The following is a 288,358-nucleotide window of genomic DNA, read 5'->3' on the forward strand; positions in this document are numbered from 1 at the left end:
TGATAGGCAGTCAAATTGTTTCCATTTCTTGACTACTGTGAATAGTATTTCAATAAACAAGGAGTGCAGATGTAATAAACATACTGATGTAATTTTATTTGGACGTACTGGATCGTATGATAGTTCTCGTTCAAATTTTTAATGGCACTCCATATGATTTTCCATAGTGACAGTGCTAACATTGATCCCCTCCCCCAGCATATGTGAGAGTTCCCTTTTGTCCATATCCTCACCGCCATGTAGCTTTGTTGGTTTTAATAATAACCTTCCATCCCTGAGAGGGGTGATTTCTTTGATATCTCTGATAATCAGTTACTGTTAGTCATTTTCCCATATACCTGTGGGCCATTTGTATGTTTAAAGAAATCTTTGTCTATTGCTCATTGTCTAATTAGGTTATTTGATTTTGCAGTTGAGTGTTTGAGTTTATTTTGCACTCTATATCATGCTTATATATTATAAATATTCTATATTTGCTGGGGGCCTGACTAGCCTTAGGGGAACAGGCTAAGGCGGTAGACAGAGTTGGGATGAGGGCCAAAGGACTGATTCTCTCTCTTGTGACTTTCTCTGTTGTGGATGCTATTAACTGCTGGCTTCTGGAGACTTACGTCTCTTGCTTATTCTGTGGCTAAAAACCACTGGCTTCTTTTCTCTTTAACTCTCTGGGGCTTCTTTTTTCTTTATCTCTCTGTGCTTTATTTCTACCTTATAAGTCTCTGTGCTTTATTAAATGCTATATATTTTATAACTCTATTACTGTCCTATGCTTCATTAAGTACTAAAAACTTAACTATTATTGTTCTGTGCTTCATTAAGTGCTGGGAAAACTTAACTCTTTATTTACCCTTTATTACTGTTCTGTGCTAAAAACTTAATTCTTTCTGACTTGTGCTTAAATAAATGCTAATATCTGGTGAGTAACACATGCTGTTTAGCAGTGGGGAATTAAATAAAAGGATTTATTGCTAGATGCCTATCTTCTCTGGCCAGGCAGCCAGAGCTCTTCACTGGCCAGGCTGGTTGAACCAGAGAGAAAAAGGAAAGGAAAGATGTCACTCACAGAGACACATATGCACCTGATGAAACAGAAAATGGCTACATCCCTACATTTCAATGGGTAGGTGGGTGGGTGAGTGGGTGGCACAGAGGTGCCCCCCCCCCCATCATCTTTATTTCTTTTCTCTGGCCTTTTTATAGACAAAAGTCTTTAGAAGGAAAATAACCTCCTAGATAAAATGTTACACAGAATGGAAGTTACAGAAGGATGTTGATATTAAGTTCAGAGCAGGGCTTCATTCTGTAAGCTCATTGTAAGTTCAAAGCACACCTATGGCTTCATCCTTGGACCTGAATGTTTTTCCTCTAATGCAAATTTGTTCCAAGCCTATTTTGCTTTTTCGTGTAAATATGAGAGATCAATATATTTCTTATTATATGGCCTTTACTTACTATTATGAGGAGTGGACACGTTCTAGTCTTGATTTTAACTTCATTACATCTTTCTAGCAAACAAAGAATGCCATCTCTTAAAACTTTCTTCCTTAAATTATTTTAATCAAATCAAGAATTCAATTATATCATTAATTCATCTAAACAGCATTAATTCATGGAAGTTCATCTTTAGGTTGATCTGCAGGAAATCTGCTCAATAGGGTGGGCTGATGCCCGGGGATTATTATTTTAATTTAATAATGACAGAAAGGCATATCAGCTGCAAGGAGCAATCCTGAGATGAAGTCTCTTTGGGACCTTGCTTCATACAGCTTGCTCATTGCAGACCATGAAAAAGCAGTGTGTCACCCTCAGGAAGGTCACCTGCTAGCCTTAACCTTTGCCAGATGGCTCCGGACATAGACTGAGTTTATTTATAGATAGTAGTTGCTTTAATGTATAGTTTGAAAATATAATGTCCCTTTCTGTAGGTTGTCTCTCCTTGCTGCTGATTGGTCCTTGCCTCAGAATGTTATAGTTTGATGACATCCCAATTGTCTACTTTTTTTGTTTCTAATGCTTTGGGTTTGTACTCCCTTCCGGAATCCTTATCAGTGGCAATGTCTTAAAACATATTCTCTATGTTTTCTTCTAGGCATTTCAAGGTATCAGGCCTTGTGTTTAAGCATTTAATCCATTTGGACTTGAGTTTTGTACCTAGTGGGAGTCAGGTGTCTACTTTTATTCATCTGTGTATAGGTATGCAGTTTCCCCACCACTCTATTGAAAATACGGTACTTTCTTCAATTAATGCTGTTTGTGCCTCCAAAGAAAGTACATACATATACACAAATCCACAAACAAAAAAAAATATATCCCATGTTCAAAATTGTAAATATATGAATATAGAATATGTACATATTATACATTCATTCAAACACTACTTGAGAGAATGAGGAGATGACTCAGTATCGTGCTTGCCCCAGAAGCAGGAGAGCCTGAACCCGAGCCTGCACCTGAGTGTAGATTCCTAGCACCCACATAAAAACAACACATCTGTAGCCCCGGTGCTGTGAGTAAGAAATCAACACATCCCTGAGCTCACTTGCCAGCTAAAGTGACTAAACTGGTGAGCTCCAGGTCCAGTGAAAGACCTTGTCTCTCTGAGAGAGATTGAGGAAGACGCTGGACATCAACTTCTGACATCCATACACATATGAACACATTGACACACCAGTGAATGAAAACATGCATATACCACACACACATGCACACAGCTATATTATTAATAAGATATTTTTTTTATCAAGGCTTAAGAATAACCACATACTCATTTCAAAATTAACTGTATTCCTATATTTTAGCAACACACAAGTAGAAATTTAGAAACTTTACATATATCTCACAATGCATCAAATATATTCAGTGCATAGGATTAAGTCTATAAGGAGTTTCAAGATCTGTAACTCAACACTCCAAGATGTTATGAGAAATTGAAAACCAACAAGGTGACACAGTGATTACAGATCGGAAGACTTGGCGTTACCACAGTGTTGGCTGCTCCCAAACTCAAACTCAATGCAATCTTAAGGAAAATCAGAGAAAGCTTTCTTCTTGTAAAATTGGCTAGTTGCCTGAAATTTTCATATAAACATGCAAAAGTTAGCATGACTTTGAAAACAGAAGCAAGTTGGAAGACTTTAACTAACTTGGCGGCATGATGAAATCCTGACACTAGTAACTAGTGGTGTAAATAGAGATGAATTGAAAATAGCCAGTGCAGAAACACAGCACACAGAGGAGAAAAACGCACACATTTTAGCAATCCATGCTACAACATTTAGATATCCAAATTAAAAAATAACTTAGATACATACCTTATGCTCTCTCTAAAATGTAACCCAAATGTGGTCCTATATTTTAAATAAAACTTACTAAGAGTATTTCCAATTATACACTTTAATTTTATACATTACATTTATTTTTTATGATTTTCAATGTGTGTGTGTGTGTGTGTGTGTGTGTGTGCGTGTGTGCGTGAGTGTTGGTTTTCATGAAGGCCAGAGGTGTGACCTTTGCCCCTGCGGCTGAAGCTACAGGCAGTCATGAGTCATCTGATGTGAATGCTGGGAACCAAACTTGGGTTTTCAGTAGTGTGTGCTCCTAACCACTGAGCCACCTCCCTGCCTCCAGTTATATTTCACTACTTTGTTATTGTTACATTATCATCAGAATCTACCCTTCATATTATCTCTGCTTTGATTTTTCTCCAGTGTGCTTTGTGACGAATTTCAGTTTAATTTTCTATGTGTCACAAGTCTACATAAAAGGATGTGTTCTGCGGTATTTTATATTTCCTATGTGGTGTTAGGTCTGCTAACCATGTTGTTCAAGTAGTCTGTCTGCTCCTGTTTTGGCTATTTAATCTACTAAACACTGAAAGGAGCATGCTACAATTTCCCACCTGGATCATGATGTATTTTCTCTATAACCGCTCAGGCTTTTGTTCCCCGTGTGTCCTCCAGGAAGTGCTGTTTGAAGTGTCAAGTGATAGAGTCCACCTGTTTATCCATACACCAAACACTCTCGAGCTGGGTTTTCTGTCATTTCTTGTGCTTTTGTCTAAGGATAATGATACAAAGAATCCGTCTACAGGGGAAGACTGAGAGAGAAAGGCTTTGAAGGCAGGGGGCTTTCCCCACGCGGGGTGAGCTGGTGAGCAAGGGCTCTCGGAAACAGAAAAACGTAACTATTTTGGGAAAAGCATCCTCAAAGGAAGGAGCATCTGTTGTACTTCAACACTGAAGTGGACATGGCAGTTGGTCAGAGGATTCCACAACAGTGGTTGGAAAGAGTCCTTCAAAATCTATGTAGTGGAAACTTAGTTCCTGATTTCCTTTGTTGAGTAGTAGAAACTTAATTCCCGATTTCCTTAGCTGATGATGGCTGACAATTGGTGGGGGGGGGGGGGGGCGGGGGGGGGAGGGAATGTGGAAAGAAGTTGAGGTTAAGTGAGGTGAGGAGAATGAAGCTCCCATTATGACATTAGTGACTTTGGAAGTGGAAGAAGAGAGACTAGTCCTGTCCCCAGACCATCTCTGGGTGAAGCATCTGTCATATCCTGACAGCCAGAAGATCCCAACCAGACTCTGCCGTCTTCATCTCAGGCTTCCCACCCAGATCCTAGAACGGTGACGATGATTTTACTTTCCAAGTAACGGCCTCAAGTAAAAAAAAAAATGGTGAAAGATAGATGGTAACAGACAAGCAAAGCACAGCACAGATAGACAATGAGCACAGGCAGGCTCAGAATAGAGGCGTGTGAACGGGGAGTCTGCATGGGACAATGAGAAGCGAGGCAGCTGGGGAAGGTGGAGATAGACGTAAAGATCCTGGGAAACATGCTAGTGCATTTTCTTTCATGAGAATGATCGCATTCAAGTCACTGCATACAGTACAACATGAGAGAAGCCCCCTGCCTTCTCTTGGAAGAGAGTGGTGGAGGAAAGTTACAGCGATTGTTCAAGTCAGATTGTCAAAAACAACTCCAGTGTTGATAACGAATGAATGACAAAACCCCCAGACAGACTGCCAGCTCCCTTCCGACATCCCTCTTCTTCCTGATACATGCACAATATGATTAGATTTATTTATTTATTTACCAATCTATTCATTTTCAAATATTGCTTTTCAAGGCTCCATCACAACTAAGACTGGTAGACACAAGAACCAATTTTGGTAAGGAAGATGAACGTTAGGGGCCTCTGAAAAAGTTTCCCATCTTTCCACAGGCTCCTGTCCTCTTCTTACCCTAGCTTATGCTGTGAGACTGAGAACAAAACCAAGCCACTTTCTCCAGTGGGAGATGAGGACATAGAGAAGCTTGGTCTTTGAGAGCCTTACATCCCTGGAACACACAGCCTCCATTACCATCTACCGATTAGGTCTCATGTTACTTGCAGCTGATGAATACAGTCTAGGATAATGTGTAATGACTATTGAATTTTTCTCTATGCTTTAAATTCTACCTTGATTCCAGACCTGGAGTCCCACACTCTGTGTTATACAGCCTCACACAATGCCCCTTCCTTTGCTTTTTCCCATCACACAGTGTTTTTTTCTTTTTAAGATTTTAAAATGTTAACATGTTTTAACTCTAATTGCCTTATTGGCAGCATATGTTCTCTGTGGACAACAGAGATTTTACACTTTTTTTTCATTCCACAAAATATGTACTGTTCTGGCTAATTTTATGTCAACTTGAGTCAGGCTAGAGTCATCTGAGAAGCAAGAACCCCAATTGAGAAATGCCTCCATAAGATGGGGCTATAGGCAAGCCAGTAGAACACTTTAATTAGTGATCAGTGTGGGAGAGTCCAACCCATTGTGGGTGAGGCCATCTCTGAGCTGTTGACCCAGGGTTCTATAAGAAAGCAAGCTGAGCAAGCCATGGGAAACAAACCAGTAAGCAGCACTCCTCCGTGGCCTCTGCACCAGCCCCTGCCTTTAGGTTCTGGCCCTATGTGAGTTCCTATCCTGACTTCCTTCACTGATGGACTACAACGTGGAAGTGTAGTCAAATAACCCCTTTCCTCCTCAGCCTGCTTCTGGTCATGGTGTATCGTCACAGCAAAAGAAACCCTAACTAGGAGAGGTATCTTGAATCCAAACTGTATGGCTATACTTTTTCATCTGATTTCTCACTTTAAAAAAAAAAGGAAATATGTTTCATGGGGTGTGTGTGTATGTGTGTTATGTGTACAAGTATGCATGGCTGTGCGCACCTATTGAGTACATGGGGAAGCCAGGGGCGGATGTCTCATCTTATTCCCATGAGACAGGCTCTCTCACTGAGCCTGGAGCTAAGCTGACAACCAGTGGGCCCCATGGATTCTCCTGTCCTTTCCCCTCTCCAGAGTACCAGAGTTACAGGGTTATGTATAGCCACGCCCGCCTATTTTGTCTGAGTGCTGAGGATTCGGATTCGGGTTCTTTTGCTTGTGCGAGGTGCTGTTACCCACTAAGTCATCTCCCCAGGCCCCTGTTCTCAGCGTCTTTGATACAGTTGGAGAGCAACATGACCACCTGCATAAAGCAACTTTGATGTTATTTTTCTGAAAGTCATTTCAATTCAGAAACACAAACCAAATGAAGCAGGAAATGAAGGAACTGCCTATTGGTTCAAAACCGGCCCAAGATGTACAAAATGTAAATTCAGATTTACACGTGTGAATAAAATACCATCGATACAGGATCTCTGCAAACTTGGTCCACAGTTGTTGTGAAGAATGCTGTGTCTAAGACTTTTTAATGGTTTGGGGATACTGTATGGGAGTATTCATTTTAAGGATTTAGAGTATAGTTTATCAAATGAAGACTACATCTCTCAAAGCACATAGGAAACTTTGGCCAGCAAAAGTATTGACTTAGTATAACTTTAAAAAGGCAGGAAATGCCAAATAAGAAAAGAAATATTGAATATATACATATCCCATGTTTCTAGTTTCAAAGTGTGATGATAAATTAAAGGCTTAGTCACCGTCCAGATGAACTATGAGATGGGAAGCAGTGACTCAGACATTCAGGGATGCTGCAGACATCGATGCCCTGCCCTCTGAGGTGCATGCACTGCACTAGGCGAGGACATGAACCAAAGCTCTCACTTATGCCCACAGTCCCAACTGCACCATGCATGCTGGGCTGAGATGTCAGAATGTAACATGTACCAGAACCTGTGGTGTTGAGAGAGCCGAAGAATGAACACAGTCTTGGTGGGCTGGGATTTGAACAACTGCACTAAACAACAGTCATCTTTATGAAGTTAGTTGCTTTATGTATTTTTTGTAACAAAATTGATTAATATAGTTTATCTTGTTATTCTAAGTATAAACATTTTAAACATTCGTTTTTAGATAAAAACCTAGCCAAACAACTTGGGAAAACAATACAATAATTTTGTGTTTTGAATAATAAGATGAATAAATCCAAAACTCATAATGTTTCTCCAGTGTAATATATATTACATATTATGTATATTATAACACAATATATAATAACATAATACTATATATTATAACATATATTATACCATGTGTTATATATTATTATATATTATATATGTTATATATTATAACATAATATGATATGATATATATATATATTTTTTTTTTTTTTTTGGTTTTTTGAGACAGGGTTTCTCTATAAAGCCCTGGCTGTCCTGGAACTCACTCTGTAGACCAGGCTGGCCTTGAACTCAGAAATCCACCTGCCTCTGCCTCCCAAGTGCTGGGATTAAAGGCATGAGCCACCACCGCCTGGCATAATATATATATATATTATATGGGGGCTATCTTAATTACAAATAGAAGAAAACATAACATCTTTTAAAGGCCATATTTAGAAAGAGCACTATGTATAGATTTCTCATTTTAGAGTCATTGATAGAACAAAGCATTTTATGAAAAACAAAGAAGTAGACCTGGATTCCATCATTTTATTCCTTATAGAATCTGGTTTTGGTTTGCTACATTTGGAGGAGCAGACAGATGATCAGTGGTGGGACATCACGTGGGCCAAGATTAAAGGAAGGGCTCAGCAACTTTCTCCATTTACATTCTCATTTTGTCTTAGAAACTTTTATACAAATCCAGACCCCAGGTGGTATATGAACACACACACACACACACACCCCCCAAATATTCACTGATAGTAAGTTGTTAAAATTTTCTTTTAAAATAATGGTTTAGCAAACATGTACTTTGATCACTTATTAAAGAGGGAAGCAAGAGGGCATAGTAATGTGGTGGGTGGTGATTTCTGCATGAAGAATTAAATCCTGGCTTAGGAGCTGAACCTGCAGAAAATAAAACATCTTGGATATTTTCAGAGTTGATAAATATTTTACTTTTGGAGTCACTAGTGCTGAGAATGAAGTTTTCCATAAATACATTACTACATATTGGTAGTATGGCAGAAATATGTTTAGAGCAATTTCAAAAATATTTGGACATTCTGTCCTAAACCACAGGTCAAAATTCATGTAACTGTTTTTTAATGGAACTCAAGCCAGCAACTTAAACAGCAGTTTTAAAAATAAATCAATTTAACACATTATAATCCTAACATACACTAATTTGATATTTACTTGCTGAGGAATGAAATGCAGAAAATATCATCTTTGTTTTCTAAACCTTAGCCACCATGTTTCTGTGACAGCAGAGAAGTTTGTCATGTAGTAAACTCACAATAATTCATAACGTAGGATGGTCTTGAACCCACGCTATTTCGGGCAGGACCCGTTGGTGTTGTGTGGTGCTGAGGGCGTGTGCAAAGAGAAACTGTTGTGTGTTCAGAGCCAAGGCCATCATGAGGCTGTATCATGTCACACAGGTATGCACTACCAGAAACACCTTAGATTTATTATGGTTTTGGATTTATTTTTGTTGTTAACAATTTCCTAAACTTTTTTTTATTGCTGCCAAATTTCACCTTACCCCTCCATTCAGTCATGTGACTCTACAAGAGGTCACAACCACAGTGTCAGAAGTTGGGAAATAAAACTTAACAGTACCTAGAAGAGTAAGTATGTCATCAGGCAGACCATTCAAAGTACAAAGCTAAAGCTAGAGAGGCATCTCCGTGGGCAGATCCCTTGCCGCATTGCAGAGGATCTGGATTTTGTTCCCATCATTCACAGCGCGGCTCCCAGCTCTCCACAATCCCAGTCCTTGAGTCTGGACTCTCCTGGCATCTGTGGAGGCACACGATAAACGTGCCTGTGTGCACCAAAACTACACAAAGATAAAAATGAAAACAGAATAAGTATTTAAATAAAGCACAGATTCGAGAGTCAGTCTAGCTCTCTAGCTCCCTGAAGCAACAGAACCTCATAAACAGAGAAAGAGAAGAGACGTGTGGATGAGTAGAGCAGATGCAGGGCTGAAGTACTGCAGACAGACGGACCGACGGACGGGCTGCGCTCGGGCTTGGTCTAATTGCCACGGCAGTGCTTTATACTTCTAGCCATCGATGGTCTTACCTCACATCCTGCATTCCTAGAATAGGGTAAATTAGTGTGTTAGGTACTTCTGTTGCTACAACCAAAATACCTAACAAAGCAAGAGGAAGGAAGGAAGGAAGGAAGGAAGGAAGGAAGGAAGGAAGGAAGGAAGGAAGGGAGGGAAGGGTTTATTCTGGCTCTCGGTTTAAAAGGCACGGTACATCATGGCAGGGGAGGCATGGTGGCAGGAACTCTAGGCAGCTGATCAGTTGGCAACCACAGACAGGAGGCAGAGAGTGATGAGTGCCCAGCTTGCTTTCTCCCTTTGGGGGGGGGGGGGGCACAGGATCCTAATACAGGTTCGTATATTTGAAAGCTTAACCCCTAGTTGGTGAGACAGTTTTGGAAAAGATTAGCAGCACCGACTTGTTGGAGGAGGTGTGTCACTAGGCTTTGAGGTTTCAAAAGTCCATGCCAGGCCCAGCCTCTCTTTAAGCTCTAAGCTACCAGTTCTGTGCCTTGCCTACCTCTCTGTTGTCATGTTTCACACCATGATTGATAAAAAAAACTGTAAGCAAGCCCCCAAATTAAAAACTTTCTTTTATAAGTACTTTGATCACGATGTGTCTTTATAATAATAGAAATACCTAAGGCTGTTCACAGGTAAGTTGGACCTTTCCAATTCAGTTACCCTTATCTAGGTAAATTCTCACAGGAATGCCCTGAGCCCCATCTTCTAAGTGAGTCTAGAGACTAGTTAATTTGACAATATTAGCTAATACAATTAGTATTAACTAATTAACTAATTAGTATTAGCTAATACTAGTTAATTTGACAATATTAGCTAATACAATTAGTATTTAACTTAGGGAATGGCTACGAAGATAAAATGTATCAAATATACAAAGTACCACGTGGTGCGCATGCTGCAAAATAAATACTAAAGTACCACTGGCTTCTTGCCAGCAATGTTCTCATAGCTTCCTCTCAAACAGGCTTCAACTAGAGGCTAAGCATGCTGGCAGTATGTAAGGTAAGGGTTTTCATACAAGGACTACGCCTCCCCTAACTGGAAGTTGGCCAAGAATTTTGTGTCAAACTAAATAGCCTTGCATTTGGTATCCAAGCTGCCAGTGGTCGAATGCTGGCTGACAACTGGGGAGCAGATGAATTAGAACCTCTCAAGGCAGTTAGAACGTTCTGCTGAAGTGATCTGGATGAGCTGGGAAAGCTACCGTCCAAGTGATATGCCGCATCAACACATTTACCTGGAAGTCGGGGGCATAGGCTCCCTCAGAGATAAATGGTGAACAGGGCAGGACACAGGCTGTAATATTAGTGCCTCAGAAGAATCACATAAAGAATTTAATAATTAAAAACTCAGCGTCTCTATATTAAAGAGTCCCTGAAAGAGGAAGCAGGGGAACTGCAGAAGGAGCAGTGAGGAAAGCAATTGAAAAAGGACCAGAATTCAGTTTACTGAATTAGCAATTAGCAAATGATTTCCAACCGGTGGGACTTTTCACATTTTGTGCACATCTAATGTTACAGCTTTGTGGGCTAGGTAACACCCATGTTATGAGGGACAGCTCAGGTTCATGGTACTGTAATAGCTTATGGTTGAACATCAGTTTTTATGAAGGCCATCACTGTAGAATTCTATCTGAATCCTTTATAACATTTATGTCCCTAAACGTTTTCTTGGGATAGAATATTTGTTGACATTCTCCATACTCTAGCATGGCAATATCTTAGTCTGATCAGCATAATGCTATCAATATGATAAGGCAGAACCTCGAGGAAATGAAAAGCTATCTGGATTCCTGCAAAACATGTTACCCACTAGGCTAGTGAGTTAATATCTCCCGAGGTAGCTCAGTATACACTGCCCTCACTGTCTTCAAGCAAAGTGCTTCCAGTGAACATTATTATCAGCAATGGAGTAAAAGAAACGTTCTAGATCAGTAGTTGCTTATTGAACACAGGTAAGACCACCACTTCTTCTTCAAGGGACCTGCCCGGAGCCCTCAGGACACAGGAACCAAAGAGCAGCCTGGGACAGGATCCTTCCAGTTTCCATCTGTGTCCTGAGCTGACCCTGAGCCACAGCTCTCCATACCCAAATCCCTCCGGGAGAGAGCTGGTCTCCCAGGAGTGCTGACACACCTGACAGCACAGTAGAACATATTAGAACAGGCTCTAGAAAGTTTTCAAATTATACATACCATTGTAAGATTTGTTAAATCGAGTTATTTGAGACAGTGAGATGAAGTGGAAACTTCTAGTTTCTTTGGAAAGTTAATTATGTCAAATAATGTTTTGCTGAGGCACACAGGTGAAAGGATGATGTCTTCCTGAAGCAGACACATGAAAGAATGTCTTCCTGATGCAGACATAGCTGAAAAGGATGTTTTGTTATAGTGGACACATGAAAGGACCCATGATGAAGGGGTATAAATATGACACCACAGACAGTGGGAGACAAGCACAGAGCAGTGGTTTGGTTGGCTCCAAGTCCCTATTCTTCGCTAAGGATACACATGTATTGGTTCACCTTACATAGCATTGTTGGGCTCAACTTGTGGTAATGCCGCCATTGAGAGAAGCTCACCAAAGACTGTTCTTGAGGTTTCTGAAGCAGTTTGCTGCTTCTGTGGCCTCACCTTAGGCCATTTGGTGAGCCTGGTGGTTTCTTCAGGATTGAACTACAGCTGCCTGGTGTCTGCTTGCTAAAAGGCCTGGACTGTAGCTGCTGGTTTATGCCTGAGGTCTGCCTGCCTAGAGGACTGGTCTGCAGCTGCTGAATCATATTTGGTGTTCGCTGAAGGACTGAACTACTGCCAAAAAAAGATGAAGCTCACCCCCAAAGAGCTATTGCTTGAACAGGTCTACTTTCCTCATATCCTAATAACTTTTCTCTTTCACTACCTCTGCTGGGTGGTGGGCTAGAGGAGAGGTTGAACATTTATTAAAAGTAGGTTGCAAAAAGTTTATACATACAGTGAGAAGACAGCCTGAATAAAAATTTATTCACTAAATAAATAAATAAATAAATAAATAAATAAATAAATAAATAAAGTTGCTTATCAGGTAACATGAAGATGTGTTAACTTGGTCAAGCTATGCAACTACATCAGGTAGCAGTGAACCAGCTTATTGTTCAGCCTGTGAGGCTTAATCACCCTTCTCTAAAGTCTGTGTTTCCCGCAGAATCCAACAGACGGTGGAATCGCTGGTGTGGTAGATTTCCTTCATCCTTTTAGCTCTACTGCTGGAGTGAAGTGGAAACTTAAGGGTTATTTCAGGAGAGTCAGTCGTGTTGGATGGTGTTTTGCTGGGGTAAACACATGAAGGAACGTTTAGCTGAATGGACACAGGTGAGAGGCTAAGACAGACTCGTGAAAGAATGTTTAGACTCCTGAAGAAGACACTGCTGAAAGGATGTGCTAAGGTGAGAGCAAGCACATGAAAGTCCTTACACGTGATTCTTGGCTAAGGGCACGCATGTATTGTTCTGCCTTACATTGCATATTTGAGCTGCATTTGTCAGGACTCCATAGAGAAAAGTGCACCCAAAACTTCTGGTGGTGTGCTGCAGTTTCTTGCTGCTTCCTTGGACTCAGGCTGATTGGCAGTGATGTCACCTGAGGCAAGACCTGTGGAGGACAGCATGATGTTTGGAGGTGAAGGAGCCAAGCTAAAAGGCCAGTGCTGGCTTCAGCACTTCCCCAGAAGCCTAACAGGCTGGTGCTCACCACAGAACTTCCCCCTTTCCCCTCAGCCCCCCCACATAGAAGCCCCCCTTCCCTCCACCTGACCCTCCCAAAAAGATGCAGATGGAGCCAAAGGCCACACATCTTCGCTCTAATAGCACCCACATCCTGGGAACTACAATATCAGTTTGAGAACAGATAAAGAAATACAGTTTAGCAGTCTCCATGCCGCCTGAAGCTGGCATTCTCTCTGATAGATAGCCAAACACTCCCCAACACAAGTGGCTTATGGCCTTGGGAAAAGTAAAAACCATACATCCTTAGAAAGAAATCATGCCAATTAAGAGTTCCCAGGCAACTGAGACTGGTTTGTAAAAACACTAAAGCTTCCCTTATCTGCTGCTTCCCTCCCCCTATGTAACCTGCTTGTATATATTCCCTACACTCCTAGACACGGGGCCACAACTTTGCTTTGTGCAACTTGAGGTCCAAACCTGGGTTTGAAATAAAGGACTCTTATGTATCTCTATGGCAGATATGACAATTTTTTGAGATCTCTTAGAGGTCCTGAGACCTGGGCATAACAGAAGGAGTATAAATAGGACTCAATGAACAGTGATGGAGGCTGAGCTAGGCTTGCTTATAGAGCTGGCTTCACAATACTTTTGGTGTCCTGTCTTCACTAATCTTCTCTTTGCTGAGAAAGGCAGAGCCAAGAACTTTGCTTTGGTGTTGGCCCTGGTCCCTCCTGATGACTAGTGTTGAGGCTGAGTGTCTCTGCCAGGGAGATCCTGTCTGTTGATCCATGTTTGCTATCCTGCCTCTACCATGCTGGAGTACTCATATATCCCTAAAGTGTTTGCAAGTGAATCAAGCTGTCACTGCTGACTCCTGTGAACTAAACTGCCTATTTCCAGACAACACAGACAAGAGTGGCTCCAAAGAACCATTTCTAAACAGGTCCACTCCCCCCATATCCTTTATTCTCCACTTCCTCTGTAGGTGGTGGGTTAAAAAGAAAGTTAAATCATTTAAGAACCATCATTAAAAGCAGACTACAAAAAATTAAAATTACACTGGCATTAATCTTTCCTGTCTTTTCCAGGGATGTGAAACTGCTTGCTATTCAATAAGGTATTTCTGCATAAAATTCCAAGTGTCTTTTATGTTAAACTAAGACTCTGGGTATAATTGAGAGGACTTGGAGAATTAATGACGACTTTATGCATGGCAGAGACAGGATCACATGTGTGTTACTGAAAGAGGATGACTTGGACAATGATGTGGAGGACAGGTTTGAGGCAGATTAGGTGTTCACTAGAAATAAGAGTAACATTCTTCCTGTCTGGGCCCAGGCACAGAGCAGATCCCCGGTGGCAGCTCTGCCCCCAATCTCACAAAACCCAGAGGAAGCAGGCCTCCTAGGAGCTCTAACCCTGGCTCTTAGGTATCTTAGGTAAGGAGACAGCAACACCCACCCCCACACAGGGAGTAACTGGGACCCACTAAGACCCAGAAAGTCACTCCTGGCCCGGAGCACTGGTTCTGTCCTGTCTGTGCCTGAGCACTGAGCAGATCTTGGGCCCCACCTCTAATCCCAGTAGTAACACCCACCCCACACAGTTCTGATACAACCAACATAATAGGAAGGACAGGCTCCAGTCAGAGACAGGGCAGGTAGCACTAAGGAGATCCAGATGGCAAAAGGCAAGTGCAAGAACATAAGCATCAGCAACCCAGGGTACTTGGTATCATTAGAACATAGTTCTCCCACACTAGAAAGTCCTGAATTCCACATATCACTAGGAAAGCAAGATTCAGATTTAAAATCACTTCTAATGATGATGATAAGGACATAAATAACACTCTCAAAGAATTTGAGGAGAACACAAGTAAACAGGTAGAAGCCCTTAAAGAGGAAACAAAAAAAAATCCCTTAAAGAATTACAAGAGAACACAACCAAACAGGTGAAGGAATTGAACAAAGCCATCCAGGACATAAAAATGGAAGTAGAAACAACAAAGAAATCATGATGGGAGACTACCCTGGAGATAGAGATAGGGAAGACACCAGGAGTCATAGATGCAAACATACAAGGGATAGAAGAGAATACAAGATATAGAAGAGAGAATCTCGGGTGCAGAAGATACCATAGAAAATATTGACACAACTGTCAAAGAAAACGCAAAATGCAAAAGTTCTTAACACAAAACATCCAGGAAATCCAGGACACAATAAGAAGACCAAACCTAAGGATAATTGTCGTGCCCACTCGACCAGCAAGGAAAATGCTAACAACCGGATCCTTCTCAACAGCCTTTATTGTAGAAGTGCTCTTTTAGTTTTCAGGGAGAGACCTCGAATGCCCAGGTCGAGCTGCTTATATACCCTCAGCCCTGGGCGGGCGGGGGGGGAGGGGGGAAGCACATGGAGGTGCGCGATTGGTCAGAATTGCAGTGCCTCATTAGCATACCACATTAGCATACTCTGCCCGGGAGGGGGTGATTGGTCAGGATTGTAGCATACCCTGCTCGATTGTGGTACCTCATTAACATACCCCATTTGGGAGGGGTTGGCGCCAAAACTGAGTTGCGCATGCGCAGTGCACTAGTAGCTGGTACCAGAGGCCGAAGCTGGAGCCATCTTGGCCAGCTGAGTCGGGTCTGCGGCCTACAGATAATAGGTATAGATGAGAGTAAAGATTCCCAACTTAAAGGGCCAATAAGTATCTTCAACAAAATTATAGAAGAAAACTTCCCTAAAGAACGAGATGCCCATAAACATACAAAAAGCCTATAGAAAGCCAAATAGACTAGACCAGAAAAGAAATACCTCCTATCACATAATAATCAAAACACCAAGTGCACAAAACAAAGAAAGAATACTAAATGCAGTAAGGGAAAAAGGCCAAGTAACATATAAAGGCAGACCTATCAGAATTACACCAGACTTCTCACCAGATACTATAAAAAGCTAGAAGATGCTGGACAGATGTCATACAGACCCTAAGCGATCACAAATGCTACACCAGGCTACTATACCCAGCAAAACTCTCAATTACCATAAATGGAGAAACCAAGATATTCCACAACAAAACCAACTTTACACAATATTTTTCCACAAACCCAGCAAAGGATAATAGCAGGAAATCTCCGTACAATGAGGGAAATTATACCCTAGAAAGAGCAAGAAAGTAATCTTCTTCCAACAAATCCAAAAGAAGATAGCCACACAAAGATAATTCCACCTCTAATAACAAAAATAACAGGAAGCAACAATTACTGTTCCTTAATATCTCTTAACATCAATGGACTCAATTCCCCAATTAAAAGACATAGGCTAATGGACTGGATACATAAACAGGACCCAGCATTTTGCTGCATACAGGAAACCCACCTCAGTGACAAAGACAGACTCTAACTTAGAGTAAAAGGCTGGAAAACAATTTTTCAAGCAAATGGTCCTAAGAAACAAGCTGGAATAGCCACTTTAAATCTTTAGCCAAAGAACACAAAGGGAAGGACTCATGGCTCCACCTGTATAGGTAGCTGAGGGTGGCCTTGCCTGGCAATAGTGGAAGTGGACAGCCTTGGTGCTTGAAAGTTTGGATTCCCTAGTATTGGGGAATTCGAGAGCAGAAAGGCAGGAATGGGAGGATGGTGGGAGCACACCCTCATAGTAATAGGAGGAGGGGTAATGGGGTAAGGGGTTTTGTGGGGGATGGGAGAGGAGATAACATTGGAAGGTAAATAAAATATCCAATTAAAAAAAGCAGATAATGGGTCTGGCAATTGTAGTTGTGCAGTCGAGACTTTTTGTCAACAACTTATTACGGGGATTTCATATAATCCTCAAGAACAAGGTATTGTGGAAGAGGCCCATGGAACTTTAAAAATATTGGTGAGACATACTGTTGCTGAGACAGAGAATGATGCTGACCTGTGAGCTTGCTGAATGCCCTGACAAGGGTGACTGGAAAGCTGTATTGGACATATGTTCCTGACTCACCTTTGCTTGCCTATATCCCAGATGGGACAAGCTGCCTTGACTCAAGTTTTTAGACCTTGTGGGATAAAGAATCAAAAAGAGAAAGTATGTCTCTTGTATTCTTCTTAAAAGTGCCCAGCTATTAAGACTCAATCATGTACTGGTCTAGAAATCAATCCAATATGGGAAATAACAGTCTACTTTTGGAAGGCTGGATCTGGACTTTGTCAGAAACATATTTGGAAGCTAGCTGTAGCTCGCTATGATGTTCGGATAGCAAGAGATAATGTTGGGACAGGATCTGGATTTCAAACAAGGGTTAGTGCATGTTTTAAGGCTCTTTTAATTGTCAAGCTAAAATTGGTTTTGTTTCTTCTACAGCATTCATTGTAAGTTGCATTGACTGTATAATTTCCAATTATGTTAGTGTATTGAAACCTGGCATGTCTGTTATGGGGGTCTATCAACCAGCTTTTGTCTGAGTATTAGAAAACCTTGATTCTCTGAAAAAAGCTTGAAAGTTCTGGAAGAAGTGAATTAAGTTTTAAGCAGAAGCAAGAGAGTAGTGGGCTTGATTATTGCTGGTATAACAGCTTTAATTCCATCAATTGGTAGCACCACTGCTTCTGCAATAGCATTGACACAAGGAGTTAAGACAACTATTTTTGTTAACCATCTAGCAAAAAATGTTACTAATGTATTGAGTATACAAAAGGATTTATATAGGTTTCTGGAACAACAAATGATGCTCAATAACCCATTCAAATCATCTGAAGGAGGTTCAGGGTTCAAGAGTTAGGAGCCATCCCAAGTGTCATGACAAATATCATTGGAGTAGTATTACTTTGGAAATTCATAATGATTGTCATTATAATTAGAAAAAAGTTTAAAGACACCTGTAGGATATTTGGCATAATCCTAACACCTCTCTGGATGTGTTAACTTTGCATAGTGAGATTATGAATTTAAAGAATGCTGCTCTGTTTACCTTTGATGCAGCAGATAATCCCAATAAAATTATCCATGGCCTGAGCTCAGTATTTCTATTTTGGACAAACCTCAGGAATGTCATATATAGCTTGTTCAGGCTAGCCCTTCTTGTCCTGGGAATACTTTTATTCCTGCCTATCGTGTTAAAGCTTATCTTTAACAACATCGACATGTTGGCAGCCAAAGTACATGGCTTAAACCTTAAAATGGACCCACAGACAAAGTTATTAAATTAACAGGCTGGCAAGCCAAGGATGGGTAAGATTCTCTACAGAGCCTTACCAACCTAAGACAGAAGTGCATTGTCTTTGATAATGCATATTCCATGACAGGTAAGGAAGGCATTCTTGTCAGAATGACCTAAGACAGGCTCAGTCTTGTTAATGAAATAAAAAAGGGGAGAGGTGGAGAGCCTTTGGGGCTGCTTGGCAAGAAGCTGTCCTTGGCCAAGGACAAGGAAAGGGGCTGCTTGACAGGAATATGACATTGGCCAAGAACAAGGAAATAGGCTTCAATCAGGAATCTGACATTAGACTAAACAAAGAAGTAATTTCAGGTGGGAGTCTCAATAGTAGGCTACAACAAAGAAGTAATCTCAGGCAGGAATCTAAATATTAGGCCAGAACAAAGAAGTAATTTCAGACAGGAATCTAAATTTTAGGCTAGAGCAAGGAAGCAGGCTTCAGACATGAAAATGACCTTGTGCTAGGATAGGGAAGTAGGCTCAGGTACTTTGGTCATCCTGATAAGCCTTTAGAAACAGTGACCACGGGAGTGTTCACGTAACTGGGTTTAATGCCTTGCTTGTTCTTTGACTATTTGTGTTTATTTTATTGCTCGTTCCTCGACTATTTGCATCTATTGTATTACTAGTTCCTCAACCTAGAACTGACCTTAATATAGGCATGAAATCAAAATGATATAAAAGCAAAAAGGAAGAGGGGATGGGATGGAGGTTCTAGGGAGGGGAAATGGGGAAAGAGCATGACATTTGTACTGTAAATAAATAAAATATTCAATAAAAAAGGAAAAAAACCAAACCAATGTAAAACTTCAGCTTTTATGTAAAAATTGTGACCCCCCCTTTTTTTTTCTCTCTGGTACATTAATGAGTTTCCTAATAGTATGCTGGCTCTTTATTTTAGGATAGCCAAAAGTCCTGTAGTATTATTTTCTCAATGTTTGTTGAATTCTATGTTGATATTTATTTAGTACATTTGCAATGATATCCTTAAGTGACATTTGTCTGTAGTTTCTTTCTGTGCTTCTGCTATTTTTTTTTAATGTGGGGGGATTTATAAAACATTAAAATTAATATACACTAAAAATAAAATATCAATACTGTGAAAATAATTGCCTTCATTTGCCAAGCAGTTGTCTAGCATTTTAAAGCTTGGTTCAATCCTCAACATAGAAAAAAAAAGTGGGACTTAATCTGTTTGAAAGAAGTTAACATTTGACTCTTTGAGCCTGTTTGCTTGAAAATTTAGAAATCCCCAAGTGTAGTTTCAAATCTGTAGGATGAAATTTCTTCCATCTCAACTGCATTGTATGAATTCTATAGCTCTAATGTCATTTCTGGTAGTCTGTATTACCTTGAAAATTAGATATTTTGTTCATGTTTTCATATATGTTCACAGATATCTGAAAGTGTGGTAAAATTAAAAATATTTCTCTTAAAATGTTAAAAAAACAAAAAGAAATAAGAGTAACATTGTGACTGCAGAGCTGGCTCGGCAGGTAGAGAGTTTGCTGGGTAAGCATGAGGGCAGGAGGTCACAGCCCCAGAATCTACATAAAAGGCCGAGTGGGTATAGTGATCCCTCTATAACCCTACAGCTCATACGGAAGAGACAAGGCATCATTTGGGAAAGCTGTATAGCCAGAGTAGTTCACAATCTCCTGGCTCAGCAAAGACACTCTACCTTATTGTAGATAGTAGGGTATGATCAAGGAAGCCACTGGACGCCAACCTCTAAACTCCACATTTATACACACTCACAAATATATATCCAAGCCCCCAGGACTTGGATCAGATAGGAGAACCTTATTGAATGTTTTAGAAATGCACACTGAAGTTACATTCCTGGTTGCCACTCCTTATATCTGTGACCACTGACAACTTAATTTTCTTTGTTGAGCCTCAATTTCTCATCTGTAAAACAGCTGATCACGGCACATCAATCGCAGAACAGTGGGAAGAGGTATACACTGTCACCAGAGACAGGTTTTAGAGAGCACTGAAAGCACTTTAGGGAGTTAGGGAATACATTAAGGATGGTCCAATATGCCATTTTACTGATACCGTGTTCCTGGAATAGTAGGCCAGATGGGGGAAAGAGTGTAGGTGTCTCCAGTGTTTCTGCAAAAGGAATATTCAAGAAAATGTGTGTAAAAGAAAAATAAAACCCTTTTCTCCCACTGTGCTGACTAGTGTTCTGTCCACTTGACACAACCGTTTGCCACTTGAGAAGAGGGAACCGCAATTGAGAAAATGCCTCTATAAGATCCAGCTGTGAGGAATTTTCTTAATTAGTGATTGATGTGGGAAGGCCCAGCCCGAAGTGGGTGGGGCCACCCCTGGGCTTGTGGTCCTGGGTTCTGTAAGAAAGCAGGCTGAGTAAGCCATAGCTCTCCATGCCCTCCGAATCGACTCCTGTCTCCAGGTTCCTGTCCTGGTTGAGTTCCTGTCTTGACTTCCTTCAATGATAAACAATAATGTAGAATAAGCCTAATAAACTTTTTGCTTCCCAAGTTGTTTTAGTCATGGTGTTTCACCATGGCAATAGAAACCCAAGTTCTGTTTTGCTTCACACGTTTATCCTTCCTGACCCTTTCTCTCTCTTCAATTTCATTTTAAGTTAATCTCATTTCATGTTATTGTGTGTTTGTTCCATGGTAGTATATGTGTTTGTATACATTTGTGAGTATATAATTGCCGGGAGCCAAACTTGGGAAATTACCTACTGTTTTAGAAAGTCTAGTCAGTACAAGGTTAAGAAAGGACATTCACAGGTCTCAGGTCCCAGGAACTTAAAGAATGTCTGGCATTTCCTTGGAGCTGGTTATGACAGTGGGATGGTCTAGGGCAATAAGGATTCCATAGTAGGATAGCCCTAAGCAATGACCCTCGCCCAAACTTCCCGGTTTGCTGTGTCTTTATAACCTGCCCCCAAAATTAAAGTTTCAGAGCTTGATCAGAACCTCAGACTTGCTCTCATTCCTTGTGTCTCTCATCCTTTCATTCGTTCCCCCCTTCCCTAAGGTCTCGTCGAATCCCCGAGGGCCGGGGCATATAATATAGAGGCCAGACTCTGTAGCATCTTTCTCAACATTTTCTGTCCGAGCTTTTGAGATAGAGTCTCGTACTGAACCTGGAGCTTGCTGGACTGGCTAGGTTGACTGGCTAATGGACTCAGGGCATCTTCCTGTGTCTGCTGAGATTACAGATGTGCTGCAGTACCTGGATTTTCCGTGGATTCTAAGGATTCAACTCAGGTCATCATGCTTGTACAGAAATCTGCCTAGCACTTTAGTCTGGACAAGTAGGTTCCTGTGTGATACACATTTGATTTGAACTCTTCCTTCCTCACTGCCTTCCCACAGAGCCAACCTTCCCCCTGCTTTTCAGTCACGTGCTTTCCAGTCCCATGCAGTCCATCATGCTCTCTCCTTTCCTGTCCTTCTCTCCGTCAAGAATTGCCCTCTCTGGGTTTTCATTGTGCTTTATGCTTGGCCTTTGTACATATGTATTAAGATAAGTCTGTATTCCATGCACGTGGCTGCATTGTCTCAAAGAAAGGGTAGAGGGCATCTTGAGGGCAATTAGTCAATGGTGTTCTCTGGCCTACACACACACACACACACACACACACACACACACACACACACCAATGAAAAACAGACCAAAGCTACAACCAGATGCAAAGGAAAGGGGAGATGGGCATTGCTGGTTTTCTTAGTACAGTACTTGAGCCTGACTACATTCAAAGGCAAGAAAAGGAGTTGGTTTTGTTTGGGTTGTTGTTTAGCTCACACTTCTGAGGATGCAGGGCATGGTGGTGGAGTCACGGTAGATATATCACAGTAGCAGGAACATGTGTGAGACGTAAGCCCATGGCTAGACAGGAAACCAGAGAGTGACTCAGAGGTCAAGATGATTCTTATAATAACTTGATAAAGTTAGCATCTCATAGGAACTAACTCTTTCTGACCGCAGCACCTCCATTAATGTAATGACTTGCGATAGCATCTTATCTTTTATAAGAGGTCCCCAGCATCTCCCATCACTGCCACACCAAAAACCAAAAGTCTAGAATTTGAGCCCTAGAGTGACAGTTGCAACACCTTCCCTGTCAACAGCTTATCTTAATCTCCAGCTGCTTCCATGGCCTTAGGCAGGCTCACTCCAGTGTGCAAGGCATTGAGGTCTCTGCAGCTTTCCCCCCCTTCCTTCTGCAAGGCACACTTGTGTCTTTGTCAGCATATGCTTTCTTGCTTTCCTCCGGCCTCATTGACCTAAAACAATATATTTAAGCCTGTCACATATCAAAATACAACATGATATCACGCATGAACAATTGTGGGAAGAAATCTAATCCACTCATAATTAGTGCCACAGTGTCCCGTCTGGTATGATCAAATAGTCTCAACTACCACAGGATTTAAGATGATTAGAAATTGGTGACAATCATAGTTCTTTCTATATATCAATGTCTGCATCAGGAATAGAAGTGGAATGGAATCTTCAAAGCCTTTAAAATTTTGGCGATTTTGTTAATGATTTTGTTGTTCTGGGCACTTGGCTTTTTGAAAAACTTCTCACTATGTAGCTGTGGCTGCCCTTGAACTCTATGTGGAACAGGCTGATTTCAAACTCACAGAGACTCACCTGCCTCTGCCTCCCAAGAGCTGGAATCAAAGGTACGCACCACCACCTCTGGTGTGTTAACCTACTTATATCAACCTTTACCTCACTCTTCCAAAGGTTAAGTGTTTATGTGCTCTGTCTCAAAAGACCAAGGGTATTAACTGAAGCTGCAGGTAAGCTAAATAAATAGAAACAGGTTCAAATTTATATATAAAAAAATTCAAGGATCTGGATAGTGAGGGCTACTTACATGTTGTATCAACTTTTCCTGAAAGAAGTGGACTCCAGGGGAGAGATTTCTGACTGGCCGTCTTTCCCCCAGGCCTACCTGCCAGTTTTGGGAAGACGGGACACAGTAGAGCAAAGGTACTCAGGGTGTTGCATCTGTGGAGGGTGGAGTGGTGCACGAGGGCGTTGGCCATCAGAAAACAAATCCCCTGTTCTGTCTTCAGATGTGACTGACATTGACTTCAGTCTGTTGTAGCTTCTCGGTTTCACTCACTTAGAAATGTTTGTTTATTTGGTGTTTGTTATATGAGAAGTCTCATTAGTCTCAAATTCTAGGCAAATAGGGTCAATATAAAGACTGCCTATACGTCATTTGCTTTACGTTTCATTACTCAGTTTTATGCAGTTATATTTAGGTAATGGTAATATAGAATGCTAAATTACTTAGCTTTGGCAGTGAACCACAAAAGGAATGTAGAAGATAGCACTAGGGAACCCAGATGAACTCACTGAAATAGCAAAGTGTGTGTGTGTGCTCCTGATACTTTAAGAAAAGGAGGTTCTGTTGCCTTCAGAGGAGAACGACTATGGAGAGCTTCAAACAGTTTACCCTCTTGGTATAAATAGATGACTTGCAATAATCACTGTGTCCTCAGAATACTGTAGCATCTCTGGTCTTGGCCATAACTTAAGGCCAAAGGGTAAGGTCAAAGGCTGTGCAGAATTAAATCTCATCTGATTATTTATTGTGAGCCAGCTTTCTATCCCTGTGCTTCTACGAAAACCACCATTTTTGGAATCTTGAGAGTGAGCCCAGAGGTCACCAAGGTCAGGGTGCTGTTTACTTGGCAATGGGTTTGTTTCCTTAAGAATCTGGCCTTTTAGTGAAATGCTTTTGTCGGGGACACTTGGGTCCTTGAATGTGATGGACCACACTGGCTTCACTTCTGCAATCAGGCAAGAGACTCTGGGACTAAGGGGAGGAGAGATATGTAGACACCAGAAAGAATTGATCACAGAAAAACTCTAATAATACAATTGCTAGATTTGTATCTGGAGAACTTATTTTTTTTTTTTTACCCACTTTTGTTTATACCAAAAGAAGCCTCTTTTTTTTTTTTTTTTTTTTTTTTTTTTTTTTTTTTTTTTTTTTTCGTCTACAGGCGGTAGTTAATACAGAAACTCAAAATGGATCAAAGTGTTGAGAGCCATTGACTGTTGCGTGTTTAACCCTCCGTGGGGACCTCTGTACCATTTCCTCTGAGGATCAGGGAGCATCAGTAAGATGATCATCATGCAAGCGGAACGGATAGAAGCATGAACGGCTGAGAAGTGCAGGGCAAAGCATCTGCTGGACCAGGCATGACACTGAGCTCATGAATCCACAGCAGCTGGTGGTACCTGCACAGGATGGGGCCTTGAGCTTTTCAACATGAAAAAGCAAGGCAGGGTTTCCTGGGGGCCCACTCTTCCTGGGGGAACTATTGGCAGTTAATGGATACTGGATACCGAGAGAGTCTGTTCTTTCTTCAGGGTTCTAGTCATTGATAAATCCCATAAGCCCCTGTAGATAACTCCCCCCCCCCCATGCTCATGCAAGCAACCCTAATTAAACTCAGTAGAGAACAATAAAAAAGACCGGAAGGAAATTTGTTTGAAAAAGAAGAAAAAAAAAATCAGCAGGAGGAAAAGAGAGTTAGGCCAACAAAGGTAAAAATAACCAAAATTATTATACACACACACACGACATTGTTAAATAGTATTCTTAAAGTATCAGTTTTCCTATATATTAGATGAATATACATGGAAATACTTTATGTATGTAATGTGCGTGCTGAGCCTTTAACATTCAGTTTTGTAAAACTCACTAGCTTGTAAAACTGCTGCAATTATCTATCAAACTTGTAGCTTCTCTAAAGGATTTTTGGTTGAATTTCTTTAAATAAAAAACAGAGGTGGATCTGATGCACTGAGTTGTTGATATTAACACATTGCCTCACTATAATTATCATCTGGATATTTCAGTCTTGTTCACAATTAGACTTGCAAATTACAATTAGCAGAGGAAGGTGCCAGTCACCAGGAATGACAACCAGAAAGCCTTAAGCTGTGTTCCCCACAGCATGGAGAATGAGAGTATGATTGAATAACAATGGCCATGTCCCCTCTCCAAATCTTATCGCTCTTGTTTGGAGGCTATGCCAAATACCACACTTTGCATAAGAGGCTAATCCGTTTGCAGCCTGCAAATTCCATCATAAACCTAAGTTTGCAGTCAGTAGAGCTAATATTGAAAGTGTGTGTGTGTGTGTGTGTGTGTGTGTGTGTGTGTGTTTGTGTGTGTGTTGGTCGGAGTTTACTTTTTGGTATTGTTTGGTGATGTCTACCTTGGTTTTGAGACAGAGTCTCTCACTGACTGGGAACCTGTCAAACTGGAGAAGGTCCTAGCACCCATGTTTCAGAGGTCACCTTTTTTTTTTCTTCTCCAGCTTTGGGCTTATGAATGCATTCTACTGTGCCTGACTTTTTTACATGGGTTCCGGAGATGAAACTAAGTCCCTGTGTTTGTAAAACAAGCACGTCAGCAGCTGAATCATCTCTCCAGTCTCCGTTTCATTTTTTCAGTCTGCTTTGCTGTGGTTTAGTCTGAATGATTCCTACCCTCTGTGAAAAAAGAGATGACTTTGTGGATCCTGAGCTAGATAAACCAGTTAATTCTTGGATCAGTCATCATTTCTTATGGAGTCCTGGAGAATAGCCATGTGTGACATAATTAAAATAGTTTTCCCTCACATTTCAAAGGCTGCATGTAAAAATGGAGACACAGAGACCATAGGTGGTCATATTTCCTTCTTGAGTTCACTCAGCCTGTGATTGACTTGTTTGAGGGAGGGGCGGGTGTGTGTGTGTGGTTGGGTGGTGTGGGTGTGTGGGGGGGAAGAAGTCTCCATTGGCTCGGATGCTTGCTTCTTTTCTGCTCTAGAATCCAGAAAAAGTCTCCGTCCAACCAGGTTCTTGGTGCTGCTGGCACTGCTGATCCAGATGATAAAATCCCAGTCTTAACGTGGGTCCAGCTGAACCCAGAAGACCAAATAAGCAGAGGGAACTCCCAAGTTAAACAGTATGACTTGCTCATCTTTGTCACAGAAGTCCCAAATATCACTTTGTTTCTTACTCCGTTTCCTATACAAGAGCCCTTTAGCAATTGCCTGCTTCTCCACCTTCCTAAGATTTGAACCCAGGATCTGGACCAATAGTCAGTGTTAGCAGGAGATACCAAACTAGGGCTGGGGAATGGGTTACAAGTAGATTACTGAGCTTTAGCCTAAACATGAAAATAGTAAAATAAAATAATGATATACTCAATGTAAGCGTCTTTGGAGAATGGCATAGTTACTGCATCAAGCTGTGCCTGGGTTTTCACCCTTGCAATGGGTTATTATTGACCACGAGACCCTTCAGATCTTCACTGAGATATATTCTTGGCTGGTTTGGTCTTCTCTGTAAGCCCCAACTATTCATCAAAGCCTGGGCAGCCTGGACTGACAGGCACCCCAGCTTTCTTTCATGGAACTTTTTTATAACATGAAACTATGTGTTGGAACATGCAGTAACAGTTACCACAGACAACTTGGCTCCATGCAGGTTCCAAACTGGATGAATGACTCAGATCTGATGTCTACTTTTCTAACACCAACATTTTAGCATCAGGTAAAAACTCTAGAGCCATAACCCAGTTCTTAGGAAAATGTGGAGAGATGTTAATTGATTGAGATTGCCTGACAGAGGGAGAAATTCAAGTCAAAGTTAATTTGAATTATAGAAAACAATTTGGTCTAGGGCAGAGTGAATATATGTTGACACAAACACAGCTCCTGTTTCCTGCATCTTCAGCTGTTTGTGTTTACCTTGTAAGAATCTTGTGACAGTTGAGTAGCTGGGTGGGAATGAGTCTCCAGCTCTGTTGGGAGGGAAGAAGGGGGAAACTAACACAACCTCACTTCCAAGGCTCTGGCAAAGAGCATCGTTATCGAATTAGCTAGAACTGAAAGCAGCGGTCACTGGGACTGTTGAGTGGTTGGAAGTCTCTGGGTTTCAGGACAGAAGACAATGTTGGCTCTGATCTACGTGTCCTCACAAGGCCGTGAAAGAACTATGCAGGAAGTTAATCTTCCCGTTTCCAAGGATGCGAAAGTAAATGGAGATCTGTGAGCAGCGTAGTTTCCTTCAGGGTCTACAATGGGATGTGGCGGCAACTGCTTGGAACCAGCGGTCTCTGCTCTTAGAGAAAGCTTCCTCTTTCACTATCTGTGGGACTCCTGTGATTCTGGACTGGCACTGCTGCGCTTCCTAGTTTTGTTTGTTTGTTTATTGTTCTTTTGTTTTGCTTTGTCTACGTGATACAAACTAGAGTCATCTGAAGGGACAAAACATTAGCTGAGAAAATGCTTCCATAAGAACTTCCTGGAGGCAAGCCTGTGGGCTGTTCTTTGATAAATGATTGATGTGGGAAGGTACAGCCCATGGTGGGCGGTGCCATGCCCTGGGCAGGTGGGTCAGGATGGTATGAGAAAGCAAGCCAGTAATCCGGAATTCCTTTATGAGCTTTGCTTCAGTTCCTGCCTCCAGGTTTCTGCTTTGATTTCCTGCCTCAGATTCCTCCTGTGACACTGGAAGGTGAGAGAACCTGAAATAAATCTTTCCTCCTCGAGGAGAAACCCAAGACACTTCGTGAGCTGATATATGAAAATGCTTGCCTACCAGCTCAGAGAACAGCCATTAAAACCAGCCATCAGCACCGCTGTAGTGCTGCCGAGGGAGACAGAGAATATAAATAATTAAGAACACCATCAGTATGGCTTTCTGGAAATGGAACCGTGGCTTCCCATGTCCAATTTCAGGAAAATAATTACGGGAGAAAGTCTACACTAAAATGTGTACATGTGGTCCAAGATCCATGTCTATTAAATATGTCAAAGCATAAGGCCAAGCATCCAGCTAGTGAGATAAAATTCTACTAGCTGTCCTGGAACTCCCTCTGCAGATCAGGCAGTTCTGTGGGGACTCTGGCGCACTCTTCCCATTAATGAAAAATCTTCACAAAACCCTGCTTAGCTCTCAACACTGTAACCCCAAAACATTGGGAATTAGATTTTGATGTATGAATTTAGGGGTTGATATATGTTCACATTATAGAAAATTTTTGTAGGGAAACATTTCATTTCTTCAATGGGGCATGCAAATATATAGTTAAATAATTTCCCATCTCAATAAAATATTTATAAAAATTATGCACATAATCAAAAGAAACTCTTAATGAATAACAATATATACAGGCTACAGTCTCATCTCATTCCAATTAAAAATTAAAAAACAGACAATGAAGTAAATTATTATTATTACTTTTTTTGAGACAGGGTTTCTCTGAGTAGCCCTGGCTGTCCTGGAACTCACTCTGTAGACCAGGCTGGCCTTGAACTCAGAAATCCTCCTGCTTCTGCCTCCCAAGTGCTGGGATTAAAGGCATGCACCACCACTGCCTGACATGAAGTAAAATTTTTAAAATTTTGAAAAGACATAGTAATCCAAAGATCTTGGGAAATTGAACAATTCTAAAACAATGGAGTGCAAATAAAAATGATAGAGCAGAGATAATTTTTAATGAAAAATTTATAATACCACAACAGACACACAAGAATTAAAAACAAGAAACAAACAACAACAACAGTAACCCTGAAGTAGATCAATAGAAGAGACTGTCTGCCATTGAAAAGCCTGCAGTCAGATGAATTCAGTGTTGAATGTCCAACTTATTAAAAAAATAATTCCAATCTTATTTAAATTATTATAGGTGTGAAAAATAGGAGTGTTCCTTGGGTAAGTTTATGAAGTCAGCATAACAATACCACAGCCCGAAAAAGCAACAGCAGCCACTGGAAAGCTACATCTGCTTTCTTCCTAGTGTAGATGCCAAACACATGAAAAACACGTCAAAGGCTGTAACAGGGGAAGAGTGTCCACTCCAAAGTGGGCTTTAACAAAGGAAGAAAATGCGGTTCAGTTCAAGAAGTCTGGTTACATATTGATTACCAGCCATTATCAATAGGTTGTGAAGGGGAATTTGACAGAGGACAAGTCATCAAAGTGAAAGGAAACAGTAAGGGAGACAGGAAGGAAACGTACACAGTTAAGGAAGTCACGCTAGTAATGGTTTCTGTATAAAACATTAAACCTCTACACATCATCGGGAATCACACAAGTGTCTCCATAATTATTTACATTGACATCTCTGCGAGACAGAGGGATTCATAACAGAAAAGAGATGAAGTTACCTTTCTGGAATACATGCCTCCCCCTTCTTAGAAAGTTCTCTTGAGGCTTCCAAGATCAGACACGAGATTTGGTTGCATTAGACTAAACACAAGATAAACTGCAGAGAAGACTGGCCCCTGGCTTTCCAGGAAATAGCACTTAGTTATATGGGAAAAACATTTGATTTGGAAGATAGATGCTGTATGTAACATTGTTAGGTGAGTTTGGTAAGAAAGGTACAGGGCACAGTATGAAAACCACAAACACCTATCATCTAGGTTAGAAGTGATAGTTTTATAAATATGTCAATTCGCCAAAAATTATACACAAATATAATACAATTTTGAGCATTATTTTTCTTTTACGTAAAGCACCATAAGAGTGCTTTATGGGCAAAGGTGCTCAGTGGGTAAAGGCACTTGTTATGGCGCCTGATGATCTAAGTTCGATACCCAGGACCACATGCTGGAAGGAGAAAATCACTCCTTTAACTTATCCTCTGACCTCCACATGAGTGCTGAGTCATGCATATATAAATGCGTGCAATAAAACCATTGAGAGAACACTGAATGCTGTCCTACGCACAGTAGGTACATTACTATACAACGACTGGGGGATTTTATATATAGTAGGTTTATAATAACTATTTCTTGTTCCCTGTTCAGTTAATGGTTGGAGTAAAGAGTTAAAACCAGAAGACTGGAGAGAGGGGCTGAGGGGGAGGGAGACAGACAAAAGAGTTCCCAGAGAGGGGTGGCAGGAAGAGAGGAGAGAGGGGGGATGGAGGAAAGAGGGGGCTCTCCATTGCTCTCTTTTTGCACAGTTTGGTCAAGCTGTTTAGGCACTAGGATCAACTATGGGACATCATAAAATAGAGGTTCCAGATTTTGCCCTAGGTCCTGAGACAAGTTGCACGCTGCTGTCAGGAATCGCTGGCTAGAGACACTCAGCCTTCGCTCATTTCAGATTCTGAGAACGTAAACAGTGTTTCCCATGAGAGGGTTAGCATCTAATCCTCATATGTGAGAAATGACTCATCTCTCTCAGAAATTAGCAGTGCAAATCCACGTCAAACTGTGTATGGCTGGGCACACTGGTGTAAACCTCTATTCCCAACACTTGGTAGGCTGTCGGGATTCACAGCAAGGCTGTGTCAAGAAACCAAAAATAAACACAGAAGTATGAAATAGATTTCCTACTGCAGACAGGTATGAAACTCATGGCCTGCTTTCCGAGCAGCAGACTACCACAATGGCATGTGGAGGGTGATACCAGGCACTGGCTCAAGTTTGAAAGTAGCTTTTCGCCTAGCATTGCCATGTTTAACTAGTGGTTTCTTTGTCTCTATGGTGGAAGAGGTAGTAATATTTACCTCAGATACACTAATGGTTTACTAAGTACTAGCTCAAGGCAAACTAGGAGACTATACACAATTCCCATCTTCACCAGAGAATTTAGGATGATGCAAACGTTGGCCAAATCTGACATGTTAGAAACCAAGTACACATGCTCTGATAAACCTTTGGCATTGAGCAGCTTACCACAACTTTGGTCAAAAGCACCAAACACCATTTTTACCTTTCTTAGTATTGTTTCAAGGCAATACTTTTAAAGATTCCCGGATCATGCTTGTTTGTGAATACAAATGAATTTGCTTCACTAACCAGCATGCAAGTAAAGTTTAAAGCAACCTTGGATAATAACTATCTTTCCTGTAAAGTCAAGCTTCGTTCACCACCGAGAATCTTTTCTCTCCCCAGGTCTGACTTGTCTTCTGTCATTAGGATTAGAGAAGTAGTCCACAGATCCAAAGCCTCACATAATCAACTAAGAAATTGAGTTTTTCCTTTGTGGCCCTACTATATCTTTAGGTTTTCAAGACATTGAAAGAGAACAGGGTCACAGGCTCTGTGACGCCCTACCCCCTTCACTTTGACAGCTTCCCAAGTTGTCATAAAAATTTCCCTTTCTTCATTCAGAAACATGTGCTGAGAACATCAACTTACACATAGGTGACTACAGATTACACAAGACCATCAAGTCCCTAGGTGTTCAGAGGCCACATCCCTTCTCCCTATATCTATTTCTGTCTTTAGCTAACTCTTGAACTCTTTTGCTGCTACCTTTAAAAGGGGAACAGTTGAATGTGGAGAGAGCTGCACATATCTGAGCCTGAGGTTATGCCCTGTGTTGAAGCTTCTGGCTTCTCTAGGGAGCCAGCTACCTGGGCTCCCCAGCAACGAAGGGCTCTAGGGATATCTGCTCTGCTTGTGCTGACGTGTGAACGTCAACATCAGTTTACCTTATCCTAATAGCACGCCATACAGAAAAGCAACAATTTCTGTTTCTGAGTCTTGTAAACGCCGTCTTGGGCTTCTCCAAGTTGGTAGTGACTCTTCCTCTTGCTTGAGATTGGAAGAATGGTGGCCTGAAATTTAAATGTAGTGTGAAGTGAAGGCACAGAGTGATGATAGCATAAGGTTGGCATCATGATCCTCACCCTCACGGAATGCTTTATTGAGCTTCTGACCTTGATGCTCCAACTCCTCTGGAAAAAGTCCATTCACCCCTTTCTGATCCCCTTTGCTTCATCAGGGTGACATCTATCTTAGGTACTCAAATATCTCTTCTCCATCATAAAACCCAGTTTTCTCCAAGGTCAAACTCATACCCAGGTCCCAGTGATAGCTATGTTAAGGTTTATAGTGTATTCCCTACCTTCAACCCCTGCCCCCCCAATATTAAGTCCAGATGTCATCTTCTGTCTGTTCTGCACCATTTAAAACCCCATCTAAAAACCAGGAACATTTCCACTGATCTCCATAGGTGTAAAGTAGCAAGTGAAGGCTAGAATTAGAAATACTTCCACTGTCATGTTCATGTAAATAAGCTCAATTTATGTCGGCTTATTCAAAGGGCCACTTCCAGAAACAGTAACTTTAAGTTGTGAAATCTCATTTTATTGGGGGTACACTAAGCAGCCCTCCCTAGTCACATTTAATAGGTGTCTGCCAATTTCTTTCTAGATGGAGAGCTATACAGTTGGTTGTTAACCACTGTGTTCCCGAAACATGTGTGAGTCTGGCTGGGACAGGGGCAGGAACCATCCATACTTATGAATTTTCCCCAGTCCTGTGAGGTCCATTTCATGTAAGATCACAATTATTTCTGAGTTACCAAGAGAGTAATCTCTGAACACATGAACAAGAAACCACAACTATTTTTGAATTTCATCTGGACTTTTTTTAAAATAGATCTGTCCAAAGTGTCCACCCATTCAATTTACATTTTCCAACTTAGGTGTTGAGATTTAGTTAGCGGTCTCTAACCTCCTCAGACATCCAGATGGGAGGGCGCTCACTTGATCTTACTGTGTAACTTTCAGGTTGACTTTTGGTACCCTCTTATTATTAGCTAAATACAGATAAATAATAATAAAAGACCAGAAGAGCCCTTTTGCGAGATCTAAGGCACCCCTCTATGATAAACTGACATGTGGACTTGGGAACTGGTGGTCTAGGTAGGTCACAAGATGAAGAAGGAGGTGGCCCAGATAAGTGTCAGGCCAGCTCCCTTAGCATCCCCTTAGGAGGGGACGCCACCCTGGAGTTAGGGTTGCTAGGTCCTCTGTTAAAGGCGTTCTGAACGCTCCCTGAGCGGGACCACGAATAAGGCGGGATGAGGGGTGCCCCGGAAAGCCCAGCTCACTCTTCTGCACACCTAGATGAGAAGCCAGGGGTCCAGGAGGTCCCTAGCTCTCATGGCGAGCGACGGGCAGAGGTCCCTCCTTTTCTTTGGTTTCTCCTGCCTGTCGCCAGCCCTCCTGGGGTTCTGGTACTTTTGCCTCCATGCACGACACGCACCCCTGGGCGCAGTGGGCAAATGGTCTGGCCCATCGGTAGCTACCACCCCCTTGGGCACGGCAGCTGCTCCAGCTGCTCCTGGTCGGGTCGAGCTTCTGAGCTCTGAACCGTGGCTGCCCCGGGCGGTGGGCGAGCTGAGGTGATCCCAGGACGACCAGCGGGGTGGGCCGACCCGGGAGCCGCCAGCCGCTGGAGGGAAGTGCGTGCCACCGAGGGGCCGGCCACTGGATCCAGCCAGAGAGGTACCTCAGCCGTGAGTACCTGCCCTTGCCCCCGCCCCTCTCCTCTACACCCCAGGTCGCTGCGCCCATTCCCTCCAGTCCCTGCCCTGGAGACGTGCCAGGGTAGAAGCTGTAAGGAGGGCGGCTGCTGCCAGGCTCATGATTCAGCATCATTGGTGCCCAGTGGTTTGGGCAGAAGGAGGAGGGGACTGGACCGGATTATCTGTGGGGTCCCACTTTCTAGACCTACTGTGGTGGGGTGGAGGGGGCAGAGCTCCTAGTCCCCCTCTGGGTTGATCTGTCATGATATTCTGTCCCCAGCCCCAGTGTCAACCTTGAGCAGAGCATGTTGTGTATTCTTGAAAGTGTGTCAGTGAGAGATCTCTTTTCCCACACATTTCCCTCTCTCCACTTCTCATCCCACTAGACATCCACTTTATCTGATATCAAAACATCCCCCCAAATGTTTTTTTTTTTTTTTTTTTTTTTTTTTTGGTAGAATTTGTCTTATAATCAGTATTGGTTTGACGGATTCAAACAAGAAAAGAAACGATGTCTAGGAATTATGAATAACAACATCATATTTTAGGCATGGTGTGTGTGTGTGTGTGTGTGTGTGCAATCGAGTTAAATTACCACATCAACTCAGAGCCAGTTCTGGAAAGTGAGGAACAGAGATCTTAAATTACAATCTCAAGGTCACAGAACAAGAATTTGAATCCAGGTCTCCCGCATTCTAACATCCACCTACCATCTACTGTATCAGTATTGGGTCCACTTATGCAGTATTAGATATTAAGTATAATATTAATTTGCACAGGAGTAATCCCAGCCATTAGTGACAGCAACCTGTAAACTTTCTGCACATTGCCCCGCCCCCCCCCCCCCCCCACGGGAGCGATCCTATGGGAGAATGTCCATTTCCTTCGCATCTAACAAAATATGTATATTTGGACAACACTCTATTGGAGAGCTGGGCCAAACCAGAGATGCCCAACTGATTTTGGGTGGTGATACGTGCTAGGTGCTCGAGTCTTGGGAGAATCAGTTAACATCACAGTAAGCAATCCTGAGATTGCTATTTAATCTTTGGGTAACATTCAAAGGTAGAACAGCGATCTAGTTTATGGGCCGTGAGACTGAATCACGCACAGCAGGGTGATCAATAAGCTGAGACTGAGTGATGCTATTTGGCTTGTCACAGCCTTGTGACTTGCCATAGCAGGTGACAGTTTATAGGTTAAAGAGCTAAACTATGGAGGTGGTTTGGGGTCATCCAGTAAGTGCTAGCGTACGAACAAGCACTCACTCTTAAGTGCTTGCTTCACTTATTAGATAAAACATGCATGTGCAATAGTAAGCTGGAGCCGTGAACAGTGAGAAGGGGGTTTGTTCATTGATGCCCTGATCTTCAGAGTCAACAGTCACATTGACCTCGTATTCTCCCTCTGCAAAAATAATAGACACTAGGTCGTTCTTTCTCCTCTGGCAGGTCCTTGGACCTGCTTTCAGTTATGATTTATGGATTATCTCTTAAGATATGCAGCGGTCGTTGATGTCTCTGGTATCCGGTTGCTAATGTACAGATGGTGTTTATTTCCAAGTCCTGGCAGAGTATTTGATGGCACACAAGAACACAGCCATTTAGTTGGTCACTTCTGAAGCACTGGACAATTGATCTGGACAGTGCTTTGTTGGTTAAAGGGGATATTAATAGAGACTAAAGCACTCAGCCTAAGTAAGGACATAACGTGGAGACAGAGATTTATATTTGTTGTTCAGACAAAACCTGCAAGAGAAGTGGGACCCTGTGTGTGGTCTTGTGATTTTTTTTAAGAAGGTCATTCCACTTCTTATTAATATTCTGCACCTTGGTGAGGCATGTTGCAATCCAATCTGTTTGATCCCAAGAGGAACCTCAGAATTGATATGAATAAGCAGAAATAGAATGGAAAAGTGCATGTCCTACCAGTGATGTCATAGGCAGGGTTTTAAAAACAGCAGGCTTCATTTAGATAATACCAGCACAAATATAATGCCAGCCCGACTGTAGAATTCTACTTCCTCTCTGTCTCTGCATGTATTTGGCCAGTAACTACTGAAAAGCATCTAACTGTATGACTTCCACAAACTCCAGGTCTAGCTGAGAGGTATTTACTTACTTAGAAATAAGGAACTGAATGACAGAATGGACTCAATGGACTCTTCAATACCTGAAGAGAAGAGGGAACCTGTAGAAGCAGGGTGGTTGGTCAGACGGCTAGGGATGTCTTTATGCACAGAAGTGAATTAAGTTACTATCTGAAACCTGGACTGATTTCCATAGGTAGAGAAATGGTCAACTGAGATGCACTAGGCTCTGGGCTGTGGAGAACTTTGAATGCCAGGCATTTCTGATGTGGTAGCCACAGAACTAGTAGAGATATTTTTAATCAGAGTGAGTTTTTCTTGCTCATGTCCGTCATTTCCTTTGCCTGAATACCCTTGCAGAAAAAAAAAAATGGAATCTTTGAATTATCAACTACATGCAGAAAAAAAATTCTGTGAAAATAAAATATTTCCCTTCCAATGAGAGTCACCCTATAAAATTTTATCCATTATACAATTATGTACAAACTGGAATGTATGAAAATATAAGTAGATGGCATAACCAAGTAAAGACAACCATTGATAGCATTGTTTGTGTTTGGCTTTAACTGTGATAAGTTATTACTGTATTTTTTTAAAAACTTTTACTTTCAAACATTAGTTTTCACCAAATTATAAGTGAGCACTAAACATCTTAAATGCCTGTATAACTTTCCATGAGGTAGACATACTAAACTTTCCCAATCAGTCCTCCTTGTTAGTATGTCATTGATAATAATCGTGGCGTCCTGGTGCACATTTTGATGCATAAACTTTTTTTATCTTGAAGATTAATTCTGTAGGCGATCATCTCTGGAGAAAGGGTATGTTCTCTTCAAATTAGCAATTTCAACAAGCATTGAATCTCTACTAAAGCTTACATGTCCAATTTAGGTCCAGTTGGGCATTCAATGGATGTATATTGTTAAAAATGCAAGTCATGTCTGTGGCTTCTCAGACCGCCCTGTTTCAGGCAACTCAACTTTTCATTAGAACAAGTAACTAGATCCTAAGAACCTAGAGAAAGGTGGGCATTTAGAACTAAAGAAAGAAGATGTAATTAAGACCAGAGAACAGGTTTGATGAGAGAAAGGAGGAGTGTCTGTCCAGAGAAGAGGCACCTGTGATAGAGGATCTTCAACTCCTGGGATGTTTGTGGGCCCAACCTCACAACTTCCTGAAACAGTCTCCTTCAGAGACAGTCTCCTTCATACTTTTGCCTCTGTTCTCCTATGTCAGATTCTCAGGTATTTAGCTTTGGTACCCAGGTAATGCTGGGCACGGATTGAAGCTCTCTCAGTCTATGAGAATCTGCGACCCGTGCCACACCACAACTCTTAGCAGAAGCCCCCACTACAAAGTACATAGGAAGCACATTTGGTGGACCTTGAAGGTGCCTGTTTAACCCCTGATGTACGTTTGTTGGAGATGACCTTTGAGCAGAGTGGTGGGTGGGATAACATGTTTAGTGTCACCACCCAACACTTAGATTCTTACCTCATTTCTCACCAGAGTAAAGTTTCTCTGTGGAGACCATGCCTCAGTTTTCCTTATGTGTTGAAAAGCCACATAACATTTCCTCCTTGTTAAGAGTAAGACAGGAGCCCAGTGTTGAGAAGGTGCTTTATCTGGGCTCCTATTCTCCAAAGTTCTTGTTGGGCTTTCCTTGGGATCTACTTCCATCCTTCTTGCTTGGGTCATGAGTTGGGGCTCCACTGAGGTAGTTGGCTGTAAATTGTCTCTGGTCCTAGTGAAAGGGGAGTCAAGGGCTATGACTGCACTGGAGGACACACTTAGGACCCGGAGCTCGTTCTGGGACAAGTCAGTCATGAAGCAATGAAGACTAGAGCATTGCACTGCAAACTGCAGTGAAACCTGACCTTCCTCTTAGGCCCCAAGAGATGATTTTTGATGGAAGCTAGGCTTTCAAGGACCTGAGTATTTTAAGCTGAACTTGCCTTATGGTTAGTTGGAGCCTATTATCAAAAAGTTGGGTTAAGTTCTTAGGGGCTTGCAAGTCCCTTTCTATTTACCTCAGGCATTATTCTTCAAACATAGAGTGGGCTTAGCAGTCTCAAAAGTGTAGCTAGGTTTAACTAGTCATTCCCTGTTCACCTTTATTTCCCATTGGACATTTAGCTCTGACTACATGACCGCCAGTAGTGTATACCATTAGTGGCAAAGCCAAGACAGTGGGCTCATTTAGACTGTAGGGCATGAGTGGGTGATGTGTTAATTGCTCCCTTTCTTTCTCACATCTTTTATTTGAAATCACCTGGTTGCTTGGCTGATTTTTTTTCTTCTTCAGGTTTTAGAATATAGTGGTCAAGTGCTCACTGGGGTCTTCTCTCAGAGTGCCTTAAAGGTCTCTGGTATTGTTTCCACCCCGGTCCTGAAATTGATGATTTTGTCGATATGCAAAGCTACTCATGTTGGCTGCTAATTCTAAGTTGTTGGGACACCTAAGCTTCCAACCCTGTGTTATTTTTTGTCCCTCTGCCTAGCCATGTGAAATGAAACATTGCATTTGACAAAGGGCTATTTTTGAACAATTTTAGCTCCCTCACCCACTGCTTTGTGAAGTGTGAACTGGGACCATGGCCGATTCAACAGGATGAAAATAGCCTGGTTTCTTTTTTAAACTTTATTTTTATGTTGAAAATTCCTCCCTCCTCCATTAGCATTTGGGCAGAGAAGCTGTCTTTTAAAGCAAACAGGACATCTGTAGATGATGTGAGGGAACAGTGATCCAGGCAGCATCTTGAAGATCGTTCCTTGGCTGTAGGTCATTCCTTGGCTGGCTTGTGCACATTCTTAGGCACTCATGAACGGTAATTCCTTTATCAAGTATTCCTACCTGAATTGCATGCAGAATTTAATTGGCATAGCCATACTATAATTAAATGTGGACTATTGGTAAGGAAAGCAACTGTAGGTTTGACTCACTGCATTTTCTGGAAATATCTTAGTGCATAATTTTGTCATAACTGAAAGTCTACTTTTTAAAGGACCCATTAGATAAAGCATATGGTCACATGTAACATCTGGAGTGATAACTGGAGAAGCAGAATAATTAGTTTGGTTCTTAGTCTGTGTCTGGCACAGGCTGTCTGTAGCTAACGGCCCTGGGACAGTCCTGGGAAGGGATAAGATGTAAAGTGACCCCTTTTCTCTAGTCGGTTGGTTTAATATTCATGAGCCATCTGTGAGTATATTTACTTAGTTTTAGTTTTGATCATAGCCACGAAATAATCATGAGTGACATAATCTACAATCCTATGATTGGCAAGTATCCTTTTGTCCATTTTAACAATGTGAAAAATAGAACTAAAGAGACACAAAGTGACAAACATTAGCATACAGAGAACCAGCACCTGGCTTATAGCTGTCCCTTCAGATACTTGTCTGGGTACCTGCTGCTAGTGCTTTTTATGAAATGAATACAATGACCTTCCCTGGCTTTTATTGATAGTCTTTTGGTTTTCCGTCCTTTAGGGCACTTGGGTAAAACCTCAGTTATTGAATACCTTTGTGGTCAATAGTTCACATTTAAACCCATTAGTTTTGGAAGGTAAAAAATATCATTTCTAGAACTTCACAGAGATAAGTTGAAAGAAAACAGGCATCTTAAGCACTAAGGGAGACTGTAAGGGAGGGACCAGTGCCTCTCAGAATCAGTGAGCTCAGGCCAGAGAGATGACTCATCCGGTAAAGTGCTTGCTTCACAAGGAGAGACCCAAGTTGGAACTCTTGAACACATGTGAAGGTGGAAGGAAAGAAACTACTTCATAAGGGTCCCTCTGCCATTTGTGCTGTGTACATGTGTGACCTTCCTATAACAGTGTGCACATGCACATACAAACAATATATAAACTGTTTTAAAAATTAAAAAAAAACATTAGATTTTATATCTGAGCAAAAGCCTTTTCACTTGTCTAAAACTGATGCCAAACAAACATTTGGTGTAATGAAATGGTTGCTATTACATATGTTTTGGGTTGTCATTTTGGAAGAAGAGGTATTTTATTTTTAAAACGTTTATTTGAGGTGTGTGTCTCAAGAGCTATTTTGATCTTGACTCGGTATTAAGTATAACATGTATTACTCGTTGGTTAAGCAGAGCATATGTGTTTCCATTTGGTACTTAATCATTTGTGAATGTTGTTTCTAGAGCAAGCGTGGGGTAAGAACAATACAGATATAGGATGCACGAAGGATGAAAAGCAGCTTCTACTGGGACTAACTTTAAGAAAATGCACGTGGGGGAGGAGAGATGGCTCAGTGCTGAAGTCATCGTGCTGTTCTTCCGGAGGACCCACATGTGGTTCCCAGCCCCTTATGAGGCAGCTCATAATTGCTGTAACTCCAGCTCTAAGTAATCTAACACATTCTTCTGCCTTCTGTGCTTACCTTCTCTCACAGCCACAAACCTACACACACACACACACACACACACACACACACACACACACACACTTCTCAAAAACCCTCATAACCCCCCAAAAAGTGTACTCAGCATTATTGAATAGAGAGATTTGGATCGCCAAGTAAAATGAGCTGATGATACAGAAATGAATTGTTTGTCTTCTTAGCTAACTGTACGTCTTGTGTCAGTATGAAAGTGATGGTAGTATTTTCTAAAAAATAATAATCATACAGTAGTCACTGCTTGTCCATGATGTCATCTTTCATGCTTTCATTTACAAACGGCCAACCGTGGTCTTAAAAATATCAAATGGGAAGTTCTTGAAATAATAGTTCAAAGTTCTGAGTAGTGCAGCTCCAAAGAGTGCAGGCAGTGGTGCCGGTGACTCAGGTATGGCAAAAAGAAGTAGCAAAATACTCTTCCCAAGTGGCAAGGCAAGAACTCCCATTAAGAAAGAAAACAATTGTGGGCAGAGGTCACCATGGCCTGTGGTACAATGAGCTATGAACAAGCACATCTGTGTAACGTTTGCAGACTGAATTGTTGGGTTGTCGTATTTTACTGTTAGTTGTCATTGTTGATTTCTTACTGTGCCCAGCTTATAAACAGAACTATCCTACATAAAACACATACATGCAAAACCATAGTGTATAAGAGTTGGTTCCAGCCAAGACTTCAGGCCTGTGCTATGTGTCTGGGAAAGTATGTCTGTCATTCCTCTTTGATCTTAACCACACGTAGCCAACATTCTGCTTTCTGTGCCTACGAATTTAAACGTGTTAGATACTGATCTAATGAATTAGGCTCTCAGGAGGATGGAGTCAAATGCTGTTTGCCTTTTGTATCTGTTTATCTCAACACAGTGCCCTCAGGGTTCACCCTGCTGTAGTACGTGGCAAACGTCCTTCCATCTGAAGGCTGAGTAACGAGGCACTCTGCGGATGGATCACAATGTGTTTCTCTGTTGGCTCCTTCATGACATTTGTGTTGTTTTCACTTCATGGCTCAAGTGTGTAGTGCTCCTGTGCATGTGGGACTCATATGTCTCTCCAAGGCTCAGTTCCCACTTCTTGAATTGTATTCACGAGCAGGATGCCTGGATCATAGGGTGGTTCCACTCTGCAAGCTTTGACGTTTCATACAGAAGTTTCAGTATTTTGCCACCAGCAGTACACACATGTTCTAATTACCACACTCATGCCGACACCTCCTACTTAGGGCTGTTTTGTGAAGTGATGTCTCGCTATGGTTTTGGTTGTATTTCTGGAATGATTAGTAATTCTGAGCATCTACTTTTTCACATGCTTAGTATACATTATCTTTGGAGACATATCTATTAAAGTCATGCATTTTAAAATAGCGTTAGTTATCTGTTTCAAAGAGCGTTTTTTTGATTTTCGTTGTTAAATTATAGTTTTTATGTATTCTAGTTGTTAATCATGTATTCAGTAGATGCTTTCCAGATATGGTTTCATATTCTGTAGATCAAATTTTTCTCTGTTATGGCCCTTCTTGTTTTATATAGTTAAATTTTCTATTTTTACTTTTCTTGCTTACATATATAATTGTTTATTTTAGCAGTCTAAAAATTTATTGTTGGGTTGTTTCAAAACTTATGTTCTTTAATTCCTTTTTTCTTATTTCTAATAATCTACAAGACTATTTTTGTAAATTTTTAATCATGACATATACCATACCGGTTTATAAATTAAACTTAGTGTTAGTCTTGATTGTCAGTGGAAAATTTAAAGTTAGTTGATATCTTCACTATATCAGTTCTTCCAAATCATGAACATGACAGACTCTTCTATTCCATCTTACTTGATGTCCTCCATCAATATCAACAAGTTTGATGATACAGGTTTCACATACATTTTAAGTACTTTATCTTTACCTGGAACAAATATAAATGGTATTCAATTTCAAATTTCTGTTTCAATTTTCTTGTTGTAAGGGAGTAAACATGCAATTGGTTTTGTGTCTGAATTTTGTTAGCCTGTAAGCTTACTGAATTTGTTTCTTGGTGATAGAATTTACAGATATTTTCTTTTTATACTAAAAATGATTATATAATCTGCAAAACAATTTGCTTTCTTTTCAATCTACACACCTTTGTTGCTTTTGTCTTAATACAATGGCTGGAAATCCTATTATTATGTTAAATAAAAGTGATGAGTTTATCATTGTCTTGTTACCAGGATTAAGCAGATGTCATTCAGTTCCTGTTAAGTACAATGCTAGTTGTAGTTTGTGTGTGTCTGTGTGTGTGTCTCTCTCTGTGTGTATGTCTCTTTGTTTGTGTGTCTTTGTGTATGTCTGTATGTGTGTGTGTTTGTGTGTCTCTCTCTGTGTGTATGTCTGTATATGTGTGTGTCTGTGTCTGTGTATGTGTTTGTATGTCTGTGTATGTGTCTGCATGTGTGTGTCTGCGTGTGCCTGTGTCTGTGTTTGTTGTTGTTGTCGTCCCACTGTTTCCGTTTACCCTTCTGTAAACTGAAAATGTTTAAAAAATTGCTTCTGTGTTGAACATATATTTACATCTTCTTTTCATTATCACTCCTAGAAAAATGTAGAGAAACTATTTGCATAGCATTTGTGTTGTATTGTTAGTAATGCACAGAGGGCTTAAAGAATGCATAGGAAGACACATGTCCATTAAATGGGAATATATGCTGCTTTATGTAAGGAATTTGAATATGGATAGATTTTGTTATCTCTTGGGAGTTTTGGAACTCCTGTACCTGCTATTTATGGAGGTCCACGACATTCCTCTCTGTTCCTAATGCAATGAAACTTTTCTCATGAATGGAGGTTAAGCCATAGTGGTAGAACATCCTGTTTGCAGCACTTGGGAAGTAGAGGCAGGATTAGGAGTTCAAGGTTATCCTTGGCTGTATAATGACTTTGAAGCTTGTAAAGGTTACATGGAATTCTGGATCAAAATACAAAGAGAAAAGTAATTATTATTTAATATGAATTTATAACTTTTCTTCTCTATGCTTTTGAATAGTGGTTCAACTTTATAGACATGAAACAAATATTGATTAATCATGAGTGTACGTGAACACATTATTTGCATTCATATATCTGTACATACACAGATTTGCTAAATTTTGCTAAGGACTTTGCATCTAAATATATGAAGGACAATAGCCTCTGGCTTCTTTTATTCATGTGGATTTTCTTTTTGTCTGATTTTGGTTCTATGTACTAGACTATGATTTGGGAACCACTTCTTCTTCTATATTCTGACAGAACCAGCTGGGACATGGAAATTCCGTTTCAGAAATTTTTAAATTAAAAAAAAAAAAAAACTCTAACAGTTGAATAACTGTTCAGGTCATGTCCTTTCTCTTGGAATGAGATTTGGCAGTTTGTCATTTTTTAAGGGAAGTTCCGTAGGTTATTGGGTTTATGCATATATTTGTCCTCGGATTTCCCTCACTTCCTACTTTTCATTTCTTGGATTTTTTTTTTTTCTGCTTGCTCCAGCTTTATTTTCTCTACTTTTAAAAGTTCTTAACCAAGCTGAGGGTGTGGACTTAGGATGGCTTCTCCCGTCTCATGTCAGCATTTATGTGCAACACGATTCCTCTTGACCTGGCTTTGCCTCTATCTTACAGAGTGTGATGTTACGTTTTATTTACAGTCTGCTCTCGATCCGTGTTTAAGTAAGCATTTCTGCTTTGACCCAGGGGCTACTGAGCAACCTTTTGTCCACTTGTGTGTGCTTTGTAAGATTCTATTTTTAATTTATGTGTACAGGTGTGTGTGTGTGCGTGCGTGTGTGTGTGTCGGTAACTATGGAGCCAGAGGAGGGCATTTCTTAGAGCTGGAATTACAGCAGCTGTTAGCCTCCAGACATGGCATGGGGACTAAACTCAGACCCTTTGGAAGAGCTGAAAGTGCTTTTAACCTCTGATCCTGCTTTCCAGCTTCTTTTTGCATTTCTTAAATTAATTTAAGAAATAATTAATAAATTAATAATAATTAATAAATTAATTGGGTCTCGCGATTTGGCCCAGGTTGGTCTTGCATTCATGGCCTTAGGTTAACATCCCAGCTTAGCCTCTGAGTGGTTAGAGATACAGGCTGTGGTGTCTGGTTGAGAAGAGACTCTGACTTCTCAGAGTTTGGAGATTTTGTTGTTTTGGTTTCTAGCTTACTTCTACCTAGTTAAGGAATCTATTGCAGTTTAAATTATTTTAAATTTGCCTAGAAGTTCACCTTGGTTTGTAAGTCTTCCTACGTTTTGTGGATGAAAACATAGTATGTGCTAAAAGTGTGATGAGTTCTTGAAATAATGTGTGTTCTCCTGGTTCTGAGTAAAATATCTTAAAGCCGACCAGATCCTATCGGCTAATGCACTGCTTAGCTCTGCTCTCTGAATACGGCTCCATCAACTGTCATGTGTATGTAGGGTCCCTCAGTATTTGTTTTTTTGTGACTAGTATTTCAATAGTACAATATCCTTCAGATTCACCCACCTTGTTACAGGTAACATGACTTTCTCTTTAAGAATTGAGTAGTATTCTGCACTATAACTGCATGCTATATACATTAATATACATAACTATATGCTATATGTATTAAACTTGTCTGTCTGTTGACAAACACACTGGGGATGCAGTTACACCTCTGCTCCATTTGAGGACTCCCGAAATATATATTGGATCCTTCTTGTCCAAACTAACCCCATTGAAAGGTTATTGTTGTAAGATCTGCGTCCACTAGTGACTTTTGACATGCTGAACTTGTGAGTGAATCAGAGTCAAGTATATGTCTTACCTCTCATAACTTTTGAAATGAAAATCAACCAGTCTGATAACAGCCAAAAAGTATTACATATAAGAAACCTCCACCTTGACCATCTCTCGATTAGAGCTTTTGAATTTTAAGCAAATGCAGTGTATGCTCTTCTATGACCCCTGAGAGTCCTGTCCCCTTTTTGCTTTCTCCTGACACTTTGCAGTCTCAGGTGAGCAGTATTCCACTCACAGATCGTGTGGGATCAACTCTGTCCTATCTCATAGGTGGATCCAGCTCCCGAGTACCACCCGTCCTTTGTTCCTGACTTGTTGCACCTAACACAGTGCTCCCCTGCTCCCCCACGTCTTCACTGGTGTCTTATCACCAGTGTATGTGTACTGCATTTCCTTTGTCTGAGCATCCATTGATGGATACTGTTTTCATGAGTTAGCTCTTGGGAATAGTGCTGCAGTAGATGTGAGAACAGGGATGGCCTTTGTGCATCTGGATTGAGTTTCCTTTGCCAGGGACCGGGCAGTGGGATGGCTGATAGCTCTGTCTGAAGTCGCGGTAAACTTCTGGACTGTTTAGTGTAAGCAGCTTTACTACTACACACCCCACCAGCAGTGTCAAGCATGCCTGTGTCTTTCATGTGCTTGCCAGCCCTTGTTTTTCTTTGTCTTCTGTATTAGCCAATTTGTAACTCATATAATGGTGTAGCCATTGTTTTTGGCTAAGTACATTTTTTCTCTCTATGATAAACAGAATCTCCAGTGTGCCATTCTAGAGGATGGTTGGGAAGGCTAATCCCTCCTTTTTCTTATGAAATTATTTTAATCTACCCATCTGATTTGCATTTTGGATTGATACTGTCTCAGGAGGGACCCTCTCAAGAGACTTTTTCCTCTATATGTAGCTTCTCATCTGTGTGTGAGGAACTAGACAGATGTCTTGGGAAGATGAGAAAGAAGGGCTTCGTGAAGTCCTGAAATCTCCTGGGCCTATTAGTGACTGGACCTCCCTTTCTGATGTGGTGGTCTGTGGAGCAGCTGTCTCAGATTCCATGCAGATTAAACATTTTTATTCTACCTCTGTGGTGATTGGTTATATCCTTGATATGTGAGGTGGATGTCCAGGAGGACCAACTTCATAGATTAAAAGGAGGAGAATGGAAAACACTGTTTTGGGGGCTACTGTAGGGCATGGTACTCAAAGTATAACCTATATATGAGGTGAAATTGTCACATGACCCCTGGGAGAGCATGTGGAAAACATTGCAGTGCCCAGAAAAATAAACAAAAATGCAGATGATCTTCCCTGGAATCACAGTGTGTGTGTATGTGTGTGCCCATGTGCACTTGTGTGTGTGCTTGTGTGTGTATGTATACTTGTGTGTGTGTGCATATGTGCTTGTGTATGTGTATATGTGTGTGTGTTTGTAGCCACACTCTCTCACTTTTACCCCCCTTTCTGGCCCTCAAGAGCCAGATTTCAACTGAAATTCAAGTAGCAGCAAGCTGCACCTTCCACACTGTCCTAGGACTGCTGTCTGGGTGTCAGGAGGAAGTGGTTGGCTTGGGACCAGGTCTTTTCTTCTGTGGACATTGTCAGAACCGAGGATGCTGAAGACTGTTGCACCTGAGGTGAGTCAGCAGTGCTGTCTGACATTATCCAGTGTGTGTGTGTGTGTGTGTGTGTGTGTGTGTGTGTGTGTGTGGTGTGTGTGATGTGTGAGTGTGTGTATGTGATGTGTGTGTGATATGTGAGTGTGTGTGTGTGTGTGTGGTGTGTGTGTGTGTGTGTGTGTGGTGTGTGTGTGGTGTGTGATGTGTGAGTGTGTGTATGTGATGTGTGTGTGATATGTGAGTGTGTGTGTGATATGTGAGTGTGTGTGATGTGAGTGTGTGTGTGATGTATGAGTGTGTGTGATGTGTGAGTGTGTGTGTGTGATGTTTGTGATGTGTGTGTGATGTGTGAGTGTGTATGTGATGTGTGAGTGTGTCTATGTGATGTGTAAGTGTGTGTATGTGTTTTGTGAGTGTGTGTGGTGTGTGAGTGTGTGTGTGATGTTTGTGATGTGTGTGTGATGTGTGAGTGTGTATGTGATGTGTGAGTGTGTCTATGTGATGTGTAAGTGTGTGTATGTGTTTTGTGAGTGTGTGTGGTGTGTGAGTGTGTGTGTGATGTATGAGTGTGTATGTGATGTGTAAGTGTGTGTGATGTGTTTGTATGTGTGATGTGTGAGTGTATGTGTGTGTGTATCACACACTCAGTTATCAGGCTGGTGTCTGACCCTAATGTCCAAGTCTGAATTATTATACTATGGTATAAAGTGAAGCTATACAAAGTAGGTCAGAAAGTCTTCTGATTTGGGCCAAAAATTGAAACGGAATAGTGGTATATAATTTTACCCACCTCTGAAGATGTTGTGGTGAAGCTGTTACTAGAACTTCTGAAGTTTATCCTTTTAGAACCCCCTGCCCCCCCAAAAGTCTGTCAGAGTGTTTTGGATTCCTCAAATAGATTACTGCACAGTAATGGCTGTGTTCTCTGGGTTATTCTAAATTTAAGTCTCATTTCCATCCTCTTATAATTTTAAATTCCTTTGATGATAAATTTTAATTCTAGTTTTAAAAGTTTTTATATTCTGCAGTTGAGATTATGCATGCAGTCAATGACATTTATTAAATCTCTTAAAATTCAGATCATTATGCTATAAAGGAGTTTATATTGATTGGAAATATAAGGTATTATAGCCACAATAAATACATATACATATTACCTATATAATATATATTGTAGAAGCAACCTTCATTTTGAATTATCAAAAGTTGCAACATTTAAGTAACATTAGTAAATGGGAAAAACGTGATAAAATGGCTTTATAGAGGTGAACACACATTAGAAAAATTTTTAATGGAGTTTAAAAGTCAATATCAAGAGAGGATCAGTGGGTTACATTTGATTGTGTTTTTTAGAAATTTCCCCTCTTTATAGTTTATAAGATAGGAAGAAGCTGTAACGTATTTAATATATCTTGTTAATTGTTCAGCAAATGTCTGCTCAATTGAACACAAGTCGGAAACGATGAATTCGAAGTCTATTTGTATTGATATTAATAGAAATAGGCTAATGAGTGAGTTACTAGGACCTGTACCGAGTAGCTTACAACCTCCAATCCCACCCAGCTCTAGGGAACCAATCCAGCACCCTCTTCTGGACGCCACAGGTACTGCACTCACATGGAACCCTTTCACATGCACATACTTTTAAAGAAGTTTCTCTTCCTATGTTTGGCATGATCTTTGGCAGAGAAGCTTGTCATTGGGAAAGTATGTGGCTTATCCAGTTAGTAAAATGATGGTAGAAGAAATCTGTAATCATTTAGAAAGATAATTTATTTCATATCACCAAAGTGTTATGGGTAATGTAATGTAGAGGTGCTTGATCTGTTATTATTAATTTATTTATTTTTTGATTTTTCAAGCAGGGTCTCTCTGTGTAGCCCTTGTTGTTCTGGAACTCACTCTGTAGATCAGGCTGGTCTTGAACTCACAGAGATCTGTCTGCCTTTATCTTCCAAGTGCTGGGATTAAAGGTGTGCAACCTTTAATCGCTGCCCAGCCGATCTCTCTCTCTCTCTCTCTCTCTCTCTCTCTCTCTCTCTCTCTCTCTCATAAAGAAACTCTCTATATCTTAGAAAGTTCTTTATTTTCACACTCTACCCTTTTCCATAGCAATATTTAGCCAGGGCTGGGGATGCAGCTCAGTTGGTAGAGCATTTACCTACCACGAACATAACTCTGATCCCCACCACTGCATAACCCGTGTGGCAGCCCAGGCTGTAACCCTAGAGCTTGTAAGATAGAAGCAGGAGCAGAGTAGTTCAGAGACATTCTTGGGTACAGGATGAGTGTGAAGACAGCCAGGTCTACAAGTCCCAACACGAGGTAATGTGGGGTAGTGTGACAGTGTCATGGGCCAGCTGATTCTACTCTGGAGACAGGAAGGGGAGGTGACAACTGAAGTGTGCTGAATGCGCCCAGGAGAAGGAAGACATGCGAGATTAGAGAAAACCACAAGGGGAGTGTAAATTAAAGAGGGAAGGACATTTTCCAGACTGCCTTATGTCTAGCTTATTACACCTTTATGGATAGATAGCTTGCCACGCTGGTAATCACAGCGGTTCATATGAGTTGCAGCTGAGTAGGTCTGTGTAACTGCTGCCCTCCCTTGGTAGTTTATGTGGTATTCATGGAAGCTAGACCTTGGGAAAGCTTTAGGTCAGATCCAGCTCAAGTCATCTGAGTCCTGTGTCCTGAGTGTGCAGTGTGTGTAGCAACTGAGGTAGACCCTAAACTTCTGAGAGACGACCAAGGGCTACATCAATAGTATTTATTATTTTTGGAGTCACTTGGACTGCCCTGATCAACCATTCAAAAGGTAGGTTTCTTCTTCCTGGTACTGGGATAACTAAAATCCATTGTAGTGTTTCAATCACACACACATATTGAGTTTAAGTTGACTCCCTGCTCTTCCAAGGATCATGGTCTGCCATGATCACTACATATAGAGGGGCTCTGTCATCTAATGCAGACATGGGAAGGGACCATTTGGGTTTCTCAGTAGGACTACAGGATGGAAACAACTTAACAATGAAGCATCTGCCACTGAGAAGCAACAAGGCACAGTGCAAAGGTTTTAAGACGCTCATGGAGCTGTCCAGCACTCTGACAAGTTACTGAGTGTCTCTGAGTTTGTTTCCGTTTTTTTACCATTTAAAATGGAACAGTAAAGCAACTCATGAATTGGCTACCATAATATTTTGCTAATATTGTTTGAACAGTAGTTTTCTGTCTTTGCTGTGTGTTTGAATCACTGAAGGAGCTTGAGGAAACCTTGACCCAGGCTGAATTCTAGACCCTTTATATTAGAACATTTGAGTCTGGGACTGAGGCTGTGTCTTCAGGTTTGTTTTTGTTTTAGTTTGTTTGTTTGTTCGTTTTTTGTTTTGTTTTTTTGTTCCATTCACACAGTTCATAAAGGTTTATTGAAATCCCTAAAGTGCAATGCATACATAGTGTGAGGTAGGTATTTGACCCATGTCTAGTTATCTTAGATATACACCAGCAACACATGTAGCTCATTTTATAAGACAGCTTACTAGTGAAGAAGATATGTTTGCTTTGTGTTGGTCATTCTGTCATTTAATAAATTAGTGTATGGCTGCCATTAAAAAACCATTGCTTAATGCTGTGGAAAGTGCTGACTTGAACAGTTAGGAGCTAAGATATAAACAACATTGCTTAAAGATGGAGTTGGCTTAAGTTAATGTTTCTAGACTTTAATAAGACTTAAATATTTCACATTAGAATTTACACCTTCAATACTGTCTTATCGAGTAGGTGCACTGTCAGTTTGACTCAGGTAAATTCTTCAAATATATAATGATCTCGATATTAGCGTGGGTATATTGATATTATGTAGTGGAGCATGTGTGGTATCTGTATGTCTTGGGTTGACTTGTAGAAATTGTGAGAAGTATTGGAGCCATGAGTGAATATGACGGAGATTGCTGTATTATCAGTGTGAATATCTGCTCTGTGATCTCACATTGCCGACACCAACATTAGGTTATTTCTCATGATACCTTGGGACCATGACTGGGGATGACACTGTGGGACATGACTGGGGATGACACTGTAGGACCATGACTGGGGATGACACCTTGGGACCATGACCGGTGATGACACTGTGGGACCATGACTGGGGATGACACTGTGGGACCATGATGGGGATGACACTGTGGGACCATGACGGGGATGACACTGTGGGACCATGACCGGGGATGACACTGTGGGTCCATGACTGGGGATGACACTGTAGGACCATGACTGGGGATGATACTGTAGGACCATGACCGGGAAACTGTAAGTCTAGACAAATGCCTACTCCTTCACAGTTTTAGCTTTTGTCCAGATGCAGTTAAGTTCATTCCACAGCAGTAGAAACTCATTGTCTCTACAGAGAATAGGGACCAGATTCTGAATCTAATCTTGCAACAAAGCTCTCTGAGGTGATTAAACCAAAGCTAGAAATAATCCATGCAGATCGAATTCCAGAATTTGGAGAGAAGCATTCAGACCAGAGTTGCATCTTCCAGAGATGTGCGTGCATTGTCAGCGCGATTCCCTTAGTCGCGTGCACCCCTCCGTATTTCCCAAAGAGCTCCCTTGACACTGTGGGACAGATGGGTCTCTTGTGTTTAACAGTCGAAATCTAGCATGTATTACATGTAGGTTTTTGAGCAACATTGTCAGAGTGATTTAATTAGGAATAATAACAAAACACCTCATAAATGCTAATAAAACTATACATTCCCGTGTGACTGATTAAATAGGCCCGAATTTGCCCACAATCTCCTCTCAATTTTTCTGTGAAAAGCTGACCACATTCTTTTGAAGAGCTTTCACATATAAATGATATATGATATAGATCTTCTACTGTTTGTTATTTTCTAGTAAAGAGTTTGAGCATTTTAGATGGATGCCTGAGAAAGAAAGGAAAAAAAATCATGGGGTTCTTGGTCATGAGAATAAACTGTGTTGTTGTTGTCATCATTGTTATTGTTGTCCTTAAGCTGTCAAGTCTTCCAAACAACTTTCCTGGTATCTGGGGGGTGGGGCAGGGGCGGGGAGACTATGCATATTAGGAATTCAATGCAGAGGCCGTGGTAGGGACCATGAACTTGGAATGTAACAGGGATGCATCTGGCCTACAGTAGAAGGAATGGGTCCATTTTCCTTTTAAGCAGAGAACAGGTGTTGGGATTGGGTCTTACAAAACCCAGGGTGGCTTTACATAACATCCTTAGTTATCCTCGTCACATGTAAGCTGAAGGGGAAAGTCTACTGCATATGCTTTTCAGTGTTGTAGAGGACATAGGGCCTGAGACTGAATGTCAGAGTAAATTGCTTACTCGGAAGCAGCAAGACGCCAGTCTTACCACCTGTGGCAATGTGTTGTCATGTTCCTTTGCAGAATCGGGGTGTAACAGTGCCAGACTCAGAGGGCTGCAGAATTCATTATCCCACCTATATAAATACTCACATTTGTATCTCTATTTGTTTAACAAATACTTGTCTGGTACCCAACATGTTCCAGGTGCTTTCTGGGTAATTGGAATAAGTGAGTGAAGCAAACAGCATCCTCTTCTTTGTAAGTTTGTAGTCTCCAGAGATGACTAGAGTTAGGCTTGAAAGGGACCAGAGGCTACGAGAGTGATGTCAGAATGGGAACTCTACCCGAACATGAGCCAGGCACAGGAAGGCTTACTTTCTAGGTGGGAAGAATGGATGTGCACTGTCTGTGTAAGTGGGGAGAGACAAGCCGTTGGAGCACAGGGAAAGGGAATGTGTCTCAGTGTCTCAGTGGACAGTAGGCTGGAGGGAAGCAGCCAGGTGGATTTATCCGATGGGTGTTCCATGAGGGAGGGGAGCCTTTGAAAATGGCATGCTGGAAGAATTCATTGTGAAGTATTTGTTGTGGCAGTTACTAGGAAGATGTTGAGTTCTTGCATCTCTGTGTCATGTGGTGAATCAATACAATAGACTGTCAATCAAATTAAAATTCTGGACATGACTTGGAAAGCACAGGTCAAAACTAGTCTTTGGCAGACTCTTACTCTATGTAACCCTAACAGCGTGGTTGACCTCCATGCACACCCGATGCTCTTTGCCACGGAGCCACATATATTCCTGGATGTGACAGGTTTGGAGAGGCTGAAGGAGAAGACTCTGGAGAAGTCAGGGAAGCTCACGTTCATTGCCGCCCTGCATCGTTGAGGACAGAAGCAGAGCAGTGGCTTCGTGGTGCACTGTTTTTACTCAGGGCATAATGACAATCTTAAACATGTAGGCTGATTGATTCTGTCGCTGTCACTAACCTGAAGTCAGGCAGGGACGGAGCTTCTAAGAGATATTAGCTTAGTAGCTCACTTCACGAAAGATCATTTATTTAGTTAGATTTTGAGTGTTTTCATTTTAGTGTTGTAAAGCCATCAAACCTTTGCAAGCCAGCTGGAGTGGTGGTTATTTAAGGTGGGGTATCTAAGGTAGGGTTTGACTGCTGTGAACAGACACCACACAACCAAAGCAACTCTTATAAGGACAACATTTAATTGGGGCTGGCTTACAGGTTCAAAGGTTCAGTCCAGTATCATCAAGGTGGGAGCATGGCAGCATCCAGGCAGGCATGGTGCAGGAGGAGCTGAGAGTTCTACATCTTCATCTGAAGGCTGCCAGTGGAAGACAGACTTCCAGGCAGCTAGGATGCGGGTCTTAAAGCCACAGTGATACACCTACTCCAACTGGGCCACACCTTCTAATAGTGCCTTTCTCTTGGCCAAGCATATTCAAACCATCACATGAGTGAAGGATGGGAGAGTAAGAGTAGATTTGCATTCTGGAGCCTGGTGTTCTGGTGAAGAAAGCAGACCGGAAACATTGAGCAGATAGACATGCTTATGTTAGGAACCTAATGATCTGAGTGAGCAATGGTGAGGATGAGAGGCAGAAGCAAGTAAGGGTGAGTTCTGGTCGTAAAGTGCCAGAGTTGGGTGATGCGATTCTTAAGTGCTGGGGCAGAGGAAGGTGTCAAGGTCACGGACTGGTTCTGTGCACTGTGTTCGAAGTGGCATTGAGAATATCCAGATGGAAATATCTGGTAGGGACATCGTATGGATAGCAGTCATTGCTATAGGAACAGAAGCATCGCCGATACTCTGCTGCTTCCCCAGCACTGAAGAGAACTCTCTTTTCACATCCCTGCTCCACTCCTTAAATCTTCCAATACTCGGATGTTTGTCTTCCTCCTGCTGCTGTTAATTCCATGCCCTTCTAGCTCCCAGTGGTCCACGGCATCCCTGTTTCAGGATCAGCAAGCTTTGTTTGCACAGTCAGATAGCCTCAGCTATTCCTCTTTGCCTTTTAAGGGTCTGAGCATCTGGAGATAATACATAAACAAGGGAGGATGCTGTGTTCATCAAGTCTGGATTTTCAAAACACGTTTGAGGCAGCCTCAACCCACAACCTTGTTACTAGTTCATTGTGTGCTTTGTGTCTTTTTTATTTTTTATTGTCTTCAATCTCCTGCCCCAAAACAGAACCAGATTTTTGAAATTTTCTCCCTCTGCTCCTGCTTTGCCCAAATGTTTATTATATTTCCCCTCTTTCTCCTCACTTCTTGAAGGTCTTTTTTTTATATAGTTAAACCTTAGTAATCTGATTTTTCACATAGCTGTCTCAAAAATAATCAGGAGCTCTACTTTTCTAAGTAGAATGACTTCCTCCTTTTATTCTCTTCCCTCCTTCCTTCCTTCCTTCCTTCCTTCCTTCCTTCCTTCCTTCCTTTCTTCCTTCCTCCCTCCTTCCCTTCCTCCTTCCTCCCCTCCCTTCCTCCCTCCCTCCTTTTCTTCTTCCCTCCCTCCCTCCTTTTCTTCCTCCCTCCCTCCCTTCCTTCTTTGTTTCTTTTTTTAAATTTTTTTCTTTGCTCTCAAATGTCTGTTTACACTGCTCTTGGAAAGGCAAGGAACAAGTCCTCAATGTACAGTCTTAGCAACAGGGCCAGCACACTGCGTTCTTCTTATTCTCTTGATGTCTAGACCTTGGGGTCTCCACTTTCTTCTCCTACCTCTGATGACTGCCTGTCACAGCAGGTAAAAACTTTTCATCCAGAATACACAAAGAATTCATGAGACTCAAAAGAAACCTTCCAGTTAAAAATGGACCAAAAGCTCCAACAGACTCTTTACCAAGGATGGTCTGGCATGCAAAGGGAGATTCTTTAGCTGTGTTACTAAGGACTTAGCAGTCTCAGCATGAATAAGACCACACAGTTCTCTAATGTCCAGGATCTAAAACTCTGACTCCACAAGATCCTAATGTGTAGAGCAACAGGAATGCTCAGTGATTGCTGACATCAAGGAATGAAAAACCACGGTAAAAACATATTGGGAAAATCTTCATGTAGGTGTCAGTTTCTTTAAAGTAGACAAAGTGTCCTTTACACCCGACTCTCTAGATGTAAACCACTAATCTACCAATATATTAATTGCATGAATTATTCATTCATTTATGGATGCAGAGGTTGAATTTTTTCAAAGATCTTTCAAGTGATAAAGGAGGGTTATGGGTAAGGCACTGTTAGCGATAGATACCCTCAGTGCCCTGCTCCTTGTCCCTGGTGTCTTAGCACTTCAATAGGCACTTCCTAACTCAGTGCCCATTGTGCCTTTCTCTGCTTGAGGGTGTTTAAGGCACTCCTGAAAGCCTTGGGTCTGGTCCTTTGCCATCCCTGGTCTCCTTTATGTCTCTCCCTTCTCTGAGCAGTCCAAAGGCGGGAGATGATGTGAATGAATTCCTCCATCGCTCCCACAGTAACTTTCAACTGATGGCTGACATTGGGCGCACTCTGAAACTGTGGGCTGTATGCCTACCATCGTTTTCCTAAGGGCCTAAGCTCTAGCTGCTTTATGACACACCCTTGGTGGTTGCCCTCCCTTCCTCGTCTGCCTTCCCTGTACCACTTAGCAGCACTTCCTGTAACTTGCCCAGGCTGCTGGTGTGTGAACCCTTGCTTTTGAGGAGCATGAATTAAGACTAACAAGACAAGAAGGACCATCTCTCATTTCTTCCCAGTTTCTTTTCCTCCTCCTCCTCCTTCTCTGCTTCTTATCCTCCTCCTCCTTCTCTGCTTCTTTTCCTCCTCTTCCTCCTCCTCCTCCTCCTCCTCCTCCTCCTCCTCCTCCTCCTCCTCCTCCTCCTCCTCCTCCTTTACCTCTTCCTTTTCACATTCCCTTCTTACTCCTCATTCTTCCTCCCCCTCCCCCTCTCTTCCTCTGTGTACTAAGTATGTGTTCCAGGGCCTTGTGCCCATTAGGGGATCTCTCTACTGCCGAGTTGTATCCCCGGTCACATCTTGGTTTTTAAAATTTGTGAATGTCTTAATTTTCACCTACTTCCTGGTGACCTCTCAGACCTGACACGGGAAAGAAACCTCAAATCAGAACCTAAAAAACAAATGACTTCTACATTGATGAGGAAGCTTTGGTTTCTAGGATTTCAGCGGTGTGTTTTCTTTCTCTTTATCTCTACTGGGAAAAAAAGTCTTTTCAGTGGATTCAGTGTGCTTGCGTGTTCTGCCTTTGCTCTGAGGGACGTGTGGATAGCACTCGGCTGATATAACTTGCGTTGTAACTTCACTGTTAGTTATTTTTACATAATGACCTCAGTCTTGGCTTGAGAATCTGGAATCTGGGATCAGCTAGTTTACATTTTGATTTGCCCTGGAAGCGTTAGCCTCAGAGGTGGTTTAGCAAATATTTCAAGGACTAAAATAAGCACAGAATGCTGTGACTCGGAATCATAATCCTTGCACACTACTAAGGAATCAGTCTTCTGGAAGAAGCCACATTTGTTCACCATTAAAACAGGTCTTTATTGATACAGTAGACGAAAATTCATCCTGGCATATGATTCATGGTTATTTCATATTATTGTAACATAATTGGATAAAAATGGCGTATTTACTCAGAATTAGTAAATCAAAGCAAATATTAAGCTTTATAATTCATCCATTCATTCATGGAAAGATAAATATTTCATTTTATATGAATGATTCACAGCCTTGCTCAAAATGCTGTATCTTCTCAGACTAGTGAAGACTTTTCACAGTCCATTTTAATATCCATGTCATAACCCATTTTGACTATATTGTTTGAGTATATTTAGATTGTTTTCAGCTGCTACTTTCCTTTTTATTTTATTATTTCAATTTTATACATGCAAATGTGTGCAGTGTCTATGGAGGACAGAAGAGGGCGTCAAATTCCTGGAATTACCTTGTGAGCTGCCATGTGGGTACTGGGAACAGAACTTGGGTCCTCTGCAAGAGCTACTACCAGTGTTCTTAACTACGGAGGCAACTCGGGAGCCCCAAGTTTGGTATTTTAAAGAGTAGCTTGGCATCTTCCAACCTTGTAGATGATTTTCCCAGGTCTGCCTTCTGAATGTAGAATCCTTAAACCTAAAGCATACACATATGACATATTTGAGGTATTTTCAATGCTTTTTTGGTTGATTACCAGAATGATGGTTACTGGTGGTCTAGAGGACTTCCTTCAGGTGAAGTAACAACTTAAATTGCTTTGAGCTTATTTCAGTAATTTTCTATGCTCATTTTTTTTCTAATTTAACAGCAATAAACCCAGTTATTCATAAGTTGGTGATTTAAATATACAGAGACAATAATTTATTGATCTGTTATGAAGCATGCTATTTATAAATGACATTTCAAGTTTAGCATCATCATGCTGAGTCAGCGTAATTTAGGAAGTAAACTAAGAAAACTTACCACTACCCATCATGCCTACTTTGTTTGAGTGGGCTTGCTTCTTTTCTGGGAATGTAAGTATTTCATTTACCAAGTAACTATTACTTGTATGCATATATATATATATATATATATATATATATATATATATATATATATAAACAAGGAGCTGCTGACATTGGATACTGTCAAGTGGTGTTTATGTCCCATTGAGGGCTGTGTTCAGGTTGAGAAAATAGAAACAATAAAACTGAATAGAAGAATTTTGCAACTTTTATTTGAGATGATTAAAGTTAAGAAGTATTTGTGGAGGGTGGAGCGTTAGCTCATCAGCTAAGAACAAACACTTGATCATCATCTAGAGGACTCAGCTTTGATTCCCAGCAACCACCTGGCAGCTCAAAATCACATGTATCTACAGTTCTAGGGGATCCAACACTCCTTTCTGGCCTCCATGGGCACCAAGCATGCATGTGGTAGACAGATATACATTCAAGCAGCATGCCCATATATAAAAAAATTAAAACAGAAATATTTACAGAGTGTTGTATTGTGCAGATGTTTTTATAGTCAAGGAAAAATTTCTCTTTAATAATTTGTTATTCATATTTTATATTAGGATAAGCACAAATGGTCGACTTTGGAGAATAAAAGTTTGGTCCTCAAATAAGTGTGCTCAGTCCTTATTATTATCTTTCAGAAGAGTAAGATGTGTAGATTTTAAGTAAAATATAATAAATAAAATAATAAGAAAGGGTAGAGCTGGGTATGGTGGATTATGCCTGTACACCAAGACCTAGGAGGCTGATGCATGAGGATTGCTGTCAAGCTGGGGGTTAGCCTGGGCTACAAAGCAGAGCTGTTTGAGGAAACAAAAAACAAGCAGCATCAACAGTGACTAAACCCTAGAATTTCTTTTAAATGACCTTAATGTTTATAGCTAACATTCTTTCTGCAAGTTATCTCCTCCTCTGACCTAAGAGAATTTCGTTTGGCAATTTCAGGAACTAAGTTTATGAAGTCAGTAGTCCCATTTTCCCTTGGCAACCTAATATGGTGTCTGCATGGTGATGTAACAATGGGCAAACCCATGAGTAGGACAGATGAGTCAGGCCCCGACACCAGCATTGTAAGAATCAAGAGAAATGGTCATATTCCAGGCCAGTATGCTAGTTCTTTGTGATGGTTAATAGTGGCTGTCAACTTAACAGGTTCTAGAATCACCCAAGAGACAACCCTCCAGGCTTGCTGGGAACGGTCATCTAGATGAGTTCAGGCACAAAGGCTCACCTCAGCTGGGGGCAGCACCGTTCCATGGCTGGGGTCCTGGACCGAATGACATGGAGTTAGTGCAGTGCCAGCATTCATCATTAACGACTTCTTGGTTATGGATGCAATGTGACCAGCTCACTGCAGGCTCCCACTGCTGCGGCTCTTCTCAGCATGGACTGTGCCCTCAGACTAGGGACCAGACTCAACTCTGTCTTCCCTAAGTCACTTCTGTCAGGCATTTTGAAGTAGCAAGGAGACAAATGTCTAACACACTGTTTTCAAGTCTTCTGCCATATTTTGAAGTTAGTACAAATACATATATGTGATATACATCTGTGTTAATATTTGAAATAAAATCTGTTTTCCCTGGTATTCAGTGGTTTCATAGTATTATCTACTGAGTACCAAAAAGTAAACAAAACAGACGTCTGATCAGCCAGAACAACTTCCCCACTGAAAGCCTCCGTTTGAGTACAGGCTGCATGCACTGGGCTCACCATGCTTACTTGTCTTGTCTTCTTGGTGACTGTGTGAGAAGCAGAGGTTGTGTGAACGAAGAAGGGGAGGAAAAATGTCAGGGAGGCTCACTTGGGGATTAGAAGGAAAGAGGGGCACTGCTCACACCTCTGATGACCTGTGGTTTCTGATAAAGGCAGTCGTGGTATTCATCTTTACACCAGTTGCCCGCTGGGTTTGTTGTTGCTGATGAGCCAAGGGCACAGTGCTGCCTCCTCCAGCACCAGTGGTGCGGGTTGCCATGACTCCCATGCAGGGCCTGATGCTGATTTAGCTACTACTGTGGGAGAATGGTGGTGTAGGCACTGCCTTTAGGTTACAATGCCAGTTCTGCTCTTAGCCCGAGCCAGGCAACTGCCCCTAAGCTTCTCCCCTGACATGCTGCAGGCCACTCTTTGGGATTCTGTAACAGCTGTTTTGGTGGTTTTTTTTTGGCCTCTCTCTCTCTCTCTCTCTCTCTCTCTCTCTCTCTCTCTCTCTCTCTCTCTTTCTCTCAATCAATCAAGAAGAATTGTCAGCAACTCATTTGGATCCATTTTTTAACCAGAATTTTAAAGCTGTGTATTTTGAAGGAGACCTGAGTTAGAAGCTCTATCTTGATCATGAATGGCTACCTTCCATTTATTTACCTCCTCCCTCCACCACCGAATCAACATTCTTAGGATATCAAAGCTAGAAGAGATCTGAGTTGCGCATCCTCTTTCCGACTTGTGTACGGCTGCACACGGTACAGGTTGTCGGTGTGAGACTGGATGTGGCAGGAGCTCACGGTGTGTCGTTCTCCTGGCCTGAGCTGCTGCAGTGCTGACATGTTGGCTCTGCAGCCACTGATCTCTGCTCATGAGCTAATCATGTCTAGGTCAGGATGTACAAGGGCCTCAGCCCAGCCCAGCACTGAGATGTGACATGAGTTACACTGCTCTAACCTGGCTCATGCCACCTGGTCATCTTCTTCTCCAGGGGATTTTGATGCTGGATTCAGTATGAGAACCTCGGGGCTTTAAAAAGTGGTGCTGCTGTCATGAATTTTTTACACTAGAAATAGCGATAGCCACTAAGCTGCCGTCCTCCAGCCAGGATCCCATTTCATTTCGAGTCACACTGTGATCTCTCTCTCTTTTTTTTTCTTGAGAAAATGAAACGTGTGCAGTTTCAGCTATGCAAAAGTGCTTTTAAAAATCTTACCTTTTATTCTGTACACACTGGATGTGACTTCAAGGACAATTCTAATTTTGCATCACTTCTGTGCTTTAAAAGAAAAAAAAAAGGAGAATATAAGTATGACAGAGTGGCCAAGGCATTTCTTAAATGTCTTCCCATTGGAGGACAGATTCTTTTGAATCTTTCTGTGATTCTGTGCTCATATTGTGTGCCCTGGATATGTGCATTTGATGGCGGAACCAACGCGTGATGGATGGCACACACATAGAATCCCAGACTATGGACGGCTGAGGCAGGAGTGTTGCCGGTTTCAGAACAGCCTGGGGGCTGCATGGCTGTCTCCTAAAAGAATCAGAAAGAAGGAAAGATGGAGGAAGGAAAGGAGGCAGAGAGGTCGGGGAGGGGAGTCACTTTACTGTTTGGAGCATGTCTATGGCATTCTTGTTCTATACTGGTATGTATTTTTCTCTGTAGCAAATGCTGCCAGTGCTGCCAATTTAATGTGTATGAACTGATGATAACTGCATGAGGACTTCCCCCTCGCAGATTATGATGGTAAAATGCAGCACAGTTTTGGAGAGAAAAGATGTTGATTTAAGGAATTTCCTCCTGTGACCGGAGGCTTGCGAGACCAAAACTTGCTGACAGGCTTGGAGTGTAAAGAAGTGATGACCTCAAGCTTGATGCACACACTACTGGGACACAGCTGTCTTTCTGGAGGAGCCTCAATCTGCTTTCTCGTTCACCTTCAACCCATGGAGTGGGCTCGCTCACTAGAAGAGTAGAAGCCTGTAGATTCAGACGCTAAATGCACCCTCAGAGGAGCTTTGCAGTGACATGCAGACTGCCACGCGAACAAATGATGTGGATATTGTAGCCTCTCTATGTCGATACATAAGACCACAAATTATGAGGAGGTTGCCTTTATTTGTGGTCTTCCTCATGTGATTGCAAATTTTGATTTGCGGCTGGTGTGATATCATTCCTGAGAGAGTTTTAGCCTTTTCATTGTTGATTGCCTTCCTAACAGTAGGTGGAAACTCAAGTCAGACTTCATATGCATGAGGGCTGTGGTGAGGATGTGGAGTCAGACCCGCTGATGAGAAAGAATTAGAAGGGCTTGAAATGTTTTACTCCTGCAGAATGACTGGGGTCTTATGGATGCAGGGACAGAGGCAGGTTCACCGTGCCCACATATAGTTTTCTTTTGGAGAAGTAATTTAGCTTGAAGTACCTTAAAAATAAAACTTCATTCAAAGTCCATGACTTTGGCTATTCATATCAACCCTACCTATGCTCAAGAATGACGGCCAACACAAGATTGTATTCTCTTCTATGAAAATTATAGTCTTGTGGTTTGCAGAAGAGATTCAAATGAAATGTTTAAAGAATCAAAAACCAGCAGAGAACAACAATGTCAGTAGGGAGAGTATTTAAAATCACACACTAAATGTATATTGTTATGAGTAATTTTTTTTCTGTTTTTAACATTGTTGGTTTTGCCCAATGGATTTACTAAAAATAGTTGAATGAAAGTAATATATGAAGGACGGGTGAGGCAGCTAAGAAGTTAAGGGTGCATATTGATCTTGCAGAAGGACCAAAGTTCAACCCCTAGGGCCTAGGTTAATCAGCTCAAGACCCATCTGTAATTCCAGCTCCGTGGAATCATACGAACTCTTCTGGCCTCCATGGGTACTGTACTCATGTGTGAAAACCCATATGTGGGTGCACGTGCATGTGCACATGCGCACACAAACACACAAATACATACACACACACACATAAAATAAAGTAGACAAAATAACATTTGTGTATAAGTTCAAGCAATGTGGTATGGCCAGATAAAGACAGGAGCACATGCAGTTTGTATTGCATTATGAGGCTTGTGTAATGGATACTTTTGGATATTAGATTAACACTTGGAACATGGTAAATTCAAACCCCTCGCAGCACAGTTGAAAATCAGCCTTGTTGATTTAACGTCACCTTTAATTCGTATCTTTGAGATGCGTGCTATGGATATGGGACATTACCTTGGATTCTGTAGCTGTTGGTGTTGGCTGTCATTCTTGAGCATAGGTAGGGTTGATATGAATAGCCGATGTCATGGACTTTGAATGAAGTTTTATTTTTAAGGTATTTCAAGCTTAATTACTTCTCCAAAAGAAGTAATTAATGTGGGCACGGCGAACTAAAAGACACACGTTTACCTTTACCTGATAAGTTGGTGAGCATTTGTTTTAGTTGAGGTTACTATTGCTGTGATGAAACACTATAACCAAAAGCAAGTTGGGGATGTAAGGGGTTATTTGGCTTATGCTTCCCCATCATAATCTACCATTGAAGGAAGCCAGGCAGGAGCTCAAACAGGACAGGCATTTGGAAGCAGAAGCTGATGTAGAGGCCATGGAGGGAGGATGCTTACTAGCTTGCTCCCCAGGGCTTTCTCAGCCTGCTTTCTTGTAGAACCCTGGAGCAGCCTGATGGTGGCCTCATCCAGAATGGGCTGGGCCCTCCCCCACCAATCACTAATTGAGAAAATACTCTACAGGTTTGCCTAGAGCCTGATCTTATGGAAACATTTTCTCAATCAAGGTTACCTTTACTTTTATGATTATAGCTTGTGTCAACTTGACATAAACAAATAAAATGTTGAGTATGAAGTACAATGAACCCATAAGGGAGCAATTGAATTTTTGAACAGATTATTATTACAGATGTGATCTATTACTTTACAGCATCAGTTGACTGTGTATGATTTGGGAAGGAAAAGGTGAAGAGATAGAATCATTGAGAAAACAAGTGTTGGTGATTTGAAAGCCATGGAGATCGTATTATTGTGCCCTGGCTAGATTCAGGCTCCAGTCCTGTTCTGCATTTCATCCATGTTTATTTTGAAGAACAAAAATAGCCTTCTCTTTCCATGTGTCTATAAAAGGACTGTTCTATGGCAAAGACCGTAGTGCTAGAGACAGTGGTCATAATAAGATTTATTTATTTTTATTTTATGTTTATGAGCATTGGCCCGTGTGTGTGTGTGTGTGTGTGTGTGTGTGTGTGTGTGTGTGTGTGTGTGTGTGCTTAAGAGCACCTTGTGAGTGCAGTGCCCACAGAGGCCAGAAGGGGGCATTGGATCCCTGGAACTAGAGTTACAGTTTCTTGTGAGCTGCCATATGGGTGCTGGGAACCAAATGCTGGTTCTCTGGAAAAACAATTACTCTTAATTGCTAAGCTTTCTCTCTAGTCCTTAGAGAGTTTTTAAAGATTGGGAATTACTTATTTTTAAATGAGCTAATCTTATTAAAATATAGTTGAATTTAATTAGCCTTCTTAGCAGATGGCCTGGGAGGTAAAGATGATTATTTCTTTCCTCAAACATTGCTATGTAAATTCACTTTGCATCTAGTTTAGTGATCCAGCAACACACTAATCACTTTTCCTGCTTAAAATATCAGGTTTATGCACGTGCATTAACTTTACTCATGGAAGTCCACAGAGAGTCGCATGAAGGGTGGAGAATTTTCCATATGGACTTTCCAAACTTTCAATGATTCAGTCATCACGAGTTAATTTTATGTGACTTAATTTCACCTAGAAGCATTTGGAAATGATGGCAAAATTATCCGACTTTCAAGCTATTAGTACAATTGTAACTTTAAAAATTTAAATCTAAGAGCCTTCTAGAGAGCAGTATTCCTCTAGCATGGAAAACTCACGTTCAAGCTTTGCCTGGAAGCCCGCGTCTCTTGGAGAAAAAGGAAAGAAGGCAAACCTTGAAGCATTTTTATTTAATTTTGAAAATATTATTTATTTATTTTTTATTTATTTAAAAACAAAAGTAAGAAGTCAAACCTGCAGTTCTGCGGATGGCTAATGTGGGCTAGTAGCAATAGACATGTATCTTCTCAAACCCACATCACAAGAAGGGACCTGTTTCTTTCCGGGAGTCTGAGAGTGAGCCCCAGGCCCAATTCTCACTGGCCTCGCTTCACTGTGAACCAACTCCAGGGCTGAAGACGATGCGATTGTCTGCTTGTTGTAGCTCTGTGCCAGTTACCCGTCCTTGAAACTGGGATTGTCTTCTGTCTTTCCCAAAGTGCATTTGGCTCCAAGGCAAAACATGCCAACTGGCGTGTTGATTATTTATACAGAAGTCACCTGCGCAGTTGTCGCTTCAGAAAAGGCCATGTAGCATGCTTTTCCCTGAATGACTTAAACTGTAAAGATTCTTTTTAAAGGGCTCTGTTTCCTGTATTGTGTTACAGACCAGTCCTGATCACCAGTGCGTAGGAAACGGAGCTGAAGTGAACCTCAGTGACCAAAGTCTGAAATAAATGTTATCTTTCAGGAGCTGTTCTTCTTCATCTCAATGGCCCAGGACTTACTAGTTCATCTGTCTGTCTGTCTGTCTGTCTGTCCTGCCTCATTCCTTTCTAAGCATGGAAACATCTGCTTTACTAACTTCTTCAGGTTGCACTCTTTTGTGAGAATCCCTGTGTATGTGTAAAATTAATAAAACACACTTTTAATTAGTCAGCTCTGGTGTTAATAACTGGCATCCTGGACCCTGACCGCTATGCATAAGAACTATGGTGAAACACAGATCGCTTTCTTCAGAACATGGGTTGAGACAAAGTGGTGTTATATCACTAGGAGAAACTGGTTAACAGAAAACTCTAGACAGGTGCAGAGATGCTAGGTGATGAAACAAACCCCACACAGTTCCTCTGACTCTGTATGTTGGCTGGGATTCCTTGAAGAATTGTTCATTTTATGTGTATGGATGTTTTGCCTGCATGTTTGTCTGTGTGCCACATGCATGCCTGTTGCCTTTGAAGGGACTGGAATTGCAGATGCTTGTGAGCTGACATGTCAGTGCTGGCTATTGAACATGGGTTCTCTGGAAGAAGTTCCCAACTCCTGAGGGACATCTCTATGCCTAGTATGTCATCATAAAAACCCACAGTGATTCTTGCAGGAGTGACACATCCACCAAGGGGATCAATTAGGTGATGGGGAAAGAAGGTTAAAACAACAGGGGTCTGAGCAAGATGGATGTCTGCTTCCCAGTGGATGCAGACATTCTGAGATGAAATCCAATCAAGGAATTACACAGCAACTGCAATCACATGTGCACCCAAGGCTGGGGAGAAAAAAAAAAAGGCTGGAGCACTGCTCTTTCAGTCCTTACTGGGATGTCCCCCTGAGCCATGTCCTTTCCTCTACCCCATTAGCCTCCTCAACACCTACTCTTTTAGAGTCATAAGATCACTTACATCTAAGGACATCAGGTAAATTTAGTTACTTAGTCAGGCACATTGATACCCTCACTAAGAGCTTAATCTATGGTTGTTTGGTTAGGATGATTTAATTAATTATCTCAGGTAGAGGCCAAAGTCACTATCTAGTAACTTAGTGATTAATATGAATGGTAAAGGGGGCTTCTTTAGCAGTCTAACTTACAAAAAAAATAATCAACGTCTTACCATACAGCCTAGGCCGGCCTTGAACTCACCATCTTCCTGCTTCAGTCTCTCATGGGCCTGGATTATGGGCATGCGCTGTCATGATCAATAGTTTAATCGATTTAATGATTTAACATTTAATCATTCCTAAGCATGGGTAGAAAAGTAAGCATTAAACTAGCATGTACCCTAAAATTGGTAATGTGTGTGCACCAAATAAATATCACACAAGGAATTTGAAGGGAAAACCAAGAAGGATTTCGTTGTGCCTTTTTCAGGTTAGGCTATATCGTGGCACACTGTGTCAAACTAAGGAGTGTCAGAGGAGCCACCAGATTTGTAAGGAATGGTGAAAGTTAGGTTTTGGACAGGGAGAGCTATGCTGGTATCACATAACCCTGCACTGATGACATCTGTGCACCAGTGAGGCTGATGTGCAGTTTGATATCTGTTGTTCTGCTAAAGAGCATACAACTGGCGATTTAACACCGTCTCCATTTTCCTCAGCGTTCCTGAGCTGGGAGAACTGGGTGCAAAGCATGCGCAGTCCCACCTGAATGTCTCAGAAAAAGACACTTCAGATAGCAAAGTGTAGGCTGGTGCTTTGAGGATGCCTTAGATTCGTAACAGTGTGTGTGTGCGCGCTAGTGTTTATGTGTGTGCATATGTGTGTATGTGTGTGTCTGTGTGTGTGCCCCTGTGTATGTGTGTGTGCATGTGTGTATGTATGTGTGCACATCTGTGCATTTGTGTTTTGCTGTGTACATGTGTATGTGCATATATGTATGTGTGCATGTTCATGTGTGTACATTTATGTGTATGCATGTGCATGTGTGTCCATGAGCACATGTAAATGTCTGGACAGAAGTGAGTGAAGTATGCCCAAGTTAGCTACCGACATACATTATTTCTAGAAAGCCAGTGTGACTTCTCCTCCCCTTACCCCCTGCTTTGGGGAGATTTGAGAACTTTTTAGAATACAATATTATATTCTTAGAGAACATGTCAAAGGGGGTTTTGAGTCCATTTAAGCACTTAATTTGTTATGAAATAGCTTTGTATTCTGTTACTTTAGTAACTCTGTCACTTCATTTAAACTGTACTCAATCCTAGACTTACTGAGTGAGGTTTGTGCTTTTTTCTATTATGTCAGGTAGTGGAAATATAAATATTGAAAAGGGAGATGTCTTCAATGTCTGATACGCTGCGTTAGTGGTTGCTACGTGTTTTCATGTCACACTCAGCTAGATTCTAAGGACAAGATTCCCCACAGACTTTTGTCACTATTGCTTTTGAGTGATCCCAAGCAAACTGTAGGAATCTGAAAAGCAAATGACCATCCGTTATGGAGCCACTGCCCAAGGTCATTGTTCCAGAGTGGACACTGGGTTCTTCCATTCTTCTGTTTACTCACCGTTAGCTCCTGCCGGCTTTTTAGAGGTGTCTGAGCAAATGGCTCCTTCAGATCTATAACATTCTTCATAGTCAGCTCCAGGTTTGGAGAGCATAGTCAGACTGGGACTGGGACACAAACATTCCTGTGTTTAGGGATCAAGTATCTTCTCCAACCCTTTTCAATCTGAACACACAATGGAGAGGGTCAATACACTATTGTTAGGAGAACAGTTGGAGTGATGTCATCTGTTGCTCACCAGTTATGCAGCTGTGCACACTGAAATATATTGTCATTATTTTTGGCAGAAACAGAAACAAGATCAGTTAGGCTGCAGAAGGAGTCTTCTGTATGTTTTTTAAAAGACTTATTTTTATTTTATGATATGAATGTTTTGCCTTCATGCATGTGTGTGTGTGTGTGTGTGTGTGTGTGTGTATCATATCACATGTGTGCAGTGTCTGTGGGGACCAAAGGAGTGCATTGGATCCTCCTGGATCTGGAATTACAAATGGTTGGGGCAGCTGTGTGGGTTTCAGGAACACACTGGATCCTCTGCAAGAGCAGTAAGTGGCCTAACCACTGAGCCATCTCTCCAGCCCCATTCTGTCTTTAATTAAATTTTTAAATAAAATTAGAGATGTTTCTTGTCTTATCTTTAATTATGGATTTTATTTATTTTCTGGTCCATATTCATCCATATTTTCTGCAACTGTCAACTAAGGTACTTAACTCGTGGGGTTGGATTTTTTTTTCCGGCAGCTCCTACGCGCTTCTGTAGGCCAGGCATATCGGAGTCATTAGTGATTACCATTTCTTTCTTGATCATCAAGTCTGGCTGCTGTACTAAGGTAGCACTCTTCTCTCTATATGTGTGTGCTGTGACCTGTGGCCAAGCACTCATTTTTTCCTGTCATGGACCTTCAAAAATGTCTTCCTCACACTGTTCTTCCTGCTCTCAATACATAGTGGGGGCAATCTTTGGGAAGTCCTCCAATGGCTTTGCACTACCCATGAAGTCAGGTCTTGCTTGAGGTTCAAGGGCCATCTCCAATGGGGTACTTCCAGAGAAACCCACCATGGCTCAAGTGAATCTATCAGGGGACTTCTGTTTCTACTGATTACTTCAAAAGGTGGAGCCGTGATAGAGGTGTGCTAAGTCATGATGACATCAGTTGTCACACTCCGGTGATTCTTCCCTCTGAAGAGTGCTGGCTTCCATGTCCTCCTCCTCCTTAGGAGGCATCAGACCTGGTGGTTGTCTTTCTATGCTGCTCTTAGTAACTTTTATCATACGCATTAGTTTCTAGGCAACGTTTGTGTATGTGCAGTTTGTAGCATTTTAAACCTTATAAAAATAATAAACTACATCTATTCTTGGGCAGTTTACTAAAATCTGAGCTCTTGTGTGGTTCTTCATCTAGTTCCTGTTCATCTCATTGCTTTATATAGTATTTTATTCCATGAGTATAACATAGAGTATTTACCCTCTCTCACTGATGTCGGTCTGTTTCTTGTTTCTCTTTCCTCTGTTTATCCCCTCCCCCCCCAATCCCTCAAACGATTGACCCTCTGTGACCTTTCGGATGGAGGTCCCTTACTTCTGTCCCAACAGCGAGTACAATGCGCATTATCAAACTTTACGGTTGCTGTTAGTTTTCCTAGTCAATGATTATTGATGCATTTATTTTCCAGAAAAATGCATGTGTTAGTCAGCCACAGTGGCTAGCTTATAGTCGGAGATGCGACACCTTTCTCGCTGAGCTGACATGGGCTCACTCAGCTTTAGCAAATGAGGAACATTATAGGATTCTTTTTGCTTTTCTAGCTACTGAAATAAGGAGCTTTTCTTGCCCAATGCTGTCTCCTCCACTTATTACTTAGCCATGGGATTTCCAAGTCAGCAGTATGGCTGTGTTTCAGAAGATTAGCTTAAAGAAAACAGAATATGCCAAACCCACCATCGGCCTTACAGTCCAGGTTCAGTCTTCATCAGAGTCATGGGAGAGGGCTGGCAATCAGATGTCTTATGCCCAGACTGGAGACGGTGGAGGGCAGCGATTGGTCTGAAAACATACATTTCTCAGAGGTGTGCAGGCCATGTCGATCCTGGAGTTACCTGGTGTTCTGAGAAGCACTTTGAAGCCTGTATCAGCTGCTTTCCCATTGCTTTTATGGAGGATAAACTGGTAAAACCAACCTGAGGAAGAAGGGGGTTATTTTGGCTTATGGTTATCGAGGGGTAGAGTCTATCATGGTAGAGAAGTAAGGCAATAGTCATAGATAGCATGTAAACCTATATATATATATATATATATATATATATATAGCATTTAAACCTATATATATATATATATATATATATATATATATATATATCATGTAAACCTATATATATGTATACATATATATGTATATATATATGCTTTTAAAAACAGGTAAAATTGACACCACAATGTTTTTATAGAAGTTACTCTTCTACCCCCGCTGCTCCCAGCCACAGCAGACCAGCAGAGCTCTGTGCACTGACTATTGTTCTGTGGGTTTAACCCACTGGTGCTAGACATAGAAACCTTTATATATTTCACTGCTTCTAATTTAGGATATGAAAATTGTGTGTTGTAAATGATAGGCATTTGCTTCTCACAATTCCATGGTCCGCTTTCCTTACCTAAAACTACTGCAAAGTAAGTTTTAAAAAAAAAAACTCCTTGTATTAGTTAATATGTGTTTCTACAACACCAACTATTGGATAATGTGTGTGTCATAAAAGCCCATGTCTCACAGCATTGCCATTACAGCATCTGTACCCAGGGTCTGACGGACGCACTCTTTGTTTTTGAGACAGTGTCTTTGTTGCTGTGTTTGCACATGGCATGGGAGATGGTCCAAAGGGGCCACACACTTCATGAAGCTCTCTGCATGGGAGAAACCTTTATAACCTCCTCACCTTCCCTTCATAGTGTTACACCGGGGATTAAGTTTCTGCATGAATTCAGGTAGAAATAACTTCCAAACCACAGTACTCATTAACGGAGTAACAGGTGTCTACTGAACACTGCCAGGCTCCAGTTCTGGGAACTACGAGGTGAACAAGACCAAAGAAAACCACTGTCTTCCGGGAACTCACCCTCCAGATGTGTGGTTTTGATGCGATTCAAATAAAGGTCTCCAGAGTTGGTCAGAAGAGAGAGAAATGAATCCCTCACACATGAGGCTGAAGTAGCTGTTTGTCTAGATTTTCAGTGATTGATGGAGGTTCAAGAACAGCTTAGAGGAGGTCTCAGGCTCTGATGCTTTGATGGTTTGGGGTTTTGGTGAGAAACCATTGGCTTAAAGTATTTTCTAGGTCAATAAAACATGCCTCCAGTTTTTGAAGAGTAGACAACAGTGCCTCATCTGCATGATGTCGTAAGCAGGTTTCCTCAAGTTTTTTGCCCAAAATAATTAGTTAGAATTGGGAGGATACAATCAAGTCCTCCTCAGATTTGTTTGGCACTTCTACTAAATCATAACCGGGATTGGGTAGAGCCTATATAGGACTAGGATTGTTTTAATCACCTCAAAATCCTGTATGACTCTGAGAAATATTTTTATTCTTCACCATAAACAAAGTTGTTCATTTTATAACTTAAGCTCAGAAATTAACAAGGCTGTTTTAGGAGCCTGGCACACACCAGAAAGAATTGTTTTCAAACTCTTTCTGACATGTCACTGACTTCTAATGAGATAGTGGGGCATCACTGTGAAGAGACCTTTGTTTACTCCAGTAACAAGGTGTTGGTCACTAAATCCCAAACCCAGTGTCCTCCCTGAAATATCAGAGAGCTTCTAAAGAGAACAGAACTGAACTGAGCTTCAGGACACTCCGTTCTTCCCTCAGAGCGGTGACCCAGTCCGTGTCCAGCTTGGATCTGGGAGCTGGGCGATCAGTTTAGAGATGTTTACTGCAAGGTGTCTGTTTGGTTCGAAGTATTGTGAATTTCCAGAAGACAGCTTGTCTTCTAAGTAACAAATTAGCCTTGCAAACTCCTTATATGTCCATGTAATGTTGGTGTGATGTCTAAAAATAGTGGAGCTAGCTGGGTGGGATAGCTACTTAGGCGAAACTGAGTCAAAACTCTTGTTTTACTTACTTACTTATTTATTTATTTATTTTTAACTGTAAGATATAGTTTCTATATCTAGATGTTGTGGGAAAATGAACTGAAGTTCAAAGCTTGCTGGTGAGGTTACTTTCTTTAAGTCCTTAACACACTGCTACCCATTGTGAGTCTCAAATCAATAATACTTTGCTAGTTGTTATGGTGAGTCATACTGGAGACTAATTTGCATTGAAATGCTACCTGAGAATGAGTAAGGCTGTAAGCATCCTTTAATGAGATCTCACTGTTAATAATGAATATTGAGCATCCTGGCTGAGTGAGTCAACCTTAATGTCACAGGATTTATGATAAACCTGGTAACCGGGTGAAAGTTCCCCTCTCATCCCTTTGTTTAGCATAACAGTTTTAATTGTCTTTCTCGTTGTGATTAGAGACATTTTATAGGAGTTCCAAGAAGAGAGAAGTCTGAGACTGGGAACTAATTTGTCAGTATAGTCAAGACCCAGTGCCCTGGTTCTTCCGCTGACCCTGCAGATGTCCACAGAGCATAAGGGAATCCTGGTGGGTGAGATGTGACCAAATCAAGATAGTTTATCCCCTAGGGGAACATCCCGTCCCTCTGTGTGCTTAAGTAAGATTCCCCTTGAAGGAGCCTTCTTACTTTTGTGTCTTTTAAACTTGTTCCTGTATCTTAAGGCATGGCTCAGTCTGCTTTATGAAGCCATTCCTCCTGACCCCTGTAAACATGAATCCCTGCCCACATTCCTTCTGGGATGACCACTACCCTCACGGCTGTTTCACTGCTTCATGGGAAACGTGGCATCCTGGAAATAGGTGAAATATTGGAAGAAGATTGCGTGGGTTCCTGGATAGGGACTCTGGCTTCGGTGCATTTCATTTCCATCTCCACGTTACCTCTTTCTTTGCAAAGAGGGAAAACTATTTGTGCTTTCGGAGCTCAGTTAACTTTTTCTATAACACAAGGATAAAAAACTTCTCCCAATCAGGCTTGATAAAAGACAGTCTGTTATAAATCTCAAGATTCTCAATGTACAATGCATAGCAGCGAATTTTATTGTTTTTATTTCTGTGTGTAATGTATACATGTAAAAGATGTATGATTTAAAGAAACTATTTAGATTGTTTACTTTGGGGCTACAAAGCCACTATTTGGCATTTTCTACATGGGTTAATAATAGATTCACATGAACTGTTTTTATGGAATGACTTGCCCTTTGCTATGATGTGGTTTCTCACGCGAATGATGTTGGCAAGAGAAACATCATAAAATTCTGCCTTAAATAACTTTATTTTAAACCTCTCTAGGTAGCACCCCAGCCCAAAACTTGTGTCGTGAGATCCAAGACTTTGACCCAGATAATGTGATAGGATCTTCCTGTGACTTGGGGCCATATCCTACTTAGATGAACTCGGGACTTCCAGCTTTACCAAGCACTTGGTACTACACGCAGGCTTCTTGCTTGCTTGGTATAGGTTACCATGCCATCTCTGCCTCAAGATGGGGGTAAGTGGACTGGCTAAAACATGCTAGAGTGTGTTTAGAAAATATGATAGTCAAGCTTTGGAAGTGTCACTGTTTGTAGCTTTAACTCGCTGGAGGTGGCATGTATGTTTCAGGTCACAATGTTTGTATTTTAGTGACAACTGTTCATTTTGTATTTCTTTTTAAAGTTATTCAGGGATCATCTCCCCTGGATCTGAATACAGAATTACCTTATCAATGCACAATGAAAAGGAAAGTCAGAAAAAAGAAGAAGAAGGGAATTATTACAGCGAATGTTGCTGGGACAAAGTTTGAAATTGGTAAGTTTCTTCAGAATCCTGCACTTTTAAAAATTTCTGGTCAGACTGCCTCGGCATTAAAAACAGTGCAGAGTTCTGGAGAGACAACGATTTTTATGTAATGGATTTTAAAATTACTTCTATAAAATTTCTGACAGGTTAGAAGAATTCTTTTCCCATGCAGTAGAGGATGATCTGCTTTTAAAAGGTGCTAATAGATTTCTAAATTTTCAGTTCAAAGAAACAAATACATTCAATTAACTTGGCTTAATCAATTAATGTTGCAGGTCTGGTGCACAACACTGGATTTTTCTGTAATGTTTAAAAGTACCAGCTATCTGAGCTTTGAAGTACATAATAAAACAGATTTATATATGTCTGATGTTATAAAGATTTGTGAATATAGAGTATATTTTTTCAGCTATCCTTATGTAATCTGAAAGTGTCTGGCCTGACTAGTGTGTGGATACAAGAAGACCCTAGACTTAGGTAGCCAGCTGAGCTGCCCCCATTACTGCCAGGATCTCTCCTTATCTTATCACCGGGGTCACCAGTTAACGCTTAAAGCTCAGATGTGTTTGTGTGTCTCCTGTGTAGGTTTCTGTCCCTGTTGCTCTTGTGTTGCATGATTGTATATGCATATGTATATGTATATGTATATGTATATGTATATGTATATGTATATGTATATATACACACACACATATACATACACACAAACTCCACCAGAGTCTCCTGCCTAACTTGTTCTCTTATGGGGGATCCTGCTCATATTCCCAAACATCCCCCATTGTGGTTAGCGGTCACAAGTCCCCGTAACTCAGTAAAATCAAAACTCTAGAGGCTTGTAATTTATCGGTCAAATTTATATCAGTAAATTCTCAACCCACAAAATGCCTACACAAAGAACTCAAAACTCAATTGATAATAAACACAAGGTACACACCTAGATGGGGCAAACGCACCCTACTTATTATTTAATCATCTATCTAAGAAATCCCCAGTACATATGGCTCCTCTTCCCCTCCTACAGGTTCCACCTTGTCTTCTTGTCTCGATCTCCCCCTCTGCCCCTCTGTCTCTCTGTACTCCTCTCTAAAATTCTCAGTCCACCGTCTTTTCCCACTGCCCAGTCACAGGCGCTAGCCTTGTCTCTCACCTGCCCTCATCTGCTTACAGACAGCAATCTATACTCTTGTCTGCTGTGAGCCTAGTAGAGGAGGAATCCAGCAGGCCCCGCTTCTGTTGCTACTGCTTTCATGGCCTATATATGTTCAAATTGCACACAGGCAGCAGAACCCTGAGGAGGCCATCACAGCATGAGGTGTGTGGTACTTGTGTGTGTACTTGATGAAACAAGATATCAATATAACTCCAGGCTCCATTCTGCTGCTCTTAGAAAGCAGCTCTCTGACCTCATTTAAATGGTGTTTTAGGACCATTTTGTCCATGGCTGTGAAGAGACACCATCACCAAGGCCACTCTTATAAAGGGACTGAATTCTACATCATGATCCAGAGGTAGGCAGAAGGAGACTCCTTCTGCTAGCAGCCAGGAGGAGGGTCTCTTCTACACTGGGAGGAGCCTGAGCATAGAAGCCTCAAACCCCACCCCCACAGTGATACACTTCCTCTAAGAAGGCTACACTTCCTCCAATAAGACCACATTTCCTAATAATGCCACTTCCTTTGGGCCAAGAATGTTCAAACCGCCACAGATGGTCCCAGGGCCTCTTTCGGTATCTCTGTATTCCAGGCATCACTGCAAATAAAGGTGGTTCTTTCTCTAGCAAGTAGCCAAGAGCCCCTAGGATTTGAGATCAGGTATGCCTGATTATAAGTTTTACACCTGATCTAAGTAAGCCATACAATTCACACCACTTCTCAAATATTAGTGGATCATGGTATAAATAATGGAACTTGGAAGCGTTGGCATGTAGATACACTTTTCTTTTAGGACTCAGAATTCACTGGAACTCAGAGGTTACCTCAACTCTATGGCTCTACTTAATTTTAAACTCAAAATCTGTTGAAAGAAAAATGCCAATATAGTAACTATAACATCTAGGCTAAAGAGAAGCACATGTGTTTTGTGGTCAAAAGGACACCCCAAGACTAATTGTTTTTCAATGGGATCTCAGGGTTGGGAGCAGTAAAGAGGTAGTTTCCAAGTCCCTCAGTGAATTCAGTTTAAGTTCTTTATACTCTGAGGAGACAGAGCTGACTTGGTGACTGGAGGGTGAAAGGCACAGGGCAGTTCTGATGGTCAAGGGTATGTCCCAGGTCATGGGAGAGCCCTGAGGGTGAATGTCCCTGTGTAAAATTGTATCAGCTGTCTGTGTGTTTTTACCAAAGTCACTCTCTAAACTGTCTGCAAGTGCTGTGTTTTGGTAAATTGCAGAGGACTATGACTAAGGCTTTTTGGTGCAACCTAATTCAGTTCCCAGCTTCTGTGGAGAATAATTTGGTCCTAGAGAAAAGTGCCATCACTAGTAATGAGCTTATGCTGTAAGGAGTGAGGCAGTCTACACCTGGAATATATATATATATAGGTAGATAGATAGATAGATAGATAGATAGATAGATAGATAGATGCACACGCGTTTCCACTATGAATGTCTTTAAGGTGTTCTGGCTCAGGTTCGATTTAATCATTCCCTTTCAGTTCGTTTAGTAATAGATGAGATGGGATTTATGAAAACTCCTGATGAAGATGAGACAAGCAATCTTATCTGGTGTGATGCTGCCGTTCAGCAGGAGAAGATTACAGACCTGCAGAACTACCAGGTGGGGACTGACTACGAGCGGTCAGCGTCGGGGAAAGTCACACCACTTCCTTCTTGGTTTTCGTTATTCAGCTTCTTAATCTGTTCACAAATTAGCTTTTAGTTCTGAGTTCCCTGGACAGCCTGTCTCGTTGCTAGCTGTGCTGACTCTTGGTGTTTAACCCGAGTCATTTCCAAACTCAGCCTTTAGTTTGATTTCTTTAAAGATGGATGGATCACTAGGGAACAATTCTAAGATGATGCTCTGAGTTGTGTATACCTGAAGATGAGGGCACGGAGTGGATTGTGTCTTGGTGGACAAAGACCTTAGAGCATCAGCTCCATGTATTCTGACTCTTACATCTATAGTGCAATACAAACATGTTTCCAAAAAATGGAAAGCAAATGGAAAAACCCACAAGAAAGCGAAAGCAATTGATGTATGCTACCTTCCCTCCCTCCTTTCCCTTCCCCTTCTTCTCTTCCTCCCTCTCTCCCTTCCCTCCCTCCCTTTTCCCCCCTCTCCTCTTCTTCCCTGACCCTTCCTTCCCCTCATCCTCTTCATTGCTTAGATTCTAAGAATACATAGTAGAACAGATGGAGTAAATATTTTTAAGTCCCATGTTATCAATGACTGTATTTATATCTAGTATTCTAAAAGCAGTGTGGATACTCAATTGTCACGTACCCAACAGAACATTAGAGCTTTATTACCTTTGTAAGGTCTTTTCCAGATTGGTTCAAAATTTTACAGTTTTACCCACTGATTATCATATTTTTTAATTTCACAAGTCACTAGCCATTTAATTTTAAATGCTTTGTATTAATAATTTCCAATTTATTAGAACACAAGTCTTGGATATGTTTAACTGAGTTACAGTATACAAGTATATTCACCGATTCATTAAATGTTAATATTTACCTTTTTATTTTTCAGAGAATCAACCATTTTCCAGGAATGGGGGAGATCTGTAGGAAGGATTTCTTAGCAAGAAATATGACGAAGTAATCTTCATTTTCTTACAATAGAGAAGACCTGAGCAAGCTCTATGCTGTGGCTGTGGTGGTACTCTGTGTGTGAGGTTATATTCAGTGGAATGTTCATCAGATGGGAGAGAGACACTCAGAGCTAGAGCAGTCTTGATGGTTCCCTGATTCTAGACTTCAACTTTGCACAGGGGGTCACTAAGGCCCAGAGAGGTGACTTCCTGCAGAGTCATGCAACAGTTCCTATTGGGGCTGGACCCCAGCTGGTTTTCAGAATCTCAGGATCCCTCTTCATTAAAACTTGATGGCTCTTTAGAAACAAAACGACCGATACATGTTCAGTTTCTGGTTAAAGCTCACGGGAAGACATTTGTTACATTATATGATGTGTGTTTAGTGGCTCATAAACATCACACTTACTATCCTAGATGGACACACACATGCTCCTAGTCACATGTACGCATACTCAGTCAGGATTATGCATACATCTCCGAGGTCAGGAACTAGAACAACCATCCTTCGTGAGAAAAACTGGTGACAGGTGCTCAAATGTTTTGTTGGAAAAAAAAAACCTGTAGAATTTTTATGCAGTTTATATTTCTGTTGGTTAGATTTAGTTTGGTTTTTTGTTTTTGTTTTTTTTTTTTTTTGGCTTGAGAATGTTGAGTGACAAACAGTATTTTTGAACAAAAGTAGTATTCATTAAAGTGAATCATAGACCATGTCTATAATTAAAGATTAAATATTGATATTATTCATGTGTATGTTTATGATTGTATTCATATAATTTTATATCTAGCTTATATACTTCAAAAACTAACCATTTTTAAGTAGGTGAGCTGAGTAAGATATGTAGTCATATATGTAAAAGAAAGGTACCACATGGGTAGTTTTAAAGATTATTGCTCTAATAAAAGCCTTAACTCAGCCTAATTTCGGGTCATTGTTACATTATGATAAATGATTGTAAAGGCATTAAAGCAAAAACTACATTAACACAAATTATATATATATATATATTTTTAAAAAAATCAAAGTATCAAATTAGTCATTATTGTCCCTTTTTTGAATTGAGATTATCTTGTTGCAGGATTAATAAACATTGAGCAAATGCAGTTGGAAATGATATTATTTCCTGACTCATGGTGATAGTGCCATGTTTATGTACATGCACAGGAAAGAGAGAGGAAAGTGAAAAGGAAGGGGAAGGGTGGGGAGGGAGGGGAGGGAGGAGAGGGGAGGGGACAGTGTACTGTGATGTGTACATATTTGGGTTCGCAGGTTTATGCTCCTGCTGACCAGAGGAGGAAGTTGTGTATCCTCCTCTGTCACTCTCTGCCTTGCTTCCTGCAGACAATGTCTCACTGTACCTGGAGCTGGGCTGTGGGTAGCTCCAGTGATCCTCCTGCCTCCACTTCCCTGTAGTACTGGGGCTCTAAGTGCATATATGGCTGAACCTCAATATTTACTTAGGTTCTTGGGGATTTGAAGAGTCCCACTGACCCCAGCTCAACATGCATACACACACACACCAAACACACCCCATACATATACCACACATACATATACACATACATCACACACCACACACACTCCACAATACACCACACACACAAATACACATACATACCATATACATACACCACACATACATCACACACATTATACACATACCCCACAATACCACACACACACATCACACACTTTTGTACACCTCACACATACAGCATACACTTAAAATACACACCACACAATTCCACAGATACACATTATAGCCACACACATATCACACACCTCACACATACCACACACATACTACACACACACACCACACAAACATACACTATGCACACATAAACACCATACATACACATACACCACAAACACACATCCACACACGCATACATACACATGCACTATACACATACTACATATATATACATACACCACACACATTCATACTACATACATATGCACACACCACACACATACCACACACATACCACACACACAGTACACACACAAACACATCACATGCACCACAAAACATACACTATATATACACACACAAACATATACCACACATGTATATACTCATATCACACATCCACCATCCCAAACACACCACACCACACACACATGTTCACCCCATATATACATAACATATACCACACCACACACACACACACATACATCACACACCACATCACATACCACACATATACAAATAAACATACACAAACACACACACATACATCACACCACACACACATAAACATACACAAACACACATACATATATACATCAACACACACACACACACACACACACACACACACACACACACACATGAAACATCTTTGGGAATGTTCTTGGCATGTATTAACTATGTGACTGTCTAGCTGTCTGTCTCCTGTGGTTGTATTTTAATCTGAGTAACCTTATTTTCAGACTATAATCATGGTCACTACATATTTAGAAGAAAAAATGTCTCGTTTGAAAATATTTTCTTAAAGGCTAGAAAAATGCTGTTAGGATTGCTGGCTGCTCTCCCAGAGGGACCCACGCTTGAGTCCCAGCCCCCACATGGCAGCTCACAACTATCTGTAACTCCAGTTCCAGTCCGATGTCCCTTTCTGGCGATTCAGGCACCAGACACATGCATGGTGCACAGACAAAATGTGCACATATATTTAGTTAGTAAAGTTTAAAAAGAAAACATTATCTTGAATAATATTTAAAAATCAGTCTTCATTTTCATTTCTATTGGGAATCTATTGATAAGCATAAAATACTTAAGGTTTGGATAAATCAAAAAGAAAACATTTTTTTTTTTCGGGCCTTGTCATACAAATTTGTAATCCTAGCTGCTTTGGAAGATGAGACGGTAGAATTGAGAGTTCAAGGCCTGCCCGGGCAACTAGTGAGCCTCGTTTTAAAATAGGAACTACAAAGAAGGCAGTGAGTGTGCCCAGTGGTGGAACAGCTGCACATGGGGAGCCTTATGGTCAAGCTCCAGCACCTCCGCTTTCCCTGCAAACAAACGTCTTACACTTAGCAGTGCCATCAAGTTATGAATCAAAATAAGCAGCATGATCGTAGCGAGTGCGACAGAATCAGAGGACAGACTGTGGACTCGGAGATTTAGGTGTTTTTTTCAAAACAGTAGATACACTCCAAAGCAGTGGCATAGAAAGAAGTCAGGAATCGCTGTCTGTGATGATGTAGAGGACTGACACGCCAGGGATAAATAGATGGTAGTATACATGATGTTCTTCTTGGACCCTCCACGAGAGCTAGCTAGTGCTGATACTTGTTCAGCCTGCCCTTCATGTCTTCGGTCTTTGCCTTGTGAGCATAGCCTGTCTGTAACTCCACTGGAGGCAGAGCTGGTGCTACCTCACCTTAGTGCCTCAGGGCCCAGGGCAGCACGCACTCAAATAAGTATCCATTGAATTAAAACATAAGTCAGTGTGTAATGGGGCAGAAATTCTTGTCTCTTTATTCAGCTGATATCTTGTTTGGACTATTGTCTAATACGTTTTCTTCACGAGTAAAGGAACAAATGAAAGAAAAAAAGAAATCCAAGTCTTCATAGTATAACTGTTACAGAAATAAGATTTATTTAGTTTGAATAGAATTTATGTCTCCTCTTGCCTCCGACTTACAGAATGATCAAGTCTCGGCCTATGGATTATACATTTGTTCCTCGAACGTGGATCTTCCCTTCTGAATATACTCAATTCCAGAACTATGTGAAAGAATTGAAGAAGAAACGGAAGCAGAAAACTTTTATAATAAAACCAGCTAATGGTGCAATGGGTCATGGGTAGGTTAATTTGTTTTATCCCCTGGAAAATATAAACATTGTAAAATGAGAGAAGATGTGCACACAATTACTTATGCTTGAGTACCAAACTGGAAAAGCAATACATTTCTAACTGTCACGTGTTTACGTTTTTAACTTTTGTGGTTTTATGACTACATCTTCTCAAAGACGTTAGTAATCCAATTAAAAAGCAACCAAGACTTGTGAGACTTTAAAGAAATGATAACATCCAGGGGAAAGTTTATTTCCTTATTTATTACAAACACGAGGCATGCTTATAGTAATTTCAGTAATATTGGATAATAAGGTAAGTTGCTGCTGCACAGCTAAATTAGCTTGGAGGACAAAGTAGAAAGAATTGTCTTGTCCTAATGAGAACGCTTGAGGCGAAATGTAAAAGTGTTTTCCTTTGGTAGCCATGATAACTGATAGAGGCTGCACAGGACACATTTTAAGCTAACACACCAGACAGCTTATTCAGTAATAGAATGCACAACATAAAAGTTTTGGTTCACTTTGTGTATGTAGTGTGCTTTTAAAGAGAAAGTTGGCTTTTTTTTTTTTTTTTTTTAAATCAAAATCCATGTGAGTCTTTTGAACTTTTTTAAAATGTGAAATGCTAGAGTGCAAGAGATCCTTGGATATGCTAGCTGTTTTCGTTTTGTTTTTTGTTTTTTTTTTTTTAAAGAAAACATTTAACTTGTAAGCACAATGCACCGATTCAGTCGTACATTATGTTCCAGCTTGGTCATGCACACGCTAAGAAGTGTGTTAGCAAGAGGGGACTTCGTGCCAGTTGATGAGTAGTGTGTTAGCTTCCTGTTGTCCATTAGTGCAAAGGAAGTTGGAGGAGTGGTGAGGGTGGGGCCACCGTTCTCAGTTTCTGTGTTTAGTAAATGCTTATGAGTATTAGTGACATTTTTTAGCAATGCGAAAACAGCGGGGAAACATGGACAGGGCATTCTCTCTAGAGTGGGACTATTTGGTATATCATCACAGTGAATGGGCACAGGAGGCTTCCCTTACCTGCTGACTAGATCCACGTCCTTGCTGCTCTGTCTAGTGTCCTGTTACTGAAGGTGGGCTACCGAAGACTGCAGTTGCCATAGCTGAACCATGTAACTACCATAGCCGAGCCATGTAACTACCATAGCCGAGCCATGTAACTACCATAGCCGAGCCATGTAACTACCATAGCCTAGCCATGTAACTACCATAGCCTAGCCATGTAACTACCATAGCTGAGCCATGTAACTACCATAGCTGAGCTATTTCCCTCTTCATTTTGACCATTTTTTGCTTGCTAAATTTTGTAGCTCATCAAGAACATACTTTCTAAGGTTGATATTCTTGAAATATTTGCTTATCATACAGAATCACATCTTGTCTCTTGTCTGTCGTGGCCATTTTTGTTTTGCTGTCTGCAACTGAGAATACCATGGTATTCTCACTTGCAACATCATTTCCCACTATTTCCACTCTCCACCTTTTGCATTTCTAGCTCTAAAGGGGTTCTTTTCTCGATGACACTGGAGTTAGATCAATTTTTTAAAGCCCGTTTCTCAAACCACACTTCTCAAGCCAATCTGTTGACGTTTGACTTAGTTACTAAAAGAGAATAGTTTTCTTCTGTCATTTCGCTCTTTGTTTTATGTATCCATATCATGCTTGCTGTATTTCATGTTGTTAAATCTTTCCTCATAACTTTGCCCTCCTCTGTGTAAATAGTTATTTTATTGTATCTCCTTTAAATCATGTAGTAATTTCTTCTATTGCAGGTATTTTGTGTTAGGCAAATCAAAGCAAGCTGAGTGCGTCTGGAGAGCCCAAGGCAGGTCAATGTAAACGCACAGGACTCTGTCCACTTGGCCCACTCTAGACCCAGCCTCCAGGCTGGGAGCCGGTGCTGACAGGGCTATGGCTCACCTGGGATTTAATAATGGAACAGAATTAGTTAAAATGTCAAAAGTAGAACTTATAACTGTTTCCCTCCCTTCCTGTCCCCTCCACTCCTCCTCCTGCCATGGTAAAATATTCTCTGGATGTTGCAAGCTTTCATTTGGCTTCTGACACCACCCGACTCATTGCTCTTGTGAAGGGCAGAATTCTGGAATTTTCTATAATGCTGTTCTCTCCCTGAATACATAGATGACATTTTCTTTTCCTGGCCTCCCAACTTCCATATCAAATTATTTTTTTATTTGTTTTCTTTAAACTTAGGATTTCATTGATAAGAAATGGGGATAAAATTCCATCTCAGGATCATTTGATAGTTCAAGAATACATTGAGAAGCCTTTCCTAATGGAAGGCTACAAGTTTGATTTACGGATTTATATTTTGGTTACATCCTGTGATCCATTAAAGATATTTCTCTACCATGATGGGCTTGTGCGAATGGGGACTGAGAAGTACATCCCACCAAATGAGTCCAACTTGGTAAGTGACAACAGAGAACTTAGTTATTGTTCATTTGTTCAATGTTTAAATCGTCTATTATGTGTAAGGGCTGTACAACATGGCATTTCGTGTCCTGATGGTTGAATGAATCGTATGCTTCCCACTGACAGTGATGGGAAGACAGGACGGAACATCCGGTTAGCTCACTGGGAAGAGACAGTCTCCCTGGTTTGGTTTCTGAGCTTTCGTCCCTATGCCGTGCCCTCTTTAGAAACGACTGCACTACAAATAAAGTCAGTTCAGTGTGGGAAATATAGTGAGGTGCAGGAGTCACGAGGGCCAGCTCCCCCACGAGGAGCTGACATTTGACAAAGCTTCATGTAAGCGGTATAATATGAACATGGAAACATGGAAGAAGACATGTAGATAAAGGCAGGAATTAATCAGCACCGGGGTTATTTCACAGTGGCAGAGGGAGGCAGGGTTCTCAATCTGCATTGACCACTCGTGAAGTTAAGGGGAAAATACTCAAAGCTCCTGCGTGCATTTGGAGATCTAGTAACCGAACCATTTCATAAGTATTTTTTCCAGTAATATTTCCTTTGTACAGCGATTAGTACTCATGAAAATCGCAAATATAATGCACCATGAAGATAATAAACTGTAATTTATTGCTTACACATGCCGAATTGTAAGTTATCATTCATACTTAAGAATGTAGTTAACTTCTAATCTTATATTTCCAGTGTACTGAATATAAGAAAAATCACAATGCTATTGTTTCTTAGCTTTCCAAAGGTCCCGTATTATTCTCTTCTAACATATGCCTACACTTCTAGTAAGATTGATCATTTCAAAATTAAATAGTGGCTCACCCTCAAAGTTGTTACCATTAGTAAACTAAAAGTTTTGTATACCTGGAGAGGAAGAAATGAGGGAACTCTAAGAACATTAGGAAAGGTACGTTAGAATGAAGGAATGTCTTATTTATGGTTGTAAGGTTTGTTTCTGACTTTTAGAAAGTAACGTTTGAAGTGTATGAGACCCCCTAGCATTATGATGTTTTGGGAGAAACAAAAACACAGTGTGTGACTTCATAGCAGCCACAGTCTATGGGGGTGGGGGTGGGTAGAAAACAGGAACTTCTGATGGCGAGTGTCAGTGGATTCCTGAAATCGAGGGAGCTACGGCAATGCATAGTAGGCCATCTTCCCAGATGGAGTCTAATGCAAAAGAAGACTGAGGAATGAGCTAGCCAGGCTCCAGACTGTGGGGAGAACCACACAGAACAGAGGTTTAAGGAAAAGAAAAGTAGGGAGGAAAAGTCTGTAGGAAGCAGACAAGTTCAGTCTGGCCAAAGTATAGACAAGAAAAAGGATGTCTGCTCACAGATGAGCACCGAGTCCCAGAAACAAGATCTTTCCAGATGTTGTCAAGGACTTTCTCAGACTTGGGGATCCAGCTCTAGATGATACACTGAATGGATGAATCAAATCTGGAGTCTTAAGAAGCCCATCCCTTGCAGTGTAAGAAATGAGGGGAAAACAGAGTCTAGGGGGCAACAAAAGAGACCGGGAGTATGGGAGACCAGACACAGTTGTAGTCTGGCCATGTGAGATGAGAGATGATTCTGAAATCAGGGCATAGATTTGAGATAGACTGAAGGGAATGCAGAGAGCAATGTTACAGTAGAGTGATGGGTTGGGTCTGTGGAATGAGGGAAATGAAAAGAAAACTCCAGAGTGTTTGGCCTGCCCAGTTGGGGAATGAGCTGTACTCCCATGGAATGGGAGTTCCAGGAGTTCCTGAAGGCTTTGTGGAAAATTAACATATTTGGTCTTGACCTTCAACTGGATCTGTTCTGAGAGGATTTGGTTATTCACAGGTGAGCTATCTGATCTATGTGCTAAGTTTGGGGGCATGTCAGTTTGTAGATTATAGTCTAAATCATTGGAATGAGTAAGAGTGTGTCGTACACGTATAAGGTGATGATGTCTCATGATGTTAGACAGGATATGGCTTGAGGGGGTTCTATTCTGAAATATTAAGCTATATACTCATGGTAAGTTTACTGGGTTAGAGGACCATAATGAGAGCTGAGGAGAGGACAGGTAAACCTCCATGCCTTATTTTGATAGTTGCTTTTAAACATGTAAGTCCCTGTTGGTTCCTTACATATGTAGAAAAAGGTAAGTCTATTTAAATGCTGGTATCCATCACTCATCTCTATGATTCCATTACTAAATCTTTAGGGTGTTGTGTGAAGAAAAAAACTTAAAATATTGTGGGAATTGATTGTACAATTATATAAAATATTTTTAAATTGATGAAATGTAAGTCAGAGCAGTTTCTTTGGTGGTTTGGGATGGCATGCTATTGCATGGCTTATTTTAGTTCAATTTCTAATTTTTAAAATAGTGAATATACATCTTTTATTAGATCTTGTATTTCCCTAGGAAATTATATTGTACACTTAATTATGTTTATTAATGAATTTATGAGCATTATTGGGCATAATTTGGTTCATGACAAAGATTATGGTAGAAATTTGAAATGTTGAAATATAGCATTCATTTCTCTCTCTCTCTCTCTCCTTTTTTTTCTTTTTTGAGGTAGCATCTCATGTAGCTTTGGTTGCTGTAGACTCACTATTTAGCCAGAGACAAACTTGAGCTCCCGATTCTCTGGTCTCTGTCTTCTAAATGCTAGAATTACAGACACGTGTCAACATGCCCACCCTCTGTAGTGACTGGTCCATCCTTGAAAGTCTCCTATGTGCCAACCCACATGAGACTTTGTGATAGCATTCAGTGTTGGGAATGGCTACACAATTTAATACCTGATGTTTTTCTGGGTCCCTCCTGCACTTTCTTCTGTGGTTGTTCCTTAAATATCACATAATGATTTAAAAGAAATATTTTCAGTAGCAATAGGCACACAGGTTAATAAACAGTAGCTGGAATGACTGTCTTCATTTATTTGCCTTAAAGATTTTATTTAACATACATATATATTTATATTATATATATATAAGTATATATATAATATGCTTATATGTATATTTGTGTGTATACATATGTGCATATATTCAGTGTGATGAAAATTTTCTATTCAAAACAATCTTGAGGAGTAGGATTAGGGAAAGGATGGGAATTATAGATAGATTTTATTAATGTTTATGCAAACTTGGTGGGGAAGCATTAGATATTTACTGAGAGTAAAGAGAAGTTTTAGATTTTGGATTCTTTTCAAGTTTACTTAAAGAAAATAGTGCCAACAAACAGGAGGTGTGGTGCTACCCCCTGAGTCTGAGGCAAGATTATCATGAATTTCATCCAGTGAGACTGTATTCCAGAACAGAATATTCAAACAAACAAACAAACAAACAAACAAAACAGGCTCCATTTAAAACAGCTAAACAACATGAAAAGTCTGAAACACAAATGCCATAAAGAGGGCCAGCTCTGTCTCACACTTGTCCTTTAGACAGCTGTAGACAGCATGTAAACATGTAGACATCTGTAAGACAGCATGTAGACATCTGTAGACAGCATGTAAACAACATGTAGACATCTGTAGAAAACATGTAAACAACATATAGACATCTGTAGAAAACATGTAAACAACATATAGACATCTGTAGACAACATGTAGACATCTATAGACAGTATGTAGATATCTGTAGAGATGATGTAGACAGCATGTAGACATAAGTAGACATATGTAAACAGCATATAGGCAACCTTATCAAATATGCAGTGACTGCCTGCTGATGCCAGGTACTCTGCCCAGCAGGGGTCCAGGTGCCCTCTCAGGTGCACTGTAGGGACAGATGCATTCATAATCCTGTGTTTGGGTACCCTGCTTCCTTATGCTTTCATTTTTAAATTGTTTTTAAAACATGTAGAATGTTTCTTAGAAAATTTCTTCCTCAGATAAATTTGAATAAGCAAAGTATGGGGCCGAGCACTGAAAACAAGTGGGTAGTGAAGGTTAATGGAGTAGTTTTCCTCAGCGATGCCAAGTTTTACTCTTTAATTTCTGCCTGTGATGTCATTTGTTGGTATTTTGATTGTAGATATAATAAATAATTAGTAAGTCATCCTGCAGTACTAACATTCATGGCCCTCTTGAGGGAAAAGTGTCATTTTGTTTCACTGGAAAAATTATTTAAGCAGCCCAAATCATCGGTTGGTACAGTTCGGAGGTTTATGTTCTTAATTAGCATATATTAATTGTATATTATAATGAACGTCATTATGACATTTTCATGTATGCACATGACATATTTTGATCATATTTCCCCAGTGCCCTTTCTTGTCCTCACATTCTCTTTCCCACCCTCTCCTAACTGCCTTCTTTTATACTTGCATGTCTTTTTATTATTATTTTAGTTTCACTGGGTTCCCTTCAGGGCCATGGGGAAGGGCTTGTTTACAGGAGCGTAGGCACCTTACTAGTGTCTGTGCCACTGGAGAAAATGTTTCTCTCTCTCATCACCAGCAACTTACTTCCTATAAATCCCTCAATGAAGTGAGTGGGGCCTCTATGACATTGATTATTCGAATCTTCTGCATGTCTAGTGCAAGTAGTTACAGATTTTTTGAATTCATGGACACAGCGTCCATGTCTATTCACAATACAGCATTCTACAACATTCTACCCCTTTTCCGGCTCTTAAGTTCTTCTTTTCCCCCCTTTTCTATGATGTCCACTAAGCGTCAATGGGGAGGGATGAAGATATTCTATAGCTAGTTGAACACTCAGCTGTCATGTGAGCTTATCACCTAGACCAGTTATAAGTTTCTGTCATTAGCAAGCCCACTGCATAATGAAGCCTCTCTCATCAAAACTAACAGCACAACTCACCTATGGGCACAAACATTCTTATTTTGAAGGCAATTAGACAAGGTTTACAGTACCAGATATGGATTCCTTGCTGCGTAATGGACTGAGTCCAAACGGGATGTGGTTATCCCATTACTGACTTGTTGCTATAGCAGCAGTAGGCACATGTCTACCAGTCGTCAACGGGAGTGTTGATGACGTTTCTAATCCCTCAGCACTCACAGTACCTTCAACATCACTATGCAAACGATCCAGCAGGTCGGAAGCTGTCAGCTCAGTTGCAGTTTGATTACTTTTATTTCCTTTGAACAGAGCATGCAGTGTCTTCCACAGTCATGTCTAGTATTGACAGGTACTCAGTGGCAGTGACAATTGCCTGTATTGTTTTAGGGGGTCACTTGGCTCTCATTGATCAACGTCCCCTCAGCACCCTCAGCACCAGGGTTTTCTTTGATCAGCCCATGACTTCTAGGAAAAGCTTTATCCACCAATGCTGGTTGTCTCTGAGGTTAAGAACTTTTAACTTTTATCAAGCCTTTGAGGTTCTCTTTCCGGTGACACCGCATGGTTGTGGCTGTCTTAAGTAACACTTTGTTCTTCCTCCTTACAGACCCAGTTATACATGCATCTGACCAACTACTCAGTGAACAAACACAATGAACGTTTTGAACGCAATGAAACTGAAGACAAAGGCAGCAAACGTTCAATCAAGTGGTTTACAGAATTCCTACAGGCCAATCAACACGATGTCACTAAATTCTGGAGTGATATTTCTGTAAGATTATTGGATTCTGTAACTGTAAATGTATTACACTAGCATTGAATTTAAATACCAACAAACATTTTTTTTAAAAGAGTATAATACCTGAGGTTGAGCAGAAGAGATTTGGTTTTGTTTATTTAAAAAAAAAAAAAAAAAAAAAACTGACCTTGTGACAGGCCTTGGAAATTAAGAGCCTCATTTCTAGGGAAAGGTATTTTAATGAACAAAACCACATTCAAGGGCATGGAGTTATAAGACCAGGAGATGCATAGGGTGTCATATAGGGCTGTGGTTGGCCTATGGGAGATTCCTAATGCTATGGTGTGTGTCCAAAAAGTAAGGCATAAATCGACGAGGGTTGGAGATTATTCAGGCTTGTTTTAAAACTGCTCTCTATTTGTGTGTGTTAGGATATGTGTGTGTGTGTGTGTGTGTGTGTGTGTGTGTGTGTGTGTGTGCATGCATGTGTGAGATCAGAGGATACTTGTGAGGGAGTTGATTGTTCCCTTTGAAGACATTTGAGGATCAAACTAGGTGGCAAGGGCCTTTACCTATTGAGCTGTCTTGACCTCATTTAGTTTTTAACACAGGAGATTGATATGATTAATATGATCAAATGTAATCTGGAAGATGCCATTCCAAATTGGTGTAGAATGGATTAAAGCAAACCTTAACGCTCAAAAGGATAGGCAGTGAAGACACTTGGGAAGCTCCTATAAGTAGTTGAGGTGAAAGGCTAGCTTAAAGTGATGCATGGTGGAAGAGGAACAAGAATGTAAACACTGGGGTAAAGTGATTGTCAATAATACAGAGGAGGCTCTAGGGCCTCTCTGTTTGCAGGAATAATGGAATGGAGAAGGCATGTGATATCTGAGATAGAGCAGGAAAATTTTGATTTTAAATAAGTGTAGAATTAGTTTTGAGGATAAGATTTTGCTTGTTTATATATCATTTCATCTACCCACCCACCTATCCATCTATCCATCCATCCATCTATCCATCCATCCATCCATCCATCCATCCATCCATCCATCCATCCATCGGTCAACTCATTCAGTCCATCATCCATCCATCCATCCCTCCATCTATCCATCCATCCATCATCCATCCATCCATCATCCATCCATCCATTAATCCATCCATCCATCCATCCATCATCCATCCATCCATCATCCATCCATCCATTAATCCATCCATCCATCCATCCATCCATCCATCCACCTGTCAACTCATTCATTCAGTCCATCCATCATCCATCATCCATCCACCCACCCACCCACCCACCCACTTATCCATCCATCATCCATCCATCATCCATCCATCCCCCCACCCACCCACCCACTTATCCATCCATCATCCATCCATCATCCATCCATCCATCCCCCCACCCACCCACTTATCCATCCATCATTAATTCAGAGCGTACTCCAGGCTCTCATCTTCTGACATTCCTGGTTTTTCCTCCTTTACCATATGAGTTTGGGTCTTTGAGAGAATTCTCATGAAAACATATAATCTACTGGGCTGCCTTAGTGAGGGATGTAAGAGTGAAGGACCAGCCAGAGAACAGTGGTCATGATCTCTTTTTTAGATTCTGGTTTTAGTTGTACGTTTCTGGGCAAACTGAGTTAGATGAAATTGCTCCGGCAAGACTACTGGAGGGTATGGAAATTAATTCCTTTTAAGATCCCGAGGTATAATTTTTAGATGTGAGCCTGAAATACTAATGTAAGTCTCATAATCCCTGACGCACTTCATGATCTCTACAAATTGGGATACTTTGCTAGAATGCATACAATGGTTATGAATAATCCGTTAGATGAGAATATTTTAAAAATACTTCAAATACATTATTATAACTATTAAACTGCAGTGTATATGCAGTCATTGAACTCTGAACAACATTGATCTGGTCACTGTCTCAGGGTGATAACACTGAGGTTAATGCCCTTCTCCCCGTCTCCTGTGAAGCTGCTTCCACCCAAAGGTAGGATGTTTGACATGAGCCATGAGATGGATTCCTGAGAAACAAGAGGCCAGCAGTAGAACAGTGGTTACGTAGCTAAGACTTAGCAAAGGTTGGCTCTGAGCATTGTGGTGGACTTTGTGTCTGGGCTCCCACTCAGTCCTCTGGTGGTTTACATTTGGGAAAATGAGACACAGAGTTGAAGCAGCATTCTTCATGCTTGCACTGCCAGATAAGAAGCAGAAGAGCCAGGTACATACCGTGATGTCTGACCCAGAGAGTCAAGGTCTTTACCAGCTTTCTGTATTGGCTGTCCTTGGACAGCAGGAGTTAGGAAGCCAATGTAAACAGAAGCCAGAAAAATCACTGGCTTTTCTGTAGTCCACAGTGTGTTTCCTCATGGAAAAAAATTGATAGGCAGTTCCAAAATACTTGTTTTTATTTTATGTGTATGCGTATTTTGCCTGAATGTTTGTGTGTGTGAGTGAGTGTGTGTGTGTGTATGTGTGTGTGTGTGTGTGTGTGTGTGTGTGTGTGTGTACTGTATATGGCTGGTGCCTCTGGAGGTCAAAAGAGGGCATTGGATCCCCTGGAACTGGAGTTAGATGGTTGTCAGCTGCTGTGTGGGTTCTGGGAACTGATAGCTGAGATGTATTCCGTTCCCAGGGAAACCTTTACTGAGTACAAACCAGTGCCATAGATAAAGGCTATTTGGGGAATGCTGTACCCTTCCTCAAATTTTTCTTCCTTGTAACTCTTCTCCATTTGTATAGGGCTAGCATATGCTCCTTTTTTTCTTACGTAATTGTTTATAAATGCTTTTGAGCATCTCCAATGCCAGGCACTGTTACAGACACTGGGATTGTTAAAAAAGAAGAAGAAGAAGTACACGGGTCTTGTTCAAACAAATGAAAGCATCCATTGGTTGCATGCTCTAGGTAGTAGGATGCATTTTCAGGCATGACTGTTCTTTGAGTATGGTTCTGGAAAGCCTGTCTGGGATGGCATGCAAATCTAAAGGAAGATGCTCTAGGAAGATGGGACAGCACAGAGCCTCAGTGGGAAGAAGTGCCACCTCCTAGAGAAAATCAGAGAGTGTGGCAGAGAGATAGGTGGTCGAAGAGTTGGGAGTTGGGAGCGAGGGAAGAGCAGCTTGTGGGTTTGTGCCGGAATACCATGAAGTCACCAAGGATGCTAGTTTTCCCTAGGCCATTTTTGAAAATGAAACTACATCCAAATAAAGCATCTCCATGCCTTTCATCACAATCTCAATAGGAGTTGGTGGTAAAGACTCTGATTGTAGCAGAACCTCATGTCCTGCATGCATATCGGATGTGCAGACCTGGTCAGCCCCCGGGGAGCGAAAGTGTCTGCTTCGAAGTCCTGGGGTTCGACATCTTGTTGGATAGAAAGCTCAAGCCATGGCTTCTGGAGGTAAGGTGTTCTCTAAGAAGAGTAAAAACAAATCAAGCTATCGCAGTCTTTGTGTATTTAAAAACTGTGTTACAAATGTGTACTTGGCACAGGTGTCCCCAGCTCACTGGCTGGAATGAGGCCTGAAAGGAGTATGTGGGAGGGAGTGAATGAAAATTCTGGGGGCTGGAACACTCCCTGGGATGAGTCGATACGATTTTCTATCATGTCTTCACTTTGATGTAGAGTGAGCTGACATGTGAGCTTGCTGAGTCTGAGCTGTTGGCTGCTGTTGGCTTAGACAATGAACACTGGATTTCATATCTCCTCTGGTTGGGCACCGCCTCTGGACTCTGTCTTTATTGTGTCTTTAAGCACTCCATGGAGAGAGGGGCTCCAGTTGATTCACTTTTTAGTATTCAGTACTTAACACTGCAGGGAACATACAGTCTCCCTTACGGCCATCTGATATTTCCGAAAACTGATTGTCTTTGGGTTTGCTGCCTGTACCCTCTAGTTATTATGAATTTTATTATAAAATGTCACTTAACATATGGAACAATGTAAAGAATATAAAACCTACCTCTGCTTATGGCTTGCCCAGTCACGTTTATATTTGTGTTACTCAGGAGGCACCCTAGAATCTTTGTCTAGCACTTTCCTATCCAGATGTTCTCTCTAGGACCCCTGATACAGCATCACAGAAGGATCCGGCCTCCTTAGGGCTACTCCATACTGTTTGTAGACATCTGTTAGGGAAACAGCAGAGAAGGAGTTACATTTTAAGGAACCTGCTGCCACAGAAGCTAGAATCAGCCATGGCCTTTTGGTCCCTCTTTTAGGTCAGCTGTTTGACGTAAGAAATTGTATCACCAGTCTCCAGGTTTTTGTAAGCAACCTGAATGAGTGCAGTGTGAGATCATGATTCGAACTGTACTTTGAAGGCTTAAGTGCACATTTTGAATTGGAGTGAGGGGGAGAAACAGAAGAGTGTGTTCATATATTCTGGGCAAATAGCCTGTGTTGTATGTCCAAGGACGTTCATTTTTCTGCTAACTAGAATTTTAGTTCAGCTTCGTCCTGGAAATAAGAGCTGAGTCATGGCTCCTTTGCGTCTGCCGTTCCTGGATGGGAGAGTCCTTGACTCTCTGTGTCTTAGGAAGACCTGGAATCTTGTTACCGAGATTGAACACATTGACCCCAGGACTCGTTCCCTGCCAGCTGCTGTCTTTTCCTCTGTTCCTGTCCTGGTCATTTGTCCTTGATGGGTGGAAAAGCGAAGGCACTCTTATGTTTCTCAAGGATGGAATGAAAGCATTTCTGGGAATAAGAACTTTATAAAATGCGAAGTGACCTTTGTAAAAGGCATTTACTCATAGGAGGTTTTCATTAGCTTGCTACGTTACAGCTTACTGAACAGTTGGATTCTGTATTTTTTTTTTTAAAACCTCCCAATAAACATACCTTTTATTCTTTATTCTTCATTGTTTATACCTTACTTAGCTCAGAGTCATTAATAACAAAAACCCTGAAGCATTGCTGTGAGTGGTGAATATTTGGCATGTTCAGATTTTTAAATGTACAGTTTGAGAGCTAGCTCTTTTGCTGCCAACTGACAATGCTGTGGGGCTCAGCGGCGGTGTTAAAGACCTTCTGGCGCCACCATGTGGCGTAAAGTGGAGTGCGGGTCTGAGGAGGAGACCATCTAGCTACATAGAATCAGGGCAATCAATGACTGGTGAAATTTCCAAGCATTGCCAACATTTTTCAGGATGGAAAATTGTGTCCGGTCTGTTGTTAGGAATGGTTTCAGAGTGATTGAATCAATCCTTGCAGAAATGAAGGGTAGTGAATCACTACCGGGCTAGGTAGAGAGAAAGCAAATTTGTATTTTAGGAAGCAATAGAATTCACCAGGAAGATCTTGGGTGGTGCGCAGAGGGAGCTGGTGCTTCCTGGGTGCTAAGCAAACATACATGTAGCGGTTACTATGTTGGTAATATCTTCCCAACTTTGAAGCTAAGTTGCATTTAACTTGCCGAAGGCTTGATGGATGGATGGGTCAGTGGTTGAAGAGAGTGGTCAGGTAATGGTGGCAATTAAGACTGAGCTTGTGAGTGGGAAAGTAGGTTCTTGCAGATGGTTTTCTGTATCCTCTGCTCTAGGGTAATAGAAAACCAGGTGTGGCGGTGAGATCCAGAGCATCTTCCACGTAGAGCTCAGAGACTCATGACTGGATATCACACATGCAGTTAAGAAACATGACTAGATTACACATCGATCTCCAACATTCAACCAAACTCTTTGTTTTCTCTGTAAATTTCAGATTAATCGAGCCCCAAGCTTCGGAACTGATCAGAAAATAGATTATGATGTTAAGAGGGGGGTTCTGCTAAATGCACTGAAGCTGCTGAACATCAGGTGAGCCTTTCTTATACTCACTGAGGTCCCGCACACATCAGGTGAACCCTTCCCCCACTTGCTGGGGCTCCCCACTTTTGGCACTTACATGTGAAACTGGCTTTGCATTATAAATCTCTTATATTTTGTATTTTTCACTTCGGCTTTCTTCGTTCCATTGTGCAAACCCACGTCGTTTTAAGACACTTTTCATTTCCCTGTGCCCACTGTCTTTGCTGCCCCATACAGTCCTATGCGCCTGCCTTAACTCCATCAAATCACAATTTACCATAAAGTACAAAGTTGGCTTCATGTTGGTGTGGTAGGAGACCCTCTGACTTTTCCTTAAAGGAAAGTTAAGCACCAGAGCCACTCAGGAAATCTTAAACATGGATTCTTACCTTCATGGGTCTTTCGTCTCTGTCTGGTTTCCGTACACAAAGAAAAGACATCATTGTTCAGTGAAATGGCAGACAGAGTTGGAAGAAAGGCTTGAAGGGTGAGATGCTTGAACTGCACAGAGCCATGGAGTCAGGGATTCGAAATGCCATCATGCAGGAAAGGGCTTTGACTCATTATGAAAGGGATTGATTAGGGGATGCAGGGGGATTGTGGGTTTGAAACCAGCCTTGGATACATACAGCAAACCTGTGTCATGAAGGGAAAAAGAAGAGAGAGAGGGGGGGTGGGGGAAGCGATATTTAACTTAGCTGCTCTGTGCTATGTGCCTGACTTATGCCGTGAGAAACACAGCTCACAGCGCCAGGCTCCAGGGTCCTGGCAATTGACCAGGGATTTTATGCCCGGCTTATTTTTATCCTCAATCAAGACCTCTCAGAGGGTTATGGGATACATTAAGGAATTCTTTTATTTAAAATACTTGCAAGCATTTAGCAATTGCTGTTGAGATCTGGTTTTGTCTAGGAAAGCAAGATGAGAAAGGACACGAAGCCTGGCTGGACATGGCACATGGCTTCTGTTGCTGGGCAGAAGGTGCATGTGTCTGCATTTTACCCAGGCCAGCTATACTTTTTACATGAAGTTTTTTTTTTTTTTTTTTTTTTTTTTTTTTTTTTTTTTTTTTTTTTTTTAACACTATAACAGTGCCTCATGTTCAACTTATGGATATCCCTGGTGCACCTTTAGATTTACAAATGATGATACTGATTCAGAAATTATATCTGGATATTCCTGGTAATTTTAGAGGTCAGATAATGCAAAGGGCAAGGGATCTCTAAAGCTTGGAGTGTGGAACTCTTTCCATGTGTACCTTCCTGTTCTCCCCAGGACGCAACACAGGTTTCAATACTTAGAGCACGTGTGTGTTGCACACCTGCCTTCCCTCTCCCGTGGAGGGCACCACAGCACGCAGCACGTGTGTTTCTGAGCTGGTTTTGTGCTGAGCATGCCATAGTGACTTAAGTCAGGAACAGCAGGGACTTCTTGCCTTGCACTTAGTATTACAGACTTAATTTTTATATGGGCAGAACTGCTGTATGACTCCAGGCTGCTCTGTTTTCCTGCCCAATTACCAGAAGCTTTTCTCTTTCAGTATTTGTCTTTCTTCTTAGGAACTCAAACAGGGTTTTATTGCTAAGCACCATGGCTAGGCTTCTGTAACATGGCTATATATATGTAGCTCCTGTATCTTAATACTTCCGTATTTTCTCCAGGCTGTGCTAGATTGACAGTTATCTCATTATTTCCCGCATATCTCCTGCCCACTCTTGCTCACGGTTCGTCCGTTCCCTACAGGAAGCAGGTGCTTTTCCTTGCTGTCTGTAACTCACAGAGCATCCTCTACTGTAACAATCTTTATTTTGACCAGAGTTAATCTTCCATCCCTTTCAGAGTCTGCATTGTGCACGGTGTGTCATGTCATTTCTTCCTTTCTGCTCTGTTCTGTGCTGTCTCTCCTGGGCCTGGTTAACTTCTAATTTGACGCATGCTCCTCGCAGTTAGAGCTTCCGCACATTTTATTATGATCGTCTCTTTATGGCACGCCTCCATCTCTATCTCTAAGTCCACTCTTAAACCTGTGTGCTTTCATCTTAAGGACATTCAGAAGAGCCTGTAGCCCAGGAAGCTCTACCCCAAGGCCTGTGAATGTAGAAGCTCAGGCAGAGGGCATCAGGACTCATTTGTCTGAGTCCAGATTCACACACTATTTTGAAGCACGAGGCTTGTGATCTTCAGAGAAAACGGTGTTTATGAGCCCTGCTTAGGCCCCGTGTGTGGAGCAAATGAGAACAAATAAGGAACTCCTTCTCCTGCAATCAGAGAAGACCAAAGACCGAGCTGTGTTCTGCTCAAGTTCTCCCATAAAGGTTTTATCTTCTGGGAGTCTTCTACCACAGTCGGAAAGACTGAATCCAGAGAAGACAACTACAGTCCCCTGAGCCCCCAGGTCTGGAATATTTGTGAATTGGATTAGGTTAAATGAGATGCTTGTTTTTCACTTAGGACTAGTTTACGGGCTACAGGTCTGTGCATTTAATAGTCTGCTGCCGGCCCAGGCACTGGTCCTCTGTGCCTCTCTGACACTTGGCCACGATCCCTGAGTTTGGCTCTTCATGTTCTGCCCTTCCACTCCCTGTTCCTTGCTTCCCATCTCCGTGCTGTGTCCCATTTCTCTTTCCTCTGTGCCAGTTTCACTTATTCTTGTGTCTGTGACCCCAGAGTTCATGAACCGTGTACATAGGAAGTGACATACAGACTGAAATGCATTCTGTCGGCTGGGGCCTGTCTGGAGCCCAGAGCCTGCATTTTTTATTTTTTATCATCGTCTGCTGATGGTGAATGCTGTTGATAGTGAATGCTGCATTTTTAAAATTAATCAATCAATTAATTTTTTTGCCTAGCCTGCGATTACAAACATGCACTAAATCAACAGGGAAGTGAATGAATGGGTGGATGATGTATCCCATATTTAACTTAAGTATGAACAGAATTCAGTTTTTTTCCTTCAGCCATATTTATCTTGGGTCATTTCCTCCTCCCCTCTGCTGGTAATCATGGATACCTCCAGCCCACAAATGTTAAGTATAACCATTGTTATTTACCAGACATTGAAAAAGCCTATTTTACCTGGAGTTAATGAAGTGCTTTTTATATACCGTTCACTATTATAACAAACAGGTACGCTCTCCTTATGTAACCTGAAGGGCCACACGTTCAATGTGACTAAGACACCCGGTAACAGAGCAGTCTCAGTCCAGGACTTCAGGTACCCCAGTGCTGTCAGTGAATGGCACACACGAGACAAGGGAGCAGTCCCTGGCTGGACTCACAGGACACTGTGTGTGCACTGTGGTGAAGATAGAAAGTGTGCCATTGCTCCGTCCTCTGCTAAGGGCCACCATTCCTGTGACAGTCATAGTGGTGGGGTGCAGTCCTCTTCCCCTTCTTTCTTTGTGATGAATCAACTGAACATTGCCATCCATATCCAAGGCTGCAACTTAGGCCTTCATGCTCCTCTCCCATGGCAGGGTCAGCAGAAAGACTATCCTGACTGAAATCCCACTCTCACCTTAGCTCTGTCCACACAGGTGTGCATGCAGCGCTGGCTGGTGTGACCTGACTTGGAACCTTAGTGCTGTAGTAGAACCCAGGGTCCCTTGCTTGTCGAGTCTGCTGATTCAACCTGCAGTAAGAGTTAGGAAAAGAAAACGGATTTGTTTGCAATTCTGATGGGAGCGGAAGGGAGAGAGACATTCCAAGCTTTCCCTTAAGTCTCCTACAGCAGCGCTATTATTTATAAGACAAACAGAAGCCAGGAGACACCACCTGTGCCCACTTGGCTGAACTGTGCAGAGTCGTTTCCTTGCAGACTGTTCCTCTCCTCTCACTCCAGCAGGGTATTTAACACAGAAATTCTGATGCTTCGGGGCTTCTGTTGGCAGGACTTCACTGCTTGGTTCTGGGCTTTTTTTTTTTTTTTTTTTTTTTTTTTTTCCTAATAAAAGGCCACATTACTAAAAAGAAAACCAAAAAGGTCCCTTCTCCCTTTGCTCTTCCCCACCAACCTCCCCTCTTTATTCTTCTCTCTTATTTTTCCTTTTGTCTCTGCTATGTACAAGTGATCGTTTTAGGAAAAACTGGAATCTTAAACATAATGATGGTGATGACGACGATGAATACCTATCCCAGCCCCGGAATTTTCTTTCCACTGAGCCCACTCAGCCGGACTCACAATCATCACTGGAACAGAAATCTTCTTGGTCTCTAGTCACTAACATCAGAAATCTGTCTTGTCCCTCACTTTACATCTGTCCTTTTCCCAAATTGTTTGCTTTGGAAAGGCAATCTTTAATGAATTCAGAGGGACCCGCTGTATCTTACACAACTCTTCCTTCTTCGAGCTGAGCAGATAGCATCCAGTCTTTCCCCTTTGATTGGCATCCGTGTCAGAGAACCGTCAGCAGAAGCCGTGACCGTGTCTAGGATTAGGGGTGAGGGCTCTGGTTGGCTTTGTTCTGTTTTGTCTTTGTGGCTGAGGGCAGAATTTAGTTTGCTTTTCAATTTCTCCTTGATTCTGGTGGCCAAGAAAGATCTCAGATTTAGTCTGGCTCCACATGGGAGGGACGGGAGAGAAGGGAAAGGTGCAGAGGCAAATGTCCCAGAGCAGGGCTTCGGATCTTCACACTGAAGAGTTGTTGTTAAGTGCTCACCATTGAGCAAAACAAGGGGAAGGATGTGGAGTCAGTTTTCAAATGATGACACGTTCTAGGGTTTGAGACCTGTCTGGAAGTGCATTAAAGAGTTCTCAGTGTGGCCGAGAGTAAAGAAAACAGATTGGTCAAAGGAAGAGAGACCCATTTGTCAATTACCTAGATTAAGTCTCGAGGTGCAGGGGACAAAACACTTCAGCGTTGCTTTAGTTTAAGAGAGGGAGACAGATTCAGCATTTAAGTCACCAAAGACTATAGATGGTGCGTTTCTAGGATGAACTATGAAACCAGGGGCCTTGGACTCTATAAGACAGACAGGATTTCCATATGTCTTGTTATTTTCTAAAGCACTACCTTCCTGTATTAGGCAGGGTTCTCTGGAGTCACAGAACTTATGGGTAGTCACTATATAGTGAGGGGATTTGTTATGATGACTGTAGTCCAACCCCCCAACAATGGTCAGCTGAATGGAAGTCCAAGGATCTGGCAGTTACTCAGTCCCAAATGGCAAGCAGTAGAAGAAGAGTGAGTCTTTCTTCTTCCAGTGTCTTTACGTAAGTCTCCAGCAGAAGGCGTGGCCCAGATTAAAGGTGTGTGTCACCATGCCTGGATCTGGAACTTGCTTTGTCCCAGATGACTTTGAACTCAGAGATCCCCTTGTCTTACACTCCTGGGATTCCTAGCCATTATGCCTCAAGATCTCCATGCCAAGATCCAGGTCAGAAACTTGTGTCTTCCAGCCTCAAGTTCTGGATTGAAGGTGAGCTTTTCAATTGTGGATTGTGGTTCATTCCAGATGTAGTCAAGCTGACAACCAGGAATAGCCACTACGCTTCCATACAGAGTCCCCTTACTGTGGTTAGGTGGACACGATGTATGTGAAGGTATAAACTTAACCGTTCTATTCCTGGTTCAGCGAGCTTCCCCATCTGCAGGTCCTTCTCAGAAGGACCCACCAGAAGTTTTCTGATGTGAGAGTTATGGTCTTGTGTTTTGCATTTCAGAACCAGCGATAAAAGGAAAAACTTGGCCAAACAAAAAGCGGAGGCTCAGAGGAGGCTGTATGGTCAAAACCCAGTAAGAAGGCTTTCGCCAGGTTCCTCCGACTGGGAACAGCAGAGGCACCAGCTGGAGAGGCGGAAAGAAGAGTTGGTATGGGCCCTGGGCTTGGTGTTTTGGTTTATTTTTATTCTGACTTGTGCTGTGGTGCATAGTGAACACGTGCTCTGCCACTGAGCCACACCGAAGCCTGGTGTGAATATTTTAACAACTACTTTACAGTTTCAACTGCGTGACTTAGCGTAATGTTTATAAAAATCTGCTCACTTTTAGAAAGAGAGACTCGTTCAAGTACGAAAGCAGATTTCGCAGGAAGAACATGAAAACCGACATATGGGGAATTACAGGTAGACGCTGCTGCCGGGTTGTTGTTGTTATTGTTGTTGTTCTGTTTTCCTGAGACCAAAGAGGTGGTGCTTTGTTCTAGCCTTTTTGGCCTATTTTAAGTGCTGTGCCTTCTTCATTAGAAACACCTTCTCACTCACTATGTTTCAGGACATGAAAGCGTGTCTATAGGTTGATGGCTCTGGCTTGCGAGAGCTCCTGTTGGCTGGCCCAGCTTCTTCTCTGCTTAGGGAGATTTATAACCAACCTTTTCTGTGACTGTCCTTGGTCACTCTGTAGTATTTTAAGAAAAGAAAAAGTCACATACTTCTAGTACTCTTTCTGGCAGTTTCTTGTTACTGCTGTACTTAACAACTAGGCAAAATAACAAATTATTTGAAGGGTCTGGGTGGAGATGGGAGAGAGGGTGTGGGCCATCTTCACAAAATACTCCTTGAAAGGAAAGAAAGGGACCCCTTAATATCCTTGGAAAGGTGGTCCCTCTTCTTGGTCTGACATTGCCACATGAGGATTTAGCAAATGGTGGGGGAGGGACTCAGATTTTCTTACCCTTTCTGGTAGACATTCTTTCCTGGCATCAACATCTCCATAGCAGCGAGGAGAGGTGAAGATACTTTCCCATTCTACTTCCACTCTATTTTCATTTCCTCAGCCCAAAAGACCGTTCAGATGAGTGCCTGCAACCTGACATACCTTCTGCATTCCCCCGGCTCCCAGGACACTTTCTCTCAAAGCTCAGTAACTCACCAACTTGTCCAAACACCATTTTTTAAACACTTGAGTGGAACTTCCCTACATAAATGTTCACTGGTGAACCAGATGGACACTTGAGACTCCCCCTTACGCATCCATGTCTGTTTCTAGCACCTACTTGGCCCAGAGCAGGGAGGGGGCAACGGTTTTTTAAATTGGTGATCTTAACTACTGAATTGTGTTAGATTCTTGTAAGTAAATGGGTTTTTCTCTGATTTCCTTTTTTTTTTTCTTTTTTCTTTTCTTTCTTTCTTTTTTTTTTTTTTTTTTTTTTTTGTAGGAGAATTTATCCTCCTGAAGATAAAGCACTGCTTGAGAAGTATGAAGGTTTGCTGGCTGTCGCCTTCCAGACCTTCCTTTCAGGAAGAGCAGCTTCATTCCAGCGAGAACTGAACAATCCTCTGAAAAAGATGCGGGTGAGAGGATGAGTGGTGGTGGAGAGACAGGGGCGAGCCAACACTGTGTCCTTAGTAAAGGACCCATCTTAAGCCGAGGATATGGTTCAGTGGATATGGCTTAGCTTCCTGGCTAAGCATGAAGCCCTGATTCCAAATCCTGTACACCCAAGTACAAAGCTGGTTGTAAGCGTGCACACTTCTGTAACCCCAGTGCTTTATGGGGCACAGACAGGAAGATCCCTGGGCATTGCCAGATGCCAGCCTGGCTCAGGTTCAGGGAGAGACCCTGTCTCAACGGAATAAGGCAGAGTGGTAGATATAGAACCTTCACTGATTTCTGTACACACAAACACACAAATACAAACATGCACACAGATATGTGCATACAGACATACACACAAACATATATACATGCACATACACACATATGTACACTATGCATGTAAATAGACATATGCACATACACACATATGCACACACATGCATGTGAATAGACATACACACATGCACATACATACATGTACACGTAATCATGCATGCAGGCATATATACAGATATACACACAAATATACACATATGCATGTGCACAGACATACACACATAGACCTACACACATGCACATAGACACATGCATATATACACATGTGCATACATGTATGCATACAGAGATACACAAACATACCATACACACATGCATATACACATGTACACACACAAGCATGCATATATATATATATATATATATATATATATATATATATACCAGTGCATTCACAAAAATACACATATACACATACTTCTGTATGCACACACACACACACACACACACACACACACACACACACATATACACGCTCTCGGTGGATGCCAGCTGAGATTTACATATAGAAACATTTACCTTTATGATATTTTTGTTGCTTTTCTTCTTAAGAGGTGGTCACATTTCAGAGCTAACCAAGTGACTTCATCAATAAGGTGAATAACAGGACACACTTCAGGCAGATAATTCTGATACTGTGTTGTAATTTCATTATATTATAACAAAATGCCTTCTAACAGAAATTTGTGTATGAAACTTGATAGATAAAGCCATTGAGGCAGTCCAGGGCTTGTGACATTCTCCCTTTAATTATAGCTAACACTGCAATAGTTTTTCTTGATGCTACATAGACTTGGAAAATAAGAGCAATTAAGATTCCTTCCCTCATTTGAGTGTGGGAGCAGAGGCATGCCTTAGAAGCAGTTGAGAGAGTGAGACAGAAGGACTGCCTGGATGGCCTAATGAGTTGAAGAGCAGTCTGGGCTCCAGAGCAAGGCCCTGTCTTGGAAATCTTACACAAAAGTGCACACCTCAAGTTTTTCTTCCATCTTCCTGTTCCATCTATATTCCTCTGTGTCCTCCTCATCTCCCCTCTTCCCTCTTCTCTCATTTTTCTTTCTCCTCTTCTGTCCATTCTCCTCACCACCTTTCTGCCTTCCCTCCCCCTTTGTCCTTGCGCAGGGTCTATTTATTCTCTATTACAGTATAACAAATCTCTGTGTTTATTTGCTTATTGTGTGGCCCTGACAGGAAACAAGCTGAGTGGTTCTCTGGGCTGATCTGACTTTGCAGTAAATTGTGTTGGGTGGACATGTTTGCATTTAGCTGGGGATAGAATGTCAGGGTGGCCTCAGTCACATGTCTAGGTGATTAGCTAAGGTGTTGGCACACCTGGGAAACACCTGGGAGCTGGCTGAACGCCTCTATTTTTGTGCATGCTCTCGACACACAAGCTAGCTGGCTCTCTTAAAGTATCATCCTGATAATATCTCAAGGTGACAGTCTTAACTCAGCAGAACTCATCTATAATGGCTTTGTCTCCGCCCATCTTTGCCCAGGTTTGACAGAGTGGAAAGTGACCACTCTTCTCTGCTCTCTAGGGAAGAACCTATCTCTTTCTGGAGAACTGGACTCCTTTGCACTTTGTTCCTTGTAGCTTTCTCTTGTAAAATATATGGCTATTTACTTCTTCTGGAGCTTTTAGGATGAAAATATTGTTTGGTCTGATTCTTCTTCTGACTAAAATTAGACTCCTTGAGATTAGTTTTGAGTTTCTAACGATGCTGTTCGTATAATCCAGTGTAGGATCAAAGCCAGAGGCTTCTGGCATTTTTACACCTATGCTTTCCTAGATTAAAATGCATTTCTACTGTGAGCTGTGACTCCTGGTTTCTTCAATAAACTTTAAGATTTTGAAGTAGAAATCACACTATGTGAACATAGTTTTGTCAGTGATGAGGTCCGGGACACAAAACACGGTGGTTGGTTATGCTCCTCAGTACAGCTGTGCAGGTTTGCTCAACTTCCAATGTTGATGGATGGTTTTATAGTTTTTCCTTTGATTTCAAAATCAATTCAGAGGCCCATAAAAGAATGTTATTGGGATACTTAGAGATTTCCTCTACTGGTGATGGGCATTGAATTAAAATATTTCCTAAGGCTGTAAAAATATTCTTGCAATAATTAATATTGCTAAGCAGCTTCATTAAGTGGTACCCATTAAACAAATTTCTAACATTAAATTCTTTCTAAATAAAGTTTTTGGCCAGTTCTCATATTCTGTGTCATATTTTAATATTAACTTGTACTAATCACTATAGGAACGATTAATTGGGACAAAGTCTGAAAGACACGCATGAGCTTTACATGTCTTAGTGTCCAGCGAGCTGATTTATTAAGGTCGGGTATTCTGAGATTTTAGTAGTATGCTGGGAAGGACATGCTTGTTTATGATGAGTGCACACATACTTCAGCTGTGTATTATGTTTATCTCCAGATTCTGGTGAAGTTTCTTGAAGCCTTTGCCTATAATATTTCTCTCTTTGATCTGAGTAATCACCACTGCATAGGTTCTAGAATAACCACCGTACACCAACTTGTAGAGATTACTGACCTTGTAAAAAGTCTCTATACTTTTAGTGATCACCATTTAAATCATATTTTTGAAGGAAGAAGATCTTCTGGATCTTCTGGAACAGTGCGAAATCGACGATGAAAAGCTGATGGGGAAAACCGCCCGGGTCCGAGGACCGAAGGTGAGATGGCGCCCCAAGTCCATGTCATGAGAGCAAGTGATCTCTGTTCTGCATTTCCCTTAATGGTTAGGATGCGTTTTCATAGGAACTTCAGGAACTTTGTGTTCAGTGAAGACAAAACCGGGCAAATGGTGTTACCTCACACTCACAAGCTTTGTCTCATTAGCTTCCTTCAGCGTTTTGGTTCATTCCCAAGTGCTAACAAATGCCTAGAGAGTCAGTTAGGCTGGACTTAGGAGGACTACCTCTATTCTAAGGTCAATGTCAGATTTTTATTATAGTCCCAGATAACTAACAAAGAAGTGGAATTATAGATAAGGTGGATTGTGACATTAGAGGTACATCAATAGGGAGCCCTTCTTCCTGTTCATTTGGTGTCCATACAATGTGAATGTCCACATTCCATGCTAAGCCCAGGCTTAGAGTTTTCACAACCTACTTTAATAAGGGTGCTTTAAGCTCCCGTCTAGCTCATCACCCCCAAGAGGTAAGGGAAAAGACAGGTTAATAGGAAACGGGGGTTGTGGACATGCTTAGAAATAGTTCTTTGGGGGGGCTATTCCAATCTTCATTGTCAGCAGTCCAGCCCACTATCAAAACACCAAACACGAATCAGCAGCGACAGCCCAGTTCACTCAGAAAACACCAAACACGAACCAGCAGTGGCAGTTCGATCTGGAAGAAACAGAGAAGCTTCACTGAGTGGCAAGAAGCCCCTGGAATTTTACGAGAAGTTCTTTTCCGAGTTTTTCTCTACAAAGCCACGAAAAGCAAAGATCAGCAACACTGTACAAGGCAAACCAATTCAAGGCAGTCTTCAGCAGAGACTAGTGAAGCGGATCAAGGCAAACTAATGCAAGAGCTTCGTCACACTGTCCGTGGGGTTATATTTATACTCGCTCTAATCATCACCCGTCCTTTCACGTGTCTGCTTCAGCAAAACATCCTCTCTCCTGTGTCTGCTTCAGCATCATATGACATAACTGAGTCCCCTGGGAAACCAGAAATTTCCATTTCAGTTGAGTGTAATTCTGTTCTCGCTTTTCTTGCCTGTTTCTCCTATTAACTTCCCCTGTCTTCCTAAACATTTTTTTTTACTTTTATTTTCGTATTAAATTTATGTACATGATTTTATGTATCTGTATAAAATGAAGTAACCACAACCAAGAGAAAATGTACAATATTTATCTGAGATTGTCTTAATTCATTTAACATTTGGCTTCTTAATGGCTGGAAATTTTTATTGTGTACATGAAGCACATTTCCTTGTGCATGGCTCTGTTGTTGACACAGCACAGCCATTACTAACTGTGTGGTAATAAGTGTTGCCATCAGGAGTCTCTGCAGAGACTCCTTGAGAGCCTTTCCTTTGCTGACACAGTGACACCGACAGAGTGTTCTTACAAACAGACCCAGTTCTTAGGGAAGAGACGCTGTTATGTAATTAGAAGAGAGGCGCATGTTTACTTAACATCTGTGATGTTGCTTCCACAGTTTAATGTGTGAGATATTCCTCACTAGCAGGGAAGCACAAAGTTGAATTTGAGAAATCATAGACACACGTCTCAGTGTGTACTTCTTACGTTTCAGCATTTGCTGAGCTATCTCTCCATCCACACACACTCACTATTTGTTAGGCTCTGATGCTTTAACACCTGTTCACTAAAACATACAGGTATGCTTTATTAAACATTAAACATACAGGTATGCTTTAATAACCATTCACTAAAACAAAGAAGAAGAAAAAACACTGATGTATTGCAGGACTGATTAGAGACTCCCTAACTAGCCTGCATCATGGCTACTTCGTGTGAACTGGCTTGCACCTCCATGTAGACTTAAGTTTAAGTCTACTTAAACTTCCCCTCAGCCCCCTCTTCCCCACGAGTAATGCTGTTTCAGAGCAGTTGTGACAAGTCATTATTTGTGTGAAGTTGTGTGTACTTTTAAGGTGAGAAGTACATTTTTATCTTTCATCTGTAGCACCTAAGAGTGTCTAGTACATCGCACTTTCCCAAATCTATTTGTAGAAATTGTCTAGTGTGTTCAAAATGTTCTCATTGGCTAGTTGAAGAGGGGCCTAAGTAAAAAACAAGGTGTACGTGGTGAGTATGGAATGTAAATTAGGAAGGCTGCCTGAAGACAGCCTTCTGGACTTGAGGCATTTCCACTGGAAGCAGATTTGCAAAATGATCCTTGCTCACACGGGTGAGGAGGGACATGCAAGGCAGAGCCTTGGAGTTGTGATTCTGTGTTGACTGAGTGTGATGGAGGTGTGGAAGTCTGTGGCATGTTTCAGGAGCAAAAAATAAAAATGATGCAAGGTAATCCTAGTAAAGGGATACCTGTGTAGAGACCTCTGGTACCACAGATTATTCTGAAAGCTGAACATTCCTGTGAAACAGATACGTTTAGATTATCTGAGAAAGTAAATGCCCTTATGAATCATAGCTCCATTGGGGGGAAACATTAGAGGAGTTTTAAAGCTTTGCCTATCCTATAAGTATCTTGCACCAACCGGTTGTACCCCTAGAGTTCCCAAGCTTTACATAGTAGTCATCACTGTATGCCAAAACCAACTTGAGACAGCCCGGGGACATAAACATTGATGGTAAACATTTTACATAAGCAGAAGTTAATGGTGTATTTGTTGAAGTGAAATGAACCAGGCAATTCTTTACTTGTTAATTTCAGCAGAATTTCTAAGTAGCCGAGATCAGCATAATTAATGTAGAAGTGTATTTATAATTTATTTATTTAAGTTTTATCAGGGTGACTAAAGGGACCCAAACTTCTAAAGAGAACTCTCATTTCAGAGAGACAGTGCTTCATGTTGAAGCACTTTACCAAGGTCTTCATTAGTTGAAGAATAATTTGAAATGTTTTTGTGAAATCATCTTTGTATAGGATAATACTGTATTGTATATAGTATGTTACTATATATAGTAAACAATATTTGAGAATTTAAAGAATACTAATGGGCTACACAAAGCATTAGTAAGGTTCTTAAGTTGGTAAGTACACACTTGTTTTATCTATACCTGTATGTACTTTTGTATCTGCCCTGTTTCATAATAAAACTACAAATAACATTATGTAGCACACACAGTTCATGTCATAACTTCATGCCACTTTCAAAATTCTGTCATACATTTGGAGCGCGCCTGGGATTTTAAATTGCCATGACTCCAATTTACTCATTGTTTGAACAGCGTGTTGGTCAAAAAGTCCTGCATGTTTGCATGACCCAGCGCTGCAGTGGCCCCACTTCCTCTATGGTTTTTTAGTAGGGTTGAATAATTATATAGTCAAGGTCGTTGGGAAAGCTTGAAGCTTTGTGCTGCTGGAAGGAGGGCTGATCGTGCCCGTGTTCCTTCTGTGTATGCTAAACGTCTGAAGAGACATCTTTTCTCTAGAGTTCATGTTTGTCAAGGTTGTCAACGTGTTTGACGACTGTGTTGCTGGCAAATGTTTCTGTGCATTTCCACTTGAACATTTTTGGTACCCTGTGAATATTAGAGCATCAGAAGGAGAGCATATGCTTACAGGCAAGTTGGTACCCGGTTATTCACTTCCTTTTCCATTTTGGTTGTATTTCATCCTACACACAGCCGTAACTGTAACATCATCATTCTTTGGCTTGCCCTGTATTCTAGATGCTTCTCGAAATTCCTCTCCCCCTCCATTCTTATCCTACACTGTCACACTGGAGGGGCAGTTTTTTTCCCAACATCCAAGTTTTTTTTTTTCCTTATGACATCCAAGGAATTCATTATGGTGTGCCAAAGCCACTAGTATGCAACTGCAGAACTCTGTCTCAGCAGGAACAGGAGATGTATTATGTGTGTAACAAGCAGCCTTAAAACAACTGAGTTACAGAGCTGTCTGGTTCTCCATTATGTATACTTTCTCTTTCTGAAGTTAGGCCATCTCATCTCTCTCCTTGCCCCTCAGCCTGGTGTCTTTAGAAGCATCTATCATGAAGAGTGGAAGCAGGTTGGTTCTCTGAGTAATACTAAGGCGCGATAGATCATCAGATCTGTGCAGAGTCTCTCTTCTGCACTCTGTCCCTCTTTCAAAAACTTCACACCACAGTGATTTTCATATGTCACGTTGTAGGATGTCACCTTGATGATTAAAAAAAAAAACAAAAAACAAAAAACTGTGACAGCTCCACTGTGGTTAGACTGCATTGAAGTTAGAAATTTCCTACGAAGGGTCACAAGTCATCCGAAACAAATTTAGAAAGTGGATAATTCACACACACACACACACACACACACACACACGCACACACGCACACACACACACACACCCTGGGTCCAATTCCAAGGAAAATAAATAGATGAATAAATATCAATAGTGAACTTGCCATATGAGTAATGCTTCACTTCCTGGACGTTACCCGAGTGAATAGGTTCTTGGGCTGTGTGTTAGTGAGTGCATGGTGTTCTAACGATTCTCTTGTTTCTGCTTTCTTAGTCCTCTTGTCCTGCTTGCCTCTCTTTTCCCCTCTCCACCTCCCACTCACTTTTTATTGGGTAAGGCTTGATGCCTAGTCTCTCTTGGGCAGAGTAAAGAAAGCTGATTGTGTTTAGGATATTTATATATTTTTATATTAAACATCTCCTCCCACTTTGTTAATTTTAATCACAGAAACTTGCTATTGTTTATTGCAGTCATGTAGAAACAACCTTGCCCTCATCAGGACCGAGCCATAGTATGCTAAGCCAGGCTCACAGCTAGCGCGTGCTCTACTGGCTGAAAAGCACCAAGCAGTAGAGAGGGTTCTCCATCTTCACTAACAAGGAGGGAACACGGGCGGGTGGGGGTGAGGTTTAAAAACAGTGAGTGTGCGGTGGGATTCTAATCAGACCCGTCCCTCTGTTTCAGCCCCTGTGCTGCATGCCGGAGTGTGCAGAGGTCATGAAGAGGCAGAAGTATTATGGGAGCAGTGACAGCAGCTACGACAGCAGCGGCAGCAGCAGCAACTCAGAACTGGACGAGAGCGAAAAAGAGATGTGTCAGAAGAGACTAGATCAAGTCCCATATAGCCTTAAGCACACCGGTCACGGCAAGCTAATCCAACAATCCAGTAAGTCAATCTCTCCTCCTACGTTGCTAGAGGAAGAACTAGTAGAGGAAGAACTATAGAATTGAAACTCTTGAACTCAATAAAAAGTCCTTGGGCCAAAAGAAGCATTGTCCTGTGTGAGGAGACCTGTGTTCTCTCCCCGGTCTTTCCCTAGCCAGAGCTGGGTCCATCCCTCAACCCCTTTCAACTTCTGCAAGGAGGAAGTGGATTGAATTGAGGACCCTTCCTTCCATGCCCCATAGTGTGTTTGTTAAGTGGTGGCGTGGGCTTTGTGGATGTGCCATAAGGCTTTATGTGGAATGTGTTCTCTTTTAAGCCCACGTCGTGTTTGACTCAGTTTCTACCTCTCACCTACCTTGTTTGGTACCATGACTTAGTTTTAAACCTTTCTCCCGGCATTTGACTTGATATGTTTGTGAGCCCCAGAACTGGGAAGTAGTTGACATTTTGCTCCCTGTAGCTTTCATGCTGGGCCAGCATTTTAATCAGAACTTTGGCTGCATCACAGGTATTTAGGAAAGCAACCAAAACGCTTCTTCCATCTCGTCCCCTTCAGCCATCTTCATCCTCTCTCTTTTCCTTTCTTTCCTTCCTTCCTTCAATGCCAATGGCCATGATCCAACCTCTGATTTGCCACCCACCCTTAAGTATCCAAGCCAATATCCCCATTTTTTCCAAGACTTTTCTCGAAAACCCTCTTCTTGCTGCTACCTCTGAACTAGGACTGTCTTAAGACCCGTGTCACATGGCCTTTTGCACAGCACATAGTGTCTCAGGGGACCACCAGATTCTTCAGCTCAGCAGTGTAGTGAACAGGGCTGGAGCTTTTGCAGGGCTCATCTCCAGCAGTGGTTAGCATATGTGGATCCTGGTAATGTGTTTTAAAACTGGCCTGTGGGGCTTGTAGTAAAGTACCCAAGGAACGAAGAACTAATAAAAAGGACTCAGAGAAACAACCTTTTGTTTTTTTTCTAAACATTCCATCAAGATACATGCCCCCACTGCTCCTGTCATGGCAGGTTCCTGTATTTAGCAGGGAGTCCACCTTATTGATTGATCTTCCCAAGCACCAGCGATCGATAGCTCTAACACTCCTCTTCCTTTTCTGAAAGATTTTGTAAAGGTGCCTCTGGATAAATATGGCTTGATTTTTATTTTGGAAGCTGACATTTTTATGTCCAAATTTTGCTGGGTTTTAGATCCCTTGCCTGTCAGCTAATGTGGCTATTATTTAATAGCATGAACTGATACGGGTTATGGATCAGAAGGAAAAGGATCCTGAGAGTTTTCCAGCTCTGAGATTGTTCTATGCTCTGAGACCAAGACATTAAAGAATCAAGATCAGAGTGTAGCATAGTGAAGTGGAATGCAGAATTTAAACAGGAATTTATTTTAGGTCAACCTAGTTCAATTACATATTTATTTCACTGTTATATCTTTAGGTGGGGGTTTATAACAGGGTTTTACTTTGTTTTGTATTCTCTCTCCAGAAGCCCCATAGCCACAAATCCTCCATAAATTAATGACCAAGGGCAAAATCTAGATCATGAGTAACACTTTCTTGTGTAGATGGTGGACTTAGGATATTGTTAAAAATCTCACAAAACAACATAAAACACTTTTTTCTCTCACATCATTTATAGGTGGAAGTCACAACCGTTTCCTAATCTACTCAGAACCACCGGCGTATCTAACTACTTTAGTTTTCTTGTCTGAATTTCCAGGTATGTAGGTGATAAGGGAGAAACTAAGGTGACAGAGACAATAATATTTTCTTTCTACCCCACAATCAGGTTCTCATTAGTCAATCCTTACCTAAGGCCTGTAAAGACCTACAGTGTAGCTGGGAGAAAATGGTTTAGAATTCATCCTACTTTTCTTCTTCTTCTTCTTCTTCTTCTTCTTCTTCTTCTTCTTCTTCTTCTTCTTCTTCTTCGTCTTCTTCTTCTTCTTCTTCTCTTCTCCTTCTCCTTCTCCTTCTCCTTCTCCTTCTCCTTCTCCTTCTCCTTCTCCTTCTCCTTCTCCTTCTCCTTCTCCTTCTCCTTCTCCTTCTCCTTCTTCTTCTTCCCTTTGTATTACTGTTATATGTTAAATACATGACCTTCATAACTAATATCTTTTAAAGGTAGACTGACCAGTGACATGTTTCTATATAGTGTGCTGCTAAAAAGTGCTGTGCGTCACAGGTATGGAAGGAAACTAAGACTTGCAAGAGAAGTCTTTTGTTTTGTTTTTAAACAGCATCTTCTAAAACTTGAATGAGTGTATATTTTTATGCTCCTCAGAACATAAAGAAACAATACTACATTTACCACACTCTCATAGTATCTTGTAGTGTGCCTCTAAATCTACCATTTATTTCCATCAAACTTCCTTTATGAAGTTTTGAGTTCTTTCCAACAGCTGATGAAGAGAGACCTTTGGGTATGCAACCCAGCTTCTTGTGAGTTTTATTAATTTATTTAACTAATGAAGGTTGATATATTCTCTGAGCAGAGAACAAACCCAGGATAGAGGATCTACAGGAAAAATGAGCTGACGAAAAGATTAAAATGCTGGTGGAGTTGAGCATTTCTCTTTTTTCCAGGTTTGGAGTCACAGCTTACCAGGGATGCTGCTTCTCTTTCATTCAGTGTTCCCAGAATGCACAAGGGCAAATACATGATGGTTTCCTTAGATATTTATTTTGATAACAGCTCTGTTCTTTGACTTCATTTTTTTCTTCACTTAAATCGTCTGCTATTGAAATTTGTTTTTGTGTGTATGTGTGTCTGTGTGTGTCTATGTGTATATGTGTGTGTGTGTAAAACTTATCAGTTATGCTGCAGCTCTTTTATTAGTCAATTATGTTTACTTAGAGTAACCTTCATATTGTTCTGTTTTGTGACTCCCACCAGAATCCCTGAATTTGTCCATTATCTGTTTACCCTGGCCACTGTCTGTTCTTTCCTCTCTCCTGTGATACTTACTGTGAAATGATTAATTTCTGACTGACACAGAGACTCAAATAGCCAGTTTTAACCCAAGGTTAGTAGATCGCATTGTAGACTTATAGAGAAATGGAAACTTTTAGCAATCAAATGGTGAGGACTTGAGGTGTTGGCTGACCCTGGCCACCATCTTGCTGTGGGACTTTGGGAAGGCCCTTCTGATATTCTAGACAATAGGAATCCCTTTTCCTGGCTAGGTAGATGGGTCAGTGGGTGAAATGCTTGCTGTACAAGTATGAGGGGCCTAGGTTCAAATTCCTATAACTTAGATGATGCTGGCTGCAGAAGCATGTCTGTAATTCCTGTGTTCCTATGGCAAGGCTGTAGATGAAGACAGGGGAGTCCCTGTACTCTGGGGGGGGGGGGCAAGTAGTGTTGCATCTATAGCAGTAAATGATGAACAATGAGAAGACTTTGTCTCAAACAAGTCTGAAGATGAGGACTGAAAACTGAAGTTGTCATCTGAACTCAACACATGTGCCTTGGCATGTGTGTTCCTGCATTTACACACATGAACACACACATACACAGACACAGACACACACACAAACACACACTCTGACTGTCAGGTTTCTATAAGGGTGACATCAAGGAGCAGGACCTATGTGCTCATGGGTGTTCGCCTCTTTCTTTCTGGTTCTCTAACACCACACTTGGAGAACTTAGCACTGAAGTCTTGTTTACAGTGTTTTCCCCAGCAAAACTGTTCTTCACACACCAGAACTTCTCTTCTTTCGATGGTGTCTAGGCCTGACCTTTGTCACCCAGACATCACCCGGTCTAATCATTAGTCTGCAGAGACCTACTAGGGAGAAAAGTGTACTAACAGCACCACTTCTCCATCATCGATAGATTCCATGAGGCGTTCGGTCAGCTGCCCTCGGTCCATCTCTGCTCACTTACCTTCCAGAGGGGATGTGCGCCCCTTTTCTTCTCAACAAGTGATACCATTAGCACGACCAACGTCAGCGTCTCGGTCACATTCCTTAAACCGTGCTTCCTCTTACGTGAGACACCTGCCTCAGAGTAACGACGCCAGCTCTGCCAACACTCTGGTGGTAAGCTCTCGATTGGTTGTACCCTTCCAAGGTTACAGAACACTGTACTCAAAAAGCAGGTGGAGAGGGGACCAGCCGAGAGGATGAGGAGAGGGGCCCCCACACCTTCTGTAATTCAGTCATGACCTTGGGAAACTGCATTGTTCATGTACAGGAGAGGCAAGCTCCACCATATCACAGAGCTCAAGGTTGGAGAGAGAGAAGCATGGCCTTCTTTTCTATCTCCTGATGCAGGAGGGTAACGGTGTTGATAATCATTTCCTGATGCAGGAAGGTGATGTTGTTGTTCATAAGCATTTTTGTAAACACATGTTTCTTTTTCTTGTAATATCTTTTTTTTTGTTTGTTTGTTTTTTGTTTGTTTTGTTTTTTCGAGACAGGGTTTCTCTGTATAGCCCTGGCTGTCCTGGAACTCACTCTGTAGACCAGGCTGGCCTCGAACTTAGAAATCCGCCTGCCTCTGCCTCCCAAGTGCTGGGATTAAAGGTGTGGGCCACCACCTCCCGGCCTTCTTGTAATATCTTAATCTTCTATAGAAACAAGCACATTTAGTGTATGGAAAATACTTCTGAAGACTCTAGATTAATAGTTTAAAAACTGGTAAATTCTACTTTTCGAGCCGCCTATGTATGATGCTGTTTGGAATGCTTTCTGCATATTAAATTAACATGGCATATCCCCTTTTCAGCATAAACTAGAGATATTTACAACTGAGAAAGTCAGTGGTTCTACTATATTTTGCTGGAGCTAGAAAAGAGATTTACATAAAGTCCCTATTTCATTAACATTAACAAATTTTAAGAATGAGTCTCTCCAATATTTCTCAGGAAACATAAGTGAATTCATTCTTTTCATAATGATGACTGATCTTATTATCCAGTTTAAGAATTGGTGGCAAATGAAACAGATTAAGAAATCCCTTTAAATTACACATATGTGATGTTTATATCTTGAGCAACATAAAATACAACCAGGAGAAAATATAAAAAGACATTCTTACAAATAATAACCATTATCCACTTTAAAAATTAACAGTGCATCCCTTTTACCTAGAACTATCTTTCACATTATACTGGTACAGTGGAATAAGACCCCCTCCATGTATCTATATTCTTTCAAATTTAAGAATGAGTCTTTGCGGCAATTGAAAACAAAGGAGCAGGAAGACGACCTCACCAGTCAGACCCTGTTTGTCCTCAAGGACATGAGGATCCGCTTTCCGGGGAAGTCAGATGCAGAGTCGGAGCTGCTGATAGAAGATGTGAGTATGTGTGTGATATCCAGGAACATCTGTCTACTCCTCTGAGAGCATTAAAATGTATTACCTGGGACAGGGGCGATGGATCTGTTGGTAAAGCACTTGCTGGGCTAGCATGAGGTCTTGAGTTGAATCTTTAGAACTTACATAAAGATCTGGCATGGTGGCCGCAGCTGTCACCTTAGCACTGGAAAGGCAGAGAAAAGAAGACTCCTGGGGTTTCACAGCAGCTACTCCAGGGTACCTGGTGAGCCCCAGTGAAAAGACACCAAGCCTGACCTCTGACCTCCACAGGCATGCATGCAATGCATGTGCGCACACATAAACACCAGCATACATGTGCACTGTACACATATGTACATGCACACATGACTCCTATACCTCTACACACACAAAAATGTATTTTCCGGTCAAATTGTACTTAATTAAATAGGAAGTGTAATTGATGTTACTTTTTGCCCCCAGAAACTTTATAAAGTAGAAGAATTCATTTTAGTTATTAGGAACACTTTGTCATATAATAAGGCTTACAAGTGAGAATAATTAGCATCAAATAATAACTGCTCTTCATGATCAAAGAAATATGAGGATAAACTCTTCTATTTAAAAATTGACTAAGTCGAAGAGCTTAAGATGAAAAGAGACAGGATGGAAATAGCGCCCTGGTAGAAAATGTCAAGAAGAGTTACAGGTGATGCCTGGAAAATCACGTTTTTGAAACAGCCTGGATGAGTTATTTTCACGTCTGCCACCTAGTGGAGCATTTGGAAATGGCAGAAGTTCAGCCGCTCCAGTCAGGACTCGCTCCTAGCTTAGAAAGAAATCCAAGGTCACTAAAACTGTTTTAAGGAAGAACATTTCTTCACTCAAGGTTTCTCTTCTCCATCCAACATGCCTTATAAGTGCCCATTCCTAGATCATTCATTGGCGACAGAACATTTAGCGGTGGGATAGGTGGGTTGTGATTTTTTTTCCTCCAGAAGACAAGGCACCATCTAGTGGTCATATGTAGTATAAGAACCAAAGCTTGCCCTATGTAGAATAAGAACCAAAGCTTGCCCTAGGTCCTTTTACTGTTCACCTGGCTTTATAAAGCAAGTGCTTAGAAATAACAAAACAAGAAAAAGAGTTCTTGCTGCAAAAATCCATAACAGCATCGTATTTTTGTTATTAGAGAATTACCGTTATGCAATCAAGTCTTTTGAATTTTGTGCTGATAAGTTTTTTTTTTTTTTTTTTTTTTTTCAAAAGTTAAAGTCATATATTGTTTGTCAGGGAGCTTGCTATAGCAAAAGAAAATTTAGATTGAGTATAAGGCATTGTGATAGATATGTTTTAAAACTTTAAGTTACATTTTTTATTTAGTATGTTTATGTGTGTGGGTCCCAGGGATTGAACGAAGGTTGCACTTGGCAGCAAACACTTTGCCCAGTGAGCTTTGGAAGGCTGGAAGTTTTTACTTATTTTGATAATGTTTATTTCTAAGAAAAGCCAGTAACTTTGCAGCAGATGCATCATCTTTTTCTGTCCTTTATGATCTGATATTTTCATTTTGAATTTATTTTATTTGTATGATTATTTTGCCTTCATGTATGTTTGTACATCACGTATGTGCCCACTGTTCAGAGGTCAAAGAAGACATCACACTCCCTAGAACAGGAGTCACAGACAGTTATGTGTGGCCAAGTGGGTGCTTGGAATTGAACCCGGGTCCCTTACAAGAGGAATGAATGCTCTTACTATCACTGCGGTCCCATTAAGGTCTGCTATTTTTAATTAGAAAACTAGAGAGTGGAATTAGTATATGTAGCTAATGTGTTTCTTCGGTAAAGAATATTGTTAGGCTTATACAATTAATGAAACATAATTAATAGTTAATGGCAGCCATTAGATCCTTTGCTGTATGTCTGCTGTGTTCCAGACTTAAATGTTCGCTACAGTATACATTATACTAGAGTATATATTGAGGAATTCTGTGGATATACAGGTAATACAAAATAAGGGGCTAGTAGAACTCCAATTGAATATAGGCTGACTTTTAATGTATTGTTCAATATTTTATTACTCTGTGGGTAACACAGCCCTGTGAATAAAGATAGAAAATCTATGTGTTGGAGTTTTACCTAAAAATGTGTGTATCTAAGAATTTCTAACTGAGTGATATTACTCTAACTGAAGAGAACGAAAAGGGCTCAGATTTAGAGTACCCGGCTTGTCTAAATCCTTGCAGGTATCTTTTTATGAATGGTAGAATTTTTATTATAAGTAATCTCAGAGTGCCTTCGCTGCACAAATGGATATAATAAGTGCTAACACGTCCATTTACTACTTTCGGTGAGCAGTCTAGATTAAATTTATTAACTTCTCTCCCTCAACAGATCATGGATAACTGGAAGCATTATAAAACAAAAGTGGCTTCATATTGGCTCATAAAGCTGGACTCTGTAAAACAACGGAAAGTGAGTGGCACTGGGAATAACTTTTTAATGTATTTATTAAGCTAAAATGTTGATTCAAGTTCATAACAAGTTTATATGTGAACATTTATTTGCTTGTGTCTTCAACAAATACCGTGCACCTATTATGTGTTAGACAAGGTTTAAGATTCTGAGGATAAAAAGTGGATTGAAGACAAAATAGTTTAGTTGTGCAGATACCTGTGAATTGGTGTGTCAGCAGATATCTGTGAGTAGTGTGTCAGCAAATAGATACCTGTGAATGAGTGTGTCAGCAGGTATCTGTGAGTAGTGTGTCAGCAGATATCTATGAATCAGTGTGTCTGTCAGCAGATATCTGTGAATGAGTGTGTCAGCAGATATCTGTGAGTAGTGTGTCAGCAGATAGATACCTGTGAATGAGTGTGTCGGCAGCTATCTGAGAGTAGTGTGTCAGCAAATAGATACCTGTGAATGAGTGTGTGTCAACAGATATCTCTAAGTAGTGTGTTAGCAGATATCTATGAATGAGTGTGTCAGCAGACATCTGTGAATTAGTGTCAGCAGATATCTTTGAGTAGTGTGTCAGCAGATATCTTTGAGTAGTGTGTCAGCAGATATCTGTGAGTAGTGTGTCAGCAGATATCTGTGAATAACTGTGTCAGCAGAGTCGGGAGCAGAAACAAAGGTCATGAAGTGAACATTAGTTTGATGTGCATATGGACTTATTAATCTATATACATGATAATTTTTTGTTGGAAAAGTAAGTGATACAATAGTTATAAGAGATAAATTTGATGGTGGGTCAGGGCTCAGATGGTGACTTTACGGGGTATGAGAAGAAAGGGTTTTATTTTAGTGGATGAGATGCCACTGGGAAACTTTTATAGTCTGACTAGTAACTTTAAAGGACTCACAACTACTGGAGGGGACTAGAATTGAGGAGAGAGAACGTGGCACAGAGTAGAAAGTGGTGAGATGGTTTCTAGGGTAACTGAGGTGAGAAGCAGGGAGTGGTTAGCTAGGGTGCAGGGGAATGCTTGGATTCTGTAGGTTTGTTATCATTCTTTTGTTGTGTTGGTTTAAAAAAATATTTTTAGGGACTGGAGAAGTAGCTCAATAGTTAAATAGCATTGGTTGCTCTTCCACACGTCCCAGATTCTATTCCAAGCACCTACATGGAGGCTTCTAACCTCCAGTTCCAGGAGATACATGTTTTCTTATGGTCTCCAAGGGCACTGCCTGCACACAGTGTACAAACATGCATACAAGTAAAACACCCATACACATAAAAAATGCTTCTTTTACTTTACGTGCATATATGTATACATCTGCATGTATATTTTTTGTACCTCTGCATTTAGGACCCCAGAGAGGTCAGAAGAGGTGTCTTATCCCCTGAAATTGAAGTTACAGGCACATGGGAACCTCCATGTGGGTCCTCTGCGAGGCCAAGTGCTCTGAACCACTGAGCCATCTCTCCAGCCTCCTGTTTTGTTGTGCGTTGGTGTTGCATACGATATGTTGATGTACTGATTAGCTATCCAAGTGATGATAGTGAGTGTTTTTGATGTTCATAGGGGTTTGAGAGCAGAGCTGAGGTTGGGTGTGTAGTCTGTAAGGTATTTCAAGGAAGAGGTCTGGACAGGACTATGTAGAAAGTTTGTAAGAGAAGATTGGAGTTTCTGGGACTCTGTGAGCTCAGGGACTCTCCTCCGGGTAGGAATGGGAAGGTGGGAGGATTCTCTGAAGAGGACTGAGAAGAGACAAGTGGTACCCAGTGGCAACAGCAGGGCTTGGGTGTCCCTGAAGCCACATGAAGTTATCTCAGCAACAGACTGATATCCTGTGCTGGAAGTTGCTGCTAGGGGCTAAGCATCAATCAACCTGTCTGTTGTTTTGGGCAAACATAGAGGTTAGTGGTGACCACAGTCAAATTCTGAGGAGTCAGAGGGAACAAAATGTAACTGGAGGGAACTCAATTAGTGAGTCTCAAAGAGGAAAAAGCTGTAGCTGTTGCAGACACTTTTCAGAGAGCTGGGGGAAGAGTCTAAAGGAAACAGTGGTAGTGAGGAGAGAGGTGTGGGTTAGTAAGGATCCCCCCCCCCCTTTCTGCCTTAATGATGAAGACTCTTTTCATTTGTGTGTGGATGACAATAATCTGGAACAAGGACTGGCGAGTAGGGGCAGTACAAAGTTCTTCAGCAAATGGAGGTCCTGTCCATCCAAGAGCAGTTATTATAACCAGAGAGGTGAGGAAGGGCCCCAGAATGTGACAGAACTGAGATGTGAGGAAAGAACAAAGGGCACGTAACAGCTGCTAAGGTGCGTGGGAGGGCAGGAGGCTTGTCTTCTGTGCTGGTCTGCTTTTCAGGAGCTAGTACTATTTCAGTAGATCTAGGAAAGTTAAGACGAATTAACATTTGGCTATTCTATGACTTGTTGATAGATCAGATGAAATTTGACATTGATGAAGTTATGACCTTTTTGTTTGTTTGTTTGTTTGTTTGTTTTTGTTGTTGTTTTTCTTTGTTTTTGAGACAGGGTTTTTCTGTGTAGCCCTGACTGTCCTGGAACTCACTCTGTAGACCAGGCTGGCTTTGAACTCAGAAATCCACCTGCCTCTGCCTCCCAAGTGCTGGGATTAAAGGCGTGGGCCACCACTGCCCAGCAAAGTCATGACCTTTATCTGACTAAACTGATCTGAACGGTTGTCCATCAGCTCATGTGTTGTCCTGCCATGGACAGAGGCAGCATCTCCATTGAGGAGCATGTGTCAGAGATGTCAACAGAGGTAGACATTAACCACGTGACGAGCCGAGGGTGCGCAGTTGCCCAGCCACCGAGCAACTTCTCCACCATTATGGACCATAAGCGATAAACTTCCTTCTATGAGTGCCTTTGGGTCGTGGTATTTTATCACAGCAACAAAAAGTAACTAATGCAGTGATGCTCAAACAATTGGTTATTTTCGAAGAAAATACAGGGAGCTTACCTCTTCTCATACACAAAGTAAGTTCCACGTAGGTTACAGTTTGGTACATAATTTAGGGAAGAATTCAGGCAAAGGAAATGCAGAAAGGAAGATGAATGTAATTGTAGATTGGGGAAACACCATCTTTAAAAAGACCAAGAGAGCTTAAAGGGGAAGCTTGAAAGAAAGAATGCTAAGAGATCGTTCAAAGTCAGGTGTAGGTGCTGGTTCTTCCCTGTAATCCCGGACGCTGCAAGAAGCCGAGGCAGGAAGACTGATGGTAGTTCCAGCTTAGCCTGGGCTACACTATGAAAACACATCTAAACAAACAAACAAACAAACAAACAAAAACTCCAAACCCAAACAAATGTAAAGAAAAACTTAAGAATGGCAGAAGACACCTTAAAGCAAGTTAAAGGCAGAATGGATGTGGGGGTGTTGAGCAGGTAAGGAACTGAGCTGAGTAGGCAGGGGTGGGGGTTTGAGTCACTGGGCTTTTGAGCAGGCAAGGGGGCTGTTGAGCACATGGGGGCGTGTTGGGGAAGACTGATATTTAGTGCCCAGGACATGAAAAGTAACAGAGGTAAACCAATCACTCACAGCAGTCAGTCAACAAAAGACAAACCAGTCTGCAAACACCGACAAGTAGTGTGGCATAAAAAGGACGATTCACTAGATCTTCAAATAGCCAATTAGCATGCAAATAGATCCCTGGCCTCGCTACTGATGAGGCAACAGCAAGCAAAAACTATCGTATTGGCAAAAATCCATAAGATGGATAATTCTCACTGGTGGGCCTAGCATGGCTCAGAGGGTCTTTGCTCCGCCATCAGACAGGGAGAGCATTGGTCTAACTCTTCAGAAAGGTCATCCATGGTATTTATTAAGCTGTGGATGCTCATAGCCTTGTGAGTCAGAAGAAACATTCCTTGCACTGTGTCCTGCGGATTTTCATCCTGAAAAGTTGATTTCCATGGGTCAACATTTATGACAGGGCTGTTTATAAGAGTCAACTACTAAAAGCAGCTTGAGTGTCCCACAGTGGGTTTACGGTTAAAAAGACCTAGTACATTCTTGCAGTTTAGTTGCATTTGATTGAGGACTATTCTAGAATCTTATCAGAGTAGAAACAGAATTCAAGCCTGTGACTTAAGACCTGTGAAACAAACATGGTAGTAAAAATAACACCAACGTTCCTTGTCCTGGGCAAAGAACACAGCAAGAAACAAGACTCAATGCAGACTCAATGCAGACTCAATGCAGGTGCCCTCTGTTCCCTGGTCCTTTTTTTGAATTACCTGGAGACATTCTGGACTCAGTGCAACCAGTGGACATGCCCGTCAGAACCAAGGGAGTCCTTTAGATCTGGGTGGCCATCTTTTCCTGTCTAAGTTTCACCCATGCATTCTGGATGGTGAATCCCAATACCAATAGCCAAGCAAGATAAACATCCCAGGCTGTGTTTTGGGAGCTCGGCCCCCTTGGAGCTTTGCAAGGGGGGAAGGGTCTGTGTCTGTGATGTCCAGTGTCACTCACTAGTCCCATGAAGCTCTTGAATGCTTGAACTACTGTGACCATACAAATTGACTTCGTAACTTAGTTTCAAATCATCTAGAGTGAGAGGACTTTAATCTAGGCTGCATGGGCAGGAGAGTCACAAGTTCAAGTCCAACCCAAGCGTTGACCTGGGTAAATTAGTAAAGTATCTACCTCAAAACAACAAATGCAAAACAGGTTGAGGAACGTAGCTCAGGTGCTTGCCTGGCATTTGCATGAAGTCCTGGTTCAGTCTCTGGCACCACAAAACAAAAACAAACAACAACAACAAAACAAAAAAACAAAACCAAGCAAATGGAAGAAAGGAAAGAATACAGAGAATTAGAAGTTAAAACAAAGAGGTGGATAAAGACTTCCTGACTCCAGCCCCTTCCTCGTACACAATTCGCCATCCTTCAGAACGTCTCTTCTGACTTCTTCACGTCCCCGCTACGATTCTCTCACAGCCACAAATTATCTTTGCCCGCCTGACTGTCTGGGGTCCTCTTTGTACCCACCGTCTGTGGGAAGGAGAGGGAAACCTACGGCAGTGCTGGACAGTCCCGGCGAGTGCCACTGTCCTAGGAGCAGACCCCAAGGCTGACTGCTCCGAGTCCTTTAGAGGTCAGGGATGCAGGACCTGAGGAGGCTTTTGCCTCTAGGCTCAGCTAACCATCTGTGGATTGGCAATTGGAAGCTTTGAGTAGTGGTGCCTCTCTGGCCCTAACACTTCAGGTCTAGATGGGTCCCTCTAATTTGTCTACAAATGAGTCTCACTTGTCACCTGCTGTTGCCTGTGTTCTGGACCGCCCGCTGCCCAATCCTACCTGCCTTTGGGGTGGGAGGTAAGTTGCCCATTGACACAGACTCCTGGACCAGGTGAGAAAGCCACAGCAAGCTCGTCTGAACGCTGTTGTAAACTCCTGTAACACCCTTCACCCGCACCCCATTGGTCCTAAGAAGGCATCTCTTTTAAACAGCAGTTCCTGATTGGCTGGCATTGCCTGCATCAGCGTTCCTTGGTCTCTCAGGCAGTCCTCAATTAGGTCCTCCTGCAGGAGATGCCTTTGCGGCTGCGGGCCCCCTGGTGTTACTGAGAGGCAACCCTGCCGTTCCTCCTACAACCTGCCGGTTTGCAACACACGTTTGTTAAATCAGTAAGACCCTAGAACGCCTGGTGAACATGAGAGGGGCTTATGATGTGACTTGAACAGGACACAGTCTGTGAATAGAAAAGATTATTCCATATGTTTAAAGGTCATGCTTCCTGGGATTAGAAATTAAAAAATAAATATGAGCACTTAATTGTGAATTTACGAACACGGGCATATCCCACCATGTCAGCTCCCTCATGCCAATTTACTGTAAGGACACTTGTCCGCTCTTCAGTTAAGACTTGCTCAGAGGCTATTCTGACAGAGTACGGAGGCTGTGCCAATGTGAGGTCCAGGATCTTCATTTTCAGTTTATACATTTTTTACTTCATTTTTTTCTTTTTTTCTTTCCCTCCCTCCCTCCCTCCCTCCCTCCCTCCCTCCCTCCCTCCCTCCCTTCCTTCCTTCCTTCCTTCCTTTCTTCCTCTCTCTCTCTCTTTCTTCCTCCCTCCCTCCCTCCCTCCCTCCCTCCCTCCCTCCCTTCCTTTCTTTCTAGCTCCTGTTTTGCTTCTTCACTTTTGGTCAAATATCATCCAAAGGTATTATATTTCCTGTGTGCTTTAAGATATAATAAGATACCCATTCCTGACAAAAGCCTGCTAATAATGTCTCATCGTTCATGATAGTTCAACAGTTATGGTTATTCCACTACATGGCTAATTTAATAGACAGTTCTATTTTGGGCCAAAGAATTCATGTATTGGATTTTGGCATCCAAAAGATAAAAAGGCTGATCTGAATTAGAGGAAAGTCGATCTTGCCGAGAGGCCCCCGGACGTGGTTGAGAACTGCTAGGCAGAGGCTGAGTAGAAGAGAAGCCGTGGAATCCCACAATGTAACTGATTTGTAGCAATTTTTCTTGCTGTGATCATGGTTACAGCAAGTCTTTTTTTCTTCACCTATTCTGTTCTTCAAGAGGTTTCTTCTTGACAGACTCTAGTTTCCCAGAATACCGAGGGGCAAGACCCCGGCATAGGAACATGCAAGGGCTCTTGGGAGCTGCAGTTCTGTGATGACGTTCTCCCACTTCAGGACCGCACTCAGCACTCTCTCCCACGGGTCTCCATTTGATTCCAAGCTCTAAATGTGCAGACCTTTCCATCTTTGTAAAAACTACCTATGCCAAATTGGTAGCTCTTCCACCGATATCCGCGCAAAGAAAAGAAGCCTGGGCAATCCCATCCCAAGAACACACGTCATCACACCAGTTGACAAGGGAGGTGCTACATTTTGTTGTAAACAAAGATTTATTGTTTTAATTAAAATTTAAAACTTTCTTCTGCTCGATCCACAGTATACAAATTAATTACCTGAAATTCTTAAAATTTACCTCAGATGGGGATAAAAGTATGAAATTATCATTCACAAGGATCACTGGGGTACATTATAGTGTGCCTAACTGATTTGTCTATATTATAAATTCAAACACATACAAATACTTTTTCTCCATCTTGTCTCTATTTCAAATTTATTTCTGGGAAAATGAGTACCAAATGACTAACTCGTGACAAGGAGAGAGCTAATATCATAACTAGACGAAGTACACTGAAAAGAAAGCCATATATATATGTACAATGTATAATGTATATGTTCACACACATATATATTCATATGTATACATACACGTACATATTCATATGTGTACATACACACATATATAATCATATGTATCTATACATATATATTCATATGTATAAATACATATATAGTCATATATATACATACACATGCACACATATATAATCATATGTATACATACACATACACACATATATTCATATGTATATATATATGCATTCATATGTACACATACATATATATTCATATGTATACATACACGGACACACATATATATTCATATGTATACATATGTATTCATATATATACATACATATATATATTCACATGCATACATACACATACACATGTAGATATACAGGAATGAGAGTCAGTGTCAGGATGGACTGGCCTTGGGAAATACAGCTTTGGGATTGGTATATTGCTATTCTTACTGTAACTGAGAGACTCACCAAACTCTGAGATTTGTAGCTACAGGCACCAGACAGTTCTTTTGAGAAAGCGAAACCTTGTGTGCACTTGAACCCTGTGTGTGGAATTCTTCTGTGTAGAAGGGATAGAAATGAGATATACGTGTGACCTCTTGACTTACCATGTCGACCCGTTAGTTGCTGTTAGTTTCTTAGAAAGCTAGAAAGTATATCAGAGACAAGAAGAAATGAAGAAATGTACGTCAGCCATGGAATGCAGAGTTAGACCTTATAAAATGTCACCTGTTTAGAAAACCAAAGGTGTAACTAACTTATCCGATGTGGATTAATCTGATACATCCTTCTTTCAGCTGTGACAATAGTCATCACTGGAGAGCTCTGCTCCTCTGGGATGCAGTTGCTAAGTGAGGATAATTAGAAGTGAAGGAGGTTTCTATGGGGGAACACCCAAGGGGAGAGATCGGAAGGAGGCAGGGAGAATATTTCAGCTACAGCACAGGTCAGACTTGTGAGCTGACGAAAACTTGGTGTTGGAGGGTTGGCACCAGGTAGAAGCACTACCCCCCCCCACCCCCAGCCAGGCTTGCTTCTTGTGTGGGCGCAGCCTAGGTAAAACACAGGCAGTGGCTGGCTATTACAAGTGAACCTGCGTGGGAAGGCATCGGATGACCAAACTCTCTAAAACACGTTGATCTGAGTTGCCTGGATCCATGGCTGTCACTCAGGTTGTGTGTTACTTAGTTTGACAAGAATTTCTTGGTTGCCGGTTTTGTTCATGAACTCAGCTGGATGCTGTTGGGGATTTTGACAGCTCGTTTCACGTTTTTTTGCCAGTTAGCCATGAACTCTTCAGATATCTGTGGAGGGATCGGCACATCATAAGTGTATATACTTCCACCCTGAGGCCACTGTTGAAATACATATGCTATCTCACATTTTTGGTTGCAGGACAGTGACATTGCTGATGGTTCATCAGAGTTCTTGCCAAACACAGAGACATCCTTTGTGTGTGTGTGTGTGTGTGTGTGTGTGTGTGTGTGTGTATTTTCATGGAAATAAGATTATTTGCCTTTCGTCATATTTTCCTTAATGGGTATAAAATATGAAAGAGATGGAACCTGAGAGGTAAATACTGAGGAGAGTCCTCAGAGGGCAGAGGTGGAAACAGTTTTCTTGTTTAACATCAGACTGTGGTAAACCTGCAGTTGTGTAGTCTAGCTTTCTTCAGATGCTCTATAAGGAATATATACATGAAGTACGAGTGTGTGCCACGTTGACGGGCTGTGCAGAACTCCCAGTTTGCTGAAAAGCACATTCTCTGTTGCCATACATAGGCACGAACTAAGATGGGGGAGGGGTTGTCATATTCTATTAGCATTTGTTTTAGGGTTTTTAATGGATCGCTGTTGATTATTGCTGCTTGGTAGCAAATCCCTTTTCACACCTACCTCATCTGCTGCGGCTTGCATTTCGGAGCTGCTGTCTCCCGTCTCTGTTTCGTTTGGGCTGACGGGATACTGTTCCGAGTGGTTCATTTTGCGTCAGCAAATATGCCTTCACCCTATAGCCGCAGCGGCTGCGCACATCATCAGAGCCACGCACAGTGATTTTAATGTTGCTTCGAAACTGTCTTCACCCCTTGCCATTATTTTAATTTAGGACCAACTGCTCGGCCATATGGAGTAGTTTGTCATTCAGCATCTGTAGTGGCAAAATCTGTATTTATCTGTGTGCTTTATGCCTTCAGATGGGCTATGTTTCATAAAAACGACAAGTCTTTTCACTTTATTAATGTGGCCATTCAGTGAGTTTTCCGTTTGCTTACCCCACAGAGGGCTTAATGTTGGATTGGGATGCTTTGCGAAGTCATAAAGAAATGATACTTAGTTCTGTACGTTAGCTTCTCCCGGGCCCATGGTTAAGCGCAAGGTTGCTGGCCATTTATCATTATACTTCACAAATGATTCAGCATCTGGGCTGGGGTTGTAACATGGTGGATAGAGGCTTGCCTAGCAGGCACAAAACTCCGGTTCGGTCCCTGGCTGGACTGGCACGCCTGTAATCCCAGCATGTGGGCAATGGAAACGGGAGGGTCATAAATTCACTATTATGCTCAGCTCCATAACAAGTTCAAGGCTACTGTGGTAGGGGGGCTGGAGAGATGGCTCAGTGGTTAAGAGCACTGACTGCTCTTCCAGAAGTCCTGAGTTCAATTCCCAGCAGCCATGTGGTGGCTAGCTTTACTAAAAGTGCAATCACGTTAGCCTTTAAACAATCCAGTCTAAATCCAACGGGCACCAAGGAGGGGTATCTAGCACCCTTGTGTGCACAGGGATTCTACCTGTCTTCCCAGACATCACTTGTGAGAATAGATCTGAACCTAAAAAGACAGAGCTGGAGTTTGCCTCCCTGGCTTTTGCTGTTGGTCTTTGAGGAGATAAAACTGTGTGGTAAGAGAGGCTGAGACCTGAGCTGTCTGTAACTCAGTCAAGTTCTTGTCTGGTTTGCCAGTCATAAGTTCTAAAATGTTTTAGGCACTTTAGACTTCACTTAATACCTGGATGGCAATGCCTCACTTGCTTGAACTCACATGTTGTCTGTGATCTGACAGGGAATAATGTACCATCTCTCTCTATATTTTCATCTTTCCTTCCTTCCTTCCTCCTTCCCTCCCTTTCTCCCTCCCTCCCTTCTTTCTTCCAAGATTTATTTACTTTATGTATATAAGTACACTGTTGCTCTCTTCAGACACACCAGAAGAGGGCATCATATCCCATTTCAGATGGTTGTGACTCACCATGTGGTTGCTGGGAATTGAACTCAGGACCTCTGGAAGAGCAGTCAGTGCTCCAAACCACTGAGCCATCTCTCCAGCCCCCATTTCCATCTTTTTTTTTCTAAAGAAATATTAATGTGCATGATCATGGGCACCACCTCAGGTGTTTTAGAAAGGGGCCAGAGACCAACAGTACTTATCTTCTGGTTTGGTTTTGGGATTTAAGGACTTAAATATGCAGACATGCCTAGAATAAGTTCAAGCTCTGATGTTTATCTCATCTGCATAGGTTTTACTTGAGCAATCGGTAAGTGGCAGCCCTTGTCCTAAGCCTCTGGGGACAGGATAAACGTGTGACTGGATGGGGCATCAGTTCTCTGCTGTTAGTTAATAGGACATTAAGGTCTGGTGACAGACGATAAAGGATGGTCTGTCAGTGAGGGATCCTGTGGTAGGTTAGTGGGCTGTCCTCTCCCCCAAATGATGTTGTCTGAAGATACAGAATTCTCCAGGTCACTAAGCAGAGACCGCTTTTGTTAGCAAAGAGCTTGTGTGAGGTTTCAGAATTCTGAAGAGGAAGTGTTCGGATTCTTTTCCTTTAAACTATGGAAATGGATCTTTCTAACCCATCTCCTCTCCTAAGACCAGAGCTTGCCTTCAGAGGAAACTTCTTAAAAACTAAAAGCAAGGAGAATCAAAGGAGAGTCAGAGTTCTGTGATGTTCTGTGGAAAGGAGTGAGTATCTTCACTCATCAGGTGGTACCTAACTTCCCCAGTCTAGGAAGGCTCTCCCAGGCAGTAGAAAAATCTTAGCTGTGAAATAAAAGCTTTCTCAATCCTTAGGCCCTGGTTTACAGGCATATGTGGGTTAGGATACTAGACTATCATGCTCTTAAAATTCTCCTAGACTAAGCATAATTACATGTAGAGTGATGACCCAGAGACTGACTTAAAAAGTATGCCTTACACAATGCCTGTTGTGGAAATAGTACAATGTGAAAGCCACTTGCTTAGGGTAGCATTCAAATATTGATAGCATTTTTCTATTTTAGTTATTTTATGTAACTCATATTTATTCTTGAGATTAGCTTATGGTAACCTGTAATTGGTTACGTTTTTAATCTTTTCATTTTCGAATTATGATTTTGGCCCTCTTGTATTACTTACCAATGCAATGGCAGAAAATGGAAAGGAACATTAAGAAATGATTTCAATTTTTATCATGTGTCCGCCAGTGTTCACTCTTACATGGTAGTACTCACAAGTCCTGCATTCTGCATTAAATATCTCAAAGCATTAAATGAATAGCTTAAATGAAATTTAAAACAGCATAAATTAAACCGATGCCTGGTATGAATATTATATCAGTATTATTGTGAATAATTCATATGAAAGTTTTTTTTAATCCTCTTTGTAATTAAGGAGTCATTATCCAGGAGAGAGTCTGTCATGAACTGCTTTCTTGTGGGGTGCGTCGTCTCTCTCCTGTTCCCCGTGCCTACTGACACACCTCAACATACAAAAGGATGTGCGTTTCTGCTGCACTTCACAGTAATGGAAACAGGATGAAGGGAAGAGAGGCTACCGTGTGGCTCACACACTTCACTGTGAGGACCTGTAGCTGGTCTGGTGTTCTGCAAAAATAGGCGATGGCTTGAAATTCAACTTGGTCATCGGCAACTAATATCATTTAATATTTAGGGAGCACCAGTAGAAAGAAATGATTCTCATGCCTCCTTCCAATTTATATTTACTCCCAGAGAAAGCAACTGTCTTCACAATTATTTTTAATATGACCTAATTCTTTATGTTTATTGCACATTTGTATTAATGTTTTATGGGATTTTTTAAATATATTCATGATATTAATTTCTTGTTGGATATGTATGTTTGAATCTATCTTCTCTGTGATTTGATTATTTCCTTTTTTCTTTCATAGTATCTTTGTATGTGTTTATACTGTGTTTATGTATGTGTATGTATTTTAAATACTGTTTATGTGTGTGTATGTTATATACTGTGTTTATGCATGTGTGTATGTTATATACTATGTTTACGCATATGTGAGAGAGATATACTGTGTTCATGTATATGTGTGAGATATGCTGTGTTTATGTATGTGATATATACTATGCTAATGTATGTGTGTGCATGTTATATACTGTGTTTATGTGTGTGTATGTTATATACTATGTCTATGTATATGTGTGTGAAATATACTGTGTTCATATATATGTGTGAGATATACTGTGTTTATATGTCTATGCATACTTCTGGGAACCAGAAGCCAACATCAGCACTCCTCCTTGATTTCTCTCCAGCTTATTTTTTAATTAATTATTTTCATTTACTTTTATTATGTGCATGTTTGGGGGCTGCATCTCTGCTGGGCACATGGGGAGGTCTGAGAGAAGCCTGTGGAACAGGCTCCTTGCTTCCACTTTTACAGGAATTTCAGGACATGAACATAGGTCAGCACACATAGCTTTCATAGCTGACAAGCACCTTTCCCTACTGGGCCATCCAACCCACGCACCCTGTGCTCCTTGAGGTAGATCTAGTCATTGAACTCAGCAGCTAGGCTGTGTGGCCAGTGAGCTCCGGGGATCTGCCTGTCCCTGTGTCTTTACTACTGAGATCACAACTGTGCCTCAGCATCGGGCTTTATCCTTATGAGATCGCTAATGACTTCAGGTTCTTTATATTAACATAATCAACTTAAGGCCTAAAAGACCTGTGCCCATTGACCCTTTAATGTTTTATTCTTTTTAACACTTGACATATCAGTCCTTCTAGAATTGGGATTTGTGGTTTGAGTGAAGTTCAGCATCCTGTACTCCTTTTTCTGAAGCATTTATTTTATGGTCTCCACTTGTTTCAGCCCTCTCTGCTTGCCTCAGCAGTAGCACTGGCCAGCAGACTTTCACATATGGATTGGTCTGTATATCTGTTCAGTTCTTTGCTCCTCTCCATCCTCTCCTTCCTCCTCCTCCTCCTCTTCTTCTTCCTCCTCCTCTTCCTCCTCTTCTCCTCTCCCCTCCCAGTCCTTCTGTTCCTCTTTTCCCCCTTTCTTCCCTTCCTCCCCTCTCCATGCAGACATTCATCTCTTACATTTAAGCCAGCATGGTGGTCCATGTCCATAATCGAACATTTGGGAGGTTGAAGCAGGAGACTCAGGAACTGGAAGCCAGCTTCAGTGACAGCAAATTCTTGGTCAGCCTGGGCTGTAGGAGATGACTCATACCTTCCACTGAAAAGAGACATCTTTGAACCCTAGACTCACGTATGCATATGTAGATTTTAAGTACTTGTTTTCCCACTAGGTCTTGGACATAGTAAAATCAAGTATTCGTACAGTTCTTCCAAGAATCTGGAGGGTCCCTGATGCCGAAGAACTGAGTTTATACCGGATTTTCAACAGGGTATTCAATCGCCTGCTCTGGAGTCATGGCCAAGGACTGTGGAGCTGTTTCTGTGATTCAGGGTAAGTTGAAGTCATTTTATTTTCTGTTACTGCATTTTAACTATTTGTTATTTAGTCATAAAGGCAGACCATGGAAATGGTCAAATATCTTTAATAATAGTCCTTTAATACAAATTTTTTACTGCAGGTAAGTGGAGTACTTGAGTATAATTTATAGCAATTAAGCTGATTTGAATGAGTCAGTAGTGAGCTCTGGGTTCAATGTGAGAGCTTCCTTACAAAAAATAAGACAAGAGAGCAACTAAGAAGGACACCCAGCATTGAACTCTGCTCCTCATGCACAGATGCAGAAACACACAGAATACACACACCACACACATACAGCATGCATACACACCACACACATATAGATACACACTATACACAAGCACATACGTACACACTATACACAAACACTGCACACATATACATACTGCATGCACACACACAGACACAGACACATACACACACACTTATATACAACACACACACACACACACACACACACACACACACACACACACTTATATATGCATGCACAATAAAAGAGACTTCTGGGCAGTCTTGTCTCCAGTGTTTCATCTCCCTGTTTTATCTTCTTGCTCACACTATAGCAATTTTCCTCGCCTGCTGTCGGAGTCTGCACTTGTCCACAGACACAGCCATCTAAGGACTAAATTCCTTACACCTTTTTCTTATCATTTCCTGTTCTGAGTGTACTCGGTAAAAACTCTTCATTTTTTCAAATATCTTAAGAATCCATGCAGTCTGCGTTATTTGAGTCCAACCTAGAGGCCCAGAATACACTCATCTCTGTTATAAAATCTTAACACACTGTTCTTCTTTGACACGGTCTCTGAGCTGCATCTGCATGTCCTAGCCACGAGACTGACTCCTCTGTGCCTTTGGCGGATCCCTTCCCACCACTGTGCGCTTCTCCTCGTCGGTCATTCACCAGTGGGAGAAGCACTCTGGATTGCAGTGACACTTGAGGATAATCTTGGCTATAGTGCATTTCTACAGAGATTTGGATGAAACATTACAGTACACCTGTGTTCTGTAGCTCCTCAAATGCTTGTGCTCTAGAATGAGTTTCTTTCTATCTGAACCCATTTTATTTGGGTTGTTTGTGCATCCTTTGTTTGGGTGCTACACTGGAATTTCAGCTCCTGCCCACCATGGAAGGCTGTGAGACAGTGTGCTACTTATATTAATGCTGGGTGTTTGCCAGAGTCTGCATCTAGAGATATACATCTGCCGAGTCAGCATCTGGACATATACATCTGCCGAGTCAGCATCTAGAGATATACATCTGCTGAGTCAGCATCTAGAGATATACATCCTTTGACTTCATTGACCACAGGGCTTTATTTCCTCACTCGTTTTTGGTAACATTCTGGCTGGTTAAAGTTCCTTCTCACATGCCACTAGTATAATACTCTGTAAATTTCTGTGGTGGTATCTTTCCCTACAAATACTGAGAGCAGTTGTAAATTAAACTTATTGAAGGCTTACTAAGCAGAAGACAGCTGTTCCCATATTCACCGTAACAGTATTTAGTGTAAACTATTCCTGTTACCTTCACGTGACAGATAAGGTAACTAAAAGACACACAGAACCTGTCATTTATCCAAACTCCTGTAGAGATTGGGTGAGCCTTCTTTAAGACTCAGGAAGCCTGAGTTGAGATCTTAGAGCAGGGCTGTGTTCACTGTCCACAGACAAGTCTGTGTGAGTTACCAAGCACTGGTTACATCAAGTCCCAGCAAGTTACTCCTGAGCAGGAAGAAGAGGGATTCTCTGGAGTTCACTATGGCTTCACTCTGCACCCATTTCTTGCATGTTGGTGGTTTTAGATGTTCAGCTTTGGGTTTTATTTTACAGCCACACAATTGTGCTTTGTAGTATTCCTGGACTCTATGAAGCCACTTGCTGTTGCTTGTCTTTGATCCTCTGTTTGGATCTTCTGCAGTTCTCCTGTATCTTCTGAAACTTTTCACTGGCAGTGTGTGTGTGCCTTTAACAGGTGGTCTGACATCTACAGAGTCAAGGTGAAAAAAAATCTAGTCTTCTAATTTCTTAAGGAATGATTTTAATTTTAAAAAGTGCAGCTTTCTTGGGCAAGTATGTGGAAAATATTAGACAAACATAATTTAAGTAACTCTAGGACAGCTTCGTACCCGTCTCTGCCTGCTAACACACCTGAGAATAAGACAAAACACATAAGCCATCTCACCTACCTCCTGAGACATTGAACTATATTATAAATCATTCTTGCTGGTTTTAATAAATTCAGCCCAGGGATTTTGTACCAGATGGCAAACATAATGGTCCTTCTTCTCTTCTTGGATGCTCATGGCCAAGAACCCCTTGGCTCTATGTAGTCCCCTGGGAGATTTTTAAAAGATATATTTTAAAGATATATTTTATTTTAAAGGTTATGCATACATGTGTGTTTGAGGGCGTGCACATGTGAATGCAGGTGTGCACTGGATCCCCTGAAGCTAGAATTATTGGCATTTGTGAGCTGCACAGTGTGGGTGCTGGGATCCACATTGGGAGAGCAAGAAGCACTCGTATCAGAGCCATCACTTCGGCCCCATTCACACCCAGGAGGCTTTTAATGGTCCACATTCTGATTGTGGTAATTTCATGAGGAGTGTGGCTTTGGAATTTTATAAAATAAAATTATCTACCATGTTTTCCTGGACTGAGGGAATTCTAGATTTCTGTGGCCTCTAACTCAGGAAAGATAGATCTGGCAGGTAACATTTCAGTGAGACCTACAGGAAGAATAGGTGTTGACTACATAAAGCAGGGGAGAGGAAAGAGGGAGTGGTGGGGAGGGGAACTGGGGAGGAGGAAGGATAGGGCGGGAAGAGGAGATGAAGAGAAAAAGGAAGTGGGAACAGCTAAGAACAGTATGGGAGAGGGAACCCACCGGTTCTCTTTCTATCCAGAACAAGGGATTCCAGTTTAGACCTTTTAGCCCAAAACATTTTCTGTGGGAGTTTATCATATGAAAGCTTTATTTCCAAGATCGTAGTTAAAAAATAAACTGTAAGAAACATTCTTGGGTATGTAAATAGAGAGAGACAGGTACAGAGTTACTAAAATTATATTTGTCAAAGATTTTCCACATAACTGAGCAAGAAAACAACACTTATTATTTTTTTAAATTAAAAAATCATTCCTTGAGAAGTGAGAAGACTACATTTCTTCTATCTTGACTCCATAGCTGTCAGACCAGCTGTTAAAGACACACACACTGCCAGGTCAAAGCTTCAGAAGGTGCAGTAGAACTCCAGAAAATCCGGACTGAGATCCAAAGACAAGCAGCAACACATGGCTTCATAGAGTGGCTTGGTTTTAGGCTTTGAGCTACCCTAGTTTGAAAAACAATGTGCATAAAAGACAGATGTTAGGCAGATGTTAGGCGATGTACCATCATCCTTTATGGCTCTCCCACCTGGCTGTGTTCACAGTAGGTCTTCAGCTCTCAAATCCTTCTTCTGGTGATTATTCACACACCTGAAAGACTGTCCAGATTTTTAAATAGACAAAGCAAAACTGTTCCTTCTCTTCTGTCCACTCAACCATCAGTTGGGTTTTTTTTTCCAGGCCACAAAGGAACAAATCAGTTCCCCTCTTCAGGTAAATGTTTTATTAAAAGTTTCCGTGAGGAAAGGGTTGAGTGATGGATTATTTAACAACAAGGGGACTTTCTAAGTCTTGCATTTCTCTTTGTTGTAAGAAGTATTCAGGACGTTATCCCTTATCATTATGTCAACGAGAATGTCATCTAAAGCCACTCCTTTTAATATTTCTCAGAGGATTAGGAAAAAACCCAAAACACTAATTAATTATTTAATTTTTCTTTTGGAATTCATCGATGTTGGTGCTTTTATTTTTGTAAAATGTGGATTTAGAAAGCAGGCAATGAGATCCTGGTTTTTGTTTGTTTGTTTTTCTGTTTTTTGGTTTTTGTTTTGTTTTGTTTTTTAATTTGAAAGCACTGGTATTTCTAACTCTTCTCATCTACTTTATCCTCGTAGAACCAAACCCTAAACCAACCAACCAAGAACCCCACAAAACTTTGTGCTGTTACTTTGGGCAGTTGGGATTCAAGGGGCGGTATAGGAGTTTTCATAGACAACCTCATGACAAGCTCTCACTAAGGGGCAACGGTCTGAGTATCCGCCTCGGCTTTCCTGTGCAGGGAGGAAGCTCTAAGCTCTGCAGTCTCTGACAACAGGATGCAGGCTTTCCTCATTCTCTTTTCTCTGCTGAGGGGTTTTGGTACGCTCACACTTCAATATACCTTAATAGCCTAGAGTGAGGTGTTCTGCCAGTGATGTCGAGTGCATACACAAGAAGTGAGCATAGGACACTGACATATACCTTTATCTTGAAAAGGGAATGGCAGACCCGTCAAAGCTGTTGCACCACAGCCAGGCACTGGCAAGCCGTCTTGCTTGCCATGGGCAGTTGGTAACACTGAAGGACTTAGAGACAGACTCACGTCACCTGTTATATAGAAAGTTACATCAAGTTAAAACCACGAAGCCCCCTTTTTGTTCATCATCTCTCTTCATCCTCTCTCCCATCTGAATTCTAAGGTCATTAGAGAAAAATAACGCTGACATGAGAGGCCTGGTACAGATCCAACCAGAAGGCCTCAACGTATAAAACTTAAACAATCTTGTTCAAAATGGAGGGGGATGAGACAGGCAGACTTTCATAGACATACCAGGACCCCAGCAGAGAAGCCTAGATGGGCAGTCAAAGCATAGGATATTTTCTCCTATTTACAGGCATACGCAATTTTATATCTGAGGGGTTTTGACCTTAGCTCAGACATTTAAGGTCTGTTAGGTTATGCATATTTAAACCACTGTAAGTGCTAATTATCTTCAGTGTTTTCTTGGTTCAGTTAAATAATGTACCTGTATTATCTATTATATCTGTAGCCATAATACATATCTTGTTAACACACACACATATACTGTCATATGTTTAGCAGTAAATTTTGAGTTAATTGAGCTAGTATTTAATTTTATGTTTATGGATCAGAAATGTTTATGCCTTTGCTAAGATAAGAAGTATTCTATTTAGACATGAATATTTCCAAATTCAGATGAAAATCCATTTCTTTCAGTTAACTCACTTCAGCTCTGACCCTGTAAGAAAATCTGTCATTTGCTGATGACATGCTTGTCTTTAGGACCATGTTTGTTGTTGTTGTTTTTTTGTTTTGTTTTCCTTAGAAAATAAACAGTAGTCTTTCTAGAGAAAACCAAACCAAACCAAACAAACAAACAAAAAAAACTCAAAGATTTTTAAATGTGTAAATATTTTTTTTTAAAATATCAAATACATAAAATAACCACAGAAGGTTGAAAATTGAGTCTTTAAGTTTCCCGTTGGGATTTTGTTTTCTTTTGTTTTCAGGAAAAATGATTTTTCCTTAATTTTTTTTCTTTGTGAAAACCTATTCTTTCCCCCGAGGATTACACAAATTGGTTATTGTTAAGAAAGACTTGAACCATTATGAAATTTAAAGCTACTTTCTGCTCAAGGTTTGAAAAGAGTCCCCCTTCCCCAAGAATCCTCCTCCATTGTTGCTAAGGTATCTCTGAATTAAGTGACTAACTTGGGATTTGCTAACAATAGCACACGAGCAGTGAGGTTTTCCAGGAAATTATGAGTGGTTCCCACTGTAGAGCAGGTTCCCTGGAAGAGGAGGGATGGCAGCTCTTATGTTGGGGTGAGCACCTGCTGGGATACATCACTACCAGAGCACACACCTGTGCCCAAGGAAACTCAAGGGATGGACACAGAGAGAGTATTGTGCACGGGGTGCTCATAATCACGGGGTCAAACTGAGTTTCCTAGAGCAGGGTGGCCATAAAGTAAATCACAATGACTTTATAATAATTTCTTTGTTTCTAGTATCATGTTAAATATAGAACTTAAAAAAAAAAACAATCCTAGGGTACCTAAAATTAAATTTACAGATGCTTTAATATGGAATAGTTTCACTGTTTAAAAGCAGGAATGAGTCATTTTCTTAGCTATTTAGGTTGGTCGCACTCATAGCCTTAAAGAGAAATCCTGTAGTGATTTGGGTTTTAAAACATGAAGACTAATTTCCCCATCTGCATCGATTATAAAATTTCTCATATTCACTACATTTGTGAGGGGCCATTTCCACCTTCTTCCCCAGTTTGCCACTAGACCAGTGATGTGGCTGGTTGCCATTTTTAAACAGTGAATGTGAACTCATGTCTGTTGCTATGCCAACAGATCCTCTTGGGAGAGCATCTTCAGTAAGAGCTCGGAGGTGGTGACTCCTCTGCAGCTCCAGTGTTGCCAGCGCCTGGTGGAGCTTTGCAAGCAGTGCCTGCTGGTGGTTTACAAATACACAACGGAAACAAGAGGGCCCATCTCAGGCATTGGTCCTGACTGGGGGAACTCCAGGTATGCTTTACACTCTCAGTTCCGGTAAGTTTCGTGTAGACCCAGGGCCCAGCACAGTTTGAAATTGAGAGGCTTTTAAAATTACGAGTCCTTTTATGCTTACATAACCAGGGAACTGAAAATACATCCATGCTATAATCTAGAAAATAGCTTTCATTTGTACAGTCTTTTTTTTTTTTTTTTTTTTTTTAAGAGACTGAACAAGTACAGCAATCACCAACCCAAAGGCGGTAGATACAATATGATAGAAAACGAGCGTATTTGACTGATAAATTCTTGTTTCCAAAAGCTAGGCAAGAGCACTCCAAACTGTTGGGATACAGTTCATTATTATTCCCTAATAGGGACATTTCCACATTCATCTCTGAGAACAGCACAGTTTAGACGGTGCCTTTGGCTTGATTTTATTACCCAGCATGCCTCTACCAAGACATTGCCAAGCCGATCAGCAGGATACTGATTTTCGTAACATTCTTTTTCAAAATTGAGTTTCATTCTTGTTGAGTTAAAACACGTAGTTTTTTTTTTTTTAAAGTAGGAAACAACAAGAATAGGCAACTGTTAAGCTCCAAGAATATAGGTAAACAAATAGTCCATTTTAGATTTTTCCAACGCAATTATAGTCCCTAGTAGAACTAAAGATGAATAGTAACTTCCGGTATGTGTTGCTGTTTGGTTTAGCGATGGGGAATAGGACCCAGGGTCTTATACAGCCTAGGCAGGTTCTCTGTGCACTGAGCTACATTCCCCATGTCGTAGCACTGCTTAACGTCGAAGGATGTGAGTCATGAAGTTAAAGTCAGAGTGTGAAACGAGTCAGGGAGCAGGTTAATAACTGAAGAGCAAATGGAATCCCTGGACATAGATGCAGTAGACTGACCTCAGAGAGGCCACTGAAGCCCTCTCTCTACAACAGTGACCTGTGACAACAAACTGGATTGGAATATTTTTCTCAGAAGAGACCAACACACACACACTTGTCTTAGACTTTTTTTTTTTTTTTGTTCACTGTTTAACCTGTTTTATCCCTTCTGCATATAGTAGCCTCATGATCATAGCAATTCTAGAGACAGAGTTAACTGTGAGTATTTCAATGTTATATTGCACAATTTTAAAGGGAAATAAAACTTTCATTAATGATTTTGTCTGATTTAAATGAATGATAGCCATGGTGTTGATGTTCAGACTCAGAAACGAAGAGCCTTTTTTTTTTTTAGGGCGTAATATGCCATGCATGACCACAAAGGCTTGGAATTCCACATGGGAAGGAATTGACAGTGGTCTGTAGCATCCTTCCTGCAATTCTAGGTACTACAACTGAGTTTCCATGGATGGATCAGGAAGCTTTTGTGAGGAAGGCAAAGAGAATAGTTTCCTGGTCAGTCTGGAGGAAGAGGTCACACCCCATAGTTGCTTCAGGTCTTCTTGCCTAATCTTTGTGGCCAGGAGAGGTATCCTTGTCCTGAAGTCTCCAGTTCAGACTTCCAAGAGGCACTCAGATAAACCCAGGGTTATGGGTCTAAGCACAGGGAGGTGTCAATGAGAGCATCGTCATTCAAAGCAGACAGATTTCAAAGTTGAATTTTACTGACAAGCCTTACTGGGGAAATGATGGAGATGACTCCCGTGAGTGTTCTAATGTACGATTAAACTTATCTTCTCGAAGGCAGAGTTGGATCAACGTGAAGTTTCTACTACCATAGCCTAAGAAGTTTAATTCCTTCCATGTGGGCTGGAGGGCAAGTGAACATGCAATTTCTCTGCATAAGGGCTAAGCCAGGCATGCTCGTATCCTCCTCTTAAATCCACTGGTCAGATAATGCAGTTCTAGAAAGAGGCCAGGACATAGGGAGAGTTAGCTTTTCATGTAAATGGAAGGAGTGGAGGAAAATAAACATTTTAGTGCAACATCCAGCTATTAAAACTCAAATAGATGTCATAGCAACTGAAGAGCAATAGTTTTCTCTCATAGGGAAATGAATCTATACCATTCTACTTTATAAAGTTTAGCTTTTAATGGATTAATTACTTTTTTTATAAAGTATACCTGATAAATATACATGTTAATATATATATGAATAAATTAATTACAAATAATAGTGTACATAAGTATGAATGTAACATATGCATTCATGAATTAAGCTTGAACACTTTTATGAGGATATATATCTTTGGAAATTTTATCTAAAAAAACAAAAAATCAAACAAAAACCAATAGAGAGACAGTTGTCATCACCCAGTTTTACAGACCTATGTATGACATGACCTTGAATAATATTTTCTAAGATGTTTTAAATATTATATACAAGAAAGTGGTTTCTGACATTGAAACCATATAACACACCAATAAAGAAGACACAGCACTTTTATGTCTCATAATAACCAAACAACTTGAGTTGGTGTGGGAACTAGGGCTTACATTTAGAGATATGCATATGTCTATGCACTCTCCAGGATACTAACGTTTAGGACTAGCTTGACGCTCCACTCAACTGAAATTGCTAAACTATGAGTTCTCAGACTGCTTTTTGGTGTCTAGATTTATATAGGTTCACTGCCAACCTCACCTTGAGAATGGAAAAAGAGAGAACTTAGTTTCTCCTTGTTTTAAGACTATTTACCTATCTTTGATACCAAGAGCCAAATAATAACAAAGAAGACCAAATGTTCATTCTTACCTATCAACATAAATGTAAAATCTGAAGCTATGCAGTAGCAAGATGAAACAGCGTTAGCTAGGGCAATCCTCATCCAGCTTCTTCTTGAAGCACTGGTAATAGATTTCATAACCTGAAGAAATGTTTGAAGTCTTTTGCTACCCATTAGAATAGATGAGCAGCGAGATGGCTGGTTCAGAGAAATCACTTTATCAAATTTAGTGATACTTGTGATTAGAACAGTTTATCCAGCCAGAAAAGGAAGAGAAGGAATTTCTGAAGTCCACTGCAGTGTAACTGCAGAAGCCACATAACAAACATGCCTAAACACCCAGGCATCCCTTCCTCAATGAGGAAGAAGCCAAGGCTGCCTGGTACACCAACTCCTGTGCAGCCTCGCAGCTGAAGGGCCTAACAGTGCCAATGACAAAGACAGTTATAAGGCATTGGGCTTGAAGTGGAGAAGTGTGAAGAAATCTGGATTCTTAAGCATCTGTAGACAAACAAAGTAACTTTAACAATCTTGATGAAATCAGTCAATCTGAGATAGTAAATTATTAGTTTCTTAGCAACATAGAACTAGACTATGAAAATGTAAGTGCAGCATCCATACCTTGAAAGAATTCCTAATAATTAGCGACACATCTAATGAAGATGTATAAGGTCCGTATTCAGGAAAACGTAAAAATGGAAACATAAACTTTAATAATTAAAATCACCATTATAATGTAATTTTCTCCCAAATTGTCCCATACAGCCATGGATCCAATGTAATCTTACTATATTTTGCAGCATATTTCTGTGTTTACTTATTTTTGGTAGCAGAAATATTGGTCCCTAGCTTGTCTTAGCATTTAAAGTACAGAAGTAAAAAAGAAAAGTAGGAAAGTCAATCTTAAAACACAAAGTAGAATTTGTATACTATTTGTAGGAAAACCTTTAACTAAGATAAGATAAGTTAAAGTGATACAAAGCTGGCAAGCAGGCCGACCCATGGAACTCCTGTGGAGAGCCATAAGCCAGCCCAGCCCAGACATACCTCGAGACTTGATTTATCACAGAGGGGTCCATGTTCTTTATAACGGGTGAGGAAAGGAAGATTACTCATACATTGGGCCAGGAGAGTTGGATTTCTGAGTATTCAAGAAAAGAAACCCAACTTCATCCATTAAAATGAGTAGCTATGTAGGCAGACATCAAGGGTAAAATGAAAGATTTCCAAGAATAATTTAGGGTAATATCTTGATGAACTTGAGAAATTAGAAGAGTAGCATCAAAAGTGTTAATCTTAAATGAAAAGATGGATGTATTTTTATATTAAAATTAGGTACATATATGAATGATCATCAACACAGTCTATTAAAAATGAAAAAAACAACAACAATAAGCTACAGAATAGAGAAAGATGCCTGCAATCCATATATCATATGAGAATCTTGTAAGTGTTACAAGGCAGGGGGTGCAGGACTGTAATCCCAGCATGTAGGAAAAGAGGTATAGGAACAGCATGCAGAGAATCAGGAGTTCAAAGCCAGCCTTAGCTATATAGCAAGTTCAAGCCATCCAGGGTTCCATGAGACCTTATTTCAGAACAAAAAGCAAAATACAAACAAAAATAAAGTCTGGTAGAAATTTTATATGAATTCTTACAACTTTTAGGAAAATAAAAAAATACCCCAAAACCAACCAACCAAAGAAACAAAATTCAGACCACTCAATGAAAAATTGGTGAAGAAAACCTTGAAAAGGGGGCAGTAAACATTTAAAAAGGTATATAAACAAATTAGTATTCAAGACTACAGAATACTAGAAGAAAACATCCATAACGCTGCACACCAAGAACACCAAGAAGTGAGAATTACCTTCATGACAGGAAACAGCAAAAACGGTGACAGTTGAGCACTGCAAATGGGATTCTATCAGTTTCATAGCCTGTGTGCCAGCAATTTTCCAAATGAAATGCATAAGCATGAACACAAATCCCCTTACTACAATAGTTATGGTATGATTTACTCATGCTTTCAAAAAACTTAGAAACAACCTAAGTATACAACAGAAGAATAAATACATATTCTATAACGTCATGCAACGGAATAACATTCAGTACTGGTGAGGAAAATGATTTACCTGCAGATACAGGGACAGAGGCTCAAATATAAAATGGAGCAAACGTATTCAGGAACAAAGGAATACCTATTTTGTTTGATTGTTAATGAAAATAAAGAAGAAGCAAAAACAGTCTTTAAGGAAGACGGATTTGGATGGAAAATAAGGATGTAAGTGTCACAAAGACCAAGATGGGCTTAAGTTCATGGGAAAAGAGGGTACCGTAACTCTGAGCTCAGGGATTCTACAGATGTCCAGCTGCCCAACATGGTGGCATTCTAAAAGTAATTACTTCATAATGCCTATAAGCTGAACATCATTTTCATTGTTCTTTTCTGAGTGTGTGCTTTACAATTAAAAAGTTGCAAGCACATGGTATCATTAATGACCCAAGGGTACAACCAGGTATGTTGATCTCAGGCAAAGGGCAGTCTTACTCATGAGGCTGATGTTCAGGACATATCATCTAAAAGTAATATTCACCTGTGTATACTCTCAGTGGCTCTGAGAGATTGGTAGGCTAGAAATTATTGGATTTCTTGAGAGCTGATGAAACAGGTCTCATGTTAGTAGCACATGACACAGTGGTTGTTTGACAGTAGTCTTCGTCTTTCTTTCCAAACCAAAGTTGAAGTCACAAGGTACTTCATAATGGATGGCTGCTCTCAAGCAGGCATGTACTATGTAAATGTGTTGTCAGATATGGGAAGTTGAAAGGGCCAGGCTTTGCTGCTGAGGATGTGAAGTGGTGTGGCCACTGTGGAATGCAGTGTGGCATTTTCTCAGAAAACTAAATATAAATAGATGTACATATGACCCAGAGGTGACAACTGTAAGTACAGGCCCGAAGGCACCGGAGCCAGGCTCCTAGATACTTGCACATCAGTGTGGACAGCAGCTGTTTGACAGAAGCTAAACATAGAACCAACTCAGCTGCCCATCAATAAGTGAGAGTGTAAGTAGAAGGTGAGGTCACACAGTGGAATATTAGCCACAAAACAAAGAAATCTAGCACATGATACAAAAGAGAAGCAAGGCAAACACTCCAAGCTTGTAAGCAGACACAAGTAGCATTTGTGATGTCATGTGTAAGTGTAACAGTCAACTTCATAATCCGGGAGTAAAATTGAAGTTTCCTGGGTAGATGGGATGGGGGGGGGAAATAAAAAAAAAGCCTTTTTTATAAGTTGAAAAAGAACTTTTTCATATATTTGATTATGTTTTTATCTCCCCTAATCCTTCCCTCATTCCTACCCACCCAACTGTATGTTTTCTCTCTCTTTAAGAAGCAAATCAAAACAAAACCACAAACAACAAAAGGCCAAGAAGCACACACAGAAAAAAAAAACCCACATAAAAGAGAATCAATATGTCCAAGCAGACATTTTGACAATAGAAACACTGTTGAGTTTGTTTTGTGTTGTCCTCCTACAGCTGGGCACAAGGCAGACCCCAAGTGTGGTTAATACACCCAGTGAAACTCCACTGGAGAAAATGTATGTTTTCCTCTGCCAGTGGGTATCAATTGCAAATAGTGTCTTGGGTAAGAGTGGGAGTTCATGTTCACTTTTCTCCCTTAGTGCTGGCACCTCATCTGGCTTGAACCTGCCCAGGCTTTGTGCACGCTGCCACAGTCTCTGTGAGTTCATACGCGCATCAGTCCTTCTGTGTCTGGATGACACTCTTTCCTCAGGGTAACCCATCACCTCTGGCTCTTAACAACCTTTCTGCCTCCTCTTCTATATATTCCCTGAGTCTTGAGGGGAGGGGGTTGATGAAAGAATAGACAGCATCTTCAACAGACAGTGCTGACCAAATGGGATGGCTTTATGTAAAGAGTGCACATAGAATTATATTTATCACCTACCCTGTGAAAAACTCAACCCCAAATGGATCAAGAACCTCAACACGAGACAGATAAGTACCCTGAATCTGACAGGAGAAGGTGGAAAGCGGGCTCATCAGTACAGGAAAGGACTTTGAACAGGATCCTGATCGCTCAGGCACTAAGGATCAACAGTCAACAAATGGGACCTTGTCAAGCTGAAAGGCTTCTATATGGTAAAAGATTCCATCAGTCGGACAAAGTGGCTTCCTACCAAATGGGAAAAGATCTTTACCAATAGGATCGAAGGCTCTTATGTAAACATATAAAGAACTAAAAAGGCAGAACATCAAGAGAACGGATAGCTTAATGCAAAAAATGGGGAGAGAACTAAGTAGCCAGTTCCCCAAAAGTTAAACACAAATGGATACAGAACACATAAAGAAATGTTCAACATCCTTAGCCATCAGGCAATGAAAATTAAAACTACGTTGAGATTTCATTTTAGCACGGTCAGAATGGCTAAGATCAGTCAAGCAAATGACAACTCATGTTGGTGAGGTTAAGGAGCAAGCGGAACATTTATCCATTACTGGTGGGAATGCAAGCTTTTACAGACACAGTAGAAATCAGTGCTGTGGTTCTTCAAGAGTCTGTTCCTCAAGGTGTACCTCACGATCCATTTATACTACACGTGGAGTATAAATGCCAAAGGCGTCTGCATCTTACTACAGAGAAACTTATCCGTGCTCATTCATGCTTTATCCTAACAGGCAGGCATTGGAAACAGCCTGGATGCATGGCTTAGGAAATTGTGGCACAACATTCAGCTGCTTAAAAATGCCATCACTCTACTCAATGATAACTTGGTCAAGGAAGAAATAAAGACATTAAAGATGTTTTAGAATTTAACAAAAATAAAGGCACATCATAGCAAAATTTATGGGACGCAATGAAAGCAGTGCTAAGAGGAAAACCCATAGCTCTAAGTGCCTCCAAAAAGAAACTGGAGAGAGCATACACTAGCAGCTTGACAGCACACCTGAAAGCTCTAGAACAAAAAGAAGCAAATACACCCAAGAGGAGTAGATGGCAGGAAATAATCAAACTCAGGGCTGAAATCAACTAAGTAGAAACAAAAAGAACTATACAAAGAGTCATCAAAACCAGGAGCTGGTTCTTTGAGAAAATCAACAAGATAGATAAACCCTTAGTCAGACTAACCAGAGGGCACAGAGACAGTATCCAAATTAACAAAATCAGAAATGAAAAGGGAGACATAATAACAAACTGGGGAAATTAAAAAAATCATCAGATCCTACTAAAAAAAATCTCTCCTCAACAAAACTGGAAAATCTAGATGAAATGGACAATTTTCTAGACAGATACCAGGTACCAAAGTTAAATCAGGATCAGATAAATGATCTAAAAAGTCCCATAACCCCTAAAGAAATAGCAGCAGTCATTAAAAGTCTCCCAACCAAACAAAGCCCAGGTCCAGATGGGTTTAGTGCAGAATTCTATCAGACCTTCAAGGAAGACATAATACCAATACTCTTCAAAATATTCCACAAAATAGAAACAGAAGGGACACTACCCAGTTCTTTCTATGAAGCCACAATTAAGCTTATACCTAAACTACACAAAGACACAACAAAGAAAGAACTTCAGACTAATTTCACTTATGAATTTCGATGCAAAAATACTCAATAAAATTCTTGCAAACTGAATCCAAGAACACAACAAAATGATCATCCATCATGATCAAGTAGGCTCCATCTCAGGGATGCAGGAATGGTTCAATATTCAGAAATACATCAACGTAATCTACTATATAAACAAACTCAAAGGAAAACAACACACATGGTCATATCACTAGATGCTGAGAAAGCATTTGACAAAATTCAACATCCCTTCATGGAAAAAGTCTTGGAAAGATCAGGAATTCAAGGCTCATACCTAAACATAGTAAAAGCAATTTACAGCAAGCCAGTAGCCAACATCAAATGAAATGGAGAAAAACTTGAAGTAATCTCACTAAAATCAGGGACTAGACAAGGCTGCCCACTCTCTCCCTACCTCTTCAATATAGTACTCGAAGTCCTAGCAGAGCAATTAGACAACAAAAGGAGGTCAAAGGGATACAAATTGGAAAGAAAGAAGTCAAAATATCACTATTTGCAGATGATATGATACTATACTTAAGTAACCCCCAAAATTCCACCAGAGAACTTCTAAACCTGATAAACAACTTCAGCAAAGTGGTTGGATATAAAATTAACTCAAACCCATCAGTAGCCTTCCTCTACTCAAAGGATAAACAGGCTGAGAAAGAAATTAGGGAAATGACACACTTCACAATAGTCACAAATAATATAAAATACCTTGGTGTGACTCTAACCAAGTAAGTGAAAGATCTATATGACAAGAACTTCAAGTCTCTGAAGAAAGAAATTGAAGAAGATCTTAGAAAATGGAAAGATCTCCCATGCTCATTGATTGGCAGGATTAATATAGTAAAAATGGCCGTCTTGCCGAAAGCAATCTACAGATTCAATGCAATCCCCATCAAAATTTCAACTCAATTCTTCAGAGTTAGAAAGAGTAATTCTCAAATTTATTTGGAATAACAAAAAGCCCAGGATAGGGAAAATTATTCTCAGCAATAAAAGAACATGTGGGGCAATCACTGTCCCTGACCACAAGCTGTATTACAAGGCAATAGTGATAAAGACTGTATGGTATTGGTACAGAGACAGGCAGGAAGATCAGTGGAATAGAATTGAAGACCCAGAAATGAATGCACACACCTACGGTCACTTGATCTTTGACAAATGAGCTAAAACCATCCAGTGGAAAAAGGTCAGCATTTTCAACAGATGGTGCTGTTTTGAGTGAGTATTTTGTTCAACTGGCGGTCAACAAGTCAAAGAATGCAAATTGATCCATTCTTATCTCCTTGTACAAAGCTCAAGTCCAAGTGAATTAAGGACCTCCACATAAAACCAGATACACTGAAACTAATAGAAGAGAAAGTGGGGAAGAGCCTTAAGCACATGGGCACAGGGGAAAATTTTCTGAACACAACACCAATGGCGTATGGTCTAAGATCAACAATAGACAAATGGGATCTCATAAAATTGCAAAGCTTCTGTAAGGCAAAGGACACTGTCAATAGGACAAAACAGCAGCCAACAAATTGGGAAAAGATCTTTACCAATCCTACAACTGATAGAGGGCTAATATCTAGTATATATAAAGAACTCAAGAAGTTAGACTCCAGAGAATCAAATAACCCTATTAGAAATGGGGTACAGAGCTAAACAAAGAATTCTCAGAAAGGAGTATTGAATGGCCAAGAAGCACCTAAAGAAATGTTCAACATCCTTAGTCATCAGGGAAATGCAAATCAAAACAACCCTGAGATTCCACCTCACACCAGTCAGAATGGCTAAGATCCAAAACTCACATGACAGCAGATGCTGGTAAGGATGTGGAGAAAGAGGACCACTCCTCCATTGTTGGTGGGATTGCAAGCTGGTACAACCACTATGGAAATCATTCTGGCAGTTACTCAGAAAATTGGACATAGTATTACCTGAGTATTACAGCTCTGCCACTCCTGGGCATATACCCAAAAGATGCTCCAATGTATAACAAAGACATATGCTCCACTATGTTAATAGCAGCCTTATTTATAATAGCCACAAGCTGGAAAGAACCCAGATGTTCTTCAACAAAGGAACAGATACAGAAAATGTGCTTTATTTACACAATAGAGTACTACTCAGCTATAAAAAACAATGACTTCATGAAATTCTTAGGCAAATGGATGAAACTAGAAAATAGCATCCTGAGTGAGGTAACCCTCACAAAAGAACACAAATGACATGCACTCACTGATAAGTGAATATTAGCTCAAAAATCTCAGATTACCCAAGATAAAATTCACAGACCACATGAAGCTCAAGGAGAAGGAACATCAAAGTGTGGATGCTTTTGTCCTTCTTAGAAGGGAGAACAAAATACTTGAACAAATATGGAGACAAAGTGTGGAGCAGAGACTGAAGGAAAGGCCATCCAGAGACTGCCTCACCTGGGACTCCATCCCATATACAGTCACCAAACCCAGACACTATTGTAGATGCCAGGAAGTTTATGCTGACAGGAGCCTGATATAGCTGCCTCCTGAGAGGCTTTGCCAGAGTCTGACAAATACAGAGGCAGATACTCACAGCCAACCATTGGACTGAGCATGGAGTCTCCAATTAGGAGCTGAAGGGGTTTGCAACCCCATAGTAAGAACAACATCAACCAACCAGACTCCCCCCATAGCTCCCAGGGACTAAGCCACCAACCAAAGAGTACATATGTAGGGACTCCTGGCTCCAGCCTCAATATGTAGCAGAGGATGGCCTTGTTTGCATCAATGGGAGAAGAGTTCCTTGGTCCTTTGAAGGCTCGATGCCCAGTGTAGGGGAATTTGAGGGCAAGGAGGCAGGAATGGATGGGTGAGGAAACACCCTTATTGAAGTATGGGAGGGGAGATAGGATAGGTGTTTTGCAGGGGCCGGGGTGGGGGCACCAGTAAAGGGGATAACATTTAAAATGTAAATTAAAAAATCGAACAAAAAAAGAAAAAAAATGCCAACATAAAATTCATAGGTAAATGGATAGAACAAGAAAAAAAAAAATCCTGAGCAAAGCAACCTAGACCCTCAAAGACAGATACTGTATCTTTTCCTTTTATGTGGATGCTAGCTTCAAGCCTTTGGATACAAAGGCTTTTGTGGTACAATTCAAATAACCACAGTGCTTAGGTACCTAGTAAGGGAGTAAGGAAGAAAAGAGAATCTCCCCAAAATAGTCTTTTATAAGTGTTTGGCACTAAACTTAGGGCTTGGTGTGTGCCAATTAAGTTTTCTCACCAGTGAGTTCCTGAACCCAAGCTGAGGAGAAGAGAAACCAAGAAATTAGTAAGTGTAGAGTTTTGTTTTGGGATAGTGGCAGGATTCTAGACTTGCAGGTGGTTCTATAAGATTAATATACTTAACATACTGAATTTTATATCCAAAGCGATAAAAAAATTATTTCTATGTCACAAAATTTCAAGACAGTAAGAAAAGTCCTCTAAAGCACAGGGCACATAGTCTGTTGAATTTTATTTACCCTGCAGTCCTCAAACCAGGAATCTGGGTTCACCTGAAGGAGTTCAGGGGTCCTTATCCTACTACAGAGAGATGCTGGAAGGTGAGTGTCACATGTTCAAAGTGAATTCCCTATCAGTTTTGGATTGATTAGTATTCTGGGGATCACCAGAATTAGCAATAAGATAGCATATAAAGTTCTATACCAGTTTGGAGTTTTAAAAGCATGCATCCTCCGTCTACCTGGTGGGCATGCAAGGATGATCACACCTTGCTCTACAAATGAAGAGTATGGCTCTGGTGTGAACTGAATGAAGATGCTCTGATGTCCTGCTCTTGGGTACCGGTTAGCTATGAGTTATTTTGGTAAAGCGAGAAATAAGCTAAGATAAAAGCTGTAAACATCTTTGTATTTTTGGTGCTTATCTGAACTCTTCAGATATAGTCTATAAATTCACTTCCTAGAGACAGCCTTCCTGCCTTAAAAAAATCAAATTGTATTATTTAACTCTAATGCAAAGAACAATTTAAAAGTAATCTTTGCAGTTCAGCTACTGTGGAGTCTCCCAGGAGATATTAGAGGAGAATTTAAGGCAAATAACTCTTGCAGTTCTCCATAGTGCATTGCAATACCCAGGGCACTTGCTTTAGGTAAGCAGTGTTTTTGCAGTGTAATTTCATCTGCTTTTTCAAGTTCGTGATGCACTTCTATTTTTTTCAAGTCCAAAAGAACAGTTTCTTAGTAACTTTCGCTTCTATTAAAAAGTTGGGGTTTGTGGTATATACACCAACACTGTTCTTCCCTGGGCATTTCATTACTTCCCGTTTCTGGAAGCACATGATAATTGCATACAAGTTTTATAATGACAAGTGTCTGGAATTGTCATGACCAAGGTGTTCCGTCCCGGACAGCAGCAATCCCAATAGATGTGCAGGGAGGGCTCTGAAACTATCAAGTCCCTTCACTAGCTATGTGACCAGAGGAAAGACATTTGACCCTGTGTGCTTCATAAAGTTTATTCATCCTTAAAATGTTGTTACCCATGACATTTACTTAGATAATTGTTATTTGAATTAGATACATTAATATTTATAAAGAAATTAGAAGTGTTAGCCCACTACTTTAATAATTGTTTAGTATATAATAAATTACCTAGGATCCTGTACTTTGTGATTTTATATTTATTTTTTTCATGTGCTAAGTAGAGCTTTTGTAAGGCTAGCTGTGGTATCTCAGCTCCCAGGAAGCGGAGGGCAGGAACACCATGGGTTCCAGAGCTAGTGAGAGGCATTAGAAAAACATTTTTGTGAATGCTGTTGATGTGTCAGTAGCACTGATTTATTGGAAACTAAAGTTTTAATTGGAGTGTTGTCAAAATGGTTCAGTGGATAAAATGTTTGCCACACAACCATGAAGACCTGAATTTAGATCCCCAGAGCCCACACAGAAACAAAAACTCTGCAGGTGTAATGGCCACCTGTAATCCCAGAACCCAGGAGATAGAGGACATCTGTGACAAGCTGTCTAGCTTGTGAGCTGGAGAGGTTCAGCACGAGACCCCCATCTCAGTGAGTAAAGTGAAAAGTGATGGAGAGAAACAACTGACATCAACTCAGGACCGCCATGCTCATGCCCAGGCGACCATATATATGCGTGCACGTGTGCGCGCATGCACACAAACACACACAGAGGCATGCATGCATGCATGATGCACACACGCACTCACACACACACATGCATGTGCACACATGCATGTAAAGTAAAAGTTGGTATAAGTTGTAGTTTACTGCATCATTCCTGATGCATTTTTCAGAGGCTAGAGTAGCTCCAACCAGTGTTGACTAGTGAAGGTTGATCAAGCACCTTATTTTGCACCTTGCCCTACATAAGAAGGGAAGCTATTTTTTTTTTTTATGGCAAAACATATCAGATTAATCATTAAGACATCACCAGCTCTTGACATCATAATTAATCCATATAAATTATCCTAGTGATATTAAGAAAATAATTTATATAATCTGTGATGTGAGAAATCAGTTGTTTCATTATTCATCACCCATTCTGGAATTTTGATTGAATTTAGTTTGTTGTGTATTATTTCACTGCTCTATTAACTTAATGATTGGAGCAATTATTTATAGTTTGTGATATTAGGTAACAGATTTAGTAGGTATTATTATTCATGATGAAATAATGTTTATGGATATTATGGAAAATTCTATTTTAATCTGAATGCTGTTTGCAGTTTGATTATAATGAATTCTTTTCTTTCTCTAAGATTCATAAGAAACAACTGTAAATTTATTTTCCATTAATATAGATGTATCATATTTCTCACATTGTTGTACACAGAACAGCCAGCTGACAGCTCTTGCCCCTCATTATGTTTTTTATCTGTTCATTTATGATATTGTCTCTAGAGGATTCCAGTGTCCAGCGAAAGAAATGAAACAGTGGATACTCCCCTGCCATTTGTTTATTTTCCCAAGACCACAGCTAATTCCTGGTCTTCTGTTGTCACATCTGTGATTGAAAATTTATCATGCATATCTTTGTTTTGACTTTACATTGTTCAAGTCATTACAATAACTTTGTCTTTGGATGCTATGGTTAATTTCCATATACATACATATATGTGTTAAATTCCCTATCTATCTATCTATCTATCTATCTATCTATCTATCTATCTATCTATCTATTATCTATCTATCTATCTATTATCTATCTATCTATCTATCTATCTATCTATCTATCTATCTATCTATCTATCTATGGATTTCCTTGGCCATTCATCTCCTGCCCTAGAGATTAGACTGGCAAAACTCCTATCAAGGTTTCACAGGAGAAGATGATATGGATACACAACTTATATGTAATTCACAATCTTCAAGGCTTGGCATTAAACAAAAAAAAACATGGTTTAGTTTCTTGGCCAATGGGACCTGAATTGGCATAAATTTACTTACAGTCTTTATTATTAATATAGTGAATATTCATATTTTATTGTGTAAAAATTAATGTTAGCATCCTGATGGAGTTGTCACACAGTATATATACTATCCTGTCTTTCTAAAGTCACAAAGTGGGAAAAAAAATCACATAGTCAGAAATATATTTGGCTGCATGGTTACATATAACTTGAAACCATAAGCATTGACTTGTCTAAGAATACGAAGTTTTGACTTAAGAATGTTTTAGATGTACTTTAGTCGTGATGAATCAGTGATACATTGTACAGTTAGGCTCCATGGCTCTATACCTTTGAAACAAACGCTACTGTTAATGTGGCTTGCCAAGTTCTCCATGACAATCATTAGCAAAAGGCTCAAGATGCCAAAATGTCTGCTTCTGTATCACATGTTTTAAAGAGATATTTTCTTGGCTCCACATGATGCTTTCACATACTAACAGTGAATTGTTACCATGAAACAGTAAACCATGGCAAGATGCGTGAATTCACTGAGGAGAGCATGTCATATGATCCTAAGTTTATGTGTTTGTATCTGTGTGTTCAACTTGCTGAAGTTCAACCTTAGGATGAAATGTTTTGTATGAATTGTATCATTGTGATAGCGACAGTTTTCAGATGAGACGGGTAAATAATTAGTTGTACAATCCTTTCTTGAGGGATGTTGACATTAAAGTTTTTGCAATGACCTAATTTTTTTAACTGCCTTTTTTAGGTATTTGCTACCAGGAAGTACCCAATTCCTCATGAGGTCACCACTGTACAACATGAAATATAATTCACCCGGAATGACTCGCTCCAATGTTTTGTTTACGTCCCGATACGGCCGTTTGTGAAGGAAGATTACCCTGGGCTGTGCATAATAGCAATTCATTTATTTCCTCCAGTTGAACCTTAAGGAAGCGACCCTTATATGCTGTTTTATGTATATATATTTATGTCATATAAGTGTGTGAAGTACATACACACACATGCACTCAAGTAACATATAAATATATATATTTATTATATGTAAGAAGAATTAGCAGAAAACTGAATATAAGATTTAACCTTTCTGGAACTGTAATAAACCATGTTAAAGTTGTTTTACACAAATATGCAAATGTGTAGAATTTGCTAGGTTTATAATTAATTACTTCCTACTAGAAATGTTATTTTTGCTGCAGAATTCATCCTGAAGATCCCATCACGGTGTTATAAATTATTTTCTAGATAATAGGGCTTTTGACTTGAGGAAACACTGATAGTATCTTACTACTTCTCTAACTATTAGTAGTTATTTAACAGTGAAACATAAGACTTAGACACCTGGGGCTGGCTTGACTATAGGATTAGGATAAAACGGGTTTGTTGTTACTATAGCACACTGTAAAGTACTAGAAAATATCCCAGCCTGACTCTCCATTTTGCTCCTCTTTATGGGAATGTAGCTGCTTGTTCTAGTGTACATTTTCAATAAAGATCTGGTGAGATCATGGAATCATGCAAAAATGGGAGGCAATCCAGTGGGTTAAGAATAAAATGTAAACATGCTTTAATTTGACTTTTCATGGGGAGTCCCATAGAGAAACAAGACAATGGCAGTGACATAAACTTTGGTGTGTGACTCCTATGTCACTTTTCTTTGGAAAGTATATCACTGATGGGCTTAAGTCTCTCAGCGTTGAGACCAATTTACCTCGCAAAGTCCAATAACAGTAGTTTCCCATTTCACCTCAGAAAAGAATCCAAAGACTCTGAAGAGAAGACTCCAGTGAGCCCAGGTCACTGTTCATTGGTGTAATCTGGGGGGAGTCTTTATTCAGAGTTCAGTGTGAAGCTGTCTTCCTGTCCAGAGGCTTCATGCTTGTGTTTCAGAGCAGCACGCCCCATTCTCCATCGTCTTCCCTGCCATCTGGAAACCAGTGTATGCTCTCGGTTTTCCATACAAATAGAGACCATGCCCAATGGATTTTTGGACTCAGAAAATACAATATTTGCCGAAACTTTCCTCCAGTGGTTTTACCAACACATGTTAAGTTTTTGCAAAACTCAGAATATTTGTCACCTTCTCATATTTTTACGTCTGTTTCCCGTAAATGAAGAAGGGACTCCAACACAGCAAGAGGTCATTCGGCCTGGTCTCATTCAAAGCTGGATAGGTAGTGACCCAAAGATGTAAGATTTAAGTATTTTGCTTTAAAAACTACCTTTGGAGATAATACTTTTTACTATAATATTCATTTTTTACACACATTACTGGCAGCTACTTATGGCTTCTTTATGGCTGCCAACTCACACGCATTCCAGCAGAGACTTTTCTTACTGGAAACATCCCACAGAATTTTGTCTCATGTGTTTGAAAGAGATTAAAGTCTCCAGATAAAGAAGATACGTGTAGTATTTAGGAGTCCGTATTTTGGATTCTTCAACATGGCATATAGAGTATGCCATGAATAAATGATGCAAATACTGGAACACTTCAGAATCTTTATGTGAATAATAAACAAATCAGCCCCCTTCAGGCTTTATTTGTAGCCATATTTGTTTTTAATTCATGATTTAAAAATCATAGAGGAATAAAAGAAAAAGACATAAAAATCATGGATATGTCACTTAAAATGATTGGTAAGTGATACCAACCTAGTTTGTTGGCCATCCACTTTGTGTGTCTTAAATCACAAATGATCATTTAGTCAGATAGAATATATACTCTGAAACTTCTATCAGGTACTAGGAAGAAATTTTCATTAAAAAAGCGGATGGGGGAGGCCCACATTAGGAATTCTCACCCTAGAAACATATATTAAAAGCTAAGAGTAATTGTAAATACATAGAACTGCCAAGCATTTGTGAAAAAACATTATTTCCTTATCTACCCAAACAAGGCCTTATTTTGAGCACTAGAATTTCATAGCCTACATTTTCCTGTTGGTGCAAGTTGGCTAGGATAAAGTTGTGCAGAAAGCCATGTGCTCATTATTTACGTGCATTACCTGGTGTGCTGTGGACTGTGGTTGTCATAGCACCGTCCCCTAATGAGCAGCCACGAGAAGACGTGATAATGAGCCGTGGAAGTCTCAGGAGGCCGTAGACAGGTATTAGAGGCATAAAATATTCCTTAGTTTTTGTTATCCATTTCTTATGCATATGCTTAAAACATATCTGCAGTAGAGACAGTATACATCTCTCTTTAATAGAAGAGAAGAGAAAGAAAACTCCAGAAGCTAGTTAATCTCACCAGGGTTCTTTTTTCTTTCTTAGAATGGATTTTGGTTTACCTACAGGGAAGGGGTAAGTGCAGACCTGCAGTATAGACTGCTGTTTGGTTCATCGCCAGGTTGAAATGCATCCCCAAACTAATATAGGGATGATCCCCCTATTGTCTAAGTAGTAACTTGCTTGTTTTGTGTCTTCACCTATGAACAGAACCTAAAGGGACAGTTTAGTTTTCACTTTAGTAAGCCAGCCTTGAAGGTTTGAATTTGTTAAAAGACACTGTCGCAGTATGAACATAAAGTTGTAGATGGAGCACAAGGCGAAGCGGCTCTGCTGTCTGTAAGATGCAAAGCTTTGCCTAAACTAGATCCAAGTTTTTGTTACTCATCTCTAAAGTTCAAACCAAGCCAAAACCAAAGCCCTTTCTTTCTTTCACCTAATATTTATGCATACATAGAGAATAAGTGCCTCGTAGACATCAAGAAAATGATTTCTTTCAAATTATCTTGTTAGTTTGGAAAGTAGATCAGATCGCAGTCACGCTGATTTGAAATTTTAGATATTTCAATAGAAATTTAATGCTTTCTTCCTTACCATGTCAATGTTATCCTGTGTAAACATTATCTTCCAATTTAGACATATGCAATACACACTATTCAAAGATACCAAAAGATAGCTGCATACATGACATTACTTAATCTCCCATCAAGCATTTATTCATTCTTAAATATATATTCTTCTAAAAATAGCAAATACCTCAAAAGTGACAGAAAATTCCTTCCTTCTCTATTTAGAAATTGCTAGTTTACATTCCAAATCTCATGTACTTGGTTAGGCATTAATCCACAATAAAAATATAACTATAGAATTAATGTTCTTGTAACCTGGTGGTGTTTGGACATTTGCTTTTCTCTTTAAATTGAGAGCTTTAAGTGTAAAGGGCCATGTTATCTACATATTAATTATTAGGTATTTAATTGTTTTGAACTAATGTTGGCTTGTAAGTAAATGAAAACTGTAGAAATATATTCATAAAGCAAATGATTCCTCCTACTGCTTTCTCTCTCTCCTGTTCTCCTTCAAATTCACTTTGAAGCTTTAGCTGTGCGTGGACAAAGTAAAGAAAAGAGAGAAATATTGCCTTTTGAACACTGGTCTTCCTTGAATTTTTATAGTAATGTGTTTTTACTGGAACAACAATAAAACTTGGATGAAATATTGGCTCACTTCTGTTTGCCGAGAACTTTCAGAACAAGGTTGATGTCTATACGCCTAAAACACACAGTGTCTGTCCATGTGAAATGAGATGCACTTGAATGGTTGGTCCTGCCACAGAAATCGATGTTGAAACGGCACCTGTTGAGATTGCTTCTATATTTGAGGGTCTGCCATGAGGTAGTATATGGTGTATTGGAAGAAATTTACCCAGGTAATCCACTGTGATACTAAGAGAGGTGTGTCACCTAAGAATATCTGTAAAAGTCTTCTGCTTTATCACCACCAATGAACTTGAAAGCTCTTGCTTTGACAAACACATCACTCAACAGACTAATTGTTTCTAAATTAGTAAGAAGGCTTGCCTTTGAAAAGTGGTCAGATAATTATTCTATTTCCTTCAAAAGCTATCAGCCATTTTTGGTCCATGAGTTCATATAACAACTGCTCTATTCTACACACTATAGCATCTGAATTTTAGTGGAGTCTGAATGTAAAGGTGAGAGAATGTATTTGCTAACATGAATCATGGGTCAAATTTATCCCCGTGTGCTTTGCTTCCTGTATACGAATGCAAATGTTACAAAGATCCGCTTGAAATGTCAACAAAGTGTGCGGTTGGCATCGCCATGGCATGCTCTCCCTTGTAACACCTGTATGGTGAAACTACTTCAATTACTATAATAAAAACATCGACATGAGAAACCTATGGTATGTCATCATTTGGCTTGGTTTTACACATATCTGCACACACAATACTGATTTCAGTAATAGAAGAGATGGGCAACCAATTAAGCAAATTGAACTGAGCTTTCAATTTGACAAAGGCATTTTCACGGTAATTTTTTTTTTCTTCTGCTGCTGTGTATTCTAGGGGATAGGGCCACCTGCTGTTAAAAGTCAGGTCAAGGAAGTAAAATTGTCAGCTTCTCTCCATTGGATGGGAAGATGGGAAGACAGTGCTCTAAAAGTCAGCAGCAACAGTTTAATGTGATTACATAGTAATTATATTATTTCAGGCATGAATTTTATGTTTTAGGAATCTATGATTTTATCATTTGCTAGCAATATTCAAAGTGTCAGAATGGACATTTTGTCTTGTTGCTGCTCATTGCATTGCTCTTTGAGATGTTCATAACAAATTTGGGATGGTTTCCCTTCATTTGTTTGATTTGCTGGAGAAGAAACTCAAAGCCCCATGTACAGTTGGGAAAGAATCCACATTGACTTATACCCTTAGACCAGATGGATTTTCTTTAATGAAGGATTCAGGCAGGTAGTAATTTAACACAGACATGCTTTGACTTCTCTTATTGACAACCACATGGTATTATGTACATGTGTTTATGAATGTGTGCTTTTGTGTATGTGCATGTATATGTGTAAATATGTGTGTACATATGTGCATGTGTATGTATATGTGTATGTGTGCTTATGTATGTGTGTATAAGTGTATTGTATGTATATGTATGTATATGTGTGTATATGTGTATATATGTGTGTATATGTTTGTATGTGTGTATATGTGTGTGTATATGTGTATGTATATATGTATAGGTATATGTGTATGTGTGTATATGTGTATATGTGTATATATGTGTATATGTGTATGTGTATATATGTGTGTATATGTGTGTATAGTGTATATGTGTGTATATGTTTGTATGTGTGTATATGTGTGTGTATATATGTATATATGTGAATATGTGTATATGTGTATGTGTATATATGTGCATGTGTGTATATATGTGTATATGTGTACATGTGTATATGTGTATGTGTATATACGTGTGTGTATATGTGTGTATATGTGTGTATAGTGTATATGTGTATATGTGTATATGTGTATGAGTTTGCCCACACTCTTATGTTGCAGACACTGGAAGGGGTGTTCATCATTCTTTTTCATCTATTCCATGAGACAGGTTATCTCAAACATCATTTAGCAGATTTTTTTTTTTTTTTTTTTTTTTTTTTTTTTTTTTTTTTTTTTTTTTTTTTTTAGCTAGGCTCCCTGGCCAGCAAGTCTAAGGGATCATCCTGTCTCTTCTACTTCTGTTTCCTTCAAAAGAGTTGGGGTTAAGGTATACAGGCCGTGTTCAGCTTTTGTGGAGGTGTAACAAATCTGAACTTAGATCCCCATAGTTGTACAGGAAGTCATCCTATCCATTGGGCCCTTCTCTCCCCAGCCCCCAAAGTTGACTTTGAAAATACATTTAAAAATCAATACTAATTTTATAAAAAAATTTATAAAATATTTTTTTAGGGATGGAAAAAGATGATGCCAACGTGTGTTGCTTAGTATCTGCCTGTTTTTGTCAAAGAAAGCATCATGTATCAAACCACATAAAATTCACAAATATAATTCAGTTTTATTAAAGGTCAAAAATCTTTAATTGCAAAATAAAATATCCTGAAATAATTTATGATATTAGAAAACTAAATGTATCATATTCAAAATGAAATGAACCTTAAGATCTTTTATCAGTGATACAACAAGTTTAAACTAATCTGGAGAGAGCTTTTAGTCATTATTCCTATACACATACAGAGGGTGGTGGCAACAGTGTTTATCACCTTGGTGTGACAAAACTGGAGAAAATAGTGAGTGCAAAAGTCAGACGTATGTACAACAGTCTAGACCTAAGATGATGGAGAAGGGGCAGTGGGAGAGCAGGTCAGAGGCACAGTGCTCACCTCACACCAGTGAGTCCCTGCATGCAGTCTGCCACGGCAAAAACAAACCAGACAAAGTCCCAGGAATTGGGGTTGGGGGTGGGGAAGAGCCTAGAATATGCTCTGGTTCTACACCAAGCTCACCAGGGTATCTTGTGCTGCCCTGCATTTTCCAAAACTAGTCTTCTATTAAGACAACTTTGAAAAAGACCTAAACCAATCTATGCACTAGTAAATAATCAAGACAAGTGTATCCCAGTAAACAATGATGCTATGTTTACAGGCATGGAGAGTCAGAACTGGTGCAAGAAATTTATTAGACCTTTTCACTTGAGATTTGGCCATTTACAGAGCCCATTTAAACCTGATTTTCAAGAGTGGTGGCTTGAATCCAGCAAGCATGGCCAGAAATAAAATAAGCTTCATGGTACACAAGAATCTGGCAAGACAATTGAACATAACTGTGATGTGTTAAGTAAAATACTTTAAGAATCCTGTCAGGATGCCATCAGAATGGCTAATGAAGAGACATTCAACATCTATTGGGTCCTATGTGATAAAGGCTTTTGTCTTTAATAAGATTTCAACATTATTCATTGGCAGCCAAGAGCTTCGCATGCTATCTTGGTGTGTATCTAGGAGTACTTGACGGCCACGAGAAATGATGTTCTCAAACAAAAGGCCTGCTGCTCATGGAGGAAGATGGAATTTATCCAAAGCTTGTCACATTATTTGTGAGAGACAATATTTATCATGTCAGATGTTTTCCTGTGCCTGTTTTATTTAGAAAAACACGGTGGCACTTTCCTCAGTAAATTCTGTCGCACTTGTCTTATGCTGTGCAAAAATACTATGGAATTATCTCTTTTAAACAATATGACATAGCCACCCTTGGTTGTATCTAGGGAGTCTAACCTAAAATGTGATATCATGGCCTAAGCTGAAAGATTAAGCATTCTTTGTTAGGTTTTAATTTTTAATTATGTATATGTATGTGTGGGTGTATGTGGGTATGTACACATGAGTGCAGGTGAGCAGAACTCCAGAAGAGGGCATCAGATCCCCTGGAGCTGTGTAGATGTATGTGGGTATGTTCACATGAGTGCAGGTACCCAGAGAAGACAGAAGAGAGCATTGGATTCCCTGGAGCTGTGTGGCTGTATGTGGGTATGTTCACATGATTGCATGTACCCAGAGAAGACAGAAGAGGGCATCAGATCCCCTGGAGCTGGAATGACAGGTGATTTTGAGCTGACTTTCATGGGTTTGGGGAACTGAATTCAGGTCGTCTGCAACAGCAGGAGGGCTCTTCCCTGTTGAGCCATCTCTCCAGCCTCCTATACTGAAGTATTTCCTATACTGAAGTATTTCCTATACTGAAGTATTTCATGCAGTTACCAAAAAATACTGACATTAACATGAACTGGGTAGCAAATATCTTAGGGGACACTCACCTTCTTCGAACTATCATTTCATGACTATCTTCAATATTCAAGTCAATAATAGAAACCCAGAAGATGAGCAAGTGAAGCCGCCCTAAGAATGAGTGAAAGTGGAGACACAGCCTTTGCATATTCAATCAATTCTGCAATAACAAAACTTTCAAGGGTAACCACAATGCATATGCATTTAGTCAAGCTCTGTTGTAGCATGGCTGTTGCATTGCTTGCATTTGAACAAGATCCTCTCAAAGATCAAGAATGGAATTAATTTTGAAACCTGCAGCATGCTGTTAGCAGTAAAAATGTTAATCTGTGTGTTTATAATGCATCTGACTTAGAGGAAAAGTATATGACACAGTATATCTGAAAAATCGAGAATATATAAACCTTAATACATTCTAAGAAAATACCATTTCAGCATATTACCTCATTTTCATTAAAATGATAAAAATGTGAATACAGAGAATCACTTAGTCCTCGGGCTAAAAATAGGTAGATCATCAAAATCTAATATCATTTTAGCTCAAATTGGTATTTGTTCAGTAAATGTTCTACTTCATAATGTGAAAAGTACAAAGGGAAAATTCAAATTTGGGCAAGAAATAGGGCTTTAAAAACCAAACAGACAGCTAATTCTATTGTTTTGCCCCCCGAAGCTGAAGCTATCCGCTTGCCATGAAATGTTTATTGCAAAAAAGAACAAACAGATCCCTCCGAAGTGATCTTGAGTTCATCCAGTACTGCAATGTCTTAGCCTTGGGTTCTTCAGCCAAGCCTTGTTTATATTTGATCTTCGAATTATGTCATCTTTCAGTTCTTTCCACTCACTCCCACCATTCCTCAGTGAAGCACAGCTACATTATCTCAAAAGAAAAAGAAAAAAGGAAGAAAGAAGAAAGGAAGAAAAGGAAAGAAAGAAAAAAAATGAAGCCAATCGTGCTGACTTTTATTGTCTTAACTAGAACAGTGAGACCTGGCCTCACAGGCACCTGAGAGATCAGCAGTGGGACCATCCTGCTGGTGAGCATAACTGTCACCTTAAGACAACCTAACACTCGCTGGAAGCCCGTCTCATGAGGAACTGTCTACATTGAGTAGGCCTGGCTAGCCTGTGGGCCAGCCTGTGGGCCAGCCTGTGGGCCAGCCTGTGGGAAATTGTCTTGTTGTGGAAGCATCAAGTTCTAAGTGGGCAACACTGTTTTCTAGGGAGGGAGTCCCAAGCTGAGAGAGGAGAAACAGAGCCAAGCAAGTCTGCATATGCTTACCTTTCTGCTTTTGACTGTAGGTACAATGTGACCAGTTACTTCTACTGCCACCATTGAGCCTCTTGTAGTGACGGGCTGTCACCTGGCATTGTGAGCTAAAATAAGCCCCTTCTCTTCCACGTTGCATGTGATTAGGGTGACTTCTCATAGCAACAGAAACGGAGCTGGAATAAGATGATTGCACTTCTGCATCATTCTTTTCTTAGCTACTGAGCCTACGAGCAGTGTCTCATTGCCTCAAGAAGCTGGCAAAGGATTCAACCCATTTAGGTTGTGGTGGATCCTCGGACTCTCTTGCATCCTGGTAGACCAGAAGAAACCCATTTTAAGATCTGGCACATTCGGATGTAGCTTTTCCCTCTTCTAACTTGGAAGGTATTTCCACTGGAGTCTGCTGAAAACAAGAGGCACCTTGAGTGAGAATAGTTTATTTCGGCTCTTGTGTTGGTCAGCTATTCCTGAACATGAGGCTTTCCCTTATGCGTGGTTGGAATTCTCAGTGTCCCTTCATTGGAGAAGACTGATTTTCTACTTCTCAGTATAATTCATCATTTCTTGATCAGGGTGGGACTCTGTGCCTACTTCCTTTTGCTTATGCTGGGATTTTATCAGCTTGAACATTTGCAGGTCTCTGTGCTAGCAGAGTCTCTGAGTTTGTATATCATCAGTCTTTTTTTTTTAAAAAGAAAGACTGAAGATGTAGAACCTATATTTTACAAATCTTTCTGTATTTCATAATTTTCTAAAAAGTATTATATTTCAAAAATTATTCTAACTTAGCCCTGTGGGAGAGAGGAAAGTGGATATTGGGAATAACCATATGAAGTAGTGGTGATGCCATCGATGAAGCAGAGAAGAGTGAAAGCCTAAAATGTCTCCTCTTCTCTCCTCTCCCCTGCCCTTCTCTCCCCTCCTTTCCACTCCCTTCCGCCACCTTCCTCTTCTCTCCCCTCTTCCCCCCCCCTTCCTCCTTTGCCCTCTCCTTCCCTTCCCTTTTCTCCCACCGGTGTTGTATGTAGCTCCTGCTGGCCCTGAACTGACTGAACTGTCGTATGACCACGACCTTCTGCTTCTGCCTCTACTTTCCGGAGTGTGGGCAGTATAGGCACCGCTACACATAAGATACCCGTGCTGCTGGGGAGGAGACCCAGGGCTTCCTGTAAGCGAGGCAGGTGCTCTGCCAACTGAGCTATACCCCCAACTCCCCAGAGACATTTCTAAGGAAGATTCCATCAGAAGAAGAATGAAGGAGAGAAGCTGGAACCTTCCTAAAAATAATAGCATTTACCTATCGTTGACCTGCCTTGTAAGGAGCACTCCTCGTTCTGCTGCATGCCCGACGTACAGTGGGCAGTAGTGGACATTATCGTTTAAAAGGTCTTCTCTTAATATAAATTAATGCTATTTCCTTCAAGCCAGCTTTTATTGGCTATTACATCTAGTTTCATTTTAACAAACACATGTTTCGTATCAGCTAGGCTAGGATCACATTAGCTAGTAAGGAAAGAAAGGATTAATATCCAAGGAAAACGCCATCTAAACAAAGTATAATGAACTTAAATATAAATATCAAATGTTTATTTCTAGCTTGGAATACCTCTCCCCGGTGGGAAGGTCTGACTCTGATTCCCTGGTGACCGGGCTCTGTAAGCATTGTGGGTCCTAGGCAACTGGTTTAGCACATTGCAAAACTGCATGTCCACTACTGTAGACTAAGTAGGGGCATGCAGCAGAATGAGCCAAAATGTGACTGCTCCTTAGGAAGGATTCTGGGTTTTGTAGTTTTACCTTTAACATATATGAGAAGTGTGTAATGCAATTGCTATAAGGCTAGATTCAAATCCTACTGCATCACTTACCCAGAGCAGCCCCTAGGTACTTATTCGGTGCCTTGCCTCTATTTTCCTTATCTGTAAAATGGGGGTGATGGTAGAAGTGCTTGTAGGGGTGCTGGGAAGATCAGTTTGTACAATTGTGTAGTCAGGAAACTATAGTTTCGTTTTTTATTCTCTCTGATGAGGAGCTTCCAAAAAACCCTATACTCCAGAGTCAGGTTTTTTATTTTATTAAATCAACACCTTTATTGACTTGGTGCAGCTTTTAGAAAGTTATTTTTATTATGTGGCTTCACAGTAGATTCTGATTATATGTTGTATTTAAATCTGATTCTCCCACATCTTCAGCTTAATGACTTGTAAACGCTGAAAACTGCATTCTCATTGATTGTGCTCCGCCTGGCGTTGATTCTTTCTGTCTCTGTCACCGATATGATGATTTTTCTGTCCTTCCATCAATAACATCAGGAACGGCCTTCTATCACCAGATATCTTTTCATTTTGTGGTTTAAGTGGCAAGTGGGTGACTCTCCGAGTTCAATGTTCATCACTTCCAGCATCTTCTCATTTCAAACACGGTTTTGCTATTGGTTTTCTTTACAAGGAAACAGAAACTATTTTAAAAGGCCTCCTTTCTGCATTCAATGGCTGGTGCTGTTTGTCAGCCGCTCAGTTGTGTTGTCACTGGCAGTGACGTTGTTGGAATTGTTTAGCTGAACTCTCACTCAGGGAGTCCATTTACATTATTTTTAATATAAAACCATTAATTAATTAATAGTAGTTCTTTTTTCAACAGAACAGTAACCTTGATGTAGAACATCTATAAGTGAACAAAGAAAAAACTGAAATGGAAATAATAATTATTCCAAGTCTTCCTGGTAATCTTTCTCACACAGCGAGCTCTTCTGGACTCAGGAGGAAGTTCTTGGATGTGCACTGTGAATGCATTACGAAAGCCTCTGACATGTGAGGCACCAAAAAATTACATATATACATACATATGTATATGTATGTGTATGCATATGTATATGTATATATATATATATATATATAGTCTTCTTTTCTAGAAGTTAAGCTTGTGTGCCTTGGAGACAGGAGGCCCCATTTCTGTTGTTTCTTGAACTGGTCTGTGTGTAAACTTACAGGTGAGTCTTTCAGTTGAAAGGAGGATTCCACAAGGTTCTGGAATTTCCCCTTCTTGTGGCGTGTGAAATTCATACAGTAACGATGACTTATAAAACATCATTGTTGGATAAAAATAAACTTTTACTCTTACATTGTCATCATGAAACATTTACTAACTGTCTCCCATGTAACACAAAAAACACACCAAAGCTTTCTGCCATGGCCGTGGGCTTGAATATGCGATATTTGGGTATGGTGACATTCTACAATTTTCCCAGCCTCTGTTATTTTAAGAGCTGGTATAAGACATGGAGGCAGGGGAGATGGCTCAACGTGAGGACTGGAAACCCATAGAGACCAAGTGGGTGTGGTGGACTGCCTGGGAGTCTAGCCTTGGAGGAAGGCAAGACAGGATTCCAGAGCAAGATGGTCCGTAAGACTAGTCACACTGAGGATTTGATTGAGAGATCTTGTCTCAGTGTAGGAGATGGAAACACTGTGGAAGATGCTTTCCAAAGTCAGAGTTGGGCACACACACACACACACACACACACACACACACACGTTACCTATACATAAAAGCATGCACACACATTTAGGGAGAGAGAGAGAAAGAGAGAAAAAGAGAGAAAGAGAGAGAAAGAGAGAGAGAGAGAGAGAGAGAGAAAGAAATGAAAAAGCACAACATAATAGTTTTTGATTTAGGGAGAGAACATGTTCATTGTGAAAGTTTCTATCCTGACAATAAAGCACGTAGACCTATTTGATTTGTGCAAGTCTAAAAGCAAGGGGGGCAAGGGGCCTCTCTGTGTGCCAAAGCACTAAACCAGTGCACTTCACTTGTACAATGCTTCATCTGGAATGGTTTCCTCTAAGAAAGCTTTTCTTCAGAGTTTATATTCATTGTGATTAATGAAAATCTGTTAATTACAAGTTTTCTTTGGTAAAAAGAAAATGTCTTCTTTTCAGTCCATTTTGTGTGTGCATAGATGTGTTACTAAATGCTTAATAACCTTTTCTGCCGGTGATATACTTTCTCTCTCTCTCTCTCTCTCTCTCTCTCTCTCTCCTCTTTCTCTCTCTGACAAAATCCTTATTTAAGTGTTTGTTGCTTTATATAGTGTATATTAGACTCCTACCATGACAGATTTCATCTGTCAGAATTATGGCATTGAACATAGAGCTGGTCGATAACGTACTCAGGTAATTCTTGCAAGCTGGTCCCAGCTGGCTCCAGCAGGCACTGCTTCTGAAATTAAAACTGATTATCACAAAAGGTTTTGGGCTTCTATTTATGCTTATCCAGTAACAACTTCTTGCTCTGTAATGGATCATTTTTCCCCTACCAAATGAGAAAGTGGACAAAGCACTTAGGAGCCCCACTTAGGTCTCACCTTCTGGCAAGCATTTCTCCAGAGCCACGCGGTTAGGGCCTCCCTGCTCTTCACTTTATTTGGTACTCGGTTTATTACAAAATGGAATTTTTTGGAGTCTATAAATGAAAACATTGGAGTGTGTACTCCCATTGGCTTCAAGTCACATCAATTTAGAAACCCAGAATTATTTCAAGCACTCCTTGTTGTTCTAAGGTTAGCAATTAGCATTTTAATTCGTGCAAATGGCACCAAGAATGCTGTATCCAAACAGACTGTTTCTCTTAACAAGAAAGCCTTCTTGGAAAAGTTTAAAAAAAACAAAAAACAAAAAAAAACAAAACAAAAAAAAATCAAAAACAAAAAAAAATCAAAAACAAACAAACAAAAACCAAACCACCGGCAGTCAAGTTGAGCAGTTCTCCTCCTTCACCGAGAGAGGGCAGCATAAGCATACTTTACAGAAACGCCTGCCTATGGCCGGTCCCTTGGAAAGCGCTTGAAGCCCCATGGACACGCCTATTAAGAACCCATTTGGGGTAAAAAAAAAAAAAAGGAAGAGTTTTAAATGTGTGAATGATGGCTTTTAACTTCTTATCTTGTTTTAAAACAATGACTGCCTGTAATATCCCATTTTTGGAGAACAATGTAACTGAAAAATCTTAGGATGATTTCAGTACAGTGTTAATTTCTTCTTTATTATTGGGGTAAAATACCCTAATGGAAACCACTTATGGGAAGAAGGGTTTATTTGGGCTTACGGTTCCATAATCACATCCCTTGGAAGACACAACAACAGGCAGGAAAGACCAGGCTGTGGGAACAGGAACCCGGAACAGGACGCACCCAATCACATTGTGCAGTTGTGCAGGATTCAGGAAGTAGAGGGACCGTAGCAAATGAGAGGCCAGCACTGGAATCTTGACCCTGCTTCTGCAGGTGATGTCCTTCCTCCAGCAAGTTTGTATTACCTTTCCGAATAGAATGCTGGCAGGGGCCCAACTGTGCAAACATGGACCTGTGGGATATTTCCTCTTCAGGCCATAATGAATGTTGCTAAATGCCAGGCCGACTTTGAATATAAACAACGGACACTGGAATAAAATGGCAACATTGAGACTTTGCATGGATTCCGAACTTTTGAACAATTAATTGTAATTAACTTTAATTAGCAATTTTGTTGGATTTTGTACATTAATGTTAGGGAAAGCATTTCCACTTCAGGGTTTCATGTTCTAATAAAATGCAACGTCTTTATGTTGTAGGGATGAAATAGTAAACTCATATTGTTTCTATACAACAGCAGGAAGGAGTTGCCTGCAATGCGTATCAGTTAAGCTGGGTAAGGCCAGATCTTAAAAATGTCAGTAACGAATGAGTTAGCACTCTTATTAAACACATGTTTTTATGGATTTGTAAATTCATCAGTTTGGGATGGGAGGAGGTCTGGAGGGAAGGCAAAGAAAAATAACCCTCCTGATTAAAAATATATGTAATAATTCTGCATTTACAAAACACATTGTTGTCTGATTTTAAATGTAGCAAGGGTAGAATGTACTTGAAATACTTGTAACTAAATTATATCAATTAAGAGGTATTTTTTAGGAAGAACAATATCAACTAATTGGACCACTTAGAGCTCCCAGGGACTAAACCACCAACAAAAGAATATACATGGAAAGAGTCATGGCTCCAGATACATATGTAGCAGAGGATTGTCTTATCTGGCATCAATGGAAGGGGAGGCCCTTGGCCCTGTGGAGGCTCGATGCCCCAGCATAGGGGGATGCTAGAGCAGGGAGGAGGGAGTGGGTGAGTGGGTGGAGGAGCACCCTCATAGAGGCAAAGAGGAGGGGGAATAGAATGGGGAAATCTGTGGAGGGGTAACTGGGAAGGGGATATCGTTTGAAATGTAAATGAATAAAATGATTAATAAAAGTATGTATTTTTGAAGGCATTAGTAGGACTTTAAACTTTTTGTGTAAACTTTAGCCTTCTTTCTAGAATTTATATCGAAAGGCATGCATTAAGAATGTCAATCCAGATTGGCGAGGAGGCTCAGCGGGCAACGTTCTTGCCGCACAAGCGTGATGAACTTGGTTCACATCCCTGGATATATGATTTATAAAGCCGGGGCAGACATGTGTAATGGCAGTACTTCTAGGAGTACGTGAGAGGTGAAGAGTGTGGAAGCCCTAGAGGCCTAAGACAGCGGGCCTGGTGAATGTAGCAAACAATGGAGACCTTGTTTCAACAAAGCCAAGACAGAGGCCAAGGCTGTTCTTTCACCTCTACATGTATATGGTGGCATCTGTATGTCTACACTCACATACAGGAACATGTACATGCATGCACACACAGAGTAAGAGAAAAAAATGTCAGTGTAACAAAGAGGCCTTTACTCTGGGCCCTCTAACAGCCTGGGGCTGTACATCCTCTCATACTCACCTTTCCAAACATAAAAAATGATAACTAGGACTCTAAGCCTTATTCTATTTTTATTATGTTTGTCTCAGTGATCCTTCTACCCACTCTAATCCACCACCAATCAGTCCACAAGTATTTCTAGAGCACATACCAGATGTCAGGTGTTTCTGTGAAATCTAAAAGTCCAGGAGAAGAAATCCCAAAGAATCATAGAGGTGCTGGGGTGGTTCAAGATGGCCTGTCAAGGAGGCTAGGCAGGCCTGTGAGGCTGGCATGAGGAGTCTTGAAAAATGACTCATATGAGGATGAAGGGGAAAGGAGATACTTCTCTGGAACTTTCAAAGCCATGGTATGGGCTCTAGATGTTGAGGAAATACAAGATGATGGTATTTATCACTTGGTTCTTCGAGGCAAGACTAAGGCTCAGTGATTAGAATGGATAAAGTGAACTGTCTGATTTAGACTGCTTACAGCTTCATTAAACATGGTATGACACACACACACATATATATATATATATATATATATATATATATATATATATATATGACTCCATTCTATGTGATACTGGGGAGTGAATTGCAAAAGGCCAAGAAATAAAGAAAAATGGTGATCGAGCCAGATTGCTGGCATGTTATTTTCTAGATAGTTACAAATGATACAAATAATTTGATCATTTCAAAGAATATTTCCCATTGCCTCAGAGTAGTCCACGTTCTATGAAGAAAATGAAACCAGACCATTGCTGTAGAAAATGAACCAAATAGTGAATTTACCCATATGCATTCCAACCGACAGATAAGGTGAACAACAGAAAATCACAACATTTTCCTGATTTGAAGTTCTGGTTGAGACTGGTATGAACAGGTTCTGAAACACTAGATGCAAAACATTTCTAAAGTCCTAACAAAAAACATTATGAGATTTCTGATATCAGAAAATGATTCAAGGGGCTGGAGAGACAACTCAGTGGTTAAGAGAACCTAGTACACTTAGAGAGAACCTGGACTCCCATGCCTTACTGCAGTTTTATGGCATCCGATGCCCTCTTCTGACTTAAATGAATATTTCACACATATGATGCACACATAAAATGCACACAAACACCTATACACATATAATAAAATTAAAAAGTCTATTTTTAAGAGAATAAGCTAAAAGAGTAGATAAAAAAATCATCCAATCATTTTAAACTTTTAAAATTATTACCACTGTATTTCATAAGAAACTGTTTTGGTACAAAAATTCAAGGCATATGTGTGTAGTACATTTTTGTTTATGTGTCTATGAACGTGTGTGTGATTTTACCTGAGACTTATTGTCTTAGATGATTGAGAACTTGTTTCTCTGTTAAGTTCTGAGGTGTAAACATAAAATTTTCCCCCATATACTACACAAGCAATTATATAGAATTAAATGTTTTAGCATATTCTATAAGAAATTTATAGCTGTATACAATGTGTTTTGATCTTACCTACACTTCACTCCTCCACCATGCCTCCCTTTTGATTTCAAACCCTCTTTTTTTTTCATAAAACTCTGAGACTAGCTAGTTTTGCATGCATACACCTGGCTGTTGGCCACCCACTGGGACATGTGTAAGCTGTGAAAGGCTACCCTCTTGAGGAAACTGACTTTCTATTCTACTAGCGGCCATTTTTAATGTAAAAATTAAAGTTTAAGACCACAGATTATAAGAATTGAACACCCCTAGCAAAATATATTTAATAAACTTACAAAGGATAAGCAATGGAATATGAGATCTGAGGTAGACAAAGGGAAAGAATTATAAAAACAAACAGAATTCTGATAGTCCAATGGACTGCTATGAAGCTACAGGGAAAAGCAGCCCTTTCCTCAAACACATTAAGGCTGAGCATGAATGTAAGAATTCAACACATGGACAGCGTGTGTCTAGAGAAATTGAATAGAGAAAATGAGAGGTAACCACACATATATACCAAATAAAGGATTATACACTTCTCTGGTTCAGGAATATCTCTCACTCATCTTGGTTGCATTTCAACACACCAAAATTTCTTCTTAGTAAATGTTACCTAAAATATTGAAAATCAATTTCCATTGAGCAATATCAGTTCTCAAATCTTATAAGATACTTTGAAAACCCTATCATGAATAGAAACAGAAATGTTTCCTACTTGCTCTTCCAAGCTCTGTGAGAAATTAATTGAATATTGAAGGTTTTCTACCTGATGGATTCAGAAGGCATTAGAAGGGTAAAGCCCTGCTTTGAATGGTTGAGGGCAGTGCTGATAGGTTCTGGAAAATTTCTCAGAGGGTGAATGAAGTGTCTGTGACTATCTTGGGAAATGCGGAATGCACTGTGAACTCTGTGTGGCCTGGCAAATGTTAAATGCAGGCATCTGTCACTTATCAGCAGAGATCTAAGTCCAGAGAAACACGTGCTTAGTGCTTTCATGCTAGACTGCTCATCAGAGACTGCACATACTCAAGGGGGCCGGTGTAGCCTGTTACACACCTGGGCTACATGGTGCAGCGACATCATACATGTGATCCCTTGCTGAGTGAATCACTATGGAGAGCATAACTCATTTAATTGGAAAACTGAACAATACCAAATTCAACACTCAGGTACCTCATCCCAACACTTCCCAATAGCCTTCCTTTTGTGTTTCTTTTAACCAGGCTGGAATTCTGCCTGACCCAACGGACCTAAGGCTCCTAGAAGGGAAATAAAACATTGTTGCACTTCTCTTAAAACAACAAATTTGTTTGAAGTCTAGTGACTCTGAGAGCCTATCTACCCCTGTGTTCAAATTAAGCCAGAGTTTAGATAGCCGGAGGGAAGCAAATTCAGGGAGTTGAGTGGAAACTTAACCTTGATTTACTCAGTCACTGGTCTATTGCTGTGACAAGGACACCATGACCCAGGCGACTTATAAAACATAGCACTTAGTAGGGGGCTGCTTACAGTTTTAGAGGGTGAGTCCATGATCATCACGTCAGGAACATGGCAGTAGGCAAGCAGGCATGGTGTTAGAGCAATAGCTGAGAGTTTACATCTCATCCACAAGCCCAAGGTAGAGAGAGGTGGGGGAGAATGTGTGTCTATGTGTACATGTGTGCATCTGTGTGCACATGTATGCATCTGTGTGCACATGTATGCATCTGTGTGCACATGAGTGCATTTGTGTGTATATGTAGGTAATGCTGTGTACATGTGCATTTATGTTTATTTGAATGTACATCTATGAGTATATATTTGTGTGATTGTATATGCATGTATATGTGTGTGCATACTGAGCTTGCAGAAGTGAGTATACATTTGTAAATGTGAGTGTATAAATGTGTGAGAGTATCTGAGTGTGTGTATGCATGTGTTTATAAGTGTGTATGATTGTGTGCGACTGTATATGTGATTTTGAATGAAAGTGTGAATGTGCATGTGAGAGTGTGTGTGATTGTGTGTGTCTGTGTGTATGAATGAGTGTGTATGCAAGATTGAGTGTTTGCATATTAGTACATATTACTAATTGTATTTTTAATGTGTATGTGAACGTGTGTGCACATGTGTGAGTGGGGAATTGTGTATGTATACGAGTGTGTCTGTGTGAGTGAATGTGTGTGTCTATGATTTGTGTTTGTGTGACTATATGTATGTGTGTGTTTGTGTGAGTCTGTGAATGTGTGAGTGTGTGTATTCATGTACATGTGTGTATATTTGCATGCTTATGTTTGTGTGTGAATATAAGGGCTGTCCAGAGCATGCTCATATTAAGAAATTGGTAAAGCAAAACGGTTTTTGCAAGAAGTTAACATTAGGACATTCGGATATGTTCAACAGGAAGTAAAAGCAACATTATCTGAACGAGAGTCTTTCGTTTTCTCTCAGCCTTCGCTCCTTGTTCTGATTTTGAAAATATTAGAGAGAACTGGCTAGGATGGGACGAGGGAGAGAAGGTAGCTCACCTCCCTTCCAAGGGGCTGAGTCCATGATGGCAGAGAGAGGGGCTTTGAAGGAGACCTGGGAACCAGACATTTACACTTAACAGAGCCCTTTACTACCTGGAAGGGTTTTTGTAGTTATGGAGAGCAGAGCGAATTCTGTTTTGTTATTGAAAATGACTGGATGCCTCTGGATTGCTACTTGAGATGTCATGACAGTGTGGGGTAGGGGACTGTGACACACTGAAAGGCAGTTGGAGGAGAAAACACAGCTGCTTCCTGCTTGGATTCATTATGCTCGGCCCTTTCAATAAGCCGGTTACACATCTATTGATTCTTATGTAGTCATACAGTGACTAATAGCGACTCACCCTGCATCTCAATATCATGGGGCCTAAAGGAAGAAGAGGCACAGGTAGAACTCAGAAACACCCAGATTCCCCATCTACAGAGAGGATGAGAGAGCCCACCCACATGTCTGAGGCGTTGGTACCTAGAACCCACTGTCTTTTCGTCTTATTCAGAGTCACAATCTGAGTTTGTCTTCTTTCTCTTTTCAGCCTCTTATTCATCTTCCATTCTCTGATTTCTTTGCCTAAGGCTGTGCTCACCATCATGTGGCACTGTGTTTACCCATGCATGCATGGCACTGTGTTCACCATCACCCACACATGGCACTATGATATCAGTTTCTACTGCAGCAGCAAGAGCCTTCAAAGTGTTTCTGGAGTGGCCTTTCATTAGTTCTCATCTGAACCACTCACTGTCATGTTCACAGATGTTAGACATGTCTATGCTGATGACAAAGCTATAGGCACACAAGCAATGCATCTTGTTCTGTAAGTCCTTGTGGTTTAAAAAGAGATGGGCTTGAAAGCCCAGGCATTATATAATTCACTATACGTTTATGTGTACAGTGACAGAGATAGGTTCGAGGGGCAACTGAAGTCTAGTGGAATACAATTGCTAACTGCTTAGCAGAAGGTAAAGGATTCTGTGAGAGACGGGTATCAGATATGGTCATTTAAGGGTGAAATACAGACAAGTAGAGAGCAAGATGGGGGCAGAGATTACCCAGCAGGCAACAGGCAAGCAGAGGAAGCAATATCGTCTAAGGCACAGAGGCAATGGGGACCATCATGAGAATGAGGTGAGAAATGACAGAAGAGGAGAAAGAAAGAAAAGTGAGACAGAGAGAAGGAAGGAGAGATAAAGACAGATAGATAGATAGATAGATAGATAGATAGATAGGCAGGAAGTAGGTAGGTAGACAGGTAAGTAGATGATAGAGGTAGGTAGATAGATAGGTAGAAAGATAGATGATAGATAGATAGATAGATAGATAGATAGATAGATAGATAGATATTGACAGATAGACAGATAAAGATTGACATTTGAGACCATCCCACAGAATAGCTTCCAAGACACGCCATTAATACTTTCCCTTGGAGAGAAGGGACATTCAGGACGTTCCCGCAGACCTTTGACAGGTCTTAGGAAACCTTAAGATTATGTATTTTGTGTGCTTCTGCCCCGGGGACTGGGATGGCTGAGGCTGGAAAGGGAAGCTTCATCAGAACTCACTGTCTGCTGTGTTCGTTGTTAGATGACGTGGAGTCAACAAAGACTAACCCAGGGCATCATGGCATGCACATCTATGCATTTAGAAATTGCCCTGGCAGTGAAGAGAGAGCAGGAGCCCATTGCACACAAAAGCTAAGAAGAACCCGAGGTACAGATATGGCAGTGGGTAGGAAATGGAGAGATGAATTGTGTAAGAGACAGTCTAAGAAGGTAGCCATGGCCCCCAAAGTAGCTGAGTATTCAGCCATCTACGGATAGTCACGGCTATATGTACACACATCTGAGGGCTGTCACCCCCTTCAGAACCCACTGAAGCAGTGCTGGTGGCTTCGGTGCCATTGCCCTGGCTGGACTGTCTTTTCCACCCCAGAAGAGAATCCTCTGTTGACACATACTCCTGACTCAACCAGAGAAAACCAACCAACTGCTTTTGAGTCCCCTCGAAACATCTTTGCTTGTATGCCTTTACACATGCACCTCCCCTGTGCTCCCACTCACGTCTACCTAAATACAGCCTTGGAGAAGCATTTCAGCTGAATTCTACTGTGGACACTTCTTCATATTCTTCCTCCTTCCTCCCACGAATGAGATAATGGTCCTCCCCTCCACTGAGCTTTTCCTCAAGCTCCTGAGTAACAAACCTACGCGAGGACATTTTCATCAGCCTGTGAGCTTATTGGGAAAGAGACTGTGCATAGTACATGGTAGATCATCACTGCATAATGAGTAACTATTGAAATTTATTTTTTATCAACTTATGATTAAAGAACATTATGAAAACTTGGGGTTGGGGGTGATGTCTCAGTTGGAAAGGTGCCTATTGTATAAGCGTTAGGACTTGAGTTTGGATTCCAAGAACCTATGTGAATGCCATGAGCCTATAGCTACCAGGGTGACACAGGGACACAAGTGACACAGGGGTGGAGGAGCATGGGACATGACAGTCAGATCCTCAAAGCTCACTGGCTAACTTAGCCTAGACAAGTCAGTGAGCTCTAGGTTCAGTGAGAGATCCTGCTTCAAAATATAACGTGGAGATTGATTACAGAAGCACAGGAACTCACTTTCTGGTCTCTACAAGGGCACACATACATACACATTCTCAATCAAGTATACATACACACAAGCACACACACACAGAGGATATTAAAAAACACTTGTTTTTTCTTAACAGGGTGTTAAGACAACAATTTTAAATGATGTAAGACATGGCCTTTTAAGTACATCATTCAAATTAATCATTACATTTGAACAGTTGTCTGCAACAGAGACATTTTACTCCTGCCTTTAAGGTCTAAATACGAACAGGCTATTTGTTCTTTATTTTAGTGTTTGGCTTAATTGTTTTATTGAGGTTTAGTTCTATTTAAAATGAAAGCTGTAGCCACTTCAATAGTAATACTCACAAAAATTAACCTCATAATTCTGTTCTGAACATGGAAGATCTCAGAAAATCAATCAATCAAACAAACAAACAAACAAACACAAAAAACAGTTAGGCCCCACCCCCACCCCCAGGCCACTGCGCAATGTTGCTGCCCCTTTTCCAGAACCAGCGGCAGACAGCTTTGCCGGACACAGTGGGCACCTGCACTCTTGACCCTGCACTTTCTGCACTTTAGGTAGTATGCTTAGGATTTCCTGGAAAGCTGAATTAATTCCTAGAAAATTACAAGCAATATGGATGACTGGGCACGTAGTATTTCATTTTTGCCTCATTATGCATTAGATTTGGGATCTCTTGTTGTGTAGATGATGGCTGAATACATCAGTCCGTCGCTAACTCTTTCATGCTTGACCGCTTTCTGCTTCCCCTCCCATATGGAACCGTGTCAGTCATGGTGTACGGCTGTTATTAAGATGTATAATGTATCTGTAGAAAATAACCCTTAGGTGTTTGTTATGGAACCATGTGTAAGATTGCAAGACAACACAAGGAAATTGGACTTGGTCTTAATATGCACTCCAGTACACCCACCTCTGTGCACAGTCCTCTCTTAAAGAGGGGAACTTTTTTTTTTTTTTCCCAAGGCTCTAAGTCCGTGCTGTGTTTTGGGTAAATGAGACATTTGCCACTGTCTTCTGGTTACCTCAGTTTGGTTTCTCCATTTGTAGATGATTCTTAGAGGTGGCAGAATTTCATGAGGAACAACAAATAAAAATAGTTTGAAAGCGCTCTGGCCGCCTACCATACTCGGCAAATGCTTAATGACAATAATATACTGTAGGGCATCTTCCCTTGAAAACAGCAGGGACGCTTCCTCCCGTAATGACCTGACAGATGGGTTATGGTATCTAATCCCCTTAAACCCCCAAAAGCTCTTTGATAGCGGATGTTGTAAAAGGCCAGATTAGAGCACATGCTGCTCTTTTATTGAACCCTTTCTCTCAGTATCTATGCCTTATTCAACTGCTTCCCTCTCTAAGTGTGGGCCGTGTCAACCTGCTACCTGCAGGAACAATTAGAAGCAAAAATAGAGACTAAAGGACAGTGCACTCCAGTAGGAGAAATTAGTTAATGCTTGTTGCCCCAATATTAAAAACTCCACTCTGGCCTTCACACGTGGCTTTTCTCGAAGGTTCCTGCCCTCCTAATTCCTGACTGTTAATCTCAAGCTGTGGGTATTTCTCGATGTTCAACACAGGCTCTTTGTGTGCGTGTGATTGTCTTGTATGTGGTGAGAACGGAGCTTTACTGATATTAATTCTACATCAGCGAGGTTTAGGCAAATCGCAGGCAGTTTAGGATATTTGTGGCATTTACGTAAGAGCCGAGCTTTCAATCAGCTCCAGACGCGGAAGGGACGGCTAACCGTTCTTAATTCTGCTCTTGAACCTGGGCTGGACTAAGGTTCCACTTCTTGCTGTGCCCGTCTTCTGAGCTTAGTTGTTAAAGTTATCAGATCCTCAAACCTTTTGTGGCAGTCCCTGGATCCAAATTCAGCACACATCCTTAATTACCATTTGTGCTTTCTCTGCATGCTTAGAGGTACAGGTTGTTCAGACATCCTCCAGTGTGCGTAATCCACAGAACCAGACAGAGGACAGAGGAAGAGCTGCAGACAGTAATTGTCTTGAAACTGAATATATTCCAGTCCTGCAATCAGTATTTAGCCCACAGACGCTCTGCATCTGGGACACGTAATACGTCCGATGACTCTTCAAGGACGTTTCTGAGAATTTCCTACCTTATCGCTGGACCCTCTTCTCACCCTCTCGGAAACATCACCGTGGCGTTTGTGTGTTCTCCTTCGCTGCATCTCCATACACCCCCCCCTTTCTGAGTTACCCCCATGGTGCAAAGTGCCACAATATATCACAACTTAACAGAAATTCTTATTTTGGTTCTATATTACCTTCATGTTTTTATGAGTCTCTGAACAGCAGAACTTTCCAAAAGAGTTATCGCCACATCCTGGCTTCCATGTTATAGTTCTGTTTGTGTTGCTAGAACACAGTTCAAAGTCTGAGTCATTTGTAAAAATAGAGAAATTGTCCCTCATCATTCTGAAAGTCTGGAAGTCCCACATCAAGGTGCCTGCAGGTTTGTCTGCTTCCAAGGTGGCAGAGAGACAGGAGGTAAACATGGAGGAGTAAGTAAACTCCCTCTACTCATTTTATAAGGCCCAAATCCATTCCTGAGATCAGGACTCTCATGATTTAATGACTTTGCAAAGACTCCAACCTTTAACAGCACTGTAAAGGGGACCGAGTCCAACATAAACCTTGGAGGGGACACATGAGAATCACGGACTTTACTTTCTATTTTCTCATTATTTGTTCTCCCTTAGTGAGGGGTGTGTGTGTGTGTGTGTGTGTATGTATGTGAGTGTGTGTGAGTGTGAGTGTGTATGTGTGAGTTTGTGTGTGTGTGTGAGTGTGTGTGTGTGTTCAACGACAAATACCCAGGGAACCTGTATTAAATTTATATTCATTTGTAAGTAAGAACTGCTATGGATTCTTTACTCCATTATTTTACTGATTCATGTAAGTACCCAGTGTACAATGAAGACAAATAGTTTGTGCCCTATATAGACATCTCCCAAAATCTTGAGTCTCTTTGTGTCCCACTGTAGGCAAACCTGTACTCCAGATAATCACTGTTTTGGTTCTAAGTCCTAACTTTTCATGGCTGTTTTGAAATTCATGTAACTGACTGTTAGGCTGGTGTTAGTTTTGCTTATTTGTTTGTTTTGTCTATGATGGGAAAGATTCCTTAAGAACTTTTCCCATGTTTTATTGGTATGTATTTTTATTTCTCTTGGGTGGCTTTCTGGGAAAAGAGCTGCTGGGTAGTAGAGCAGATGTGTGTTTAACGTCATAACTAACTGTAAGTGTCCAAATGCTGTCCCACCATGTCTGTGTCTCTGTCAGCCTTGTTTGGATTCCAGTTGTTTCAAGTTTCCCCCATATACAGTGGTATCAGCATTTACGTTTTGGCAGTTCTAGAACATGTGAAACAGTACTGGATTTGGGGTTAAGTTTGCATTTACTAGTGAAAAGTATCCAAGTACTTACTGGCCAGTTTGGTACTTTGTAAAAATTGTTTGTTCAGGCCTCATGTTGGTCCAGCGCTCGCTGTAGAAGCATGAACCCACAAGCTTCCTCTCTAGCTGAGGGACAGAGACACTCGGACCCCAGGTGCTTCTTGGGCATCCAGTCAAGCTACAACCGCACATTTCAGGCTCAGTAAAGACTCTGTTTCAAACAATAAGGAGGAGAAGCAATGTGGGAAAGACATCCTTCCACCTCCACATGGTTTGATATGGGTGTGTGCTGCTCTGTACACACAAACATGCAGCACACACAGGCATGCATATGAACAATTTCCACAAGAGTTTTTTTTATTTGTACTTTATGTGTTCATATATATATATATATATATATACACACACACACACACATATATATGTAAACTGTGTGCATGCCTGGTGCCTATGGAGTCTAGAAGGGAATGTCAGATCCGTCAGAACTATAGTAAAATTACAGATAGTTGTGAACCACCAAGTGGGTGCTGAAACTGACCATGGATCCTCTGCAAGAATAAGAAGTCCATTTCCATGATTCTTTAAGTGCTTCTCAACCATTCCAGATTCCTCTGTTGAGGATTCTCTGTTTAGCTCTGTACCCCATTTTTTATTTGTGTTATTTGGGTTTTTGGAGTCTAACTTCTAGAAATTCTTTATATAGTTTGGGTATTAGCCTTTTATTGGATGTAGGGTTAGTGAAGATCTTTTCCCTATCTGTAGGTTGTCATTTTGTCCTATTAACTGTATCTTTTGCCTTACAGGAACTTTTCAGTTTCATGAGGTCCCATTTGTCAATTGTTGATCTTAGAGCCTGAGCCATTGGTGTTCTCTGTTCAGGAACTTTTCCTCTGTGCCAACGTGTTCGAGGCTCTTTCCCACTTTCTCTTCAATTAGATTCAGTGTATCTGGTTTTATGTTGAGGTCCTTGATCACTTGGATTTGAGCTTTGTGCAAGGTGATAAACATGGATCAATCTGCACTATTCTACATTCAGACATCCAGTTAGACCAACACCATTTGTTGAACATACTTTCTTTTTTTTCCCCACTGGATGGTTTTGGCTTCTTTCTCAAAGATCAAGTGACCATCGGTGTGTAGGTTTATTTCTGGGTCTTCAATTTTATTACATCGATTGACCTATCTGTCTCTGTACCAATGCCATGCGATATTTTATCACTATTGCTCTGTAGGACAGCTTGAGGTCAGAGATGGTGATTCTCCTAGAAGTTCTTTTTATTGTTGAGAATTGTTTCACTATCCTGTGGTTTTTCTTTTTCCAAATGAATTTGAGAGTTGCTTTTCCCATGTCTGTGAATTGTGTAAAAGAGCATACATGGGCTGTCTGAGGTCTCCAGCACATATGAGGCAGAGGACTGCCTTATCTGGTCTCCGTGGGAGAGGATGTTCGTAATCCTGTAGAGACTTGATGCCTCAGGGAGGGGACGGCTGAGGTGGGGAGCACCCTCTCAGAGATGAAGGGGAGAGGGTGAAGAACTCTGGGAGGGGGGACCTGGAGGGAGGACAGCATTTGGTATTTAAATAAAATAACCAATTAAAGAGAACAAAAAGTGCTCTTAATTGCTGAGCCCTCTCTCCAGCTCCAGACACTCAAATTTTAAAAGTTAAAAATGAGGGGTATTATGAGTATAGTAAGTATACAAAAGTATATATAGTAAGTATATATAGTAAGTATACAGTAAATATATAATATGTATTTTGTATGCAAATTCTTTGTTAGACTTGTATTCTAGAATGTTTTTTTGTTTGTTTAAATGATGTGTATTTTTAAAGAAACTTTAATATTGACAGTGATTTTTGTCCCTGTGTGTTTTAGAGCCATGACTTCTGTTTGTGTTTCATGTAAAAAGTCTTTGCATGTCACAAAGTAATGAAAGTGTTCATTTATATTTTTGTCTCCAAGTTTTGTAGATATGGCTCTTACATTTAATTCTGTAATCCATCTTAAATTAGGTTTTCTCCATTGAGTGAGGCAGGTGTCAGAAATCCTTTATTTTTTTCCAGAAGGGTGTTCTATTGCTATAGTATAAAGTGTTGAAAGAAATCTTCTTTCTCTACTGAATTATCTTAGCACTTTGAAAAGATTTGTATGCATTTTTATGTAACACATATTTATCTATTTATTTACTTGCACATTTGTGCACCTACCTGTCTGTTTGTGTGCTTGCATGCAGGTGCCTCTACAGGTAAAACAGGGAGTCAGATCTCTTGGAGAAGGAATCACAGGTGGCTGTCAAATGCCTGCTCTGGGTGCTGTGAATGGAACCTTGTTTTCTGTAAGAGCACCAAGTGCTCTGAATTGCAGAACCATCTCTCCAGTCCTTCCTTACGTGTTGTGTTTCAAAGAATATTTGGGATATGCTAATGCATATCAATTGCTCTGGAGTTATATTTATTTATATATATGTATATAAATGATATATATTTATTGATATTTATGTAGGTGTCTCTGTGGTAAGCTGATGCTTACTAATTTCCCTGGATTTATATTAAGTTTTATTATCCACATAGCTTTCCTTGGGTTTCTGTTGGAGGCAGTCTCAGTCAGCTTTAAGCCCTTTATTTTGTCATGTAAATTTTAGAAGATAAGTTAAGCCCTTTATTTTGTCATGTAAATTTTAGAAGATAAGTTGTCAAATTTTATGAAATTCTTATGGGTTTTGACTGTTATCACTTTGGTTAAATTATACACCAGTTTGAGTAAATGCACCACCTGAATATCATAGTATCTTCTAACAATGGATGTGGGTTATTCTCCCACCTTCTTAACTTCTTTCGTACTTCTCAGAAATTTAGGGTTTCTTATATATAGTCTATTTTTTGTTAATGGTATAACCATATATTACCTGTGGTTGGTCCAACCATATAATGTGTTTGTATGTAAGAATCTCCACCTTATTTTAAGTCCCACCTGTCCTGGAATACAAGAGTCTCTGTCCCTCCTGTGTAAGGCAAGAGAGTCTGTCAGACTTCCCCTGCTGGCTAATGATGGCTCCTCAGTTTCTGGTGTTTAGTTAACCTGAGCTCTGTTTTGATTTGGTAGTCTGATATGTTTTAGGAGTTTACAATTTTGTTTTTTGATGAGCTGTTTCATTCGGCTGTTGGGCCAAGACCTGTTGTCTCAGGCAGCTCTGTTTACGTAAGGTAAGAGTAGGGTAGCTTCCTTGCTATGTGTACTGGCTGGTTTTGTGTGTCCACTTGACACAAACTGGAGTTATTACAGAGAAAGGGGACTCCCTTGAAGAAATACCTCCATGAGATTCAGCTGCAAGGCATTTTCTCAATTAATAATCAGAGTGGGAGGGCCCATTGTGGGTGGTGCCATCCCTGGGCTGGTAGTCTTGGGTTCTATAAGAAAGCAAGCTGAGCAAGCCAGGGTAAGCAATCCAGTAAGCAGCACCCCTCCATGACCTCTGTATCAGTTCCTGCCTCTAGCTTCCTATCCTGTGTGAGTTCCAGTCCTGACTTCCTTTGGGGTTGAACAGCAGTGTGGAAGTGAAAGCTGAATAAACCCTTCTCTCCCCAGCTTGCTTCTTGGTCGTGTGATGTTTTGTGCAGGAATCCAAACCCTGACTAAGACACTATTTTAGCACCTGCTGAGTCAACCTTTACTACTGCTACCTCTGTGTACCTTGCTCTGAAATTTTACTTTTTTCCCTAGTTTTTAGCAGCCCCACTTAAGTATCTATCTCAATATGGTTAAAATGGTAGTTTTCTAATCTGTATATTGTGTGATAATAGAAAGATTACTGTCAGTACCAGATAAGTTTATCATTTGATATTACAAAGCATCCACCCCTTTCAGTGTTATCATCTCTGCTCTTGGATTAGTTAAGTGCCAACATAGTCACATCAGACGACTTACGGTTAGTGATGAGTGTGTCTTTGTTGTCTTCAGCATGATGAATCCTTGCATTTCAAGTCTGGACCTTTGTATTTGAAGTCTGTTTCTTAGAGACATCTTACCCTACTTTCTTAGTCAGACGATAATCTCGGATTTTCTTCCTTTTCTCCTGTTTTTCTCCCTCCCTTGCTCTCTTTTCCTCTCCATTTCCACAGCACACCATATTGAACCAAGGACTTGCCTGTGCTCAGCAGGTGCTGTTTCGTGGTCCTTCCTCCCTACCTTGCAGCAGTCTTTGATTATAATTGATTGTGGCAGTATTTATTTTACATAGTGACTGAAATGTTTGCCTTACATCTACCATCTTGCTATATGTTTTTGCCCTGTTCCATGTGTTTACTTTTCTTCTATTTCTCCCCCTCTTTTTTCTCCTCTGTTTCTCATCGGTTCATGGTATTTCACCTGTTGCTTAGTCACTGCATTTTATCCGCCCCAGTGAAAAGCCAAGCACACTCTTACCTCATGCTTTGTCTTTACATTGTTTGTGCTCATTGCATTCTTCCATCAGGCAACCTTGTAACCCACAGCCTCTCCTCCCCCTGCTGATGTGCAGTGTTCCAAGGCCTTCCACCAACACCTTATTCTCTGTCAGTTTTTCACAATCTTATTTTCTTTTGCAATAGCACACTCCGTTACTTGAGACGTGCTTATCTTTGTTTTAACTTTGTTTTTACTAAGACCAGAATGTAAACTATGGAGAGCTAACCTTTATCTTTGTCATAGCTGTGACACCTGCACTTTGAATAAAACCCAATGATCGTTGGGTCTCCGTACATGCTTTTAGAATAAATGAAAGGAATGGCCATATACAAAGGAGGTAAGACCCACGTTAATGACCTTACCTGGACTTAAAAAAGTAAAAGAACATGTAGGGTTTTATTTATTTATTCATTTATTTATTTATTGTTTTCATAGTTAGGAATAGCAGTATAGTATGAATAGGAAAAGAAATAAACCAGATTTCAGTTCCATATGTTTCAATGTTACCTGACAAGAAAACCAACTTCAGTCTTCAGTCAGCACATAAGGAGAGATGAAACCGCATTGTGAGAATAGAGTTTAAGACCTGTACATTCTAGATCAGTGGTTCTCAACCTTCCTTATATGGTGTGACTCTTTAATATGGCCTCTCATGTTGTAGTGACCCTCAACCATTAAGTTATTTTGTTGCTACTTCATTATTGCAATTTTGCTACTGTTATGAATTAGAATATAAGTATCTGATATGCAGGTGATCTTAGGCAATCCCCGTGAAAAGGTCATTCAATCCTAAAAGGGGTCGAGCCCCACAGATTGAGAACCACTGATGTAGCTGAGACCTGTGGCCACTAGTCTGGAAAGCTGCTGTGCTTGTGACACAGTCTAAGAGGAGAGAAGCTCAGTTCAGAAGCTGTCCCATAGCAAAGCTTGTGGAGCATTTTCTTGATTGACAACTGACATGATCAGGCACAGCCCACTGTGTGCCATCCTTGAGAAGGGGGTGGAAGTTAAACTGAGCAATACAGAAGCCTCCAAGAAGCAGCATTTTCCCATGGCCTCTGCGTCTGCTCCCTCCTCCAGATTCCTACAACACAGTATAATTAGCAGGTCAAAGAGTTACATAAAATTAATCATAGAAGCATCGGAACTAGTGTGTGTTAGATTCAGGACCCTAGCCTTAAATAAGGATCAATCTAGACTCCACTTAAAAAATAAATTTCAGGTTGGTGAAGCCCGTAGAAAATCATAGTCTAATAAATATTCTCAGAATTACAATGTGGTATTAAGTTTAGGGTTCCTTTAGTTAGTCTAGATTTATTAAAGAATCATAAGAGGTTGACAGTGCAGATAAATTCACTTTAGGGGACAATACAACTCAGCTGTGATTGCTTCAGCATCTATCGGAAGTCGATCTTGGCCATGTTTGGGTATTACTAGACCACATATGAGATCGAAAACTTGACAACCGGTGGAAGAAGATGAGAAACCGACAAAACTCATTTAGATATTTCAAACCTTGGAAAATGGGTCTAGAAGGTGGTACCTGTGTAAGCATAAGGACCCAGGTCCTTTAGTACAGGGTCCCAAGCACTAAAAGAGAGGATAACTTCATATGTAACCACGGCGCTGGGCATTGGGGGATGGGCAGAGTTCTGGAGTTTTTTGACTGGTCAGTCTAGTCAATTGCTGAGCTTCAAGTGCAATAAGAGACATCTTCTACAAATAAGGCTGGAGACAACTATTGAAGACAAGTAATACTGACTTCTGGCTTTCACATCCCAGTGGACATGCACCCGCATATCCATATGCACACACAGGAACACACACACACACACACACACACACACACACACACACACACACCTATCACAATACACAAATGTAGGAAAGTAATCAACATTTGCTGAACATCTGCTGGCTGCTGAACAGTGTGAAGAGTCCTCAGGACACTAAGATGCTAAGGCCATCTGATGTCAGGAAGTCTTCAGGGAGATAAACTCGAGGAATTGATGTCAGTTCCGGGCAGAACAGGGCAACCGTTGAACAGATGCTAGTCAAAACCAAAATAAACTTAATGCTTAATATAAAACTAAAATCAAAATATATCAAGGTAATGCTTTTAGTGTCAGAGTCACTCCTGAGATGATGTTAGAAATGTATTGTTTTATTTGGACTTATTTTTCCAGCTGTGTGAGAGTAAGCTTGAATTGAGACACGAGGTTTCTTTGAAGTAAAATTGGGTAATGTCATAACAAGTTGAGGGAATATAGTTCTGACAAATTAATCAATATTAATCTGGTAGCAAGCTTATAATATTTCTATCTTCAAACACATTCCGTGTAACAGTCTGTTAATAGTTTGCTTGAAACTATGTAAGGTGTGATTTTTAGACATACTAATGAAGTGAGGCTGGAAGGCTCTCAAATATTTGATGCATGGAGACATCAAGAGTGAAACTGAAAAGCTCGTCTCCCACATCTCATTGGCTTCTGTCAGATTTACCAGTGTTGCGTCATGTTGGGCAAATGCTTCTCTGAGAACCTTCCAGGATTCATCCCACCTAACCTTTAAAGAGCCTCTTGTGAAGAAGTTCTGTACTCACTTTAATCTAGAGGACAAATTTGGCAGGATGGATATCGGAGCTTCTTAAATCAGGGTCAGGGTACAGAACGTGGAGGCCTCAGAATACTCGCTAACGGCAAACATTTTCTCAAACACGCGATGACCAAAAATCAATTAAAAACCAAAACCACAAGGACTCTGAGGTGTTTCTGCCAGTTCTCACCCACGTTGAGGCACACAGCCACACTACAGCCTTGGTTCTGAACACACAGCATGTCTGCTCTGCTCTGAGCATTTACACCACCCTACCATCCAACACAGTAAGTGCTGTCTGAGCCCTCCACTTCAGACCATTGTGCGCTATGATCTGCAGTGCTTTGGCTGGTCTTATTGAGTGGCTTACATTTAGAAAGCAAAGGCTTTAAATATTTTTCTCTCATAAATCTTCAGCATGGAAGTATCTTTGGATTGTATTGTATTAGAATGTTTCAGTTAAAAAAACTGCTGTTTGAACTCATAGCCTGATTTTGTAAAAAGAAATATCGAATGAATTTTGGCTTGGAATTAGGGCAGACACTTTCGAACCATTTCTGAAATGGCCACAAATACACTTCTGCCATTTAGTTTGTGACATGTGTTTATGATAATTGGTGTTCTCAACATTGATTATTATCAAGTAAAAATGTCAGTCAGCTCTAAAAATTGTTGACAACGGTCCATGCCCTATGATATCAAATATTGATTCAGGGTTTAATTTTTCACATAAAGCACACAAGCATGGCTATGACATTAATGTAAAAATCTGCTTTTATCTTTAATAAATGGTACAATTACATGAGTATCAAACAGTTGTTTTAAAATAAAATTCTCTATGATTTATGAACAGCGACTGTTTGATTTATAAGCTCATGTCTGTATACCGAGGATCACTCATGATTTCTGAGGCAAAAAACTCTCTTCTGAGGTCACTAAGTGGGAAAAGCTTACGGAGCTCTGGTATAGATGCAAGATGTTGATAAACTGAGTGGATTAGCCGAGTGTAACCTGCAACACACCAGTGTTAACTGTGAGGATGTGAATCTGGGCCTAAACCAAAAGCAAACCAGATAGGGTAACATGAACTTGGAAGGAAACGCATGGCCAGGAGGCAGAGCTTTGCATCAGCTTCTGATTTTCAATCAAGTAAGCTCAATCCACGTGCTGCATGAGACAGCCACTCCCAAGCTCCTCCAATCTTCGTTTATGAATTTGGAATAGCCTCAGAAGAGCAAGGCAACTGTGAGGGTTAAGAGGCTTACATTACAGTCTTGGTTCGAGGGCTGGGGAGATGGCTTGACTTGGTTGGTAAAGTGCTTGCTGTACATAGATGAGGATGAGAGTTTGATGCCCAGAACCTGTGTGAAAAGCTGCATATGACGGCATGCCCAGCGCTGGGGATGTGGCGACAGGAAGGCCCCTGAGGCTCACTGGACAGCTAGCTGAATCAGCAGACTTCAAGTCCCACTGAGAGTCTTAGTCAAAAAATTAGGTGAGCTGTCTGACATCTACAATTGTCCTGTACTCTCCATATGCACTTATGTGCACATGCAAACACATGTACTCTCCATACACATGTGCACGTGCACACGTACACGCATGCACATACACACATAGTTAAGAGAAAATTTGAAAAATCTTGGAATAACTTGGAGATAGCTTGAAGGTAGAAGACATAACAGGATAGAAGAGAGACTGTGCACTATTGGGAAGAAATATAATAATCATTATTTATTGTAACCTCAAGAATTAGATAATTGTCAATGACAATCTACAATGCAGTAGGTTTGAGGTCTGTAACAGGGAAATTTTCTAATTCTGAATGGTCTTCACATGGAGTGGCCTCTATCAGAATGATCCACAGAGGTAAAGAGACTTCCTCCCATCGCTGTGAGTCTGCGGGTTGCCCTGTTCTTTCCCTTGTAGGTGATACTCTTAGGAAACTGAGCTTGGAAAGGACCAGGTCACTCAACCTCTTCCAGGCATGATGTGTAATAGACTACTGGTAATCGATGAGAAGGCTGTGGAAGACTTAGACTGTATGACCTATCAAGTTTCTTCTCTCAAAACTCATAAAGTGATATTTACCCCTGTGAGTTCACCTTAGTTCAGACTCCAGCCTTTACCCCGGCAACCCTAAGAACTTAAATTGGTTTTTGTCTCAAATGCAAGCAGACTTTGGCCTTCTGGGTCACATGAAAAATAATTGTTGAAATCTGTCATTGCTGTGTTGATTTGGGTTATCAAATATCTCTTCCTTCTTTCTCTGACCATATTTTTTGGAAGGGGGATAGCACTTCTGTTTTATTGTATGCTATCTTAGTCTAGTGAATCCCGGTATATGCTCTCCATCTGTAATAAAAAAAAAAAATAAGCTCCGTTCACCACACCTAGCATTCCTCCTTCTGCTATGACCCAGAACAGTTATCTGAGTGAACATGACCAGTCCTTCCAGGATTCAGATTCAGATTCACAGCATATCATACAAAAGCAAGAAAGATAGATGGAAGTTAGGAATCTGACTCGGTGTTTTCTGTGGGTATCACTCCAACCCAGGACCGTGGCATCACCTTGGTTTCTGACCTGTGAAGCTGTCTTGGTTCTTAACTACTTCTAAGATTACACTCTGGTTTTCCAATAATGTATGCTTCTCATGAATTCTCCTTTGATTACAGTAGCCAAAGTCAATTTGTAATGATTTTACCCAGAGGATCCCAAGTGATGTAAGACTTATGCATGAAATTGCAAAGTTTAATTTACCAATTTACAAAAATACTGAAAACCTGTTGGACAGGTAAAGTATCTTTCTGAAGAAAAGATCCATACGGAGCTCGGATATCAAAAAATACTTCCTAGTGATCAGAGAATCGGAACACGTACATATAGATTTTAGGGGTTTGTAACAGGACCTTGTGTTTGTGATGTTTTCTGCAGTAAATCAAAATCACTCTGAGTATAACGCCTCCCAACACTCATGAATGCCCCCATGAATTCCTCCATTGGTTGGAAATGATCAATTCGATTTAAATTTTCTAAAACTCTCAGTCAGGTTACTGGTAATCCATACAGGTCTTAAAGATTTTTCTTAAAGATTCCACTCTTTAAGAAAAATGTTCACCCTCTTGGTAGCACTTGGAGCCTGAAGCAGGAGGAGCATAAGGTTGAAATCTATTTGGACTGCACTGTGATTCTTCATGTCTCTCTGTCTCTCTGTCTCTCTGTCTCTGTCTCTCTCTACCCTTCTCTCTTTCTTTCTCTCTATCCCTCTTTCTCACACGCACACTTTCACATACCCATACAAACAGATGCAGAAAAGGAAGGTACAACTGATATAATGGATAAATGTTGCAGTGTTAAAATACTTAGCACAAACTCTATAAAGTGATACAAGAGAGAAATAACTGTGCTCACTCCTCTGTTTCATAAAGAGCAGCTTCATTTTTATTCTTAAGTGCTCTCATGATGTTCTTGACTCTGTCTTTTGTTTACCACCTATTTCTAAATTTCCAGGTCATTTTAGGACAGATATTTAGACATAGAATTAGAAAATTTTGGCACTTTTGTCCAGAATATAATTCTCAGTGCCTTCGATCTATCTGAAATGTTTATTGAAGAACACGAGATGATTTGTGGGCACTGAAATTGACATTTGACATTGAATTGAGTTATGGGCAGGAGAAAATAGAAAGTTACCTATCCTATGAAAAGACGATTGCATTGGTGTACCATTAGCCAGGGATATTCCTGGGCAGAATGCTCAGATTTACCTCTGTTGGGGTGCTGTGTTATCTTGGATATGATACAATGAACACATGGGGTTACAATTTTTTTAGTATCAAGATAGGTCAGATTGGTCACTCCCCCCTTGTAGAATGTTTTCCTCAAAATAAAAAAAAACAGATATGCTAGATTTAGTTTACTAATTATTTTCCCAATTATCTAATAGGCCTGTAATAGTCCTACCTGTTTGTTAGAGGTTGAACAGTATGAGTCTCAGGTTGTATGTATTTGGATGGGAGATTTTTATACCATCTGACTGTGGGTCCTCCTTATATAGCAAGAGAATGGATTCTTCATTCTACCAAATCAATCAGAGAATTAGAGTGTGAAGAGCCAACACACAGATGATTGATCATTCATGTATACAGGTTATCTATACATTTACACATTTGACATTTGACCCAGCAACACTCATGTGAGAAGCCAACATTATGATTTTTTTATTAGCAACATAAAATCTATTGGATACAAGTTTAATGTAAGATTTTGTCCTTAAAGTATGTAGAGATTGAAGAAAACATATCCAATGTTGATCTCTGCTCTCTCTCTCTCTCTCTCTCTCTCTCTCTCTCTCTCTCTCTCTCTCACACACACACACACACACACACACACACACACACACGAACACACTCATACACATACCTGCACAAAACAGGTACACATGCAATTAACACATATAAGCATATACATGGAAATACTCAGACATGCCAACATAAGGGTATTGATTTAATCAGGCAATAGACTAACCTAAGTTAATGGGGGAATATGAGCTACTAGCTACACTGTGTGAAACAGGAAACCACATTTTAAAGCTGTGTTTGAGAAAGAACTGGATTAGAATATTGTCTTCATCCCTTGTTAGTTCTGTGATCTTGAACAAGCTATTTGACCTTTCTAAATTCCATCTTCATTGTACAGAATAGGTATGAAATAATATCACTACCATATTTTGTGTCGGCTAATGGCCATAAAAATGTCTTGAGAAAGATTCTCCTTTTGATGGGAAGTATACATAGTGTGTTTGGGGTGCATGAGTACATGGATGTGGACACATGCCATGGTGACCAGAGGACAACTAGCAGCAATCAGTTCTTTCCCTCCACTCTGTGGATGCTACTAGCATCAATGTCAGATCACTGTGGTTGATAGAAGCACCTTTGTGCACTGGCCATCTTGCCAGCCCAGAAGGAGAGGTAGTTTGGGCTGTCTCATTTGACATCCCTCTACTAAGACGTGCTGGCTGCAGATGGATACTAAATCTAGCTCTATGTCTAGATTTGCATTGAGATACTACAAATGAGGAAAACAACTTTCCTCTTCTAAATATTGCCTACTAAAGTCCCCAAGGCCTCTACTGAGTAAGAAGTTGGACTGGTGATGATCTCATCTTCTCAAGTGTGTAAAGATCGGAGTTGTTCACTCATAGACAATACCATCTTTGGACACCTAGCTCCTCCCACATGGACCCAGGTGATGGGGAGTCCATGTCCATCCCTTCCATTTCTAAGAGTAGCTGAATGAAATGGGTGCTGAAACAGATGGAGTTCTGTATGTTAGGGGCTGGTTTGGGCGAGGGACAAAATGTCACACTTGGCACAGGAAGACTTCATGTGTGTGTCTTCTGGACTTTCAGGCATCTGATGAGCTCACTGTGCTTGAGCTGTGTGTCCAGGATGCTGCTCAGGTGCTGCATGAAGGGATAAGGTACACCCTGTCAGGAGCAGATGGCGATGGTAGATGTCATGTCAGAGGACACCTGCACGGAGAAGAGAGCAAGCAGCAGAGTGACATTCCTGCAAACCTCACACTGTCAAGGACACCGATTAAATCTATGCTCTTTTGAGATACTTGTTTTCAACCAAACAGGAGGCCAATAATGGTGAAGAATATGGTTCTCTGAGTCAGCACCCACCAGTTAAACCAGTGGGCACAGATGCCCCCAAGCCCTTCCCAGCATCAAAGGGAGCATCCTGTCTCCCCTGTTAAGTCGTTTGATACAATAGATCTCCATAGGCCTTCCATATTCCTCCTGCCACTCCCAGCAAAGGACTTGATGTATTTATCCCTTCTTCCAAGTAGCATAGTCCCAAGTAGTTTTTGTCTAATGGGTTGACTGTGTATGTATGTATGTATGTATGTATGTATGTATGTATGTATGTATGTGTATATGTGTGTGTGTGCATTTTAGATGCATGTGTGTTTGGATGCATGTGTATTTGCCCACAAACTTCCTAGGTTTATGTGGGGTTTTCCTCGGTTACTCTCCACCATAGTCACTGAAGAAGAATCTCTGAAGGGAACCCTGTGCTTACCTGATACAGCTAGTAATGCTATCAGGCTTGCCTGAGGGAACCCTTTTCTAGACTTCTCATGGCTGGAATGCCAGGTGAACTTCCAAGTCAACCCATCATTTGATTCTGGGGATCAAGATGCCAGTCCTCAGCTTACAATGCAAGTGTTGTACCTTCTGCCCAGTGCCTGGATTTATGATTTGTTATAAGCATTTTTTAAAAGGTAATTTTTAGTGTCATCCAACTAAGAGGTAGTAAAAGTTATCTGACCTCTAGCAGCCTGCATGTGTCAGGAGTTGGGCCACCATCTTCCTTCCTAGAGCAGTTTATGTTCCCCATTAAACCGTCAGCATCGTATCACTGTACCCTTCAGTCTTTCATCCTTTCTTAGTATCTGCACTGTTGCTTCTTCAGGAAACATTGTAGAGGCTCACCATTGGCAACCCAAGTCTCGGCTTCCAAGGAATTTCTGATGTCTTGGTACATTTTGCAAGTAAGCCCTGACTAGCCTTTGTTACCAGACCTAGAATAAGTGAAGCCCATTGAATTTTGCAGTATACATTTTGTTTTAAAACTTGATTCTGGCATTCACTCATAAAGCAACTGATTCTTGCAGGTGATGCCAACATGATTTAAACAATTTCAGAAGGGGGACTTGTTTATAGTGTTTAAAGTTTCTCTTTTCTCCGATGAATTCTATCTTCATAATCCAGCTTAAACGTGTTGGCGACTCTTGAGGCTTTGCTTCCTAGCTGATTTCAGAACTGCCAAGAGCTACAGGTTATGGCTGTACATGGTTTCCTGCAATGTAATGAAGTACCAGGTTTTACAAAAGGAGAAAGGGCCAAGGTTTTTTTTTTATTGACAAGAAGATGGAAATGGAGCATTTAATAAGATTTATTTTAAAGCTGTTATTTTGGAGATTGAAGTAAATCCTCTTAAGTACTCCAAATTTTGAGTCATAAGAATTTGCCTTAAGACTTGTTTTCCCCAACAGAGTAAATAAAACAAAACCAACCCTTCCATTTCTGGTAGTGATGATGTCTTTGTTCCTATCACGGTCATGCTGTGAGTCCCGTGAGGGGTGTGATCATGGGAAGTTATGTTAGTTATGAGATCCATGAAGGGTGTGGTCACACTGATTATGATATTTAAAAAGGTGTCTCCATTTTTTTTTAAAGACAATTAAATTATTTTCAGGACTTGGCTATATTAAAATTGAACTTCAGCCTTCTGGGTCAGGTTAATTTAGGCAGACACATTTTAGTGCTTAACTTCAGAGTGCATTTCTCTCCTGTAAATTTCAGTTTCCTGTCATAGAAACCCCAAAGGGATACCTGTCAAAGCCAGAATATTTAGATTAATTGGGGTCTCTGTGACGCTTTCCAGCCCAGGATGACCTCATCACCTGAGGTAGGACTGGATTGTCCCAAGGCTCAGAGGTTGCATACCTTCCTGCCATCCTTCTCACCATCTTGAAATGTCCCCTGTCTATGTGAAGGCTTCCCTTCCCAATTTTATTTTCTTCCCTGTGGTGGTAAGGCACAGCTGGTCCATATTAGTATACAGTTATTTTATCTATGATAATCCTATCTCCTTGCTCTGATTAAAAAAAAGAGATACTAATTCCTAATTTAAAATATTCCTTCATTAATTAAAACCCCCGAATCTCAGTTCCACACAAGCTTGAGAAGTCTGGCTAATCCATCGGGAATACACAGTTTTGGGAAATATCATCCTGCTCTGTAAAATGTCAAGTGTCTTTGAAACAAACATTTATTTAGATGAATAGTTTGCTTACAAAGAAAATGCCTTCCTGGAAACTTAAATAGGCAGAAACAAACTATGCAGCATTTTCCCAAAAGGCTTTGTGTCTCAAGATGGCCTCCAAAGTGTTGCAAGACCTTGATCCCTACAGACCCAAGGCTCCTAACTATGTCCAATAGCATACAAGGTGTGGTCATGGTTATTGTCTTAATGCTTTGACCTGGTTGAATATGCCCAGTTGGTGAGAAATAATTTAAATACTAGTGGAACGCTGAAAAAAAATCCATCAGAACAACAAATTCACGTCAAATCTTCCAAAATTCTTATATATCTTGAACAATTTCCCAGTTGCTTCATCTGAGAGTGGAATTTTTAAAAGTCAAATTTGTGTTTGCCACAGTTAAGATGCTCACAGCTGGGAAGCTGGCTCCCTTCATACTTCTCAATTTATGACCATTCAATGAGAAGAATGTTATTTCATATGTAGAGACATTTTAATAAAAGCCTCCAGCCTTCGTGTCCTTTCTTCAGATTTTTAACAGATGGCACTGTATCATTCTTGATTCTTAAAGAGACAACTTGCCTTAAGCAGCATGAAGACATGACCTTAATATAAAACAGGGATGTGTATTTCTCAGCCAGTGACTGGAGACAGAAAAAAAAATGCAGCTATGCTAAGGGAGCATTCGTGTTCTTTCCGGAAATTTCTCACTTAGCAAATGTAATTAATTGTTGTTAGTTACCAGGTGGCTCCTCTGTGCTAATCATGACCCTGAACTCTTTATGTTCCACAACCCTCAAAGGTACTTCCTGGCTTCTCTAAGAGCTCCACTAAATACCTGAACTTTCTGCAAGAGGGCAGGTGACTTGTCCGTAGTCATTGCTTTTCTTGGCAGCTGAGCTAAGATCTGAACCCAAGCTACTCAACTAAACTCGTGCTTTTAAGACATCTGATAGCTTTATTTTCCACTAGAGAAATGTGTCATTTGTTCGCTCTTGAGGTCTTTAAAACTCTCAAACATTTTCCATTTTAAAACCACAAAGGCATATGCAGGCAGTTTGAAAGGATGTTAGCTCAGCATCCTGAATGCCATGACCTTGTCTTTCCTCAGAGATTTAGCCTGGTCACCAGTGTTTTGGAGATCTACATTGGCTGCAGCCATGGGGTTTATGCACTAGCAGAACTCAGGGAAGAGTTCCTTCTTCAAAAGCTATTTTCTTTCTCTTTTTAATTGCTTAGAGGGAGACTGCCTTTTCTGCTTATTAGAAAATCACATCAAGTCTTTATGTAATTGATGTGGGATTGCCTCCACACATTCTGTCTTCTGTTGATCTTTCTTCATTTCATTTCTCTTTCACAAAGACTACTCATTGATTGGGAAACTTGAATGGGCATGGTGACATAGTGTGACCTCACATAAATCCAATGTGTACAGATTATGATTAGAACGAGGTGTGGGTTCTTTAAATATATTATCTCTCCATTAATTCTGGCTATTTCTTTTCCTGTGATATTCTTTTTTTGTCTTTTCATGATTGAAAAGCATATAAATACTATGATTTCACTAACAAATAAAGGCAAGGGCTAGAACTGTTTTTATACCTGTAGTTAGTTGGGCAGAAAGTTTTGTCTAAAAAATGTAATTAAAACAAAAAAATAGATTAATGGGATGCTATTTCATAATATTTGTTAGTCTGATTCTTAGAGATTCTGAATGTTGGAAATGACTTTCATTCTATACGAAATGTCAAATCTCAGGAGATTATATGATCAGAGTTACCTATACGTTTAAATTAGTATTAGATTTTAAAAGTTAAAGACTACATAGTCTTTTTCCATATCTTGAAGTTCAAGTATTGCTGTTGCTAAAAACAAAACAAAACAAAACAAAACAAAAAACAAAACTACATTTTCTTTGCTCATGTGCAAGGATATGCACATATGTAGATGCCTGATTGTATATGTGTAGAATCATGTGGATGTTTGCACACAAAAATATGGAGGGCTGAGACTGATGTTGGAAGTATTCTTCAATCACCCTCCACCTGATTTGTTGAGGCAGGATCTCTCAGATGAACACACAGCTAGTGACTTGGTGCGGCTGGTGCATTCCCTTGGCTTACTGTAGGCATATCCTGTGTTAACCCTCTGAACACTGCAATTACAGGAGAGTATCCATGCCCACCTAGTATATATGGTGATTCAGATGATTCCAACTTTGGTCCTCATGCTTGACAGCAGGTGTTTAAACCCCCAAGCAATCTCTCCAAGTTTATGATTTTTAATAGTTAAGATCTGTATATTTTTAAGAGACAATTGGTTAAGTGATTGATCAACTCAACAAACAAATTTTTTTCTTCAAACACAAATGTGGGCATTTGAAGTTGAAACTATAAATGTTATAAATTCAGTTTTTTTAAGCCCTTCAAGGACTTGGACAGACAAGTTCATGTCTCTAATGGCATAGATGCCTTGAGAATTTAAATAAGCCTTCTAATTCTAATAAATTATTGAGCTTATAAATACAGTCAATCTAGTTCTCTGAGATTTTCTAATTCTGTTTACAAGCTCAGTCAAAAATCTTGTACCTTTGACTTAAAATCACTAGTCAATTACATATTTTAAATTGGAATTCTAAGGTTAATCTGTCAGACTCTAATGTGCCAATTCCACATCATTACAAACACTTAATGCACTGAATATACACAGATTGTCCCAATGATTAAAAACCTATTCTTGAACTTGACACAAAAGTCTTAATACTTCATCATCTTTATAATTAATTCTAAACTGTCCTGGATTTGGAAAGACATTCACTAAGGCATTACTTTATCATCTCAGATGTGGATTCTGAGGCTTTGGGCTGCAGAGTGATTCTTTTATCTTCTCTGTGGACACCTGCTGTAATAACAAGGTTCCAAACTTTGTCTTCTGCTGAGGTTTGGTTCATCAACCCTCCCATCTAGTAATTGCTTCAGCTGACAGAGACAGAAAAGAGCCAGTCTGTGACACCCCAACGAGTACATACCTAATTCTTAACACCATGGCTTCTATTTATATATTTCCAGACTCAATGTGAATATCCCTCATATTCTTCTCTCTCTGGGCTATAACACAAAATACTTATTTTAATGGCATATTTCCTAATTATTTGTATTTCTCATAGTTATAAGTGTATACTAATAAGGTGACTATGCTGTAAAATCACAAAATATTTGAATAAATTCCTTTAAAAAGTTTTTAAGAGATTTGTTTATTATTTTATATGTATGACTGTTTGCCTGCATATATGTATGTGCAATATGTATACATGCCTGGTGTCCCCAGAGGTCAGAAGAGAGTGTTGGGTTGTCTGCAACTAAAGTTCCAGATGGTTGTGAGCCACCATGTAGGTCCTCTGCAAGAACAACAAATGTTCTTAACCACTTATCCATCTCTTCCTCCCCATAGTCTAGCAAATGAATCAGCCCAGGCTGAGTAGAGAAGATTATGGCTTCATTATAGTTTCAATGTATTAAGAATTTCATTTTTCTTTTAAATAGTTCATCACTAAAATTGTCAAACTTTTGGGAAACAGAACTTTCTTTCTTTTTCCTTCTTTTCTTCTCTCTTTCTTTATTTTTCAAAAGGGCCTCTCTATGTAACCCAGGCTGGCCTTAAAAATGATGATACTCTCACATTAATCTTCTGGAGTGTTGGGACTGTTAGGAATGTGCCATCATGCCTGGGTCCACACAAATGTCTTTCAAATGACTGTTTAATGATGTGATAACCAAAACTGTAGCAAGAAAAAGCAGGTCATTAGACTTCATCAAAATAGAACCCTTGTGGAGAGACTACCAAATAGCTGTTTCCAGGTGCTCAAGGCCTGCTTTTAGTAAGGAAGAATCACAACAACAAATATACAGTAACATTGTCAGGCACAGGGGAAAGCACTGGAACCCAGCAAGGCAGAGATGGGAAACATTTAAAGCACACAGGGATGAGATGTCAGTGCATCAGTAGGTACAACCCTCCTTCCCTAGTCACGGGGGCACCCCCTTTACAACTAGGACTCCCATTACAGAGTGAACCAATGCCATCACTATGTATACCGATGACCCTCACTACAAAAAGAATTCCACAGCCATCACAGATTTGGAGCCCCCTTAGAAAGCTACTTGCCCTCTGTACCACAGCTTTACCTCACAGAAGAAATTTACATTGTCTTCCAACTCCCAGCACTCTGGCTGTTGCAGCAAGAAACCATCTTGGTGTAGACTTATGTTGCAGGCAGGCCCTTAGCAGCATCTCACCACTCAGTCTGTCCTGTCATGTGGTCCAGCTCTCCTACTTCATCCGTACATTTGAAGGAGGTAACATCAGCATATCAAATAGATGCCCAAGTCCTGTACTTAATGTAGTGTTTCCATAATAGCTGATATGTACAATCAATCTGGGTGCCCTTCCGAATGTAAGGGTGGATAATCAAAATGTAGTGTACATAGTATTCAGTCCCAATAAAGAAGATAATTCTGCCTCATATGATACTACGAATGAAGGTGGTCTGTTACGTGCCATGAGACACAGTGAGACAAATCTAGCGTGCTCTACCTCATATGTTGAAACAAACAAATAACAACAAACATCAATAAATCAATTTGTGTGTGTGTGTATTACTAGAGGCTGGAAGGGCTGAGGGAAGGGGTAGGTACATACAGGTAAAAGAATACAGTCAGATAAAAGGCAGAGCTAGAGTTCAGTAGCACAGAGGGGTGACTATAGTTTTTAAAAACAGATAAACTACATTATCATTTTGTATTGAAAATAGATTCTTCTTTTATACAATAGAAGATACTGACCACAGTATTCCCTCCCTCCATTCCTCCAGATGCCTCCCACTTGTTCTGTACCCCAGATCTACGCCCTCTCCATTTTTCTCTTCAGAAAGGGTTAGGCCTCCAAGGGACAACAACCAAACAGAAAAAAACAAGATACAAGAAGGTAAAGCAAAATCTCTCATATCGAGGCTGGACAAGACAACCTAACGAGAGGAAAGAGTCCTAAGAGCAGGCAAAAGAGTCAGAGATATACTTGCTCCCACTGTTAGGAGATCCACAAAACCACCAAGCTCAAAGCCATAGAGGACTTGGTGCAGGTCCAGTGCTTGCTGCTTCAGGCTTTGTGAGTCCCTGAGCTCTGCTGAGTTGATTCAGTGGGCCAGTTCTCCTGACGTCCTCCATCCTCTCTAGCTCCTGTAATCTTTCCTCTTTCTCTTCAGTGAGCTTTGAGGAGAGGGACCCAATGGAGACCCCCCCCCCCAATGTAAACTCTCTCTTTGCATAATGTGTGGCTGAGAGTTTCTGCATACATTCCCATCTGCTGCCTGAAGAAGACTCTCTGGTGATAACAGGACAAGGCACATTCCTGTGAGTATAGCGAAATATCTTCAGGAATCATTTTTTTTTTTTTTCAATTTGGTTCTACCCTTTGTCTCTGGCTATCCAGTCTTTGGTTCCTGGCCATCCAAACAGTATAGGGCATGGGCTCCCTATTGAGATGTGGGCCTCAAGTTAAACTAGATATTGGCTGGCCACTCCCTTCAATTCTATACCACATTGCCCCAGCATATCTTGCAGGCTGGACAGATTGTAGGTTGAAGGTTTTGTGTCCATATTTCTCTTTTGGTAACCTACAGGGTATCTTTCCACACAGAATGACTGGAATGCAGGAGTGAAGGCCCCAGGCAGGCACCAGCCCAACCTTCCTACATTCAGTGAGTTGTGTGGATGTAGTCCGTGACAAGGAGGTCCCACTGTCAGTTTTCAGAGAGCAAACCTCTATCTTAGCACCAGCTAGCCTCGGTTATTTGGGGTTCTCCATAGGACACCCTTGGTAAACAAACTGACCAAATGCAAATTGGACCATCGGAAGCCTTTCTTGGCTACAAAAGATGGCTAGTCCAGACACCATATCCTTCATCACTAGGAATCCTCACTAAGGTCACCTTCATAGATTCCAGGAAGTTTCCACTGCACTAACTTTCCACACTACCCTCCCAATGTCACCCAATTCTATCTATCTCTCCCTGCACTCTCTATCTCTATCCTCTAACACCAACTCCTGTCCTCACCTATCCCCAGTCCACCTGCAAAACGATTTTATTTCCCCTTCCTAGGGAGATCTGTGTGCCCAGTCCCCAAGTCACCATGTTTACCTAACCTCTTTGAGTCTGTGGATTGTAGTTTGATTATCATTTACTTAACAGCTAATATCCACTTATAAGGGAGTACATACCATGTTTGTTTATCTAGGCCCTTTAAAGAACTTTAAAAGAGGGATTTGAAGTCTTCTGCCATGGAACAATGATAAAGAAATGATTGATAATCACTGTGTTTTTATTTGTACACTGATTGAAATAGGATGCTATACTGTATACATATTATTATGTTATTAATTTTTGTGAATTATAGAAGACTACCAAAAAACTGAAATTACAGAATAGAAGGAATATTTTCAAATTATCTGATAAGATTATAGCATCAAACATGCTTTAGTAATAATCTCTTACAGTACTACAACAAATACAAAAATCTCAATAAATACAGAGAACATTTGAATTGATATTCCTCCAAAGAACATACATTGATGTCCAACAAGAAACAAGAACATGCAAAGGTCCTCAGCTTTACTAACCACTGGGGAGCTATGAAATTAAAACCCCAATGAGCTACCAACTCACATCAACTAGGATGGTTATTAACTAAAGGAAATTAACTAGTATTAGCAAGGATGTAGAGAAATTAGAATATCTGTACATTGCCAGTGGGAATAAAAAAAAAACAAAACAATGTAGCGACTGTGGAAAATGACTGGGCAGCACCCCCAAAAGAGCTAAATTCATAATTATCATATGACCCCAATTTTGCTTCCATCCCAAAGAAGAACTGAAAGCAGATGTTCAAACAAAGTGCTGTTCATGAATATTCATGGCAGCACAATTCACAGTAGACAAGAAATGAAAACAACATTGTCTCTCTTCTGATGAATAAAGTAAAAGACAGTATGCCTTTATACTGGAGTATTATTCAACTATCAAAAGGAATGATGCATGTTACAATGTGTGTGTGCCCTCACCCAGCCTTGAGCAGGCCAGAAAGACCTTGTTTGCCACAGGATCTTAAAGACCCAGGTGGAATCACCCACCCTGACTGCACATACAACTTCCTACAGGAACTAAGAAGAACAGACTGCCTGCTGAGCTTGCCTTGAGACCTTATCTAGCTGAAACAAAGGACAGGTTTGGTTGGCTTCCCCTATATATACAAGTGCTGAACTCATTGGTACAGGAGACAAATTCCTGAACAGAACACCAGTGATTCAGGCTCTAAGATCAACAATTGATAAATGGGACCTTATGAAACTGAAAAGCTTCTGTAAGGCAAAGGACCCTGTCAATAGGACAAAACAGCAGCCTACAGATGGGGAAAAGATCTTCACCAACCGCACATTTGACAGAGGGCTAATATCCCAAATGCATAAAGAACTCAAGAAGTTAGATTCCCAAAAACCAAATAACCCAATTAAAAATGGGATACAGAGCTAAACATAGAATTCTCAACAGAGGAACCCCAAATGGTCAAGAAGCACTTAAGGAAATGTTCAACATCCTTAGTCATAGGATGCAATCAAAACAACCTTGAGATTTTACTTAATACCTAAGATCAAAAACTCAAGTGACATCATATGTTGATAAGGATGTGGAGAAAGGGGAACACTTCTTCATTGCTGGTGGGGTTGCAAACTTGTACAACCTCTCTGTAAATCAATATGGCAGTTTCTCAGAAAATTGGAAGTAACTCTACCTGAGGACCCAGCTATACTGCTCTTGAGCATTTACCCAAAACTGCTCCACCATCCCACAAGGGCACTTGGTCCACTATGTTTATAGCTGCTTTATGAGGAGAAGGGGAAGGACATGGAGGAGGGTTTCTGTAAGGGTGGACCAGGAGGGGCAGCATTTGATGTTAATAAGTTAATTAAAACATGTACATCATAGGTAAATTTATAGGTTCACTTATGAAAGTTTTTGGTTTACGGGAGTATTGGGAAGCAGAATATTGACTTTGTGATGGATACAGGGCTTCTTTTAGACTTTGTTTTCAGGGAAGACTGAAATGATGTATACATATAATTTGGCTGTATTTAATGTTCTATATACTTTATATACTTTAAATGGTTAATTGGTATTATGTAAGTTTCTCCTCAATTAAAAAAAAGGTTTATTTATTTCTTATTTGATGTGTCTGAGTGTTTGGCTGCATGTATGTCTGTGCATCCTGTATACGTCTGGTACCCAGGGAAGTTAAAAGAGAGTTGGGTTCCTTGGGACTGGAGTTGAGATGGTTGTGGGCCAACATGTAAGTGGTGGGAATTGAGCCTGCATACTTTCTAAGAACAGCCAGTGCTTTTAATACCTATATAATCTCCCCAAAATTTTTAATTTTTTTTAACTGAAAAGAAAAAGAATTTCAGAAAGTCCTGTATGGTTTTTTTTTTTTTTAATTTTTTTCTGACCCTGCTCAGGGCGATCTTAAGGATTAAATGCCAACTCAGCTCTTCCTACTTCTGTGGACATGTTTTGCCACTATGTGAAGATATTATCACTTGGTAAGTGGTGACTAAAGCTGCTCCGTGTCAATAAACTCATGTCTTTATAGAAACAAGCTGACCGCAGTCCTTGTGAGAAGTGCGATGATTGGCAATGACGCAGGAATGGCGACTTTTCAGTCACCCATTATCTTTTGTGTCGCCAGGACCCTTTCTTCCATACCAGGAATTTATTTAAGCACCTAGAAACTCAGGACCAAAATGGCAAAGTCGGAACAATTCCTCTGTTGACTTCACTCCCACTTCCCCAAACGATCAAAAGAGACTAAGTTTTTCTGCTGCTATGCATTTACAACAAACAGCAGTACCAGAGCTAGCTCATGGAACAAGCTCCACAAGTACCAAGCTAAGAATTGTAAACTCATGGTTTTCTTTTTTGCCTTTCCCACAATTTGTCAATAGAAAGAAAGACTGGAAGTATTTCATGGTCCCCAAACACCCACAGGATTCTATGCATTTCCTAGCTTTCGCGATACTTGAGGTCATGTGACTCACTTTGACGTAGGAGCTGTGAAGAGATGTTTGCCATTGTTCATTTACAGAAGTTAAGAGAAGTAAGTTCTCCAGGCTTTCTCTTCCATCTGCAAACAAGGAAGAGACTGTAAGAGAATCAAGATTCAGACCAGGTCTACATAGATTTCTGGGAGTATGCAGGAGGAACACTACTTCCTCCTCAATCAAACCGACAGCTGCAAGACTCACCTCAGACACGAGTGAGAAACATTTACAATGTTAAGTCATGGGCTGACTTGATACTAAAACATATGCTAGTGTCTTGTGACTAACACTGTCTTGCTATAGATGAAGGAAACCCTTGATGCAGTGTTCCTGGTGTCTCCTTAGCGATTTAATTGTGCCCTCATGGAGTGATGTGGCACAGAGGTAAGTAGTTCACGTGGAATCACTAGTGTGGTTGCAGATCCAAAAGGATTTTTTATTCTACAAGGAAATTGGACACAGAAATGGATACACGGGGGAGCGGGGTGGGGGTGGGGGAACTTCTTCAAACCAGGGTAAAGTCTATCAGCAGTGGTGAGCTTGACTGATTGGCAGCGCACCAGTACCCATGTGCAGCTGGCAGAGAGACCGGACAGAGTTATTCTCACCACTTCTGAAGAGTCCAGACCCATAAGCACCTTGTTCTTAGTACTTCAGCTTCCAGACTCCTGGGAGAACACGCTTCTGCGCTTTAGCCTCTGAACTGTAGTGGCAACGCTAGCTGACCAACACAGCAACCCCTGTGGACTGCGTCTGTGTAGAAGGGCAGTTGAGATGCACTTCTTTCTGGGATGATTCCTCTGCAGATGGGCTTCTTGAGGAGTTGGGACTGTCCAAGAACCTCACTGTGTAACTACTAGAGCAACAATCCTTTGCCAGAAAGAAAATAGTTTTACAGATAAACCTGGGAAGAAGGAAGGGGGCCTTGTGGTGTGAAAAAATGTTCAAACAGTGATAGGGTGTGCTCCAATACATGGTACAGAAGATCTTGAGGTCAAGCAAGACAATTTTTAGGTCTGAAATTGAGATTTCTCACTAATAAATTCTTTACCCTAGGAGAAAGGGGAGCCTCGGACAAGAGAACCTGTCAACCCCTGGGAGCTCGTTCCCACACTGAGAGCAAACTCAATCTTCCTGGGCCAGACAGAGGTTGAGCCCAAGTGGAAGTCTCTTTCTCTTCTGCCTGTGGATTCTGGTTACTTGAGCTACTCAGTCTGCATCTGTAAGTGAACTCCCTGAAGGAGGGGGAGAAAGTGGGAGGCATCCTTCATGTTGGCAACTGGAGCTCAAATATCTGTCAGGCTCCTAAAGGGAGGAATCGGCTGCAGAAAACTTCCTTATGCCAAGACAATACAGGACCAGAAAAGGCCTGCTATAGGCATCTGCGTCTCCCTCCCAGCAGAAATGATAAAAACAAAACAAAACAAAAAAACCCACTGCACTGTAACAAATCACCTGGACAACCCCAAATGACATGCCTTAAATCTGAGTGGAGCATAGTAGATTTCTGTATAATTTGCAATCTCTGTTATTTTTTTTCCTGCAAGTATCTTACTTGAGTAGAGGCAGGTTAATAACTATGAATCATGGCTAGACCTGCTATTTATTTACTCAGATGGTTTTAATTCCTAGAACAGAGAACTTGGGAGAGTGTCTTTGATTCTATTGTCTATTCCTTAGATGCCCTGGCTATGCCTTTCTTCACATACCTCTATAAATGTTTATTTGACGACCATTGTAAGCTATCCAGTGCCAGGGCATTTTATGAACCAATGACTCAGCCCCCACAAGACTTTCGGGAAAATGATAACGCACCACAATTGGTTGCTGCGGTAGTGGGGAGAGGCTCATGATTTGGACAGAACTTCAGTGGCCACTTCAGGAAGTAGAAGACTGCTGTACCAATCCGCAGGTGTGTACTTCTTTATTCATATCGGAAAATGGGAGTAGTTAACTCTGTGGCAACATGGAGAGTCTCCACGACTGGGATCTACCTGCCGACGTAAAAGCCTTCACCCCTCCGTCAGCTCATACTTAATAGGCAACTCTGTTCCATTTAGTTCCGTTAGTTCTCATTCTCTTGTGCAGTTCAAAGTAGTAGGAGGCGCCGAGGAGAAAGACATGCGGGACAGAGTCCTGACCTCTATAAGTTCATAAGGAAGGAAAAACTGACAAGCTGGTAATGAACCAAAGCCATGATGCAGCAAGTATCCTGGGCCAGACTGGATTCATTCTCAAATATCAAGTTGGTCCTTCCAAGACCGCAGAAAGACAATTAATTATGTGAGAGAAATCTACTAAATTAATTAGATAGATTTTGTGGAGAAGCTGAAGTTTAGGCAAAGGCTGGCAAGTCAGGAAACACACTCAGTTGAAAGAGAGGAAAGAGTATGAAGATGCCTGCATGAAGCCTGTGGAGCTAGGCAGAAAGGAATGCACTGGAATGTTCCAGAATAAAGAGGAGACCAAGAAGAGCATCATACATTGATCTCTGCAATGGAACCTGATGTTTACATAGTTCAGAGGATTAAAACTATGCATGTGAAAGTATGCATTTAAGTAGAAAATATTTCAAATGAAAACAAAAAGCTTACCAAATTATTTTAGCCTTGATTATGCAAACAGATTTTTATAATCTGATATATCATTGAAAAATTTATCATACATGCTGAGGTACAGACCCTCTATCGTTGAAACCTAGCTGTTCTCTTCTTCCAATCCAACCAGAGGCCACAAATCCCAGAATACCCATTCCTCTTAGAGGCCTGAAGTATGATGGTTAATTTTAACTGTCAAGTTCCATAACCTAGAATCACTTGAGAAGAAAGGCTCAGTGAAGGTTTGTCTACAATGAATTGGTCTGTGGGTATCAGTTAATTGATGTGGGAACCCAGCCCACCATGGGCGGCAATATTCTTAGGCAGGGGCTCTTGACTGTACTGAGTTGAGAAGTGGATGAGCAAAACTAAACATGCATGCATCCATTATCTCTCTGCTTTGACTGTGGATGTGATGTGAACGGTTGTCTCAAACTCCTGCCTGGTTTTTATTCTGTGATTTCTCCACAGTGATGGACTATTAACCAGAGATTGGGAGCTAAAAATAAATCCTGCCTCTTGTTCCCCCCCCCCAAGACATTTTATTACAGTGACAGAAAATAAACTAGAACATGAAATGGGGTCTTGAGTTACGGGATCTTGATTTAATGGGTTAAATCTCTTTAGCATCAGGGGAAATCTATATTTGAGTGATTCTTTTTAGTAAAATTTGTAGGTTTGAATGATTCTTTATTAGTAAAATTTATATCTGGGAGACTGGAGTGCTATGATTGGTCCCTTCAAGACAAAGTATTTGCTCCTCAATCTAGGAAGGGATAAAGTAAGACAGGAAGGCATCTTACCATGAATCCCAAACACGTTTGACATAGGGAAGGAGTCCTTCCCTGAAAGAATGATGATGTACAGAAGTCTGGGCCACTAAAAAGCATGTAAGAAGACAAATATGCTAAGGAGGTAAGGTAGGAACCAGAAAGTGGGGTTTTAGGCAGGAAGTCAAGCCAGGAGAATGGCCCAGTTTTGGCTGAAACAGATAGCAACAGCTGAAGAAGTGAAGGACCCAGCATTGCCTTATGAAGTGATTAGAACTGTGACTCTTTTAGCTAACCTGAACTCCTGTAGGGCTCTCAGACTGAGCCACTAACCAAAGAACATACATGGGCTGGACAGAGGTCCGTGATACATATATAGCAGATGTGCAAAATATATCCTATGTATGTGCTCAGTCTCAATGTGGGTCCCCCAACAACAAGAGTGGGGGATGTTCTTAAAGCTGTTAACTCATCTGTTGAATCATTCCCCAAATGGGCTGCCTTGTCTGGCCTCAGTGGGAAGGGATGCCTTTAACACTGCAGAGACTTGATGCTACGGGGTGGAGGGGGTACCCTCTCAGAAGAGAAGGGGGGATAGGATGGAGTAGGAACTCTGTGAGGGAGTGCTGAGGGAGCAGCGATCAGGATGTAAAATGAATAAATAAATAAATTAGTGAAGAAAAGAAACATGATCCTTAGGCTTTCCACCTCAGTTCACAAATCAGTAAAAGCTTTCCAAATAGTCAAGCTACAGGCATCGTTTTAGTACATACAGGTCAAGCTACATTGAGGGATATTTTAGATCTACTTACTGCTCTCATTATGTACTATTGATTTTATCCTCGTAAACACATGCCCACTTTTCTAGTCTCAAGGTAGAAGTTCTTGCTCCTTTTCATTGACAGAGGTCCCACCACGTGTTGTCTCTACACATAGACATGGCACAAGGTTACTTCTTGATTATTTAAGATGATCTCTCAGGACCATTCTAGTCTATATCTTGTGATGGAAGCATTACTATTTCTTGAATACCTGTGTGTGGCCTCCTTATGAGTAGCAGTCGGATCAGCTTCCACGTGTAACGACTCCCACCAGGCCGTAAAGCTTTGCTATTCTTAAACTGGTCTTCCACTGAAAGTTAGCAGTAAACAACTGGCCTACAAAGCTTCCTAAGAGGCAAGAGAATGCCTACTCTGTTGCTGTAATTATTACTTCTCTCTTCATGGTGACCCTTGAGAAATAGAGTTACAGAGTGGAGATATCGTTTTCTTTTTTTATCCCATCTGTTTATTTTGCACAGTAAATTACTGGCTTTGTTTGACATAGGAGTCAAACACTGCTGCACCTCTTATCTGCAATTTTTGAAAATGCAGCAAAACATATACCCTTTAATTCCAACATAATCAAGAATTTACTCTCCTAAACTACATTTCATCTCTTTCCCTCTCGTGTGGCTGGTGGAATTTGGAGCAGTTTCAAGTTGTTGGAGAATATGCTTACATCAACAAAATCAGCAACTTTATTTCTGCACGGGAAAGAAAGCAGAAAAAAAAAATGGAAATTCCAGCGGGGTTAATGGGATTCTACCTGTGGCCAACTTGTTCTTGTGGTCTGTGATACTATTACTCAAAGGATGCTTAATTAGGCAGTGTGCTCATACCAGCAGATGCAGTGATACTAAAGGCTGGAGGGTAACTGGCTGGGAGTATCCCGTCATCTCATGAACCTTAAAACCTGGGCAGCTGAAGGATGTGGAACTTCTCATCTGTGACCCTGCTTCGCAGTATCAGTGAAGCTATTGTGCTTCAGGATGGCATTCAGTGGGGCATGCTTCTCTACCTGGGGAGTTGAAGAGATGGAGTAATTGATTGTCCTCTGAATAGATTGTGAGGGATGCTTATTAATTCATATACCAACAAGCATCAGCTCTCAGTATTATTCAGCATGTACTTATTTGTTCTATGGGAAGTACCAGTGTTACATACAGCTGGGTACTAAGTCACATGTGATCTGCCTTAGTTAGGGGTTCTCGTGGTGTAACACACACCATGAACAAAAGCAACTTGGGGAGGAAAGGTTTTATATCAGTTATAACACTCAGATCACATGATTGAGGGAGGAAGTAAGTTAGGGCAGGAACTCACTCCAGGAACCTGGAGGCAAGAACTGAAGCAGGGGACATGGAGGAACGCTGCTTACCGGGTTGCAGGTCATGAATTTCTCAGCCTGTTTTCTTATACAGCTCAGGACTTCTTACAGGGGTAGCCCACCCATAGGATAGCCCCCCCCCAATATCAATCGACAACCATGAAAAATCACCACAGATTTGCATGCAAAGCTAATCTTAAGAAGGCATTTAACTAATTAAAATTTTTCTTCCTAGTTATGTCTAAGTTTGTGTCAGGTTGAAGAAAGCAACAAGTACATGGTCTATTATTTTCTCACAGCAGACTCTGTGGGAGAAGGAATTCTTAATAGATGATTTCACTGAACACAGTGGCAAACTGAGTGGTGGAAGTGAATTACACAGGGCTGTATGGGATAAGGGGGCCTGACCCAGGCTAGAGGAGGAGATTGGGAATTTTCCCATACCAGTAGCTACTGGAACTGATTCTTTAAAGAAGGGAATGAGACATAAGCAAACACTGAAAGTGCAGGAAAGACGATGATGCATAGGACATGTATCCCTGAGCAATTTGAATTTCTAGTATTTAAAAGGGAGACGAGGTACAGGCAGATTGATAAAGGAACTGTTTACAGGGAGATCGATAAGGGAACTGTTTACGTAGTGTTGTGAAAAGGAATAACTTGATCTATAGGCAATGGTGGTGGGAATTAAAATTAAAGGTCTGAAAGGGCTTAGTCCATACCATTGAGTTTAGGATTGGTGGCCTGGGAAGAAAATATTTGTTCAAGGCAAAGCTGAGGGTGGAGGACAATGGATCTTGTGGCAGTCCAGGAGAGAACTGATCAGAACCTGGGAACCCAATAGGAATGCTCGAACTCAGGTAATGTTTTGGAGGTAAAGTTCAAGGGTAGGAGTCTGGGAGGAGGTGGAGACACACATATCATTACCATGCAGACGTGTGTTGGAGGATACCTGCTGTGGCAGGATTACACATGGTAAATTTAGTTTTTGTGGGACACAGCATCCTGGAGGAAGAGAACAGCAGTGAGAGTGAACGCATCCAGAGAAAGAGAAAGATCAGCAAACAGTGGTATAGCTGTACCAGGAGAGCAGAGGGTTGAAGGCATTTTACCAATGATATGTGGTCTTCAGGTCCACACTGTGCTGGATTGACTTAATCAATAAGCATTTAATGAACACCGAGGGCCTATCACTTTTCTAGTTGATAAATATTGATGCTATATATTGTCAGCTTCACAGGGTCTAGCATCACCTTGGAAATAAATCTCTGGGCATGTCTGTAAAGGATATTCCAGATTAGGCTTACCGAGGTTGGAAGATTGGTCTCAAGTGTGGTGGCACCATTGGATAGGCTAGCATCCTCAACTGTATATAAGAGGAAGCCGAGCAGGGACATTTACTGTGTTTTGCTTCTTGGCTGTGGTTGTAGTGTGACCACACCTAAAGCATCTCATGCTCTGGCTTCCTTGAAATGATGGATGGTACCTTCACACTGTGTCAGAGCAAGCCCTTTCTTCCTTAGGATGCTTTTTTAAAGGTATTTTCTCAAGGCAATAAAAAAGTAAACCAAGACAATAAATTACAGTATTTTTAGTTTACAACTTGGTCACAATTGACTTGCAAATTGACTAGCAGACTGCAACTGCAAAGTAGATTTGTTGGCCTCTAGTCAGTCCAATATTTCTAAGCCCAGCATTGTCTTTAGTATGTTTGTGCAGCTGACTTAGTGTTTTTAAAAAGCTTTATAGTGTCAACCTTGACTTTAGTTCCTTTCTAACTTAAAGAGTTGAGAAAGACCATTTTATAAGAAGGCAGACCTCCATGTGCGCATGCCATTCGGAAGGATAGTGACAGAGATAGCTTCAGGTAAAAGACTGCAGTCAAGTAGGAGCATTTATTTCTCCCATTTCTCCCAGTGTGTGGGCTGGTGGAGTCAGGGACCGGGTGCTTCTCAAAGATTGCTTTTGCCGTTCATCTGGAGGAATTTTACCTCTCTCTGTGCCTCTCGTTCCCATATGTAAAAATGTCACCAAACACAAACTCATTCTCAGATCAACCAAAACCTCATTTATTTAGGTTAATTTGCATACTAGACAAGCAAGGAGACTGCTTGTAAGAATCATCTCCTAACCTGTGAGGAAAAGTCCTCCTTGCCTCTGTGAGGAAGCTAAAGATGATTTATTATCATCTTCATTGGTCTTTATCTCTTCGAGTGTCTGAGCTACACCCCAAAGTAAAAGAATCATCACAGCTGTGCTGATCAACGAGACCAGTTATTCTGTGGTCACTAGACATTGGTTAAGCAACTTCTTAGGCCTCACACTGGGACCTAGGGTAACGAAGATGGATTAGGTCTACTTAACAGTCATTGAATTATTCACAGCTGGTAGGATAATTCTTGTTGTTGTAGTTCTTGGTGAATTCCTATCGTCTTCCTCCTTAGTACTCCATGCTTTGCAGCCCATATACCCCAGTGTATAGAGGAAAAGCAAGATGGCGTATTTGAACATCAAAGTGGCTTGTTCAACTAGCTAGGTATTTCTGTGGGGGCTTATATGTGTATATGTGTGAACACACATGGAGAAGCCACAGGTCAACTCAGCTATCCTTTTTCTGGTTTGAGGCAGGGTATCTCACTACCGCCTGGAGCTCACCAGTTCATGTGGGATGGATGGCCAGGGAGCACCAGGGAGCTGACTGCCATTCTATTTTTGGCCATAGAATGGAAACTGTGTTCCACCATGCACAGCTTTTTATGTGGGATATTGGAATCAAACTTAGATCCTCATGTTTCTGCTCCAAATGCTTTACTGACCAAGTAATTTCTTTAGGCCTGAGGCAGTTGTTGACTTTCGCGATGGAAACTTTGTTTGGAAGACTGATATTCAGCACCATTCATGATCCCCATTTATTGCGCTGCTTCTGGGGTCTACGTTCTGGTTTCGGGAGCCTTAGGCTATAACAGAAGAGGTATGTCCTGCTGCTTCCAGGACGCCAGGAATTCCCCTTCTAGAAAGAGTGAATAGAAAACCTCTCTTTCCATATAAACACACAGCAGTAAATATTACATCAGATCCCAATAGAAAATCACTACTGGCCACTTATCATTTTATGATGGCCAACATGTTATTAATTAGCAAAAGACATGTTTGATATGATATCCCAGCAATGTGCCCTTTTCTCCTTCTCCCTAAGTGTTTATGTAAAATGCTTTGTTTTTATGGTTAAAAATCTTATAATCACATTCTCTTCATGCTCACAAAATACCATTTGGCTTAAAGAACTGATGTTTTTCTCTGGTAACTTCCACACGGCATCTGCTCAAACTACTGCATTAATTTGCTAAATGATTATGTCTTTGCACTTGCCTTGTGGAAACCTATCTTTTGCTAATTCCCATTTCAGAAAACCTCAGCAAGCTACTGCAAAACTCCAGTCTGTTCCATCTGTCAGGGGCTTTGTTTCCCAAGTGGCTGTGTTGTGTGCTACTGTGGTTGGTGTGTGTGTGTGTTTATGTATGTGAGTTAGAGTCCATAGGATATTTATTTCTGCCGAAGTTTTAAAACATGATAGATGTAATTTTGAATAACTTAACATCAATTTCTTCCTAGATATTCCAGTCTGGAAAAATGAGTAAACTGAGCCTAACCTTTTAATAGTATTTTTGTAGTGTAAAGAATACAGTGTCCAGTGTGGAATGGTTTCTTAGACTTTACTTACTTTTTAATGCTGTAATTTTTATGGTAGAACAAACACAAGTCTTTGGAATTAGACACATTGGTAACCATGTTACTAGGTAAGCTTGTTGCTTGAAATGCATTTCCTGATTTGTTAAATAGAATATTTATTAAATAACAGTATGTTAGGGCTCTGACATGCTATTATAGTGACTACTTTGACAACATATGAGATAAATGTATTGTGGTTGCTTATACCATGCCATGACCTTGAAATCCTCATACCTACAGCATCTTTTTTGGCCACCCATCTCTCCCCAAACATACAGGTGTTTTCAATACTATAGAAGAGGGTTTTTTTTTTTTTTTGTGAAACTTCATTGAGACTATCTGCTATTTAATAGTCACAGAAATGCCTTCATAATTGTTTCTCTGCAGATGTATGTGTAAATGTTTTAACTGAGAATATTTTATCCCTAGGTACTTGAGTGTCTCTATTTTATGTCGCGTGTGTCACCATCCTGCAAGCATGTTTGGGAGCAGGCCAATGTATGCATGTGTTTATTCACTCCCTCAACAGTGTCTGTCGTGTGTTGACTATGTGAAAGGCAGTGATGAGGGCATTTCATATAATTACTGAATAAAACAAATGCACACATCTTTTCTTATGATGCTTACATCCCCCTGAAGGGAAGACGCACAGCAATCATATAAATATACTCTGTAGGATGTTAGAGATTATGGCAGACATATTTTGTAGATAAACAGCATAAAAAATCTTGATCAAGGGGATTTGTATGTGGGATGGAAGTGTCACATGGGTGACTCACAATGCCTCATTGAGAAGGTGACATTTACACACACATTTAGATTAAAGTTACTCTGAGTCCAGTTTTTAAAAAGTACATTTCCTAAGTTCATAAAACTGTGGTACTTTGAACTTGCTTGTTTCTCAAAACGCGAGAATCCTCCCGTGGCCCCTGCTTTGCTTCCGCTTTACTCGGAATTCGTATGGTTTATACTTGCACCTGTTTTGTGCGTGTTGGCACAACTGCTGCGAGTTCATATGTGCAAATGCCCTGCTGGGTCTGGAAAACAACTTCCTTGAAGTCATCCATAGCCGTGGCTCTTAAAAAATCATCCTGCCCTGTCTTCCACAGTGATCTTTATGCGTTGGAATGAGGGGGTGTGGGAGAGATGAGGAGGGCATGTGATATAGATGCCCCTCCCATTTAGGGTAAGCACTCAGCAGTCTCTTATCTTGTGCACCTTGAGCAGGTGTAGGTCTCTATGTTGACCAACATGTTCTGCCAATAAAAAATTTTCAGATGAAGACTGACTAGTGCATCGGCTTATGGGGATAACGATAAGCCATTGGGAGTTAATCTTATGCCTGTTTACCAGAATAATAATAGCAGGTTCTTCCCCAAAGCGTATTCGCTGTCTATCCATAGGTCATTGGCCCGAATAACAATGGTAGATTTGGTTTTCAAACTGTGAAACAGGCCTTGATCCAATTAGAAACTGGTTGGTTACACTCATGACATTCATGCCATTGTTGGATTAGCAGGCATCTCTTGTCAGGTTGGTTGTTATTGTAGCTTGGAGAATTCACAACTGGGTAAGACTGGTAGTTATTTGTCTCTTCTTTTAGTGTACCCAGCATTTTCCTACACTATGAAAGCTTTCCTGTGGGAATGAAGCTTCCTGGTGAGCACCAGTTTGATTTCTCCGTGTCTTATGACTCAAGTATGTGCTATCTCAGCAATAGGGTTTTACTGTTGAGTTACATTTGTTACAACTGATAAAGTGCCGTTGTCTATCAAAGCCATGGTTTACAGTAGAGTCATATATTCCATGCATTGTTTATTCTGTGTACACTGTATAAGTGTCTTGTCCTCCATGAGTTTTGACTAATGTGTAATTCTATGGTGCAATATATATATATATATATATATATATATATATATATATATAATCTATCTATCTATCTATCTATCTATCTATCTATCTATCTATCTATCCCTGTCTCTATATAGGATTGTACTGTGTGACTTTCAGCAACTGTCTGGCATGCATCCATCTTTATTGTACTATACAGAAGAGTTAGACTGCTCTGTGTACCGAGTGCTTATCCCTCTCTCCATCCCAGGAAATCACTGATATTTCTCTTTTCCCATAGTTTTACCATTTCAAGAGCAGCATGAATCATACAGTACAATCTTTTCAGGTGAGCTTCTTTAACTTACCAATATGCATTTAAGATTTCTCCATGTTTAATGTAGTTTAATAGTTCATTGTGTTTTCATAATAAATCAGGTGCTGCTATGTAGTGTAGGATGCTTGCCTGGTTTGTGAGACTGCCTTTACCCAGCTTTGAGCCTTGGCTGGAAGTGAGTCTGTGATTCTTGACTAGAGGAATAAGCTATAGATTCCCACCCCAGTCTGTATTCAGGGGCATTACTAAGCCATCACAGTCAACCCAGGTGGTAGGGTCAGAGAACCAAGAATAGACCCTGCAGCAGAACTCATTGGAATTACTTAAACCATTCAATCCTAAGTAACCTTCTCTCCTCTTTTTGGAGAGATTCACCTTTCCTTTTCTCCTTCCTTGTGAATGACTTCATTGTTTCTCTTGTCACTGCATTGTGTGTGGTTTCTTCCTGGAGGACTCTAATTATATCTCATTTACAAGTTTTATAACACTACTCTCTCTGTCTATTTGTGTATGGTTTCAGCAGAGCTCACCCATGATAACATGCGAAGCACAATGTATAAACACAGCTTATGTTGACTTCCACTTATTGGAAACTCCGTCAGATGATTTTTAACTCTCAGCAACCATGAATAACGCTGCTAAATACATTCTCATTCAAAATTTATGTGTGCACATTCATGTTCAACTCTTTTAGGAAAATACCAAAGAAAGTAACTGTTAAATATGAAAAAAAAGGTTTTACTTTGTAAGAAACCACTAAACCATCTTCTCCAGTGTTTGCCATTTTCCATTGATCTCACCAATGAATGAGAGTCCACATTGCCTACAACCTTGTCAGCACTTGGTACTGTCAGTGTTTGGGAGTTAGCTATACTAACAAAAAAGTAGTGATTGTCATGGTTTGGATGTTATAAGTGTCCCCAAAGGCCCACTTGCTCAAAGCTAGGCTATCAAAGTAGCCATATTAAGAGGTGACAGAATCATTATGTGATGGAGTCGAGAGGGAGGTCCGTAGATCATTGAGGGTATGTTCTGGAAGTGGATCTTATGAGATGCTTTATTTATCTCAAGAACACAGTTGTAAAAACCTGAGCTTGCACCCAGCAGGTAGAGGTACTTGAAGCCAAACCCCTTGACCCAAGCTGGATCCCATATCTCAAGGTGAAAGAACAGAATTGACTTCATCAAGATGTTGCCTCACACCCACATCTGCTTCATGGTATAGGCATGTGCTCATGCTTTCTATCTCTCTTCCACCACCCCTCTCTCTCACACACACAGAGGCACACACGTGTGCACACATGCACAAGTGTGCACCCATATGCTTGATTTCCCCCCCATAAAATGTGAAAAGCAGAGTTTGGCTCACTTATTCTGCTTTTGTTCCTGGTTTAGAATCCAATGCTTGTTTACTCCTTCCTGATGTGCGTCTCTGCAATCGTCGTCTGTCGTATCCCATGCAGTAACACACCAAGGAGCAATGTCCGCTGGGCCTGCTCTATGCCATCTATATTTCTGACCGTCACAGCTTTCCTTCTATAAGCTAACAGTCTGATTGATGTGGTAATGAAAAGCACTCCACTGTCACATGACTGTCACATGACTGTCAACTGTTGTTTAAATTTCCAACTCACACACGACAGGACAATGCTCATCTTTCAGTGCTTGCTTTCTATTTCTGTGTCATTTTGGGTGAGTAACTGTTTATCTTATTTGCTCGTTTTTCTTATATTTTTAATTTTCATATTGTTGAGTTTTAAGAGATCATTGGATAAATGCTAAATATGTCTTTTATGTGTCTTCTCTTTTCAGACTACTATCTCGTTCTCCGAGCTTCATAGCTGTGTTCTTATAACTGATGGTCTTCTGTAGCAATATTAATTTATATAAAGTTTATTTTTGTAAGTATTTATTGATATAATGAATTGAGGGCTACTAATTACTAATTTCTATTACTGTAATACTTTACTACTCATCAGATGCCAAACAATCAATGGACCAATTATATACTTAGATTTATTATATTTTTTGACACAAGGAAGATATCATAGCAATAAAAATCTTGATCTTCTTCAAGAGAATCATAGTTTCTTCTGAGTGATATATAATAAAGATACAGGGCTGAATTTGTGGTAATCAGTATTGGTAGAAATTCAGAGAACTGGCATCTGTGTGGATACAGTTACTGAGAAAAAATTTATGATGTCATGAGGGCTGGCCTTGACCTCTAGGGTCAGGTACTTTGTGGACAAGTGGCAGAAAATAAATATAAAGTTTCTGTAAAGTTTATTACTGTTGACTACTTCAAGCGCCATAAACACTGTTATTATATGGCTAAGGAGGCAGAACACACAGCTTCCTGATAAGTCAGTTACATGAAAAGAAAGAACAGAAAGATCCTAATTTTATGTGTAAAACATCACTTTTATATTTACTCCTATTAGATATTATGTATTTGATGCTAGAAAGCATTTTATGTTTTAAGCATTACTAGGGCAATGTACCTATTGGTTGAGTATAATATATACTATAGTAAGTGTTCATCTATTCATTTGGGAGATCTTTCATTTTCTTGTTGAAATACACACACACACACACACACACACACACACACACACACACGGTTCTTCTCCATGATAATCATATGCAGGATTCCTGGCCTAGAAGAATAGGCTATAATCTCTGTCTGAAGTATGTCAGAGCTGTGTACCCTGTGCACATCAGTGCCCTCAATTGAACATTATTCATGCCATTTTCTATGTGAGAAGAGAGTGATGGCGGACCACGGAGGCTATGGGGGTACTGGCTATGTGGGTAGAAGAGGTTTCTTCCTCTTTAACTTGTCTTCATCTTTCTCATTCCCTCTTGAATGTTACATATTGGCTTTAGGAGGACAGAACCGATGTGTCCTCAGGGCATAGTAACTGGGAACCCGTATTGTTCTTCCAAGGAGGAGTCATTGTAGGTGAGTTGTGTTTCTGTGTGAAGTGTTTGGGTCTAAGTGTGGTGAAAAGATCTGTCCTACAGGAAAACATTGCAGAGTAGTGGAATCAAGGCTCAAGCATGGTAGGAGAGTGTCTAGGACTTATGCAGAGACAGCAATTAGGCCATGGAGGAGGAAATAAAGCAAACACGAGAGGAATAAAGTGAAGATTTCTGTGGTTTTGTTTTATGCCTTTTTTTTCTGTCAAAGAAGGTAATCTCACATATTGAAATGAGAAAATAAGACTTACCCTTATGACTTTGTATTGAGTTAGAACTGAAGTTACCAAAGTAAGCTCATGAATGAATTTCACTCTCCATGTATGCAGAGAAATAAAGCTTTCTCTCCCCCACCCCGTGTGTGTGTGTTCCCCCCATCCCATGTGTGTGTGTGTGTGTGTGTGCGTATGTGTGTTAATTATTCACACAGTGCACACTGATGATGCTTAAGTGCAGTGACAAGCCAGTTGTAATGAATACAGCAAGTATCTAAAACTTTTGCTGGATTCTTCACAGGCAGGGCTGTTCAGCGATGAGCCTTCACAACCTTGTTCCAGAAAGCAGTGTGATATTCAGTGATGAAAGTGTGCTAAGCACACAGACTCCATCTGGAAGGAGCTCCAGTCGATCAAGTTTGGAGTGAATCAGGGCATTCAGGTAATCAGCAAGAGCAATGAGATTCTTACTTTTTAGGTAAAGCAAGTCAAGACTGACAGCAAGGCAAATTGATGAATAGAAACGAAAAGCCACATGAGGAATGGGGGCATTTAGGGTCTGGTAAGCCTCTTGCTGTGTTCACCTCACAGCAGGAAATCCTAAAAGTTATATGAGATACATGTTCAAGGGCGAAGGAAGTGTGACTCTTACCTAGCAAAACCCACTTATATAGAATTAGGCCAATCCTGTGAAAGGAAGACGTCAATCTTTCACAACCAACAAAAACGAAACACTCAGCAATCTCTCTAAATGCACCAGTATCTCATAGTACTATTGCCTTAGGAATCCAATATTTTCATGATGAAAAACATTCCTAAGCTCTGGCAATGCCATAAGGGTAAGTTTTTCCCTCTATGTACTTACTAATTGAAAAGTGAAAAAGCAACCATTCAATGGTGATATCAGAGGGAAATAGTCTTGTCAACCATTTGTTGTAGCAGTATTTGAAATGGGAAAAGCCATGTGTGCATGAAGACATGCAATGAATTACACAAGTGGTGTTTCTGCAAGGTTGTTGACGTAAGGACCTGGCTCTGAGCATGGAGGAAGATTAGACAGAACTTAAAATAGGGAACACAGGATAAAACCTTTCCTCTGATCTTCAAAACCACCAAGGTCATAGAAGTCAAGACAACATGGAGGATTCAGTCACATGGAATGGTACTGAGGTAACAAAAAGCATTGTGGGATTCTGGACTGGAGCCTTCTGTTATGAAAAAAAATCTTTGTGAAACTAAGGAAATAAATGAGATTTATAAATTAGATGGGGGCACTTTATCAATGTCTATTGCTCTCTGTCAGTTGTAGTATCAGATAATATAGGGGAATGCATTTTTATGATACATAAGGTCATTGTCTGCATTTATGAGATACATACTCTGTGATGGTTGGTCTTGACTGTGAATTTGACAGTTTAGAATCACCTAGGAGACACACCTCTAGTATGTCGTGAGGGTGTTTACAGAAGATAAATGAAGGAGGAGGACCCAACCTCAAAATGGGCACCATCAAAGGGTGGCATCAGCATAAAGACTTCGGAAAAAAGCACTGTGCGTTTGGTCACCTTTGCATATTCCTGAGAGGATGTGTCTGTTGTTGCTGCTGCTGCTGCCATCCTCCACTCACACAGGCTTCCTTTAACCTTCCAAAGAGGACTCAGTGCTAGCATCTTCCAAGTTTTCAACTTTTGATCAGGATGCCTATTGCATCTAGACTCATGAACGAGGAAGCTACAGGGTTTTGCAGATGGCCCTTGTCAAACTATCCAGACCTTTGATTATACATAAATATGCACACACACACACACACACACACACACACACACACACACTGATACACACAGTGGTTCTCAACCATACTAATGTTGTGGCCCTTTAGTACAGTTTCCCATGTTGTGATGACCTCCTCAACCATAGAATTATTTCATTGCTACTTCATAACTGCAATTTTGCTACTGTTGTGAATCACAATGTAAATATCTAATATGCATGAAATCTGATATATGTCCCTGTAGCTATAGTACCCATTCTATTGATTCTGCTTCTTAAGAGAACTTTGACCAATATGTTTAGCCTGTGAGATACCATTAGTAGCATGCTATCAAATGATTTAGGGAAAACACTTCTTTATGTGGCACTTCAGTAGCTTAGAGAGGTTCTTTTCTTGCACAGATATTTGATTTTTTAAGGTAATAAGATTGAGAATTACTGGTACTTTAAGAGGATTGGTGTTTTTTTTTTTTTTTTTTGAAAGACTGAAGTCTTACTTTCATAGGACTTGAGTTGGTTTCTATAAGAAATAGGTTTTACTAAGTGAACTCCACATTTCTCATTATCTTACACTTGTATCTCACTTAACATTTAGGTTTTTCTGTTATGAGTTGAACAAAATGAGGTGGTTATCAGAATTCTAGAAGATTCTATCATCATGCTTATGGGCTTCTAGAACTGTGATCTAAGTAAAATAACCTTTCTTAATAAAGTGCCCAATCATGGATATCCTGGTAGAAAACATATAGGTACAACTTCTTAACAAATGTGAGATTACTTAAGAAATAAGATGTAGCAGGCGTTGGTGGCCAAAATGTGTAATAAACATATCATGAGATTAAGGAAGGAAGAATGCAAGTTCAGGGCCAACCTGGGCAACTTAATGAGATATCCTAAAACAAAAAGGGCTACAGATATAGCTCAGTGGTAAAGCACTTGTTTAGTATGCGTGAGATAGATAGATAGATAGATAGATAGATAGATAGAGACAGAGACAGGCAGAAACACTTAGACAATGACACAGAGACATAGAGACACACAGAGAGACAGAGAGACACATAGAGATACAGGAAGACAGAGGCAGAGAAACAGAATGAATGAGTAGAGAAAGGAGCATTGAATGATCCTCATGTTAAAGTCTTTGTAACCTGCTCACAGCACTGGTCAAACATGGGGAAAATGTATAAAGTGAGATCACTGTGCATCCTCTTAAAGGGGAACCTGTGCTCCTCTGGGCTCTCTGTTTCTCTTCCCTACCTCTTGCTTCTAGAAATCATGAAGTAAACAATCCTCTTCCATCACACGCCCCATCCATGACATACCATGTTGACAGGCATGATACTAAGGGCCAAGCAGCCATGAGCTGAAACCATGAAACAGTGAGCCCACATTAGCTACTCCTTGTTTGAGGTTGACTTCCAGGTGTTATGCTTTACAGTAACATAAACCAGACTAACACAAATCATCTGTAATCATGACAGAGAATGCAGTTGTAGACAGCACAACACTAGAGGGTTATCTGAAACTGCTTTCAGCGAACAACTGCTTCTGAGACTTTAGATGTGAAGGTCTAGGCCTGGGTTTGTGCTTTCTCAGTGAAATGCCCTCAACTGAAGCACCAACTTTCCCTGGGTGGCTGTTTCCTTTTTCCGCAGAGTGTAAGTTGAAATAGGTATCTTCCTGCTCTAAAATTTAACCCTGAAGTTTCATCTTAATCTATTATAGCTCAACCCCAGCTCTGAGGGGTTGTTGTTTGTTGTTACCAAGTTCTTTGCATCTATCAACCCCAGGGAGGTCTTTGACTAATGTATCCCATAGTTTGGCAGCTAGGCCATTGTGTCTCCATTTAATCCACCTCAGGCAGCCAGGATTAGTGTTTCTGATGCACTGAGCTCTGGAAAGGGAGCATACCCTGGCTTAACAGTTAGAGATAAATCCATATTCTCTTCTGTCCTGAATAATTCCAGCAGCATGAGTTGATGCTCACTTGGGAATGTGCCACAGAGAACATTCCCTTGGAAGGCCTCCAAATGTTAATTCTGGGGAGGATGGCAGTTCCAGAAGGGGCTGAGCCAGATGGGCAGAACTGGACATTCACAAGAGTCTCATCTCTCCACACTAAGGCCCGTTTGAATTTTAGAACACAAGAAACGCTAAGCAAATTCCACAAAAATATGGACCAACCACACATAAAAATAGTCACTGCAATTGACATTTAGCCAATGGAAATTTATGCACCATGGTGTGCTGAAAAACCTCTCTGTTTAATAATAACCAGATACAAGAGAATGAAAACAGGATTCAGGGCTACTGAAAAAGAAAGACAGAGACCTGCATGTTGTATATGTTATATAATGTCAGCTTTTAGTACCAAATGAAGCAGATTTTTATGCATCATTTAATTGAGGTATTTTCTACCAGTTGTTTGTTATAAGAATCAGTAGTGATATTATATGATTAAAAGAACACTAACAGTAATTAGGGATCCATTTGCCCAATTACCAAAGAGCATGACACACAATTTATGCTCAGTAAGTACTTGTAGAATGAAGTCGTGAAAGAATATATTCTCCTGTGACTATTATTTTCATGGAGGTGGACTTAGGCAGCTATTTTTTAAAAATGTAAAATTTGGGTTTTCTGTAGAATTCTAAACCAGATGGAGATCAAGTAAGAATTTATTAAACCTAATAATAAATATTTCAAGTGACATAAAACACACACTGAGATCTTTTTTCCCAGTGAGAATTCTGTTTCTCTTTTTATTATTTTAGCTATAGTAAGACAGAAATGCATGTGTGTGCATGTGTGTGCATATCTGTGTGTGCGTGTGTGCATGTGTGTGTGTGGTGTGTGTGGTATGTGTGTATGTTTGCATGTGTGCATGTGCACGTGTGTGCATGTGTGTGTGGTGTGTGTTTGCATGTGTGCTTGTGTGTGTATGTGTGCCTGTGTGCATGTGTGTGTGTATGTGTGAGTCTTCCTTACTTCTTCATATTCACTCCTCCAATCCAGCAGGTAGGTGTATTATAAACTGGAATGATGTGCGTATTGAGATTTCGCCACTACAGCTCAATGCTGCTACGGTAATGATGGCTTCCTTATAAAGCTTGGGTAATGAATAGCCCAAGATTTATTTTCACATTTATTTAGGACAATCTCCTCACTGTCACTGTGCCAACAGCAGCAGCACAACTTGATGTGGCATATAAAAAGCACAAGCTTTGTAGAGCGAGAAGAAAATGCCTGGCCTTCAATGTCTGCTCTCACTCATCAGTCTCATGCCTAGGACAGGCACTGAGCGTATTTGAAACTCCTTTTCTAGTCTTGGTGGTTGTCCTAGTGAAAAAAATAAAGCAGGTATTCGTCCTACTAATTATCTGACACTTAGTAGGCCTAACGTTAATTGTCTTTTAGCTAATTGTCTGTGGGCCTTTTAACTTTCATTCATTTTAATGCTCTTGCTTGTCTCAACTCTTTCCTGGTTTCTCATCGTTTCTCACTCTCACCTCCAGCAAATCAAACCCCAGCTCGCTGTGCAGATGAACTAGTTCCACAGGTCTGCATCTCTTTGCTGATCATATGAGGAAGGCAAAAGTTTGGGATTCTTCAAGTAACCTTGGGCTGTCTTCTGCCAGAACAGAAGTCTCCATTTGATTCCTGATGACATCAGTAATGTCTAATGTTTAAGCTTGCTTTTAATATCAACTTGTCACAAATTAGAATCACCTGACTAGGAAGCCTCACTTGAGAAATTGTCTTAATTGCCTTAACTGATGTGAAAAGATCCGCCCCAAATGTGAACAGCATGTTCTGCTGGCAGCCCAATAAGAAGGATCATGCAGCCCAGATGCAGGGTCATGACAGCCCAGATGCAGGGCCATGATAGCCCAGATGCAGAGTGCAGGGATCATGACAGCCCAGATGCAGGGTCATGGCAGCCCAGATGCAGGGCCATGATAGCCCAGATGCAGAGTGCAGGGATCATGACAGCCCAGATGCAGGGTCATGGCAGCCCAGATGCTGAGTCATGCAGCCCAGATGCATGGGTCATGACAGCCCAGATGCAGGGTGATGGCAGTCCAGATGCAAGGTCATGATAGCCCAGATGCAAAGTCATGGCAGCCCAGATGCAGAGTGCAGGGGTCATGGCAGCCCAGATGGAGGGTTATGGCATCCCACATGCAGGGATCATGGGAGGCCAGAGGTAGGCCCAGATACAGGGTCATGGCATTCCAGATGCAGGGATCATGATAGCTCAGATGCAGGTGTTTGCCTTTTTCTGGCTTGGCCTCCCCTGCCATCGCCAAGCTACTCTATCCTTTCATGCTTAGAATGATTCCTTCAGAACAAGGATCTGCAGGCATCCATTGTTGACTAAGGAAGAACACTATCTCTCCAGGAACTTCCATGTTTTGAGGACCACATGAGGACTACTGAGGCACCCAGCCTCAAGGACTGGCAATCGGCCTCTCTAACTTTTCCCATCTTGCAGAACTCCAGGTACCATTTCAGGACTTTTGTTCCTGCTCTTTCTAATGGTAGGAGGTGGTCTCCAAGATAGCCCCATGACCACAGCGGACCTCCAACCTCACCTTCTTGAGAAGTTTTCCTAGGCTTTGCTGTCTAAATTAGTACCAGCAGCATCCATGTCTGTCTTTTAATCAGCCTTGCATTCCTAACGCATGCACATTTGAGACAACGTTGTTGTTGTTGTTGTAAAGTCTTGATCTTCAAATACAGGATTCCTATAATTCAGGGAGTCTGTTTCCTTCACTGAAAGCATCTCCAATGAGTATTAGGAATGGCTTAAAAAAAATCTCTCAGAAATGGTGACTGAATGGAGTCTCACTAATGGACACTCCCAGGGTCATTGTGCAGTTTGGTAAGAAAGGGCTAGGAAATCACCGTCTCTGGAAGAGGCTGAAATGCTTTGTCTCTAATTCAAGAACAAAAACAATGGTGTAATAGTTTCAGTTTATTACTGAATGTTATGATGCCTCAGTAGGAGCTTACAAATTGTTTGTGATCATCCAGGACTGATCATTTTATCACGTTGGTTTATAGGAAAATGGGTAATACTTTGATATGAGGCTATTACATAGGAAATGTGCAGTTTTAAAAAGTACTCTACAATAATAGCTCCCTCTGAAAAACACACTTTTAGGAATGGATAGACACAGATTGTGATCCCACTAGAGACACTCAAATATCAGCTCTTTCCCCGAAGCATGCTCTAACACCCTATTGTATCTCCAAGCTCCCAGTAAACAGATAGAAACAAAGCCTCCAAAAGTGTAGGATGAAGATTCAGAAACTTGAACGATAGCATCAAATTGTTCTGCTTATATCTACATTTTCTTACCTTTAAATAGGAACCATGATAGTACCTACATCATAGAATATGGGATCTGAGCAACTAATGACATAATATATAATGTGATTACTATGAAGTCATTGTTTGACAATTATTAACATAAAAATGGGGCTCTGGGTACCAAGAACTGAAAAAAAGCAGCCCTCACACACTAACACTTTGTCTTGTTTTTTTTTCCTCTGTTGCTGTAATAAAAAATACATTGACAAAAGAGATATAAGGGTAAATGATTTATTTTGGCTCACAGTTCAAGATACAGTCCGTCATAATGGGACAGTCAAGACAGCTGAACTATGAAGCAGCTGGTCACAGTGAATGCATGTAACAGGTAATATTTAGAAAATCCATGGTGCGGGTGGCAGGGCGACTCTGCTTAGCTCCCACAGCCATGTTCAGCACTAGAAGCGGCCAAAAGCCATGTGCACCATAGCTAGAAGTGGCTAGAGGCCAAGCGTATCACAACTAGACCCACAAGATGCCAGCGTGGCAGCTGGCTCCTGGTTCATCTACATCACCCCCATAAGGCTTGGCTGAGCCCAGACCACTCCCGCTATGCCCGTGGTACCCGGTAGAAATGAGACTTTAAAGTTTAAAGATTAACCAAATAGATTTATATATTTGGAAATGCTCAATTAACAAGATGCCCACACAATTAGAATTTTTACCCAATATCTAACCTTTAGATATAAATTGTTACACAGGACTGGTTTTGACCCATCTGTCCTCCTCTATGGTTGTTAGCCCTCCTCCCTCCTCTCCCCTCTTCTCTCTTCCCCTTCCTCTTTCCTTCCCCCAGCTCCACCTCCTCTTCTACTGCCCAATCACTGAACTCTACTGCAAATACAAGGAAGAACATATCCTGCTACAAAGGCACAATAGAAAGTAGAGAGTGGCTGAAATGAGAAATGTCCCACACAGGCTCATGTATTTGAAACTTCCTTCCTTGTTGGTGGCTGTAGACTTACATTTTTCAAGACCTTTCTTTAATAAATGTACTTAAGTGCTTTAACCTCCCTTCTAACCCACCACCCATCAGAGAGAGTGGAAAGGAAAGGTTAATAGGGCAAAGGAGATTGTGGACCTGTTTAGAAATAGTTCTTTGGAGTGAATCCAATCTGCATTGTCAGGATTTCAGCAGTTCAGGTCACACATCCGCAGGGGTAGCTTGATCCACACTCAGACACCATTCTTGAATCAGCAGTGGCAGTTCAATCTAGAAGAAACCTCAAGGCTCTGCTGATTGGCCTGAGTTTGTGGAAGCGGCAAGAAGCTGCCAGAACACCACCAGAAATTCTATGAAGTCACAACAAATGATGACCAACAAAGAGTGGCAAGGTGGCCCAACACAACACAGCCTCATCTACTGTCTGTTGGGCTATGTTTATACCCTTTCCAAACATCAGTGCTCTCTTAAGCATCTGCGCTAACAAATTGTCACATGCACCTTTTCCAGGCTGCTTCCAGAAAAACACCACATATCTGTTCTCAGCAAAACACCCTCTTTTGTCTGCTTCAACATAAACATCCTCTCATAAGACAGCTTTCAGAAAAACATCAGGCCAGTTGGCAGAGCCTTGCGGTTTCTTCTCTATCCAACTGCCAATGCTGATTCAAGAATGGTGTCTGAGAGTAAATCAAGCTATCCCTGCTGACACAACTGAATCACCAAAGAAACCAGAAATTTCCACTTCAGATGGTGCTTTTTGGGGGAGATCATGAAACCTTTATGAGTTAGAGTTTTGTTGAGGAAGTATGTCACTGGGTGTAGGTTTTGAATTTTGTTGTCTTATACTACTTTATGATTTTTTCTGCTTCCTGCATGTATATGAAAATCAAATTTCTCAGATTTCTGCTCCTGTTGCCATGCTTTTTCTGCTGTGATTAAGCTCATCTCTCTGGAACCATAGCCTAAGTAAACTATTTCTTATTTAAATTGCATTCATCAGAGTATTTTCACAGCAACAAAAAAGCAACTCTAATAACAATTATGCTAGTTCTGCTTTCTACTCATATACAGACCAGGATCCTCTTCTTAGGGAATGGTTCCATGCATGATGGACAAATTTCAGATCAATTAATATAATCAAGATAATCCTCCACAGATATGTTCAAAAAACAACCATATCTGGATAGTCCTTTATACAGACTTCCTTCCCTAATGATTCTAACTTCTGCCAAATTAACAACAATAACCCTTCCAGTGTTTTTTTCTAATATGACAAAGAGAAATAAAGAAATACATTTCCTTTAAGCAGTTAATATTTAACCACTTTAAGTGCTTAATATTAAAGCTCATGGAAAACAGCATTTCTGTGGCTTATTCAGTATTTCTGATCTCTTCTTCCTTCCAAAATGATTCCTAAGCCTTGGATGCAGGAATTGACTTGTAAATATATCCCTTGGGACTGGTGTCTTAGGGTTGTATTGCTGTGAAGAGACAATAGGACCACAGCAATTCTTGTAGAGGAAATAATTCACTGGGGCTAGCTTACAATTTCAGAGGTTTAGTCCATTTCTATCACAGCAGGAAGCATGGCAGCATCCAGGCAGACATGGTGCTAGAGACAAAGCTGGGAGTTCTACATCTTGACTGCAGGAAACAAGGAGAGACTGTGTGCCACACTGACCATAGCTTGGGTATAGGAGATCTCAAAGCACACCCCTCAGTGACACATTTCCACCAACAATGCCATACCAGCTCCAACAAGGCTACACCTTCTAATAGTGCCGTTACATATGGCCAAGCATTCAAACATATGAGTCTTTGGGGGACATATCTATTCAATGCATCACAACTGGGCTTCATAACTCTGTATTTCGATTGGTTGTAGCTTTCTGTAATAGTCCCATCTGTTGCAAGGAGAAGTTTTGTGATGAAGGGCAAAGACTACAGTCATCTTTGGATAATAGGACAGATATTAAGATACAGTTAAGGATTAAGATGGTTTAGTAAAGTGCAGTTTTCTAAGACCCACAACTTCCCTGTCCTTAAGGTTGTGTATTTTAGGAATGTCTAAAGTTACACCCATAAAGTCTCATCAACATGACTGCCTCAAACACGAGCAGAAGATGGACAACAATAAGAATAAGCATGACAAAGTGGTTGGAGGGAAAATCCATGAGGCCTGAACCTGACACAAAGTACTGTAGGCAACTGAGGGATCCTGACAATGCAATAAAGAGTGTTCCCTAGAGAAGAGCATACCAATTGATTACTCAATACCAAATTGGCTATCCCTGAGAATATACAAGTAACATTATATATAGACCGAGCAGGTTTTATTTAGGGTTGCATTTAGAAATTATCTATCTATCTATCTATCTATCTATCTATCTATCTATCTATCAATCATTTATCTATGAATCCATCTACATATGTATGTATGTATGTATGTATGTATGTATGTATCTATCTATCTATCTATCTATCTATCTAAAATTGACCAAAAAAAAAAAAAAAGGCAACGAATTTGAAAGAGAGTAAGAACAGGTATATGGAAGGGATTGGATACAAGAAAGGGGAAGAATTAGAATAGAGTAATAATACTATAATCTCAAAAATAAAAGAAGTAATTAAAATACATTAAAGATGATATGTCTGTGAATATGCACATAGCTTTCCAATATACAGGTATGAAGAAAGTTACATCTCAACTCTATTTTTAAATGTAAGGCATCATCCTCATACCTTTTGTTATATGCAGCTAACCTGAGTTCATCCTCTCTGCTTCTGAATGAATCTTGGAGACTTTTTTTGTGTGTGTGATACAATTACTACGTATCCTTCCTTACTTTGGTTTAGACATTTAGACATTAGGTCAGTTTGCATAAGCTGCTTAATAAAACAACTGTTGCTATCTCTTAAATCATAGGAGGGGAGAGTTCTCTCAGGTCTTGCTTAGGGAATGGCCAGGTCAGAGCTGAACTCCTGTAAAAGCCCCACACAGGGAGATGTTAGGAACTCATGTCCCTTTCTTACACCTTACCCATTTAAGTGTGACCCTTCTTTCCTTTAGTTATGATCTCTATTAGGTGTATGCTGGCCTTATCCAACAAGCAAAATTATTAGTACTGCTTTTTATGGATCATTGGATTTTATTTGGAGGAACAAATATATGGATTAACTCAGTTGTGTGTGTGCTTGTATGTACTTATATATATGATAAACATACATATACAAATTCTATTATTTCACCGAAAGTTTTCAGTGAAGAACAAGAAATATAATATAGCTTGCAGATGGCACAGTCCTCCATTCCCGCCTATGCAGGAGGCTCATGCAGCAGTGTGCCTTGATTCTGGGAGCCCCAGATCATGCGTGCATGTGTGAGCAAGTCTACTTTTGGAGCTGGGAAAGGCTCACAAAGACTTCCAAACGAGTAAGTGAATCCATGAACTCACCTATGAAATAATCTCATATTTAACTATTGGAGGTGGAAATTCCTCAGGAATTTTTTCTCTCTCGATAAATCTTATAGTTCTACAGGAAGTGTCACAGCTGAGCCCTGCAGTTGCCATGCATACACATGTGTGGTGGAAGAGAGAGGGGGGCAGGAGTGAGAAATCAAGAAACTGATGTGGGTCCAACAGAATTAATTTCATATTTCTTGACTATCCTCTCTGCTCACAGTAAAATATACTTTTCTAAATTGCACATCAGTTGTTTGCAGAGCTGGAAGTAGAATGCCTAGGCTGCGGTTCCTTTTTCTTTTCTTTTTCTTTCTAGCAGAAAACTAGGAAATGAGTCATAAAACATTAATACCACCTTAAAATAACCTAGGGGAGGGTGATCCCAAGATGACTTGAGCACAGTACCAGAGGGAGGTTGCACCTCCAGAGCAGAAATTTCATTAGTGAGGACTTGCCCTTTCCCATGGAGAGTTCTGGGTTGACTTCTTGAGGCTGAGAGGGCTGAGTCGTGCTGACGGGGGTCCTGGCTGCTTTAGACATCTATGCAGCTCTTCTCAGAACTGGAAAGAAGTGAGGAAGGAAGGAAGGAAGTTCCCTACCCTGCACAAAAGCATTCTGACACATCAGCTGGGGCCATTCCAAAGCTTTCCCCAGCCCCTAAAAGTTCCCCTGATTTAGGACTTAATTAATTCAGATAAGTGGAAACTTAGGTGGAGGCAGGTAGAACTTGAGTACAAGCAAGACCTCTGCAGTGAGACAGTCCAGGATTATGATATCGTCTTTATTAACTGTGACTATGAACATTTATTTATCAACTCCAAGGCTTCCTGCTTGTTGGCAAAACTGGAATGAAGACCATCTAATTCTAACGTAGATTTCAGAATTAAAAGAGACGAGTGCACAGTAATCCACGACTAAAAATAAAGTCTTCTTCTCTGTCTTTAAATTGCTTTAAATTCTCATCTCACCTATTGTAAGGAGTCCACTTTTATGTTGGATTCTTCTACTCCAGTTATTTCTGAGAAGATCAATAGAAATACTTTCATGTTCCTTCTGTTAACCCTGGTGGTCATTCCTCTGAGTGATTTCTGCTCCAGAAAATGGGTCTAACCTCATGATATCAGACAGTAATGTGCTGGCCTGGAATTAGAATGAAGTCACAGTTGGCTTATGCATTTCCTCTAAAAGGTGCTGCTACTTGAGGAGCAGGCCTTTGAGTAAACTAGAAAATAGTGTTTTCCAGATAGAGACATCAGGGGAGCTTTTAGGGGCTGGGGAAAGCTTTGGAATGGCCCCAGCTGATGTGTCAGAATGCTTTTGTGCAGGGTAGGGACCTTCCTTCCTTCCTTTCTTCCTTCCTTCCTCATTTCTTTCCAGAATTTCTTTCCAGCGAGAAAATGTGCTTTCTGTTTTCGATCTGAACTGTGGTCAGATCTGATCCTAGGTCTTTCTGTCCCACAATCTGAAGTATATATGTTCTAGTTTGGTTCTCTGTTGCTGTGATTAATACAGTGACCAAAAGCTATTTGGGGGAAAGAAGTCTGTATTTCAGTTTTGACATCACACTCTATGACCAAGAGAAGCCAAGGCAAGAACTCAAGGAAGGAACAGAAGCAAAGACTACAGAGAAACAGTGCTGGCTTGCTCCACTACCTTATACAGCACAGGGTTTGCTGTCTAGGGAACGCACCATTTACAAAGTGCTGGGCCCTCCTTCACCAATCAGCAGTCAAGATAATGTCACATGGACAAGCCCACACGCCAATCAGATGGAGACAACTCCTCACATAATATTCCTTTCCCAGGGACTCTAGCTTGTGTTAAAATGTTGAAAGTTAACAAGCACGGTTAGGTATCCATGGTTGTCCAGACTGGCCTGGAACTCCTGCCTCAGCCTCCAAGTGATTGTAATTACAAGAGTGTTCCACCACACTACACTGCTGCATTATTCTTTTGTTTTTTTTTCTTACTAACTTTGAACACTTCCATGACAGTTATAGAGTTCCTGCAATTTTGGCTGAAGTGCTAAGTGGGGAGCAGAAAGGGAGAAGACAAACCACACTCCCTATGCACCTAAGGATAGTTTTACTGACCAACAGTAGATTATATGACCACACTTGTTTTGGAGGGAAACTGAGAAATGTTCCCTTTTAGCCAGACACGTGGTTAAAGGTGACCATGGTGCTGAGGGGCAGAGGAGATGGATGCTTCGCTAGGAAATTAGCATCTTTTCAAAAGGCCCTTCTCGTTCTCGATTCTGCTGTGTTCTAAGCATGTACCCAGTAAATTTCCTTTCCTATCTCTCCCTTTGACTCAAAAAAGCTCACAGTCTGACTTAATAAAGTTCAAGTGAATGCAGACAAGGATGCAAAAGCCATACTGTAGTGCCCTGGAGGCGTTATAACACAACACTGCAGCTCAGTGTCACACTGTCTGGTTTAATCACTGGACTAGAACATGATAGAACTGTCCTAAGTCCCGAATGAGATGACACGCATACACACTATTGTATGCGTGATGGGTGTACTCTTGCAAACGACTGCACTAAACCAGAGCACACAGGATCTGAGAGACATTCTTGGCCTTTAGTCTTTTGTAGGTGTCCTTGATAAGAATAATGTCTTGTCCTCTCTCTGTAATGACATCTACGGGGGTCTTGCCTAAGGTCAAAGGTCAATCAATTCACACTTGGCTTGCTCCATTGCATTTCAGCCATTGCATTTTTATTCTTGTTGTCAACATGGACGTTTCATTTGCTTACAGCATTCATTGCCAGTCATCAAAACTGCTTGCCAGAAACAAATGGCAGAAGTAAAATCCACACAGGAGTAAGGGCTAGAGAAGGGCTGAGCTGTGGATAGCATCTGACTTCTAAGCTCATCTGTGCTGGGTCAACCGTATGTGTGAGCTACCGGTGCTCACATATTTATCCACCCAGCTTTACGTAACCTAGAGAGGATGGACAAATAGAAATGCTTCTATTTCTTAGATTTTGAGAAAGCAGAGAAAAACATTCTGAGTTATTACTATGGTAAATGAAGCATGTAGAATAAATATAATTTATATAAATAACACATATATGATAAACCAACATATACAAATCCTACTATTTCACTGAAAGCTTTCAGTGTAGAAATAAGAAATATAATATAGCTTGGCAGGGGGCACAGGCCACCCCTCCCCCCTCAGCCATCTTGGAGGCTGGTACAGGAGTGTGCCTTGATCCTAGTAGCTCCAGACCATTCGGGTAACAACTCTTAACAGTGTCTCGTAAATAAAAATATAAAGCATTCTACTCGTGTCTGCCAAGAGTGGTTACTTCTGGTGCTTCTAGGCTCTTACTCTTACTTCAAGGACCTTGTTTCCCTCTCTGCAAGCTCCCAAGAAGAGCAGGCTCCACTCCTGGTGTGAATGTATCTGCTGCCACACCCTGGATTCTCACTTCAGACCCTCCTGTCTCTGCCCTTAGCATGTGAGATTGGTGGTTTTACCCTCTGGCCCCGTCTTCCTACCCAAGCGTAATGGATAATGGAAATGTTCATTGCCGAGAGAGAGAGAGAGAGAGAGAGAGAGAGAGAGAGAGAGAGAGAGAGAGAGAGAGAGTGAGAGAGAGAGTGAGTGAGAGGGAGAGATAGAGATTGAGAGAGAGAGGGAGAGAGAGAGAGAGAGAGAGAGAGAGAAAGAGAGAGAGAGAGATCCTTGCCCATCCTGGAGCACAGTCTGAACTTGGTTGTTCTGACAAGACAATCACAAAGTTTAGAACACCCTACTTGGAAATCACTGTTGTTCGAACCTAAGTAATACCATGTGTGGGCTACGAACCCCAAACTAACTCTTCTTCAGTAAAAGCACAGCTCCAACTCCACACCAGCAAGAAGATAACCATGCAAAGGCCTGCATAGTTAGCTGCAGTAGTAATCAAAACACGTATGGTCTTGACCTACAGCATGAACCCTGGCGTGATGTCACAGTTTTTTTTTCGCCTCAAATCAAAGCATGGATTGGAACTGGGTTTACACTAGTAATAGCCAAATACCTGTTGATAACATCAATCTTCTTGCTCTCAAAGGTGACCCAAAGGTCTTGATGTAAAAAAGAACTGAAAATTATCAGTCACTCCCAAATTAGATTCCCTTTGCTTAGATAGAAAATAAAAATTCATTCCCAGGATACTAACTATACACAAAAGGACCTTGCCAATGTTTGATTTTATGATAAATATTAAAACAGTCATCCTTGTTTCTACTTGCTTTGCTCTAAAAATGGATGTTCAGAGACTTTAAATAAAAGACTTGTGGAAATAAGATCATGATATTTGGTAAGAATCAGGAATATATAAAAGAAAAGACCTACTTTAACCACAGAAGACAGTCTATAGTGTGTGCCCTTGCATTCAGGGCAAAGAAAGAAACTGTTACAAGTGTGAGGTTTAGCAAAACAGACACTTTGGAAGAGCAAAGCTTTTGGGTCAGTGTTGTCTGTGAGGTATTTGCCAATGGAAGACCCTGGAAGGTGTGGGGGATAGATAATGTCCTTAAAAGCAGGCCGAGAGAAAGGATACCCACACATCCCATAAGCTCACATCTAAGAACTGAAAACTTGAAAAAATTTTTGGGCAATTGTAAGGGGAGCTGGATTGAAGGGAGCATCTTCCTGGGAGGAATCCTAGTCAGATATTAGAATGTCTTTAGACTTTGGGCTTGCTTCCCGAAGTATTTTTGCTATTAGATGTTACAGGGTAACCTGTCATTTTCAGAGGGCAGAATAAAGGTCAGAGGAGTAACTGAGAGCTGAATTTGACCTTTAGAAATATCTTCAGTAAAAAGTTTTTTTTTTTTTTTTGACTTTTGTCAATTTACAGAGATGTGTATCACTGTCTTAGTTAGGGTTTTATTGAGGTGAAGAGACATGATAGCCATGGAAACTGTTATAAAGGAAAACATTTTGATTGGAGATGGCTTACAGTTCAGAGGTTTAGTCCATTGTCCTATGACAGAAAGCATGATGATGGTTTGCAGATAGACATGGTGCTGGACAGGTAACTGAGAGTTCTACTTCCAGGTCAGCAGGAAGAGAGTCACTGAGTATATGAAACCCCAAAGCCCACTCCCAGTGACACATTTCCTTCAATAAAGCCACATGTACTCCAACAAGGCCACACCTACTCCAACAAGGCCACACCCATCCTAACAAGGCCACACCCACTCCAAAAGGCCACACCCACTCCAGCAAGGCCACATCTTCTAATGCTACTCCATAAGCTTTCAAATATGAGCCTGTGGGAGCAATTCTTATCCAAACTGCTGTACTCACGAATTAAATCCTAAAATGTCTTTTTAAGTTTTAAAATATACACACTTAAATATTTGTGTGTGTGTGTTTCTGATGAAGCTAAAGTTTCAGGCAGTTGTGAGCTGCCAGACCTGAAAGTTAGGAACTGAACATGGTTCCTCTGGAAGAGCAGCAAGCACTATTATGTGCTGAGCCATCTCTCTTGCCCTTTTTCCTCCCCTTCTTAAAAAATTTAAAGTAAAGGTTATATAAATACAGATCAGATTTTGATTAATACAAATTATTACCCATACATGTTTACACTTTTTTTTTTTTTTTGGTCTTACTAATGCTATGCACGTGACTGTAAAGCTTGTCTGGAATGTTTGGTTTGTTTTTCAAGACAGGGTTTCTCCGTGTAGCCCTGGCTGTCCTGGAACTCATTTTGTAGACCAGGTTGGCATCAAACTCAGAGATCTACTTTCTTTTGCTTTGGGGTGCTGGGATTAAAGGTGTGCATCACCACTGCCAGCTTATGAATTCTTATATAATTCTCCTCTGTAAATGTGGAAACAAATTCTCCTTTCTTTGAGTGAGAGCCATACTTGTGGAATCAATTTTAACGTTAGAATATTCTGGAAATAAAAACACATGAGTTCTTAGCTTTGGTCACAGGAAGATTTGTGGCTTTCCCCCTGCTCTCGTACAATCTGGCTGCCATTTTGCAACACGTGGCCCATGTGTCAAGACAGTAATGCTTCCCATCAAAGGACAAAAAAAAAAAAAAAAAAAAAAAGAGAGAGGCTTCTTGCCTCAGCCGTGAACATGAGCCTCTAACAGAGGCTGGTCCAGTCCTCCAAGCAACTTACACAAGAAGCCCAATTCATCAGCACCAACACGGCCTCAGAATAAGCCCCCATCCAGTAAGCCACTCCCACAGTTTCCCGATTATGGAAACCGACATAATAAATGATGACTGATTTAAGCTAAACTTTGGGGGGGGGGGGTAATTTAGTCACACAGTGACAGGCAGCAAATACGATTGGTATAGTTGTCTATTTTTGGCTCATTAATATTTACTTCTCTCCTTTCTCCTCTGCTGCAGATGATTTTCGTTACTCTATAGGTCCAATGAAAAGTGAGGTTTCACTGAATGGTGGAGACACTAGATGCTACAGGAAAGACTGGCAATGTGTAGGAGGAGCTAAGGTGGGAGGAGTAAGGAGAGGAAGAGGAGGAGTAAGGAGAGGAAGAGGAAAAGGAAAAGGAGGAGCTAGGGAGAGCAGAGGTGTAGGTGCCATGGATAGCCATGCAGGTATAGAGAGCAGTCACTGGTAACAACTTTTATTTAGGTTAGCTAATTGGGAAACACCTCTCTTTGTGTGGGCATATTGTTATTGAGCATTACCAAACATATAAAGCCGTTGATTAACGTTTAAGCATTAGAGTCTCATTTTCCTACCGGGGTCCACATGGATGGCAGGATGGTCTGGGCTCTGCCCAGCCTTGCAGAGAGAGCGTGGAAGATTGGCAGAGCCAATCTAGCTGCTGCGTACAAGTGGCCTCTGGCCACGCAACATGGCGGCTGAGCTAGGCGGAGATGCTGCAGCTTAGCCAGTCGGCTTGACCTGCGGCCGGTTTAAATAATTACTACAGCAGCAATGCAAACCGTGGAGCTGAATTTTCCAGACTCGAATCCTCTCTGTGCTTACTTTTTCTCTTGTGTCCCAGGAACCGGGTGGGATCGCATGGGTCACTGTGAAGACCACATGAGGAATTGTGTGCAAGAGGATTGACGGTGAGTGCTGCAGAAGAGAAAGCCAAATCACGACACCACAGGACTAAATGGCAACCATGTCTAACGATGACAGCTGCACCGAATTTACTCATCTTTCTATTCTTCATAGTACGTTATTTTGCCATTTTCCCATTATGAATAAACCAGTGACAAATATAATTGACCAACTATTCTTCTTTTTATTTTGGAAATGATCCCAGTACATAGACACGAATTAGCTCAAAGATGCTCTTGAAACTGGTAAAACCATGCTTTCAAGAATTATGGGATTCACCTTCACACAATCTGTGCTTCCCTTAATGAATAGCTCTCTGGCTTCAAGCAAACACTCGTTATGTGTCTCTGTGAAATTCTGAGTAGCAGTGAGCATTCACCTGACTAAAGCCCTTCAGTGAGGACTTGGAGGTCTGATGCACTGGTTTTCAGATGACTTTTGTTGCAGAACTGAAGAGAGAGGTGCAAATATAAGGGTCTGTAGTTCCAATGACTAAGGATTAATACACCCAAGCTTAAACCAGCTGGTCCTTACCAGCTGTGTGATCTTGAACTGGGGTGAGACTCCTTTTCCTCAACTGCAAACTGCAGGATGAAGATGATGACCTTTCTACAGTACTAGGACTGTGAGCCCCTTGGTAGCATCCTTTTGTTCCTTGTAAATGAAGGCCATCGAAGCTCCAAGGTAGCATTGCTTTATGGTGCCATGTCTCTACAGGTTCTGGCATGCGGTACATAATGGACAGTTAGTAGATGTCCCCTGGGGAGAAACATTTGACATAAATACCTCAACAGTCCTTTGCTTTAAGCAAGATCTACTGTCAGCTCCAGTGTCCACAGCTATTCTAGGAGAGGGCCTGGGGCTCCTATTGGGACAGTGAAAACCCAAGTAAACAGCTTGTCTTGTCTGAAGCTTTCCTAGTCTGCTTTGTGGCATCTTCCATCCTTCCTTCAGCCATGGTGTCTTTTTTTTTTTCTTCCATCCAAAAGGACAGGCAGACCTTCCAGGGATCAACTTAGGGCTGGAGTCCAACGTCTTCTCTTATCTGAAATTCATGGTACAGTTGCCACAGAGCAGAATCTCAGACAGCTCAGTGGGTGATTTTATAGTCAGCATTAAGAAAAAAAATTGCCACACAACTAATAAAGTTTTCCTTATTGCTGTAACTGTTGGCAGAGGCGGGTGTCTGGGGAGACTGAGTGCTTGAAAAGCTTCATTATTCTGCTAGAATATTTTTATATGATTTCAACAGCTCCTGACTGACTGTCAGCCTCACTGTGTGGCTTTTAAAAGTGCCCCCTCATCCCTGCAATAGCAGATCCTCACACCCACAAAAGCGTTCAGGTCAGTTATTGCGTACCCGAGTCTTTCCCAGTAATTAGCAGGTAGAATTACCAGGTAGCAGGCGGTGTCTGCTTGTAATCTGTCAATAGGCGCTGCAGTGGGGGAAAGTTTCATTTCTAGTGGCCTTGCAACCACATCTAATTTAAAGTGTCAACAGAGTTTATTTCTGTCTTCCTCCCACTGCCAGACTGTGAATTTTCCCTTTAGAAATCTTGTCTCAAAGTAAGACAGATATTTGGAACACATGAACTTCAAGGGGACTCTTTCTCAGCCTCCACAAACGATGTAAAAAAGACTTAGGCCTCATTTCTTTATCCCATAGTGTGCTTGCAGTCTTTATAACAGCCGGTCCAGGCCAGGCATCTTGTCTAAGTCCAAGCAAGATTAGGCAGCCCTCTCCTAAGCAGTGAAGTCACACTGTGCCAGCTGGACCAGAGGTGAGGCTAAGAAGAATTATGAGAAAATCTCTGAAGCTTTCTTGCTGTTGTCTGAGTTCCACAGGGTCCTGTGGTTTTGGGGAGATGTCTTTCCACCTACCATTCGAATTCTTTAGGTTATCTCTAATTTTTAATACTGATACCAAACATTCTGAGAAGACACAGATGTCACATGGTGCCCAAGGAATTCTTTAGGCCCGTCCTGAAATTGATGGAGTTGAATACTGGTGGTGATTGAGAAACAAATACAAGGTTAGCTTGAACTTTCTAAAGATCTCTTTCAAGCTGAATCCTAAAGGGTTGTGGATGTGAGCGCTGGTATCCAGAATTAGTTTTGAGTGTCAATTTTATTAAGATGAACAGATTTTTCTTTCCAGGCAAAAAAAAAAACCAAAACCAAAACCAAAAAAACCCTGGGTTGACCAATACATTCTGGTAGCACGTTTAAGTTCTGACATTAGTCAGCTTTCTCTTGAGGAAGTGATCAGAGAAGGGTATTGTTCAACATTGCACTGCACTGCCATTCAGTATCAATTTGGCTTTGTAAGGTCATCCATCACATGAAAGGAAAATCAAATTTGAGAAGGAAAACCCTTAAGAAAGTTCCTTCTATAACACTCAAATTCTAAGACCTAAGTCTTGGTCTCTGGCTCTATCCTTTTAGTAAACTTAGATGATCCTTGCAACTTTGAGCACAAAAAATAGACCCTGTGTTGTAAGCCTCTCCCTGACATCATGGAGTCCCCATTGCGCCAGTTCCACCTCGATGGAGGATTATCGACAAATTCTGTGGCAACCTGACCAATGTGATGGCTATTCTCTAAGTTCCCAAAGCTCCTGGAAAGTAGATGTTTTCAAAGAACAGAATAGAAAGTGAATGGTCCTGCTATTGAACCTCTTTCCCTTCCATGTCTGGGAAGCTCCTCAATCCTTCCCTTCTATACCAGGAAGAGGGTGGGCAAGATGCAAATCTGGGCATTGAAACTGTCATAGAAAGGCAGGCAATAGCTGGCATTTCCCTGGAGCTAAATCAATAAAATGAAAAGAGGTGAATTTCCAGGAGCTTGCATTTCCCCAGCCCACACCGGAAGCACTGCCTACCAACTTCATCAGAACACCGTGCCAGCAGAGCTGCTCTGTGGCAACAGGCATGCATGTCTGACTTTGAGAAGTATGTTCCGGATCAGAGTCTGGGAAGGCGAGAAGGAAAGTGGTGAGCTTCTCATAACTAAATAAGTAAGTGCTGCCCCTCCCTAACCTGCTCTGTGCTTTTGAGCTCAGGCCTGCATTTCTGAACTGCACAAATCCACACTTGGTGTGCGGCATGGAGCCAGCCAGGCTCAGTGGAGGCAGAGAGGTGATTTCATGGCGTGCTGACACCCTTGGAATTATACATAGTTGTGAGACCTGCTTCTCAGACATTTGGACAACTGCCATGAAGAAGGGAGGAAGGGGGAACTGGGCCAGTTTGCATTCTGTTACAGACCAGCCTTTTGGATGACAGAATTCTTTCCAATCAAAATGCCATGGATTACTCCCTGCTGTGAGCTAATAGGGTGCTAATTAGCATATTTCATTTATTTACTTAACTGGGATAGAAACCATTGGGCACGTGGCCCACTTAGAATGGTTTCCTGGGGGAAACCACTAGATGCTCTGAGCACCACCTCCTGATGTGTTGCAGGATGCAAAGTTCACAAAAGCATGATGTCCACCTCCTTCTCTTCTCTCCTTCACACCTCTCTTTCCTACACACACACACACACACACACACACACACACACACACACAGAAGCTAGAGTCTATTCTTGCTTCAATAAGAAGCTAAAATGGAAAGTGAAATCGGCCTGCCGTTTCCTGGTGTTCACCCACATTGATGCTTTATTGACAGCTGTCTGGACCCCTCTGGACTTGCCTCTAACGGGTAATAATGACTTTGGGCCAGCAGTGAGCTGCAGCCCTCACTTTCTCCACATCAGACTTTGTCTTTGCAGACTATGAATGGATTCTCATGACCATGGGTGGTTGCTGGGCTTCCGTGGCCTTCTCTGGGTGACATCCAGGGGAATATTAAACCGATTTGCCATCATTTCCTCTCATCTGGGGAAGAGGAAAACACTTTACATTTCTCATACTGCCCTGGAGTACTTTTAGATTCGTTGGATTTCCATGGCTGTTATTCTCCCTAATGGTGTATTTTCAGCCTGTTCAGGGACAAATCATTAACAGTGCACAGTGGAAAACAAAGCGGCCAGAACATGCTAAGCAGAGAGAAACGGATCCTAGTCCCAAGATGCTTCCTGAAATACTTAGCTCATGTGGTAAGCAGCAGTAGCAAAGCCAAGGAGCAGAATGACAGGTGGTAGTTGTCCTATGAAGAATTCTGTCTGCGTGGATAGTAGATTCACACACACACACACACACCCCACATGTGCACACACATATGTAAACACATACATACATACATACATACATACATACATACATACATGCAAACAATCTCACACAGTAAGAGTATTGCTACAATTTTGTAGAAATAAAAATGTGTAAGGCTCTCTTATTTACTGAGATCTCAGTTAATGGCACCGTGGTCATTTCGATTATTCACTCCAAAGTCCTTGGAGAAAACATGACTATTTCCCTTTACCCTGCTGGCTGCCGAGTCCTGTCATTTATACTGCTCAATGGTATTGAACCTGGAATTCCGTCCTTTTTACATTGCTAGGTGAGCTTAATTAACTGGTGGCTTAGACCCTGGCCCTTCAAAGTGAGCTCCATGTATTTAGTATTGCCTGGTTCTTGTTAGAAACTGGGGGATTTGGTGACTCCTGGAACTCAGAAGAGATCAGAATATTCCTAAATAACCCCCCTGCCCCGTATGATTTGTCTCTGAGGTGATAACAGCTCCTGCCTCCTAACAAGCTACCCTTATATATTTCTTCTTGATCAGTGTCCTCTATGCACCTCTCCTCTGACCTAATTATCATGTGGCCTGACTGCTGGAAATTATGCCCACTGTCACCTACAATGTGGAACATTGTAGCAGATGTGATATTGTCAGCCTGTGTTGTCAGGTAGTCTCAACATGCTGCCTAATTCCTTGCGGCTTGGGTCCTGGAGAGCTGACTGAGGTGATAGGAGATGAATAGAGAGCAGACACACATAGTATACAGAAATACTGGCACCAGGTGGCTGTGCACACCCTGATGGAATGGCACCACCTATGCAACAAACCCGCCCGCAGCACGTGTGCTATAAACAGCGCAGGCGTGTAAACTAGCTGGAGCAGGTAAGGGTTCTCAGTAGGATAGCAGTCTCAGAGGAAGCTGCAGTTGCTAATTTTTGCACACAATGATCAATCATTAATAAACACTTGTACTCACCTACACTGCTGATATTTACAGAGGAAGGCTTTGCCAAGCCCAAGCCCAACTGTTAGGAAAGGCTTTGCCATTCTCGTGGGTTTGAAGCATTAGTCCTTGTCATGGCTCTACCTATATCAAACACCTATATCACCTATATCTACCTATATCAAACAATACACACCACTAGGACTTCATCTGTTCCCTGCCCATTCACTCAGGGCTACCTCAGCTTCTCACAAAATATGATTTTAGTTTTTATGCAGGATACTGCTCCTGTGTCCAGTCAAAACATTTTTCTAGTCTATTCTATGTGGTCCCAGTCTCTTCATATTATCTCAGACATTTAGAGTTTGACTAAGTTGACCATGACTTTGCTTTTTGGTAGTCAATGGCACTGATATTCTTAAAGTCACTTAGAGTAATTTGTTATACGCGGACATTTGCTCATGGTGGAGCAGGTCTTCAGTACTAACTCCCCTCCATACTGGTAGATCTCTGTTTCTTTAATCCCAATTGTAACTGTCTCTGCTACCCTCACACATCGTCCTCTGTGGTAATCCAGAAGTCACTTTTGAGACAGCTGCTTTGTTCTTTTTATAATTAATTCATGAATCCATCTGGACAATATAGAAAGTCCAGACTGTTATTTGTAGCCAAAGGAGATGTTGGGACATTGCCCAGGTCCTGGGTATCCCAGACACCCCCTCTCCCTAGCTACCACCTTCTAGATTTTATATCTGGGTCCTTGAGAGTCATCTACCTCTGAGCTTCTTCTGACGCTCTTGGTTTTGCGCTGTGCTTTACCAAATGACACATAACTTCCCTTGTTGCTAAATCAATCTGATTTGACCTTCTTTTTTAAAAAAAAATGCCACTATTTTTTCTGTTTTCAAGATCAGATTAGAAGTTCTTATAACAGAAGCAGTAGAGTTTTTTTTTTTTGTAGCCCACAACAGACCATCCAATAAATACCTAGCAATAATTTGTTAAATTGAAATATCAAAGCATTCTAGTTGTTCAATGCTTTAAAAACTCTTAGCAACCATTTGTCGTTCCAGTTTTATCTCTCAGCATAAGATTTGGTTTACTGTGGGGAGCACAGTGAGAATTTTCAGTACACGAGTGTTGTAGGCTGCCTTGTCTTTAAGATGTATACTTAGCATTGAGTCCTTCACAAACTCCAGTGTTATTTGAAAAACAAAGTCAGAAGAAGAAAAGCAGATATGACTGATGACTGATAGGTTTTCGGTTTTGTTTGTTTGTTGACAGACTGCTGTGGGTTCAAAGTGATAGGAGAGTCACTAAAATTATTGTTCACATACTAATACAACTAGAGTTGGGTCCTGATGTCTTGGTTTTAATGTTCTGATTGAGAAAGGGGAGAGCTACATGTGTAAAAGAGGGGTTTCAAACAGTTTCCCCATAAGGTGAAAGCCTGCCTGTGATCTGCAGTTGACTATTGTTTAGTGCAAGAGTCCAGGAAAACAGACATAGTTCATTAAAAAAGAGTTGCTATGGGAGATCATTGGAGATAAAGTTGATGACGTTTCTTTCATATTCTGGTTTCCAAACATAAGGTCTTTATCTACACCTGTGGGACACCTGTTATTCATGAACTGAAAAAAGACAAGTTCTATCAACTGTTTTCCTCTAATATTTCAGACAGTCTCCCTTACAGTGAATAAGCCATGAGGCAACAGAATATTTACAGGGCTCATATTTCCAAAAGGAGAAAACCTTGTTTGGCCAAAATGCTTCCCAGGGATGGTTTTCTGAGCCTATGTCATCAAATTGGAGATGCATGACATTTGGAGCAAAGGAAAAGCAATTCTACAAAGCAGGATCAATGTGTCAGCCAAACCAGCAAAGATGATACCGTTGGGGGAAGTGTACTAAAACTGAAAAGAGTGACATGCATGGAAGACAGTACCTGAGAACCGTGGAGTGAGTACTTGATTTCGTTGTTCTGAGAGCACTTAGTCAATGATGACACTTGGAGAGAAACCTACCCCAAAACTTTTTGATGGGCAGTATGTTCCTTGGAGTGTTTGGATATTTCTTAGGGTTTACTGAGAAATGGTAGTATTGATAACGGATTGGGACTTTATCTCATTTGACTCTGTTTAAACACATCATGTCTATCCACCATCAGGAAGGCCATGTGTCTTCCCAAGAGATGTTATTTATCAGGAGTGGGAAACTTCGAAGGTCACTTTTTATGTATCACTAAATACAGATGGCGTACAGATGACATTGTATGTATTCTGGGAATCTCACTTTGTAAATATAGATCCAGATAGAACTAGTATGTAATAGGTAACTAGTAACTAGTGATGTTCCCAAGCAGGCAATGTTTACATTGCTAGGTATGGTTTCTATGAAATTCCCCATCCTTATACTAGGATATCTCTAGGAGGAAGTAGGAGTTTTTAAAGTTTGAAGTTTCCTGTTTTTAAACTTTTGAACTACTTTGGCTTTGATTTTTGAAATAGATAAAGCCATTAAATCCATATAACTTGCATAATTGTATTTATAATGTGGGGTAACTCCTTCTATTTATTGCTGAACAAACCTCAAGAGCTGATATTAGGTCTCAAAGATCTGAGGCTAATCGGGAGGATTAGAAAATATTGTTAACAGTCATCTCAAGATGAAGCCTGAGGGTTGGAGATATGAAATTAGTTGGTAGATAAAGTGCTTGCTGGAGAAAGCTGATTTTGATCCCTAACACCCATGTAAATCTACATGCAGTGGCACATGCTAATAAACAGATGCTGGGAACATGGAGGCAGGTGGATCCCTGGACTGGTTGGCCAGGTAGCCTAGCTGAGCTGACAAGCTTGTCTCAAAAAATAGAATAGAATGGAATAGAATAGAATAGAATAGAATAGAACAGAACAGAACAGAACAGAACAGAACAGAACAGAACAGAACAGAACAGAATGCAGTGGCTAATGATAGTAGAAAATACCTGGATGTTGGCCCATGGACTCAATACCCATGTACACACATGTGAGCCTCAGATACATATATATGTACACACACACACACACACACACACACACACACACACACACACAGAGAGAGAGAGAGAGAGAGAGAGAGAGAGAGAGAGAGAGAGAGAGAGAGAGAGAGGACTTTGACTGATATGAACTCTATAGAACATTGAGGATAGAAGATGGTGAAAAATGCTGGCTGCTTGTCATGCTCTGTTCGTTGGAGGAGAGTCTTAAGTTAATGTCCCCTCATGGAAGAAGTCATGGACTTAGAATACAGTTGGGATGGTGAATTGTCTCAGAAATGTCCTTATAGACCTTTTGGACCTTGACATTTTGACCTTTCTCTGATGCAAGACCAGTCTGTTGAATACTCTGTGTGCTGTCACATCATATCTGCCTGTGACTAAAGACTGCAGTGCACCAGTGATTGGAGACAGTAGATTTCTGCTAAGACACTGGGGCTTCTCTTCTGGGTCATCTGGGGGTGCTGGGCCTTCCTAAAGAAGCGAATAAGCAGATACAGAAGCTTGTCTCATCTCATCCTGTGACTCCAATGGCTGACAAGTTTGAGCAGCAGCAGATTACCATCTGTAGACCATGGTGTGGACACTTTGAGTGTGACCACCAATTTGAATAAGGGTAATGTCAATCAAAGGTTCAGATGTTAATATCTTCAACTCCCAGGAGGAACTATTGGGACACATGTCACTGCATTTCTAGGAGATGGATTCTAATGATGAATCCATCATAGGTCATTGGGGGTATATTTTCAAAAAAGACCATGGGCCCTTGACATCTTTCTTCTCTTGCATCTCCCTGCTTCTTGGTTAATGGTGTCAGAAGTTTGCTCAGCTCTGTGCCCCCTACCCCCTGATATGCTGCTCTGCTGGAGACTCAAAGTGATGAGGGTCCTTAGTAGAGCACTGGAATCTTCTATGTCCTAAACCAACTTTTCCTCTCATAAATGAACCTAGGAATACATAAATTTACCTGGGTTTTCTATGTTTTTTATTTTATATTTATATTCTGTAAGGCAAGAAAAAGAGAACAATTCAGAGAAAAGTGGGCAGAATTCCTCTTTTTCTTGGGTCTTGCCAGTATATCTATCATTGGCTAACTCTTTTTGGGTAGGTCATGGGATTCATTGTTTGGTAATGTTGTGTCACTGGACATAGGGAAGGCCACTTTCCTTTCTCTGATCATTAATTAAAAAAAACACTGCATAACCAGAACTTAGTGTCAACATAGCTAAGCTGTTGGGGGCATTTATGGATTCAATGAGATTAAAAGGAAATAAATAGGCTCTATTTTAAATGAAGTTGCAAACAATTAGATCAACAATTTTACCAGACATCTGTTTTGTTTTGTATTTCTGTCCCCCTCCCCAGCTGCTATGCTGGCTTTAGCCCAAAGCTGGGAGTCTTAACATGGCTTTGAACAGTGGCTGGGGCATCCCACTTTTTATTCACATTGACCAGGAAGTGAAAGCACATCTCCTTTCTCAGAAGCCCCAGACAAAACTCCCTGATTTCTCATTGGCTCAAACTGGATTTTTTTTTTTTTGTTGTTGTTGTTGTTTTCAAGACAGGGTTTCTCTGTGTAGTCCTGGCTGTCCTGGAACTCACTCTGTAGACCAGGCTGGCCTCGAACTCAGAAATCCGCCTGCCTCTGCCTCCCAAGTGTTGGGGTTAAAGGCGTGCGCCAGCACCGCCCGGCTCAAACTGGATTATATACTTATTATTGAACCAATGAATATGAAGCCTGGGAAATGAGGTTCACTGATAAGATTAAGTTAATCAAGATTCTTTATAGATGTTTGAACCAACAATTACTACTGATATTTTTAATGAAGTACAAGCCTAGGTTTAAACGCAACTGCAGTTTCTAGAATAGAAGATTTATTGGAAAGTAGAATGTGTAGGAAGTCTTTGTATCCTATTAATGCAACAAAGATAAGGTAAAGGATAAGAAATTTTGTAATTTGGTAAATATTAAAAATATGTTGTAGTACTAAATGACACTCCAACATAAGGAGAGACAGAAGGAGACTCGAGGGAAGAGGAAGAAAAGGGAGAGAAAAAAATATGTATACAATGGATTTTCCTAAATTCACAGTTCTTAGACGTTTGGAAACAGCTTGTCTTCAAACAGAAACCTGGTCTTCCCTGTCTGGTTTATGTGAAATCCTTCTTTGATGCAGGGGGATGGAACAGATATAGGCAGGAAGATCCTTTTGTCTCTGTAATACTAGGAAAATGCACTGGAAAGTAGTCAGGTTCTTCCTATCGCAAAGAAAATAAAGCCACACACTTGAAAAACTTGAAAACTGCCCTGGTGGATGGTTTAATGAGATCATCTGAGAACTTAGGAGCAGCAGGGATGGGAGGTATGGAGGGTTTGTTCCTGATCTCTCTGCCGCCATGTATGAGGTGGTCATGATGGTCCCGCTCTGTCTCACATCTAAGCCCTCCTCAGCTAGAAAAGGTTAGGCTGTCTTTCCAACTCTGACTCAGCCTGAGGAGGAGCACAATCACATGCCTGAGCTGCTCTCACACGGTGAAAGGCTTCTCGGATGGGTGGCATTATTATTGTTATTTGTTAACACACCCCTAAGTAATCCATGGTCTTGGCTGAGATAGTTAACATCTCACATTATTTTTGATCTATAAAATGAGATATCAAATCTGATGTGCTCCAACACTATTTTTTCTAGCATGGATATGGGATTATCAGAACACTTTTCCCCCCTCAAGATGCTAAAAGAATGTTTACAAAGGGACAGAGCATTGAGCGGTAGAGACTCTCAATGGTTAGTTTTTGTCAGTGGTGCTAAGGGTTAAAATCCACTCTGTTCCATTTTCTTGGGATTTTAATGAAAGTGATCGTAACCTGACGTAGAATAGTCACCTTGTTGTCTATGGTTTACTGTTTATATTTAGATGTCCGTGTATGTGCAGCCATAAGTTTGTAGACATGTTTATTAAGAAACAATGTGCTTGCTTCTAAAAAGTAGTGTGCTAGCCAAGAATACAAATTTTTGTGTTGACAGCTTTAGGAATAGAAGTCACAAATATTGATCTCTATGGGGATGGGCACTGATTATACTTTTGAGTTTTAAAGGAGTAAATGATTTGGTGAGAAAATGGCCTCCAGAATGATTAGAAATTGTTTTTGACAGAGAGTGTGAATTAAATCCTATATGGTTATAGAAGTGAAAGGAAAGCCCAGGGAGCTCGGAGTTCATAACAGGGAGTTACTAAGTTTGTAAGTTAAAGTAGGGGTATTTGAGAATCATCACTGTGCTCATTGTAGCCAGGGCTTTTAATCTGTTAATATTTTGAGACTGTAGGTGTGAGTGCCTTTGAAAGAGATGGTGATGGTGATGATGATGATGGTGATGATGATGATGATGATGATGATGGTGGTGGTGGTGGTGGTGGTTGCCACAAGACACTGACAATAATAGCTATTGTTCATAACATGCTGACTCTCTGCAGGGCCTTAATGCCAGTGTTTGCATATAGTCTTTTATTGTATCCTAACTACGACTTTGTGATTTAGTACTATTGTGAGTCTCTCTGTGTGGATGGGGAAACTGAGGCATACTCTGGTTAACAGATTTACTAAAATCCACATAGTAAGTAAGGGGTCACACTGGAAGTCAAACTCATGTAACCCTAGGGCTGACTTTCCTTCCCTGCATGCAACTCTTAACACATCATCACCACCGTTACACTAATTCAGCTCCCACGCTTGTGACACCAAGCACATCATCTGCTAACTTTCTTGTCTTTCCAAGACCCCTGTGCATCTGTACAACTGTTAGCATCATCGCCATCTCATAGATGTAAAATGCAGAGGTCAGAGGGCTCGCTCCAGTAAGTTTGTGCTGTTAGCTATTATGATAGTATTATAAAAATAGGAGATTGATTATGGAAAATACTAAGGATTAGCAAGTAGAACTTGTAAGAGACAGATAGATCAGTTGCAAAATGTTTTGTGTACTTTTTTTTCTTTTTTTTACCATAACTATGTAGACTTATTGTTGTCCAAAGGATATAATCGAGACTCAGAAAAGTTAGGGAAGTTACCACATATTTGGAAAATGATAATCAGACCCAAGACATAACTGTTGGCCATGGACATAAAACTGGGAATTCTAACAGCCGTTTGAACCATAGTCATGTGATTTTGAAATGTTGACTCTTTTTGCTCTTAATACCCTTTCACCCAGTCACTCAGATAAATACGCACTGAGCACCTACATATCATGTAAAAAGTAACATCTCCTCATGGTTTCCTGGGCATGTTCTTCAATCACAGAACACCTCTAGAATACAGGTGAGACTGAATGGTGTGTTTAAATAGGACAATTTGATAGTGATGAGTCCGTGACTATTCTAAACATCTACCTGAACTGATTCTGATTTAAAACACAATCTCAAGTTTGACAAGCAGCAGCAACAATCTACAAATGTATATGACACAGAGAGAGAGAGAGAGAGAGGGAGAGAAAGAGAGAGAGAGAGAGAGAGAGAGAGAGAGAGAGAGAGAGAGAGAGAGATCTCCATCAGGTCTAATCTAAAAGTGGTTTCCACTTTGTAGTAGCTGAGGGAACTTCAGCGTGGTCTTTGTGGTCTTTCTCATGACCCACCTCTGTTTTTTAAACATTTTTTTTTTTTTTTGCTATTTTATTTGCAAAGTGAATGTTGATTGAGTGATCCATGGTTTAGGGGTGGAATTGTTCCTGGGAGCAATAAGTAATTGAAATCATTAAGTCAGTCACTGTGACAAGGAGGGATCCCAGGGCAGCCTAGACTCAGGGCCTCTGCGATTGATGGATCTGGTGTGCAGTTCCTTCTGAGACTGTCTACTTACTTCCATGCATTGAACTTCTCATTTCAAGGACACCAGGGACAAAGCATAGTTGTTGCTGCTCTCTTTCCTATGAATTTGAAAAGCAAGAATATGGATTCATTGTACATGCGCTGGGAACTACCAGTCTACTATTTATTTATTTATTTATTTATTTATTTATTTATTTATTTATTTATTTATTTTAGAGATAGTCTGCCCCTCTGGACTTCAACTCTATCTATAGTAGAGGACAGTCTTGAACTGTTGTTCATCCTGCCTCCACCTCCAAAGCCCCCATGTGTTAGGATTATAGGATTATGCCGCCGAAACTCAGTTTTTAATACACAATTCTGTTAGAACTTTTTATACCTAAGCAATGCTGGTAGAAAATCAGTTCCCTGGTTTGGGGCATCTATATACCTGGCTTCCTTTCAATTTCAATAATACAGCACTTCACAGCGCACCACATGGTAACTTCCAAGTTGTAAATTTTAAAGATAGGTTTGTTGGAATGGAACTTGAAATTTTTGTTTAGCCATTATTTTGTTGATGGACATTCCAGTTATTAACAGATTTGAGCCCATTAACAATATGATACTGTGTTCTGTGGGTAACATTCATTCTGGATAATTTCCAAGAACAGAATTACAGGTTTATAGAGCAAGTGTATGTTTGCAGGGTAAATTTAACTTTACAAGAAATTGCTGTGGCCCACAGAGATGGCTCAGCTGGTGAAGGTGTTTGCTGCCAAGCCTGGTGGTCTGAGTTTGACACCTGGAACTCTCTCTCTCTCTCTCTCTGTGTGTGTGTGTGTGTGTGTGTGTGTGTGTGTGTGTTGTGTGTGTGTGTTGTGTGTGTGTCTGTGTGTGTGTCTGTGTGTCTGTGTGTGTGTGTCTGTGTGTGTGTCTGTGTGTCTGTGTGTGTGTGTGTGTGTGTGTGTGTGTGTGTGTGTATGTGTGTGAGAGAGACACACACAGAGAGACACAGAGACAAAGAAAGAGGAGACTGGCTATTCAACCAAATATTTTCTCCAGTTTATGGTTTGCTTATTTATTTTATAATGGTGTATTTTGAAAAGCAGGAAATTTAATTTTTGATGAATTTTGTTTTCCCCTTGGAATTTTAAAGAAGCAAATGTTAAAAATTGCTGTTACCTTTCTTCACCTCTAATGTTGCAAGTATACTCTCTTATGTCCTGTATATTTCTTTTAGATGTTTTGTGACTCTGCAATAGGTGTCACATGTCTTTGTCATAAGTGTAGCAGCAGTTTGGCTAAACCACTTGCTGCATCCACCCAGGAGTGCTCTAGATTTGTGAAAGAAACACACACACACACACACACACACACACACACACACACACACCCTGCCAGTTAAATTTTGATATGCCTTGGATATCTCAGATACCGGGCTGTTCTCTGTGGCTAGCACAGATTTCCCTCCTGTAATTCTGGCTCAATACTCTCTAATTCTATATCTTTGTTGTTTTGTTGTTGTTTTTAAATCATTTTATTTGTTTACATTTCAAATGATATCCTCCCTTCCCAATTACCCCTCCACAACCTTCCCATCCCATCCCCCCTCCCTTCTCCCCTTTGCTGCTATGAGGGTGCTTTCCCAACCACTCACTCACTCCCACTTCACTGGTCTAGCATTTCCCTTCTCTGGGGCGTCAAACCTCCACAGGACCAAGGGCCTCCCCTCCCATTGTTGTTAGATAAGGCCATTCTCTGCTACATATGTATCTGTATCTGGAGCCACGGGTCCCTCCATGTGTGTACTCTTTGATTGGTGGTTTAGTCCCTGGGAACTCTGGATGGTCTGGTTAGTTGATACAGCTGTTCTTCATTTGGGGTTGCAATCCCCTTCAGCTCCTTCAGTCTTTCCCCTAGCTCTTCCATTGGGGTCCCCAGTCTCAGTCGGATGGTTGGCTGTGAGTATCTGCATCTGTATTGGTCAGGTATTGGTAGAACCTCTCTGTTTCCTTCTGGGCTGCTCCCTAGTCTTTGCTGCCCAAGACACTTCAGGACAGCCTTTCCGGAGGCAGCTTTCCTTCACACCTACATTTCTGATGATTTTCCTTGTATATCTCTAAATCTGATCCTCTGCCTCCGAGTCTTGGCGATTCTCCCTTCCTCTCTCCCAGTTCCTATCCAGCACAAATCTAAAGGTCCCACCTCAGTCCACCTGCCCAGCCACTGGTGATTGTCTCTTTATTAATTGATCAAAAACCATTTGGGGACAAGGGCCTTCAGCATTTGGACCAGATTAATTCAAAGCACTAGAACCAATCCCCAGCACACAGGTTGAAAGTAGATTTAACTTTTACAAACCAAGTGAAGTCAGGGTTGTAGTCTATTCCTTTGTTTCCATAAAGATACATAGTTGTTCATGTACAATTTATTAAATAGACATTGTCTCCTTATTAACATGATACACTAGTCAAAAATAAAACAAACAAACAAACAAAACCAAAATGACCTTACACAGCAGGGTTAACTTCCTGACTTCTAGCCTGGTGGTTTCCGTCTCCTTTATCTGTACTACATTATTCTTGTTTATTAGGTTTTAAGATTCTTGAATTCAGGTTCTGTTATTCCTCCGAAGTTTTTTTTTTTTTTTTTTCAAATTGTTTAGACAATTCTACATTCATTTTATTTATTTGGAAGTTTAGAAATAATTTGAATTTAAAATTCTGCTGTAATTTTGAAGGGATTGCATTTGAGCATTGATGATTTGGGGGAAACAGAGTAGCAAGATTGTATCAACATGTTACAAACATTGTTATAAACATAGTAACAATATAGTGTTAACCATCCCGCTCTTTTCAACTAAAACCACCTATTAATTTTTCTCAGATATGTTTTTGAAATTTTAAATTTTCAGTTCTTCCACATTTTTTACCAAGTTTCAAACCAGATATTGGATGGTTTGAAAACTTATATCTGTCCCCTCATCCCGTGCTTCCTGAGGCAGTTGGGAGAGCTGGATGCGGGCTCAGGAGCAAATGAGCTGGCCCTGCCCTTCACTGCCTATAGCACTTGGGAGAGTGGGTCCTGCACCTTGTGTGGGCAGGACAGTGGAGCTGGCCCCGAGACAAAGGCAAGGCCTGGGGCTGTGAGAGTGGGAGAGCTGGCTGAGCCCCTCTAAGCCTGGAGCACTTGGGAGAGTGGGATCCAAGCTTTGATTGGGCAGCACAGAGGAGCTGGCTTTGGAGGCATGGGTTTGGGTGAGCTGGCCCCGAAAGCATGAGAACAGCAGAGATGACCCTGCCTCCTGTCGATTGAGCACTGGGTGGCCTAGCCTGAGCAGTGTTGGAGAGCTTGCCCTGGTGGTGGGGATAAGGGAGAGCTGAGTGGGACTACCCAGTGCAGCTCAGTGACCACCCAGGCCTAGATCCAGGGCTCTGAATTGGCCTACTCCCAAATTTATATCATCTGCAGATGGTTGGGATTGGAAAAGGGGCCAGTCCTGCTCTTCCAAAGAGATGCAGCATCTTTATGAAGAGGGCAACTGCAGGACAATCTAGAGGAGTCTCCATGTGGATCCAATATTGATAGTGTCACAGAAGCCAGAGATCTCAAACCAGACCAAATGACTCATTGCAACAATCATTTATAAGTGAAGATGTGTGGACAGAGGGGCATACTGTGGGAAACACTGTGACACACTACAGCTTCCATGATGCAATGTTTTCTATGCTTTCAATTTTTTTTGGGGGGGGGTAGGTGTTGTTTTCTATTTGTGTGTGTGTTTGTGTGTGTGTATGTGTGTGTGTTTGTGTGTATGTGTGTGTGTATATGTGTGTGTGTGTATGTGTTCTTTGGGGGAAAGCTGCAAGGGCAAGGCGTGGATATGAGGGGGTGGGGAGATGATCAAGACCGGGGTGCATGATGTGAAACTTATAAAGAATCAATAAGTTAAAAAAAAACATTATAAATTGTATTTTAATCAATGGAGTGACACCAGGATATGCCTCATGTTCTAGAGTGGCTGAACAACATGTAATGGACTCCACAGGTTTTTGTGTGTTTTTATTTGGTTATAGGTTGATGGAGACTTTTTGTTTGTTTGTTTTTATTTCTTTTGGTTGTTTTATTTTGTTTTCTTGGCTTTGAGGATTTTTTATATATATTTTTAAGTTTGTTTTGCTTTTAAATTTTTATTTATTCTTTTCTCATACATCTCAAAAGCAGCTTTCTCTCCTTCTACTCCTCCCAGTTTCCCCTCTACCTCCTCCCTTCCCAAGATCCGCCCCTCCCCAGGGACAGGGAAGGAATCTGTAAGAGGGGAAGAATATGACCAAAACATTTAAATTTAAAAATATTTTTAAACAAAAATATAATAAAAATTTTAAGTTGAGGAATCACAATAGTTAAAAAAATTAGAAAGAAAATGGTATTTTAAATAATGGCTTGTGTTTTGTAACCTTACTAAATTCATTTAGCAGTTATCTTTTCTGTAGTAGCTTCAGGTTTACTCTGCATTCTAATGTGCTAGTGAATAGTTATAATTGTACTACATTAAATATTTGTCTTTTACGTATTTATTTTCATTTGTTGTATCTGCTGGGACTTCTAATGAAAGGCGGGGAATCGGGAATCGGTGAGAGACATTGTCACCTTGATTTCAGCCTGAAGTTTTAATGATTAATTATGACGCTATCTGTTGGGCTTGTTTATTTCTTCATCAATTTTGGTATGATGCGTTTTTCAAAATACGTCATTTCATTTAGTTGTCTAGTCTATTGCTATACAATTACTCATAGTATTCCTTTTGGTCTCTTTTAAAATATTTGTTAGATGATGTCTGGTTTTATATTAATGACCTTAACGATTTGTATACTTTGTGATAGTTTTCTCTATCAGTCTTACTAGGAGTCGATAAATCATATCCATCTTCTCAAGAAGATGACTTTTGATTTTTATCGTTCTGTAGTTTGTTTTCTTGTCTGCTGATTTCCCATCTTAAATAATTCTTTTGCTCACTTGTAGCCTAATCAATTTTTACTTTTCTAGATCCTTAAAATGTAAACTTAGATCATTATCTTAAAACCCTCCCCCCCCCCCCGAAGTTAAGAACAACCATTACAGTAGTATGACTGTATGAATATATTCTAGACTCCCTTTCCCAAGGCCTCTGGAAAGGGCTGTTGCAACTGAGAAGCTGGGAAGACCACTTTATTATGTTTCCTAGAAACCTACCTCTTGAATTACTATATTGTGTGTTCGTGTGTGTGTGTGTGTGTGTGCGTGCGTGCGTGCGTGAATTAATGTGCCCGAAGCAGGGAAGACATAACTGGCTTCCCCAGTGCCAGATAGGCAGAATCACATTGCCGTTGCCAGAGTGGGCACAACTTGGTAGTGTATGCTCACACCGTTACCATTTAGGCTGAATTATATGAATTTTTGGCACCTGTGTTGAGTTGAAGTTTTAAAACATTGTGGGATGATTACATGATGATTCAGCATGGAAACCTAACCTAAAGATTAGTGTATATTCATAGAGGCAAGAAAAGAACACAATTTTTCTCTGTGGAGCAACAGCTAGAAAAGAGGAAGGATCATAATTTAATGCCTTCCTCAGAACAAGTACCAATTTATTTCATTTATATTTCACTTTTTATGTGTACATAAATAGTAATATAGAAAGAAAGCTGTCTCTAAATCACAGCCATGCTGAAAATTTTAAGTGATGAAAAGCATTGAGTCATAATTTTATTGGCAGTGTTTTCTGTTTCCTGATGTGTCTTGCAGTTGACAGTGACTTCTGTTTAATGAAATACAAGTAAATCTTTTAATTCTGACTTAAATACCATGCAGTTGCAAACTGTTATTACTTACTTTGAGAAGATAAAACATGGAAGCACCCAAGGTCAAGTTGTCAAATGTCACATAGCTTGTAGATGTCAGAGCTGGGAATGAAACATAGGAATCTGGATGAAGCTTAGGGTTTCCATCAGACCATGTTCCTTCAGTATATGGGACACACGGGGGCCGTTTATGTTCTGAGAGCTTTGTCAGCTAGTGTTAGATGTTCCAGATGACCTTTGACCTTGCCCTGCTCCTGCTGAACTTCTTTGGTCAGCCTGCTTTTACCAATAGATAAAGTCAAAACTCTATCTCTAGATTCAGCCAGTTCCTGAGCTCTACCCGTTTCATGTGACAGCAAATGTCAGCCATACCAAACTTCTGTCACCTGTCACCGCAGCTACCAGTCCACATCTGGGCATTCTAGGGCAGGGTTCTTCTTCTAAGCACAATATTCAGTCTGTTCTACAAAGGGTGTCAGTTCAGATAATACAGTCGCTTTCCCAAGGGTAGGCAAGTTTCGCCACTTTGAGGTTATTCATGCCAAGCCCTATGCAGTATAGTGTTCTGCTATGTCCTTTTCCCCTGGCTTATCTCACCTTGCACTCTTACTGTTATAAAGCATAGCTGTGAATCAGGTAGAGTCTGGTAAACGTAATAAAACATCAAGGTTGAGGATAGCCTGGAGAGCCCAGCATTCACCTCTTAGAGGAATCTGCTCCAACACTCTTCCTTTCCTCTTTCATCAATAAACTTTTCCAAGAAGCAGCCTCTCAGACCCCACACCCACTTCACTCTCTGTGTGGCAATCTTTTCTGAAGGCACAATAGTAAAGCCAAGTCATCTCTGTCATCATAATTATCCCATCACTCTACAGTTACAGGGCTGTGGATTTCTACTGGAGGAGATCGTAAGTTTCCTGAGGGTGAACACTGTGCTCCATTCATCTGCGTGCCTGTAGTGATCATTCAGTGTTTGTCAAATCAGTTATTTTTTTGCCCAATCCAAAATATTCTGTTGACGGCTAGTAGCATCTAAAATTAAAGTACCAATTAAGAACTGTAGTAAGGATTGGGTTAAGATTTAAAAATATCTTGCCTACATACTTATTGACGCATTCAATTATTTTCCTCATTCAATAGACACTTAGACAGCATCCACTGAGACTCTTTGTTAGCCAGACCTTTGAGGTCTAATAAAAACGGAGAGCACTGGCTTGATGCAAGGAAATCAGGGAATGAGATGCCGGCTGCTGTGTTGTCATTCTGAAGAGTGGAAGATACCCTAATTTATAGTTACAGCAAGAAGTAAAGCACTCTAGGAAGATGTTTTGAAGGGAGGCTCTGGGTAGGTGCCAGCATTGTATGGGGATTGTTAGCTTCACTAATTCTAAACAAAATTAATTTCTTTCCTCGTTGAGATCACCCACTAAATAAAAGCCCACACTTTTGTTCTGATAAATCCATTTCCTTTCACATTCATGAGGATGGTATTTAAGTTGTTTTTTTTTTTCTCCTTCACTCATGTGCTTGCTAGTGCCTTTCTTTTTCCCTCCCACAGTTGTTCAATCAGCTTGCTATTTTTAATACTGCTTTTCTGACAGAAGCAAGCCTAAGCTGTAAGAGATACATTTTATATCTTGCGAGTTGCCCCAATGATTCACTCTCTAGGAACTGAATAGATTATATATCTTTTTGATTGTTCCTACTCTTAAAAAAAAAAAAAAGGATATTGGGTTTCCTGAGATGTGATTTTTCAAGTTAAAATTAGGAGAGGGACAAGCTGCTCTCTATCTAGCAGGGGTAGGGCTTTGTACTTTGAGGGGTGGAAGTCGTTAGTGATTCTGGACAGAAATAGTTTTAGCTAAATTGAGCCAGCGTCATAATTATATCCTATATTTTCTACTCATGGAAGGGATGAGCGTGTGTGGATGACTCGTCTACAGAGGTTGACCAGTGTATACATCATTCAGTTTGTGAGGGTTTAGGTGGCTGTTACACCATTCAAAACACCATTTTATACCCACTCCTTTAGCACTATTAACAACCCTCATCCTACTGAGGAGAAAACAGTGAATGGTATTCTGGTTTTGACTTCTTATGATTCTTAAGGCCACTTGCCCCAATTACATAGATAACCAAAATGGAACCTGATTTTTTAATTTTCTCTATTTTTATTCTCACTTTTGTTTTTAATTTTTTTGAGGGGCAGGAAGTGGACACGGGAGGACTGGGAAGGGAATGTGATTGGGGTGCATGATGTGAAATTTCCAGAGAGTCAATAAAAGTTATGTCAAAGAAAAAGTCTTATGGAGTTAAATCTATGTAAAAAATCATGTAGCTTTTGTCTTTTCTCCATTTTGGATTCTACACCCATTTTTCTTGAATCATACACAAAATTGCATATGATCTATGGGGATACATTAGATTACTAATTGTAATGCTAACCATTCATATCTATCAAAAATGGAAAGTCCAGACTTGAAGCTGAATAATTCACAAACCTTGAATGGAAATTCTTGAGACAATCTTATTTCAAAAACATTATGCAAATTTCTACATTGCCTAAGCCTCATTTACTCTTTACCAAGATAAAAATTTATGTTTTAATCAAGTCCATGATCTAGATGATGAAGGCAAAAATCCACAGAGGTCTGGCTGGGTGATAAGACTGCAGCCCAGAGAACATCAAATAGACTCTCTTCTAACTGGTGCTGCTCTTCCCATCGGCTCTCTTCTCTCACACAAGCACACTGTAGAATCCCAGCCTTTCTGTCTCATAATCGGAGGCCCGGTCGGCTGCTTAAAAAACACAGAGTCAGCACATTTTGCGCAATGCTTCGATTTTACAATTTAAGATGGTTTACAGGTTTTGTTCTTTAGTTAGACCTATGCGCTGGCCCACCGTTTGCCTTTCTGATTCAACTCCAAGTTATTGAAATATACCCAAGTATGATAGCCTCCCCCAGTCCTTTCCAGAGCTATTTCTTTGGATACCTTTTCTACTGCTGACTATTTTATTCATTAGAAATCCCACTTTCCAGATGTTGGCTTTTAGAGATAGAAACAGCTTCCTAAAATTCTGATATTGCAACATAGAAATACCATTTTTTTTTTTAACATGGAAGAAGAACTAAACCAGACTTACAAATTGTGTGGTGCAGAGAGAAGAGCATGATAGTGAAGAAAGTGCCCACTCTGCTTCCTTGGTGTGCTTCTTGCTTCTTTAACAATGCTATCACTCAACTCCTGAAAGGAAAGGGGAACAAAGACCTATTCTATCAGCATAGTTTCCCTTTGACAGGAAAACAGCCTAACACTCAGCATCTTCCTCCGAAATAACTGTTGGGAGACAAAAGAATCAGAGGAGGCTCTTCAACTCATACCGAAGGAAGCAATGTTTTTGCAACCAAGTTCAAACTGCATTATTAATAGGAAGCTAGTTGGTTTCTGCCCCTAAACACTGGTCTCTGAACGAATAAACAGTATCCTAATTGTTTTTGCCTCCAGTTCTAAGATTTCCCATGCCTAGCCTTTACATTTCAGATTTCTTATCAGAATCTCAATCCTCTGAGGCTAAGCGTGGCCATTGACAGCTCTGGGAAACTGGGCAGTCTCTGAACACTTGGTGATTGATTCTTCCTCTAATTGAGATAGCCTTGAATGAAAAGTGACCCAATAAGAAAGATTACTTATTTCGAAACAACAACCAAAATAGTCATACTGTCAAGAACACGCTGGCTAGGTAACCATCATCTTTCAACTATGGCAAATATATTTGTAAGTGTTGAAAAGAGAAAAAAAAAAAAACAAAAAACAAAAAACCCACAGGCTAGAGATCAGTTGAAATGCAGACGTGCTTCAGCTCTAAGGATAGGAAGTTTATTATTTTTCACTGCTTGTTTTATTAATGTGACTCAGGTTTCTTGTTGCTTTAATTTCCTTTATTAGGGCTAGCTGGAAGTGTTGTCATTATTTGCCATTTCAGTGCCTCGGGTTCCCTGTTTTGTTCTCAGTTTTCCTTGCCAACTTCTTTTGACATGAAAGCAAAATGTTGTTTGGGTTAGATGTGCGAATGGGTCTAGGGTGGGTGTTTTATATGAAAACAATCACAGAAAATCAGTTGTGTGAGCAAATTCTATCTTCAGGCAAAATTCTGCTTTGGCTGCAAATGATATCGCACTGTAATGCTCTCTTCTCCTAGTTTTCTCTTGGCTAATGCGGTCCTTTCTCTCTGCTCCCCTCCCTCTCATGCCCCCAACTCCAATAAAACTAGAAGCGTTATTGTGCAAATGGAGGAAGGCACACGATTCTCTTTTCCAAAGGCACTTTCATGGGAGCTGGAATATACCACAGACTGTTTTAGCACTTGGACAAAGCCTCTGTAGAGAGGAAAGGGTTAACTCCTCCAGTCTGCAGCTGATCCGTGTTCATGCTCATGGGTTCACGAGGGCATTGTGGTTATAAATGTGAGGGAGTATCCTGGGAGCCTGGCATGATTTTCTACTATTTTTAATAAATAAGTAAAAATGCATCAGAAAGCATTCCCACCTCCCAAGGAGCACACAATTAAAGAAAATGAAGAACGCAAGACCCTGAGTACAGATCTCTGGCTCCAGCCCTGCAGACACACACATGGTCTGCTTTTCTTTTTTATTCTATTTATTTTTTTCTTTATTTTGCTTTCCTTCGTCCTCTGATTAAGTAATGACAATAGTCAGTAGGAAGCCCACAGAAAGGGAATAATGCCCTAGAGCATGTCAGTAGTAAAAGTAATTAGTTCATTGTTAACATCAGGGTGCTGTTAACAAGCACACAGGCAGGCTTTCCACCAAGCTGCCACTCCTGAGGTAGTCAACTCCAAAAAAAAAAAAAAGAAGAAGAAGAAGAAGAAGAAAAAGAAAGAAGAAGAAGAAGAAGAAGAAGAAGAAGAAGAAGAAGAAGAAGAAGAAGAAAGAAAGAAAGAAAGAAAGAAAGAAAGAAAGAAAGAAAGATTTTTGTGCAGAAGAAAGGAGAGTGGGGATTATGAGCTTGAGATAGACTAAATTTGGGAATGCAGAATATTTTCAAAAGCATATCAGAGACTGCAACTTCTGCCCTTGCCTTCCGGATCTAGCCATTATGTACCACATGCATTTTCAAATCATGTGTGCTTAGGAGCCGGGGAGGCAGCATGTACACAACCCCCCCAACACACACACACACACACACACACACAGTTACACATACACACACACAGACACACAGACACAAACACACACAGTTACAAACACAGTTATACATACACACACATATACACACACTGACACAACACACACACATGCACAGAGTTACACATACACACATATATACACACACTGACAACACACTCACACAGAGTTACTCATACACACACATACACACACACTGACACACATAAACACACTGACACAACATAAACACACTAACACACACATACAGAGGGAGAGAGGGGGCTGTGGAGGGAGAGAAACAGTAAGTTGGCAAGTGTGGGAGACCAAGCAAAAACATTACTCTTCAAGGCACCTAGGGAACATAAGGTCTAATTGGAGAATCAATAACTGAAACCCCATTTTAAATATTCTGCTCTATTAATTCTTCAGGTTAATAAAAGCTGCCTGCGCGCTGATATTTTGGGGATATAGATATTCAGAGTTGGATTACTTTTGACAAGAGCGTAAGGAATCTATTCAAAGCTGATTTTCCCCCCTTTTGTTCACTGAGGACCTGCAGAATCTTAGATAAAAATGGCAGTTGTCCTGAGGGCACCCCGAGGCATGTCATTAAAATCGGAATTTGATCCTCTTTTCATGGTTACTTGGGACAATCAGGCACATGAAACCTGAAAACTCATCAGTTTTCCAAAATATGACATGCCCTTGACTTTGCCACGTAGCAAGCCTTGGCTATTGCAAAAACTCCTTTAGATGTCACTCTGTCTTCAAGAATGCACGCTGCAGCCCTGAGCAAGGGTTGAGAGGAGCCCTAGAGCATCTTGCCCCCACCCTTTGCTGGGTTGGTATTTCCCATCAAAGACAAAGTCCCTCACAGTCTTCCAGTAAAAGGACAGTAAAAAGGCTCCTGCATTTTCAAAGAAACCAAGCAATTACTGATTGTAATTAACGCCAATCTGAGAAGTGTTTTCAATCTACTTGTTCAAGCATTCCAGGTAATGGGTTCCTCCGCTTTTTAAAGCTGATGGAGCTGCAGAGACGCTGGGAGATAATGTGTTACCATTTAAAATTATACGGTTGGTTATTGTCCGTTTGTTTTGTTTCCTTTTTAAAATTTCTACTAATAAAGGCTTCCTCTATTCTATTGTTCATATTATCCAAAGGCAGGGAATCTGTGAGAGTAAAGTGTGCCGGTGTGGGGTGAGGGGGGTTGAGATGAAATGTTTATTTTACAAGGCAGTCCCCAGGAACCTAAGTTTTCTTTTGACTAATAAATTCTTAAATGAATTTGTGAACCAAGGTCTCATCCCAGCCTCTGCCTTAACACTTGTTTTTCAAGATGAATGGCAAAGAGAGTCTCCCTCTCTGGGCCCTTCTGTTTCCCTGACCTGGGAGATATTTGAATAGTCCCAGCAGTGTGAATGCTTTTCATGAAGAAAGGGCAATATGCTAACCCCAGGGCAAGCAGGAAGCTTTTCCAAGGAGAAAGCATGTGGGTTAGCTATTTCCCCATATACCTTAAAACTAACTTTTCTTTCTATAAAAGAGAAAATAAGAAAAGAGACTTGGCTGTGGAACTTTACCTGCCCACTAAGCTGGCTCCCTTTTGATAGATGCTGCTGTTGCTAACACTGTCAGTTCAAGAATGTGCAAGAGGCAGCCATGTGACTAGGCGGCATGTACTATAGAATGGAAGTCATTTAGCATTGCTGGCAGGACCAGAAATTCTTGGGCTTGGGTCTGACCCACTAGCTAGTCCTCTGTCTGTGAGTAGAATGTTACTTTGTGGACTTCAGTTGGTTAAAGCTGGTACTGAACAACATGAACTTTCTTTTCTTAATGTATAAACCATCACATAATCAAATTCCTCTTTGGCAGAGGCATGAGGTTGGATTGATTTTCACAAAGCGTCTTTTCTTAGGAATAGCATTTGGGGACTTTTTCGTCTGCTGTATTTCTAGATGTCACTTGTCACAAGGTGGACAACCAATGGCATAACTTAGAGTGAGCAAGAACTCATGCAAATCTCTGATTTTTTTTTTTTTTATTATTGTTGCTGTTTAGCAATTCACCAGTTTCTTACAAGCTGCTAAATGTGTCTTTTGTTTGTTATCCTCTGGCTTTACACATGCTTCCTGTCCCATCCGGATGTGCTTTTCCCCCCTCACCTCTAACTGCTCTACTCTGTCTTATTCCAAGAGTCTCCTGCTGGTAGCTTTCCCAATTATGAACTTGGCCAGGGATCATTCAAGGCTTCTGCTTTGTGCTCACCTTTCACGAAATGGTCATTATTGCTAAAACTTGAATATATTCACACGGTGGCCACAAATCCCCAAGGGAATATCCTGGAATAATTCCTGTTGCCAGATAGTAATAGTGTCTATGGAGAGACTGTAATGGCCAGTTATTCCTCTTGGGTGTGGTAAGCCCCTTTCTTGTATGAGCATGTTCCTTGGGCTCTGTTTTTCTCTCTGTTCTCCAGGGTACATAACATGGTGTCTAGTATACAACTCGGGTTTCTTTACTTTAGCAAAGTGGTATTATGTGTCAACTATGCACAAGTCACTAGAAGAGCATATGAGACTCTTATGAAAAAAAATAAGAATAATCAAGCTCTAGTATCTACTTGATAATGCTCAGAGCTGATAAACTAGTCAGCCATTGGCCACATTTAGCCTGCCGTCTACTTTTGTAAATAAAGTCTCGTTACAGTTAAGATCCTTCATGTATATACCATCTGTCTAATGTTGTGTTATAAGTTTACAATATGGTAATTTGGGCAGAGATCCTATGACTATCTGGGCCTTTATGAGAAGAGTCAGCTGACCCTTGACCTACATTTTTACAATGGATCACAGCAAGAAGCCATAATTGGATGAAAATCAACTCTGGTAAACTGTTAATGAAAGCACTTCTCAAATGTATAGGGGAGAGCAATCTTAAAAGTAGCTCCTTCCTGTAAAGAATTATATGGGAACTTGTACTTCCAGTGAGGAGAAATGTACCAGAGCTGTGAGAAATGAAATAATCGTTCCTCCCCCCGATGTAGAACTCCACACTTATGAGATACTGATTTCATTTATTTATTCAACAAATATTTGCTCAGGACTTGGTGTCTTTCAGGAGTTCATGCAGGGGATTCATTGGTAAGCCAGACGGGAAGCAGATATTTAAATTCCCACTCCCTATATTAAACTAAGTATCAAGAGTCAGAGGCACAGTCAAGACCAGGCAGGGTACAAATGCTCCAGCTTCAAGCCTAGTGTGCTTAGATTAGTAACTGGTATGTTGGGAAATACAGACTAGAAAATAATTATGCAGATTTGTTCAATCGTCACCTTGTCTCTAATTTTATGTTGATTTGTTTGTGATACTCTTTTTTCCCCTCTAAGATTTCATATCTCTTATCAGTTAAGAGGAAAGTTTAATAGGACCTGATAGTGACATTTTTTAGCTTTGTGGAAATAGTATCTTCCAACTATGGTTTCCTCATTTTTACAGTAGGGGCAAATAGTATGCAAATTTTAGTTTATGAATGGTACTTGGATATGTTAAGACAACAGTAACAACAACAACAAAGCCAGGATCCTGAAGAATCTTAGCCTTACAGGACTTCTCTATACCCTATGCTTACAGAATCTCTGCCAGGCATCACCCAGGCATGCCTAATAATTTGACATCTTTAACACATAGTGCCCTAAAAGCTCACTCTTGAGAACTGAACAACTGAATCACACAACCAACTATCACATTTTTAAAAGTTTGTGATTTGTGTTGGACCACATATCTAGCTTTCCTGGGGCACATGAGGCTTACAGATGGACATGACCTTGACAATGTTTTTAGAGATGGACTCTTGTACTTACTCATTAAGAGATTTGTGGCTGGCCTTCTGTGTAGCCCACCCCAGTGCTCACATCTCCCAGTCTGTGCCCTCAGCGGCTTCATGTTGATTCATTTCATCACAGTGAAACTGAAGAGAAGCAGCACTGGTCTAGCAAAGTGGTGGGATCAACTGGCCAGAGACGCGCAACTATGTGCCAAGATGCTGTATTGTTTCTTTTGTCAGTACTCTCCTTATAAAATAAGGCTCCAGTCAGGGTTCTGTTACCTCCACACCGGGCAGTGAGTGACATCCAGGGAAACCTTTGAAAGGTTCTTACTCCTCAATGTGTGGACACGGAAGAAAATGGCAGGAACTCTGATTGATGCAAAGCTATTAGCACATCCTACTTGAAAATCCTGCTGCTCTGCCTCGGTTTGAAACGTGAAGAAGGAAGAAGCTCCCTTTTATCACTTTGGTAGCCAGGAGCTATTGGACAAATTACACATAAAAATAATATTTAAGGGTCAGGTAATTATCCTTGTAACTTGGGGGAACTAGCTTAGTAATAGAAGAAACGTTCCCCTATCTCCTCTTAATTCTGAAGTCTAAACTTCTTTGGTGCCAGCCTGCTTTCAAATCAGATGACACTGCTGCTGGCTGTCATTCCATGATGTTAGAGGAAATGTTGAGCATTTAATGAATTCAAGGGGTGTTCCCAGTGATGAGAAGAGCTGTCTTGTGTTAACGGTGTCAGCGGGAGGAAAATGTGAAGGCACAAAAGACTATGTTTATGTAGGTGTTCTTTCATGTCGGGCGCTACACTTACTGCTTTTGATTAAGATGTATGATTGAGTTACTGTAAATGACATTTGTTGAGAGATGGAAGATTATCATGGGTGAACTGCAAACGAGGAAAGGACAAGGGGGTGGATGAAGTGTGAATGAGGGGCTACGTACACTGATCTGATGCCTTGTTTATTTGATTTAGGAGTTGGAGATGGAATTAATCCATTTCATATTTTAGTACGGTAGAAGAAACACCTTGAAAATAGTCACCAATACAAAATCAAAATCTATCAAAATAAGTTTTGACAGGTAACTTAAAGTGAGTTCCTAAGTTAGCTAAGTATGTGCTGTGGATGAAGAACTGTATTTGAGGCTCTCTTGGGGAAGCTTTCACTATATTCACAAATATTGTTTTATTAACATTTGTAACATTCCAGTGTTGATAGGTAAATTGAGATTTTTTTTTTTCTTGAAGTCTAAATGTTTCAAGGGAAAACTCATTTTTTTTAATCTGCTATTTTTTTTCCCCCAAAACACCACGGATGTGAACAGAACCCATCATCTCTGAACACAGAAATTAAAGGATGAAATGGGCTATGAACTGTAGCTGAACAATCTAATTTCACTCTTGTAGTTAATATGGTGAGAAAAACCTCAAAACCACGAATGTTTAAAGGGCAAAAAAATCATGTAACGTTTGAGGTTGGATTCCCTAAATAGCACCTGTAGTTGGGCAGTTGAAAACGATGTTAAAATCCACTATGCAGAACGGAATCTCTCCCAGAAGGAATCACGCTCCAGATGCGCACAGCGTCCTCTTTGATTGTTAGCTGGTCTTCTGCCTTGCCGAGGGGCCATCCTGGGCATGTTATTAGGTTTTATAGATGAAGGCTGAGGGAAAGAGAAGGCTCTAAATGGCACTGACTCCGGAAGTGAGGCAGCCCTGCATTGAGAGACAAATGCGTGCATCTTGTTTCCTGACCGTACCCGAAGCTCATGTCTCGCTCTGCTTTTGGTTCCATTCTCGTCTATTATTTTCATCGACATAATGAAGCCACCATATCTACAGCATCGTTCCTGCCTCTTCTCAGATTGGTCTGGGTTAGCAGCAAGTGCAGCTAGGGCCGACTTCAGCTTATGTGGCTTTTACTCTGCCACCTTTGGTTTGCTAGTCTGAACTCTCCATGACAAAGTCTCCCTGCCCAGAGGCTTTACACTGAGCCTTCCTTTGAGAGTGTTTTATAAAATGCCCCAGTATCCATAATTAAATTTAAAAGAAACGTTCAAATTGCAGTTTAATTTAGCCAACTTTGAAAGTACCATGACTCTGTTGTAGAAAAATATGAAAAAAATTAAGTAAAGAAAAAAAATAAAAAAAATTCCAAAGTTTGCCGAAGAATATTATTTCCTGTGAAGAGTTGAAACAAAGTTTCCATTTTAATGAATGCAGGTGGCTTTCTCTCTTGGTTATGGGAGTAGTAGAAAAAAGATTTTTTTTTTTTTGCATATGTTGTTTTGTGTGTTTGTATATCAGTCTTTATTATAGAGCTCTAAATAGTCAGCAGGAATATTTCTGTTTTCTGCCATCCATTTTGATGACCCTCTGTAGTTGTGTTAGCTGACTCACACCTATAATCCCTTCAGCAGCTGAGGGCAGAGGGGTCAGGGCTACAGTGCCATCTTGGTCTACATGAGGGACTTTGAGGCCAGATTTAGCTATATGAGACAGTGTCTCAACAATGATCTTACAACGATCTTACTCTGTTAAATCTCAGGGTAGAGAGAGACAAGTCCTAATAAAATTCCACTTTTTCCTTCTTTGCACACCAGATAATCCCAAATTACATTCATTTCATAAATAATACTGAGAGTCCCTCCACCCGCACCCCAAGACTGCAACTGTGTTTTAGAACATTCTAGAATTTAGCAATGAGCCTGTCTCAGGTGTGGCTCATGGCCTCCTGGAGTGCTGACCAGCAGGAAGGGGTGGAATCTGATCTGAAGTTAGCTGCTAATTCTTTAGATTTGTCTTTGGGAACAGAAGGAACAATGGAACCATGGATGACTGGATTGATATTTTATTTCATTTGAGTCAGGGTCTCTAGTACTCCAAGCTGGTTCTCAGCTCTGTAGCTCAGGATGGCCTTAAACTCCCGATTCTCTTGCCTTCGCATCCCTTGTGCTGAGACTTACAGACATTCACCACCACACCCGGCTTTTGATTTTATTTTATTAGAAAATGGTTTTTTTTTTTTTTTTTTTTTTTTTTTTTGTCAATAAGAAAAAACTACTAGTTTTGATTATCAAAAGTTCTTTAGTTTTGATTATCAAAAGTTCTTTTCTGTGATTTTTAAAGGAGTGCGGGTCCAGTTTCTTTTTTATTGTGTCAATAAACTAGTGGATGTGTCGGCAAATAAATCCCACAGAAAGTAGTTAGAAAGGATCAAATACAACCTTCACTGCTGACACCGGGATGCCTTTCTTCACTCAGAAAATGATCCTGATGTGAAGATGCCCTTTCTGATAGTCAACAGGTTTTCTTTTTCCCTTTTCCCCAATATTTACACAAAAATAGACTGTCCTACTTAAATCACATAGAGGTGTTTCATTAGTTGAGTCTTTGCCAGGTAGCATTATAAAATTATAAACAACACTCGATAGTAAACTTGAAGAGGAATATTAATAAATGATTAATTTTTAATAAGGGAGGCTGCCAGGAATGTTTTAAGGAGAGTTTTCCTATATTGCACACAGCTGAATTATGTTAATGAATTATCTATCTATCTGACTTTCATATTTGGGAGGTCACTTCCTTTTTCAAAGCCACGGACAGGTTTAAAGACGTGTAATGAAGATTACTCTTTGAAGTGGGTTTCATCACCTCTCCTTTAAACACACAGAGAATGAATTTTCCACCCAACTTGCTTTTTGACTTTGAAATCTCTGAATGTTTACACTTTATCTGCAACATTACATTATTATTCCAGTTAGAATTTTCCTGACCAGAATAACTTGGTATTTTGGCGGGGGGATGTTTCTATGAGGGGCTTGGTGCTTACGAGGCATTTGGGTAATGAGGGCCCTGTAAATCGAGTCAGAGCATGTAATTCTCTTCCTAGGTTGCTCTCCAGCTAGATTTTTATGACTTTAAGTACTTCATGATCAGTAAATAATAAATTCAATTTACCAGATAGAAGTTTTGTCACTTAGAAACACTCACTTGGAATGTATATTTCTTAATTGGCATCAGTGGCACATTTCCCAGGAAGCCTAACAAAACGGATCATTTAATAGATGCCCAATCTCTCCATCCATCTATCTATCAGTGCGGTACATGATGTTTTGACTTTAATATGGTAATTATCTCAGGCTGACTTCAGAGCAGGAAGCAGCCTCCCACACAGCAGTGCTTAATTACTTTAGACTTCAGCTTGCCAAGTGAAAAATTGACTGTTTTTTTGCACATTGCATGGAATCGAAATGATTTCATTGTCATTTCAGTTGAGATCCAGCCTGACATCTGCATAGAATCACGGCAGAGATAATGCAGAATTCCTCTGAAATTCTAAAACGGCCTGAAAAGCTGCCTTATTTTATTTTATTATTATTTTTTTATGAAGCTGCATTTCGTTTTCAGAATGTTAATGAAGATCCACTTCATATCCAGAGAAGCAAACTTTTAGGAATTCTCTTCTGCAGATGCCTGGAGTGGCAAGTCAATAAATGTCTGTGTTAGCTACTGTCCAATGCCTGCTCTCACAATTAGGGGGCAGAAGAGCAATTAGAATTGGCGTGGACTGTAATTAGCAATGAAAATGGTTAGCTGGGGGTGTTTAATCAGATGAAAGTCAAAAATTTTAGGGAACTGCATCTTTGTGTAGATTTTGAAGCTAGACATTCTTAAGATGAAATTGTCAAATAAACCCAGTCTGGCTTTGTGTTGAAATCCATCAAAAATTGCTTTCTTTGCCTCCCCTTCTGATTGCAACTGTCAATCACTCGTCGTTAATTGAATAATTTGCACGATACCAAGAGCAGATTTTGTGAACAAAATGTCCACAAAACATTGTGATTGGGTAGAGCGACGAAGAAAAATGATAAGGGAGGGCATTAGTGTACGGGAGCAAATCACAGCCACACTCTCCCTTTGGCCAGGAGCGCACCACGAGCAGCAATGACACCTTTGCCATGTAAACCGCAGGGGAAAGTAATTAAATTTAACAGAAGCTGCCCTTGATTTAGAGCCACAGGGGAAGTAATTAAATTTAATAGAAGCCACTACTTCTAAACAAAGATATATGGTATTTCTATCACCCAATGCTACCCCTGCTGCATGTGCCTATGGAGTCTGATGGTCTGCCTTGAAAACCAGGTCCAGAACAAGTACAGGGCATATGTTAGTGAATATTCTGCGCTAGATTTCTAGGAATGAAGCTTGGTTGGTGAAGTGCATGCCTAGTGTGTGTGAAGCCTTGAGTTTGGTCCCTAGTGAGTCAGGCAAGGTGTCTCAGAAATTCAAGGTCCTCCTTGGCTACAGAATGAGTTAGGAACCAACCTGGGATACATGAGACTCAGTCTCAAGCAAAACACAAACTGAACAATGGGTCAGAGCAATCATTAATCTGGTGTCAGCACATCCAAATTAAGAATTGGGGCTGACCTCCCTGGAAACCTAACCACATCAATATTCAGCCATAGGATCACAGGAGATCTTGGGCGGAAAACACAGTTCTGCCTTTTTTTTTTTCCCAGAAAAAAAAAAAAGTGCACCATCCTAGATGTGCTTTGTCTATCTGCCTAAAATTTGAAGAGTGTCTATCACTGAGGATGCCACTGTTGTTGCCTTACTGAGCTGGTCCAGTGTTCTGGCTTTGGAAGAACAAAGTTCTTCTTGCTTAAGTCAGCTGTATGTCCTTGACATCTTAGCTTTGTGGGCCTGACTACAGAAACTCTTTTTTTTTTTTTTTTTTTTCTTTCTACACTGGGTAAGCCTCAGGTCAAATGAGAGTTGAAGAGAAGTAAGAGGGTTCCGGATCCATCCTTTTGTGTGATACGTGGAAGTGATACTCGGTAGAGACTTTTTTTTTTTTTTTTTTTTTTCTATGCCTGGCATTGCATGTGCACCTGCCTGGCTGAAAGGATGATTTATTTATGTATTTGTTTTTGAGAAGACCTTCTTCTCTAACTGCATATCTCTGGGGCTTTTTCCTAAATCTCATACAAAAAGACCTGGGTATGGTAGCTCACCTGTGCAGGCCTAGCACTTAGGAGGCTGAGGAAGAAGATTCAAGGCCAACCTAGTATGAATAGTGAAATACTGACACTAAATAAATAAATAAATAAACTATCAAGCAAACACATGAACACTTGAACATGTTTCAGTGCTGGATAACATCTAACTTTACATAGGACCACGAGGTCCACCACAGCTCTGGCTCCTGTGGATTGAAGACCAGAGAAAATATTTCTTGACTATTTTTACAGGGTCAGATTGGAAGACATAATATTGATAGAGAAGGAGAATAATAAATTTCTTCCTGGATTTAATATCAACAACAACAAGGGGATGGGAAGGATAGGGTGGGAGTGGCTTGCAAGAGCAGCCTTGGGAATTGTTAAAACATCAGGGTGGGGTAGTACTTGTAAAGCAGTTTAGCTTCCTGACTTAGAGTGGTGATAGCCACATGCTGGCTACGTCACGTCAAGTGAGTCTGATCCTGGCTCAGACACTTCCCTGTGCCATAGTCTTCTTATGTGCAAAGTAGGTATGACGTCAGCATCTGGCACATGGAGCTGGAAAAAGGACCACGTTGGTAAACTGGTTCATAAGCATAATTGTCTAGAAGCGTGCCCGGTTGCTGGCAAACATTGTTTCGACATCGACTCATTACCTACAATGTATGTTGGTTTGTTCATGATTGATAACAGTTCCACGTTACACCCTACACCATTAATCCCCCCTACATGATCTTGAGTTGCACACCCCAGTGGCATTGGTAGCATGGATTACCTTGTATTATATTCAGAGAAAAAAACCCTGCTATTATCGTGGGTAATATTTAAAAAAAAAAAAAAAACCACCAAGTCCAGCTTGTTCCCGCTCTGGCTCTGGACTGTGGCTCCAGCTATCTGGAAGCACTGGCCCTGGCACCCAGGATACGCCAGCATGGGGGATGGCTCTGCCAATCCCCCACGCTGTCTCCACCAAACAAGGCTGAATCCCAGACAACACCCACCATGCTCATCCTTCCCGATAGAATAAAGACTCTTAAAGCTTAAAGGTATCCAATGGTTTTATACGTTTGGAAATGCTCAATTAACAAGATGCCCACACAATTAGAGTTGTTACCCAATACGTAACCTTTAGATAGAAATTGCTACCCAGAACTGCTCTCGACCACTCTGGCTCCTCCGTTGTTGCCAATCTCCCTGCCCCACTCCTCCTCTTCCTTCTCCTCTCCATTATTCTCTCCTCCCACATTAGCTCCTCCCACATTAGCTCCTCCCACATAACCGAGCTTTATTAAAAAACGTAGGGGAGGATATTTGATTACATATCACCCTTCTTGTTTTCCTACTACACACTATATGGCACAGATTTTAATACTAAGATTGGGGAGTGGCAGTGAGCCATTCACTTGGTTGGGAAGTTGGCATGTGTGGGGTGGCGGTTGTCTGGGGTGGCACTGAAGGGATGAAACAGAAGAAGTCAGCAGGCTTTGCCGCATTGAGGCATATGTCAGCACATGGTGTTAGAGCCCCCTTCTAGGCTGAAGAAGGCCTCCTTGGAAGGTGTGTGTTCTGCTAGCTTTCTGGGTTAGCCCAGGATGAGTACCGACATAAGAGAGATCAGTCTCTGATCCACCCAGGGCCGAACACACAGTCACAACACATTAGCCAACGTATATTCTCCTGCCGAGCAGTTGTCGCATAGAAAAACCACCGAAGAAAGTATCTTTCTTTCACATAAACTTTTCACAATGGAAAAGGCTTCTAAAATAAATCGAGTGACTCTGGGGAGTTTACAAATACGAGCATATTAATATACAGCTAAAATAATAATAAAAAAACCACCATGCTGCTAAAGATGTTTGGTATTATCAGCTCACTGCAGGAGTTTATTAGAAACTCCTGTTTTCTTTTATTAAAATTTCAATTGGCTTGGTGAATGAGATCCTATGTTAGTGTCATAAAGTGAGAAGCCAGAAGGAGAAGATATTGGCAACTAAGTGCAGATTTCATTTTGAAAACACTTTACATTATAAAGAGAAGGTTTCATATCGTCACCATCACACATCACGCCAGTGTCGTTAAAGTAGACTTCGTAATTTTAAAAAATTCATCAAATTGCCTTTGTCTGTGATGATATCTGGCACAGTTCATATTTCTGCAGTAAAGTTTTGAATTTATCCCAAGATGTTTTTTTAGTTATAATCAGCAAATATGATTTTTTAAAAAGTTTTCATAAGACAGTACGAAAGTCTAATTTGATGGGAATCCTTTCTGGCAGTGTACCGTGCAGCAACTTCTTAGGTTAATAACCAGCTGATTATTTTTCTTTCGCGCTTTGGAAACTAGCTAAACCATTACAGTTTAGGTGGGAGAAGAGAGAGATTACTCATCTTATTCTCCGGTTGGGTGTCTGGGTTTGCAGTGTGGATGTGAATTCTGTGGAGCTCGTTCTGCTGGGAGGATGGGCGAGCTCTTCGCTCCTCTTCCACGGACCCCGCTTTTTTACCTGGAGCAACCCTGTGTGAGACGGTGATAGGCAAGGATCTTATGAGCCACTGCTAGGCGAGCTCTGGGAGCAGGGAGAGCCTCTCGCCTTCCCAGTACAACATCTGGAGTCTTCAAGGAAGTGAGAAGTGTTCATGTGGCAGCTGCAGCCCCCTTCATAACAAGTTCGGTAAATGTTACACATGGTTGCTTGCTTAGAAAATATTTTCCAGATTGAACATGTTTATGGCATTGGCATTTGAGGTAAAGTCCCTTCCTTCCTGGTTAGAGCAGAGAGTATCTATCCGCTGTATTCTGACTTTATGGGGGGTAGAGACTGGATGGGTCATTAACAATTTTCAAACAAATCAAAATGCACTTTAATTGTTAGTCCAAATTTCTATAAGTGCAACGAATAACAACAACAACAACAACAACAACAACAACAACAACAACAATAATAACTAGCTTAACATTGCTGTTCTGCCGTAAGATACAGATACTTTTAATGTACTTTTAAAATTCTAGATTCAAGCCGCTATATTTATTTAATTCATCTTAGTCACAGCATATATTTTTTAAGATGATTAATTTAGCAAATTAGTAGGGGAGGTATGAGCATGTGTGTCATCTCCCTGTCTCTCTGTAGATCTGTCTGTCTGCATGGGCTTATTTTCATAATTTAAATCACAACACATTATCTGAGATTGCGTATTTATATAATAAAGGCAGTGTTTATTTTACATGGATTTTCTAAGTGAAATATCGGATTTTACTTATAAATCATTAGGTGCTCTGAATGTTGTCAAAGCAAGCGGAGGATATTTCAGCAAAGAGATGCATTCAAAACAAAGAAACTGTGTGCTTGAATCTTTCGGTGTTTAAAAATCCTAACTTGGAAATTTAATTTAATGAATAAATTTTATGTTATGATATCAGTTGTTTAGCATTAATTTTGATCACAACTTTTAAATAAGATGAGAAGTAATTACGTTTTGTTGATTCGGTTTTCATTTCAGTTTATACATAAATGCTCTATTGCCTGTCAAAATGCCCTCGGGTTGCTAACAGGCATTCAGATAACACAGTGCACTTAACTAGCTGCATCTCCAAAATGTAAGTCTTAGTGCTTTTAACCAGACTTATGTCATCTAGATACACAATCCCGAGAATTTTCTTTTATATTAGTTCCAATCTTAAGTGCAATGTCCTTCCTTCCTGCTTTAAGACAAATGAGCCTCATAGCTTAGGCAAAAGCCTTTTATACAATAGACTTTACATTATGACATTTTAAGTACAAAGCAATAGTTACCTTTGTCCACACCCAATGCCTTGTCATTGTGAGTGAAATGCACTTGGCAAACATCAGCATTGTACCTAGAATTTGGAAAGGACCACATAACATAGTTAATTCTTCTGTGAACCAAGCCACTCCATTCTCCTAAGAAAAACATTCTAGATGCATGGATGCTCTGAACGCCTGGAATGTAGCTTAGAAATGACCCAGGTGAGCTAACAAATGGTTTGCCTTGATTCTGATCTTTAAAACATGTAATGATATTTTAGCAAGTTTGTAAAAGAAGCCAGTACTTCAAAATCCCAAATCTACCAGTGATTAATTGCAGAGCCAAACGTTTTAATTTCGACCCGAGGGAAAGGCAGGGACAAATGAAAGAATACGAAAACCCATAATGAAGGGCAGTAAAATAATCTAAGTGAATCATTTTATTAAAATGGTTGTTTCACTATAAATAAAGAACCATAAAAAGACCAATTTGTATATTCTCTGACGAAAAGCCTCACTCCGCGCAGCCAACCACTAAAATTTTATATGGGAACACACTGATGTGCTCCCCTAAGGAACATGGAGATATTGGCTGTTCTTTTTTAACAAAGATTGAGATGCTTATAAAGAGCTTAGCAAAGACTTCTAAAAATAAACCCCTTCCTGCAGTCCTTTGCCCCCTCCGCACACAGAACACACCGTAGGTGAGAGCATCCTCCCTCCCGTGCCAGCCGCATTGTTTGACTCCAACTGAAATCACTGTCAGTGTTGCCAGGCATTGCATGGCAGTCTCTAACCCTTTCTCTGTAGGCATCTCTCTTCCAAACGACAGTGATGCTGCACCATGGATGCCGTACCGCCTCTCATGTGTAGGCAACAAGCAAGTTTACCGACTGGATGGTTTAATTGTAGCTGGTCAAGCTAAAAATAAAAGGTGCAGCAAGGTCAGGCAAAATGTATGGGGCACAACCCTGCTGAGGAACCCTGAGATGTGAGTGATATTTTATTGTTTTTAACAGTTGCCTTGTGGCTTCAAATACATCTCCCCCGCCCCCTCGCCCCGCCCCCTACAGATTGTTCCTGAACAATATCCCACCAGTGTGGTTTATCCTTTCATGGTTTCCCCAAGCAAAGCTCTCTTGGCCCTTTACCTTGCTCCAGGTAACTTGGGGAAACACAGCAGACGTGTATCATTCCAGGAGTCTGCGGAGTTATTGGGCTGCTAATTGATTCTCAAAGGAAGCTGACTGCTGCAACGCTGGGTTAAGAATTCTTCCACTTAGGCGTGCTTATTTCAATGAGATTAAAACAGCTAGAAGAGGAGATATTGAACTGGAAATGGAAGGTTTTTTATTTTTTTGTTTGTTTGTTTGTTTTTTGTTTTTGAAAGGAAAAGTTGTAACAAATACTGTCTTCGTGAGTCAGAAAAAGAAACTGCCAGTTTTCAAGATTTAGGAGCCCTTTTATATTTTAAATTTTTTTTACCATAGTCTTAACGGATTGATGCAATCGACATATATCATGATAAAAATGAAAAGCTGGAAGCTTTAAACTCGTGATTTAAAGGGACCCGTGTCCTGGAATAAGAATCTTAGAGGATAATGTAATAACTAATTTGTTCGATGTTTACTGCCCCCCTGCCTTTCCCAGGTGGCTGTGTTTGTCATCAGTGTACAGTAATGCTGTAATAGCATAGAGGCTTTCACTTAGAAGCGTCCTTACTTACAAAACAGAGCATGACAGAGCCTTGCTAAAGGTGCATTATTCCTGTGAATGGGTTTATCAGCAGTACAACAACATTACAAGACAAGCTAAGCCATAAAAAGGATTAAGTGGTGCTGTGTAATACTGATTAAGTAACAGAGCAAGACTAGAGAGTTGTGAGAATAACCAGGGCTGCCAAGTCTTCAGGAACAATACAGTCGTAAAAGTTTACTTTCCTTGCAGACCCAATGTTTCCCTCTGGGATCTTCCGGAACAATATTGCAACATCAGCTCTCCTGCAGTCACTAGTCCTGCCTGCGTTAAAATGGTCATTGACAAAGCAAACCGGTTTTTGTTCCTCCTATTTCAATAGGCATTTGTGATATACAGATTTGATCTGTGCTGAATCCTGCCTCTGTCTCTCTCTGAGTGGCTGGCTAACCGTGAGTGCGTGCTGAGTATCTGCAGACTCTTTATCTGCAAAATTTGGAGAAGACCTAAGCAATTATAAGGGGTTCAGAAGAGAAACTGAATGCAAAGTGCCAACCATACTTCCTTGCTCACTTCAAGCTCTACAAATACCAGCTGCTATTAAGAGAAATAATCCAATCATCATCATCATTACCACCACCACCACCATCATCATCATCCAGTGTTTGAGAGATAAATATCTTTTTGTTTTAAATGCACAGAGAGATCCTGATTTATTATTATTTTTTAAACAATTACTTATTTTTATTTGTTAAATGGCAGAGGATGTCCAAACATTTTATGATGTTATACCGTAGTAAGGAGTAGTACCACAAAAGGTCACAGATTCAGGCTGTATGAAATGTAACAGATTTGCATTATTTGACAAAAAATAAAAATATTCTCCAAATAAAGTTTTCTCACCTGGCTGCTTATGGAAGGGTTTCCCCTGTCCAGATTTTATGTGAGAAATTAGTTTCAGGAGATAATTTTATCCATATCACTTTAAATGCTTTTCATATGGACGGTGGAGTGTTATAAATTCTGACTTAATATGAGGCAAAGAGGGCGGGGGAAGCCTGTAGATTGCACACATGGAATTCATTCCACATTGTTTTTGCTAGATTCTTTGAGACCCCAGGGGATCTGATAACAATAGGTTATACGGAGTGCAATTAGAACCACGGTGTGGGTTCAAGAAGATCAGGGCAGATGTTGGTATTTACAGGCCGGGCAAGCCCTTGCACATACTGCCTGAGATGCTTTTGGGAGACCTTGGTGTACTGATCTTGTGTTGCATTTACTACTTCAGGAATGTTTTCAGAAAGTGGGAAAAATATTCATTAGTGAAACTTTAAAAATCTCACCTCAAACGGCGTGTTATTCTGTAATGCAGGAGAATGTCTGCACCCAAAATTAGAACCCTCGTTTTTAAACATTTAAAACATTCCTATGAACTGGAATGGGGTGTGGAAGCTTTGTGATTTTTTTGGACAGAGGCAAAGGAAGCCTGGTGGGAGGAGACAGGGTAAAGGTGGGGCTGGGGCGGTGGAGGAACTGGGGGTCAGTGGTGGTTGACAAATAAGCCTTAGCGTTGGGAACATGCACTGGAGAAGATCCCCCTAGCTGGTAGCTGCAGGATCCCTCACCTAGAGGCCTCTCTAGATTTGTGCAGCAGTAGGCTACTGCAGCTGGGGCTCATCCCTAAAAAGACACCAGTATCTGCATTTGTCTATTCACTGTCTGGGGGGATTTTGAGAGGCGCCATTTTGTAATAGCTTTGTGGAAACCCCTCCTAGCTTTCGAGAAAAGGAGCGAACCCCAGAGGACATCTTCAGCCAAAGTGACTCCAAGCTGGGGAGGTACATTTTATTTTTATTTATTATCACAACACACACTATAAATTTTAAGACCCATTTGAGTAATTTCCCTTGAGGAGGAAATCCGACCCCATTCCCACAGCTGCCCTCTCTGGAAGTGCTAAGCGTGCCACAGAACATTTGCAAGGCTTTCTTTAAAGTTCCAGATCATTCTTCCATTCTGGGGGTTGCGAGTCTAGCTCACTGGGCCCTGCTAAAACTGGAGCTTGTTTATTTATGAGTTCCTGGAATGCGGGGTTGGGTAGGGCGACAGCTGCAGGTCCGCTCTGTGCCCCTGGAGATTTGTGGCCATCAGAGTAGGAGGGGAAGATAATGACCGACCACTCAGAGATAGCCTATTCGAGCAACTGTTTGTTATACAATAAAAATGGCTCCGTGACTCTGAGCATGAACTCTCCCAGGGAGAGTGTTGCTGGAAGCAGTTGGAGACTTTTTTTTTTTTTTTTCTTACCAAATGAGCAAACAGGAGTTCAGGGCTTTGTTGAGAAGGGGCAGCTTTACTGCTGTCCATTCTATTGGCTTCATTTGCTTGTCAGGCTTCCCCAGAGGGGCTGCTGCTCCGGAGAGCTGCTACCACTCAGTAAAAGCAAGCAGATTCTGGCATTGGGTAAGGGTAGAGAGAACCCAGACGCATCAGGGAGTGAATGAACAGGGCACAGGTTTGTGAAATACATGAAAACATATAGATATACTACTCTTGGTTTTTTCTTTTATGTTATATGTATTTTGATATAACAGAAGTAAGGGTGTTTCAAACTGAACTGTGTCAGGTGACAAGAGAGTTTTGCAGAGTGTGTGCTCCAGAGCAGCCTCCTGGGGCTTCACTGAGTAAGAAGAGCCCCTAGCTTGCAGCTGCAAGATGCCCCACCTAGACTGTCCTCAGTGGACTCTCCAGATGTGTGCAGCAGCAAGCGACAGTAGCCAGGCCTCGCCCCAGTAGCTGCATATTCTATACATTGCTGGGGAATTTTGAAGCCAAAAATCCTGAACTTGTCACTGGTCCCTCCTTCTTGTTTATAACCTGGAATGATCTGTTTTCTAGGTCTCTCCGTGTTCCTGTGTCTGTCTGTCTGTCTGTCTGTCTGTCTTTCCTTTTGTGTCTCTTTCTGTGTTCATATGCATTTAAGTGTATGACTGTGTTTCTCAGGAGTCATCCACCTTGTGTTTTGATTCAGGATGCCCTACTGTCCAGACTGAGTAAAGCTAGCTAGTCAGAGATACTGAGATCCTCCTGTCTCTGCCCAGGGCCTCATGCTTGTTAGGCAAACACTTTTCTACCTGAACTATCTCTCAAGCCCTTTGAAGGATATTTGATGAGTGTCATTTGTTTCTTTCTGGGAAAACAAAACAAAACAGAAAAGCCATGGGGTGGCAAAGAGAGGCGCAGACACCCTGACTCTCAGAAGTACCATCAGTTGATTATCCTAGCTTTGCAGATAATCCACTCTTTCACACGGGCAGTGTTTTTTCATGAATACTCATACCAAACAAAAGGCAACATTGTCGTCTACGGTGTGGCCCTGAGAATGACAGGAGCCCTTATTTGGCTGCTGAGACAAGTTGTGAAGGAGTAGTGCTCTCCACAGTGCTTGGAGCTGCCATGTGGGGCTGTCCTCCAGCTCATCCATCTCCGAGCATGGGAAGCTCATAATTAGAGGACTTAGCTTCCACCGCTCACATCTGAGACGCCTTCCTGAGGAGCCCATTCTTGGCTCTGAGACGCCCCCTACTAAAGGGAGAATGGGAGGCGTCTTCAGCTCCTCCTGGTAGCTATTTATCTTGCTTTGTGTTATCTCCCTGGCATTTGGATGTGCCCAGGTTGAAGCTAATATATATTTATTCTCCAGGACCAGAAGCCTCAGCAACCACTGAAGTTTAAGGGGGTGAATGACACAGTAGCACCGGGGAAGGCTCATTATCGGTACCTTGGTGGGTTATTTGATGTGGGGGATTTTAGGCAGATGATGCGGGAAAGGGAAAGCGAAGTGACAATGGAAGAGCCTCTCATGAAATGCAAAATTGTGCAGTCAACACAGAATTGCCATTTATCAGAAAGTAAACTGAGTGCCAGGTTTTCTCCAAGAGCAGCAGGGAAATTTCCTCCAGCCTTGGGTGCCGTCCATGGCTACAGCTATGCCCTAAAGACCCCGCTTCTGGAGATGGGGTTAAACATTCTTAGCAGCAGAGCAGCGTTATTAGGCATGCTTGCTAGTATGACTCCTTTGCATATGAAAAACAGAGAGAACTTCCTTTTTAATCTTTGTTTTTATGGCTGCAAACACGATTACATAGAGGAAAATCAATCCCAACGGAACACAATGGATAATACAATGTAATTGATTGGCCTTTATCATTTTCTGTTACAATATTAAAATATCAGTGTAATATCAAGTAGCAGCCACTGATACATAAAGGGAGACAGGAGTGATGATGTTTAAAGGGTAATCAGGTCAGGGAAGTGTGAAGGTAAGATAAATGAGGTAAAGGCAAAAGAAATAGAAAAGGGGCTTTTAAAGGAGCAGAAAGGGAGTCGGTGGCGAGGAGGCTGTGGAATGGCAGGAGCAGAGCTTTGGAATGTCGTTAAGCAGGAAGCCACCAGAGACAGTCCATTGCTGCAACGAGATGGCAGTATGTCTCGGTTGGTGTCCCATGCTGTGGGGGCAGAAGCTAGAGTGGCTTTAACGTCTCAGGAAGTGCAATAATCCTTTCAAAACACAATGCCTGCAGCCTGACTGCTATCCGACTATGAAGCTTAGAAAATGAAATAGAGGAGGAGGTGATTTTGTTCTGGTATTTCCCAGGCTTGAAAGCCAACAGCATGGCTTTGCAGACAACTTTCCTCGCTACCAGAGACTACTGTGGCTTTTTCAGACCCCAGAAAGCCGTGGCTTGTGTCCCCTTGGCAAGCCACTGAACAAGAATCATTGAGAAAAATTGCATAAATAGAATGCTAAGATACTGTATTGTGTGATCTTCTAATTTTACCTTTTCAAGTCCATTTATTCTCTCATTTAACATCTATTCATGAATACTAATCAATTGATAAATGTCCCTAATTATGCCACTTTATGTAAAGTCTCACAAAATCCTTAATTTTAATCCTTATCAGTCTCCATTGATAATGTTTCATGTATGAGAATATACATGTATGATTTGTATATGATCAATAAATTAAACATATACAGCAATTCTGTAAAGAATAGTTGGTATTTACATCACTAAATGCTTCTAATTTAGATCTCTTCTGACATGTCATACATGTATTAAATAGTTGTCACATACAAGCCTGTTGTGGCTAGAAGCCAGGCTTACACATTCACACTTCAAACATAGTAGAAGAAATGTCATGCCTACCAGAACGATCTGGCCCTTTGGATAAGCAGTGATCAGGGACATCGAGGTGCTGGAGACGATCACCATGCAGGCGGGAGCATTAGCAGACTGGAAAGCTGTGATTGCCTGGAGAAGCGTGGGAAGCCAGTTGTTCCTCAGCAGAAGGAATCTAGATATTATAGGATTTACTTCTAACTCTTCAAATCCCAGTGGATTCTACTAACTTGTTCATTTGCTTTATTATTTCATGAATGCCAGTTAATGTCTATCATGGTGCTGGAGTTACAGAGATGGATTTCAGGGGTAACTTATCAATCAGCCTCCCCCGAGAAACAGCATTCAGGAACAAGATTCACATATCCGAGGGCAGGAGAAGAGGGAGGTCTTTGTTCAACCTGGGTACCCAATAGATGGATAAAGCCCAGTCACACTGATGAGGGCAAATACTTCTTAGTCTGGTGACCCAAGACTAATCTCAAAATAATCAGGACTAGTGGTCCATCAGTTACTCTATCATTCTATGGCTCAATCAAATTAGATGAACAATATTAACCAACATAGGTACACAGACTATCAGGAAGCCTGAGTCATGTATGGGAAATGTATAAAGATACACCTAACCCTCAAGAGACTTGAGGCCCCAGGGAGTGGGGAGGTCTGGTGGGGTGGGTATGGGGGAACATCCTCTTGGAGCCAGGAGAGGGGGAATGGAGAGGAAATGTTGGAGGGTGGACTGGGAGGTGGGTAATGACTGAACTGTAAAATCGATCAAATACTACTACTACAAGAGTTAACTGGCACATTGTATAAATGTTTCAAAGTAATTGCACCTACTATATGTATATGTATATGATGTATATGTATTTGTATTTGTATATGTATATGATGTATATATATATATTTGTATGCAATTTTAAAATATGGGCATTTAATGCCCATGAATGGATATACTTTACAGTCAATTTTTAATGAAAAAAAAGTATATTTTATTTTTATATCTTGCTTAATACCCTTTGCTGGGGTTGATAGAGAATTGCTCATTTGTGTTTAAATTTCTACTAAATGTTGAGGTATCAACCATAATTTGAAAATATCAACCAAAGAATTTTTGAAATAAAGTTTTTATTCTGAAGAAAAAAAAGTTTTTCTAAATACAACACAGATGCTAGGAAACTCTGAAGGAAGAGACGTCAAGGGTGAATATGGGTAGAAAACAGTTATTTGAGATAGAGTGGAGGGGAGGTCATTACAGGACTCAATATTATTGTCAACTTTCCAAAATCTAGAGTCACTTAGGAGACAAACTGCTGGGCATGTCTGTAAAATATTTCTTGTTTGGGTAAACTGAGATAGGAAGAGCAACCCAAGCAAGCCCCACTCATGGATTGTGGTCCTAGACTGAGTATACTGGAGAAAGTGAGAACCGTACAGCATCTGCCTCTCTGCTTCCTGATTGAAGACGCCATGTGGTGAGATGCTGTGTGCTCCTCCTGATTTCTCTCCTAAGGTGGATTGTTCCCTCAAAGCAGGAGCCCAAACAATTCCTTCCTCTCTGCAGTTCTTTTTTTTTAACCAGGCATTTTGTCACAACAACAAGAAAGAAGCTAATGTAGCAATTACAGGCAATGCAACCTTCCCGTTTGAAGTCTTACGGACATCGAAGAAGACTGATGGACAAGGACAGTGAAGGAAATCATGGTTCATGGGCCAGATGCATGGGATAGAGAGGAGGAGAGCTGATGGGATTAAAGGCTAAATACAGTTCCCTAAGGATCTGCTCTGTCATGTAGAGGGTTTCCTCTACAAATCACCCTATAGAGGTGGTTAGCAGAGGGGTAGTCTAACAAGCTTTGTTGGGATGATAGTGCTTTAGAATAGGGTAGATCTTAGGAAGTTCAGTGTCCTAACTGAACTTTAGCATGCCAGCTGTTGTAAGCACTGAGGTAATCACGACTAAACAGTCTTGTCTTTGTCTTTAAAGTGCTTCGGGCAGCACACAGCAGGAAACGGGCCTAAGCCGTACTGAAGCTCGCCCCAGAAGTCTACGTTGTAGATGAACTGTCTCCCACGGGCTCATTTGTTGAGGGATGCTCACCAGTCCATGGTTGTTGGGAACTGATTGGATCCCAAGATTCTGATCTAAATCAATTGGTGTACTCATTTGGTGAATTCATTGCATGGTAACATTAATGGGAGATGAGCAAAAGCAGGAGGTATAATTTAGATGGACCAACTCGGTCATTGGGAGAGTGTCCTGAAAGATGTATTTTGTCTGCTTCTTCTCTGCTTTCCTCGGCTACCTGATCTCCTCCATGATGTTTGGCCTGGCCTTAGTGCCAAAGCAGTACAACCAGCTGATCATGTACCACAGCCTATGAACCACAATTCGTCCTCCACTCTAGTTGTTCTTTCAGACATTTATCACAGAGGTAACTGGGTCTAGAAGGTATCCACCTCCATATCCGAGGCAGTATCTCAGCTGTTCTTCGTCTCTGTGTTAAATTAATCTGTCAGCTAGTATCAGTGTCAGTTGTAGTAATTCCATCCAGACACTAAAGACCCAGAGAGAGGGGGAAGCAGAGTTATCTCTTTCTCTTTCCTTCTTTGATTTCTCTTTATTAGGAGTGGAGAGACCCTGGGAGCTCTGGTTGGTTGGCATTATTGCTTTCCCCATAGGGCCGAAAGCTTCTTCAACTCCTTCAATCTCTCTAACTCCTCCATTGGGGACCCATGATCAGTTCAATGGTCAGCTGCAAGCATCCACCTCTGTGTATGGTCAGTCTCTGGCAAAGCCTCTCAGGGGACAGGCTCCTGTCAGCAAGCACTTCCTGGCATCCATATCATTGTCTGCATTTAGTGATTGCACCTGGGATGGATCCCCAGGTGGAGCAGTCTCTGGACGGCCCCTCCTCCAATCTCTGTTCTACACATTGTCTCTGTATTTGCTCCTGTAAGTATTTTGTTACTCCTTCTAAGGACCAAAGTGTCCACACTTTGGTCTTTCTTCTTCTTGGGCTTCGTGTGGTCTGTGAGTTATATCTTGGGTATTATGAGCTTTTGGACTAATATCCACTTATCAATGAGTGCATACCATGGGCGTTCTTTTGTGATTGGGTTACCTCACTCAGGACGATATTTTCTAGTTCCATTCTTTTGCCTAAGAATTTCATGAATTCATTTTTTTTTTTTTTTTTTTTTTTTTTTAAATAGCTTTTCCTCCATTGTGTAAATGTAACACATTTTCTGTATCTATTCCTCTGTTGAAAGACCTCTGGGTTCTTTCCAGCTTCTGGCTATTATAAATAAGGCTGCTATGAACATAGTGTAGCTTGTGTCCTTGTTATAAGTTGGAGCATCTTTTGGGTATATGCCCAGGTGTGGTATTGCTAGATCCTCAGGTAATACAATGTCCAGTTTTCTGAGGAACCACCAGACTGCTTTCCAGAGTGGTTGTACCAGCTTACAATCTCACCAACAATGAGATTCTCCACATCCTCTCCAGCATTTGCTGTCATCTGAGTTTTTAATCTTAGCCATTCTGACTGGTGTGAGGTGGAATCTTAGGGTTGTTTTAATTTCCATTTCCCTGATGACTAAAGATGCTGAGCATTTCTTAAGGTGCTTCTCATCCATTCTATATTCCTCAGTTGAAAATTCTTTGTTGAACTCTGTACCCCATTTTTAATAGGGTTATTTGATTGTCTGGAGTCTAACTTCTTGAGTTCTTTGTATATTTTGGATATTAGCCCTCTATCAGATGTAGGATTGATTGGTAAAAATCTTTTCCCAATCTGTTGGTTACCCTTTTGTCCTATTGACAGTGTCCTTTGCCAAGCTTTGCAATTTTATGAGGTCCCATTTGTCAATTCTTGATCTTAGAGCATAAGCCGTTACTTTTCGTCTGTGCCCATGTGTTTGAGGCTTTTCCCCACTTTCTCTTCTATCAGTCTATCTGGTTTTATGTGGAGGTCCTTGATCAACTTGTACTTGTGTTTTGTACAAGGAGATAAGAATGGATCGATTTGCATTTTTCTACCTGCTGACCTCCAGTTCAACCATAACCCTTTGTTGAAAATGCTGTCTTTTTCCACTGTATGGTTTTAGCTCCTTTGTCAAAGATCAAGTGACCAAAGGTGTGTGGGTTCATTTCTTGGTCTCCAATTCTATTCTATTGATCTTTTTGCATATCTTTGTACCAATACCATGCAGTTTTTATCACTATTGCTCTGTAGTATAGCTTGAGGTCAGGGATGGTGATTCTTCCAGAAGATCTTTTATTGCTGAGAATAGTTTTCACTATCCTGGATTTTTTTTTGTTATTCCAAATAAATTTGAGAATTGCTCTTTCTAATTCTGTGAAGAATTGATATGGAATTTTGATAGGGATTGCATCCTGATAAGCCCTTAGAAACAGTGATCATGGGAGTGTTCCTGTAATTTTGTTTATTGCCTTGCTTGTTCTTTGACTATTTGTGTTTATTGTCTTGTTTGTTCCTTGACTATTTGCATCTTTTGTATTGCTAGTTCCTCAACCTAGAACTGACCTTAATACTTGCTTGTAATTAAAATGGTATAAAAGCAAAAAGGAGGAGGGGGATAAGATATAAGGTTTCTAGGGAGGGGAAATGGAGAAAGGGGATGACATCTGAAATGTAAATAAATAAAATATCTAATATAAAAAGTGTAGAAAGTACTTCTTCACTGTCTGCAGCATGCCTCTCTTGTTTCTTTAGCCATGTGCTCATCACATGCTGACACAACTCATTAGGTGTTACAGTGAACTTCAGAGACTAACTACCAGCCCTGCCTCACATACTTCAATCATCTTTACTTGTGACCTTGCATCCCTGTTCACGGAAATGAGAATTTGTTGGTAGTTCTTCAGTATTCCCTTGATTATTTCATGCCATTAAGAATCAACATGGCTTAGCCTCATCCACAAATCATGGTGGAGTGTCTTCTATTAGTATGTGTTCATGGTCCTTTCCAGTTCTTCATGCCAATGAGAGAATCCTGGCACTTACAAAGATTCACTAGATGTGATGAGACAAACTCTTTATTCCAGGATGTTCTACTGTTGTTGTATTTCTCACCCAAACATGTGACTTCTTCTCAGTGTGCTTAGAACTCACCATAGCACTCTCAGAATATACATATCTAATTTGATGCCCATTCTGGAGATCCAAGTCCACCTTATTAATAAAAACATGAAATTTGACTTTTTATTAAACTTTGGCAAACTCTGTTTAGGTATCTCAATGGATACATCTATTTGGATGTTGGATGCCCTCAAGAAGTTCCTGTTCTAAAGTCTGGGTCCTTGGGGTGGCCCTATTAGCAAGTGGAATAAACTTTGAAATGTGGAGTCTTATGGGAGAACCTTGTGTTATTATAGCAGGCATGTCCTCACTTGTGATTGTGGGATCCTGGCTGAACCTCTTTGCTTTTAGTCTGATGAACTACCCAGCTTGCACTAGCACGGGTTCCTCGCATTGTTATCCCATACTCTCATAAAAGCCAAGGCAATAGTTCTAACTCATTGGGGTCTGGAGCATCCAAAATCCAGAGTTTAAACAAACCTTTGCTCTTGCAAGTTAGTTATCTCAGTGCTTCATTGTAAGTGTAGAAAGGTAGCTGGTGCAGTTAAGTATGTGTCTCTTTATTTAATGGTAGCCTTCATGGGTCCATCTGAATCTCACCCTTCCCCCAGACCTTGAGAACCCATATGCATAATCTTAAGTAGAAGGTGGAGACTATGTGTTGTAAAATTCATTCCATTCTTCCTGGTAAGGCCAGATACAGCCAAATTTAGTAAATTGCCTAGTTGCCCATCCTTCAGTACCAAGTGTTCCTCATTGTCCAGATAGAACACATCTTGGAATTCCAGGAGGAAACATGGCTGTTTTGGAGCTATCCCAAGCTCCAGTTGGTCTCTCAGTGAAAGTCAGACTGTTTCTAAATTCCTAAAAAAGATTGGACATTCTCTTTTCCATTATCCTTGCTCATCAAGTGCTGAGTCAACTCTGTCTTTTTCTATGCTTGTTCTTGGAACGATGATCAGGTTGATTAATTCACACCATCTAGGAACAAGTTAATCAATCCTGATTAACATGATACCCTTACCAGGGTTATTTAAAATGTAACAGAAAATAGTGTTGATCCCAGAAGAATCAATCTGTAATAACATAATTGCTGGCGATAGAGACATACACTACATTACAGGTTGTACTCACACTTTCTGCAGACCTTAGTGTAGCATCCCCCAATTGTCTGTGGAAGGGGCTCTCTTCCCTGCAGAGCCCTATTCCTTGAGAAGACCTTCCCTTATTTATTACTTTGTTCTCAGATCCTAGTAAAATTCCAGTTGCAGAGCTGTTTTTTGTGCTTTTGTTGTTGTCTTTGATATATTTTTAAAATCATCTTTTTTTACAACAAGACTGTTACATGGACTTTGGGGGAATAAAAAGAAGAAAATGAAGATGTAACTTTCACTTTTCTGTCCACTAAATAATGTGTACGTTTTGATCTTTCTCTGGGTTTATATTCTGTAAGTCCCTATTGTTCCATGTACCTGTTTTCATGATCTCACAACTCCCTTAAAAAGCAAAACTGTAGCTGGAGGGCTGAAATGTGGTTATTTACATGGCTAGTGAAGATGTTCTTCTAGTCGGAGTATACCTGCCTTGGGTTTGTACAGGGAATGTAGGCGTGACTCACTTACAGCCTCTCTCGTAGATGTCCAAGTATATCCTACAGAGATCTCTTCCTAGGTAAGGTTTCTCTAAATTTCTGGTGTCATTTCTATACAGAGTTTAAAAGTCTCGTTTCAGTCTGAGCCTGTGCTTCATGTTTGCCTTTTGTTAGATCCAATCCTTTTGAGCTGAATTAAGATTGCAAACACATGAAGATAAAATAGATAATCCTCATGACGAGTCAGTCCTACTGTTGGGGAATGGTTAGAAAGTCAGGTAGCAGTACAGTTGGGCGCACTCAAGACTCTTGTGCCCCAGCTAAAGTAGCAGAAATATGTATCACATTCAATATTTTCTCCTTAAAATAATCATCTCTTATGTTGTTTATTAAGCCTTTTATTCTTTCAGAAATTATTATGGCCAAACAGGTAGAGATGATGTCTGAAAGCAAGTGTTCATCCCAGGATAATAGTGAACGTGTAGTTCATTTGGCTAAACAAGTAACCCCTCTCTGCTCTTCAAGAAACATATGTGGTTTGGCCAGAATCATCCTCAGGAACTTTGCAGAATATATTTGGATAATACTCCTCTCATCTCTGTGCTGTGATTTCTATAAAAATGACAAGCTTTGAGTTCAGCTTCTGGGGACTATTTTTTTTTTTTTCATTATGTGCAGTGAAAAAGCAGAGTCAAGACATTGAGGGGTAAAGGGAGGAAAGGTGAG

General features: G+C 40.8%; 1 protein-coding gene across 5 annotated transcripts; it reads left to right on the top strand.

Annotated features, from left to right (window-relative positions):
- Window positions 1-33,407: 33,407 nt before the first annotated feature.
- Window positions 33,408-157,746, top strand: Ttll7 (tubulin tyrosine ligase like 7). Of its 5 annotated transcripts, none has more exons than XM_076933357.1 (22): window positions 33,450-33,650; window positions 72,553-72,751; window positions 72,919-73,050; window positions 75,694-75,815; window positions 76,731-76,798; window positions 80,451-80,609; window positions 82,830-83,046; window positions 88,466-88,630; window positions 91,860-92,018; window positions 94,323-94,417; window positions 100,071-100,218; window positions 100,399-100,472; window positions 101,504-101,639; window positions 104,610-104,696; window positions 109,590-109,791; window positions 113,634-113,839; window positions 114,966-115,100; window positions 117,476-117,556; window positions 131,305-131,465; window positions 137,751-137,924; window positions 149,689-149,762; window positions 153,344-153,527. In XM_076933357.1, exons 2-22 carry the CDS (start codon window positions 72,727-72,729, stop codon window positions 153,376-153,378), a joined length of 2,655 nt encoding a protein of 884 aa, XP_076789472.1. In that variant the 5' UTR covers window positions 33,450-33,650; window positions 72,553-72,726; the 3' UTR covers window positions 153,379-153,527. The 5 variants fall into 5 exon arrangements, with proteins under 5 accessions (XP_076789471.1, XP_076789472.1, XP_034356046.1 ...); XM_076933355.1 differs by lacking the exon at window positions 149,689-149,762 and adding an exon at window positions 71,658-71,787 and having other exon boundaries at window positions 33,467-33,650; window positions 153,344-157,746; XM_076933356.1 differs by lacking the exon at window positions 149,689-149,762 and having other exon boundaries at window positions 33,408-33,639; window positions 153,344-157,746.
- The last annotated feature ends 130,612 nt before the right edge of the window (window positions 157,747-288,358 follow it).

Source organism: Arvicanthis niloticus, chromosome 4 (genome assembly GCF_011762505.2).
Source record: "Arvicanthis niloticus isolate mArvNil1 chromosome 4, mArvNil1.pat.X, whole genome shotgun sequence".
Lineage (NCBI taxonomy): Eukaryota > Metazoa > Chordata > Mammalia > Rodentia > Muridae > Arvicanthis > Arvicanthis niloticus.

Coding starts and splice junctions, on each gene's coding strand:
- Ttll7 (XM_076933354.1), top strand. CDS start 72,727: ATGCCATCTCTGCCTCAAGATGGGG. Junction 80,610..82,829: donor AATGGTGCAATGGGTCATGG/GTAGGTTAATTT, acceptor CTTTAAACTTAG/GATTTCATTGATAAGAAATG. Junction 115,101..117,475: donor CGGAGCTGCTGATAGAAGAT/GTGAGTATGTGT, acceptor CTCCCTCAACAG/ATCATGGATAACTGGAAGCA.